This window comes from Mustela erminea, chromosome 21, assembly GCF_009829155.1.
Source record: "Mustela erminea isolate mMusErm1 chromosome 21, mMusErm1.Pri, whole genome shotgun sequence".
NCBI classification, from domain to species: domain Eukaryota; kingdom Metazoa; phylum Chordata; class Mammalia; order Carnivora; family Mustelidae; genus Mustela; species Mustela erminea.
This window is the reverse complement of record NC_045634.1, coordinates 18233494-18521851: the sequence shown is the minus strand read 5'-3', so window position 1 is coordinate 18521851 and position 288358 is coordinate 18233494. Positions and strand designations below refer to the sequence as shown.

The 288358-nt window shown below is 37.3% G+C and overlaps 2 protein-coding genes across 6 annotated transcripts; both read right to left on the bottom strand.

The window, feature by feature from the left end:
- Positions 1-56269: 56269 nt before the first annotated feature.
- Positions 56270-56664, bottom strand: LOC116581725 (SRA stem-loop-interacting RNA-binding protein, mitochondrial). The gene has a single exon (XM_032328932.1). The coding sequence runs from the start codon at positions 56655-56657 to the stop codon at positions 56322-56324; it is 336 nt and encodes a 111-aa protein (XP_032184823.1). The 5' UTR covers positions 56658-56664; the 3' UTR covers positions 56270-56321.
- Positions 56665-67363: 10699 nt separating this feature from the next.
- Positions 67364-177331, bottom strand: MSR1 (macrophage scavenger receptor 1). 5 transcript variants are annotated; one of them, XM_032328929.1, is made up of 10 exons: positions 176904-177331; positions 138394-138500; positions 135790-135903; positions 129233-129645; positions 123560-123746; positions 114137-114217; positions 108496-108585; positions 99237-99290; positions 79536-79724; positions 67364-68644 (listed from the first exon to the last, which is right to left on the bottom strand). In XM_032328929.1, the coding sequence occupies exons 2-10, from the start codon at positions 138494-138496 to the stop codon at positions 68511-68513; spliced, it is 1365 nt and encodes a 454-aa protein (XP_032184820.1). In that variant the 5' UTR covers positions 138497-138500; positions 176904-177331; the 3' UTR covers positions 67364-68510. The 5 variants fall into 5 exon arrangements, with proteins under 5 accessions (XP_032184820.1, XP_032184818.1, XP_032184819.1 ...); XM_032328927.1 differs by lacking the exon at positions 176904-177331 and adding an exon at positions 149725-149861; XM_032328928.1 differs by lacking the exon at positions 176904-177331 and adding an exon at positions 143693-143735.
- Between the last annotated feature and the right edge of the window lie 111027 nt (positions 177332-288358).

Sequence of the window (288358 nt, the reverse complement as noted above, 5' to 3'; positions counted from 1 at the left end):
AAAATTTCCTATTATTTTTCCTTTTATTGACTCACCAGTCTCTCTCTCTCTCTCTCTCTCTCTCTCTTTTTAAACTTCCTGGTAGTTCTTTTAATCTTATATTAAGTCTCTTGTTATGTCCTCCAAGATTTCTTTTTTTTCGCCTCATGGTTTTGCTTTGAGTTCTCTGTCCCCCCGACTTTTTTTTTTGGATCTGTGCCTTTGGAGTGTTTCTTGCGCTTGATCTTCAAGGACACACGTTTGAGTAGTAAACATCCTCTCCTTCAACTCATCTCAGGTATTGTTTGGTTCATAAATTGTGTTGTTAATCTACAAATATCCTTTCCCTGAGTGTTCCCTATACTTAAATCCCCTTACATACTCTCGTGATTTCTAACCAGTTGTCATCTGGGTCCCTCAGCAGCTTTACTTCCCTGGATATGCATTCGGGCCATTCTTTCTTTGAATGTGGTCTCTGTTAGGTGGGTTGTCCTTGTCTTTGGACTGCTAAGGGTCAGGCCACAACTGGGAACCGTCCCAGAGGTAGTGGGAGTCAACAGCATCTCCACCCCACAGACGGACAGTATAGAAACAAGATGCGTCGTCACGTCCTGCAAAGGCCCCGTAGTGAGTCACCAGGAGTGTGGCTCTGTGGTATCTCCCAGCCTTGGAAACAACCCCCTTAGCTGTCCACCTTACCACCACTTTTAGAGTGAGGAAGATGAGTTCTCTGCAGATGATGGAGTCTCTCACTATTCTCCTTATTCGGGTGACAAAAGTACCCAGATTTCTCTTCAATGTCTCTGCAGCCCCAGAAATCAGTGGCCCACTCATTACTCGCTAGTGCTTTATCTTGCTTTGTTCTTGTTAGGTCACTTATTTATATGTAAATTACCTCATCAGAATAAATGCTCCATGAGGCCAAGACTGTATGGTTCATGGTTCTCTCTCTAGTGCTTGGCACATTATGTGTTCCATAAATATTTCTGAAGGTTTAATGAATTAAGAGTTGAATTGAGAGTCTGCAAGAAATGAATGAATTGAGAGTCTGCAAGAAAAGACTAGAGGAGCTGTGGGAGAAATAGCCATAAGGGGAGAAAGTGATTAAGGGATGCTGCTGTGGAGCACAGGTGTGAAGAAATGTCAAAGTGTGTGAACAATGTGGACCTTTCCTGAGGTTGTTTTTCTTTTTCCCCCAACATTCCTCTACAGCCCTGGGGTGCATAGTGTTACTGATACAATTAAACTGATATGACTGTCTTTATGTGGTTTGTATATGATTTTAAGAGTAAAAATAAAAAAGAACGTGTTTTACTTATAATCAATCGATGCCAATGAAAAACTTCCAAATGGTAACATTAGCGAATTACAGATTTAATTTGAAACTTCAAACCATTTGGGAGTAGACTCACCCAGCCTTAGTGAGTAATCAAATTAGCAGAACACATATATGCATTTATATACGTCCACTTTGGTGTTTCAGGGAGAGGAACACACTTCTAGAGACTGGATGTTAACAGGGATAGAACCAAAAGGAAGAAGGGAAAGGAAACTCTGAAAAGAACATTTGGAAGAGGTACAGGAAAGAAAGAATATTGCTTCTTTCCCTCTGGAGCACAGTGTACAACTTACCCTACGATGGTGTAGCATATCAGGAAAAAAAAAAATCAGGGAAGATTTATTTTGCCTCATTTTTAAAACACACTAGAAAATACCAAATATTTAAATCTGCCTTAGATGAGATTTATTTGAAGGACTTCAAACAGATGAAAGAATATCAGAAAACATTTAATTTTCTAATTCATTTGCATAAGCTCTGCAATTGTGTGAATTCATGTAAATTTTACTTAACATGTGGCAGAGGAAGGAAGGAGACATAGGAGATCAAACAGATTCAGTAAGTAAACACATTGCATTAGAAATATCTGGGGGCACCTGGGTGGCTCAGTTGGTTAAGCTACTGCCTTTGGCTCTGGTCATGATCCCAGAGTCCTGGGATCGAGTCCCATAGGGCTCCAGCTCCACAGGGAGTCTGCTTTTCCCTCTGAACTTCTCCCCTCTCATGCTCTCTCTCTCTCTCTGTCTCTCTCTCAAATAAATAAATAAAACTCTTAGCAAAAAATAAATGTATATATATGTATGTATATATATATAATAAATATATATATATATGTATGTATATATATATACATACATATATATATATCTGGGAAAGATTTGAGTTAATGAATTTCTCAGGTAAGTCAGGCATGTTAGACATGAGTTTGTAGGTCTCTCTCTCACTATAGTTGGAGACTATATATAGACATCCTTCCTTAAATGAAAAATTTTAAACCTGATGGGTTCCCATAAAATTGAATGTAAAATCTGCACATACTTATAAACTTCATGCCTATCATGTATTATCTGTGGAGAATAAAGCAAAGAAAAAAACCACCAGCTGTAAACACTCGAGAGGAACTGAGTTTTCATTCTGATTTGTATACAGCTTGGTTTCTTAACATTTGGCGGTTTTAGATTTCCTTTTGCAGAAAGAGTTTAACTATACAATCCTACTGCTTTCCAACCCTATATTTTCATGACTAGAATAAGCTCTGGCTGAAGAAAATTTCTGATTACATTCAGTCCTCCTTGTGGAATTTGTGTTTGCGGTGTGTGTGTGTGCATGTGTGTGTGCGTACATCTATCCATGTCTGTATGCACATACACAATCATGTGTAAAATTCCCTGGGGCTCACCCAAGTGAAGGCTTTGGCTCAAAATGTAAATTTTGACTAAGTGCAGCTACACGTTTATGAAGTCATCGATTGTTTTAAGCACCCAGGGTCTAAGGAGAACCTATTAATTCGACAGCAAGGATGCGGGAATGCTTAGGTGCTTGTTCGACATCTGTTATCATGGTACCACAATTTCTGTAGAACCAACTAGCTTATCATGTGCAGCAGGCGAGCCATGAGCTAGACGGGTGAACCTTGTTAAACAAAATGCACCACACTTATATTACCTGCATCGGTGAGGCTTTAAAAACAGGGTTCTTTTTCCCTAGAATGTGAATACACCTGTTACTATGTACCTATGTATGCTATGCAGGCAAATAGGTGTATTGCTTTGCAAGTAAGTCTGAGCCATTCTTCATTTTGTCAATTTAAGCTTTTTCATAGACTCCCATAGTTGTTAGAGCATTATCGCTCGTGGATTTAAAAGGCCCTGGTAATTTGCCCTTAAAGGTGCAGATTTCCTCCCATAAATCTCTCTCTCTCTCTCTCATTTTTTTTTTCTTACAGAGTAAATTGACAATAAATGTATTGTGTGTTTCCATTCTTGAACAAAATAGAACTTGATGATTATATTTTAATGAGGGCTGTGGTTTCAATGTGTGAGCAAAGTAATTGCTTAGAAACCCTTTGCAGTCTTATTCAAATCAGATTAAATATCTGAATACTATACCAAAAAAATAAGAGGACAATTTTAAACCATTCTTAGTCACTGAATAAATAGAAAGGAAAGTGAAATTGCTCATGTCACACCTTATAATTATGTCTCTCCTGCTGAGGTATCCCAAAAGGTGCAATTAAAAGATAACTATACAGAAAATAATGGCTTAATTTAATATTGAAAAAGAAATACAATGATTTTGAGTATTCAGAAAGTGCATTTGTTTCTTGGTTCTCCATCATAGTCATCTGCCCACTGGATACTCTTCTTGAACTAATTAACATTAATGAGGGACACCGTTCGATGGAATTACATAGTCTGTAGCTGAACCCAGGATTTAGAGAATCTTAAAGTTTATGTCAGACATAGAAGAGGACTCTTACTCTTCTTTATTCTTTTTTTGGTGTTGTTCAGAATGTATACTTTCCACCTTTAAAAGGACAAGAATGATACTAAATACTAAAATACTAAATACATTTCGTTACGTTCCATGTATTGGTTTCCTACTGCTGTTCTAACAAATCACCACAAATTCAGTAATTCAAGACAACACACGTTACGCTACATAGTTCTTCACCTAGAAGTCTTAAATGGATTTTACTGGGATAGAACTGGTGTTGACAGGCCACGGTCCTTAGGGAGTGTCTAGGAGAGAATACTTTTCCTTCTCTTTTCCAGCTTCTACAGGTCCCTGCATCCCTTGGGTCACTCTCTTCGTACACCTTCATCATCAACGTAAAAGGCTGAGTCCTTTCCAGGGGGCTTATTTCTCAACTTGATGTTTGCCTTTCAATCTGATGATGTTTTCAATGTAAAGATATTTTTGTATGAGCATGGTCATAGATACCGACTTTAAAAAACATAGTCATTATTCATATGCCTGTATGTTGTAATTCCATATCAGCTGAATGTTTTCTGCTACTTTCCTCAAATTCATATGGTTTTTAGTTTTAACCAAAATACATATTTTAGTCTACTTATATGCATTATAAGGTAAGAATTTAAATATCTTTTCAAATTATGTTCTCATTTAATTTGTTAAACATTTCAACTTCCCACATTTATTTGTAATTCATAACTTATACACACACACACACACACATTACTGTGGCTGTATGTATATAGATGTGTATGTATGTGTATGCACCCATAGACGTGTATACACATGTATATATGTATACATATATGTGGGCATACCACATATACATATGTATTATATATAAAGATAGGAATGCTAAATAATTTTTTTGGAGTTAGGAAGGCATTTGTTACTTGGGGAAATTAATCATATGGTTAAACATTAAAAGGAAGTGGAAATTTATCACATACTTTTATCAATTTTGGTTAGTAAAAAGACAAACAAGAACAAATTAAAATTAATCCCTGCATTTTAATAGTTTATTTTAATCAAGTATTTTGAAAAATCAACAGTTCTCAAATTCATTTCAGTAAAAGGCCAATATGCCATGAAAAAAAATCTTTACTCAAGTAACTTTGGAAATATTTAGTTCAATAGGACTGTTCACTGTTAACTGCTTTTAAGGGTCTTGAAAACGCTCAAGCTTTGTGAATTTCTAAGAAAATGAAATATGAGGTGTTATTTCCTGAATTTGACTACAGAGTCCTTTCTCAAAAGTAGCCTTGTATTATTGGTTCGCACTTGTGAATGATAACATTAGTTATTATTTTGATAAACGATAAAATGTGAAGAGTTTTTAAATTATTTGTGCCTATGTTTTTACATCTGAGGAACTATAATATGTAATTTTTGCATAATAAATAAGGAACACATGATGCATTGTTGTTGCCAGACATATAAGTGGGATCTAAAAATCAGGAATCCTGTTACTTATACACTATTCTGTTTTCATTATTTTGTTTCTTAAATACTTAATTACATTATCCACACATGGTAGTAGGCTGGCCTGGTAAGGATTAATTCTCTGTGAAGTATCCTCTGGAAGTTCTAACAGGAGAGAGAAGAGTTGTATAGAACATACTAACATTATATGGAACAAGCTGTATTTTGTTGGTGTTTCCCTTCATTTTCTAGATGTCAATCTCAGGTCTGAAGTCTGTTTAGAAGGGGGAGAGATTGCATTTACTTGGGGGTACTCAGTCAAGACTTCATGGAATTGTTTGCATTTTGGCTGACCCGGAAGTATGATTAAGATAATTAAGAGAGAATAAATGCTTTCTAGAGCTAACTCAAATACCACAGTATCTGTGACAGACAAGAAAAAATGGCGCACAAATGGGAAAATAGCAAGTGGTGCTATGTGTCCAGAGAGTTGAGATCTGTTAGAACTAATGACAGTGATTTGGAAAATGTAAGCAGTGACCACAGTACAAAAGGAGACTTAGTAAAAGGGATTTAACTTTTTTCTCCAAATGAAATGTCTTTTCTTGTCAGTCTTTCTTGAAAGTAGAGAAAATTACTTCAGTGTGTTACTTCTCTTTGCTATCCTTTTAGTGCTGTCTTGATGAGAAAAACAGATAAACTAACTGTTTAGAGACTACTGTTTAACTTTTGAAGACTTCCCAATTAGGACAAACCTTTTATTTTCTTTGAAAGAAACCTAAAAGACAGACCCATATTTACACCATCTATTACAAGAAGAAGCAGGGTGAATAATTTAGAACTGGTCTTCCATATTGGTTTCTTTTCCTCATTGAAATGCTATGTGCTTCTCATAGGAGAATTGTGGAAAATCAAAGTGAAAGTAGACAATCATGTCATTTATCTTGTGCTTTATGGATAGTGTGTGACCCAATTCTATCATCAACCACTATTTTCATTTTCCAGATGAGAAAACTGAGAAGCAAAGAGGTTATAGAATTCGCCCAAGGTTACCTAGCTCAGTAAGTGGCGGAAGATTATGAGTCCAGGGAGGATGGTTTCTGAGTCCAATCCTATCCTCATGGCCATATACTGCCTCTCAAGGAGTGTCAGAGCCCCTGATACATCACAGAAACCCACTAAAGGCTCACAATTCCCTTTTCTTTAATTTTTCTTTCTTTTGCTTGTCTCTCTTTTCTTTCTTGTATTTTAAGTATTTTGATGACAGGTTGGCATAGTGGGGAGGGGTAGAGAAAAATGTTTTTTAAAAAAACCCTCTTTTCCATTCTTATTCGTTTTAATGAAAAACATTATTCTTTTTATGTCACACGAACAACTTTAATGTAAAGTACAGCCACCTATATATCAAACTTTAAGCAATATATGCATTTTGCAGAAAAAAAAATCAATAGTCACCACCATGAGGTGTATAAGTAAAGTTACCAATCATTCCTTCTCTACACTGTTTTCCTGAGGGAACTAAGTACATGAAGAAATACAGCAACACTGCTCGGGCAAAAAGTTTCCATTACGGTATGACCTAGACTAGAGTCTAATACTTCAGGGGCGGAGTTCTAATAACACAGTGCTGGGGCAGGCAGCTTGCTGGATGTGAACGGGGCCTCTCTTGTCCATTTGTCTAAATCCTAATCTTGTTCATCTACTTCCTCCTACTGGGCTGAACAATCCAGAGTGAGAACCAGTCTGCTTTAGCTGTGTGTACAGGGCAAGTGTACAAGCAGGAGGAGTACTTGTCCAACTAGCGCAAGTACTAGTTGGCTTACTGATTTCACCTGGAGGTGACAGAAAGCCGGAGTGAGAGGTACGTACAGGTGTGTATTTCTGGCTACGGTGACCCTGCCCATTGGTAAATATGGGCCAGTCAGTGTCTCGGGATATGACCAAGGAATAGAAAACATAATAGAAAGAAGGAGCAGAGAGCATCTGACCCTACAAAAAGATCAACACTTTAAGATCCCTTAAAAAAAAAAAAAAATCAAGCTCAATTGTTAGGCAGGTAATATACTAGCATGGGTCATGTCTAAACTCTGTGAGAAGAATTTGCAAATAAATGAACTCTTGAGATATCTGAAAGAAGAATTTCCCAATTATGAGATAATATTCACTGAAATCATTATATAAATGGTCACAGCAGATGAAATAATGGATAATAAGCTTATTTGGAGTTGCTTAAAAAGTGAACATAACATTGGGCTGGATGGCAAAGACTTGTTAGTTATATCCATTGATGTTACACTTTTTTTTACATGCAACATATTAAAGTAATCACATACATATATGAAGTATTAATCATGTAATATGTTAATGATATAACACACCCAGGAAGTACTAACCCAGAAAGACTATATGACAGAAAAAAATAATTGTTTCTTGAGAATAAATACTACTCTTAGCTCCAAGATAAATGTAACTATATGAATAAGTAATTAAAGAGGCTCGGCCTTCATTTACATGTTGAGAGAATACAGCTCTAGGACAATCCAGTTCATGTGTTCTCAACCATATTCACATTTTTCATATCCTTAATGTATTCAGGAGTTCTCTGCATTGAGACTGGGAAATGAGCAAAGGATTTCAGTGGGCACTGCCTAAGAATCCCTCCAGCAATTATCTCATTCTATATCAGCATACACATCTAATTGATTTTCTATTTGTAGGCTATTTTATAATTTTGTGGCTTAGAAACTAATTTACATAGAACTGCTGGTAATACAAACAATATTTGTCCACAGTAGCAAACATGAATGTCATTCTGTGGATATACGAGCAATTTCTGCCATGTAGAAAAGATAACCACAAACATTTCATATTATTGCCCTAAGAGATATTAACCTGTTGTTGTTGTTGTTGTTTAAGATTTTATTTATTTACTTGACAGAGAGAGAGACACAGCGAGAGAGGGAACACAAGCAGGGCGAGTGGAAGAGGAAGAAGCAGGCTCCCGACAGAGCAGGAAACCTGATACAGGCTTCAATCCCAGGAGCCTGGGATCATGACCTGAACTGAAGGCAGATGCTTAACGACTATGCCACCCAGGTGACCCAATATTAACCTGTTTAGTTAGTATCACATAACACACACGTATATATGTTTTTCAAATTTTCTTTTAACCAGTCTTTACCTATTACTAGTTTGCTCATGAATCCCCCAATTGAATAAAATTACTGATTTGTGTTTTGTATTTGCATGAGACTCATAGTTTTAACTTTCTGAAAATGAAAAATTACCGTACACACATAGGTCAATAAATATATTGAATCCAATGGATACACATTAATAATTAATGTTACTTGGAAGTGATTCAGAGTGGTCCTCATAGTTACCAAGTTTCTTTATGACCAATGCAATAAGAACATTTTTCTCAACTCTGCAAGAAAACGTGATAACTTCTTGCCAGATACATTCATGTACATGGCCACTCTCTACAGCCATGGAAGCTATGAGCTCCGGAAACTCACAGGTGTCTTCACAATGACACTCCCAGGATTTGTACCTACAGCAGCTCGATTAACATGGAATAGTAATATTTCTTGGACACACGTTTTTTGCAACTAAAGATTTGATTTATTCAAGTAGCTGAAAACATTATAGAATAGAAACTGCTTTAGTTTTGATGTTGCTTATACTGTGCTACGAACCGCGGATATACTGCCAGACTGTTTTCAGAAGACCTGAAATGCCACTGATGGTTTAAAAACTTTGTACACATGATAGAAAAAGAAGGAAGACAGTTTAATTTTTCATCCAGGTCTGGACATACATCCAGTTAGAGGACAGCCTCAATCAGCAAATGGGTGTTTTATGATGGTATGTCAGAAGAAATAGTTTGTGATGGACAATTCAGAAATACTTCCCCCAAAAGTGGGTGGTTCATTAAAAAGTTGCAGGTTGTAACCTTTGCAGAAAACACTGACGCCCAACATACTGATTCTTGGTCAGGAAACAAGGGTCTTCCAGGCTCCGTGTGGCTGGGGTGTCTTTACATTCATGTTTTTGTGCTGTAATTAAGAGAGTCTTTTGGACTAGACACACAGCAGGTGTGGGGTGTACACCATCAGCCACAGCGGAAGGCAGTGTAAGAGATGATCCAAAGGACCATGAAGAGGGCAAAAGGTATCCTAAGCCTTTCTTTTGTGAGCTCCCATGTGTTGACATAATTCCTTCTCATCTATCTGTAGGCACTGTTTTCAATGCTCTATGTATATGAATTCATTTACTTTTTCGGTCTGATTTATAAGGAAGTGATAATATAGCAGCTTAGTAGTGTGGGTTGGGGGGCGAGTATGCTGGTAAGAATACCCCAGTAGTGTGGGTTGGAGTATGCTGGTAAGAATTACCTTAGGAAACTAACGACTATAAGAAATCTGGGGTGGTGGTGGTTTAAGGGCTTTCTCAAGACCAGCATTTGGACAAACAGAAGTATTTGTTCTTCTCATTACTAAATAGTTTATTTCCATCATTCCAATTGTTTTCCTTTTTCTTGGCTTTTGGTGTCTTTTTTCAAAAACCCTTAGGTAAGATTTCTTTTTAAAGATTTTATTTATTTATTTGAGAGAGAGAGAGAGAGAAAGTGAGAGGAGAGAGATCAGAGGGAGAAGCAGACTCCCTGCCGAGCAGGGAGCCCAATGTGGGATTCAATCCTGGGACTCCAGGATCATAACCTGAGCAGAAGGCAGTTGCTTAACCAACTGAGCCACCCAGGTGCCCCAAGATTTTTTTTTTTTTAAAGACAGAGAGAGAGAGAGAGAATCTTGAGCAGGGTTCACATCCATTGGCACAGAGTCTGAGGCGGGGCTCAATGTCAAGAACCTGAGATCATGACCTGAGCCAGAATCAGGAGTCAGACACTTGAAACAACTGAGCCATTCAAGTGTTCCTAGGCAAGAATTTTTGAAAAAAAAAAAAAAAGAAAAAAGAAAAAGAAAAGAACTACTGAACAATAAATGGAACTGTAGCCAAAGAAGGAAGATTTTCTTCTTTAACACATTTTTAAATTGATTAAAGCTTCACAAGAACATTGGGGCAATCTAAAATAATTTTGACAGGTAACTGTACTATTCATGTCAACATTAATCCATGTTGAGTGAACATCAAGGTCAACTATCTAGAACATTTTAAATTAATTTCAGCATTATTGAAAGAATGGCAAGATAGGGCCTTTTTGCACATATTACTAAGGGATTTAGGTTAAAGTATTATATTTAACAACCTTTGAAGCTGTTGAAATAAAATTATTTGAGCATTATTTTATTGAATAATAGTATTTCAAGATTTGAAGGAACTTAAAGATCATCTTCTAAATTTACTCTTATCATATTTGAATATCAGCAGAAAGATATTCTTCAGTTATGTCCAGATTCTGCTCAGACATTTCTAATACTAAAAACAAAACACTCACTACTTCCTTAGGCAGTGTGGGATATCTTTTTTTTTTTAATGCAGTATTTTATTTATTTTAATTTTTTTGTTGTTTGTGAGAGAGCGTACATGCATGACCAGGGGACGGGGGAAAGGCACAGAGAGAGAGAGAAGCAAACTCTCTGCTGAGCAGTAGTAGCTCCCATGACCCCAAGGGATATCTTTAAAAATACCTCATTTTTAGTCAGTTCTTCCTTCACCTGAGCAAAATCTATCTCCAGATATCTCCCAACAGCTCAGGAAAGGGTGTTGAATATAAAAGTCTTAGCTGAGTTCCAGAAAGAGATAATAGAAGTGAAAGAAAAAAACAAACTCCAGAGTCAGTAGGAGAAATAAATGCCCAGATTTAGTAATGCTAGAAAAATCTCAGTACACATACATCCAAATGATAGTAGGCACACTGTACTGAAATCACAGAACATCAAAGACAACAATCTTAAAAGTAACCAGAAAGAAACATACACTTTAAAATAGAGAATTAGACTTCAATCTGACTTCTACTACAAAACAAAAGCTCGAAAGCCATGCAATGATATTTTTAAAAGACCGAGACGTAATATCTATCAATACAGTGTTCTTGCACAGTGAATATATTTAAAGCATGCAGGTGAAACAAAGATAAAAAAAACTGACTTTTCTACCAATATTTATCAATACTGACTAGACTTTAGTCTGAAAGAAGAAAAATCATATGACCTTACTATGTGCCATGGTCATGGAAACACCCCACCCTGACCTGGGGCTGGGAGCATAGTTGACCGTCTGGGCTCAGTGCTGCCCCCTGAGGGACACTGGGGGATACTGTGTTGGCTTTGAGCCTTCCTTACAGAGCTGGATCCCAGCAAATGACTGAGCATGGTGGACAAACCTGTAGGGCTCATTTCTTAGACTTCTGATGGGCAGAAAGGACTCCAGATCAACCTAGCAGGCTGTTTTCTCAGAGCTGTATTGCAGTTTATGACTGTACCTACCAATATTCTTCCTTCCCCTTCTCTGTAATCCTTCCTATTGTATTAATGTTGCTTTATTAGTATCTTTATAAAAAAAATTATCATCTGTACTACCCTATATGAGACCTACTAACGTAACCTCCATGAGGATGTGTGGTCTATAAATCATGCCAGGAGCCTTGATGCGATTTCTTAAGGGATCAGTAACCCGGGATAGGTCTCCGTGTTGTCATATTTCTTAATGGGTTCAGAATGGAAACGGAGAGAGGAATGGTATTAGTAGGCCACCTTGAATCTGTAACATCTAGTACAATGCTGTACGTAGTAGATAAAACTGAATGAATACGTGAGTTCAAATCTGCCATTCCCATGATGGTTGATACCTGTATAAACATCACTGAAAATTTTTACAAGTTCCAATACTAGAGATTTAATTTACATTAATAGGTGTTTATGTAGAAAAAGCAGACAATTATTCCATTATTATTCTTTTCACCAATCATTCACAGGAAGAGAGAGGGTTTTGTCAGTTGTCATTTTTTGAAACTCTCACTTAGCAGAGCACCATGGGAATTTGCTACACTCATTTCCTGAAAGGGCTTTGACTTTTACAGTAAAATAAAATCTGCAGTAAAACCTCTTTTCCTAATTAGGTAATATCTGCTGTAAAAAAGGAAGCCATAAAAACGTAATATGGTGCACTCTGGAAGACCTTGCCACTGACAGGTCTTCTGCGACAAGGCTGCTGGCCCAGGGACACGAACCCTAAAACAGGCTTGTAAACCTTACTGATGACGCATGGAGTCTGACCTGCGGCCATTCCTTGTCTGCACTTTTTCTTCAGTCCTATTTTTCAATCACATTCTCTGCCAACATGGAGAGTGTTCTTAAAGCTTCTGCGAACTAATCCACACCTGCTTTCTAATCCACAGCTTTCTTGGAGGGGCTCTGGCTTCAAGGCACAGTCACATGGCAACACACAGCACCAGGTTGGCTGGGCTCTCTCCGCGCCAGTGACATCTGACTGAGTGCTCACCCTCCTTTCTGTATTCCCTTTACGTTTCTTTCTCTCTTCAAATCTTTGTTTTTGCCCCCTCCACCCCCGCCCCTGCAGAGAAGAGAAAGGCTGACTTTCAAGTGGAGCTTGAGTGTTTACTTCTCAGGTTGATGGAGGCTCTCTGGTGAAAATGGATTTTGCTTTCTTTTCTGTTTTCTCCTCTGTTTTCAGTTCAAGATAATCCTGTGTTTACAGCCAGATAAAATCAGCCTGTCCTCAAAAGCCAGGACAGAATAGTTAAGGCTGTGGAGGGACTTCTGAGGGGGCTAACTTGAGGATGTAAAGGAATTTTCTTTTCCTTTGTCTTGTCTTGTTTTATTTTGTTTTTTAAAGTAGGCGCCACACCCTATGTAGGGCTTGAACTCATGACCCCCGAGAGCAAGAGTTGTATGCTCTACCACCTGACCCAGCCGGGTGCCCCTAGAGGAATTTTCTAATATAACTGGAGTCATTGTGCAGATATATTATTTGTAGCTTGTGGTAAATCAATACTTATAAATAAAGAACACAATTTTGATGGAGTTGGGAGATTTGAAGGAGTGACCTCAGGTCTCTCACATGCATCTCTACCTTTGAGTCCTTGCTGACTCAGCATACTTTGTGCAGACTCACCCCAGTCCCAGGAAATTTAGCACAATCTTAGCTGATTTAGCACGGTCCAAGCTGACTCAGTGTAGTCTGTGACTCATGTCCAATAATCAACGAAAGCAAAACTCTATCTAGGCTGTGGCTGTTTTCAATTTTTTGCTAGCTATCTGGTGCCTTCAGGGTTCTACTCCAGTTACAAATCTAAGGTTTGAGAATATTCCTAATTGGAGACAAATATTCCCAGTGATTAAAAGAAGAACTTTTATTAAAATGGGGTGTGGAAAAATTATGATTATGTATGCAGTTACATAATTCTCGCTTTTAAGGAGAAATAAATTTGAACCTCAGTAAATTTATCCAGACCAGTCCTACTTCATAGATCAAGTGACTAAGACTAAAACAGGGTACCTAGGAAGCATACATTTAGAAAATTCTAATAGGCATGGGATAAGAACCAGGTCTTTCGCTTATCAGGGCAGAGAATTCTATCATATGCTTTTCTGATTTTTCACTTTATTACTTAAAATAGAAAAAAAAAATAAATGTAAGTTAATGAAGCTAGCCATATCACATTTAATCCTTACAAGAACCTTGGACATGTCGTTTTTTATCTAGAGTTTTATTTACTATCATTAGCAGCTTTTTTTCCTGCCGTATATGGTATGCACAGATGCTATTTGAAATGTCTGTATGTGTCATCATTATTAACATTTAGGTTTTTGTAGGTTTTTATTAATTTTAAATGCTATGAAAATCTTCAGATAGATAGGTATCTTTTCCCAGTTAGATGATTTCTTCAGCACAAGTGTCTTGAAAAGGGATAACTGATTCTAAGTATAAACATTTTTCACCTCTTGGCAGATATTACCAAATATTTTATTGGTTTCCAAAAAGGTTTCATGCCAATGGTATGTTCAATTCCGACCATATTCATAGTACCTTTCCTACCATTGGGGAATGCTCCTAAAATAGATTAATGAATTTGACCAAAATGTTGCCATAGGGCAATCTTTTCTTACAGGTGTTGAAATGTGTCCTTACATTTGTCATTCAAGTTCTATTCATCTTCTGCATATTTTTTATTTCCTTTTTAAAATTTATATTATGGTTGCTATCCATGTTTCTGTCTCTATAGACAGCTCTTCTTAGAATATAATACACAAATTCACTTTCATATTATCTACGAAGGTATTTTCCAGTCTATTTCCTTGCATTTGCAAAAGTTGTAGGTGATTCTTTTCAGTTTTCCTTCCCACCCCAAACTTCAGAGATTAGGTCAATACTGAAATTTATTTTCTTATTTTCTTTGACTGCTTTGCACAATTATTTCCTAATTCTATACCATTTCTCTTTCAAGAATCAAAAATCTTAAAGTTTTCTCTTTACTTTTTAAGTCCAACAGGCTACTTTGCACAGGAACCAATCTGTGCACACATACCACAGAGTATATTAAGCCAGCAACATGGTAGGTAGCCCATCAAGATCTGTTGCTATCTCAACATAATTTGGGTTCAGTTAATTCTTTCCGCAACACATTTCATTTTTTTCCCCAGTAAATAAATGAAAAGAAATAAAAAAGAAACCTCTTTTTTTCTTTGAGGCCCAGATGGAAAATGGCTGAAGTTCAGATTAAATGTTTCCACCAGCCGTATGCCCAGCAGGTGAGATAAATTCTAAGCCAGAGCATGAAAGAGATGGTAGACTGGAAAAAATAGAAATTGCAAAGCTTACAGAAATCAATAGCGCGTTATAGTCTATGTGAAAAGCAGCAGAAACAACTTTTAGGCTAACTATTGGAAAGCTGTGTCTGAGGACAAATTAGTTTTACTTTTAAGAGCTAAATGACTTGAAGGGATTCATTTAATACTCCTTTACTTAGGCTAGGCCTAAATTAGCAAAGCGCAGTGGAGAATTGAGGCTTGCCCTACCATACATCCTTTATCTGCTATGCCTTGTCTGCGATGTCCTTCCTTAAGATTGTAGGCAATCCATTTCATGCTCTTCAAAAACACAGATCAACAGGCAAGTACTTTAAAAAGGTTTAACAGTATAAAGTCATTCAATTATAGTGAATTCTTCATGTGACAGTCTTCGCATACATTAATATGCACATATTTTATATTTGCTATTGGGCTATCGTAATTATCTCTGGATAGAGTTGAAAGAAGATAGTCATTACTGACTATTTACACTGATAAATCAGGCCCAACAATACTTTCTCACAAAATGGTTGGACAGTGCTTGGGGTTGAATTAGTAGGATCATAATTTTAGCTTCCCTGTTTATTTTTCGATACCTTTGCAACTACAGATTTTGCCTTAGATGATTTGTACCATGAGAAGTACCATTCATTTGAAGCTTACTAATGTTTTTTTTTTTAATTTTATTTTTTAAAGATTTATTTACTTGTTTTTATTTTGAGAGAAAGAGAGGGAAAGAGAGCGAGTGAGCAGGGGGAGGGGCAGAGAGAGAGAACATTTCAAGTTGACTGCCGATGTGGGGCTCAATCCCATGACCCATGAGATTATGACCTGAGCTGAAACCAAGAGTTATACACTTAACTGACTGAGCCACCCAGGTACCCCTAAAATCTGTTAATATAATGTTTAGAGCTTGAGGAGATGATTAAAAAGAAAAAAATGAATAAAAATTTTGAAATTTGGACATATTTAATAATACACAATTTGAATTTCTTTCCTTTTAGGGCAAAAAAATGTAATGATGAGACATTGAAATTATACTGCAAAAAACTCTGAAATATCTCTTTAGATTATATTACCATCCAGAGTAGACCAACAGTGAGCACATTAACTTTGAACCTAATTTCTTTTGCAGTGGTTGAAATTGTTTGCTAGTCAGGAGTAATATGTATATAAAAAAAGAAACTATGTTTCCACCATTAGTGTTGTTAATGATGCAATCTGTCCTCTCTCTAGATCTCATCATGCTAAAATTAAGATTCTCATTCATTCAGTATGAAAAATATTGACTGGCAACTGTACTCTGTAGCAAGGGTCAGCAAATTTGCCACTAGTGTTCATCAACTAAGTTGTATTGGATGCAGTCACACCCATTTATTTGCTTATTGTTTATGGCTATTTTCATGCTAGACTATCAGAGCTGAGTTGTCATGATAGAGATTTTCTAGCTGGCAAAGTCTAAAATATTTATCATTAGCACTATAAAAAAAATACTTACTGACTCTATAGGAACATGGAAATGGATGAAAAAGGTAAGCATAGTTCCTGCTCTTCGTAGAGGAGAATCCGGTATTGAATAATGAAGGAATCAATTCAGTTGCCATAAGAACTATGTAGGAAATTTCAAGTATAAATTCTTATTTATGTAGGTTTTCAGACTATATGTTTATGAAAAATGAGAAGTGTCTGAATACGTGTTTCATAAAAATTATATAGGATATTCAGACATATTAGTAGATTGAAAGAAAATAATATCAGTTATTGTTCATTGCTAGTTTAAATGCTTCTATCATGGATTATATGATAAAGATAAGGAGAAAGGGAGGATGGTTATCAGAGATGTTTTCTTCTTCATTATTGTATTCAAAGAGTCATTTTCAAAATAGCTGCTTAGTAAGTATTATATGAATGAGTGAAACTTCTTTTTATTTATGTCTTTATAGATCTATATTCATAGAATTACTGTTCTTAATTGTTCAATAAATTTATTTATATGTTCCAAATCTTTTCCTGAAGTGGTATGTAACAAAAGAGAAATACTTTCGATACAATAGGAATAAAAACAAAGATAAATGATACAGATGCCAGGCTTTATATTCAAAATAATTTTACATTTGACTCTGAGCTTGCTCAAAATAAGTACATAACGGGAAACCTAATGTTATACAGTTTTCCATTTGGAAGAGAAAAAGCAAACCCCATCTTTAAGAAAATATAAAACTTCTCCAGAATATTTTTAAAAGTTATTTCCTGCCTGGTGAAAATCAGTTTAAAATTTTAATATGTAATTGCTCTTTCTTATCTTCCTTTAATATAGTGAAATAAAGTATCTGTGTGCTTAATTGTGTGCATGACACAAAAATATTCTATGTATTTCATGTTATACTTCTCGTTTGTCCGTAAAATATATGAAAACTTGTATAATTAAAAATTTACACTTGAAGCTTTCCATATAGCTCTTATTGCAATCATACTTATTCCTGGGACTATTTAATATATCCTCCCCTCTCTAATGAGGGCAGGACACACACACACAGACAGACACACACACACACACTCACACACACACCCCCATTGCATTATATTATACTGTCTTCCCACATTGAAGAAAGTAGGTCTTCATCTGTCAATGACAGTAAGATACAGGAAGATTTCTCACGTGACTGACAAACTGTTCTTCAGTGACTTTGTACAAGTGTTCAGAGTGTCGACAAAATTTCTGTGGATCCAAAACACAGATCATGGTTGGCCCATTCTTCTAGTGTTCAGATTCTTCAAGATTTCAATGCTTAGATTCTTTAAAAAGGGGGATTCTCTGGTGGCTATGGCTTTGGAAATATCATTTTCCCTTGGATCTTTTTTTTTAGTCCAGAAAAGAATTGCTTCTGGGGATCAGAACTGCTGTTTTATTAAAACAAGTATCATGAAACTCTACACTGGTTCGAAGTGAATATCTATAGACGGTTTAGTTGTCACGCTTCAGATAAATTCTGTCAGGGAATCCATCATGTTTTCTGATACTTCATCTGCTCTACTTTAAAAAAAAAAAAAAAGAAAAAAAAAAGAGGTTCTGGCAAAATCCCTTCAGAGAAACAGTTTCTAAAAAACATATCCTAAGTCCATATTTCAGATAGTCAATTTGGAAATTTATTTCATATTTTACTCTTTAACTGGCTGTTCTTTTTTGTAGTGGATGAAGTGCACTGATTTTTCTGCTTAAACCTAAAAGGGCATCATCAATCTATCTTTCTATGTGAAATCTATAATTATGAGATATTTACTTTTCATAGCACTGTTTGTAGCAACTTAAACAATTAGAAAAAAATCATAAGCGTTCAGGAATTTAACATTGTTTCAATAAATTAAGGAATAGTAATGCAGTACAATGCTATGTGCTTATTAACATTAGCTTACATAAGAATATCTAGAGACAGCATATTAAATGATAAAAAGGAGAAAAAATGTTGTGTAATTGATGACACATATGTGTTATGTGTGTATGAAAAAAGGATGAATTTTTTTTTAAAGACCAAAATTAGATTCACAAAAGTACTGTAACAGCAGTTATTGCTAGTTGATGGGACTTTGAATAATAATGACCTCATTGTGCTTTTCTGAAAATAATAAATGAAAATGTATTTTCTAACTCTAAAAGGATTATTATTTTTTAAATTTGAGAAACAAATTGAGTTTGGAAAAGGCTGTGTTTGGAATACTTGCTAAGTCTGGTTGTCACTAAGAGAATAAACACCACTGGAGAAAATGCGCCATTTTCTTGTTTTGCTTGTCAGAGGGAGGGGGAGGGGGTGGAAAGGGTGTGAAGAAGGGGTGAGGGGAGGGAGGGAGTGGGTCAGAGGGATCTCGGAGATCGCACACACTAAGCATTACCCTCCCTGTGAATTCTCAGAACTTCAACGTCATCAAATGGGGATGAAGCTCTTGGCAAGCTGCCCCATGTGGAGAGACTGGCGAAGAGGGGGAAGTTTGGGGGACAAAAGTGAAACACTTGAGGCCTCAGGAGCCAAGAATAAAGAAGACCTGTGAGAACAGGAGGACTAAGCCAAGTCATGTCAGAGATCCGACTCTCTCCACTTTACAGAATTAGTAGTTCAAGGCACTGTCTTCTGATCTCAAGGTTGGTGATCTCAACTACCACCTACTTGTGCCTGTGAGGTCTTTTAGGAAAAATCAACTTAGAGTTCAGGTGAAATGCTCACACCCACCCAGAAGAAGTGCATTGGCGACATGACTTCGAAGCAGTTGGATTCATGGGTGTAAGGGAGAAGAGGACAGCCCTGCATGGGCATTAAGGTTCTGGAAATACTACCTCAAAATGAAAGATATCTGGTATCAGACTTACAGCTCTTGAGACACCTTGTGATAAAGGTCAGCATTGCACAAGCTTATAAGATGGACGAAAGTCATGAAGTTTCTCCTTGAAGAAGCATCAGATGGCAAGAAATATGCTATTACCTCTTAAAAATTTGTTTTCCTTGGTGAAGAAAGAAGACCTATGGTTGATATATGAGACTTCCAAATGATCTCTGTCCCACTTTAAAGGCAAGACAGAATGCCCTGGAAAACAGATACGGATCCTGGTCACCACCCCCCCCACCCCGCCCAGATCTTTTAGGGCATTTCTCTGTGAGAAATTAGAGTTGTTTATGTGTAGGGCTGTGTCAAAGCTTGGAGAGAAAGACTCTGAGTTGGGTAGAATATACTACTAAAATATTACAGGACTGTCAGGCTTCCGAACAGAATGCCTGACAATATTCCCACTGGTATCCATGAATACAGAGAAGCACAAGGACTTAGGTACTAGGTACTCTCTTTTACAACTGGGAGAAAAGATCGCTGTGTGTTTAAAACATTTAAAATTAAACTTTTATGACAAACCACACGTAGACTCACAATTAGGAAAGCCACCTCCGGAGGCAGAAGAAAAGGAAGCAGCATGAACTTCCAATCAGGCAAGACCCAGTACAGAGCTGGGTCTGGATGTGTTGGGGCCATGTAGCCTCCGGAAATTAAATACACAACTGATAAGCAATTGGTAGCGGAAGGAAGGAGGTGCCCACCTATAGTCAGACAATTCCCTTGAATAAGCTCTGGGACTTGTCTGAGATTATGCCCACCAATTTGCCTTTCATGTAGACAACAGCATGAGAAAGAGAATCTGTAGGAACCATGAGTACACATATCCTGGCCAGCTACAGCCTGCACGGGGCAGATGAAAGGAAAGTACAGTATTACCAAGGGCTCTGGTCACAGAGGGGATGGGGCTACTGTGGCAGCCATCCACCGTGACCTTGAGCTGGTGAGGTTAGAAACTTCAGATGGGTTCAAGGAGAGTGGACTTTGCTCACTGGAGCATTGGGCTGGAAGCTCGCATTCCTGATACAACTGCCCTCACATGTGGAGGTTGGACACAAGAGGTTTGGATCTTGCTTTGTGAATGGGAATAGTGTGTCCAAAACCCCTGCATGGGAGTTGGTCTTTTTTTTTTTTTTCTGTCTTTTTGTTAAATCTAAACACAGGGGGCACCTGCTGGCTCAGTCCATTGAACAATCGACTCTTGGTTTCAGCTCAGGTCATGATCTCATAGGTTGTGGGATCCAGCCCCCAGTGACTCCATGCTCAGCAGAGAGTCTGCTGGAAGATTCTGTCTCTCTGCCCCTGCCCCCCACTCATGTGGGCCATCCTTGGGGCCCGAAAGACTAATGCTGTTTCAGGGAGCTTGGGAATAAGTTGCTAGGTTGGAATACAGAGGAAACACCCTTATGGGTAATTAATTACCCTTATGGGTAATTAATGCCCAGAGAGGAAGTTAGTAAACAACAGGAAAATATCTGGAAGCGAGACTCTTCTGGGGCCTCACAGAGGAGCTCTGAACAGCCCTAGATTACAAAGAAAGGAGAGGCTGGGGCAAGTAAGTGGACCTGTTTGTCTTGTTCTTCTTTTCTTTTACTCACCTAAGGTTCAGGGAGAGAATTTATGAAATAAATTTGCTAGGAGCTGTAACTGTTTTGCTTGCAGGAGAATGTAATGAGGGAGAAAATTGAGTTCTCATAGCTAGTCGGAAAAAGTGACTCAGGGATCAAGCTGCCTTTGTTTGGAAAATGCCTTGAGTAGCCCACTTGGGTAAATGAGTCTCTGCAGAGCATGGGCATGACCTGGTGTTAGGACTTGAGATAGAGGAGAATCTGGAGGAGCAGCAGGAGGAAAAGGATAATCTGTATCAGGTGCTCCCACTTACCTCTACCCCCAAATCTGTTATAAATTACTAAGTTTACAAAATGCTTGATATCGGAGAGTGTATGTATGCATGTGTACTGATAAACAGGAATAAGGTTTGCATAAAGGTCAGTGCAAGATAAAACAAAAAGCATGAATGGTATGGTAGCTAGATTTCATGAACTCAGAATACCCGATATTACATTTGAGTTAAACCTAACTTGCAAGGATATAATGTATTTTAGAAAAATTTCTACATTTCTAAATTTCCTTCATTGAAAAACTAATGGTACTTATACTCCAGTCTTCTGGAAGAAGGCTATTGGTTTATCCATTCATTTATCCCACAAGTATTTATTGAGCATCTACTGTATGCCAGCACTATTCTACATGCTAGTGTTTGAGCTGAGGAGGCAGACCGTGGAAAGTTACAAATATTTATCCTTTAGGAGATGGTGAGTTTAGAGACCAAATATCATTGGTTGTCCTGTTTTATACCTCAGAATTTGGAAAAAAGGCACTTTGAGCTTCTCACACATTTGATACTATAGTTGAACATCAATTCTCTGATATCAACTATATATATTGCAGTTTAATTAAATTCCGATACTACCTACTCAGAAGTAGACAAAGGCCCACAAGTCAAGATACAGTGTTTTTACAAGACTTTCTTTAGATACCAACAGCAAGCGGGGTCCTTAAGAGTCCTAGGCTGCACAGGCTGCCATGACCCAATAACACGAACTGAGTGTCTTAACATAAATTTATTTTCTCACAGTTCTGGAGGCTGGAAAGTTTGATATAAAGGTGACAGCCAACTTGGGTTGCTGGTGAGAGTTATCTTCTCAGTTCACAGATGTCTATCTTCTCACTATGTGTTCCAAAGGTGTAGAGAAATAGCCCACAGCTCTCTGGTGTCTTTTCTTTACTTTTTTTTTTTTTAAGATTTTTTATTTATTTACTTGACAGAGAGTGAGAGAGAGAGGGTACAGAGGGAGAGGGAGAAACAGTCCCTGCTGAGCAGGGAGCCCAACATGGGATTTGATCCCATGACCCTGAGATTATGACTTGAGCCGAAAGCAGAGGCTTAACCAACTAAGCCAACCAGGTGCCCTGGTGTCTTTTCTTCTAAGAGTACTCACTCCATTGTTGGGGCCCACTTTCATGATTTCATCTAAACCCAACTATCTACCTTTCTCCATATACCATAATGTTAGGGGGTAGATCTTCAATATATGAATGGGGAGGAAGGGTGCACAATTTAATCGATAGTACCAGGTTTTACCTATGCTTCTGTCCAAACTGGCTACAAATTCAGGGGTTCCCTCAACCATTCTTCAAGTTCAGCAATTTGCTAGAAGAATTCACAGAATTCACTAAAAGAGCTATATTTATCATTATAGTTTTATTATAAAAATTACAACCCAAAGGGGTGCCTGGGTGGCTCAGTCATTAAGCATCTGCCTTCAGCTCAGGCCATGATCCCAACGTCCTGGGATAGAACCCCACATCAGGCTCCCTGCTCGGTGGAGAACCTGCTTCTCCCTCTCCCGCTCCCTCTGCTTGTGTTCCCTCTCTTACTGTCCCTCTCTATCAAATAAATAAAATCTTAAAAAAATAAATTACAACCCATGAACAGCCAACTAGAAGAAACACAGAGGGTGGCATCCAGACAGAGGGATGGACAGAGCTTCTAAACCTTCTCAGTGTGGAATCCGGCCATGTCACCTGCCCAGCACAATGTGTTCACCAAAGTGGAAGCTCCACTGAGCCTTGATGCCCAGTTTTATGCAGGGCTTTATTATATAAGCATGGGTGTCTAAGTCTTTGCTCACTGGAGATTAAATTAAATATACAGGTCCTCCCCCGTACATGGAGGTGGTAGTTGGGACCAATACTTTAAGCTCTCTAACCATGCTTTTTGTCTTTCTGGTGAGGACTCCCATCCTAAAGCTATCTTGCAACCCACCATGAGTTTCCTAATAAGTATAGACTCAGGTATGGTTAAAAGAGACTAGTTCTGAGTAACAAAAGATACATTTATATCACTCAGGAAATTTCAAGGTTTTTTTTTTTTAAAGATTTTATTTATTTTATTTGACAGACAGAGATCACAAGTAGGCAGAGGCAGGCACAGAGAGAGGAAAGGAAGCAGACTCCCTGCTGAGCAGAGCCTGATGTGGGGCTCGATCCAAGGACCCTGGGATCATGACCTAAGCTGAAGGCAGAGGCTTTAACCCACTGGGCCACCCAGGTGCCCCAATTTCAAGGATTTTTGAAGCTCGGTGTCAGGGACCAGAGACAAAGACCAAATACACTTTCTCTTATTATTATTACAATTAATCATCTCCTGGCTATAGAGCCCAGCCAGCTGATCTAGGTGAGCTCAGTTGGGCAGTTCCTCTCCTAGGAGGTTGCACGGGTCAAAAGGATCTATTTGGGCTTTCAGAAGCTGCTTCACCCCTCCAGATATACACCAGGAAGGAAACTGAGTCTCACTCTGTCCTCAGTCTTTCTTTTGAGTACCTTATTGGGTCCATGGAGAAGCACCTACAAACAGGTATGATTTCTCTGTTTCTGAGGCTGGTCCTCAGTTGGTCTCCTTGAGTATGTCCTGCCTTTCCTTAGATTTCAGGCAATTTGACGGTTATGCAATCTCAGCTCTCTTTAAGTTTCAAGAAAAGTTAGATTTTTGTGGTTTATACCTCTATGCTAATCTTTCAAATTGTAATTTACAAAGTGTATTCCCACTTTTTTTTTTTTTCATTTGATTCTAACAATGATCCTGTAAGACTGGCAAAGAAAGGCTACTGGTGCAGAGTTGTTCTATTTAATCTGAAAGTAGTGTTCTTTCCTGTGTATTATATGTTTCTCGAAGATCCTAAATGAATTGTGTATGTTTTATTCCTCATGTCTCAGGTTCCCTATGACCCAGGGTTCATTAGCAGAAAATAAAAAGACTCACTCAACAGGTTAAAAGAGAGAGCGAGAGAGCGAGCGAGCCCAGGAAGCACATGTTTCTTTACCCTACAAATAAGATACCTTACTTTCCTCCATGTCCAATATTAGTAACCATCCCATTTGAACTTGAGTATGTTTTATTCTGTTCAAGTACCAAGAAAGAAGTCATCAAACTTCCAAATACCTAATAAATACCTGAAGAATATTAAAAATGAAAATCCCAGGAAGCAACTCCAGATTTTTTGATTCATTGGTGAGCCGAAGGAACTATAAGAAACACTTCCTTGAAGAAGTAATATTTGAGATGGGCCCTAAAAGAGAACTATACGTACTGACTACATAAAGGGAGTAGCATAAAAACAAAACAAAACAAAACTGCTAGTAAAGAAAAAGGATGTTCTGGGGCCCTATAATGGGATAAAGAATGTGATGTTTAAGAAACTGACAAAAGCTCACTTTGACTAGAAAGTAGTGAGCAGAGGAAAGAGAACGGTACCAGAAAAGATCAAGGAAAGAATTAGGGTGGTGTTAGGCATAGTCTTTTGGACAAAATTAACACTACAATCTTTGGGGTGCCTGGGTGGCTCAGTCAGTTAAGCGTCCAACTCTTGGCTTCTGCTCAGGTCATAATCTCAGGTCATAGGCTCAAGGTCTTGAGATTGAGCCCCACTTTGGGCTCCATGGTCAACAGGGAGTCTGCTGGAGATTGTCTCTCTCCCTCTCCCACTGCCCTCACTCTCTCTCAAATAAAATAAAATGCTTAAAAAAAACCCCCACAACAACGGAAGTACAATCTTTAACTAGGAGGCAGAAATATTAAATTTTTAAGCAGAGAAAAAACACATAGTTTCATTTCAGAATCTCTCACAAATATACCCCACAATTATAAATATTCTAAATACTTTGTGTTGATAATTTGAGAATGTAAATAAGGTGGATAAACTCCTTGAAAAATACAAATTACAATTGGTCACAAAAGAAATAGAAAACTGAAAATTTCTGTTTACTCGAGTAATTGAATATATTACTTAAAACACCTTTCATAGTGGAAACTCCAAACCTAATGGCTTTACTGATGAATTCTTCCAAACATATGAGAAAGTACTGAAGTAATATCACACAAACATTCCTAGAGAACAGGAAAAAATAATAATTCCTAATTATTTTATATGAGATCCACATAACCTTAATTAAAGAATTTAGCAGGCTAATATCCAAAACATATAAAGAACTCATACAACTCAACAGCAAAAAAGTCCAATTATGAAAAATGGGCAGGAGATCAGAACAGACATTTTTTGAAAGAAGATAAATATATAACAAATAGGCATATATGAAAAGACAAAAAGGTGCTCAATATCACTAGTCATCAGGGAAATGCAAATCAAAAACACACCTGTGAGGCATATCTGCATCTGTATATTATATATTTCTCTCTGTATAATAGAATATTACTCAGTTATAAAACAAATGAAATACTGTAGCAGCAACAACAACATGGATGGCTTTCAGGGTATTCTGCTAAGTGAAATAAGTCAGACAAAGAAAAACAAATACCATATGATTTCACTTATATATGGAATCTAAAAAACAAAACAAATGATGGCCAACAAACTCATGAATATATGCTCAACATCACTCATCATCAAGGAAATCCAAATCAAAACTACAACAATACGCCACCACACACCTGTCAGAATGGCTAAAATCAACAACACAAAAAACAAGTGCTGGCAAGGACATGGTGAAAAAGGAACACTCATGCACGGTTGGTGGGAATGCAAACTGGTACCGCTCCTGTGGAAAACAGTATGGACATTCCCCAAGGAGTTAAAAATAGAACTACCCAATGATCCAGTAATTGTACTACTGAGTATTTAGCCCCACAATACAAAAACTTTAATTCAGTGGGATATAGCCACCCTTATCTTTATTGCAGAATTATTTATAATAGCCAAATTATGGAAGTAGCCCATGTCCATCGATAGATGAATGAATAAAAAAGATACAATGTGTGTATATGTATACACAATGGGATATTATTCAGTCATAAGAATGAAATCTTGCCATTTGCAACAACATGGATTGAGCTAGAGAATATAATGCTAAGTAAAATAAGTCAGAGAAAGACAAATACCATACGATTTCATTCATATGTGGAATTTAAGAAACAAAACAAATGAACAAAGTGATAAAAAGAAAAAGTGGGAGAGGAGGCAAACCAAGGAACAGATTCTTAACTACACAGAACAAGCTGACAGTTACAAGAGTGGAGCTGGGTGGGGGATGGATAAAATAGGCGAAGGGGATTAAGGGTACACTTATCATGAGCACTGTGTGATGGTCAGATGGCGAATCACTACATTGTACACCCAAAACTAACATAACACTGTATTTTAATAATACTGGAATTAGAATTAAAAACTTACTTTTAAAAAATAAAAATATGCAAAAAAAAAAAGAATAAATAAAACAAAAACGAGATCCATAGATACAGAGAACAGACGGATGGTTGCCAGCAGAGGGGGCAGGTTGGAAGGTGGGCTAAATGAGTGAAGGGTATCAAGAGGTACAGACTTTTAGTTTTAACATAAACAAGTCATGGGGATGTGATTGACAGCAGGAGGACTTTAGACAATATTACTGTATTCACTTTGTGTGGTAAGAAATGTACAGTGATAATTTCATAGCTTAAATAACTGTCAAATCACTATGTCATATGCCTGAAATTAATATAAAAATAATATCGTAGGTCAATTATACTTCAATTTTAAAAAGAATTTAATGTGATACCTGGGTGGATCAGTCATTTAAGATTTCAATTTTTTTTTTTTAAAGATCTTTTATTTATTTATTTGACAGAAAGAGAGAGTTCAAAGGTGGGGGGCAGGCAGAGGGAGAAGGAGAAGCAGACTCTCCACTGAGCAGGGAGACTGACATGGGACTCGATCCCAGGACCCTGAGATCATGATCCAAGCTGAAGACAGACACTTAACAGCCTGAGACACTTGGGCACCGTAAGCCTCCACCTTTTGACTTCAGGTCAGGTCATGATTTCAGGGTTGTGAGACTGAGCCACATATAGGGTTGAGCCTCTCTAAAAACAAATAAATAATAATTAAAAAAAGAATTTGGCAAAGGCACCTTATATCAAATCCATAAAAAAGTATTAGCCATCTGAATCTAGCACTATTGAAAGGATAATAAATACATCAAGGGCAAGAGGGATTTATTTTGAATATGCAAGGGCCATGAAAGATTGGAAAATTAATCAATGTAATTAATTAAATTTACATAAGAAAAATCAAATATCTTGATCAATATAGAAAATACATTTAATAAAATTCACAATCAATTCATGATAAAAACAAATTTGAAATAGAAAAGAAAATCTTTAATTTAATAATACTACAAAGTACTTTGGTGGGCAACGTAACTAGTGGTGAAACATTAAAAACTTTTCACTGAGATAAGGAATGAGAAAGAATGCTCTTGGCCACCACTTCCACTGAATGTTATACTGGAGATCTCAGTGCTATATGGCAAGAAAATGAAATAATAGGCATTAGAATTGGAAAAGAAGAAATTCATCTGTCACTATTTACAGATGACATGACAGAGCACTTGAAAATGCCAAAAGAATATACAGACACAGTATTATAATAAATGAATTTAGCAAGGTTATAGCATATGTCAATACATTAAAAAATGTATTTCTATATGTCAGCTGCAAAGAGAAAATTATAAAATAAGACTGTTAATGGTAACATTTTTATTTTTATTTTTTTAAAAGATTTTACTTATTTATTTGACAGAGAAATACAATGAGAGAAGGAACACAAGCAGAGGGAGTGGGAGACGGAGAAGTAAGCTTTCCGTGGAGCAGGGAGCACAATGCGGGGCTCGATTCCAGGACCAAGACCAGAGCCGAAGACAGACAGTGAAGGACTGAACCACCCAGGTGTCCCAATGTAACATTTTAAAAAATCATATACATAGGGATAAATTGAGCAGAGGATGTGCAACTCATTTTTACTTAACTCTACAAAACACTATTGAGAAAAGTTAAAGTAGCAAAAATAAATGAAGGAATATACCATGTTTCTATAGGGGGAATTTCAGTATTACTTCTCCAAAAAGTACTCGATGGAGTCAATGCAGTCCCAATAAAAATTCCAGGTCTTTGTCCTAAATAAATTGAGGGATCACTTCTAAAATTCATTTAAAAATACAAAGGACCAAAAAGAGACCTTTGACCTTAAAGAATTAATAGCTGGAGAACATATAGTACCAAGTATCAAGAATCAAACCTATTATAAAGCATGATGATTAAGACAATGTAGTTTTAGATCAAAGACAGATAAGCCAACTGTGGAAAACAAACAGACCCACACATAGATTGTGATCTAATTTATGACAGAGTATCTTTTCCTTCAGGGAAAGAAAGACTGTCTTTTCAATAAATGGTGCTGAATAATTTGATATCCATATGGAAAATTTATCTTAACCCTTACCTCATACCAAATGCAAAAGCCAATTATAGATAATTCTGTAGATCTAAATATAACAGGTAACCTAGATCATCTGTAGATCTAAATGTACTAGGTAAAACAACAAAAACAACAAAACATTCAGAGGTGGAGAAAACGTGATTTTGGAGCTGACCAGTATTTCTTTTAAAGGATATATAAAATACTTGCCATAAAAATGATACAATGGACTATATTAAAATTTTAAAAACATTTTTAAAAGAATCACACTTAAGAGATTGAAAAGGCAATGGATAGAGTGAGTGCAGACATTTTCAATACATATGCCTGACAAAGAATTCATATTCATAACATCACAACAGTATCTCCTCTTCGGGGTAGGCTAGTGATGACTGCACGAGAGAACAAGTCAAGCTTCTGTGTGCCAATGACATTCTGTTTCTTGACTGGGTAATGAATGATTACCTAGGAGTATTCAGTGGGTGAAAATTTATGAAGTTGCACATTTATGATATGTGGACTTTTGTCCATGTATGTACTTTAATAAAGTTAAAAAAATAAACCACAAAAACTAAAGCTTACTCTGGCTGTTCATGGAGAGTTATTTGTGAAGAACAAGAGTCCGATTGGGAAGACAGGTTAGGAGGTCATAGTCCTGGCAAGGGATGATGGTAGCCCGGTTGGAAAAGAAAATTATAGGAAGTTTTCTAAGTGTCATAGCAGGGAGCATGAAATTAAGTTAGCTAAAGAAATATAGTAAGCAGTTTTGAGAGCCAACAATTCTACATTTAGGATGGTATCCACGCATCTTCTATAATTTTCTTTAGCTGTGTTTAGCTACCCAGGTATGGGGATGAAAAGATCAGTATGAATAAAGGACCAAGTATCAGGGGACTTTAGAGTAATGGCAAGAAAGAACTCATATTTGTCAATAGAGACTTAATTCCCTGGAAATGATAGGTGTTATCACTCCACCAGCAACTCTGTTAGCTGTTTATCTTCTCCAGCCTGGAGGTTTGCCACCAGATGCATGGGTGATAAGTAGTTAATATATATATTGCTATATGTATTTTTTATATATTAATATACACATTATATTTTCATATATAATGAAATATACATGAAATAATAGGATGTGAAAGAAAAAGCAGAATCTAAGATAATTCCAAGGTTGGAATTATCTTAGATTGGAATTATCTTAGATTCTGCTTTTTCTTTCACATCCTATTTTTGATCCATTATCTTGGGTTGATATCTTAAAATTCCCCTTACTGGCTATTCTCAAAGGAAAAATATGATTGCAAAGTAACTGTGTCTTAAAACTTAGGATTTTAACACTAGACAATATTACCTTCTCTCTAAAAGCTGAGTTTATGACTTGCATTTTCTGGGCTCAATGTGTGGTGAGGTTATGTTTTAGAACATAAAGAAAACAGAGTATAGCTCTCAAGCATTGCAGTGGAGGAGGTTCACACTACATTTCTTCTTTGGGCTTTTAAAACTAATGAAATAGAGATAATTCAAGGTATAATATCCATGGAAACATTTCATTCAGACACCACAGGATAGAGAGAATATCTTTCTCATATGCAAAATAATCTAGATGGCATGAATTTCCATAGTCCTGTCCTTATACAAAAGCTATCCTTCTGAATTTCAGTTATGTTGAAAAGGTCCATTAAATCAAACAACTTAGTTGGTACACTTACTAGGCTCAAAGCACTTTGGCAGATATTTGGAAAAACATAATAATCAATTGTAAACGGTCTCAATTTTCAAGAATCCTGTGTGTATAAATTATTTATAATAGAGAGATGTGATGAAGGCTAGAGGTTTTCAAAAATATGTTCTACCATGATTCCAGGATAAACACTATGAAGTTCATCGTAAATGGTACAGAGTCATGGGAAGACATGAAGGTCCACTATAGGATAAAATGGTTCACTATAGGATAAAATCTGCAGATATCACAGAACCAAGAGAATATTGGCTTGATCCCAGACCCTAACATTTAAACTGCAAGATAAAACTAAGCATCTAGATAGTGATTGGGTCCTGATGTAAGTTCAGGAAGTAATGGTCTGGGTAGAAAGGAATGGGTGCCAAGTAGAACCCATTGGCAGCTCTTTGGATTGTGCCCTGGTTGGATCATTTATTGTTCCAGCAATATTGGGAAGCAGAAGAGCATCAGGAGCAGTTTGGTGCTGACTCGAGTCACTGGGGTGGCATCAAGGACATGTTGGCTAATGAGTGGTTTATAAGAGTTTTATATTGTGTTAATGGGCCGAACACCACGGATCCTTCTTCATCTACCACATCTGGATAAATAAACCCAGGGTAGTTCTTTGCAAAAAACAGTGCTTAAAATGGAAGTAATAAGAGATTTCCTCGAAAGATAAGATTGGTCAGTAGGAGGGAAGGCGTGACGGAGAAGCGACAGAACTCTACTGAGGGTCAGCAACTCTCTGTCCTCCAGCAAATGCTACCCTAATCTTTCAACAGGCAGAAAGGGTAGATGTGGTTTCACTGACCCCGTGTACTCCTGCCCACTTCCAACAACACATCGTGAGCTTCTTCTAAGGGAACCTTAGTTCAAGGGGCTAAATATCTACATATCTGAGAAACATGAAGTACCATAAAACAAAGACCCCCATACCAAACTAATAAATGAATTAAAAGTAAATGAAAAAAGAAATAACACATCCCTACATTCCAACTGCCTGTCCTCTCACTGGGGAGCTCCTGGACACCCTGACACAGGGCTGACACCCAGGATCCTGTCCTAGTACCCTGGATGATGTTTGTCCCAATTCCTTGGGTTCCCTATAAATATAAGTGGACATTTTTGTGAAAAGCAGATACACAAAAATAAGCTGTGGTAGCTATTTTAATAGTCCTAAGGCAGACTGGAGGTGTGGAAAGGTAAAAGAACATAGAAGAAAGTTATACACAGATAGAAGTGATATTCCTTCATGGAAAAAAAAAAAAAAGATCATAAACCTTTCTGCCAGGAAGATCGACTCTTTTAATATAAAACACCTGAGAGAATTCCAGAGGGAAATAAACAAATCAGAATGTATTTTGAGATTTTTAACTTGTGTTTTTCAGAAATTGCTAACTTTTTAGTTGTTTACACTTTTCAGGATTTCTATTCAAATACAGAAAAATATGAAGATATGCACACAAATGCTAATTTCCTTCACAGTCTTACATTCAAGTCATATACCATACAGTTCTTCCCCGTGAATTTTTACTTGGCAATATAGACTTATCAGTATGTATATCTCTTTCAAAAATTTTTTCAAATATTTGCAGTATGTATATCTCTTTCAAAAATTTTTTCAAATATTTGCTTCATTAGGGGACAAGGTAAGATGGTAGGATTAAGACATAAAATTAGATTTTGGGTGTGTGTATTTTTTTTAAAGATTTTATTTATTTATTTGACTGACAGAGATCACAAGTAGGCAGAGAGGCAGACAGAGAGAGAGGAGAAAGCCAACTCCCCACTGAGCAGAGAGCCCGACGTGGGGCTCGATCCCAGGACCCTGGGATCATGACCTGAGCCGAAGGCAGAGGCTTTAACCCACTGAGCCACCCAGGCGTCCCTTTGTGTGTATTTTTTTAAAACATTTTTTACTTTGTAGATACCCATTCAAAAGTAGGTATTTTTTTAATAGATTTAATTTATTTATTTGAGAGAGAGTGCATGAGCAGAGGGAGGGGAAGAGGGAGAGGGAGAAACAGATTCCCCACTGAGCGGTGAGCCCAACATAGGGTTCCATCCCAGGACCCTGAGATCACAACCTGAGAAAGTCAGACACTTCACTAATTGAGCCACCTATGCACCCCAAAACTCAGTATTTTTTTAATAAAAAAGTCTGAGGCCTTCCAAATCATCCATCTCAGATGCAATGGGAAGTCGAGTCCAGAGTTTGATGTTCTCTACTAAGAGGTTTAGCTTAGCTCTGAGACCCAGAGTCTGGAGGACCTACGTGTGAGCATTAATGCAGCAAGTAGAGGCTAGTTCATGATCATAGATGTGATGAGAGGTCTGAGACTTGAATCAGCTTTGAGGGTAAGGATACAGAGAAGACCCATAGCTAGACCAGGTCCAGGGCAGGACCCAAAAATTACTTGTCAAGGATTTGCTGAGAGTTTAGAGCTCATTTAATGTTAGGCTTCAAAGACAAGAGAGGAGGAAAATGAAACACATGTCTCAGAACTGTGAGATTTTGGTGCATCAGGCAATTTCTAAGGGACCTGTATGCAAATTAGGAGCAGGTGAGTATGTTCCAAAGCTGGTTTTACCAGGGCTTTAATACAGTTCCATTAAGTACCCAACCAGTCGGGCACCTGGGTGGCTCAGTGGGTTAAAGCCTCTGCCATCAGCTCAAGTCATAATCCCAGGGTCCTGGGATGAAGTCCTGCATTGGGCTCTCTGCTCAACAGGGAACCTGCTTCCTCCTCTGCCTGCTTCTCTGCCTACTTGTGATCCTTGTCTGTCAAATAAATAAATAAAATCTTTGGGGGAAAAAAAAGTACCCAACCAATCAGCTGGCCTAGTAGGTACAACATAAATGAAAGGACCATGAAGAGAAGAGTGTATGTATGTGTGTATGTATATATATATATATTTTGTGTGTGTGTGTATGTGTGTGTATATATATATATATATATATATATATTTTTTTTTTTTTTTTTTTACACCAGGTAAGCAGGTCTTGAGTCAAAAGGTACATTTGTTCTCATTCTAATAGTAATAAGTAAGTTTAAAAAGTGCTTTCACCTTCGTTAAGTCATGTGAAGCTTAGGATTAACTTGTTCATTAGCTGGAACTCATATTGCTGTTACCATTTCTTAGATGAGAAAACTGATACTCAATTAAATCACATGGAACACTCATATTCACATAACCAGTTAGAGGCTGTGCAAAGAGTAAATACAATTCTTACTCTTGCTCACTGCTTCCCAGTCCCTAATTGATCCATTTATCACTACTTTTGAATGCTGAATATGCCAGGCACTCACCAACAGTAAGTTTTTTTCCCTTGAGCAGTTCACCATGTTCTTGCTGTAGGCAAATGGAATTTCTTTCTCCATGCCTTTAACTGTGTCACTGCCAAGAAGAAATATGCAATAAAAGTGGGTTTTTTTTAAGATTTTATTTGTCTACTTAAGAAAGAACTAGGGTGAGACAACACAAGCAAGGAAGGCAGCAGAGGAAGAAGGAAAAGTGGACTCGGAGCTGAGCAGGGAGCCTGACACGGGGCTCGATCCCAGGATCACCACCTGAGCAGACGCTTAACCAACTGAGCCACCCAGGCACCGCAATGCAATAAAAGCTTTAAATTCAATTCCAGAAAGTTCCAAGACCTCAGTGGGAGGTCAGAAAACCCATTTATTTAGGGTCTAATTACCCAGTTCTGTGGTTTGAGAAGATTCCCTCACCTAGAGCACCATCTCATACAGACCCTTTCACTGTGTATTAGCAGCAGCAACATGGAGACAGTAGAGAAATAAAAATGAGAGAATTCCAGTCTAACATATTTTTTTATTTGTAAGGAGGCCATGAATGGGATTGGTAAAGAGGCAGTTGGGACTATTGACAAAATGAGGTGCTTAGATTATTTGAAGATATAAATTATTCAGCCTAACCCTTCCCTCCTTTCCCTCACTGGAATGGATTCTGAAGTTGGAGCTTTGTCATAGGCTCATGATAATCTGCCTTGGATCTTATGTTTTTATATTTTCTTCTGTTAAAATGGTAAAGGTTTTCTCAAATATATGAATTGTTTCCATGTTAAAATTATTATTTGCTTGTTTGTTTCCTTTAAAGCTGATGGGGGAGTGAGTAATACAGACAAGTACTTCAGATAGAATTAATTTATAGATATGCATATATTCAGGTTAAGTATCTTTGCCTTTTTCTTCCTCTCTTTTTCATACCATATTATTACCACTGTTATCACTCTAATCTGCTAGTAAATTCTAAAAAGTATCAAGCTTGGAAAAATGTCACTAGTCCTTTCATGATGGTCGTAGATAGAAGTTGTTTGGATGTTTTCTAAAATATTTATTTCAGGATCAGATAAACTGATGTTTTATCATCACCTCTAGGTGATGACAGCTGCCTGATTTTCATTTGTGATTCCATTAAAAGTAGGTCAGTGTTGACAAAGGCTTAACTAGTCAGTCCCTTTGACTGCAGGACAATTTGAAATGAAATTTCATAGATTCCATTTCGTACTCATCGGTTAAGTTTCACCTATCAATCTTTCTTATAGATATCTACTACTTTCTGATTATCACACTTCATAAATGAACACATTTTGAATTTTTATTTTTCATTAGTGACATAATTAGTTTACTCAGATGGTTGGAGACTTTTTTTTTTTGGAAAGTAGGCTTACTTACTTGCTTACTCCAATGAGGAGCCCATACACATCTTGAACCCACGACCCTGAGATCAAGACCCAAGCTGAGATCGAGTCAGATGTCCAACTGACTGAGCCACCCAGGTGCCCCAAACCTTATTTTCTAATTATGCAATTCTCCCATCCCCTCTTCTTTCACTTCCCTCTGTTTCTTTCTTCTTTCACCCCTTCTATCCTAATTTCTCTATCTGCTATTCTGTCTTCCATGAATTATTTTTTTTTGAATTATTTTTTCCTCTAATTATTTGATGACTTCCTCCTCTATGGAAGGTTCCAATGCTTGGTTCCAGCGATACAAGCACAGTCCCTGTCCTTGAGGAGATGAAACTAAAATAGTGTTGCTCTGATAAGGCAACAAGGGAACAAGTACAAGGTACTGCAGGAAAACCCAGAGAAAGAGAGGGGCAGTTCCTTGGGAGGGGAGGAATAGTAGGGGGCAGGACACACAAAAGGTAGAATGGGAGGGTTGGGGAAGTTTTCAATTCTTAAGTTTTTAGGAGTCCATCAGGGGAAGGAAGAAGACATTTTATGCAGAGGGAAAAATAAAGAGGTGTACAGAGCTATGGAAATGCTCAGAGTACTAGTAGAATTGTGAGTAGCTAGCATAACCTCATGCCAGACAGGAAGTGGAATTGTTTAGGCAGGGGAAACATTAGGTTTAGAGACAAGAGTTTAAAGGGCCATTCATGCCCCGGTAGGTACAGTGGATCTTGTAGGCAGCACGATGGTCAATAGTGATGAAGACTTAACTAGTTAGTCCATTTGACTATCACACAATTTGGAATGAAATTTCATAGACTCCATCTTAAGGGTTTTCAAGATAGTAAATGGAGTGACTTATTCTACTTTAAAAAATCATTTCACATGTAAGTGGATTAAAGACCTTAAGGGAAATTTTTATAAGCAAAACAAAACTCTCTTGTCTGTGATATGTTAGCAGATTATTTAGGAGCAAAGAGTCTGAAACTCTGAGCCCAGGAATATCTCCTTCAGTGGACCTTGACCTGTTGAGCTATTATGTCAGCACTGTTCAGGGGATGTGTGGTCTGCACAGTCACTCATTTTACCAAGGACTTTCTTAAAACTCAAGTGCACTCCCTTTAGCATACATCCTGAGTATATCCAATTCGTGGCGTCAAAATCTAAAATGGTGGTGGGGGGTGGCAATCCACAAGAGTGTCAGAATAAAGGTGCTCTATCAGCGCATTCTCCCTTTACCCACAGTACCTAATGGTAGCATATTGCTTCTTGAGAAAAATTCCATTTGTTGTGATTGTGACCTATTTTCAAGTGGATGTGGGGGCAGCTCAAAATATTTGCCATTGAGTTTTAATCAATGCCATGAGAAAATTGCAGAACATCTCATACACAATTGCGGTCATCTTTTTTGACAGCTTTAGCAGAAAAAGTGGAAAATTGCAGAAAATTGTAAAAAAAATTGAAGCTAAAATGGTTTACACTTACTGACAACCTTTATCTTAAACTTTGCTATTTTATCATTTATTTAATATAATCTATGATTTTAGCTACTGGCTTAAATTTCATTTTCAGTTTTCTTGCTTGTGTTAAGACTGTCTTCCCCGTGCATCTGGTGTCCCAACAGTGAGCATTTATTCATTCCTTATTATCTGGCATCTGAACGGTTAGGTATTCTGTTCTGCAGCTCTAAATGGTGATGAATGCTTATTAAAGACTGCCATTTTATGCATATATTTCATGATTATTCTGTCTCTAATTAAATTGCAAACATTTCAAACTTTTTATTGCAGACATTCCACATTTCCTTTTTAAATACCACAGATGTTTGGTTTCCAATAATCAATAAGACCTACTGACTTCAAAATTTAGATACAAAAAATATTTTTAAACTTACAGAAAAGTTTGCACTCTTTTTTATCAGAGAGTCTTAAAAAATAATGCAAAAGTATCAGAGCTTTGATTTTTATAATAAAACCCTGTTCTCCTCTCTGGACTTAGAACTATGATGGTTTAATCCACTTACTTTCCTCAATTAAATATGAAACCTCGCTTTACCTCTTATTCTCTTGTGCAATTATTTTTGTTGTAGGTTTTCTCATGAGTAAACTACAAACCACCAAAAAGCATGGAAGGCATGCCCTTCTTTTCTAGCTCCCCAAGCCCTAAACCTCATGTACTACTTAGCATATGCTACATTAAAAATTTTCTGGGGCCCCTGGGTGGCTCAGTCAGTAAAGCATCTGACTTCAGCTCAAGTCATGAATCTTGGGGTCCTGGAATCAGCCTACTTTGGGGCTCTTTGCTTAGTTGGGGGTCTGCTTGTCCCTCTGCCCCTCCTCCTGCTCATCCTCTCAAATAAATAAATAAATAAAATCTCTAAAAAAGTTTCCATCACCATTAATTATTTTGATAAGAAATTTGCTTCTACACTTAATATACAACTCAGGAAAGTAGATTTGCTTATAGACTTATCAGTTTATCTATTTCCTTTCTTTCTCCTGTAGTTTATATTTTCATTTGCTATAAGACATTTCACCTCTGTATAATGGAGGAGGAGCCAGATTGCTCCCCCGGATAATGGGAAAGTAGATGGGGAGATAAATAATATTTTCCAGTACTTAAATGGTGATGATCTGCCCCAGTGAAGTGGCTGTAACATATATCTTAATTAATCTCTATCAGGCCATGTAGGAAAATAGGCAGAAACATAGGCAAGTGAAAGACGACTTGAAGGATGATATTAAAAAAACTGCGCAGAAGAACCTAGAAAGAGAGAAGCCACTCATTCTGGCAAGAAATTTGAGAAAGCTTTGGATTCACTTTTAAAGGAAAGGAGTAAAGTTCAGAAACAAATTAGAGGAAATTTAAAAGTGAGCTTTGATTATTTAGAGATAATGAAAGGGTTCTTTCTAAAGGAACTGACCATAGTAAAACAAACAAACAAGCAAAAAAAAAAAAACACACCCTTTAACCCTAAAACTAAAACAAAGGGAAACAAAACAAAAAACAAAAAACTAGACTGTGTAAATTATACATAACACCTTATAAATCAGTCAAGGATACTAGGGGAATAAGAAAACCAATGAGAAAAGGATATATATATATATATATATATATATATATATATATGAAAAGGAGCTGATGACTCATAAAAAAATCTAAGAAAACATTAAATAATGGCAAGATTTTTCAATTATACGAGTTAAGGAAACATGTTTTCCAACTTATAGAGGGAGGAATGTGATTCCATACCATTCAAACCAGTCAGGTAAACATCAGTGATTTCAGTAGCCACTTTAAAGAAAAAGATAGCCTTCTCAAATCTCATAAAATTTGCAGGTTGTGGGCTGTTACTCTGAATCTTACCTCCAAGTAAAATATTAGCATAACTAAAGGGAAAAAAAAATTAAGTTTTCAAGACTCAAACAGCATTTCGGGAAACAATAGGCTTCCCAAATTTCCATCCCACTTACCACCAGAGAGCTCTCTAGACCCAACAGTCCCTTGGGAGCCTCTGTTGTATCAGAGGCTCAGTCCTGTTTGTGTCTGTGCCTTGGAAGGATCAGGATCAGCCAAGCCTCCCACCCCCACTTCCTCACTTCTTTGTTGTTGTGGTTGTGTTGTGTTAGTCACCATACACTTCATCATCAGTTTCTGCTAGAGTGTTCCATGAGTGATTGTTTGCGTATAACACTCAGTGCTCCATGCAATCTGTGCCCCCTTAATACCATCACCAGGCTCACCCATTCCACCACCCCCTTCCCTTCTAAAACCCTTGATTTGTTTCCTTGGAGTCCATAGTCTCTCATGGTTTGTCACTTCTAACAGTCTAGGCTAAACAAGTTTTATCTGAGCCCCTCTAAGTATAATATAAACAATACTTCCCCATTGCTTGGGAACAATACCAAACTTCACGGGTTCAGTGAAATCATTTTAGGGCATCCATCACCTCTCCACACTCTCCTGATTCCTAAGTTGATCAGTGACAGTATTGATTGTAACGGGGATGCCTGTCATACTCAAGTTTTTCTTCCATCAAACTCAGACGGGGTACCCAGAGATCAAATTCAAATCCTTTTTTTCTTTTTTCATTTTAGTTTTTTATTCTGACTTACACCCTCTTTCATCCATTTAATTTTCTGCCATACTATTGTGAATCCAAGCTCACATTCCCTTCAATAGTCAATTTGCTTTTAGTTCAGAGCAAAGGTTTCCCTATCCAGTGTCAGTGATGGATCTATCTACACTTGTTTTTCCCATTAAAAAGCCTTGTCTAGGGACGCCTGGGTGGCTCAGTTGGTTAAGCAGCTGCCTTCGGCTCAGGTCATGATCCCAGCGTCCTGGGATCGAGTCCCACATCGGGCTCCTTGCTCAGCGGGGAGCCTGCTTCTCCCTCTGCCTCTGCCTGCCATTCTGTCTGCCTGTGCTTGCTCTCTCCCACTCTCTCTCTGATAAATAAATAAAATCTTTAAAAAAAAAAAAAAAAAAAAAAAAAAAAAAAAAAAGCCTTGTCTAGGACACCTGGGTGGCTTTAAGCCTCTGCCTTCAGCTCAGGTCATGATCTCAGGGTCCTGGGATCGAGCCCAGCATCAGGCTCTCTGCTCAGCAGGGAGCATCGTTCCCCCTCTCTCTCTGCCTGCCTCTCTGCCTACTTGTGATCTCTCTCTCTGTCAGATAAATAAATAAAATCTTTAAAAAAAAAAAGCCATGTCCACATATTTTTCTACTTTTGTCAAAATCTTGTAAGAGGCTAAATTTCTTGACAACCAGAGCTTTTAGGAGTTTTCTTCATCAATGTAGGAGTTGGGAATCAAACATTCAGGGTGATCTGTGGAAGATTATTGGAGTTTTAACGAATAACTCATTAACTCTATTCAGCACCCGTCTTAAATGTGTATGGAAAGTAGGTGGAAAGGAAATGATCGTACTTATTCTGATCTCTGGGAATGTCTTCCAGAATTTATTACACCATTCCCTCATAATTTAGAAGGATACTACATTTTTAAGATGTATTCCTCATACTATAACTTGGGGTTCCCCTTGTCAAAAGTGCAATTTTGGACATTATGAATGCTATTGTAAAAATAAGAGAGAGATAAAAAATATCAATAAATGCCTAAGTGTCCTGGAAACAGGGGTTGCTAACAAGAAGATATTGAAAGTAAATCCAGCAAAAGCAGGGGTGGAACTAAACAAATTAATTAATGAAAGCTTGGTGTAAAAGATATAATTCTGAAATTATATATATGCTTAAGAATATTTCAACATGTGGGAAGAGTATTTTAATGGTGTTCCTTTTTATAATTGGATGCATTTACATTCAGTTCTGCACTGGAATGAAATGAGAAGCCCCATAATTTTGTAGCATCTAAAGTTCACAAAACATTCAAGAGTACCATAAATAGAAACCTATTATTTTTGTCTTACAAAAATGTTTATAGAAGAAAGGTACTCTGAAGTGAGGGAAAAAAAAAATACAGTGCCTGTGAAATTATTTTAGCTGAAATATTTATATGCTTTAATACAAAATCATTGAGAATCGATGATATTTTCTATCTAGCAAAATTTGCCCCCTGCTGAGAGAATAATTTCTTAATTAGAAATAGGATCTACAGAGAAAGTCCATGGAAAGCTGGCCACCATTTCAAAGTTTTTTTTAACTATAAACTGCCTCTTGGAAGAAAACTAATGACAATATTATAGAAAATAGTCATTGCCGCCTGCTGAGGCGGGTTGCTCTATGGAATAAGGTTTCCTATGGCCGCTGAAGTCACCATGGTTGGCTACTTCTGTTCTCCTGTACCTTCTGTTAAACAGAAGTGGTACAGCTCTCGCTAAAAGCTATGGGTCCCACCTTTGCTCTGGGGAGCAGAGAATCCGAGCCTGTTAGTTAGTGTTCTCATCCATTCTACCCAGCGGAGTCCAGGAAATCCTCGAGTCATCGAACCCACAGAAGCCATCTCACACAGCTTGTTGCCCCGCAACTTGCTGGCCGCCGGGAGGCAATGTAAGGGGGAAACACACCTAAGATGGTGTCTGCAGAGAAGGGCCCTTCTCCGTCATATCTGTAATGTGACACAACCTATGCTTCGTCCTGTGTCTTTATTTTTTAGTCTAATTATGGAATTTAAAAAATGTCTTTTTGGTCCCTATTTGTTCTAAATTTTGAATTTTATTTAAATTTTTATTTTTTTGTGCTCTCTTCGGCAGCACATATATTAAATTTTTATTTTGTTAAATTTCTTTTCAGTGTTCCAGAATTCATTGTTTATGCACCACACCCAGTGCTCCATGCAATACATGCCCTCCATAATACCCACCACCAGGCTCACCCAACTTTGCCCCCCCCCGCCCTGCCCCGGCCCCTCCAAAACCCTCAGGTTGTTTTTCAGAGTCCACAGTCTCTTGTTAAGTTTTCTGTCAACAAAAGTTAATTTTGTGCAGTTTTCCTAAGAATGACCCTAAAGCCAAAACAGAAGCCTTCCACAAAGATGTTATTCTTCCCTCTTCTCTTTCCACCAATTTTTACCTGCAGAACAGAAAGGGGCTAGAAAGGGAAGAAGATAAAGGCTTTTTGATTGCTCTTGGGTGACAAAAGATGGGTTTCTCCGTGGATTACAGCTGGGTCCAAGAATTTTTCTGACTGGTAGCAGATGAAAGATAGGAGATCTTAGGAAATATTGATGTGGAAGTGGTCTGAGAGGCTGATTTATCTCAGGGGACCTGATTAAAACTCCATCCATTCATTTGAAGGAGCGGTGATAAAAGAGATGATTGCCAGAAGCCTGCTCTATCAGTCCCAGCTGTCAGACCGTCCTTGCCGCCAAATCTCTGGGAGGAATATTCATACCCATCTCCTCAGTATCCTGTGCCCCATGCTGTGACAAATGGCTCTACCACAGTATTAAGTGTAACTTTTTCTCCTGCCACTATATAGCTTACCACAGCCTATCTTAGACTTTTACAGAGATGAACTGAAGCTATCAGTTCATAATATCATAATATCATATCATATAATAATATATCATATTAATATATATATTATATATAAAATATCATAATATCAATGCAAGAATAGAAACTTAGAGGTTTACAGAATTTCTTAATGGGGGGGGTAGAGGTATTGTAAGTTAAATTCTGGGTAGGAAAGGGGGTATTGCTGGGGTGGGAGTAAAGTTCCAGACAGCACAAAGGTATTCCCTGTTTGGGACAAATGGGTGAGGAGAGAGGTCCTTAGAAGGGGATAAATGGAAAGAGGAACATGCACCCATGCTAAAACAAGAGGATAAAGGCATTTTAACCTCAGGTTAGGATAGTTGGGTAGTGACAGAGGAGAATGATCATTCTACTCAGAGAGGAAGGTGGGCTGAGAGTGTGGCTCTCCGTGGACATCAAAATCGTGTTCACAGAAATAGGGGAGTGAAAAATTCAGGGAAGTATGTACTGGAACTTCTTTGGCTTCTTCTGTGTTTTGATCCCAGAAAACTTCAAGTTGGTTTTAACGAATAGTCACATCACTGAGGTGAGTATACCATAATAATTAAAAAAAAAAAAAAGAATAGATACAAATAAGCTAATTTCCCAAATTTCATAATATCTTTGCCTAAGGTAGTAGCAACAGAGTGTCACTGTCATTAGAAACTTGTTTATACCATAAATGAAAACAAGGAAATGGGTCAAACCCAGTGAAGAAGAGGAATAGATAAGAAGCTAGAGATAGAATGTTCTAAGACCCCGGCAGAAAGTGAAGACAGAAGACACAGTAGCAACATTCAATGAGACTACATCAGCCTCCCACCAGGACCTGTCCCCCTTAATGTAGTGCACTGGCTACACAGCAATCCATCCACTCACTGTGTAGACACACACACAACCATGTCATGGGCTGAGTCGGTGAAGCAGGTACGCTTGCCTGAGGTCAGGGCTCTCCTTGAAACTTCAGAGTCTGGGAAAATTCTGCTATAGACCTAGAAAGAGTATAGAAGAATAGGGGATCTGGGGTGTGAGATGTAGGGATATAATGTAGCTCAACGTGCTTGCTTCACAGAGAGAGGAATTACAAGATCTCCTGAAGTTGAGCTCAGGATAAGCTCTGTACAGGATTGCACTTTTACTTTGTAGATGCAAAAAAACAAAACAAAACAAAAAAATCCACTTTTTGAAGTAAGAGGGTTAAATGCTGGTAAACATTGTAAAAAGTAGTGTGGTCTAAGACAGAATAACTTGGAGTCAGTTTTCCTGGGTTCCAGTTTTAGTTTTTCTACATTTTGTATGACTTAAACCCTTTACTTATTTTTCTGGCTAAATTAGAGATAACATGAGATTTTTACCAAATTACAAAATCGAAAGTCTCATTTCGAATGTTTCCAAATATCCAATCCTCGGCACTTGTCATGCAAACTTTAAAAATTGCAATAAATAATTGTGATCTTTCTGAACTATTATAAGAAAAAAAAAAATCTCATTTCTGAAATAAACAAAAGAACCACCTTTAGATTAGGAAGAGAAATAATCTCCCCCAAGTGTTGTATTAGGTAGCTTTTTCTTCTCCCTTCATCCCACTGTCTTTTTTATTATTATTATCAATTGATCAATTGATATGTTGCACAAATTTATAACAGTTGATATCCAAAGAACTGGTTCTCTTTTAAGTCTTTTATTTATTCATTTATTTGTTTGGCACACGTTTCCAACTGACCCATCCACTGTTATCCGGATTTTGATGTTACCTTCCCAGTAATATGCCATGTGTTTTTCGAATTTAGAATAAAAGAAGTATAGGATCTTTTTTTTTTTTTTTCCTGGTAGCTTTGCATGTGAGATCATCCTGGATATTCCAGTTTGGGTCCCAATCCAATAACGAATGATGGTCAGAATGACGCACAAAGGGAAAGGAGACACAGGAAAGAGCCAATGGAATCTTGGAGGCAGAGACACGAGTGATGCACCTGCAAGTCCTGGAATGCTGACACACTGGTTGCTACTTGAAGCCCAAAGAATACCACTTTAGCACAAAGTCAGTGGTTTACAACAACACAATTATTACTTCCCAGCGCTGTAGTCAAAAGTCTATCATGAGTCTCACTGTGTTCAAATCAAGGTGCTGATAGGAGGCTTTCCTTTTTGCAAAGCTCTGCAGGAAAACCCATTTCTTGGCCTTTCCCAGCTTCCAGAGGCTGCCAGCATTCCTTAGTGAAGGGCTCCCTTCCCCCATCTTCAAAGGCAGCAATGGCAGACTGAGTGCCTACACTGCCTCCCTCTGACCTCCTCATCTGCCTTAGTCACCCCTGTGATGTGATCTGTTGGGCTCACATGGATAATCTCCTTTTTTAAGGTCAGCTGATCAGCAATCTTCATTCCATCTGCAACGTTAATTCCTCTTTGCCATGTAATACCACATAGTCACAGCTTTGGGGAATGAAGACAGGGCCATCTTTGGCCATCTTTACTTATGTAACATTCTCAAATTGTTCCACCTTTTTTAAGGATCTTTTTTAGGTTTTTTAGGTTCCACATTTCGGTTCTCAGTCACCCAGGTAGGCCTGAACACTTCCTTTCCTACTCCCTAGTTTCGGTAGATATTCTTCTTGTGTCCTTCTGTAATAATCGCTGATGCCCTTAACCCCTGCACATATCAGACTACATTTAAGTCAGTTCTGTGTACTTTCCTATTACCTGGAAAATACGTCCCTTCTAACTCTTAAATATGAAACTCTTCCAGAAAGTCATCCTAGTGTGATTCCATTTGCCTATTTTCATTTCAATAACTCCAATAATTATTTTCTCTCTTCCTTCTAATTTTCCATAACACTTCACTCTTTTATAAAGTGTTAGTTTTGTATTCCTAACATCTGAGTTGAGTTCACATATACTTATTGTCATTTACCTTGACTTATCTATTAGCTTTTAATCTTTAAGAAATAAGCAATTCTAAATTCTTACTCTATAGAAGTGTATGAGAGATGCTCCCTACTTATTAGCCACCAAATGCAGAAGTGTGTCAGCATTGAAAGAGATCACATTTTACAAACAGAGTAAGGCTGTTAAAAGGCTAAAGACTTCTGAGAAGTCTTGAAAAAAAATGGTTTCTGGACATGAACAGGAAAAAAAAATATGGTGCCAGTGCATCGTAAACAGACTTCACATGTACTGATTGGACAGTAAGAAAATAGGTTAGTACCTTTTCTGTACCCATCATTCTCAATGTTATCACTAAACTGCTGTTCTTCACACTTATTTTTAATACATTTTTAACCAGATTGTTTATATAAGCAGAGATCCAGGAAGGAACACCCTAGGGATGTCCCTGACTAATTAGGTCAGTTTCCTCTTACCTCACACACATAATTATATTTGACACCCTTTGTTTTACTTTATTTATATAGATTTTGCTGCTCATGATGATTTTAATAAACTATCCCTTTCAACTGTAATCTTCCATCCTAAATCTAATGGGAGGAAGACACACTATAGGAGACAGCAATTTATCCTTTCTCATTCTAGTCAGCCAGTGTCTCCTACTGATCCAACAACATACTGGCTTCTGTCTTCACCCAGATTATATGTTATATTCATGGTCATAGTGAAAATATAGATGAGTAGATCAGCTGGATTGCTGTGGCACAGAAGAGAGAGTGTGATTCTCACCTCTCCAGATTATATCTTCCAAATACAGAATGAAAGAGCCAATGAGACAACAGAAAAAAGGGATCATCTAAAAGTATTCCTCACCCCAAGATCCCATTGTTTTATTTCATATTTTCTATATGTCTCTTCTGGGTGGTTAATTTAAAGCTCATGCTAGGGGCATCTGGGTGGCTCAGATGCTAAGCAGCCAACTCTTGGTTTCAGCTCAGTTCGTGCGTGATCTCAGGGTTGTGAGATCGAACCCCACTCGGGCTCCACACTCAGCTTCAGATTCTCTCTCCCAAATAAATTAATAAATCTATTAAAAAAATAAAGCTCATGTTAAATGATTATATATATATATATACATATATGTATATATATATATATATATATATGTATATATATATATATATATATATATCGTAAAGAAACACTTACTAGTTGCCATAACAGAAAAAACCCAAAATATTGGTGGCTTAACACAATAAATTTTACTTCTCAGGGTGCCTGGGTGGCTCAGTCAGCTGCCTTGCGCTCAGGTCATGACCCTGGAGTCCTGGGATCAAGTCCTACATTGGGCTCCTTGCTCAGCAGGGAGTCTCCCTTTCCTTGCTCATGTTCTCTCTCTCTCTCCAATAAATTAAATCTTAAAATTTTTTTTTTTTACTTCTTGGGGCTCCTGAGTGGCTCAGTGGGTTAAGCTTCTGCCTTCGGCTCAGGTCATGATCCCAAGGTCCTGGGATTGAGCCCCACATCAGGCTCTCTGTTCAGCGGGGAGCCTGCTCCCCTCCCCCCCTCCGCTGCCTGCCCCACTGCCTACTTGTGATCGCTCTCTCTCTCTCTCTCTGTCAAATAAATAAATAAATCTTTAAATTTTTTTTTTTTTTTTTACTTCTCACCCACATAAGGGTCTCTGATATGGTTTTGTTGGTTGGTAGCTCTCCTATCATCCAGTAGTGCTCAAGTTGGTAGAAGCTGTCGTTCCTATAATATGGCTTCTAAGGTTATGGTTATTGGTATCTTCCAGATTGATAGTGGAAGAGGAAGAGGGAGGCACAGAGGGAGATGGCTGAGGACCAGGCCTGTGAATGGTGTGTATCATTTCTTCTCATGTTTCTTTATAGTGAGAGCTTGGGGGTGTGGCCACAACTTCATTCCCAGGAGGAAGACAGATAGGTTTGATAAAGGCTAATGTTCTCTGCCACGATGGGAAAAATAAGACAGATTTAATCTGATACTCACACTTGAGTTCTAAATAACGTATCATATAAAAACTAATGGAGAGGTAGGGTTTGTAAGAAAGTAGACTTGAAGATCTAAGTGCGATAGGATATTTGGAGAAGTGCTATCTGCTTAGGAAGTTTCTAACCCCATCCTCCGATGACACCTCTGATAGGGGACAACATAAAGGTACTGGGCAGCTGTGACGGGAAGAGGAGGGCCAACTGGACAAGGAAGAATAGAAATGGGCACTGGGAGGTTTCTGAGAACATTCAGACCCTACTTTGCTAGGTACTCCCCCCTCTACAGAAAGGTGTGAGGAATTCCAAATGATTGCAATGTCCATATAATAGAAACCAGTGCTGCCTGAAACAGGACAGAAGGAATCAGCTTTGACTTCCCACTGGTAAGAACTGCCATGAGTACTTAGAACGAGCCAGATACTTTGCTAAGTGCGTTACTTGCATTAGTACTTTTAGCTTTCACAAAAACCTTATGAGGTAGTTCTAATTAGATCACTGATGCAAAAATGAAAATTAAAATTCAGAATTCAGGTTTATAAGATCACCCAGCAGGAAGCAGTGGAGCGAGGTCTAGTCCCATGGTAGCTTTACTGCAAAGCCCTTTGCTTCATCTTCCGGTGCTACTGAGAATAACAAAGTTATCCGATTTCAATATAACCAATAATGTGGGAATTCACCTCATTTTGAAGAGTAGAATGCTGTTTCTCTTAAGAAAGATTATTTACCTGAAGAAAGAACCTTTAAAATATATATAGGTTGTATTTAGTAAAAATCAAGTTGCAAGTAGTTTATTTCATAGGAAATAGACTTGCGTACAATAATAAAATAAGGGAAGTTTTAGGAAAATCCAATATATTGAAACATCTTCATACAACGAAGAAAAACTTCACATATACTAAAGATTTACCAAGAGAAATTTATCACTCTGGAATAAATAATTTCTATCCTTATTTACATATATATCCTTAAGCCACAATATTAAGTGATGAAACCTATTTGGAGTGATGAGGTCCTTAAAAATGGGTATCTTGACTCTGTTTTACTCGACCTTAGCTTACAAAGAGGGATGGATGGAAATTGGTACATAAATTCATATGAGCTACTTTTGAAAAATTAATCTTTATTAATGTATTTAACCATGTCTACTTCCCAGAGCAGATTCAAAATAATTAAATTTTAAAAATTGTTTGTTTTGGCTAAGATAACACTGCTTTCTTCTTAAATGAAAACAATGGTGGTATACTATATAGTATTTTTCTTTCTTTTAAGCTTTTTCTTCTTTCTTTCTTTCTTTCTTTCTTCCAAGACAGAGAGAGAAATTCTCTGTCCTTAAAGCCTGCGTGGCTCAGTGAGTTAAAGCCTCTGACTTTGGCTCAGGTCATGATCCCAGAGTCCTGGGATCGAGCCCCGAATCGGGCTCTCTGTTCAGCAGGGAGCCTGCTTCTCCCCCTCTCTCTTGCCTGCCTCTCTGCCTGCTTGTGATCTGTCTGTCAAATAAATAAATAAAATCTTAAAAAAAAAAAATAAAGACAGAGAGAGAGAAAGGGAGAGGAAGAGCGAGCATAATCATGAGCACAGGGAATGGCGGAAGCAGGGGAGCCCGATTCAGGCCTTGATCCTAGGACCCCGGGATCACAACCCCAGCCAAAGGCAGTTCTCCAACCCACTGAGCCACCCAGGTGCCTCCTATACGGTGGTTTTCAACTGCATTTACTCAAAGGCCAAAATTTCAACAGCAGCATACACTGCTTCAAATAGGTCACTTTGGCATGAGGATTGTTTTAGACTGAAGGCAATTCAGAAGAAGTAGATATAAGAACTTTGTGCCCTCCCCATATTTGCCTAAAAGCAGGGCATAGATTTGTGAAGGTGCCCCCCCGCCACCGGCCCCCTACAGAAGACAGAAGTTAATCACCTAAAGACAACTGGAGACCTTGGTCTGCCCACAGATGGCACCAGAGGAATCTACTGACCAACTTGACTAATCCATACCCTCCATTAATCTCCTCATATGTTTAGTTTTCAACAGTTTGTCACCCTCAAGAACAGTGAGTCCTTTTCTTTTGTCTTACCACTGCCTGCAGATGTACTGCTCCTTTAAAATGCTGGGTAAGTCCAGGGTCTAACCAGCCCTTTGAGGCAGTCATCACGGGGCACTCCTGTGTGTCTGGGCTGTGTGTGCATGAATAAAACTCCTGTTTGTTTTTCTGTTGTTAACTTTTCTTTTGTCTCTCATTTGTAGTGTCCCAGCCAGTGAACCTAAGATTGGTAGAGGAAAAACATACTTGTTTTCCTCCCCTTCAATTCAAAGACATAAAATCCAGGACCAGGTCTTCTGAACAAAATTAATTTTGGAGGACTAGCATGCTAATGAACTTTATTACCAGATACATCAGATAAAGCACGACTAGATAATTCAGAGAAGGTCACGAGTAAAGCCATTAGTCTAAAGTAGAAGATCTTGGAGAAATGAAACCTTATTTAGTTTGTTACTTCACAGAAAGAAGTACAATGCAGGAAAACCTGAAAGATAGGACGGGGAAATTGGAAATGAAATCAAGGGTGAGAAAGAGAAAGAACATAAATGTTTAATTCAGATTAGAAAGCCAGTGGGAGCATCTACAAACTAGGGCTGCCAGATAAAATATAGAAAGCTCAGTTAAACTGGAAGCTTATGAAATCCAGAAATTATGATTTTAATGTGTGTCCTAAATATTGCATGGCACATACTTACACTTCAAAAATACATTGGTTGTTTATTTGAAATTCAAATTCAACTAGCCACTCTGTATTACTACTTGTTAAACCCAGCAACTCCAGTAAGAGTAAATCAACAACTATATTTCACTTTATTACGATTAAATGCTTACTTGCCACCTTTATATTTTAGTATGATGTTGCAATTTAACCTTCATTTGTGATAATTTATTTCTGACTTCACTTGGTGTACAGAACTTCCCAGACATTGTTGTCCCAGGATTAACATTTTTGTAAGCGTTTGGTTAAATACTTCAGCTTGGCTGCTTCAAGAAGAGAGTGAATAGTTTTACAATGTGTTATGCACAGATAATGTGTTTTTAATTGTGAATGTATTTATTGAAGGCAAAGGAAGTATTAAATGTGCTCTCATGGGTCAGTAATTGCAAACTGAGGAAGGCTTTTCCTAATCCTCACTTCTCATACTATTTTATTTCTCCTGCTTTTCTCTCCTCTCTTCCTGATTCCTGGATCGATCCCTCTCCGGGCTCCCCTTGGCTTCCTATCCCCAAACAGCTAAGTCAACAACTGGAAACTCTTAAGGAAATTTACTCCACTGTAACCACCCTGTTGACCTTTTTTTGGCTCTTTCTCATTTATGTAAAGTGGCCTGTAGTCAAAGCAATTAAGGTCTCTAAAAATGCAAAACACTCGACTACAGATACTTGTGCTTTGCTGCCTCTCAGTAGAGGGGCCGACTGACTACCTTGTCTGTTGGTTTCAAGTGTGGCAGTGTACACAGAGAAGAGCAGACATGATAAACCACTTCATGGTAGGTTTGCTTTTGAACTGTGCCCAGACCATCTTACAACAGAATAAAGGTGGAGTGAAATAGATCTTTCCTCAAAGTTGTCTCTATTGTTAAAAAGCAAACCAGAGGGGCACCTGGGTGGCTGAGTCGGTTGAACGTCTGCCTTCTGCTCAGGCCATGATCCTGGAGTCCCAGTAGAGTCCCTGCTCAGCAGGGAGTCTGCTTCCCGCTCTGCCCCTCACCCTGCTGGTGCTCTCTCTTGCTCTTTCTCAAATAAATAAATAAAAATCTTAAAAGAAAAAAAAAAAGAAAGAAAGAAAGAAAGAAAAGAAAGAAGGAATTAATGGACAGCAAGGAAAGAAAACCTCCCAAAATGGAGTCACTCAGGTTCGGGTCCCATCGCAGTAAAGCAAGGTTTAATGCCTAATCTGTCTTCAGTTTCCAACCACCCCTCCTACCCCCATAGGAATACAACTTTGAAAGGGCCAAACTGTGATTTCCTGGTCAAAGCCAGGAGATAATCCACCCCCTTCTATTTCCCTTAGGAGGGCAACCTCGCCTAAAATGATACTGTTCTTTGCTAATAAATTCCTTTTTTTTTCTTCCAGCTCCCTTTCTGACTTTAAAAACCTCTCCTTTTCTACAGCGCGGTAGAGCTCCCCCTACTGGCCAGATGGGATGCTGCCTGATTTGTGAGTCACTCAAGCCAGTTAGGTCCTCAAATTTACTCAGCTGAATTTTGTTTTTTAAAGCCATTCCCTGTTTCTGCTTCCACAGTTTTCAATATCTTCTCACCCTCCATCTTTCCCACTCCCCTGCCAGCTTTTTAAAAAAATTTTATTTATTATGTGTATTAGAGAGAGAGACAGAGAACAGATATGTGGTGGGGGGAGGTGGGGAGGAGTGGAGAGGGAGAAGGAGTGAATCTTAAGCAGGCTCCATACCCAGCACAGAGCCCAATGTGGGGCTCCATCTCACAAACCTGTTCATAACCTGAGCCAAAATCAAGAGTCAGATGCTTAACCAACGGAGCCACCCAGGCACCCCAACCACTGTCATCATATTGACAAGAATTTACTGGATCCTAAAATCCAAAGGATGCTTTTTACCTTTTTTTCTTTTTAAGATTTTATTTATTTATTTGACAGAGAGAGATCACAAGTAGGCAGAAAGGCAGGCAGAGAGAGAGAGAGAGGAGGAAGCAGGCTCCTTGCTGAGCAGAGAGCCTGATGCGGGGCTCGATCCCACGACCCTGAGATCATGACCTGAGCCGAAGGCAGCGGCTTAACCCACTGAGCCACCCAGGTGCCCCGGATGCTTTTTACTTTTTATATAAATGATATACTATCGTTCCCTCTTTCTGCAATTACCTCCAAATATCATAACCTAACAATACCTTTCCTTTAAAAGTTATGAAAGAATTAAAATTGCAAAAGAGGCTTAAATAATAATGAGACGCAGTCCTAGGAGCCACCACTTATCTTGGGAGTTAAAACATGCCGAATACAGTTAAAACTTTCTGTATATTTCCTGACTGCAATCCCATCTCTCTCATTCCCCCAATCCCGACTTTGGTGTATAGTATCTGTATTTGGCCAACTTTGATCACATTTGTATGTATGCTTAAATAAATCTTCCTTTGGATTTACATTTATTTAAATTATATATATCTGGAGCTAAACTATTTCTCTATGGCAACTTCTGCTCTATTGTATTATTTTTAAGTCAATAGTATGTGACATTTATTCGTATTGGTACATACATCTCTAAAAACTTCCTTTTTATAGCATATTCATTGTTTGAATATCCTACTGTTGACTGCCCCCAAAGACCACCCCACAAATTTGTTGATCAAGTAAAATTAAGTTTATTGGACTTATTTCAGTAAAGGAAGGTGCAAGATTGACATCGTTTTAAAAGCGTTTCAGAAAGGAAAGGAAAGAAAAGTGTCTACAGTTTTAGGAACTGGGCTGGATGATTTTAAGGTGGGCCTTGGAAGGCAGAGAAGTTTGAGACTGGACAGGGTTTAGCATTATGTCTTTGGCCTTGGGGGCACAGAGTAAGGGTCTTAAAGAGAATCCTGATGAGTCTGATCATGTTGAAATGATAGAATCCTAAGTTTTAAAAACAGATTACTTCTGATGATTCACAGTCTTATTTCCAGGAGGAGTATTTCTCGGGGCAGGCTAACTTACTTTGTTTGTTCTCAATATCATTTAACAAGGCTATCGTTAATATAGCTCACTTTTATTTAACTGTAGGGCAGGAAAGTATTGTTTAACTCGCCATGATGGGATTCTAAATTCTCACCATAACTTTTTTAAAGTTTTAAGAAGTTTAAAACTTTATCAGTTGATTTTTTCCAACGCTAGTATGAACAATTCTGTGAAGCCATTTTCTACATGATTAAAACCTGTAAGTATAGTAGCCAGTTATAAGGAATGTGTGTTTTAAAATTTATTATATAATGAAAATTTGCTCAATAAATTGATCGTTATAATTTAAATTCCCATTGGAAATAGGAGAATTCTCTTTCTCCACCCTTGCAACTGTTAGGCTTTTTAAAATTTCCCCAGAGTGAACGGATGTCTTATTGTGATTTAGTTTGCTTTCTTAGTTACCACTTGGTTTGTTCCCTGTCATATCTTCCATCCACTTTCCTCCTGAGTCATTTGTTCTCCCCAGACTGATTTTACATGCTCTGTAGTTTCCTGGAAACCAATTACTGTCTCATTATATGCGCTCCAATATTTGACCTGCTTTTTCTTTCTTTTCTTAATATATTTAGATACCTATATTTTTTAATGCAGTAAAATTTATCAATCTTTTCATTATAATCTGTATTTTTTGGTTCCATTCAAGAAGTATTTACCTACAAGGAAGTTATAAAGATATCCTTCTGCATTATTTTTTCTTCTCTTTTTACAGGCTGGTTTTAATATTTCAATCTTTAATTGACCAGGAATTGATTTTTGTGTTTGTTATAAATCAGGAAGTGATTTCATTTTTGGTTCCCATATATAGATGACTGTTTTTTTAGCATAATAATCAAGAACATCCTTTATAACTTTCTATCATATATCAAACTTCTATATATGTGCTGCTCTACTTCAGGCTCTAAATTCAATCCCACTGTTCTGTTCGTCTATTCCAGAACTGTTACTACCTTTTTTTTCATTAGTATAGTCCTGTAATATTTTCATATTTGGAGAAGCAAATTTCCCACCCTTTCTTTCTTCTTCAAGGGTGTCTGTTCTTTTGTTTTTCTTTTCCATATAATCCCAGAGTCAGCCTAAGTTCTACAAAAACAAGGACAAAAGCCAACAACACATGGATTTTAAAATCCCGTTGCCATTTTCGTTGGAATTATGGGATCCTAGATAGGTTTGAGAAGAAGGGAGTTTTTTTTTTTTAAATAAAATCCAATCTCTATTCATGAAGATGAAATCTCTTCCTCCTTTATTGTGGCTGTATGTGGCAGGGACCATGAACGTGCACTTCTCACTTTCTTACTGTAATAAACGTAGTGGATTGATGAAGGCCCCAGGTTGCTGTCTCTCTGAATCTACACAACCTTTAGGAAGATGATGTTGCCCTTGCCCCAGACTCACAGAGGCGTCCTAAAACAGGCCATTAATTCAGGTCTCCTCTGACAGGGAACTTTGGTTCAGAGACTCCCCATTGGTCTGGAAGAAACTTCTTGGCATTGCTTTATTGTCCAAGACTATTCCTACCCAATCCTCCCTCTTTTCACTCTCCCTCCACGGTGCCCAGTCCCGTGTCACAGTCTACCCCCTCCGACTTTCTTTCCTCTTTATCCCTTAGACATTCCCCTTATCTGTTCCACAGCAAGTGCATTTTGATGTCTGCCTCGTAGAGCACCCAAACAAAACACACACAAAAACAATGCCTTTCAAAGAGGTTTGTAATTTTCTTCAGAAGTTATCAGATTTTTATGAGATTTTTCATAAATCCTTAAGGTTAAAAAAATCATACTTCTGATTCTTATTGAGATAGAGAGGTTAAACATAGGGACCAGCATGTATCTTTGAGGACTCGCTTCAGTCATGCTATTTTCTACCTAAAAAGTGTGAAAAGTAGCACAAAGAACGACGGTCACAACCATGCTAGGCCAGAATCTTTGAGGATCTACCGAAGCAGAAGCATACTTCTGGTCTCCCACCACCTGCACTTGGTGCAGATTTAGGTTGTGGGGAAATTAAGTGAAAATAGCAGGATTCCAGAATCCTTCCGGCAGAGAGGGGCGGAGGAAGAAATGGGGTAGAATCACACGGCCGCTGAGCTCAAGAATGGCGTACAGACCTGGTTGTGTAGAACTGCAATTGAAAATCTACTTTTAGGCCTGGTCTCTTGGCTTTTCAACATATCAGCCTGTGTTTGGGGATGCTATTACAGTGCGATACATCCCACGGAACCTTCTCTGAGATTCTGGAAATGCCACTTCAGCATACCAAGCTGCCTAGACAAGAAATTCTTGCAGGAAACACAACCTAGGAGAAACTGCCTAGCAACTGACCCTGAAGTAGTGAAGACCATTTTCTAAGGGCTCGGTGGAGAAATATTGGAGGAGTTTATTCATAAATCTATAAGGGAAGTCAAGAGGGAGTCATCTCTTTGCTGACAGAACGGCCTTTGGTTTGAATACCAGTCTCACCTTGAAATAGGCTCTTCTGGAACAACCTCCAGGCAGAAGAATAGAAAATCTCTTAGAATGTAATTGCTGCCTTGGTTAGGTAAGGCTGGGACACAGCAACCATGCCAACCCCTTGGCTCCCATGGGGAGCTGTGCTCACAATCCTTCCTGCAGAGCTCAGCAGCTCACCATGTCCCAAGGTGAATGTTAAAACCCCAATTGCTCACCATACTTGGGGGCATCTAGCTCATCCCACTTGGGTTCTCCCCCAACTTTGCAGGCTCCGAGGTGGCCCAGAGTGATTTGTTTCATTGCCTTGTTAATATCAGTTTGAGTTTTCAGAGGCCTTGTTCCCTTGCTAGGGCCCTCCCTGCTCCATCTTTGGTCTAGAAGCCTCAATTCTAGTCCTTAGGACCAAACAGGCTGACATCTGGTCTGCTCTTCCAAGCCCTGAACCAGACTACAGCACACCACCCTCAGTGAAGTGTCCAAGGAGGTAGAAGAATACCATGGTTCTTAAATATTATGACATTAATAGGAGCGATAAGACCAGTGAGTCTAAGGAAGGTTGAATGATTTGGCTCAGACTACCTGAGTTGTCAACTCGTGAAATGCCGAGTCTGGATTTGAAGCCAGGTTTCCTGTACTTTGGATGCTGTGTTCCTGCTGTTGTGCCTTTTCACCTCTCAGGGTATGCACTTCAATTCCCCATTTCTGTGTTCCCCCTGCAGGCTGGGCCGGCCATTGCATCCTTTCAGCTATCTAAGGGCGAAGCCTGTGCCTGAACCTTGGACAAAGCCGGCTCGGCAACCAAGCCCACCTTAGGGGCTCATTCTTTTCCAGCTGGAATCGGGGCGTCATCCTTCACCTCACTCTGCAACTCTGCTTTCCTGACAAAGGCTCAGAAATTGCAAATGCTGGGAAATCAACAGTTTTCTCTCTTTTGCCTTTCTATTTATTTCCAGCGTCTTCTAGCCATTTCCATTCTGCAAAAGCTATTGATCGAGATGCCACCATTATTATTTGAGAGAACACTCAGCTAGAGCAAAAGTTTTATGACTAAGGTGTTGTATTTGTTTATAGTCGTCTCCTTTTTAAGTTGTGAATTGTTTTCCATTAGCTTTTTTTTTTTTTTTCCAAATAAAAACATTTAGACAAAATTTTTTATTTTATTTACTCTAACAGGCAGTAATAGTCTCAAAAGTCTTTCTCTTCATCAGATGTCTGATCCCCTTGCAAAACTTTTGGTCTTTGAGCTTGAACGTAGAGCTTTACTCCATCAAGAATGTGATGTTCTTGTTGTAGTGCATTCTGAAGTTCCTCTTCTGAAGAAAACTGAATCCAACCCATACCTCTGTGAAATCCAGTCTCTTTGTCAAAAGGTACAGTGCACTTTCGTACATGGCCAAACTGTGCAAAGTGTTCTCTCAGTTCACTCGAGGCCGCGGTCCAGGGGATTTTTCTGACAAAAGCCACGGGCCGGCTAACACTCGTTCGCAGCGCCACAGCACCCCTCACTGCAGAAGCAGCCATCTCTAGATCGAGGACGTCTCTCCATTAGCTTTAATTTGCGCAAATGTGCTGTGAGAAGTCACCGAGTGTTCAGAGAGCCCAGTTAATAGGGTCTGGCACCCACACTCAGGAAAGGTTATGGCTCCTCAGCTAAGCAGATGCTGGAGTCATTTAGAGACTTATCTTAAAGTTCAAAAATGAAATTATTACCGCATAGAGACATTAACACAGTGCTTAGATAAAGGGTATGATAGGAAAGCGATGAGTGATACTTTATATGAACAAATACCTTTTTATGGTCTATTTACAATTCTGTGCTTGAACTAGTAGTTACTCACATTATCTCGTAAATGGAGCATTGTTCAGAAGCACTGGGCTGTGATATTATGCATTACATTGCCAGTAGAATAAAGTGATAAAGGAGTTGAACTACTTCCCAATGATAGCTGGAGAGATACTGCAGGATCAAGGAGTTTGGGGTGACGGGAGCTCCGTCCCTTCAGAATGCTAAGATAAAGAGAACAGATGTTCCGCTGGGGTCCAGATAGTAAGTTCCGATACCAGAGATGACGATAGAGGAGGTTGATTCAACAAGGGAACATTCAGGTTGACTGGCTCAGAAGCTCCCGCTGGACTGAAACAGAGATATTGCTGGCAGGAACTACCTGGGATCACATACCCCCACCAAGGTCCTGGGAAACCTTCGGACCAGGATTATGGTCATTTGAAATCATACCTACTTGATGGAGATTGGGTTTCTAACATGAGTTCAGCCTTCTTTCAGCAACTACCCAGACTGAGTCATTAAGCAACAGAGCGTATCTATTTGCTAAAGCCTCTGCAGATTATGAACAATGAAGTCCTAGATCTAGAACAATGGTGACTCTTCCTGCCCATCTCTTGTTTTAAGAGTTTTATTTTACTCATTTTTGTTTTCCTCACAGAACCTAGATAAATGCTTGCTCATTTTGAGCTCTTAATAAATGTTTGGTGGTGTTGTCTCTTCAAAACTAACCCATATGATTAATAGCTCATAACAGATCTTCTCAGAGAATAACTCTATTGGGTAAATGCTTGTCAGATTTCAAGAAAAGGAAGACTCCTTGGTCAGGGATATAGTGAAAGAAAAATGACATAAAATGATCTGTGATGCACAAATGATTAATAGGCATCAGGCAACAAGTCAGAGCCCGAGAGGAGGGAGCAAGACATAGGTATTTGAGAAGCAAAGGGGCAGTAAGGTCAACCAAGGAGACATTCCCAATGGTAGGAAACTTCAGCAGCAGGGAAGTCTATTATTTGGATTTGAGTTGTTTGCCATCAGGAATCTTCCCTGTTTCTTTAAAATATCAGGCTCTGTGTTTGTGAGATTTGGGGCATGATGACATTCAAATGGTGTCCATAATGAGTCAAGGAAGAAAAAGAAATGGACTCTTGGAACACAAAGATGAATCCTAAATTAATGAACTCAGAGAAAGTAGGACAGGGAACCCTGGGTTGAACAGGTAAAGCCTTAGTTCCGATTTTTCACTCCAGTAAAATTCCTGGAGAGACTGAGAGGGATGGACCTAGGTCTCCCTCTGCTGGTGGAGAGGGAAACCAGTCCATTGTATGTAAACTTAAAGCATTTAATTTTAAAAAGACTTCCCAGTTCCAAAGATACAGATGTCGTGAAAAGAAGGGCCATCTGTACCCATCTGTACCCTAATGTTTATAGCAGCAATGGCCATGGTCGCCAAACTGTGGAAAGAACCAAGATGCCCTTCAATGGATGAATGGTTAAGGAAGATGTGGTCCATATACACTATGGAGTATTATGCCTCCATCAGAAAGGACGAATACCCAACTTTTGTAGCAACATGGACCGGACTGGAAGAGATTATGCTGAGTGAAATAAGTCAAGCAGAGAGAGTCAATTATATATGGTTTCACTTATTTGTGGAGCATAACAAATATCATGGAGGACAAGGGGTGTTAGAGAGGAGAAGGGAGTCGGGGTAAATTGGAAGGGGAGGTGAACCATGAGAGACTATGGACTCTGAAAAACAATCTGAGGGGTTTGAAGTGGCGGGGGTGTGGGAGGTTGGGGTACCAGGTGGTGGGTATTATAGAGGGCACGGATTGCATGGAGCACTGGGAGTCGTGAAAAAATAATGAATACTGTTTTTCTGAAAATAAATAAATTAAAAAAAAAAGACTTCCCAGTTCCAAGAACATTAGAGCAAAGAGAAATTATCTACAAGCAGTATCTTCCCACTTTGTAATTTACTATGGACCTTGGAATGAAAATAATATATATCCAGATCATAAAGAACTTCTGATAACCATAAAAACACATTTGTAATCCTTCAAAATAAGTTCCTTAAATTAGCACCCTATTACATACTTTCCTGTCCTAAAAGTGTATTTTTTTAAGACTCTAGAGCAGGGAAGCCAGAATTTCAACACCTATGAATTAAAGTGGATATATAGTATAAAACTCTGTCCATCAGCCTAATCATTAAAGGTTTTAATAAAGTCCCCCTCACTATTTGATGTTGAGAAACCCTTCTTTCTAAGTAATTTCTTACCTAATATCAACCGTTAAAGATTACTCTCAAGTGCTCTCACATTATTTTATGGATTTTAGCCAGAAGTCTGTAAGTACTTTTATTATCCGCATATATACAGGTTAGAGAATTGATGTTCACAGATTGAAGTTTATGGAGTTGAAATCCCTATCTGGGGGAAACAGCCCCAAACTCACATCTGACCAGGAGACCTAGACAACAGAGGTATTGGTAAGTTGAGAGAGGAATCAGCAATCATGGTCTGTGCCAAAAATTCTTTCCCTAAAACTTCCCACACAGAGCTGTGCCTATAATAGGCCAAGGTGGGTCTTACTTAAGCCTTTTAAGAAAAATATGGAAATTAAAGCAGTGTCTCTGTTACTAACGAGGCCAGCACCTGGTAATCTTGTAACATGAATTATACAATAAAGCAAGGTAATTATGCCACAGTGATTAATCAGAACCATGAAGAAACTTATATTATCATATATTAAGATTTTTTCCTACACACATAATTCTATACTCAGAATTATACCAAGCTAGACTCATGCTTTGGGTATGAAATAGAGACCAGTTTTCTCTGCCTCTCTCTCACTTTCTCATCGTGGACAGCAATAATAGTAATACTGCTAATTTAAGTGTTAGGCTGTGGGACACCTGGGTGGCTCAGCGTGGTAATCGTCTGCCTTCAGCTCAGGTCATGACCCCAGGGTCATGGAAGCCAGCCTGGCAATGGACTCCCTGCTCAGCGGGGAGTCTGCTTCTCCCTCTGCCTGCTGCTCCCCCTGCTTGTTGCTGTCTCTCGCTCTATCAAATAGATTCTTAAAAAAAAAAAAAATGTTAGGCTGCGCAGCTTCCACAGATTTTCGGATCAGATTCTAATTTTATTGTCACAGTGACACCGAAGTCGGAATCAAGGTGTAAATGCATTGTTTTGAAGAAAAAAAAATGTTGAGCATAGAAAGTGCCATACGCTTAATTTCATGCTAATTAATCAACAAGGGCATTGAGTGGTTCCAATCCAGATTTAGTGACCTGCTTTAAATCTCTGGAGCAATAGAGAGGATTATCATTTTCAGCTTAAATAACCCCCTAGCCGAGCTAACGGATGCCCGTTATGTACCACCAGGCCCTCAAGTCTGCAGATAACCAGCTTTTCTTCTAGCCACGATCATCATTAGATACCCCTTCCCTTTCCATGACTCTGCTGTGGTTCCCAGATGCCTCTTCAATGCAATTAAAATCTTCTGAGTTGGGGTTTTTGTTCTTGGAGCAATTGGTTTGTTTGTTTCAGCTCTTCCTGTTTCCTTCAGGTTGGTCAAACTGTATCCTTCTGTGGCCCTGCTGATAACATCTCCTCTGTGGCAAACCACATTTTTCTCGTCAGATCATAACCTCTTCCTTAAGCAGGGCTCAAGTTTCTTCCCTTCTGCTCTCTGGTTTGTTACTTCTCTGTAACTTTCCACAGCCCGCCCCTGGGGTGAGGTGTGCTTGTGGGATGCTGGCGGACCCACAGTGAGTGAGTGGTTTGGATTAAGACCTTGGCAGGCGATCTGGAGGACTGGCCGGTTTCAGTCTAACAGCTTTAAATTAAACCCCAAGCCTTTTCTGGAGTGAGAGAGGGAAAGTAAAGAAATGGGAGATGGGAAAGAACTATGTAAAGAGAAAAAAGGGATTACTCAGGAAAGGGCTTACATCTTTGGAAGGCAGAGGAAGCAGATTCATCTGGGAGTCTTTTGGCCAATGCTTCTTGATCTGAGATTTCTGCTAGGGCTCAGCTTAGGATCAGTCTCTGAAAATTCCTCTTTTTCTCCCCTTTCTTTTTCTTAGCCTATGGATGTCAAGAGCTGAGGGTCTCCACCAGGCAAGCCATGTACCCCCAGGAGGCCTCGGAAATGTCCCCTTGTTGTTTTATATGTTTTTCCCTTTATAAAATAATTCCTTCACTAAATTAGACTAAGCCGATTCACACAGCAATTCTTCCCTCCTAAATGTCTGAGTAAATGAAAAGTTCTAGATACATAATGAACTCTCTGTTTACAGAGTATTCTCATAGCTCTAATGCTAATGAAGCCCTCATGGGTATGGGTCTAAGAGGTGCATCAAAATATAAAGAAAACAGCCTTCAAAACAAAACCAACTTCAAGGTAACTCAATTTCTTTACCTTTTTTTTTTTTTTTTTAAAAAACACTACCGAACATGGGGAGGCTGAGGACTGCCTGAAAATGAGTCACTTCTGACCTGTCAGTAATTCTCGTTCACACCCGGTCCTTGCAAGCACATCCTGAGTTAGCAAAACCACAAGGAATCGTCCCCCCTTCCTGTGCTTGCCTGTGAGGACTAGAGGCTCCGTGACTTCCCTAAAGAATGTGCTGGTAGCACAAGGCAGAGCCGGGACAGAAAAAGGGGTCATCACCCTCCTGCCTACTACACTGACCACATTCTAAGGCTTCCTAATAAATATCAGCTTTTTTTCCCTGAAGACACCGCTCTCCTTATGCATGTAGAGGGCATCTGGCAAACAATAACGGATTATTTAAGTTCATTGCTCTACAAGAAAAGCATAAGGCACAGAGACTGTTACGCCTTTGTGCTTTATCTTAATGTGACACAGTTTTTCTCAGTATCAAAGAAAATAATATTGTAATTCTATTTTAAAACAAAAACAACAATAAGAAATGCTTTTCTGGTGTCTCTAGGAGAGCATACATCAAATTTATGGGTGGATATCTTCCCCCAAATATAATTTGAGTACACAGGCACTGGTAGGAAATTTTTATGATAAATTTGTTCCCTTAAAGTTCTTGATTCCCTCACGACGGCGATGTGGAATGAAGCTGTTTTGAGTAGGAAGTCAATTTAGAATTTGAATGCTAAGATAAAAATAATGATTTACTACTGCAGTTCCACACCCTTTCCCCCCCCTAAATCATTTGTTATCTCATTTCTTTAGCGTAAGATGTTTAAAAATATCACAAACTGACCTACCTCCTCGTTCAAAAGTTGCAGCATAGAATGAAGAGATGATTAACAAATTTGTTGCTGCTCAGATCCCTCCTTTTCTCCTTCTCCCCGACCTTCCTTCTTTCCCTCTTTTCTTGTTTTGAACCTTCTCAGGTTATCCTTTTAATCCCCAATCACTCTGGCAGCTGACGGGGATAGAGAACATATTAAGTCTCCAAAAGATAGCAGGGGCTTCCTCAGAATAGTAGCTGTTTTCAATTTATTCTGTCCTAGAACCCTTAGAATGGGACAATGCTACACGATTTGATAAAAGAAAATAAATGAACAATTTATGTCAGTAATTCTATCAGCCTGTTCAGGGTAGTGTCACAAGCATGAAGCATCAGAGATATTTTTTTTAAAAAAACTGCAAAGTTTTACAGGTTTGAGTGAACTTGTTTGGCCCCAGGGAGGTTCTTAATGGGCAATTAGCAAATGTATTTCAGTCTTGTTTTTCTCCCTCACCTAAAATTCCTCCAGGCATGGAAATCTAAGGTTTTGTATTCAAGGAACCCCAAAGAGCTTTGAGGGTCACATTCAATTTCAGAGTTATTAAAGTAATATAGTAAATCCCCTTTTTAAAATTCTTGGTGCAGTTCACATTTTTGTAGAAAAACCTACAGCACAGAAGTTGGATACTTTATGTAACTGTTAAAACCTGCGTTTGTGTGTTTGTCTCAAAGATGGTTGCCTTTAGAAAGCACTGTTCAGCAGCCAAAGTAATTAAAAATAATTCCAGTTTTCACTTGTATGCTTGGCAAAACAGAAGAGACTCTAAATAGCAAGCCCATGACAACGATTATTAAATACCCCTATTCTTCTGTCCATGTTTCTGCCCAAAGCCACTGGCTCAAAATCTAGAGCTACAGTTCCTCGTCTCCCTATAAGGGGTTTGATCTGACACAACAGTGGATGAGGGCTGCTGGTTGAGTAGTCTGTGTCCTGTGCTGTGTGCTCTGAAGTCAGCAGGGTCAGCCGGCGAGAAGGGCAGTTGGACGCAAACAGAGATCAAGGGCAAACTGAAACCCACGCGGATGAGCTGGAAACCTGGAAACCTTTCTCCCTGCCTTCGACTTGATGGTGCAGGTGGCCTGCCGGAGAAGGTGACGAGTTCCTCAAGAAGCTAACCACATACTGGGCTCAGGACTGAGAGAAACCCAGGCAGGCTCCAGAGGGAACTCTAGGAGCTCCAGGTTCTGCTGTCCTGCAAAGCTGGTGAACCAGCAGAGCAGTGATGCGCAGTGTAGACATGTATCAGACCCTGTTGCCCCCGAAGTGACTTTTTGAATGTGAACCGTAACTGCGGCTAAGCTCCCATGCAAAATGTCTTGTGTGGCCCAGGATGAGCCAGAACAATGTAGGAAAGAGAATTCTGGAAAATGTAGTCCCGTATAGATGCTTTTCCTCTTCCTCCTCCTCCTCTCTCTCTCTCTCTCTCTCTTTGTGTGTCTGTGTGTGTGTGTGTCTGTACACACAGACACATATTTATTTATTTATTTATTTCTGGGACTATACAATGCGTGGTTTCGTCCAGTGGACAACGACCCACAGGTACCTTAGGTTCTTTTTACTTTTCCTCATTGTTTTTTTCTTTCTGCTTCTCAGATTCAAGAGGTTCAATTGTCCTATCTTTAAATTAGCCAGTTCTTTCCTTCTGCTTGTTCATAACTGTTGCTAAACTCTTCTAGTGATTTTTTCACATTGCTAATTGTACGTTTTAGATCCAAAATTTGTTTGACTTCTTTCTTGTTTTCTAATTTCTGTCTTTTCATTGATATTCTCATTTTAATGCATTATTCCTGATTGCCTTTAGTTCTTTGTGTTTTTAAAAAAATCATATTTTAGCAGTTGTTTTACTTTGTTGAGTATGTCCAACCCTGGACTTCCTCAGGGATCATTTTCTGTCAATCTGTTTTGTCCTTTTGGGGGGGGGGTGGGCGGGTAACTTTCCTATTTCTTTGTATGACTTGGGATTTTTTGGTCGTTATTGAAAACTGAACCTTGGACTCTCATGTGGTAACCCCGAAAGGCAAATTCTCCCCCTTCCCTATGGTTTGTTCTGTTTTTCTTCCTTGAAGGCTGTAGTAGTCTACTTGTTTAGTTACTTCCCGAAACTGATTTTTGCAAAGACGGTGTTCCTTGTTGTGGGAGGTCACTGCAGTCTCTGTTTCTTGGCTTCTGTTGCACTAGTGTCTTTGAACACCAGGAACTAGAAACCAAAAACAAGCCTCCCTTCCCCCCAAGGAACTCATAACCAAACAAAAAACACTAACAACAGCAACAACAAAAGTCACCTGTCCCAGTCTTTGCGGTCGCGTGTGTATCTTGCCCTGGGCACGTGCCGTTTTCTGCAGTCCTCTGTACATGTGGCTTTTTAAAAATGTCCTTAGAAGCTCTGCCGGGCTTTTGCTCGCATGTATTGTGCGATCTATCATATGTCTCAGTTGTAACCTTTGGCCCCCGGCATGTAAGGGTTGTTATTGAAGTCTGTAGAGTTTTTGAGCAAGGCACGCTGCTTTTCCAGCTTGAGTTCCAAGTTGGGCACAACGGGGTTGAATGTTAAGTTTGCACCCGTTCTTCAGGGAGCCCTCACGGGAGTTCACCCTGACACACACAGACATTTGTGAAGAAGGCTTGCCCTGCGTCCTCTGGAATCGTGGGCCAGGGTTCCAAATGAGGAACCTCTGCGGTGGCTGTCTCATGACCAAATTGGGAGTGGTTAGGACAAGGGTGAGTAAAAATGCCACAGAACTTCCCTGTTGGCTGGAAGTTGCCTTTCTCTTGACTCAGCATTTGCTTAGTTGCTGTAAAATTTTGACGGTTTTCCAGAGGACTGAGGAGGTTGGTTCTGATGGCTTGTACTTGTTTCTCAATGTTTCTGTGGGGGATGAGCACGTGGAGCTGCCCGTTCCACCATTTTGCTGATGTCATACTTCCTAATTTTCCTTTTTGTTTAGGTAAATATTCTAAATAATAACCAACACCTGAAACAAGTTTTTTGTTAACAGATAATACAAGTGTAAAAATAAGTTTACATGTTACAATAAAATTCAAAAACTAGAGTACTCTGTAGTAAACAAGAGCTGATAAATATCAGAAAGGAATAGTGTTCCATTTTGTGATGTGACAAGCATATTGATTCGACTAAAAAAAACCCTGTGAAAATCTGTCACCTAACATTCACTAAGGGAAAAGCAGTTAAAAAAAAGTCAGGCTACATTGCGGTTATATGCTTGATAAAAAGCTGTATCTAGTGCCAAACACATATTCCTAAAATCCCTGCATTCCATTTGAATGTATTAAAAAAATATCTCGGGGCGCCTGGGTGGCTCAGCGGGTTAAAGCCTCTGCCTTCAGCTCAGGTCATGATCCCAGGGTCCTGGGATCGAGCCCCGCATCGGGCTCTCTGCTCCGCAGGGAGCCTGCTTCCTCCTCTCTCTCTCTCTGCCTGCCTCTCTGCCTACTTGTGATTTCTCTCTCTCTCTCTGTCAAATAAATAAAATCTTTAAAAAAAAAAAATCTCAACAGAGGCATCTCCTAATGGTACTCTCTGTGGAAACAGTTAACTGTCACCTGACGGTCATTCACTTGGTCCCGTTCTCTGCCAGAATCTTGATTTCATTTAGTGAACATGGTCCCTTGACCTTTCATGAACCTTGAGCTTTTCCAACACTGGAGAATGAATAATTGTTACTGTTCTAATCCAGTGACAGTAAGTTTGTATCTCTTGCCAATGACTGGGCTAAGCATGAGCATCCTAGCAATCTGGATCACGTATACATTACCGAGGCTGCAAATATTCCATTTCCCTCTTAATCACAAGCATTACTATATGATTTGTAAGAGGTATGTGCCCCAAGTGCACATTTTGAGCACAGACTACCATGGTTCGTAATTTATGGAAAAATTGAAAGTTTTTACTTGAAATTATTTGTTCAGCTAACTGAGGGGAAGTATGTTTGGTTCTTAAATATCAACTGATATTCTTATTTTCTACTTGCCTATTCTTTTAAAAAAATTATTTTAATGCACACTGCATTTATGTTGATGCATGGCTAGATAAGTGGAATGCAATGATTCTGGTCAGGTGGTCTTTCCTTTTTTGCTTCCCTCTTTCCCTCTTTATCTCCTTTCCCTCCTTCCCTCCCTCTGTCCCACCCCCCTTCCACTCTCTCTTCCATCTGTCCTTCCCGAAATCACCACTTCCTGAAGGAGGTAATGCAATTCACCATTCCAAAGGAAAGGTCCCAAATATAATGGCAAAGTTAAGCTCTTTTCTAGACCAGATTGAGTTGAGTAACCCAATTACAAAAAGGGCTTTCTTGGTTTTAAGGACACAGTTGTCTATATATAGGTGGAGAATCAGTATCCATATACCCTACATCAATATAGCATGTGGCACCCATAAGCACTGATCCCAGACATCTCATGTAGGCTGCCATGTAAAGGATTCTTTTTATTTATTTATTTTTAAGATTTTATTTATTTGGCAGAGAGAGAGGGAGAGAGAGAGAGCGCAAACACAAGCAGGGGGATAGCAGGCAAAGGGAGAAGCAGGCTTTCTACTGAGCAAGGAGCCCAATGCAGGAGTCCATCCCATGACCCTGCGATCATGACCTGAGCTGAAAGCAGATGCTTAACCGACTGAGCCACCCAGGGGTCCTGCAAAGGATTCCTTTTAATACTATCTTGTTTGCCGTCTGAAGGAAACACCCAGACAATGCAGTTGAGCCCAAGGACTTAATAAGCCGCGGAATGTAGGGCCAGGGTTTAGGGACAGTCTGTCTAGGTTGAGAGCCCATTCTCTTAGCCACAAAATTACATTGGAGAAAATAACTCGTGTTTAACAAGTAGAAGAATGTAACATGATAAAAGGCATTTTCAGCAGGCCATTTCCAGCACTTCCAGTTCCATGAGAATTTTTGCCTTTGCAAGCAAGAAGCAGGGAATCTACTCTAGCTACTCTTTGTGAAGCGAGACTTCAGGAGTGGAAAGAATGCATCAGCCCATGGTTTTGCTTATCACCGCTGAAGAGAGAAGAGTGGAGCCATTCCAGACTAGTACTACTTCCTCATCACACGTCCCTTGGGGTGGCACTTAGGAAACTTGAAAAGTATATTCTTCTCTGGGCTAGATTATACTCAATTGGGCTTTAAGAGCAATCCCTGGTCTTTCTTCCTATATACCTAGACAGCTGGGGACAGGCACTGGGTTCCAGGTGACCTTCCACATTCTAAGATGTACCCTGGTGATGGGCTGACCGTTGGTAAGGTACTGATTTGGCATGCGTAGGGTCACTGATCTTTGAGAGCTACAGATATCTCTCTCTGTCTCTCTTTCTCTCTCTCTTTCTGGTTGCAATTGTTAATGGACTCCATGAAAGGCTTCAAAGAAGGGTAGTTGAAACTAGGTTCTGTGCTCAAGACATTTGCATGCTGTTATTTAAAGTGGAGCCACTTAGATTGGAAAGTGTATTTATATTTTAAACACAGCATTCTGGAATGATAACAACTATTCAACTTCATTTAAAATGCACATCAAATTGAGCTCTGTGTTGAAATGACATTTTTGATCCACCAATTATTGAGAGACATATAGTGATGGGGGAGCCTGTGCCTTTTCTCAGAAGCCCTTTTTCTAACACCTGGGTCAGTAAAAACAAACAAAAACTGTCAATACATGATCATGTAAAATAATCATGTTGGTTTTCTTAATCATCATGTTATTATTGACCATGAGAAATCTGCTCAGTTTTTCATCATGCCCAGAATATATCATGAACAATGCTACCTAACAGCCAAGGTACTGCACATGCAGAGATCATAATGGCCAGATAAAAACGTTTCCTCAAAAAATGTGTAAGGTTAGAGATTTCACAAACTTGGCACAAAACAACTCTTCCAATCTTCTCATTAAGAAACTGATTAAATTAAAGTCAATTAAATAGATTACAAAGAAGACAAAAATGACAAAAATTGTCATCCTGTGAAGAGATCAGTTAAAGTCAATGGCTGGAAGGTGTTTCCATTATCATTGGCATTTGTAATTGAGAAGCCTTAAACTTCAGTATATTCCATTCAATATATGTCATTATATTAGAAATTCCATTTAGAAACCTAAAGAAATTGAAATGGTTCAAATGCAGATCTATAGCAAGCATGAAGGTGTCCAATATGTTTATCCAGTGATTTTAAAATATTCCTTTTCTTTAGACAAAATTCCTAATCTCTTACATATTCACTGAACTGATATTAATGGAGCAAAATAATAAAAGTATTTTTGCCACAATGATTTCACGAAGGTGAAAGAAAGTACGATACATTATAAAGTGCAAGTGACTCCAGCATCTTCAGCGTGTGAACAGCCTCTCACCCCCCACTGGCTAATTTTACAGTCTTCGATAGATGATTCTCTCCCAAAACAAAATACTTCATTCAGCCAAATTGGACCAGTACCTGCAACAGTCAGATACAAATGCGTTAGTAAGTATGGTTTTCGGGTTTCTATCTAAGTAGGAAAAAACCATTATTTTATACACTAATTTAACAACAAAGGGTCAAATATCATCTATATACAAGTTCTATGCTTTTTCTTAGGATTCAAAAATTAATCTCCTGCCCCTGAAAACTTATATGTTCTGTCAGTGAGTAAACTACTTAAGTACAAAGTAGTAAGAGCTGTAACAAAGGTACATACACAGCTCAGTGAAATCATAAATAAAACACTGAATGGTTTGGACAGACTGGTTTTATTGTTAGAAATAAGAAAGAAATAAGCTTTACAGATCATAGGCATATGCCGTGACCTGATGGTCTGAGGGCATCTGTATGAGGCATTCTCTGAAATGTTACCATATACTAGAGTTCTTTTCTTGGTTTCCAGGGTTTTGCCATTTACATGCGTGGTTTACCAAATATATTATCTATTTTTATTTAAACTAAGACTAATAAAATGAGCAAAGGACTTACAAATTATCCTGAAAGAAGACCATAGATTATTAATTGCAGGCAAAGGTAGACAAAAACAAAATGGCAGAGCTAATGCTCTCTTTATCTTGAACTCTTCCACAGACACATTAGAAGGGAAAATGGCTGTCAGCAGCAGGCTACCAGGGAGATACCGAGCTAACTAAATATGCAAACTTAACTGCCACTCTGAAGATAAGGACATTATTTTATCAATGAATACAAAAACAAGGGCATTTTGAAAGGCATCCAAGCATGCCCAAAAAAGTTCACTTTAAAAATAATGTTTGGAAATATTTTTCTGGTATTCTCTAATGATTTTCTGCATGTATCATATATAATAGTTCCCCTTTCTTTTACACGTAAGACAGTTAGAAATGGAACCTTTGAAAAACCTCTAAATGAAAGGTTGTATTGGGTTTTGTTAAATATATATCATGCAAACTTCCTCATGAGATTTCGAGAATATTTCATGCCATCAAGAAACATGATTTAGCAGCTAAACTTCAAGAAACCCTTTAGCAAGACTGGTGGATGGTAAATAAATATCTTAATCCTGTCAGCATAATCAATAATAAATTTCTTCAATCTGGATCAATATGATGTTGAAAGGTTCTCTTTCGGTCACAGAGCCGTAGGAAACCTATTTAGAAATAACTTCAGCTCAGAAACAGACCTTGTGTAGCTATGACACAATGCTAGATGAAGACTTTTTCCAAAGAGGCATGTATAACGGCACATATAATGACATTACTCTTGCTGAATTTTCAAGTATTCTGTGGATTCAGTAAGCAAGAATTATGTACGTGGCTGACAGTTGAATAATTATACAGTAGTATGTGCAGATATGAAAAAATTACAAATATTTTTATAACCACTGTGTGGATAACATTTGGCCTAATCTTAAAAAAATGGACAGAGCTTTTCCATGTATAAAAAAGAAGTTATTCCATATAGTGGGGGCAGCCTGAAAAGGCTTGATATATTACAAGAGTCAATGGTATCCTGGCATCTAAAACACAAAGTACATTCATGAGGGACAAGGACTCATAGGGAAGGCTGGATAGAAAGCCAGGGACATGTTTTACAATATTCAGAATTTTATAATAAGTCACCAAAAGAAATGATGTCATCAGAGCTATATTTTAGAAATGTATGTCTGACAGAAATGTGGAAGTTGGATTAAAGAAAAAAAATCTATAAACTAGAAGGACATTTAACAGGATGCCTGTGGAGAGATTTCCTCTGAAGTCTCAAGTTTTTATTTACTCAGAATTAGATAGGAAACTTGTATTTCCACCTCTAAAATAAATTGTGCATTCACTTAATCTTTAGTAATTTGTTCCTTTACTAGAAAGATCCAAACATGGGACAAAATTATATTGAGGTTTATGCTACCAAAGTAATTAGGAACTTTGTATTGTTCATTTTCTATAATAATAATTAAATCACTGGTGTCCAAACAATGTTTCTATTAGAAAAGAAAGGTTTTCCCGGGCTTATTAATTACAAACGTAGTAACCTGGAGAGTGCAAGTATTTTTTGAAATGTTGATAATGGAGTGAGCCCTTTCTGGCTTGAAATTTTAAGGCAGATAAAAAGGAAAAGATCCAGGAAATATAATCTCAAAATCAGAAACCTTACCAGGAATGCTGCTTTTGTTCCCAAGTTGCTTTTAGTAGGTATAACCCAGTCTCTTTTGTGTTTGTGTGTCTGTATGTGTTGAGTATATTTGTGCGTGGGCTTCTTTTTACATATATAAAGTCTATATAAAATTTTTGGGAGTCCCAAACAGTGACTCAAATTATAGCCAAATAAAAATAATAATTGCACAAATGGTGACGCTCCTCCCACGTGAATGTAGAAGAGAGCACAAACAGTAGGACATCTATAAACTGTACTTATTAGATGTACAAACATTTATAAATTGTATAAATAAACATAAGTAAAACTTTTGGTCAAAGAGGGGCTCGGTCATAACGGGGGACAAGAACAGTCAGGCTCTCCGGCAGGACACAGTGATGTTTTCACTCATTTTGTAGATCAAGTCATGGGATTTAGATCTCAGCAGCACAGAAGTCTTACAACTCAGGAACAGAGAATTAAGAACGAGAATCCTCCCAGGGGCCGTAGCACCAGCCGGCGCATCTCCATAGGGGCAGCAGAAGATAGATATTATTTAGTCGATCATTGTGCTGACGGGTGAACACAAATTTTTAGAAATAGCAGTAAAGGAATTTCTGAATGTCAGAATACCAAAGCTGTCGTCATAAATAATGAGCATTTAAGCCCACTCTTTGAAGAATTAATGATGAGGCTGAAAACATTCAAAGTAACTTTTGATATGTTCTCTCATTGAATCCTCAAATCATCGAATCCTCAAATGACCTTCAAAACTTAAGGGCTTTTGCGGCGCCTGGGTGGCTCAGTGGGTTAAAGCCTCTGCCTTCAGCTCAGGTCATGATCTCAGGGTCCTGGGATTGAGCCCCACATCGGGTTCTCTACTCAGTGGGGAGCCTGCTTCCTCCTCTCTCTCTCTCTCTGCCTGCCTCTCTGCCTACTTGTGATCTCTCTCTGTCAAATAAATAAATAAAATCTTAAAAAAAAAAAAAACACTTAAGGGCTTTCAAAGTGCCATTTTACTGTCGAGGAAAGGGAATCTCAGGGAGGATAAGTAATCGGCAGAGGGTCATGCAGCTAATATGGGATGGAGCCACCAGCCCCACCCCAGGTCTGCCCTGAGCCAGTGCCTTTCATCAAGGATTCACGCAATCCCCCTCCTTCTTAGATTCAATCATTCACCCAATCTGTTTTGGGCGAACAAAATCAAAATCAAAATCCATTCATCCTTGAACTGTGAAAGCTTCTGTTGGAGGTAGAGACAGCAACTGAGGTCACAGAGGCACTTAGCAGCAGAATTGCTACTTGGATCTAGAACCCCAGTGCCTTTTCCACCAAGAAACACATGGATAAGATCAATACGTTGTGCAATTCTCCAAGTCTGGTCTTCAGCTGTGTGCAAAAGATTCCCAGGGAACACCCTAGGCCTTTTCACATATGATCTTTAAAATTTACATCTTCTAACGACCCTGTGAAATAATGGCAATTATCTCCACATCACAGGTAAATAGTTAAACTGAGACTTGGGAAAAAAATGTGTGCTTTTCTCCAAATAACAGAGAATACAACCAAGAAACAGAACATGACGACATTTTAAAACTTGGTGCTATTCACTGACTACATAGAAGCCCGAACAGAGTTATAAAAATAATTTTCCAAGATTTGTTTTTATTTTTACATTAATACATTCAGGACTATTGAGCCTAAGGGAAAAATTTATTTAACATGCATTTTCCATCTCATTCCAAATTGTTTTCTGCATTAAAAATTAATTCAAAGGTAGCCGAGTATTCATAAAATTTTACCTTCATGTAAACCTCAAAGATTAAAAAACAAGTTTGTTTTTATTTCTTTACATAATAACGATCTCTCAAGGATGTTAGGTATTGCTGCTTTCATTGTTATTTGCCTCTGAACTATCTTTCCAGTTTGTGGGAAACTATGCAAAATTGACGTGTACAGTTTAGATTTTTTTTTTAATTTTCTAATCCTATTTATGTATCATCCATGTGTTTATGTACCTGACCATGTACACATCTACAATTCTCTTTACAATTTGGGGGCTGGAGGGAGGGCACATTGACTGATTTTGTATTTCCAAAAGCCCACAGCTATCAATGTGTTGTCCACGACTCCTGGAATTTCACGAGGCTGGTTTGTGATGTCTGAGAATATGCTTGACCTGTGATACCATTTCCTCTTAATCTCTTTAAAAAAACAAACAAACAAACAAACAAACAAACAAACAAAAGATACTGGTATCTATTTCAAGGATTTGAGATTTTTAAATCTGATCTTGAATAACACCACTTTTCTGGAGAAAAAAAAAGTCTTCATATTTTATATATTAGCCAGAAGGATGGTGCAGTGATGAGATTTGAGATTAGCTGCTGAGTAGATAACATGAAGAGGCAGAAACCACTGTTGGTTAGAAGTCTGAATGAATTTTAATTAAATCTAGTCATGGCTTGGTGATTTGAATCTGTTACTTTTAAGATTTCTAGTTGGGAAGTGCTTTGTCATCAGCTTCCTCTTTGAGAGAAAAAAAGCTTTTTTTTTTTTTTTTTTTGTGAGTTTTTAAAACCAAAGGTAGGAACAATGGGAATCAGAATCGAGAATTGGTAAACTATAGTTCTCTGTTCTAGTGTAGCAGTTCTGAGGAAGACATTGATTTTCCCTGTTTTAGCAATGAGGCAGAAGGAGGAGATGGGGTTGAAACAGCTATGAGATTTCATTTACCTTTAAAATTCTATAATTCTAAGATTTTAAAGAAGCAAGCTCTATAGAAATCAAATTCTTAAGGATAAAGAACTTAGAAGGACATTCTGTTGAATGGAAAGACATAGGTGAAAGTGAGCATCTTGACCCCTCCCCCACAACCACCATGATAGTTATATAAATTTGGACAGGTCTTGGGACAGCTGTGTCAAATTTACTTACAGAAATTTCTCTGTGTATATTGGGGCTATCATGTCTAGTTTCATAGGCACTGCGAGCACGAAATGAGATCATATAGTATGCATTTGATTAACAATACTATTACATACTTAGTATTGTGTTTGTTACCATAAGTAACAAAACAGGTCCATAGAGTTTTTAAACATAAAACTTTTTAACCTAAAATTCACAAAAAAGTGGGTGCCTGGGTAGCTCAGTGGGTTAAGCCGCTGCCTTCGGCTCAGGTCATGATCTCAGGGTCCTGGGATCGAGTCCCACATCGGGCTCTCTGCTCAGCAGGGAGCCTGTTTCCTCTTCTCTCTCTCTCTCTCTCTGCCTGCCTCTCTGCCTACTTGTGATCTCTCTCTGTCAAATAAATAAATAAAATCTTAAAAAAAAAATTCACAAAAAAGTTAAAAACTCTATGGACTCCAAACCAGGTTCCTTAACACCCGACGCCTGAACATCCACATTTTAAATCTTTCAGTGTACAGGGAGCAGTCTGTAAGAATTTGAGTTCTGACCCATTCATATATTTTATATCTGACATTGCTTTTACTCCCATTCTCTGGAGGATAAGTTCGGAGGGACAGTTATATTTTTGATCTCCTTCAGTTTATTCTTGTATTTTTAAAACTTCCACTTTAGAAAACTGATTACGAAAGGGGTACCAATAGAAGGTGATGCTTGTGCTTAGAATTTTTCTTTTCTTTTCTTTTCTTTTTTTTTTTTTTTTTTAAGATTTTATTTGTTTATTTGACACAGATCACAAGTAGGCAGAGAGAGGAAGGGAAGCAGGCTCCCCGTTACGCAGAGAGCCTGATGCCAGGCTTGATCCCAGGACCCTGGGATCATAACTTTAGCCGAAGGCAGAGGCTTTAACCCACTGAGCCACCCAGGCGCCCTAGAATTTTCCTTTGTTTCTGCTTTCAAGTGTGGAGAGGCAGCACAACCTCCTGTAAACTCAGAAGATGAGCTGGTCGCTCCGGGTCCAGCTCCAACTTCCTGCCTCAGTGCGCAGGCTCTGACGCAGCTGGAGGACCACGGCTGTCCGATAGAGTTCACACAAGTTTGCTACCCCAGAGGTCACGGGGTCCAGAGACTAGAAAGCCTGCACAGGGAAAGAAGCGACTCACTCTCCCTACCCTAATCCACGCCACGCCCTGACAAGCACCAGCAACCTCTCTGTGCCTCCTTAATTTTTAACCTTTTTTGTCTACTCAGGAAAAAAGAAAGATTACATTCCACTGTATGCAAAAGGTGCATCCAAAGGAAAGAACCTATTTATAGGAGTGGGCTCTAAGCTTTATTCCTATAAATCATTTTGCTTGCAGCTGCAAAGTAATTGTTCTTAAAGCTAACAAGGATTATCTTTGGTAAGTCAGGTTTGCTATTTTAAAACCAGAAAGAAAAAGAGTAAGGGGGGTGGGGGAGGCAGGGGAGAAAACTATGTTCAGAAAATTGTGTTTTTTTCTTTAAGGGGGAATAACACAAAGGGTATAAATTTAAACTTTTTTCTTCTTGGTTCAGTTCCAGGAATAATGTATAATACAGTGTCAAACCGATTCTTCTTACTTTCCCAAGAGAACGACAAATAATTAAAACCTGAATGCAATTCCGTCATCCTTACCCCTACCCCTCCATTCATATTTCTAAGTTTCCTTTCTGGTCGCCATCCTGCGTTCAGAATTATCTTTTCTTTTCCTCCTGAGTGAAACTATAAATTAAGGTGGAGGAGTGAAAAAACAAGGAGGAGTTGAAACAGGTTCACATAAAAAGGGTGTTTGCCGTGTCTAATCCCAAATCAGCTTGCAATAGAAGCCTGTTTCTGAAAATACAACATACAATGAAGCAGATCATGAAATTTATTTCTCAGGTTCTTTTACTTGTGAACAAATAGCCTCAGTTCTATTACGTCTCCCAGCTCATCTTGCTTTATTTTTTATTTTAAAATTCTCATCATCATTCTTTAATTGTTTTGGGGTGGAACTCTACACAGAATTGACATCAGAGCAGGTCTGTCTTGAGTAGAGTGAGGACACTGTTGGGAGTCCCCATATGGGGCCCTTCTTCCGCTACACTTCTATAGAGTAGAAAATCACATTCACCTCTGTGACCATTGGAACATCACTGATGTCATAGACAACCTAACACTAATCTGACTGTTTGACCTTCAAAGAGGATGGCAAATACCCTTGGAATTATATAGTAGGAGCTGTTGCCAGCAGTGATCCGTGCCCTGTATCGAGCAGTGCTATGAGTCAGGCTTTGTGCTGGGCCCTTTCTATATGCCAACTCATTTAAGATTCAGAGTAAATCTTATGTGGGTGTTATTATTCTTATTTTTTTGGAACCAAAATGGAATCTCTGAGACATAAATAGCAGAGCTAAGGTTTCATCTCATATCTCCTTAGTTTCAAAATTCTTAGGCTTTCCAATTCATTCCAGTAGGCACTTAAAAATGTGAAAGGAAAAACCAAATTCAGACATACCTGGTTGTTTCACTATAATAAAACTCTAGAATGATGTATAGAATCACCAACTACCACAAATACCCAGCCTCACTAAAAATCGTCCCTCATCTTAGAGAAGCAGTCAGTTATCTAAAGAAAACTTGAGAGAACTGTCTTCACACAGCCAAATAAATAATTTCACATAAGATTAAACTCTACTGTTTCATTAATTATTTAAGTGGAAAACATTTTCTTCCAATAGTTCAGAATACTTTTTTTTCCGCCTCTTCTTATCAGTGCTTGAGAACTGAAATCCCTAGAGATAAAACAGAAATGAATAAAGGCTGTGGGGAAAAGGATATTTTACTTATGAGATGAGGCCTTAATGTTAATGCAAGCTTAAGCCAATCATCTCCAATTTTGTGTACCACCTATGTTTGGAACTCAAGAGAAAACAGTTTGTGCACCCCCAATGTTTACAGCAGCATCATCAACAATAGCCCAATTATGGAAAGAGCCCAAATGTCCATCAACTGATGAATGGATAAAGAAGATGTGGTATATATATATATACAGTGGAATATTATCAACCATCAGAAGGAATGAAATTTTGCCATTTGCAATGACATGGATGGACTAGAGAGTATTATGCTAAGAGAAATAAGTCAGCCAGAGAAAGACAAATATGATTTCATTCATATGTAGAATGTAAGAAACCAAACAGATGAACATAGGAAAGCCATAAGAGACTCTTAACTATAGAGAAAAAACTGAGGGTTGTTTGGAAGGAGGCGTGTGGGGGATGGGCTCGATGAGTATGGGCATTAAGGAGGGCACTTTTTAGGATGAGCACTGGAGTGTTACATGTAAGTGATGAGTCACTAAATCCTACTCCTGAAACCAATATCACACTATATGTTAACGAACTAGAATTTAAATAAAAATTTGAAACAACAGTAACAACAATGAAAAGAAAACAGCTTTGAAATCTAAGGCACTAAGCTTCATATTCAGTGAAGAAATGAAACTGGGGAACATCTTGTTTGCCATTCTTCCATAGATCATATTTTGCCAAACCTTATTAGTTTCCCCTTAATTAAGGTACATATGCTCTGATTTTGGTTTTTCCTTTGTAATAGATGAACGGTTTACTTCAAGATATAAGAGATTAATAAACAGCAATATAGGGCTTGTTTTGTAAAGATACAAAATTAAATGTCAACTCTTTGGATAAAGTAAGCTATAAAACTAGTCATCTTGATGAAAGTTTTTTTTAGGATAGTTTTCTCTTTTTGGATTGAGCTATTTAGCTCATGCTGATTACATTATCTGAACAAATGGCAAACAATATTTCACTTTGTCAACATAGGCACATCCTAATAACTCATCCACATGTTGTTATTCCTAAAACTGAAGAATTTTAGCCATCTACCAGGAGAGTAAGTCAGCATCGATGAAAATTGTATGTCATCTATTTGCAACATGGCTCTTCACTTCATAGATGCCAAGAGTCATTTGAAATGTTTTAGATGATTAAGTATTTGAAATAAATGACCTTTTATGCTATGGGTCTTAGTTCCCATAGAAATAAATTCTGTCCCCATACAATACTGGAAACTCAGATTGGCAGTTTGGTTTTGCTAAATGATTGACTGATTCATTTGATCTCTAGGGACTGAGTTGGGGATTTTTAAATTTTGTTTTCTTCTTCTCTGGGGGAAAAAAAAAGTCAGGCTATTGACTTTAAAACCTTTTGCTTTTTACCGGTGCAAGAATGATTTTAGTCTGTACTTTTCAACCTGGGGAGAAAATTCTGAAAATGTAGTAGAGATGGAACATAAGGAAATTCCAAGCATCTATTTAGTTGTAGCAAATTACAGATCTTTTCTATTTCCTTTGTTTCTTCTATTCAAACCTATAAGGGACAAATAAAAAACTGGGCCAGGGGCTGACATTCTCACCATCACCACTCTCTTTTGTCTTATCTCACTTCTTCATAGGAGGCTAAATGATATTTCTGACTTCCACAGACTTTGGAACCTGGATCTTTGCTTTAATTTACCTTTTAAATCTGATACAGTCAGTTCATTTAGGTAAAGGAACAAAGATATAACTGTGAACTTTCATTAGTACTATTCACCTGTTTAGCACAATGCTGACCCATAGTCATAGCTTAACATTACTTAATATCTTTTATGGGTTTAAGAAATCTGTCTTATACTGTTTCAGTTTTTTGATATGATTTGACACATTGCCCTATTTTATCACTATAGACAAAATAGCAGCAACACCAGATAACCTTATCTCTATAATTTTGCACACAATTTCTTCTTGCCCATATCTGTCTAAAACAACACTTATAAAATCAACAGGGCCAATTTTTTTTTTTTTTTTTGTCAACATCAACTTCAGAGAAGCCAATTATTTATTTATCAGATTTGGACAGTGGAACAAATAAGTAAAAAATATTGACTTTAAAAGTCTAATTTATACGGTTACTTTTTCTAATCTCTTTGTCATTTAGGATTGAAGCACTTGTATGTTTAATTATGCATAAAGCCTATACTGTAAGGTACCCGTTTAGAAAAAAAAAATTAGACAAAAAAATGTCATGAGTATACATTCAAATCTGTCCTCTGCAAATTTTCTTCCCAGCTCTCTAATACATTTATAGGTTATTGAGCCATCCAGGTAAAAATACACAAATGCATGCAACAAAAGAATTATTCAATGTTTTACCAACCTCAAATAGAGGGGAAAGTAACTTTCCTCTTCCCGTATTTCTCACCATGTCTTAAAGGATTTGGAGAAATCATAAATAGTAGGTATGCAGAACCCTATGCTTCCTTCTCTTTCATGGTTCCTCACGGTCCTTTCAGAACACAGGTGCTCCACCAGGCACCAAGGATAGCTCTCATTTCTGTGAGATACAACCGGGAGGTAAAAGCGCAAGCTGATGCCCTCCTCTCCAGTCACACAGAAGAGGGAACGTGAGTGAGCACATGGGATTGCTCAGATGCCCACAAAACCCAGACGCATCAAGTGAGATTCCCAGGATTGTCTGTGGTTCACTTGTCACTATTTCTCCTGTTCTACTTTACCAGTCTTTCTGTATTCCTCATGTTAGTGTTCTCCACCTAACCAGATGAGTCTATATAAAATTTAAACATTAAAGATTGCCTGATAGCATATGTCATTTAAAAAATATCTTTCTTTTCATTTCTGCCTTCTAGGAAAAGCCATTCAAAAAACTCCTATGTAGGATTTTTCTTCCTATTTTGTATGTTCCCGCTGCTACTTTATTCTATGTATTAGAGAATGCCTACATTTCATTTCAATATGTGTGTGTGTGTGTGTGTCTTTTTAATTACCTTGTCCAAAGTGAGCTCCTTTATGCACAGTTTGAACACCTTGGTATCCCAAACTCCTACAGATGACCTGTCCACCTCGCAGTTCCCAGTGGTCGTCACAAACTGTGCCCCACTGGCCATTGTGGAAAATCTCCACTCTGCCCTCATGAGGACCTCTACCGTCAACCAGTCGTACTGTCTTAAATGGAGCTGTAACATAAACAAGTGGTGGTTAATTATATATAAATATTGTTTTATAATATTTAAAAAAATTAACATTTTTTCCAGTAAGTTGAACTATGGAAATAAATATTAAACTTTCTAGCACCACCTGTTGGTAAAGAGTTTAATTACAAGTATTGCAGAATAAAATCTATTCTCTCTGTTTCAACATTTATGAGTTACATATAAAATTTATATAAGTTATAGATAGGAGAAAACATCAAAGATTACATTCCAATGACTTTAAAGTTCAATAGCTACACGTTTGTTAATGTCCTGTAGACTTTTCATACTATTTTGGAAAATTTATATAATGAATTGATTTATTTTCTTGCACACTAACACACACACTGGAACACAAAATCCAGGGACTTTTTGATATAAGAGGTTGAAGAGAAGATATTTTATAATACTATAAACACAAAAATAGATGACCGAACATCCTATCTTTTACCAAGAGAATCAAGATAACCATAGTGACGATATTTATTACTTTGGATATTTTGAGAAATCACTAAAGCAATAAATGCTGTGAAGAAATATACCAAGTTTGTAATTATAAAAATAATTTTGTTTTTCAATGTTTAGTCAATCTGCTGTATACAATAAACTTTTATACAATTTTGATCATGTGCAATTTTAAATATGAAATGATTCCTATTTTAAAAAATATACATTATGAACCTAGAGTCAGAAGAATAAAAGTGTGTAATTAATATCAAAAAAACAGGCCACTTGGAGAATCAAGCTTTCTTTCTTTCTTTTTTTTAATATTTTATTTATTTATTTGACAGACAGAGATCCCAAGTAGTCAGAGAGGCAGGCAGAGAGAGAGGGAGGAAGCAAGCTCCCTGCTGAGCAGAGAGCCCAATGCGGGGCTAGATCCCAGGACCCTGAGATCATGACCTGAGCCGAAGGCCGAGGCTTACCCACTGAGCCACCCAGGCACCCTGAGAATCAAGCTTTCTTTAAAGAATTTTTTATTCTAGTAAGTATTTGTTTAAAAGTCATTTGGCTGAAGAACAGAATGAAAGGTAGAGACAAAATGTTTTTTAAAAATTAAGATAGTGCCAAATAAAAATAACAGTATTCTCACATAATCAGAAAAAGCCAATGAATAAGTGCAGTTCTATTTATATCTTTCCAAATAGAAGTTTGAGAAACACTGTAGTATAAAAAACGAAGCTGTAACTATCAACAAAAATATCCCTCCAATGTGAAAATGGAGTATTAGAAAATGAGTTTACAAAGTTCAATTAATTCAAGACATATCCAGTAACTTTTTTTTTCTAACTGGAATAAATTTTGTTAAAACCATAATCTAGTAACAAGTAAAGAAGATCAGCCATTTCCTATGACAAAACTGACTGAACCATACAGAAACATAAAAAGCTAACATGTTATATGTAGTATTACAATTATAATTATTTTCTTGATTCTTCCAAAATAGAATTCAGTGCAAAATACTGAACTAATGCAATCATGCCTAAGTGCATAAGCCATTCCTTACTTAATAAAATGAGTATAAAACATTCTTAAAAGGAAAATAATTTGTTATTACAGTATTCAAACTTTCAATTACCAGGTAAAATACCCATGTGACCCAATCATTCACTATAATTGCCTAAGAAAGTAGGGAACAATTACCCAGGAGTGGATTGTTTGAAGTTTTAAAATATTATAGTCATGTAGTATTAACTAGTGCTACCCCCAAACGTTTGTTTCTACAAAAGTCAAATATAGCCAAGCATATGTTTATAATGATGAAGTGACAAAACACACATCATATTCAAACATTTGGTTATATGAGGTTGATGCTCTTATCACCCAAATAACTCAGTGAAAGCATTCTCAGTGTGCATTCCTTATCTCTCAAAACGTTATTAAGAAGCCTGGCATCTCCTGGGACAGTAGGTCTCAAACTTTGGTAACTGTCTCAGTCTGTTCATGCTTTAACAGAATACCACAGGCTGGCTGGCTTGAACAACAGACATTTATTTCTCACAGTTCTAGAGCCTGGAAGTCCAAAATCAAGATGGTGGCATATTTGGTGGCCAGCTTCTTGGATTGTAGACAGTTAACACATTTCTAGAGTAAGAGTGGGGAGTCATTTCCTTGTTGAAGGTGAATTTTGAGCAAAGACAGTAAGTCTAGACCATAAAAGATATTTTAGTAATCTTAGTGTATTTATGCAATACTAATTATAAATGTGTTTAGATCTTTGTTCTTTTCTAGATCTGTGACTTCAGAGAATAACAAAAGCAAAAAACCAAGAGTCGAATAATCTAGATTTTAGTTCAGATTTCTGTGACCTTATTAAACCATGTAACCACCCTAAGACCAAATTTTTCAACTGTTAAAAAGAGAAAATGATTATTTGCTGTTAGTTATGTGTTCTTAGTTAATGCACAAAACTCCGTGCCAGGTATTTTCCTGGGTTCCAAGAATTATATGAATAAAACATGTATCCTGTCTTTAGGATTTTTGAGGTCATTGTGGAAATTAGAAGAAACAGTAAATTTTTAATTTTTTATTTATTAATTTTAAAAGTTTATTTAAGGAATCTCTGCAACCCAACATGGGACTTGAACTCACCACCCTGAGATCAAGAATACCTGCTTTTCTGACTGAGCTGCCAGGCACCCTGAAATAGTTAATTCTTTAAAATGGCTTATGAATATATGTTCTTAATTTTACAAGTTAAAAACATTTTGAGGTTTATGTTTTGTGATGAAAGCACTGGCATAAATATTATCTGTGATATTAATTACTTAATTCATGAAAAAAATTTTGTTTTACTAATTCCCTTTCTAATGCTTATCCTTCTCAAAATGTTCTCAACCAACTGGGATAATTTTCTGCAGATAGACAAAACATACTCTCTAATTTCAGATGTGTGTTTGAGCTTTATTTCCAAACATGAGTTTGTTTATTATTTTGAAGGTACCATCCTATACCAGTAATGAGTCAACTAGGGTCCAGGGGCCAATTACAGCCTGCTGTCTGTTTTGTAAATAAGGCTTCTGCACAGCAAAGGAAACAGGCAACAAAACAAAGAGGCAACCCACAGAATGGGAGAAGATACTTGCAAATGACAGTACAGACAAAAGGTTGATATCCAGGATCTATAAAGAACTTCTTAAACTTAACACACACAAAACAGATAATCATGTCCAAAAATGGGCAGAAGGCATGAACAGACACTTCCCCAATGAAGACATACAAATTGCTATCAGACACATGAAAAAATGTTCATCATCATTAGCCATCAGGGAAATTCAAATTAAAATCACATTGAGATACCACCTTATACCAGTTAGAATGGCCAAAATTAGCAAGACAGGAAACAACGTGTGTTGGAGAGGATGTGGAGAAAGGGGAACCCTCTTCCACTGTTGGTGGGAATGCAAGTTGGTGCAGCCACTTTGGAGAACAGTGTGGAGATTCCTCAAGAAATTAAAAATAGAGCTTCCCTATGACCCTGCAATTGCACTACTGGCTATTTACCCCAAAGATACGGATGGAGTGAAAAGAAGGGTCATCTGTACCCCAATGTTTATAGCAGCAATGGCCATGGTCGCCAAACTGTGGAAAGAACCAAGATGCCCTTCAATGGATGAATGGATAAGGAAGATGTAGTCTGTATACACTATGGAGTATTATGCCTCCATCAGAAAGTATGAATACCCAACTTTTGTAGCAGCATGGACGGGACTGGAAGAGATTATGCTGAGTCAAATAAATCAAGCAGAGAGAGTTAATTATCATTATCAACTGGTTTCACTTATTTGTGGAGCATAACAAATAACATGGAGGACATGGGGAGATGGAGAGGAGAAGGGAGTTGGGGGAAATTGGAAGGGGAGATGAACCATGAGAGACTACGGACTCTGAAAAACAATCTGAGGGTTTTGAAGGGGCGGGGGCTGGGAGGTTGGGGGAGCCTGGTGGTGGGTATTATGGAGGGCAAGGATTGCATGGAGCACTGAGTGTGGTGCATAAACAATGAATTCTGTTACACTGAAAAGAAATAAATAATTTTTTTAAAAAGTTTTATTGGAATGCAGCTATGCCCATTAGTTTACATGGTGCCTAATGCTGCTTTTAGGCTACAAGAGGAGAGGTGAATAGTTGTGACTGAGACCTTCTGGCATGAACAACAAAAATATCTACTATCTTGTATGCAGAAAAAGCTGGCCAACCCCTGGTATAGGGGAACACACAATATGCAGGCTAGAATGACAGAGGATTTTTTTTTTTTTAAAGATTTTTTATTTATCTGACAGACAGAGATCACAAGTAGGCAGAGAGGCAGGCAGAGAGACAAGGAGGAACCAGGCTCCCTGCCAAGCAGAGAGCCTGAGGCAGAGAGCCCGATGTGGGGCTGGATCCCAGGACCCTGGGATCATGACCTGAGCCAAAGGCAGGGGCTTTAACCCACTGAGCCACCCAGGTGTCCCTGACAGAGGATTTCTGTAGGGATACTCCTGCCAGGGATCCTGGAGCAAAGGATATCATGACTCATCGCTGCTTTCCTCTCCAGTCTGACTGTGAACCCCTCCATCCCTGCACTTCTTGCTCCTTTTATTTCGGTTATATAACTGCTTATATTTCCCAGATAACCCTTATTCTCCCATATTTCTGGGGCTTTGATCCCCGTCTGGAATGCTCACCTACACCCATCCTTCCCACACACACCTTCCAATTCTCTACTTTCGATCCCAGGGTTTGGATAGGGTTCCCTCTTCCAACTTCCATAGCACTCCTGACCCACCAGAGCGCTGCACACTTGTTAATTTCCTCCACAAAATTAAGACCTTTACAGTTAACATTTCAGCACCTGACAGAACACAGGTTTTCGCTTAAGAATCCATGAAGAGTTATGGTATGTATGTATGTATGTATGTATGTATGAAAGAAAGAGAAAGAAAAGAAAAAAAGGAAAGAAAGGAAGAAAGAAAGAAAAGAAAAAGAAAGAAAGAAAGAAAGAATGAATGAATGAATCACTGTGAGCTCTTCCTGATATGTAAACTGCATTGCCTGAGTGGATTAAGTTGGTAAACATTTAAAATATCAAACAACAGAAGACAGAGAATCCAGTATTTCACAAGTCTCTACAAGGAATACTGTTTCTATGTATAGAAGCAATAAGGGAAAATCATAAAGGAAAAACTGGTTTAACAGAGCTAAACATGAATCCCATTATGGGGGAAAAACCAATGTGACTACTGAGAGCCCCCCCAGGAGGGATGATCAGAAGCCTTATGCATTCTAAAATGGTTTTGCAGGTTCAGAGAATTTATTTCTTATTGGCAGACTAATGTTAAATAGAATCTTGGGACTAAATGTCAATTCAATTTACAATGAGAAATGTAATTGCCTCAAAAACTGAAATATTTGTATCTGTTTGACAAGGCCATTTTCTCCCCGCGGGCAATCTGCATAGGAAGTCACATTTCAATCAGTGAATTATTGGCTTAATTAATTTATTAATTTACAGTGAGACACAGCAGTGAGGTTTTGCCTCTGGGACCGACCAACACTGTTTGGTTAACACATTTTTCCTTATATATGTTAATACATTCAATCAGGTGAGGTGATTTGACATATCTCTACTCTGGTTCACTATAGTTTCATTTTCTACAAGCAATCTCACTCTTCTTACATCCCAGCTCTGAAGGGAAGATAGGTACTGATCATGGCTGTGTATTCTTAAAAGTCTGTATATAAAATGAAAACTATATAAAATATTTATTATAGTAATAGTTTATTCATATTTCTATGAATGTAAGATACCAAAAGAAAAATACGTAACAGAGCAGATAATTTACAAAAGGTTTTGTAATTTAATCTGAAGAAATAATTCCAAAAATAAAAGTTAACCATTTTGGACGTTATTTTTGCTTTGTTCACTGTAAGCTTATTTTTAAAAATATTTATTTATTTATTTATTTGACAGAGGGAGAGAGAGAGAGAGAGCACAAGCTGGGGGAGCAGCAGGTAGAAGGAAAAGAGACTCCCCGCTGGGCAGGGCTCAGGACTTGATCCCAGGACCCTAGAATCACAATCTGAGACAAAGGCAGATGCTTAACTCACCGAGCCACCCAGGTGCCCCTAAAAATGACCCTTGAGGAGTTTAGTTATTTCAACTATTATCATATCATTTACCTCATGGTCATGGTTTCTTTTTTCTTATCATTTACTGGAATTAGGATTTAGGGTTAAAGTTATTACAGTGGTATTTATTATATTTGCGTTCCAACTGTTAATAAATTATAAAAAAAAATCTGATTGTGGTTTAACCTGGAAGTCCTCACAATGTGGCTAAATTCCTCTAGAAAGGGAGGTATTTAGGTATGAAAGAAAGGCACCACACTGGGTATCAGATGTTTGGAGAAGCGGAGTTAAATTTCTCTGGAAAATTATCGTAACAGATTTTGAATCTTACTCCAGAAGTCAAAGGAGACAAATATTTTGGAAATCCCTTGAGAGAGCAGAGAACAAGGTAGATGGAGAGAGTCTCAGTGGAGAGCCGGTAGGCAGCGTAGCCTGATGGCAGTGGAGAGAATGAAAATGTCCAGTGAGGAAATTTGAAGTTTAAGCTGGCTGGGAATTTCAAGACAGTGAAGTCTGAGGTTGAACTTTACACTGTAGACTGTTCTGCTTACATTTTTCTATTACAACTAAACCTTCAGTAAAATCCTCTTAGATCCCCAGGTGGAGGGGCTAGGGTACTTCCTCAACCACAGGGAGAGATGTGGAGCTTGTTGTATAATGAGTGGTGTGGAAAGAAAGCAACTGCCAAAGATCCTAGGTTATTAGGTTTCTAAGGCAACTGTAACAAATGATCACATTGTGTGACTGAAAACAGCAAATTTAGGGGTGCGTGGGTGGCTCAGGTCATGATCTCAGGGTCCTGGCATAGAACCCTGCATCGGGCTCCCTGCTCACTAAGGATCTGCTTCTCCCTTTCCCTCTTCTTCTCCCCTGCCCCTCAGGTGTATTTTCTTTCTCTTTCAAATAAATAAAATATTAAAAAATAATAATAACAATTCCTTCACAGTTCTGGAGGCCAGAAGTCTGAAATCAAGACATCCACTGGGCCATGATCCTTTTGAGGGCTCCAGGGAGAAATCCTTTCTAGCATTTTCCTAGCTCCTGGCATTTAGTGGCTTATAACTACATCACTCCAATCTCTGCCTCAGTCTTCTTCCTGTATCTGTGTGTCCTTCTCTTCTTAGAAGTCATTTGATTTAGGGCCCACCTGAATCCAATATGACCTCTTCTTAGCTTAATCACACCTGCAAAGATGCTACTTCTAACTAAGGTCACATTCTGAGATTTCACATGGATATGAAATTTCCTGTATTTTCATCAGACTATTTTACACAGGAGGCCCTTGAATTTGCCTTAGAACACGAGTTTGGCGCTCAGTTGTATTTCATTACTAAAGAATAAACTGAACCTCAAGATTTGGGGACTACAGAATAGCTGGGTAGTAGATATTTTGGCTAGACCGGAAACGAGCAAAGTCCCCCATGATTACACTGAACGCCCATAGTTGAACTGCTGAATAACTAAAATAAAGATTTAGAATCTGTAGCTTCAAAACACACGGTGCTAAACTCAGATGGTACTGGGTACATCTAACTTAATTATGAGTATGAGTAAATTACTTCCATTGTATGAAAATTAGAAAGTAGCAGAAGGCTATTGTTTCCTATATTTTAGTTGTCAGTTCTTGAGGTGAATTATCAAATAAAACTTTAAGAGAATCTTGCTCAAAAAAAGTGGTAAATACTTAAGATGAACGAAGAACTTTGTGTTTAAAAGGAATACCTCCCTAGCTGTGCGGATCCCCACAAAGCAGTCATGGTGAAGGATAAGTTTATGTGGGGGAAAAAACAAACAAAAGGGAAAGGCTGAGTAAGCCAAGAGAAGTCGGCGTGATTGGGAGTGTAAGCTGTCCTCGGAGTATCCAGAGCCATAATGTTGCCTCTACTACTGGATTTCCAGACTGCCAATTAAACAGACACGTCTGCCTTTCAAAGACCAGACTGTGTTCTTCAAAGGACCGTGCGCATATATTAGGGTATTTATTATCATTTTAGAATAATTTTGTTATTAATACTTCATTTCTATGTAAGTCTTAGTTTTCAGAGTTTCAGAGTTACTTAGGAGAACTGTAAAAGCATTGACAAAGGGAAATTTTACTTACCTATTTTTAGACTGTTTACAGTTTTGCTCTTCACTTAAAACCATACAGCACAAAAATAAGCAATCCAGGAAGATACTGAACAGAGCTAATTTAGAACATGCACATCACTAATTGGCATAGATTACATTATCATTCTTTCTGAGTTCTGTAAAGGTAGGCCTCAGCCAGACCCTGGAAAGTTCCTGTGTCCCTCTTTATAATCTGTTATATCTGTTATAATCTGACATTGATAGTGATTTACCCCACTTGAGCCTTCACTTGCCTATTCATAAAGTACTATAATAACACCTACCTCTGACGACTGACATTTCGAAAAATGCATTTTAGGCTAGAAAGTACTATAGAAAAATAGTGCCAGAATTATTAATTATAATTCATTCTGAATGTTATTCTCGGAAACCAAAATCATAGATTGTAGGAATTTTGAGGTGTGGATTGTGTAGAGAAAAATGTCTTAAATTCGGCCCAAGAAAAGTTAATCTGTCCAGTTGTTGGCAAGACTGACAACTCAGAACAGGTTCTTTGAATTCTCATGAGGAGAAAATTATTTTCTAAATATTTCTAAATTTTCTAAATCCCCTTGAATTGGATCTGGAGGTAAATTAAAAGAAAATATACATTCTCCTTGGCCTTGGGTGCTGTATTTTGTTTATACTTGTAACTGTTCAGAGCTCTGAGATGTTATCAGGACAGCGTCACTGGGATCCATGGGAGAGATTAGTGTATAAAGTCTCCACTCCACTGTCATTTGACAGGAAAGGCCTTAATTCTGTCCAACAGCTGTGTCCACAGGTATTTAAACACAGACCACTTGATGCCTCAAAAACCCCCAAAATGGGTGGCTTTGCTCTCCTTCAGGAAACATTACTTCCATTAGCTTAGCTTAAATTTTGGCTGTTTTAGTGTCATCAAAGTAGAAGAAGAAAAAAATTATAGGATATCAAATGTTATTTGGATAATAACAGAAAGAAAAGCAGAAAAAAAAAAAAAACCCTACTGTAAAGTGTGGGTTCTCAGGTTGAGGTACGAAATGCTTTATTTCAAAAGAGAGGGTCCCAGTGCTTGTTCCCCAGAGAAGGGGCGTGGTCTGTAGGAAACAGGATGCCAGGAGACCAGGGCCCTAGTCTCAGTTGTGCTACAAACTTCCTTTATGACCTTAGACGATTTGTATTTCTTCATATGTTATGACATCTTTTGTAATCACCTTAGAACTTTTGTGTGAACTGTTTTGGTCCATGAGTGTACTTTGAAGAGGTCTGAGAAAAAAAGTCAAGTTACAGGGCGCCTGGGTGGCTCAGCTGGTTGGGCGACTAGCTTCAGCTCAGGTCATGATCTTGGGAGTCCCAGGTTCTAGTCCCACATCAGGCTCCCTGCTCAGTGGGAAGTCTGCTTCTCTGCCTGACCTTCCCCCATTTTGTGCTCCCTCTCTCTCTCTCACTCTTGTCCTCTCAAATAAAAATCTTTTTAAAAAAAGATGCAATATAATGTGATAGAGTTTAAAAATGAGATAAACCAAGATTCAGATTCCTCCCCATAAACACTAGCTGTGTGATTTTGCACAGATTACTTCACATTCTAAATCCTCAGGGGGAAAAACAGCCGAGCGATCGGTTTCTTGTGAGGATCAAGTGAAGGAGACCACACAAAGTGCCCTGCAGAGCACTGGGCCCAGAAGGGTCACTCTTTGCACTGCAGACATTAGTGTTATTAGTGTTACTATTTCTTAAAAATTCAGATTTCTGGCCTAGTGACTGGTAAAGGGTGATGGTAGCCCTAAAGTATCTTCTCAGTATTAAAGAAGAAATTTTCAACAACCTGTGCTTCGGAATTCCAAGGAGAGTTTTTGGAAATCACAACGTACCGGTCCAAACCCAAGGCCCTGAAATAAGCATCTGTGTACATTGGGTCCAGCCATCGTATATGATAGAAGCCTTAGAGGTCGTTCTGATGCTCACCAGAGCCTGAGAAGTACTGGGGGAATGATACAAGAACACGGTGTGGTTACTGAAGACAGTTCTAAACCTCTCGCATTATGGAGGAATTGACCTAATAAATTGCTGTCCGATAGGCACTCAGCACTTAACAAGAGTGCTATTGAACAGTATGTAATAGGAGAGTTAGGTTGGTCCACATTTTCAGGGCCTTTTTCCCTATACTCTGAGATTCTGAAGGGGGATCTTGTCCAAGCCATCACTTGCCATTGGCCCTACTTGGTTGGGCAGTGAGTGTGCCCGACTCTCTGAACACTTTGGCAGTTTCAAGGGAAAATTCAGTATCCAAACAGAGGTAACAAGAGTTCTTCTGAAGGAAAGAAGGTGGCATTCTTTCTTAGATGTGGCTAGATGTGAAGATTACACACTAGAGCAAAAGCCTAATCAACTAGGAATTTATATATATATGTATATATATGTGTGTGTATATACACACACACACACACACACACATATACACAGAGGGAAAGAGAGAGAAAGGGAGAGAGATACTGAGTCTAAATGACTTAGTTTGAACTCCTAGATCCCACCATGCCTGAAGCAAAACCATCTCTTGGAATTCTTAATTACATGAATCAATAGATTCTATGTCTTGACTAAGCAGATTTTCATTTCTTTCTACTTAAAAAATTCTTACAGATACACAGATGGTAATTATTTGACAATAAATATTGAAGTGGGGCACCTGGGTGACTCAGTCAGTTGAGTGTCTGCCTTTGGGTCAGGTCATGATCCCAGGGTCCTGGGATAGAGCTCAGTGATGGGCTCCCTGCTCAGGGGGTAGCCTGCTTTTCCCTCTCCTACTACCCCAGCTTGTGCTCTGTCAAATAAATAAAAGAAACCTTTAAATATAAATAAATACGGGCACCTGGGTGGCTCAGTAGGTTAAGCCTCTGTCTTCCGCTCAGGTCATGATCTCAGGGTTCTGAGATTGAGCCCCGCATCGGGCTCTCTGCTCAGCAAGGAGCCTGCTTCCTCCTCTCCCTCTGCCTGCTGCTCTGCCTACTTTTGATCTCTCTCTGTCTCTGTCAAATAAACAAATAAATAAAAGCTTAAAAATATAAATAAATAAATAAATAAATAAATAAATAAATAAACATTAGAAGTAGCTTCCCAGGTCATTCGATTTCTCATTAATCTAATCACCATTGGTCAGTGTCTACTTAAACAGCATTAGCCTCACAATTTTTATAATTTTATGGATTCCATAATGTAAAAGAACATCCCTGAAATGTGAAAACAAAATACTGACAAGAAACAAACAAAAGTCAAATTGCCTTCATAACTACAAAAACAGCACAATGTCTCAAATTTATTTATGATACAATTTAGGCCTGGACAACTGGTTGGCAGAAAGAGAGGCAGAGATGCCTGAAGCAGATCTTCCTCATTCTGAAAGTTCCAGGCCTGCGGAGCGAAGATTCCGACAGGGTACTCCCCACAGACAGGGAGGCATAGTGGTTCTGGATCCTTCCTGTAACAGGCTGAATTATATCCCCCAAAATGCATCTGTGGAAGTCCTAACACCCAGGGCGACTGTATCTAGAGATAGCGCCTCTAAGGAAGTATGTTAAGGTTCCCTGAGGCCATCTGGGTGAGGCCCTAATCCAACAGGGCTAGTGTCCTGAGGGCACCTGGATCTTGGATTTCAATATTCAGAACTCTGAGGGAATAGACAGATTTGTGTTGTTTATGTCACCCAGTCTTTGGTCTGGCAGCCCCTAGCAGAAGAACACTCTTGTCTTTTTTTTTTTTCCCTCTGTTTTGTATTTTTGACTAGTTGCAAACGGAACAAGAAATAGAGTACCTCAATGGGTATAAATTTGAAAGTACAGCTTTTTCTTTAATTCATAAATGACAAACAAGCTTCCATCCCTGTAATGTCATGATCTGAATATGGTAAAAAAACAAAAAACAAAAAACAAAAAAACAAAAAAACAAAAACAAAACCCAGAAAACTTCCTTTAACAAAAATATTCACTTTGTCACTGCAATGCCTACTTCAATGGCTTAGAAGTTCTAATTCTTATTTTTAAAATTTTATTTGACAGAGAGAGAGAGAGAGAGAGAGAGAGAATGCACATTAGCATGGGGAGAAGCAGACTCTCTGCTGAGCAGAGAGCCCGATGTGGGGTTCTATCCCAGGATGCTGGGATCATGACCTGAGCAGAAGGCAGGGGCTTAACCAACTGAGCCACCCAGGCACCCTACAAGTTCTAATTCTTATTTAAAAAACTACAGAAGTGTTTATTGAGGGCCTACCAGATGTCTCAATATAGTAATAATTATTCATTTGGCTACCTTTTGTGATTAATATAATACTTTTTTTGGTATAGAAAGTGTTTCTAGGTATAGGTGATAGAAGAGGTAAGAGATTATAACAGGAGAACCTGTAACAGGACAGTTTGGTGTGGAAGATGTTTTGGAATAGAACAGACAATCATTTTATAGGGAACAAATGAATTATGCCCATAAGCCATGCAGAGTTTGGTAAACCTATTGTGCACAGAAACTGAACACTGGTGTTCAGGTAAAAGAATTTATCTTTGACTATTTCTGGGAAATAAGAAATCAGAATCACACAAAACTTCATTAGGTCGAGGGGTGTTTTCCATTTTGGTAAAGAATCAGCGTTAGGATTCCTTTAACCAGTTCCCTTAAGAGCATCTGAAAGGCTGCTGGGAGTCAGGTGTTCCTGTTGGCAGTGAGAGGATCAAAGAGACGTGAGTAATTCAGGGGAAGTTGGGAAAGGAAGTAACTGGAGAGCCCCAGGGAAGGGGCAAGTCTGTAGGGTACGCCACAAAGCGAGATAGTTCTTGGACACTTCATGTGCGAGTAACTGGCTCTAGTGACTTTGGTGTTGAGATGCCCACTGCAGGACAATGCATTTCCAAAGAAGCAAGGGTAAGGCTGGGGCAGGGGGTAGTATTGGCTGTGAACCCCTACTGGGCCAGTGCTTGTGTTGGTTAACACTACCTTGGCCGCAGAGTGGGAAGCCAGGACCCAGTTCTCTGAAGAGCAACAGGAAAGCCATTTCAACCCTCTGAGGTTGTGGATGGTGGGAAGGGCCATGTTGGGTCTATTTCACCTGCATTCCAGCCTATAATGGGACGAATTTCAAATTCTGCTGGTGCAAAAGACCGGGCTGGAGCTGTACTGATTTTTTTTTTTTTCTTTCCTTCTGATTCGTTCCGGTAGGAGTCGGGCTGTGTGAGTCAGCTGGGATAGGGACTCATCAGGGCAAAATGCTGACTGCGGGATCCATGCCTCATTTAAAGCTCTATTTCAGTTTATAAGACGTATGAGTTATTCCCATCTATTGCGCTGATGGAATGTGCGGTGTTCCAGCAACAATACACACGCTCACATAAAACTTTAAACAGCGCGCACTGTCCAAATCCGGCAGCACTTAGCTAAGTGACCCGCAGCCAAGGGCTCTGGGATACTCTAGGATACTCTACTCGGTCCTGACGTGGGCTGCCGAGAAGCACAGGGTGAGGAGTTAAAACAAGATGCAGTAACAGAAGAGGAACATCAAAGCAGCCAAACCTCATTCCCAATGGTTAAAATTGAACCAGGCTCTGAAAACCAGAATGAATGTGGAGGGGTAGCTCCTGCCCCTGGTGTCACGTGTAAATGACTCATACTACTGATACCCCTGTTCTGCGGGTATTCCAGGGAGACTATGTTTCTGAATAATAGATTGGGGGCAGAGACTGGACACAAGAGCTGACGTAGCATGTGAAGGTGGAAACAGCAACAAATACGCACTGAGAACACTTTTTTGGGAATTTGAAATCCCAGAAGTCACACTGTAAGAATTTTCTTCTCCTTAGTGTCTTGAAATTATAGGCCCATTCTAGAAAACCAAATTGCTTATTATAAATCTCTTTCTCGGGGCACCTGGGTGGCTCTGTTGGTTAAGGGTCTGCCTTTGGCGGAGGTCATGATCCCAGGCTCCTGGGATCCAGTCCTGCATGGGACTCCCTGCTCAGCCGGGAACCTGCTTCTCCCTCTGCCTGCTGCTCCCCCTGCTTGTGCTCTCTCTCAAACAAAATCTTTAAAAAAAAAACTCTTTCTCTTCCTTCTTTTTGCACACGCTTCATGCTATGTATTTGTGGCATTTACATATAAAAAGACATAAAACTAGCGTGGGGGGTGTTGAATGGAGCCCGTGTTACAAACAGGGCCTTTGGAAATGCACGCATCTAGCTTTGAATTTCTGCTCTTCCATTTATCAACAAGGCTTCAGTTTCCAACCTATAAAATACAAATAATCATAATACCTACCTTGAAGTCTTTTCTGAGGTTTAAATGAGAGAATACGTCAAAAGCCCCGGGTGCACGGCCAGTGTTCTCTAAGCATTGACTCTTGTAATTATTTAGTGTTTGGAGGAGAAGGTATGACTTTGGCCAATTGAATGCTTTGAGGAAGACCAGAAATCACTTAAGATTGTGCTGAGTCCTCAGTAGAAATCAATTGGAAGACAAACTGATACTTCATATCACTGTATGAGTTTCAAAATAAGACACTTTAAATTCACATCCTCATTATCGGCATGAACACAGCACAGGAAGACATACTGACCAACGACACATTGCGAATTGGTATGTGTGGGACAGAGCCTCACACACAGTATTGAACTGCACAGCAGGAATTGTTTCTGCTTGACTGAAACACCTTCCCTTCCAAGTTGGGTGACAACAGATGAACCCTTGTGACAAGCATGTGAGCTTGGGGCACACTTTTCTCCACTGCACATTACTCACTTGTGCATTTGAACTGGGCATTCAGCATCTGTTTTTGTCTAGAGAGAGAAGAGAAGCCCTTCTCCTGTCTTCTGTGGTCTGGGGTATCAGACACCTTGTGAACCGAAACCCCCGGAATTGCCTCTCATGATCTCTGCGATCAGGGTCATGGCCAATGTCAACGAAGTCCTGCTGGCAAGAGAAAAGGCTCCCTGGGTTTTAGCTGTTCCCCCAATGCAGAGCAGGGTGAGAAGTCACACCTGACTAAACCGTGGACAAAGAGATCCAACTCATCGTCACATGTTTGCATTCACAGGCCAGTCAACATTGCTGGTTTTCTAATAATGACCATCTGAAGACTGGCTGATTCTTCTACTTCCATTTTTTTTTAAATTAATTTATTTTTTTCTTGGAGACTCTGTTGTCTTGGAGATACAGATCCAGAGTACCCCTGAAACTAATTCATTTCAACCTTTGTTAGAGTTTTCTCAGCACAGTCTTGGGCTCCTGCTTCATTCTTCACAGCCTGGACTCCTCTGTTTTATGAGGCTGACATTTTGTTCTGACCTCTGGTGACAGCTTCTGGCCTCTGGCATGCACTCTGTTGAGTCACTTCTTTATTTATAACTTAACGTTCTCCGGCGCGGCTCCGACAAACTCACTGATTTGCGATCTGGTCACACTGGCGTTGCTCTATCTAAGGTAAAATCTTATCTTATTCTCTAGCATCTCTCTTTTTGTCCGTGACATTTATTTGGCTTCTCGCATTTTCATTTTGCTTTCCCTCCTGCTCTGATTACAGATTTTACATGTCTGCACGATGCCAGCAGGGAAGAGCGGTTCCAGTTCAGAGAGACCATTGTGAAGCATACCTTATGTGTTTAAAGCACTTTATAAATGGTTTTACAGAGCATCTCTGCCCACACAATACCTTCTGTGATCCTCACAACAACCCTGTGAGGTAGGTGTTATGATGTCCATTTTACAGGAGAGGGGACGGAAGGGCTGAGAGACACACAGACACACGACTTAGAATTCACTAGTAACTCAAGACTGTGAAGCTCGGGACTGTTTGTAAACCTTGAAAGAAATGAGAGGTGTGAAAATGTGATCTGTGAATTAATTAATACAGAGACCTACACACATATCACACTACACTCTATCTTCCCTGTTCCTTTTTGGCGGCTGGGGGGGGGGGCTGTCTTTTCTTACCCTTTCCCCTTCCTCATTTTTATCCCTTTCTTCACCCACACAAAATATCTCCAGGTCTACTGAAATATTTCTTCATCTTCAGGATCTATAATTAATATTTAAAGTGTAGTCGTACAAGAGGCTTTTTAGAACAAAACATTTCAGCATTATTTTTTCATGACCAAAATATTCTTGCTTGAGATAGCCAGGTCATTTAAGGAAACAAATTCTGGTTTTTTTGGTTTTTTGTTTTTTGATTTTTTTTTTTGGTCTAAATGTGTTCAATAAATTGTCTAAGCTCCACTTTACTTCACTATAAACTCGAAAAAAAAAGTGTAATTTGTAGAAGAAGAAGACAAGAAAGTAAACTAAGCTAATCAGAATCAATTTACTTTTTGATATTTTAAGGAATTAATAATCTCAATCTCTGTAGAGCCCTATTCCTCCCCTCAAATAGTTCTGCTGTATTGTAGAATTGCCCGTTTACATGTCTAGGGCTTCCAGGGACAATTAGCTCTGTAAGGTGAGAAGCTAAGGTCATCTTATTAGCTCCTATGTCCAGCTCCAGGAAGCATCCGATGAACATAAATGAATGAATGAGTGAATTAACAAATGCTTTTTCTTTTATGTATCCCTATCACTTACTGAGAGTACTGTTTTTGAATGTCAAAAACCCACATAGAATCAGTAGTCATGTCTCCTAGAACCCAATGGGTTAAATTGGGTTCAGAAAGACATGAAGTGAGTGAATGGTAGAGGGCTTCTGGCCTGGCTCGGAGAACTAGCTTGAGCAGCCCGCCAGTCAGTACATGCGAGGCATCCCAGCTAAGGGCGCTATGAGATGGTGGTGATGGTGGCGTGCTTTAGTGGGGAGAGGCAGGAACATGGGAACAGAGACCCCAAGAGCACAAAGGACCAGAGAAAGCCATGTGGAAGTTGCACACCACACAGGAACCAGAGTCATTTGGAGGAGCCACAAAGGGATCTTGGATTCGGTTGTGCTGATGACTTGTCCGGAGGTGAAGGGTCTTTTAATGAGATGGTAGCAGAGGGTGTCTTGCCCAACCCACCTGATCTTAAAAGGGCCCTGCCCACATACGATCAGGGAGTTGTACCGGTCCTGACACAGATGTAAAAGAGGAAATCAGTGATTATTCTTTTTATATTTAAATCATGCCTGAAAAATAAATGTATATTAAAATAACTCCATATAAATAATTTATCAGAACTAACTGAAGATGGGGAAAATCAGGCACTTTCATGCACAATGCATTGGTACAGCCTTTCTGGAGCCATTCACAAGAAACCATCAACTTGTGAAATGCACATCGCCTTTGAACTATTGATTTGTTCTACTCCTAGCAAATTTTCTATTATAAAATGGTTCCACAAGGTCATGTATGAGCCTGCTGAATGGAGCACTGCTTATTAAAGCCAAACCACGGCCAACTAAAATCAAGTGTTCATGACTAGGGAACAGAATGATGTATTACGGGATAGAGATATGATGGAGTACTGCAGAGTCACTGAGGGAGAAGAACTAGAGCCACAGGTCCCGACGTGGGCAAGTGACTGACACGTTAACCTCAGTGAGGTAAAAGCAGAACATACTGTACAGATGTTGGTACCTATGATTCTTTCTCTTTGAAACATAATGGAGTTATATCTACTCTATGGGGGCGGTGCACGGAGGGAAATCTGGAGGCCATAAACACATTTATACATAGAAATATATTGTTGCTTTCACAAAGTGTGAGCATAAAGTTCAAAAGAGCCATGAAAAGAGCTATAACTGAAACCAATTCTGAACAGATCAAAAACAAAACAAAACAAAAAAGTGTTCAAAGCATTTGATAACCTCAGGTACCAGAAGACTGGGTGGGTGTTTGGTTTTAAAGACTGCAAAAACAGAGAAGTTCTTTACCTGCCAAACTTACCCAGAGTCAAGGTTAAGTAGCTCAGGAAAGTCCCAGCAAAAAGAGAAAAAGATAAAAACCGCTCTAAAGATAAAGATAAAGGCAGAGATAAAGACAGATAAACAGGAAGCTAGGGAAGAGTTACACAAGGAGCTCAAGTGAAAATAACTAGAGTGACAAGGAGAAAGGAGTCTAGGTAGGGCAGAAAAGTATTACACTAGACAAAAGTGATCACATTAAAGAAGAAATGGACACAAACGATGAAAGGTCTACTAATGTTTCCATTATCTTACTATAATAGTAACAACACTAATAATCACGGAATGACGCTAAAGCCCTGTGAGGAGACACACAATATTCAATGTTGTCAATTCAGGGGGAAGCGACATCAACAATGCAACAATTGTGAAAAGCATCAGGTAGTTACATTATATACCTGAATGGCTGGGATTCACGGTGGTGATCCTAAATTGTCTAAGGGCCCTATCCACACACAGCACAGGTAAAAATAATTCCTTCTGTTCTAAGGGAGAGAAATTGGTACTCTATTTTTAAAATAATAACTACAACTAAAAAATGCTAGAGTTTTGGTACATTAAAGGATTAGCTATAACCTATCTAAAGCAGACCCTGTTTGGGTAGAGATTATCATCACGGGGTGTGTGTGTGTGTGTGTGTGTGTAGTGGCTGCCATCCCCACAGACACACACACACACACACACACATCATACACAGCTCCTACTGGGAACACGGGAGTGCGGATTTCTCAGTTCCTTTTCATAATCCTTTCCCTTGATCTGTGTGGATTCAGCCTAGACACACAACAACTGACTTAGAGTGTGGCATGGTGAAGTCATCTCATCTAATATTTTGTTGTTAAGGGCCAGTTTATGAGGTCCGCATCCAATCAACAGAGTTCCCTGTGTCAAATCTATTCTGTTGCAATTTTGAAGGTCTAGGATATAGAACACAACTTTTCAAGCTTTTAGTACAACAAAGCAAAACAGAAAAACCCCAGGCATCAGAGAATTGGTTGGCCGGGGTTCTTCAGATCGTCCAAATTCCTAGCTGGAGCCTTTCAGTTCCTCAGTCAGTAGGTAAGGAGGATATAATTGTTTCTATTCATAAACTTGATTTTCCTTCAGCAGACTGAAAGTAGCTTGAAAATTGAACAATTTTCTATGTGGAATTTTTAGAAAACTGTGCTCATCACGAAAACAAAATACAAATGGGTCATGAGACTCAGAGTTGTATAATTTAATCTATTTGTTTTACTCCAATTAGCATGCTTTTTTGGAGAAAACTGTGGCTGACTTCCACAGAAACTCTCTGGGTCGATGCTGAAGTTCCCCACATTTGCTTTGAGCCCAGACCACTATGATGGCAAGCTTGTTGGTGACAAGGCTCACATAAAAACAAGGACCCGTAAACTTACTTAGTATGCTTCCACTTCCTTTGTCCCCCTTCTGGCCTTTTGGTCCAGGATATCCTTGAAAACAAACAAACAAAAAAGCAACGATTTCGGTTTTGTTTTGTTTTGTTTTTTGTAGTTAGGACAACTTAATTATTCAAAAAATTAATTTCTGTAAATGGAGACAAAAATGAATTGCTTTAAATGTAGACAGAGCATCAATCACAAGCTAACCTAGAATCAACTTACCACACACACAACCTATAAATATTCAAGTGCAATAATATTGATGTTGATAATAATGGCTATCACCTTATTTTCACTATTGAAAAAACTTTTTTAACTTATTTAAATTCACTTTAACAGTGAATTTTACAGATAGTGTATCCTTAGTTTCAGATGTAACGGCTATCAATTTAAAGTCCTATGAGAAACCTGTCGCTGTTCTGGGTAGGTCCGTTACATCCATTAGCTCAAATTATTTGTGAGGGCATTAGATATCCCATTTTCCTAAAGCAGACAAAACTGAGGTAGGCACTGTTTGGGCTTATTCATCCTGTTTTTCTTCTTCCTTTGACTTTGTTCTTCTCCTCCTCCAGGAAGCTTCGTTTCCTGCATCTCATCTGAAACCTTGATTCCCTATTTCCCATTATACTTTATCTGGTTTTCCGTTTCTTTAGAGGGGAGAATCCCAAAGATGGGCTGTGAATGAATTTCTGGAATGCTAAGATCTTGATGACCTCATCCTGGGGGAAGCTTGGAAGGTCTCAAGGGCACCTAAGCCTATAGGCTACATTCTTTGGCTTTGATAACCCCATCTGTTTACAGAAGGCTGTGGTACAAATGCTCTCCTTTATTTATTTTTTTAAAGACTTTATTTATTTGACGGTGAAACGGAGAGCACAAGCAGGGAGAGCAGCAGGCAGAGGGAGAGGGAAAAGCAGGCTCCCCTCTGAGCAGGGGAAGCCATGCGGGGCTGAATCCCAGACCCTGAGCCGAAAGCAGACGCCTAACCAACTGAGCCACACAGGTGCCCCCAAATGCTATCCTTTTATATGAGGGTCAGGACTTCACATAGGTACTGGAAACACTGTGAAGACCTTGATTTTTGCTCTTGGTGACGATTTATCCACAGCTCCACTTTCAAAGGTACACCCAGAAGATCATGTTTTAGTACCAACAAGAGATTTTAATGGTAAAGATGTCATCTCCTAAAAGTGGGGCTGTTCTTGTGTATTGATTCTTCTAACACTCCTCAAATATTTACCTTGCAAGCAATCACCTTCTTGGTATACACGTGGGGCTGATCCGAGTACCTCGTAAGCCAGAATCTGTGTTAATGTTTTTGATTTCCCCCAACCAAATTAAGACCCTCTGCCTTTTCATCCAAGAGTTAAGAGGACATAGTTTGAAACCCATGGCTTTGTAAAGGCATGATGACAGCAATTTTAGAAATCTCTATTTAAATTATTTTGCTCTGCTACTTACTAAGTATGTGGCTCAAAACAAGTTTTCAAACCTTTCTGAATTAAAAGCTTATTTTTCCATCAAATGAGAAAACAACACCCTCGATTGGAGAGTTCTCTTAAATTAGCAACAATATTTATAAAGCATCTTGCCCGTGAAGAGATGACTAGAAGAGATGGTAGCTCATACAGTTTTACATCTCCCACAGCTTAGTTAGAATGGTCTCTCTGTGGTTTTAGTCTCGGTGAATGAGAGAGGACTTTGTCATCTCTGTTCACTTTATATGGCACAATTACTTTTAATTTTACTATAAAGTTTTAATCTTTATTTGGATTTTGTTTTTGTTTCTTTCTCTAATTCAGTTTACTTTGTCTTTGGGAACATTTATTCTTATTTACTATTTAAAGATTTTTTTGATCCCCAATTATCAAATTAAACCTGGGTGGCTCAGTGGGTTAAAGCCTCTGCCTTCGGCTCGGGTCATGATCCCAGGGTCTTGGGATCGAGCCCCGCATCGGGCTCTCTGCTCAGCAGGGGGCCTGCTTCTCTTCCTCTCTCTCTGCCTGCCTCTCTGCCTACTTGTGATCTCTCTGTCGAATAAATAAATAAAATATTTAAAAATAAATAAATAAAATTAGGCTGATAAGTAACATGAGAACTGAGATTGAGCACTTAAAAATCTTAAGTTTTTTCCAATTAAAATTTTATTGTGAAGATTTCATGAAATGCCAACCATTCCTTATCAGAGTATGATGGAGAGAAAGCCTCTGATCGTTTTGCATATATGATTACACTGTACATCATTGTATTCACTTTTTAATTGTGATTCAGTCATTGTAGGTAATGCGAAATTGGCAAAAAAAGTCATAAATTGACAAAAGTACTCAAAACCTTTCCTATTTTTTTGATGATATACTTTTATGAGATATAGTACCTAAGTTTCAGATTCCCAAGAGGAAAGAGTCAAAGATATTAAACAAAAATTCGAAGGGGGGATTTAAAAGGGTGTAATGAGCAGTTCTAATTCTTCTCAGAAAAAATAAAGTAATAAATGAGCTTATTTGAACATTTTTTGATCATTGAGTAAAAAGGAAGAAGTTGTACATTATTCTTGGGAGTCTTTTTGTACTACAACTGGTTTGGGATAGTTTCAGAATAGAAATGCTTGCTCAAGCCAGGGTACTGAGTGAATGACTCACTTAAATCCCAACAGCTCTAGGATCCTATAACAAATAAAAAAATTGTTTTGTTTTTTTTAATTTTGCTCTTTTATCTTATGCCACTTTTTAAAAAATAATAAAATGAAACTTTTCTTCTTATCAATAAATACAAATGTTTTGTGTCACTCTAGCCAGATTCAGAGATCTCCTCACAGAGGACACTTGGAAATCTTTTCTTGCAGGTGAACACATCAAAAACATCCTTGCTAAAGAATAGCCTCCTTTAGAATGATACCTTTGGCTAAAAATGGAGTTCAAGGGCTTTGCCAAAACCTGGAGTTAATCCTCCCTTCATAAATGACACTCTTCAATCAAAAATAAGGAACGTGGGGACGCCTGGGTGGCTCAGTTGGTTGGACGACTGCCTTCGGCTCAGGTCATGATCCCGAAGTCCTGGGATCGAGTCCCGCATCGGGCTCCCAGCTCCACGGGGAGTCTGCTTCTCCCTCTGACCTTCTCCTCGCTCATGCTCTCTCTCACTGTCTTTCTCTCAAATAAATAAATAAAATCTTAAAAAAAAAAGGACTGTGTATTTCTGAAAGCCATTGAAAAATAAGAAGTAAATAGTATGCAATAAATTGACATTCTAACTTTAAATATAAGAGGGAGTGTTTTCAATAACATCATTATAATTTCAAGCCTTTTTAGTGTCCCTTCTATGAGCTAGACGTGAGGTTAGTTATTTTTACAGACATGTCATAATCAGCCCAGCCGTTCGGCTATTTCAATTTTACGTGCGACCATCCTCCATCCTAAGCCTACAACTGTTTCCTATTTCCAGAAATTTCTACCTTCAACCTTCTCACTAACCTTACTCTCCTTCCTCTAGCTCTTCAACCATACATTTATCTTATCATCAGTATGTAAATAGTATTCAAATCTCTTTTCACGGAAAAAAAAAAAAATCAAATGAGCGAACACAGCAAACAAAAACCAGACTTCTTTCTTCTCTGAGAGTCTAATTACTTAAGACTTGGCTCCATGTCCTTGCCTGACCCTCATCCGCAGTTCAGCTCTGAGTATTTCCCATCTGGTTTCCACTCACCCCACTGAAACCTCTCTCAACAAGGCACGGTCCTCATAGCAACAATGCAAAGAGCTTTCTGTAGAGTTCACCTTACCTGACCACCTTTTATTTTATTTTAATTTTTTTAAGATTTTGTTTATTTAACAGAGGGAGACAGCACAAGCAGAGGGAGCAGCAGGCAGAGGGAGAAGCAGTCTCCCTCTGAGGTGGGATCCGGATGTGGGACTTGAACCCAGGATCCTGGTATCATGACCTGCGCTGAAGGGAGATGTTTAACGAACGAACTGAGCCACCCAGGTGACACACTTGATCATCTTTTAAAACTTCCTCCTCGCCTTTGACTTTTTCATCACTCTTTCCCCAGATGTCTTTCCTCACTCTGGCTACTTCTGTTCAATCTACCACTTTATTTTTACTGCTCAGCCTGTACCTTCACTATTTAAGGCTTCATCCTTGGCTGCTTCTCTTCTATCTACTCACGAAATAGTATTAAAACCAATGATGCCAGTAAACATTCATATAATCATAGCTACAACTCTGTCTTTCTATCTCTGGGCTCTCTTCTGAACTCCAAACCCATATATTCACTGATCTATGAATATTTCCATGAAGGACACAGAGAAAATATTCAGTAATTATTTGTTAGATAAATAAATGAATCATTTTTGGTTTATAGTTTTAGATACTTCTAAACTTTTTGAAGTAGGTAGGTCAGATTGTCACTGCTCTACCCTATAGATCAAGACACCAGAAAGTCGTCCCCTTTGGTTAAGGAAAGTTAACCACTGTGTCTTATTTCCCTCTCATTTCCTGGTGCTAGCATTGCACCTTGTGCACACAGTAAGTGTGTTATATGTAGAAGGGCGGGTGCAAAGTAGGGAGGAGAGCAGAAAAGAAAACAGGGTGCTCTTTCTCTAATTTTTTCCTTTGAAATCTGCCAAAGCCTTCAGTATATTCAGATGGTCCAGGCTGGGTCATTAGTTAGACTATGACAATTATTGGATTTGATTTCTAATTTTACTACCTTCTTTGGACTCTTTTGGAGGAGAGACTCTATTATTCATTGTTTTAATGTACAGTATAATTGAAGTGGTACCAGACACTGTTGCTCACATTTCTACCAAATTTGAGTTATTTTTAAAATTTTATTTATTTATTTTTAAAGATTTTATTCATTCCTTTGACAGAGAGAGACCTAGAGAGCACAAGCAGGGGCAGCAGCAGAGGGAGAAGCAAGGCAGGAAGCCTGATGCGGGGCTTGATTCCAGGACTCTGGGATCATGACCTAAGCCAAAGGCAGATGCTTAATGGACTGAGCCACCCAGGTGCCCCCAAATTTGAGTTTTTAAATAAGGCAGTGATGTCTTAAGAATATCTTCTGTCAAACGAATTCCTGCCTTTGCCCTGGCATTCATTCATTCATTTATTTTTGCAGTGTTCTCTTTCTCCACTCCTTTTCTTTACCTGAAGATACGGTTCTTAAAGTGTGTTCCCTGGAACAGCATCATCACTATCACCTGGAAACTTGTGAGGACTGAACAATTTCAAGGGAGCCCTAGTCCCCAAACTACTGAATCAGAAACTCTGGAGGTAGAGCATAGTGTACTGTTTTAACAGGCCCTACAGGTGATTCTTTTTTTTTTTTTCCCTTTTTTAAAGATTTTATTCACTTACTTGAGAAAGAGAGTACAGAGCTAGAGAGAGAGAGAGAGAGTGCACATGCAGCAGGGAGGGGCAGAGGCAGAGGGAGAAGGAGAAGCAGGCTCCCCGCTGAGCAGGGACCCTCTCCACCCCCATAATGTGGGGCTAGATCCCAGGATACTGGGATCATGACCTGAGATGAAGGCAGATACTTAACTTGCTAAGCTACCCAGATGGGCCTCCTACAGGTGATTCTAATGCCCGGTCACGTTTGAGGACTAAAGAAATTGTACCTTTTTTTTTTTTTTTAAATTGAAGTCTAGTGACTTACAGCAGTTTCAGGTGCACTGCCTATTGTGTGTCTTCTAGGACAGCACTAACAGGACTTCCTCTGTAACACACGACCTTGCTGTGCCTCTACTTTCTGCTCCCAGAGTGTTTTGTCCTAATTCATGAATGTTCATTGCTTACCACGCTGCACTACAGCTAACTGCTTCTGCATTTTTCTGTCGCTTGCTCCTTAAGGGCTGTGCTATATTCATGCAGGGCACCCAGTGAACTCTCATAAAATTGTGTTGGCTGGGTGAATGAATCAATAAATGCTCTCTCCAACACTTTGATTGGAGGGCAAGTGTTGAACTGTAGGAGTCTGATAGTATAAAAAAGTCCTGCTTGTGTAGGCAGTAGCTACCAACATGTATACAGAACTTGCTTTGTGACAGAACTATCTGAAGCACTTTAAGACATCTATTTATTTAAATTTTGCAGAAATTCTAAAATATGGGTCCTCTTACTAGTCCTAGTTTTTTAGATAAGAAAACTGAGGCACAGGGGGCACCTGGGTGGCTCAGTGGGTTAAAGCCTCTGCCTTTGGCTCAGGTCATGATCCCAGGGTCCTGGGTTCAAGCCCCACATTGGGCTCTCTGCTCAGCAGGGAGCCTGCTTTCCCCTCTCTGCTGGCCTCTCTGCCTACTTGTGATCTCTGTCTGTCAAATAAATAAATAAGTAAAATCTTAAAAAAAAAAAAAAAAAAAAACTAAGGCACACAGAGGGTGAATGGGTGGGGAGGTAGGATATACTATGCTATTTCTTTCAAGTACCAAACATACTCTGCTATTCCTGTGTGTCCTAGGAGGTTAAATACCAGACATGGAAAAACGATGTGCCGACGTGAAATTCAAAGTGAAACCACTGTGACAAACCTTGACTCTTCCCAAATGAACCACCTAAGGTCAGAGAGTACACAGAAGTGTTACCAAATGATCTTGTTGATTAAACTTGAGAAGAGGGGTCACTGTGAGAAATTTCTGGGAGAAAACTCTGGGATGGGGATCTGGCTCATCTTGTATCCTCCGCTCCAAGCACAATGTATGAAAAAACATAAACATTCAAACAAAGGGAAGTTACTTCTTTTTTTTTTTTTTAAATTTTTTATTTTTTATAAACATATATTTTTATCCCCAGGGGTACAGGTCTGTGAATCACCAAAGGGAAGTTACTTCTTATCAAATCCGCTAGATAGTGCTATTTAGTCTCTTCTGTGGGTTATTCTTTTTTTTTTTTTTTTTAGTTTTTTATTTTATTATTATTATTATTTTTTATTTGACAGAGAGATCACAAGTAGTCAGAGAGACAGGCAAAGAGAGAGAGAGGAGGAAGCAGGCTCCCTGCTGAGCAGAGAGCACAATGCAGGATTCGATCCCACGACCCTGAGACCATGACCTGAGCTTAAGGCAGAGGCTTAACCCACTGAGCCACCCAGCTGCCCTTCTGTGGGTTATTCTTAATGTTGGAAGGAAGGCAGGTTCCTTCCAACCAACCAACCAATGTTGGTTGTAAGGAAGGTTATATTTAACAGACAGATGGTTGTGAGAAGGAGTGAGGCCTTCTTAACATTCTTAATTTTTTTGCCATGTTTCCACTTCTTAGGTAGACTTTCCAGAAAGATAGATAGTAACTCTGACTTACTCATAGTGCTTCATGATATTCATTTATGAAGATACCCCTTAAGATTTAATGTAAATAGAAAGTTACAAATAGACTGTACCAGAAAGAGTCCCGAACAAAATCTTACCATGATTTTGCAAGAGATAATAAATGGCTACCTATATGAGAGAGATAGCAGACAGATATACCATTTTAGCTTTAAACTTAGAATACAGATAAAATATGTTTTCTCACTTCATGGAATTATTTTGAATTATCTTGGAAACTATAAGTAGCTTTGCAATTTTGTCCAATTCAGGGTTTTTAAATATATTTATCTATTGCACACAAATTGCCCATTTAGGAAATTCAGCAATTCGTGAAAGATGTAGATAATTTCAAACAAATTAACAAATGAACGCTTCTTCCCATTTTGCAAAAAAAAAAGGCCTGATTAAAGCCAGTCAGTTTTAGAGATGGTTGGTATATAAATTTACCATTCAGTTCAGGTAATTGGGTCTGATGGTAGCTTGCTTATTTGTGGCTAGCTGATTTTTCTCCAAGCCCAACTGCCATTGACAGAGTCCATAAACACTGATACTATCAAAAATACCTCAACACACCTATTGAAATTGCTAAAATCCAAAACACTGATGGATGTGTGACAATACGAACTTTCATTCACTGCTGGGGGGAATGCAAAATGGCACATGCACTTGGGAAGACACTCTGGTGGCTTCTTACAAAATTAAACACAGGTTTACCATGAGACCCAGCAATGAAACTTATAGGTCAACTCATGTCGCCAGCTTTATTCATGATTGCCCAAACCTGGAAGTACCAAGAGGTCCTTCAAATAGGTGAGTGGATAAACAAACTGTGGTATATCCATACATTACAGTATATGGACCATTATAAATGAGCTATCAGGCCACCAAAAGATATGGAGAAGACTAAATGCATACTGCTCAATGGAATAAGCCAATCTGAAACCATTACATTCAGTAGGATTTCAACTGCATGACATTCTGGAAAAGGCAAAACTACGGAGAGTGTCAAAACATTAGTGGTTGTGTCAAGTTGAGAAGGAGTGTGGTGGTGATGAGTAGGTAGACTACAGGGGATCTTTAGGGAAGCGAAAGTTCTCTGTATAGTACTCCACTGGTGGCTACATGTTGTTACACAGCTGTTAAAATCCACAGAATGTATAAAACCAAATGTGAATTCTACACTGGGGACTTAAATTACTTATAATGTATCAATACTGGTTTATCAATTCTTACAAATACACCACGTTAATGATGTTAACAGGGAAACTGGATGTGGGTTTATGAGAACTCTGTATTTTCTGTGCAATTTTTCTCTAAACCTAAAACTAGTCTAAAAAACAAAAACTATTTTTAAAAAACACCTCAATGATAAGGATCCTGTTCTCTAAGTCATCATTTACTTTGAAATTAGGAAACAGTAAGCTTGTCTGTTTCTAAAATTTCTATGCAAATTTTACAGTTCAAGTGTAGGCTACTTCCTTTTCCTAAGGAGTAGAAAAAATGTCATCACATATAAATTTTAAAGAGCTTGAACAATGTAGTTTATTAAGAACTAATACGTAATAGCAGTTAATCTTGCACAGAATAGGATTTCTGACCTATCTGTAGATTGCTAACTATAACTTTCCAGGGTTTGGCCAGTTTGGGTTAAAAGGGTATTTATACTTTGCTTGTTTTTCTTTGCTAGGCTTTCCATTCTCTTTGTTCTAAGATAGACACCATTCTTCATGTGATTTATGGCTGGGTAGAGTTTATAAATCCTCTGTAGTCTTTTTTTTTTTTTTTTTTTCTTAAAGACTATTTTCCTTTAGGGCATAGAAACTTTCCTCAGGTAGAGAAAAATTAGTTTCAAAATGTTTCATACCACAAAATAAACTTCATGTGAATCTACTGTTCCTACTGGGATGGTCACTGCTTTTGGTATACAAAGAAAATATATGTTATTGCAATACCTGCCCTTCCGGTCTTCCCTGGTGGCCCTGGGAATCCTCGAGGTCCAGAAAAGCCAATTGCTCCCCGATCACCTTTAAGACCTGGAGGACCTACATGGTTAATGAAGAAAAACACAGCAGTGATAATTCATTTTTCATATAAATTTGTGAGTATAATGAAACAATTTAGTTTTGAATATGCAATAGGCAAGTCTCCAAATGAAGGGATAGTATTACCTCCCAAAATTTCATGTGTGATATTGATAAATAATACAAGCAATTGTTAGAAACATTAGTGCACTTAGTACAAAGTAGATATTCAATAAACAATATACTGCTCTTACAAATAAGTTTGAGAAAAGAAAAATCTTGGGAGTTTTTTTTTTTTTTTTTTTTAAATCTTGGGAGTTTTGACTGGAAGGCTTATGCAGTCCAATTGGGAATCCTCAAATGGCAGGATTTCGCTGTAGCTGAAATGGTAACTTCGAAATGTACAAGGCAGAAACTGAACTCTTAAAATTTATTCCCAAGAAAGCAAAACTCAAGCAATGAGAAATACAAGAAATATATATGTATATGTATGTGTATGTATGTACATATATATACACACACACAAAAATAAAATTTGGGTCCAAATTCTGGAATATATTAATCTTTCTTCTATGCATGTGATTTTACATATTCTCCTGTAATCACAAACAATAATGTATATTATATATATATATATATATATATATACATGTGTGTATGTACATATAGTATATAAAGATTCATTTATGGGTATATATTATATAAATATACAAATCCAGGTTTTATGTGCTAAAACGAAAGCAGCCTTTCTCCCCCTCCCCCAATTACTGTGGTGACCATGAAAACTGCATATAAAAGTGTTATTTTCCCTAGAATAAAATATTTCATCCTGAAGCCCAGCAGTTTGAAATAAACTATTGTAAAAAAAATCTCATTTTAGATGTTATTGTCAGTTCACAGAGACCCCATTAATTCAATTTTCAGTTAATTCCTTGGGAGGCACTTTATGAAAAATTTAAAAATTATACATCTTTTTCTAATATCAATCTTTTAATATATTGTCATTAGTTTATAAGTTCCAGGAGGCAGGGCTTATACATATTAATTGGAAAAAAAAAAAGAAAAAATCTTTTCTTGAGGTATATTCATATAGACAGCTAAAATTGTGCTAACTATTCTCTAAGAAATGTTAGGTATATTTTAAATTGTTAAGAAATATTATTCAACCCAGTCTAAACTTTGATTCCAACAGATATTAAGCAGAGATCCAAAGCAATAAAATGATAAATTATGTTTAGAAATATTAGTAATATTAGGCTATCTCAATTGAATTTAATTTTCAATGCATATTACTTTATATGTATATATATATATATTCCTGAACTATATATATATTAAAATACAAATGTATATATCTACATATGTATAACAATATATCTGTATATCATCCATAGATAGATTCATATACTGAACACACATAAACACACACACTCCCCCTTGTTATATCTATTAGCTGGACTTCATAGCATACAACCTAAGAAAGAACCAACATCACTTCTCGAGACAGGCTGACTGATTATAATACTTCTATCTTTCTTCATTATCCAAGCAAGACCGTCAGACCTCTATACTCGAAGTTATCAAGATCTGTCATTCAAATTTACATATAAAAACATCATCTTTACATTCTCTTATTTTTTTTAAAGATTTTATTTATTGTGATCTCTACAGAGATCACAAGTAGGTGCAGAGGTGGCAGAGAGAGAGGAAGAAGCAGGCTCTGCTAAGCAGAGAGCCCGATGCGGGGCTTGATCCCAGGACCCTGGGATCATGACCTGAGCCGAAGGCAGAGGCTTTAACCCACTGAGCCACCCAGGTGCCCTCTCTATTTTTTTTTAATCTTAGAACAGTCCCCACTATTTATAGAGTGTCACTCATGGTGACATCCATTTTTACCATTTGTTCCACTAATTTAATAAAAATGCACTGAGCACACCTATGCCAGTCCCTGTTCGTTCCTAGAATGACAAATGTCCTCATCTGAACAGATCTTCCAGTGTGGAGACACACAGCAAGAAAGTGAACAAATAAAGAAGGACGGTAATTTTGGAGATGATAATTTTAGAAAAAAAAGAGAGAAATACAATAGAGGATGCCTTGCTTAAGAGAGGGGGATCAGGAAGACCCCCCGCCCCCCGCCGCCAAAGATGGCTTCCTGAGTACATCACAGGGATACTCGGGATACAGCTGCTCAACTAGGAATTATGTCACATCGTCAGTGGGCAAACAAATGAGTCTGTAAATGAGGTACATGTGACATTTTCACAGAAATCACTTGCTCTCTAGACATCTGTTATGGGAGATGTTTACGCAGGCTCTGTATGGCCTACGGAGGTGTTTGACCAGTTTAGTCATGTTGGAAAATATGACCCTAAATGTTAAGTACCATGACTGAACTTTATTCCCAGAGACCAGATTCTCTGAACCTTTCCAGTGACAATTAGCTAATGTTCTACAATAACCTGTGGCAAGGGGAAAGGGTCTGACACCTTGCTGCTAACCCAGAGGCAACCTGAGTACACAGAATCCCAGTCATGGAATGTTAGTGTTTCCAGGAACCTGACACATCATCTGTCATTTTGTAGAGGCAGAAATAGAAGACTGGAGAGAGTCAACCATTTATGGAAAGCTGGTCTGATAATCCATCCCGTATCCTGGGTTTGTAGGCTTCTCTATTCAGGCTTCTTTCTGTGGTCCAGCAGACTGGGGAAGGGCAGACTGGAGAAGGCACTCTGAAGTCATGCCTTCTGGGTTCAAAGACTTGCTCTGCCACTTACAGCTACTGATTATCTTGGGCAAGTCATTTAACTTCCCTGTGCTTCTCTAAAAAAGGTGTATTGTTGGGGCGCCTGGGTGGCTCAGTGGGTTAAGCCTCTGCCTTTGGCTCAGGTCATGATCTCAGGGTCCTGGGATCGAGTCCCGCATCGGGCTCTCTGCTCAGCAGGGAGCCTGCTTCCCTCTCTCTCTGCCTACTTGTGATCTTTGTCAAGTAAATAAATAAAATCTTCAAAAAAAAAAAGTGCATTTTTTATCCCTAATCATAAGTCTGATGTGACGGTGAAGAGAGTTAATAAGTGTGAAACATTTGAAAAGTGCCTGCTGTACGGTAAGTGATTTCCTCCCCCTCTAATTATTCCCCTTCTCCTTCTTCTTCATGATACAATCATTACTTTCACCAGTTTTTTGTCAAGGCTGCTAAATTTAATTTTATTTAATGATATGTACATAGTTTGTGGACATTGTTGGATTCTTGGGCACAAAGGCAGAGGCTTTAACCCACTGAGCCACCCAGGCACCCCTCGATTATGTTATTTTTAAATTTTATTTTATGTTTTTAAAAGATTTTATTTATTTATTTGACAGACAGAGATCACAAGTAGGCAGAGAGGCAGGCAGAGAGAGAGAGAGGGAAGCAGGCTCTCTGTTAAGCAGAGAGCCTGAGGCGGAGCTCCATCCCAGGACTCTGGGATCATGACTTGAGCCAAAGGCAGAGGCTTTAACCCACTGAGCCACCCAGGCACCCTGATTATGTTATTTTTGAGATAAAGCAAATTTTAACAGAATGTCTAGCCCAGTACCTGAGTAACTGCTATAGTATGCTTAATGCATTAATCATTTAGGATCACTCGAACTTTAAAAACTTTAAAAGTTTCTCAGGTTTACATAACATGGTTGTGAATCTAGGGGACTCTGAGTTGGTCAAACTGAGTTTAATGAGCTCAGCTAGAAGGACAAGTGGGATTTGAATGAACTCTCTGTAATCAGGAAGTAGAAATATGGCTGCCCATCGTATACTCTTTACTTCCTGATTCCGGTACTTCTACTGGGCAATTAGGCAATCTGGCAGAGAACAAAACAGAATGCAGCAATTAAGCAGGGAAGACTCCACGAGGAGAGATGCCTGGTAACCTGGCTACTTCTGCTGCAGTGCTCGACTCCAAATGGCAACTTTGTCATCTAAGAGTCCATTTATTCCCCCCAAACGAAATCTAGCACTTATATGAGAAACCGCATAACGCCGATTTGTGCCAACGAGCAGCACCAACGGCCACAGACTAACCCCTCACTAAAAGGGATACAAGCAGCTTTGCAGTGGGATGTCTTTAGGGTATTAACAAACACTGGAACTTTTAAATCCCTCTTTCTGTTTTACACATCCATAGTTCAGAAGCAGTTGCAAAAGCTTCTCCCAAGATTAAACTTTGTGCAGCAAATTGGCGCCTAGACTGAACTTCCGTGGTTGAGTTAGAAAGCTCTGACAACTGCGGTCGGTAATGGAGGAGTTGACAGACCTCTGACAGTATTAGCTCTGACAGCTGATGGAATGCTGGTTACTTCCCCTGCTATGACACGAGTGCACCGTTGCGAGGATCTCCTGAGTGCTAGGCAAGTAGAAAGACTTTTCTGAATAAAGATTCTTACCTGGCAATATTTTCAAAGGCATACCAATAACCCACCTGATATACATATATATGCATACACACACACACACACACACACACACACGATTATATATGTCATCTATAATCACATAAATAGATATATAGATATTATGTCAAATAATTTTAAAATCTTTTTAAATGTGAACTATGTACTGGGTTTTTAAGCATAGTGTTGTCAAGGTCAGAGAGGTGTCAAATTTGATTCTTTCATTTTTAAATACTATTTTTCTATATAAGCTGGGCTGGTCGATGTATTGACCAGAAAGAACATTTTATATAACCAAAAGACAGACTAATAGGATGAAGTACATGGTATTTAGACTTAGTTCTGGCAGCACGAACCATTCTAGTTACACTTAAGGCATGCCGTGTACTCCCCACCTTTAAAGTGCATGTGGGTATCTGATTTCTAGCCAAGAATAACATGACAATCATGTTGTTGCTATTGTCTCCTCTATTTTGGGGAGAGCAGGGAAAGTTCATGCTCTTTCTCCTTTTCTGTCTTCTATTATCTTCTCTCAAAATATTGCTTTCAGGATTACAACATCAACTGAGGAGAATAATTTAAGACAATTTTGCTCTAAGTAAGATACAGAGAGTAGCTGACAGCAAAGGTAAAAGTCATCTGTATTCAGTCAATATTTATATTTAGATTTTGTGGGTTTAAGCAGGGAGAGTCCAGTTAAGGTCTATGTAAGGAATGCAATCCAATTTCCTTCAACACACGCGCACACACATATATGTGTGCATCTGTGTGTGTGTGTTATGCATATATATTCACTGTGAAAATGATCTTCATATTCTCCTTCTCATGTGACCTAAAGCTAGGGCTGCCATATACTGTGCACAATCAGTAACACAGACAGCACTCCCAGACATATGAAAAAACCCCATGTGGTGGCTTTGGCTAAAGCATTTAACTTTCTTCAAAAAGCAAAAGTCAGTTACATTCGGTACATGATAATGCTTAGGCCACTGGAAAACATTTACTATTCCCTTTGCACATGCACATACACAAACACACATGCACTCCACAGGAGACAAATCAGATAGGGATTCCCCTACATGCGTATGTACATGTATATTACCGGGTCCCGGAACATACGATGAAGTAGTTACTATTTCCATACCTACTGGACCTGGAATGCCTCGTGGACCACTTTCTCCAGCGGGACCTCTGTCTCCTTTTTCACCGGGGGGTCCAGGAGGACCTTTAAAAGATAAATGACAATTTCCGATCACAGTTTTAAAACAATGGTAAAATGCATATGTCATGCTTCAAGACCGTTCTTTAAGTCTTCTGTTTGTTGTGCTGTAGCATAGAATGAGTAGGACTGACCCTCTTGACTGGAAGGTCACCAGAAATATACAACGTAGCTAGCTAGTACATACTTACGTGTGCCCAGCACTTTTTTAGGTTTTTGGAACCCAGGAGCAGAGAAAAGACCTGGAATCAATGATGCCATAAACTTACCTTAGTATTGGGTACATACTGGGCAGATTCCACTGTATGGACATAGATGCTGTGTGGAACATGTGTGAGGATGCATACACCATGTGTGATGCACACATAGTTGACAACCAAAAACCATGTTGTTGGAAATGACTAACTCACATCTCTGAGAGACACGCAGATCCGTGGGAGCAGCAATGGTTGAGATGCCTTTGAGAGACTAGGAACCGTAATTTGAACGAGGAAGAGAATGAGATGAAAGAGAATTCTGAGGGGCACCTGGGTGGCTCAGTGGGTTAAAGCCTCTGTCTTCAGCTCAGGCCATAATCCCAGAGTCCTGGGATGGAGCCCCACATCGGGAATCTCTGCTCAGCAGGGAGCCTGCTTCCCCGACCCTGCTGCCTGCCTCTCTGTCTACTTGTGATCTCTGTCTGTCAAATAAATAAATAAAATCTTAAAAAGAAAGAAAGAAAGAAAGAAAGAGAATTTGGAGTAAGAGGCAGAGACTTGGGGAAAGGTAGGAAGGTGAAAATGAGTAAAAGAACACTTTTCAAAAAAAATGAACAACATGGGTTTGGATGGTGGCTCCTCTCATATACAGATTTTTTTTTTCCCAATAAATACAATACAGTACTGCAAATATATTTTCTCTTGCTTATGATTTTCTTAATAATATTTCTTTTTTCTAGCTTTATTTAAGAATATTTTGTATGTTAAATGTCCTACATACTGTATTCTTAACCGTGTTAACCAACTATTACAGTTAAGGCTTCCAGGCAAGAGTAAGCTATTAGTGAGGTATTGGGGGACTCAGAAGTTATACACTCATTTTCAAGGGCACAAGGGATCAGCACCCCAATGTCTGCATTGTTTACAACTAGAGTTGTATTAAGTAGTTGTATTAAGTAGAATCCCTAAATAGATACAGATATGATAAAATCAGCTGGAGAGGTTGCAGGGACAATTTTGACTACCTGGCCCCACAATTTCCCAAGTGTCCCCTGAGTACTAAATTTAATCAATACTGATTTAGTCGTTTGAATTTTCTGTGCCCAGCAAAATGGATATCTAGTGATCGCCTCTTGAGAATGATGGCACTTTGGAATTTTTTTTTTTATTTTTATTTATTTATTTGAGAAAACAAGCAAGAGAGAAAGCACGAGTGGGCTGAGGGGGAGAGGAAGAAGCAGACTTCCCGCTGAGCAGGGAGCCCAACACGGGCCTCTATTCCAGGACCCTGAGAGCATGACCTGAGCCACCCAGGCACCCCTGGCAGTTCGGAACTTAAAAGTTACCCTGCTAATATTCCCTCTTCCACACGGAACTGCACAGGACAAGTATTTATCCCTTCCCTTCAAGCAGAACAATTTGCAATTTTCTTTTCAACTCCAAAAGGAAGAAATGAACTTGGCTATACCACAGAATAATAAACAGCAACGTATTAAAAGAGGTATTTTCAGTCGCTGTGGTTTGGCCAAATGCATAGCCCAAATATGACTCACAACTCTCTTTAGCATCACTGGCTGCAGAGCACCTGCTTACACATTTTAATTAGGTGGGGGAATAAAATATCTGAAGAATTTGAAGAGATAAAGATTATCTCATGAAAAAGTGTATTCTGTTCATGTTCTAAGTCCTGTCCCTGCTTCTCTCCATTTTTCTGATCTGTTCCATTTTTCAAGGTCCAACTTGGATTGTAGAACCTTCCTTCCCTGGTTACTCAATTTTTAACATATCATTGTTATTCTCAATGGCACATTGCCCCTTTTTCTTCATATGCATCGTGCTGCATTAATATTTTATTATACTTTCATTACAAAAGCAACTCTACTTATTACAGGAAATACAAAAGCCTAGAAAAATATAATTCATAATTTGATCTTAAGAGACTAACCATTAACATTTATTTCTTTTGTGTGTACTTTTTATTTTGTTTGACTGCCTTTTCTTTTTTTTGGGGGGGGGGTAACATAATCACATGCAAACAAATTCCCCGAAGCTATAGCTTCATGTTGGAGACATATATTTAGATGTTGCCCAAGAAATGACAGGGTTCTACATCAGGGAGGAGTTGCACCTCCACAACCATGAACATGGCTGCAGTTCATTCATCTCTACACAGTGACAAAGTTAAGGGCAAGCAGGACAGACAGACTCAATTTGCAGCCAGCATTTTGCTGAGCAAATTGAAAGGAAGCAAATCCACTCTTTCTTTGGGGGAAAGGAGAAAAAGTGTACTAGGAGAGATTTTGATTTAGTAATTAGAGCTCTAAAGCAAGACACAGACATTTCAGGAAAAAGTAGAATGTGTAAGATAAGAAACAAGTCACTGACAGACTAGATTTCGGCTCTTAGCCTCTGTGGTTAAGAGTTTTCACCATTTATTCAGCCAGTAAGAGATGGAACTCTTTTAGAAACACTTCCATTTCAATTATTTTGCAGATAACTCTGTAGAGTAGCTGCATACAGCTCTCACGTTGGAGAGTTAATCCATTCATAACAGATACATGGGCTATTTTATATAACTCTGAGTCAAAGCTCCCTCTCTGTATCTTTTTTAAAAGACTTTATTTATTTACAAAAGAAAGACTTTATTTATTCATTTGACAGACAGAGTTCACAAGTAGGCAGAGAGGCAGGCAGAGAGAGTGGGAAGCAGGCTCCCCTCTGAGCAGAGAGCCCGATGTGGGGCTCCATCCCAGGACCCTGGGATAATGACCTGAGCCGAAGGCAGAGGCTTTAACCCAATGAGCCAGCAAGGCGCCCCATCTGTTTTTATATAAAATACTGATACCAGGTTTCTGACTCCCAGAATAAGAAAATCAGTTAGGCCTTAAAGAATTCTGACTAGGTGTGTTGGCTGTTACGTTTGTATTGTTATTTTATTCTTCATGCAACATTAATTTCACTTATTATGTTTCATTTTTACATTGTTATATCTCTTCTCCTGAGTAAAAAATGTGGGAAGTATCTCAATAAATACTTTCAGTGTCTTTAACATATTTGGGTGAATAGAAGTACCCAGATAATACACCAGTTTTCTCTTAGCTTTGTGTGTAGAACTTTTTTTTTTATTATTATTTATTTTTTTAAGATTTTATTCATTTAAGGGGCACCTGGGTGGCTCAGTGGGTTAAGCTGCTGCCTTCGGCTCAGGTCATGATCTCAGGGTCCTGGGATCGAGTCCCGCATCGGGCTGTCTGCTCAGCAGGGAGCCTGCTTCCCTCTCTCTCTCTCTGCCTGCCTCTCAGTCTACTTGTGATTTCTCTCTGTCAAGTAAATGAATAAAATCTTTTTTTTAAAGATTTTATTTATTTATTTCAATCACAATCACAAGTAGGCAGAGAGGCAGGCAGAGAGAGAGGGGGAAGCAGGCTCCCTGCCGAGCAGAGAGCCTGATATGGGGCTTAACCCCAGGACTCTGGGATCACGACCTGAGCCGAAGGCAGAAGCTTTCACCTACTGAGCCACTCAGGAGCCCCTGTGTATAGAACTTTTGAGAACATAGTCAACACAACACTATAATGCAACCTTCCAAAAGTGGTCTCTCAATCCCTGCTGTAGGGATCCTAATCATCCTGCACTTGGACTAGTCTAGAGATTTTTATCTGGTCTGAATGTATTGTGTCTATTTTACCCTCATACTTCCTTCAGTTCCAGCTTAAAAAAAAAAAAAAGTACCTCTATCAACAATATATAGAAATACAGCTATCTATTCTGCCATGTTATGGAAGAAAGAAGGAAGAACTTAAAAGTCAGGAGACTTGGTGTCTTTGCAGTCACCTTTGTTCTGAATTACTATCAAGCCCTAAGAATTCACACTATTTTTCTTCAAATTTAATACCATATAACTGCGAAGTTCCAGGGATAATTTGTAAATGCTGCAGCTGTAATTTGCCATGGACAACTTCCTCTATAAAACACACATACAAAATCTACTACTTAGCTCCCTATGATTTTTTTTTAAAGGAAAACTAAGATTTCTACATCGTCACAAAAAGAACTGATTTAGAATACTCAGTAACCATAAATATCAGAGATCAAAATTACATAGTTCACGAGAAAATCAAACCCAGGCATATCCTAGCATTTAAAGTCCTCAGATGATATCAAAGAACTAATAATGTCTGCCTAAATTTCCAGAGCTATGTGTCTCTGTGTCCTACTCATTATGATTACACATTTTCTACTTTATTCTTAATCTTTCCTTGTCATCCTAGAAATCTACCACATCTTCTAGGCTATTGCTACTCATAGCTAGGCTATTATTACTTAAATGTGCCTTTCTTTCCTTTTAGTTTTCATGCATATTGACTTAGATATCTTTAATTTGGAAGAGGCCTTGAAGATTTCTTGGTCAAACACACATATAGGGAGGTCAGAGAGAGTAAGACCTTAAAGTCCAAAAGTCCAAGGTCTTAAAGCTAATTGGATAAAACTAGAAACAGACCACTTCTTTCCTGACCTTCTAGGCTATCCTACTCCCAGCGTAATGGACTTCATTCCTGGCATCTGTTTTTCCATTATTCCTGGGAAGAATTTTTCTATTACATAGTGGTTAAAGCCACAACCATTTTTTATTTTTAAAATCATGGAAATTGGTTGCATGAATCTCCAAATTTAAATTCTATCGATTGTTTCTTCTTCCTTGACATGAATATGTTTATGTCTGAATATAAATATGCTTTTAGATCCTGGCAAGAAAATTAGTTTAAAATTTCTTTTCAAAAAACATCACATTATCTTTTCTCACACTGAACCATACTGTATTTTATTTCTCTTAACTCCTCTCCTCAAATGTTCACCAACTTTGTTTCTTTAAATCATGCTATGTCTCACCCCCTACCAAACTACTTCACTATTGCAGTGATGAAGTTCTATTTAATCCTTTAGACTCTAATGACTATAATTACTTGAAAATGTGTTCAAATATTTTTGTCTCTTTTATCTTCATGATTACTTAGCAACTGTTAATATCAAAAGGGGGGACACAAAGATGCTAATCTGACAACCAACAAATGATAGGGCACTCATTAATTTGTACAATTTGGTTTTTTTGGGTTATAGTTTCATAAGTATTTGTTAAAAATTTCTTTTATGCCTAGATGTGGTAGAGAATATTAAAAAAATAGCCCCTAATTTTAAGGAATGTATTAATTCCAAGAAGAGCCAACACTGCTCTAGAAGACAATGCAAGGTACTTTTCGAGATGACTATCATGTGATGATTTCTCTGATGAAAAAATAACTATGTTTAGTATAAAGGATGATACAGATGTCAGGAAGAGTGTTACTCTGATGGAACTAGAGAAAGCTTCACATATCAGATGGACATTGAATGAGAGATACGGTATTTTCAGACAGAAATAGAAGGTAAGATATTTAAGGGAAGGGAAAGGCATAAAGTAGGATATAAAAAGTACTGGGTATGTTAGAATCACAGTTAAATCACTGGAAGTACTTGGTATCAAAAAGGGAAGAGGGAGGGAATCAAGTATTCAAAAGTAGTTAAAAGACACATTATAGAAGACCCTGAGTGCCACAGAGAGAAATGTATAAGGAGGAAGTGGTAGGCTTATAATCTAGGGTTTCTCTTCAGAAAGACTGCATTTTAACAGGAGTGTAGACAGGATTAGAGTCTGAAAAGAAAGAAATGAGGAAGGAAATGCTTGGGAGACTATTTCAATAGTCTGGTAGAGTGGTGGTAAGAAAAAGTCTACACAAGAAAATAAAGAAGCAACCAGGGGATGGAGGATATAGAACCTAAGAACTGATGGCAGTTTCAGAAGAAAGAATAAAAACAAAATTGCTAAGCTGGAAATCTGGAAAAATGACACTGTCATTACGAAGCATGACTCAGTAAGAAGGAAGTGCTAGTTTCACTTATTTATTCAATACATATCTATTTGCTCATCCATTGTACAGCAGGGCCCTCTAATGGGTGCCGGGTAGGGAGAGATTGCCCAGAGACACGAAATTCAACCTCACGGAACTCACAGGCTATTAGGGGAAATGAATGCTAAACAAATAAGCCAATGTGTATGTTCAACAACTTCATGAGTGGCAAGTACTGTGAGGAAGTTAAAGCAAATGATGACACCGAGGGACGGGGGAGGGAAAAAATGACCTCCAAAAAGGTGTTTTTGAATGGATCCAAAAAGGAGTGGAGTTCTAAGAGAGGAACATTTTGAGAGAGTGGGAGTCTAGAGCACATTAAGGACAGCAAGAAGTGAAACTAATACTTCCTCCTTTGTTACTTACTTACACGTTTAAGTAGCACTTTCATTTTTCCAGATTTCCAAGCCAGACAGAAGGAATGCCAGAGGGGAAGTGGGAAAATGAGAGCGGAGAAGTAGATGAGTTCCAGACCAAGTAGGAATTTAGATTTATTCCAAGTCAATGGATGAGAGTTAAACATCTACTCTCAAAGCATGAGAGTTAAACATCTACTAACTTTTTAAAATACCACTCTCTTGCTCTACGTAATACAGAATGAATTAGAAGTTGAATCAGGAGGAACAACTGAGAAGTTGATGTAGTGCATCAGACAAGCATGGTCGCTTGAATGAGTGTAGGAGCAGACGAGATAGCGAGAAGTGGTTTTATTTAAATGTGTGCAAAAAGAGTTAACAGGACTCCTAGATGGGGGGAAGTGGCAGAAAGACATCAGTAACAGCCTCCGAGATCTTGGGAGTGTATAACTAGCTGGATAATGGATAGGGCTGATAAGGCCTGGGAAGCAACAGATCTGGAGAATTGGATGGGGTAGGATGCTCAAGAAACAAGGGTTTGGTTTTGGATTTCTAAAATTTTGGATATTTACTTGAAATCCGAAGTGGAGCTTGTCTAACTATTAAAGGGAATGCTGGTTAATTCAATTTTTTCTTTGTCATCTATGTTAATACAATAATTAAAAAATGCATGCAATGCATTCCATGTAAGTAAGCTATAAAGCATAATAAAACAGAGAATACCCCCGTGATGTCACAAATCAAGAAATAGATCTCTATTTAGGTGCTCCCCAATCGCATTCATCTTCTTCTTTTTCAGAGTTAAACATAAACCTGAATCTTGTGTTTCTTCCCTGGCTTTCCTGCACTTTACAAGCCAGCATTCTTACTATATATGTATGCATCTATAAATCCACATTATTTGCTTTTGCTAAATTATAAGCATTTGAAACAAAACAGTACTATAGATAGTTTTCCGGGACTTGCTTTACATTTTTAACAAAATGTAAAGTAACACCAAACAATTGGTGTTACTTTACACTTCAGTAAACAATTGGGTATTAGATTTAAAGGATTTTTTCCCCTAAATTAGTGTTATATTACAAAAATCTCATGGATTTCTGTTTATTACTCATACAATAAATATATTAAAATTATAAATCAGAGTTTAACAGACATGGAAGCTGAAAGAATAAGAGGATCTAACATGAATTTAATTAGAATGACCAAAGAAAGGACAAAGAGGGCTGTGACAAGATGCAACGGTCCGAGACTGAAGCTGGTAACTTTCCCGAATTTATGCTAGATTTAAATCCATAAATATAAGAACTAAAAATAAATGCAAAATGAATAAATTATCAATATAAAAGCACAACTCGTAAAATTGCTGGTAATAAAGACAAGGAGGGTGACAAGCAGATTGGCAGTCATTTGTAAAATAGCAAGGAAAGCCAAAAGCCAGAGAGATATCCTCAAAATATGAATCGAAATAACCAGAATAGGTGTCAACCTAAGAAATATGGATGCAAAAAAAAAAAAAAAAGAAAAGAAAAGAAATATGGATGCAGTTGAACAATTTTAAAGATCAAGGAGAAAATAGAGAAAATGGAATCAAAAGCTCTCACCTTTTAGACTTTCATTAAATGAACCTCCAAAAGATATACTTTAGGAAGAAGGAAAATGATCCCAGATGTGATGTCTGAGACACATTTAGAAGAAGGGAAAATTGGCAAACTCATGTGCAAATTTTAATGTTGTCTATATAATGTAAGAAAAGTAATACTGACTGAATTCCTGCTTTTTTAAAAAAATAAATAAAATAGGAATAAAGTATACTCAAAAACAGCAGAAAAGTAGAGAAAGGGGCCATCAGACAAAGTTTTTAAAGTTCCCTGTGTATTTAGGATCAAGGTGAAGATATCGATCAATGTTAGACTTTGTAAAGATCAAGTTCAAGGACAACCACCAACCAAAGAGAAATAGATTAGAGAGTCTCCAAAAATTTTGGTGCCTTTGGTGGAAAGAAAAATTCAATGAGAAAAATCTCAATCCATCTGAAAGTAGACAAGAAAGGAAAGCAAACAGAGCATAGAACTGGACAAAAACTGTACAAAATAAAATGGTAAAAATAAGTACAGTGAAAAGAAACGATTAGGTTGCACATTTTTAAAAAAGTGTTCTTGGGATGCCTGGCTGGCTCAGTTGGTAGAGCCTGCGACTCAAGATCTCAGGGTTGTGAGTTTGAGCCTCTGTTGGGTATAGAGACTACTTATGAATAAAATCTTTTTAAAAAGATTCTTTGTATAAAAGAAACCCAAAGCAAAGTAAAATATGAGAAAATATTTAAGATGTAAATAAAAGCTAGAGTAAAAATATATATGGTGTGTATATTAATTTAAAAGTTGGTAAGAATCAATTTACTATGGTTTGCCAAAAGCAACCAAAGTAGAAATTGACAAGCTTATTGTTATTTTGTTATTTTACAGAGTTCAAAGACCTTTCTAATTTATAACACCGTCAGGTAAGAAGTAAAAAAGACTCTGGAGGTTTTGAAAAACAGAATTAACAAGATCAATTTGTGGACAGGTCGAGAATTTGGTGCCTTATAGAAAACTCGTATTCATCTTCATTAATATGGGATAGTTTGAACAATGATTCTTTAGAACTGAAAGACACTTTTTTATCACTTTCAATTAAAGAATATTAAGATACTGTTATCTCATTGTGTCTTGATATTTACTTTCTCTGGACATCTGTAGTAAACATACGCTTAAAAACTATTTTGCACCATAGGATTTCAAACACCAAATCTCTGCATATAACAGTGTATTTTAACATATTCTTTTCTGGAGAAATGAGAAAATATTTTACCTTGAATTAAAGTGATATTTTTCAATGTCTGAGAGTGTTCCCAATCTTTCAGTCTGAGATCATTAGTGATGTTATTCAGTACTTTCACTTCTCCTTTTATTTCCTCTTCCAAATTCACTTGTTTTTCTTTCATAGACATAATTTCTGCTGATGCATTGTACACACGCTCTTCTAATCTACTCATGTCCTGTGAAATATAAGCAAGCGTCCACAAATCTGTAAGGTTAAGAAGCCCTGAAAGTCAGGTACTTACAGAACATTATGGAATAAGAATATGGAAATTAGAGAACTGTCTTAAAGTACTGATTTTTGGGGGGCGCCTGGGTGGCTCAGTGGATTAAGCTGCTGCCTTCGTCTCGGGTCATGATCTCAGGGTCCTGCCGCGTCGGGCTCTCTGCTCAACGGGGTGCCTGCTTCCCCTTCTCTCTCTACCTGACTCTCTGCCTACTTGTGATCTCTCTCTGTCAAATAAATAAATAAAATCTTTTAAAAAAAAAAGTACTGATTTTTGGTTTTGGAGCATGTCCTCTTTGAACTGATAGGCTGAATTATTGCACCTCTGTCCCCATAAAATCAGTTGAATATACCCAAGGTATGCTTTGGTTCCCAAACACAGAGATGTCAAAATGCTAAAAATGACACAAAAATCTTGTATAATTTTTAATTTAGCAGAAGTGAAATTTCTTTGCACTGTACTTAGAATAGCTACATATTCCAATTCTGCGAATTTGGTAGAATTTTTATATTAGAATATTGTATAGCAATAATAAACTTTAACATAATTCTCATAGTTTTTCACATTCAGTAAAATCTCAATTAGAATTTTAACAATCTCTTATTTCCATTTTTTTTTTTTAGATTTTATTTATTTATTTGAGAGAGAGAGAGAGAGCGCAAGCAGGGGAAGAGACAGAGGCACAGGGAGAAGCAGACTCCTCACTGAGCAGGGAGCCTGATGGGGGAGTAAATCCCAGGGCCCTGGGATTATGACCTGAGCTGAAGACAGATGCTTAACTCACTGAACCACCCAGGTGTCCCTCTTACTTTTAATTTTTATTGTATCTGTGGGGTTTCATTCCTATTTTATATTTTCAAATACATAGATATTTTGTGTATATTTATATACTTACATGCATACATAGATTGTGAATAGGAGAGATCACATCGCATTCTAGAACCTGCTTTCATTTGTCACTCAATGATATACTAAGGATACTTACCTATGCAAGTATTTAGAGACTGTCTTATTTTCAATAATTTAGTAGAATTATATTAATGTATTTGTGCATAATTTAAGATTGCTAGAGATTAAGTTTTGAGCTGCATATTTATTTTTACATCTTTAAGCAACGCTGCAATGAACAACATTTTATATATATATATATATATATATATATATATATATATATATATTTACATACTTGTACAAGTGCTTCCATAGGACAGCTTCTAGGAAGTAGAACTGATCAGAGGAACTAAATGTTAAACTCTCTGTTCGGTACTGCCGTGGTGCCCCCAAATATATGGCACTATTTTTTCTATCTTACTAATCACATAACAGTGCCTACTTTTGCACCCAAATGCTGGGTACCTTCAACATCCTTCAGTTTGCAGAGTTAAGAGTAAATACATAATGAATCACTCTATTTTGCTTTTCAAATTATGATGAGGTTACATACACAGTCCTAATAAAGCTTTCAACAATGTTTGTCTTTATTTTCCTTTCAAGATTTTGGCTTGGTTTTCCTCTGGGTGTTCGGCTGTTTCTGATGTAGCAAACCTTCTCATCCATTCTGGTGACATTTTTTGTCTCTCTAGTCTACGCATCCTCTGTCTTCGTGGTATGCTCCATACGTTTTCTAAGGACATCTCTGCTTACCTGCTGATGTATTCTCATTGCCCACTGGCACAGAGAAATAAGCAAGGGATATATTGCTCCCTAATCCAGGTACAAAGAGAAAATTATACTTGCCTTGACTGGACTAGACAAACTGAAGTGCGGGGTGGAGAATCAAGGCAGTCAGGGTGCAAAGCCTTTGAGAGGAAATGAAAGAGAACCTAGATTGGTCTCTTTGGTGGCCCTACACTGAAGTATAGACGCTTATCGGATTTCACTGCTCTAACTGTGCCCCCTGCCCAAACCCTATTCTTTGTCTCTACTCTCTTTCTCCTCCTTTCCTGACTATTTGGCATTTCCCATATCATATGGTGTAAGTCATGATCATGGAAAGTGCAGCACTGGGCATGTAGTCAATAATTCTGTGATAATGTATGGGCATGGATGGGGACTACACATTTTGTGGTACTGAGTAATGTATAGAACTGTCAAGTCACTACTGTATACCTGAAACTCATGTAACATTTAAAATAAATACAATTTTGGGATGCCCGAGGGGCTCAGCGCGTTAAGCAAATGCCTTCAGCTCCGGTCCAGTCCCGCATCGGGGCTCCTGGCTCAGCAGGGAGCCTGTTTCTCCCTCTGCCTGCCATTCCCCTCGCTTGTGCCCTCCCCCACCTCCCCCACAAATAAATAAATAAAACCTTTAATAAAAATAAATACAATTTGGAAAAACACTTTTAAAGCTTGGATGTGAGCATGGATGCTTGGAAAGCAGAGCAACATGAAAAATACACTCACTTCACTTGGGGGGCTCCAGATAGTCACAGAGCAGAGGGCGGGGGCTGGCAGTTGATTTTGCTACCAAAAAACCAGGACTTGCCCATGTTTTTCATACATAAAGCTGAAGCTGCCTTTTTGTTCCCTTTTTTGAAAGCTGCCTATGGTGTTCATATTAGCCAGATTTCACTTGAAATCATTTTTACTGGGAAGAGGGAAAGTGCATTTTATGATTTTTTTTAAAAGCCTATTCAACAGCCATACACATCTTCCATACTGTACCATCAGTGGCCCCGCTGGAAACTGGCATTTAATTTTGCATTCTTGCAGTTCTTTCTATCAACAATGGACATGATGAATTCCCACCTCTCTCTTTTCTTTTGCGCTAGTGTACTTTTTTCCCTCAAGCTGATGTTTGGTCTGTCCTTGATAGGCATCATGCTGGTATCGCTCCTAAGTCTTTCCTTCAAGCAGCACTTACTGATTCAGGCATTCATTTAATTTACTTATTCCTGCATTGGGCTAAAGATTCGAAGACGAATACAATTGTTTAAACAGTGGGGATGAGAGTCTGAAATTGTTTTCAATGAACACATGTGTGCACACATACACACATCCATATACACACACTAGCCCTGACCCAGTTTCTAAATCTCTACAAGTGATTACTGCTTGAGGCGGGGGCAGGGGGACAGCTTTGGAAGTCCCTCCACTCCCTCCACCTTCATTTCTTTTCTTTCTTTGTTTCTTTTTTCAGTTGCACAAATTGATTTGTCGTAAGAGTCTACCTTCATTTCTAATGCCAAGACCCCCTCAAAAACATAACTGTGATCTATCTGAACTCAAAGAGTTCACTGATCACTACATTTTGATTGTTACCAGTAATTATCACTTCAAATACATTCAAGATTTCTACTCTCTTCCAGTTTCTGATTTGGTTTCAACTCTTGATGTGAGTTCATAGAAATCCTATAGTCTCTACTGAAATCTGGGGCATTAGCAATAGCAAATACTATCTTGTCTGTCCATGTGATCCATCTTCTTTCTCTTCGCCCTTTTCACTGCTTTTCTGCTTTTACATAAAGTAATATTTCTTCTTCTGTCCTCTTTCCCTCCAGCTTAATCAGTTATTACTCTCATAACTGAAATTTTATGTCTCCCATATTCTTCTGTCCTGTAGACCTTTAACTACCTTGTGACTCTCTCTACCCTTCCATAGCCTAAGTCCTTGATACTTTTTAAAAATTTTATTTACTTACTTAATTTATTTATTTATTGGAAAGAGAGAGAGAGCGTGAGCACAAGCAGGGGAAGGAGCAGGCAGAAGGAGGGGGAGGAGGCTCCCCACTGAGCAGGGAGCCCAAAGTGGGGCTCAATCCCAGGACCCCAGGATCACGATCTGATCCAAAGGCAGACACACAACTGACTGAGCCACCCAGCTGCCCCAGAGTCCTTGGTATTTCAACAGTAACTGATACACTTAGATGCTTATTAACAGTGTGAGAAACACAGTCAGACTTTGGAAGAGTGACACGGACTATCAAGGCTGGTGTTGGCCATGCCATTGTCTTCTGACATCTTAAAACCAGGATCACATGAAATTCAAAAGTCCTAAGTGATTGTACCTTATAAAGAAAGATGTAAACTATTCCTTTTGTAACCGGTTTTGTCTGTTCCCTAGGCCATAATTTAGTTGGTTTTCATCTGATGTTATGACTTTAAAGGTTTGCCGTTCCTTGATAAGTGACAGCCGTTTTTAAAAAACCACTACTGTTAATACTGTCGCTATACAGAAAACAACTTCATTAATCAAAAAATGGGTCTATTCGGGACGCCTGGGTGGCTCAGTTGGTTGAGCAGCTCAGGTCATGATCCCAGCATCCTGGGATCGAGTCCCACATCGGGCTCCTTGCTCGGCAGGGAGCCTGCTTCTGCCTCTGCCTCTGCCTGCCACTCTGTCTGCCTGTGCTTGCTCTCTGCCCCCCTCTCTCTCTGATAAATAAATAAAATCTTTAAAAAAAAAAAAGGGTCTATTCAAATAAAATCTTCTACCAAGATGCCAACATTGTTTAGCTAATGGTGGAAACTTTATAGGCTTCACATTAATTATAATCTTATCTCTTAGATATTTGATAATACAAAGATTACTTTTTCAGAGCAGTAGTTCAATTTTAGTCATATGCTTATTTTTCATGGAATGGAACAATTATAATTACTTAGCAACCAAAAAACCCCACAATTTTGAAATAAGGGGCTTGCTTTTTAGTTCCTTTCTCATCAATACAAAGCAATTTGGTAGGTGGGCCACAGGACAGTCTATAACAGAGGTGAGAAAATTATGATCCATGGGCTGAAGTCTGTTTTTGTAAACAAAGATTAACTGGATCCCAACTCCCCTCCTGTGTCTACATACTGTCTCTGGCTGCTTGTGTACTACAATGGTACAGCTGAATAGTCACAGGGGAGACCTTACAGTCCCCAAAGACTAAACCTTCACATCTGGCCCTTTACAGTGAAAGTTTTGCTCACAAGCTGGTCTAAACATGGCTTATTCTCTTATCTTGTATATTTGGCCCTATGATAAAAATTAAATGTTGCAAGTATTATTCAAAATTTAACTCTTTAGTTATAGTTATCTTTACACATTAAAACTTATGCCTACTTCTTGGGAATGACAAACTACTTACGAATGTAGAGTATGTGCTGTTCATGTAAATGAGGTTTCCATTTCTTTAATGATGAAGAAATTTAGGTCTAAGATAATCTAAAAATTATAATTGGCTTAGACAGTCTCAAGTATAACGAGATTTATAGAATTAAAATAGCTTAAGAGAGTCTATATCCAATGTAAAAATAGCCCTCATTTTGTTGGGAACCTGGAGAAGACAGTACGTAAATTTACGTACAACCTTCTGGTAAGATTGCCAGAGAAATCAGGGTAAGTCAGATGATGTTGAAATGGGGTTTGCAATTTTTCTTTGCTTGAAATATCTAAGGAGATAGGATCTAGATGGATTCAATCCCAGCATGTGACGTTCTAATACAAAAGCTCTTACCTCTTGCTGTTTAAGTGTACTGTCTTTGACTTTGCCATTCAGTGTTTCAATATTGAGCTGCAAATCAAGCAGTGTGGTATTCAGGCTTATTAATGACTTGGAGATTTCATCTATCACGTTCCCGTGTCTCTGAACCGAGGAAACCAAGGTACTCAGCTGGAGAAGAACTTCATTAAATCTCTGATCAGTCACCAGACTAAAATTTTGGAAACGCTCTGAATCTATGAGATTGGCTTCTGTATCTGAAATATATTGGATTCTGTTCTCCATGTTGTTAATTTGTTCCGTAACAGCTTCTCGAAATCTCATCTCATCTTCACTGTTATTTCCTTTTCCTCTGAGACTTTGAGATATTTCGTTTGCATTCATTGAGCCAACTGTGCAATTCTGCATTTCCCTCTTCAGGAGCTGTGCTGTATATTTAAGTAAAAATAAACAGAGTCATGGCCTGTATCCTCTAATGCATATACCACTCCATTCTGTATCATTCCATTCCATTCTAACATTTTGAATGCTACCCTAAACTGGGTATTTACTTTAAATATACAATGCGTGAACCACACTACACATATTGTTGAAGGGGAGACAGCCAGCCTCCTTGTCCTACTTTACATCAGAATTTATTCCAGGATCAAGTCATTCTTTCTGAATTGCTGCTTATATGCATCTTCTGGGCCACTGCATTTGGCTTTGACAGTGAGATTATGAAGTGCATTGTATCCTCCTACTCCTCAGGTCTGTTAGGATAAAATGAGATAATGCTTAACACAGTATCTGAAGCAAGCATGTTGAATACGTTAGCTGTTATGAAGATAAATGATGTGACAGAAACAATACGTAGTAAAAATAGAAGTATTAGTGTTATCCACTGTACGAATAAACTGTTGTCTCATCTTCCTCATCCAGTGACTTAAGCTGGCAGAGAATAGTCATTTTTAGTTTATGTGGGACTATTTATTATTGGTGGGACAAGAAATTGAGCAAATAATTTTTTCACTTTAAAAAATATTATTTTTATAGGATTCCTCCTTACCTATTATAAAATACATATTCATAACAGAAAATTTTTAAAAGATAGGTAATAAAGAAAAATAACTTACTCGTAATCTTACCATCGTGAGTTAAATTCTAATATTTCAATGTATGTTTATCAAATCTGTCTCTTTTTTTCACTAGTATATTATTATTACAAAATTAATTTTAATACCTACATTGTATTATCTGTATGGATCTACTAAATTTAACAAAACTCCTACACTTAATTTGCTCTATTTTTACTAATATATCCAATGCTTTGAGAAAAAAATCTTTTAAGTAATTATTTCCTAAACAAACAAACAAAAATCTATTAAGTTGTATTTGGGGGATATACAGAGTGGCCAATATGTAAGTCCAAATGGGCACATGTTCTCTAAATAAGGTAAATATCCTTCAGAAAAGATCTAGAGTGGTATGTCTGGAGTTTCGAATCATGAAAAGCATAAGCTCTGCAGATAAAAATAATACATAATTACAAACAACAAAAAAATGTTCAGTACCATTTTATCACTATCAGGGATAAGATTATTTTTCCTATTTCCTTCTATTTCTATCTATATTATTGTTTTATTTACATATATATTAGCTTTTTAGTCATTTATTTTGAATGCATAAGATTTTTCATTCACCATTACCGAGCAATAAAAAGAGTAACTATATATGCTTTAAAAATATATCTACATAAACAGCTATACCTGATACATCAGTTTTCTTAATAAAAATGATATGGCAATAGTATCAGCCTTATGGATTTTTAAGAATTAAGTGAAATAACACATAAAAGATAATTAGTTCCACCCCAAGCTCAAGATTACCTGTTATGTAAATGAGAGGCTGGTATTTACTCAGGAATAAACTGCCTGATGCTATTTTTTTTTATTACTGTATAATGTATTTTTTGTTTCAGGGGTACGGGTCTATGATTCATCATCTTACACAGCACCCAGCACTCACCACAACACACACCCTCCCCAGTGTCCATCCTCCCGCCACCACATCCCACCCACCCCCTCCTCCAGCAACCCTCAGTTTGTTTCCTAAGATTAAGAGCATCTTATGGTTTTTCTCCATCTCTGGTTTCGTCTTGTTTCATTTTTCCCTCCCTTCCCCTATGATCCTCTGTCTTATTTCTCAAATTCCTCATATCAGTGAGATCATATGATAATTGTCTTTCTCTGATTGACTTATTTTGCTTAGCATAATGCCCTCTAGTTCCATCCATATCATTGTAAATGGCAAGATTTTGGGGGGTTTTTGATGGCTGCATAGTATTCCATTATATATATAAAATAACATCTTTTTTATCCATTCATCTGTTGATGGGCATTTAGGCTCTTTCCATAGTTTGGCTATTGTGGACATTACTGCTATAAACACTGGGGTACACGTGCCCCTTTGGATCATTACGTTTGTATCTTTAGGATAAATACCCAGTAGCACGATTGCTGGGTCATAGGGTGGCTCTATTTTCAACTTTTTGAAGAACCTCCATGCTGTTTTCCAGAGTGACTGCACCAGACCAGCTGCCTAACTCTATTCCTCAATTACTAGCTAGGGTACTCTGGGAAAGTTCGCTTCTTAAATTCCTCAAAGATGGAAAAGTAGTAACTGTCTCCAACAGTGGTTTTGAGGATTCATGAGGTAAGGCATACAAATCCCATAGCACACACCTGGCCCTTAGGAAAATTATGTTCAAACTAAAGTGCTTTATCCATGAAAGATATTTTAGATCAGTTACAGTCTTCACCATCTTTACTTAAAGAAGCTGGTTGATGATGACTGCTATTATAGCTATTATTATATTAGGAACAAGTACAAAATGATATATGCAATTAAATCCCAATTTTAAAAAGCCAAATTATATCATGTTTTCCTAGTGAGATTCTTTAAAATTAATTTATTGGAGTAAAATGTTTGACAACATTTTTATATAATCCAGAGTGTGTAGTGTTTTACACTTCTTAATTTATTATGGAAGTAGACAAAAACAAGTTTTAGTTGGATCTCATCACATTTATTATCTTAAGTGTGGGGAGAAAGTTCTGGACTTACAGCCTCATTCAGGCATTTAATTCTATGATTTATTTATTGAGCACCTACCACGTATAGAGCACTGCTTGAGGAATTCTGGGGATGTAAAACTGGGAATGGATTTTGACTCTAATAGGAACCCAAACTAACAATTTTTACAAAACTATTTCAAAGATGTCCCTTAAAAATGTTCCTTTCATGATGATTATTGCCTTTTCTAAGTAGCAGTTAAAAAATCCAGGTTCTAAAGTGGAACTGCCTGGCTTAGCAACTCTTGTTCTTTCCTTTTTAATCTGTGATCTCAGGCAAATTATTCTGTCAGTGCTTCTATTTACTATATGATAGATACTAACAGTCAGTGTTCAAATAATTAAATGAGCGAATATATGTAAAGTGTTTATACTGTTTACTGGCATATGATAAGCATTTGATAGCTTTTAGCTTTTTTGTTACTAATATTTTAGATTCAAATTCTGTGACTTATGTGTCTGTATGCACAATATTTGAAAATATTGATGGGAAACTAATACTGTTTAATAAAAAAAAAATCTAGGGGGAGGTTGGGCGTTGAAATGACCACTGTAGTTTCTGCACATTATTTTACTAAGCATAGTGATCTAATAATTGCTCAAACCATGTAATTTTTATTTCCTTGGAAATGATTTCTATTTCACATGGATAAAGCAAATCTTTTTCATAGTATGGAAAGGGAAGACTTGAAATGACAAAATATCACATTGACCAAAGGTTTCTATCTGACATGGACTTCAACATAAAGTTGACAAAAAGACTATATTTTTGCTTACAGATTTACAAACACAACATTGCTTGTTTTCCCAAATCCTATATAAAAACTAATCCTAACTTTTCAACAAAACTGTTTAACACTGTATCATAAATCTAGGTAAAGAATGAAAGACTTCAGACCTTCAAATGTTCATTTCTTTCATTAAGATGGCATTTTGTGACTTTTCTATTTCACATTTGAAGGAGACAAACTTTCATGGCTTGCGCAAACCCCCAGGGAGAGAGTGGTATTGGATTTCACAGATCTACATTGACTCCTTCATGTTGCTAATATCTTCTCCTGCCAAAAATTTGTATTATTTTGAGCTAAAGAATCTTCAGTATTTCAGCAACAATTACATATGCATTAATCTTAGATTGTATTTTATTGCCAGAGACGTTCTGCTGTAGTACCATAGGGATCTAGGAGTCTCATTAAGAAATGATGGCATATGAAGAAGCCTTCATCATTAAGAAGGATCTTCCATTGTATAAGACCCTTGAAATTTAAATAGAGTCTTTGTGCACAAAATTTTATTTCATCTATCAATTCATATTTGCCAAAACAGAGTAATTTCTATCTTTTAGAGATACAGTTTGTCTTTATTTATAATTTTTTATATCAAATAGAGATATGTATTGCGTTTATTTTGTTTTGGTTTTGGAAAATATTCTGATCCATAACTTCATTAAAGTTGAAAACGGATTGTCAATTGTTTATTCAAGTGTGGCAGAAACAGTGAGATCTATTCCAAGTTGTGCTGAATTTGAGTGCTAATGTGAACGTATAAGATTTGAACATTTTTAGCTTCTTGTCAGTCTTAGTAGGTGGCTGCTATAGTTTTAGGGAACCAAATTCTTTCTTTCTCTTTCTTTCATTCTTTTTTCTAACCAAACTACTTTAGATCAGTCATTTCAACCCAACAATGAATGTGGAAACTTGGTAGTATTTTCTAATAGCCCCCGAATTTTGAACTTGCTTCAAACCCTAAACTCTTTCCGGACTTCACTGGCCCATTCTGCCCATGACTATTAGATAGATGTTCCAACTCCCTGGCATTCACTCTGTAGGCCACGGTTTCTATAAAAGCGATGGAACGTACCTAGATTCTTACTAGCTTATACCTAATGATCCCAAGCAATGAAGCGTCTTTCAACTGAGCACTTCAAATCAACATAAGCATATACATAAGCAGCATACAGACGATCTCAATTCATTAGGAAGTCAGCTGTGTAACAACAGGTCCTTTTCCACAGATGGTTGTGGTTGGTTTGCTTGGTTGGTCAGTTTCATTTGTTGTGGTTGGTTTTTGTTTTTATTTATTTTTTAACTTATTTTTTAACTTAATTAATTTATTTTTTAATTTTTATTTTTAATGGCCAAAACAGGAATTAATTTTTACCTGTGGAAAGATTTTTTTGGCTAAAATTATGGAAACGGTTTTGGGGTGTGTGTGTGTGTGTGTGTGTGTGTGTGTGTGTGTGTGTTTAATTGGCCAATCCCTTTTTTTTCTAAAAATTCAATTAGATCGGGAGAGAGCAGACCACAGACATTAAGGAATCAAGACTCACGGTGGCAACTGCAGCTCTACCACTGAGCAGTCTTAGTTTCTTTTCGTGGATAATGAGAATACGTATATGCCTGCTTGAGGGTAATTGTAAAGGAATCTTAAGATAATCTGTGGAATATTTATAAGGCCAGTGTCTGGACACAGCAAATACCCAAAAGTGGCAGCTACTGTCAGAGCTGTTGTGGTTTTATTATCATTTCTTAGCAAATTCTGGCTCTGTCTTCGAATATTCCTTTAGGTTGCCTTATCACAGAGGAGGATTGGCCTTGTGTTTAGGGTTAGGCTGACTCGTAGGCACATAAAAATGTATCCTACTCCCTGCCTGGGAGAGCCTACGTACAGACGTTTTGCCTGTCAGAAACAGGAGAGCCACAAGGCACATAAATTCAAACGCCAATCAAATCCATCAAAAAGGCAAAATAATATTTACAGATCTGACTGCAAGCCACCCACCGCTGTGGAAACCCTCAAATTCATCCCTACCTCAGGTTAGACTTGCCAAAGATGTAGTGCCTTTAAAGTGTTCTAGTTTTTTTAGATTGAGGGGATGCCATCAGGCTATTTTTAGAAACGTTAAATACTAGCCTAAGATGTTCTTGAAAAAAAGGCCATTATTGTGCAAGATCTCCTCTCCGTGAGGACTTGCAGGAATCTTTCTTTTTCCTCTCAGTGCCAGGAGCAGAAGAGCTTTTTTTTTTTTTTTTTTTCCAAATAACTGGCTTGTTTTCTTGTTGCCTTCTTGCTTTGTTTTAGGCATTGTGTGTGTAAGTGGTCCTGCTGGTATCTTCACATTGGCGGCTGGAATACTTATAAAATTCATCACCCACCACAAGAAGTACATAGGACTCCAGGAGATAACATATTTTTTGGAACTGACTAATCCATTCCATCGCACCTCTGCACAGCTGTATTTGTATCTCAATCTTCTATTCTCTATTCTATTTTTTTTTAACCTATTAACTCTAAAGAACCTATTTTTTTTTTTAATTTATGAATTTGAGAAACACTTTACGATACGGATGTTTTCCTAGTGAAACTCCCCTGTACAAAAGACCGAATGCTTCTTTTTGTTTCTACAACAACGAATTCACAGGATGAGTTGCTGAGTTTCAAAACTCTAGAATATGGTACCTGCCATTATTCCGACGATGGGCACGAGCACTACCAACACAAGAAGATAAAGGGCAATCAGTGCAGCTTTGAGGGACTTCAGTCTCTCTTGAAGGGTGGGGCCATTTTTAGGATCTGAAAAAACGAAAGCCCAACCTGCTGTTAGAAAACTTATTTTTCTTACTTAATTAACATTTTGGTAATATCCAATTCTATCATTATGACCAAGCCTATTGGAATAAAAGGGGAACAAAAAATTTGCCCCCGTTTATTCAGTAGGAAGCAAAAGGAATAATCACGAGAAAAGCCAATCCAGGGATGATTATGAACATCTGATTTACTTTCCATTACCTAAACATCCACGACAAAGTTATTGTCCTCTACAACTTGTACTTGTCTCATTTGAGGGCATTTGTTAGTTGATAAATTTTAGTAGACAAATTTTAGAATTTAGTATTCGTTAGTTGACAAATTTTAATTTTTCTGATATATTTTAATATTGATACCAATATATTCAAACATAAATTTTATTCTGTTTCATGTGGGAATATATTCTGAGTAAAAACCACATTCCTCAAGTAACTCTATAATGATGATTTTTTTTTCAGAGTCTAAATCAGATAAAAGAGACATCTGTTTTCAATGATAATTATGCAAATCTTCTTTTCTAATTTCATCTCAATAATTCTGTATTTGGATACCTCATATGATTTGAATGCATTAAAAAATGAGAGAAAACTATTCACATTTTGACTAAGCTTCAGAATGGATCAATGAAACCCATCCTCTGGGTATTTCAGAAAATATTAATATTTTCATATTATCCACTTACTTGGAATAGTGATCCACATAATGGGGTACTAATTGTGGAAAAGTTAACTCAATGTGGAGGGAAATCTTCATAGAGGACGAAGACATTTTCTCTGATTAGGTGAATAAAACATCCATTAAAAATTACTTTCCTGGGGTGCCTGGGTGGCTCAGTGGCTTAAGCCGCTGCCTTCATCTCAGGTCATGATCTCAGGGTCCTGGGATCGAGCCCTGCATTGGGCTCTCTGCACAGCAGGGAGCCTGCTTCACCCTCTCTCTCTGCCTGCCTCTCTGCCTACTTGTGATCGCTCTCTCTCTCTGTCAAATTAAAAAAAAAAATTACTTTCCTATGTCCATTGCTTTCATTACAGAATAAAAAAGATTTTGTTTTCAGGTTTTAAGTTCCCACATTAAAAATAAAAGTCTAGATATTATTCACTAATGTTCTATGAGGCATTGAAAGGGAAAGGAGAGAAAATTCAGTAAAAATAAGACCAAAAAAAGAGAGAAAGAACTAAAAAAATAAAAAGAACCACCCACAAAGCAAGCAAGATGGGCTACCCTTTGCCAGGCTGAATGTGCCTGAGACTCATCGGTGATCTCCCTTATCTTTAATTTATACTCAGATCCTCTGCATTCTGCCTTTTAAGTAGCTCTTCAAAGTTCCTGCTGCTTTTCCTCTGTCCCCAGTGCTTCTGGGCTCCCTTCTCAATCTCTCAACATCTCTTCCTTACACAGCTTTTACTAGGGTCTTAATCTCTCTTGTCTCATCATGCCACATCCTCCTACCCATGGATTGTGTAGTGCGTAAAACCTGTCATTCCTTGGGGTTATGGACTGTATTTCAGCTTTGTCTGTGTAGGAACGCGTCCTTTTTGTCCCTCGCGTATGCTGCTTCCTCCGACTGAAATGTCTATGGGTCCTATGGGTCCTCTTTCACCCACCCTACTCTTTCGGTGGAATCTATTCAGCCTTTAAAGCTTGGCAGAATTGAACGCGAAAACTCTGTCTTGTCGCCTTAATAGAACCTTTCTACACATAACCGAATACTGATTCTTTTGAGCTCTTGTGACCGTGCAAACCTCTGTTTCAGCACTGCTGAAAAGACAGCGCTGATGTCTTAACTCCAACTGCCTGTGAATGCGACCTTATTTGGAAACGGGGGTCTCTGCAGGTATAATCAAGTGAGATCATACTGGATTCATGTGGGCCCTTGTCCCACGATGGCGTCCTTACAAGAATAGAGTAGAGCACACAGAAGCACAGGAAGAAGACCCTGTGAAGATGGAAGCAGAGACAGGAGTGATGCAGTTACAAGCCAAGGAAAAATACGAATTGGCAGGAGCAACTAGAGCTGGGGAGAGGCCAGCAAGAGCCTTGAAAGGGAGCACGGGCTTGCTGACACTTGGACTTCAGATTTCTGGCCTTCAGAGGTGTGAGAGAACAAGTGTTGTTGGAAGCTACCCAATTTCTGGTGATGTGTGACAGCAGCTCTAGGAGACTAATTCAAGTACATACCACCCATGATTTTCAAACATTAATTAACGGTATTAGGGGTATAGTTATTTCCAGGACCTCATCTAGTGGCTGAGAGGTCAGAGGACTCGCTCAACACTGTGGACCAATTTAACCTATAACAAAGCTTCCTCCGTCCAACCTAAGCTGATTTTCTATTCTGTCTCAAAAGAGAAGAAGACCTACTCGTCCACTAAGTCTTAACATTCATACACAGGGAAGGTAAGTCCCACGACCGTAATTTTACGTTGTGTCACTGACTGTAAGGACACTCTCCACAGGCACCCCACTCATACTTACACAGAGGGAGCAAGGCTGTCATGGAGTGGGCATCAAACTTCACAGATTCTGAGCGGTTATCAGTGTCATCCTGTTGATCCTCAGAGCTATTCCACTGTTCCATACTTCTGTCAGACACGTGGAAAAACACTTTAGTTACACATGAAGGGTCTAGGGCCCTTGGCATAATGTCTCAAGTGGCAATTTAAAATTAAAATTCAATTTTAGGGATGCCTGGGTGGCTCAGTCAGTTGAGCATCTGCCTTTGGCTCAGATCATGATCCCAGAGGCCTGGGATAGAGTCCCACATGGGGCTCCCTGCTCAGCGGGAACTCTGCTTCTCCCTACGCCCCTCCCCCCGCTCACTGTCTCTCGCTGTCTCTCTCTCTCTCTCTCTCAAAGAAATAAATAACATCTTAAAAAACAAAACAAATTCAATTTTAGCAAGGGAACAAGTACAATTAATTAAATTTACCTATCTGCCATATCTAGCAATATATTATATCTACCCATAAGTTTTAATTTTCACACTGAAAGACCTGCATGAAATCTACTCATGTATCTTTCTATGGACAAATGCACATCTGTGTTTACAGATGCATAGATGTGTGTTTTTTGAGAGTGAGAGATAACATGTCTTCCTTACCTAAAAACAAACAAACAAAAAAACACAACCTTTTCCCAAGTGCCAGAAAACAACTGTTGAGCTGAAATGAAAAAGAATTTCCCTTAGAACAAATAGTTGGGCAAAATTTGGAGCAAATATTTCCTGTGATCTTTCATCAAAGGTTTTGGATAAAACAAATAGTTATGCAAAATTTGAAGCAAATATTTCCTGTGATCTTTTATCAGAGCTTCATGAGTCAGTTTTTCTTTTGCCAAGCCATGTGTTTATCGTGTGAGAAAGATAAAGTCTAGCCACTGGATTAAAATCACTGCAAAACTTCATTTCCCTGTTCTCTTCTTCTTTGTGTTGTTTTCTTTCAGGGCTTCCCTCATACAATGATAGCATCACAGATAAGTCTTTGTAGCTTCGTAAGCACAGTTTTATTCTATGGCATCATCTATGCCTGTATCTCTTTAAGATGCATCAGAATCCTTTGAGAGGCCTGACTGATGGGGCTCACCCCAGAATTTCTGATATTTAAGGTTAGGGGCGTCAAGAATGCAATTCTAACAAGTTTTCTCTCTCTCTCCCTCTATTTTTTGTTTTTAAGATTATTTATTTATTTATTTATATGAGAGAGAGAGCAGAGTGAGCCAGAGCACAAAAATGGGGAGGGGCAGAGGAAGGGGAAAAGCAGACTCCCCACTGGGCATGGAGCTGGGCTTGGGGCTCCATCTCAGGTCCCTGGGATCATGACCTGCGCCAAAGGCAGAGGCTTAACTGACTGAGTCACCCAGGTGCACCCCCCCCCCATTAAATTTTCTTAATGATGCAGACTGCCACCAGTCAAAAGACCACATTTTATTTTTCAATGGAAAAAATTGTATGATTTTTTCTTGGAAACAGTTCAGTTCACTTGATTGATAAATTTAGCATAAAGTCAACATCTTCTGATCATTCCTTATTTTCTCTAATGCTGAGTTAGGGATTTAGTACAGCTGAGGTTTTAACTGAGTGCACAGGCAGCTCTGGGACACCAGACTCACATCCTGTCCAGGAAATGGAGGCCAATCGTTCAAATGCAAACATTCATCCTGCTTTGGAGAGAGGTATTGATGAGTAAGGATGTGACTAAACTCTCAATATATATATATATATATATATATGTTTTTAAATATTACAAAGGTGATTCTTTATTTTGTGGTTTGCAATGACAATCTCTGTATATACATCACTCTGTGGACTGGCTAAATTTCTATAAACCCACTGAGCCACCCAGGCACCCCAGACCAAAGACTACCTTTAAATGATTTGGCTACTGTGGAAAAAGGGGACATAAGGGAAGGGACTTAGATCCTCTTTTCTTAGGCAGAGACAAAGTGAAAGAAATAAACATCTGGGAAAATTGACCATTATAGGAAACCAAATTGCATAATTCAGATGCAGACTCTCCTGCTATTTCCCCCTTTTTAATTTATTCTATTATTTGATTTGGATGATAGCTTTACTTGCCAAGCAAAACAAACAAATAATTTTAAAAACTGAAATGACAAGAAAGCTTAGCTGAATTCATTTTAAAACTATAGTTCAAAGCAATTGGGACTATGTAGCAAAGCTGTTTATCTTTTAACCTCAGTTTATAAAGAATGGGCTCACACCTATGTTGGGGGAGGGGGACAGAGGGGAGAACCTTAAGAGACTCCTAATGATAGAGAACAGACTAAGGGTTGATGGAGGGAGTTGGGTTGGGGATGGGCTAAGTGGGTGATGGGGATTAAGGAGGGCACGGGTGATGAGCACTGGGTGTTGTATGTAAGTGATGGACCCCTGAATTCTACTCCAGAATCTAATATTGCAGTGTATGTTAACTAACTAGAATTTAAATAAAAATGTTTAAAAATGGGCTCATAAAGTATACATTTATATATACCTGCTGTTAACCAGCCGTCTTTTCCTTTTAGGCTTCTTACTGGCCCTTTCTCCTTGGGCATGACCATGGCTTTTGTGTGATAGTGTAACTCCAGTTTCACTTAAGTGCAAAGGAAAGATCTCTTATGTTACTCAGTCTTCTAGATGGGAATATTTTTGTAAAAAAGATGAAACCTTTTGAATCTGATAAATTTCTCTAGACCTTGAGTGACATAAGAGGATGGCCCATGTCTGTTTTCATTTGACATTCAATTAGCAGACCCTAAAGCAACCTATAATATTCTTTATTATAGGTTATAATATAGAATATACTTAATATAATACAGAATATACTTAATACATATTTACTGAATGAAGGGACTAGCTATTTTTTGGTAAGATATTAGTCATATATAAATTTTGTTTTTGTTTTTTAAACAAGATGGATGTTTGGACATCCAGGTGACCAAAATGATGTGTTTTTTCTGATAAAGAACTTCCTGGCAAATGAGTGGTGTCCGTGATTCAGATCTATCCATCCTTCCTTCCTCCTTCCTTCCTTCTCCCCTCCCCCCCCCCCTTCTTTCTATTCTATAGTCTTACTTTTCTGGTAGATTCCTTGAGCTGAACCAAATCTTAGGGCTGGGTGACTATGTCATGCTGTTGAGACACTGCCACTCACTCTAGCTTTTTCCTCGTTAGCCTCCATTTTTACTTTGCCAGGTCCATTCAGCAGCTAGCGATGGCCACCTCCCATCGTAGTTCTCAGAGGAGCATCAGTAGCATTGTGGCTCGGACAACTCTTTTTTGTGAAGGACTATCTTTACTGTGGTTGCCACCCTCTAAGTGTCAATAATGTTTCCTCATCCTTCTGTTACTTATGTTACAGTTCCCTGACAAATAAATAAATAAATAAATAAATAAGACCCCAAAACTTTATCCCCACACGTTTCCAAATACCTATTTCTCCTTGAGAACCACTCTTCAACATAAATCCCGGCTATGGATGGAAGGTTGGGAGCTTTATCTCTCTCTCTCTCTCTGTCATACTTGCCTTGAGCAATCTGATTGTTAGCATGCTTTTCATATTTGTTTTCATGAAAAAAATATGTTCATGAATTTCAGCAACAATACAGGTTCCTCAAGTTGTCTTTGAAGATCTCTCTCAAATCACTGCCTGTGTGTTTATGTATACGTATTTGACAACTGTTAGAGTCTATAGGGATGCTCCTTAGAGAAAACTTACCATTTTATTATTTTAAAGAGGAAAGAAAGTGGCAAATTCAGAATGATAATCTACTGATCTAATCTTGGCCCCAAGAAAGCAGGATGAATGTTATTTTTATCCATATTCTTGTTTAGAAGCTTCACATGTTCTTTCAACTAAATTTGTAATTTTTTTCTTTAAATTCAATTAATTAACGTACTGGTTTCAGAGGCAGAGGTCAGTTCAGAGGTCAGAGGTAGAGAGCCATCAGTCGTTACACGCTCGTTCCATCACTTTCCATCACGTGTCTCCCTAATGTCCATCAGCCACTTACCCCATCCCCTCATCCCTCTTTTCTCCAGCAACCCTCAGTTTGTTTCCTATAAGCCACAGAGTTAAAGGAGTTTTCTTGGGAGAAAGAAAGAATTCTACTTTTTGTTTTTTTTTTAAGTTGGTTCTAGAATGCTAGATGCCTTACCATGAACCAAATAAAAAATAGATGGTATTAGGATATTTCCAATCAATGACTTTAAGATAGAAATACCTATCCCTTCATGCAGACCCTTCCAACAAATTCTTATTATGTGTCATTATATCAAATACAGAGCAAGTCACCAGGAGGCTAAGATCAAGGTGCATAGAATATTCACAACCCCCAATAATCTTATGCATTAATACGGAAGAATAAAATCCTTATAATCATCTGACAGTGGGACACCTGGGTGGCTCAGTCAGTGAAACATCTGCCTGGGATCCTGGGATCAAGTCCTACATCAGGCTCCTTGCTCAGTGGAGAGTCTGCCTCTCCCTCTGCCTGCTGCTCCCCCTGCTTGTGCTCTCTCTCTCTGACAAATACATAAATAAAATCTTTAAAAAAAAAATCACCTGACAGTGATCTCACTACTATTGTATGTATGTATGTATGTATGTATGTGTGTACACACACAAACACACACATACACACACACAGCACAGACATAGTCCAAAAGTGAGTGATTAATTCTTTGAGTGAGCAGGTGGTCAAGGCTGGAACACAGAACAGATAATACCTTTATCAAAGTTTTGAAGAGTGAGCAGGAATTAGGATGAGAAGACTACCCAAGGGATGGAAAACTCTATTAAAGGGCAGGAGGGCATGGACAGCATGGGGACTAGAGTGGATCAGTGTCACAGAAGCAGCAACTTGGGGCAGAAGGCCCAGCAGACGAGGTCAGACAAGCATGCAGCTGGGGGCATTCTATTCATCAATCTCTTCTTTTCTTTTTCTGATTGCATGAACTTACCTGGCTTTCACAACCTACCCAAAATACACTGAGGAAATAACCTATATAAATTACGTAAAAAAATTATCCTTTGCTTTGGCAGTAGTGACCTGGTCTATATTACTAGTGATAAAATATACACTGTTCATTAAATATTTTATTTATTTCCCTTTCAACCTGAACTACAGATGAGGCTCAGTTTTGTTTTTGTTTTAGGCCTCTAAGCATTGATCTGTCTTCTATGGCCTTATGCAGATGATAAACATGGTTCAAGTTATTGGATTTCAAACTATAGTTTCTTTGGGTAGATTTATTAAAACTGAAAAAGAGGGGTACCTGGATGGCTCAGTGGGTTAAGCCTCTGCCTCCGGCTCAGGTCGTGGTCTCAGGGTCCTGGGATCCAGCCCCGCATGGGGCTCTCTGCTCAGCAGGGAGCCTTCTTCCTCCTCTCTCTCTGTCTGCCTCTCTGTCTACTTGTGATCTCTCTCTCTCTCTCTCTCTGTCAAATAAATAAATAAAATCGTTAAAAAAAAAAAAAAACTTTGAAAAAAAACCCCTCTAATAAATGTCTACAAATGGACTAGCCCAACTGACCATATCTGGACTATATAAAACCCAAGAGGTACAGAGGGCTGGAAGGGAGATGAACATTAACATCTGTTGAGTGGAATGATGAGTGAAAAACATTCCAATCTGGCTACTCCGGTACATCAGGGGAAGTCTTGTTTGTTTTCCGGGCAGTGATTATAGAGGCTGATGAAGCCTCAACTGTAAGAAACACTGATATATGCTTTTCCATAATTTTTTTTTTTTTTGGTGGCTCAGTCTTTTATTTATTTTTTTTAATTTATTTTTTATTTATTTTCAGCATAACAGTATTCATTATTTTTGCACCACACCCAGTGCTCCATGCAATCCGTGCCCTCTCTAATATCCACCACCTGGTACCCCAACCTCCCACCCCCCGCCCCTTCAAAACCCTCAGATTGCTTTTCAGAGTCCGTAGTCTCTCATGGTTCACCTCCCCTTCCAATTTCCCCAACTCACTTCTCTTCTCTAACTCCCAATGTCCTCCATGATATTTGTTATGCTCCACAAATAAGTGAAACCATATGATAATTGACTCTCTCTCCTAGACTTATTTCACTCAGCATAATCTCTTCTAGTCCTGTCCATGTTGCTACAAAAGTTGAGTATTCATCCTTTCTGATGGAGGCATAATACTCCATAGTGTATATGGACCACATTTTCCTTATCCATTTGTCCACTGAAGGGCATCTTGGTTCTCTCCACAGTTTGGCGACCGTGGCCATTGCTGCTATAAACATTGGGGTACAGATGGCCCTTCTTTTCATGACATCTGTATCTTTGGGGTAAATACCCAGGAGTGCAATTGCAGGGTCATAGGGAAGTTCTATTTTTAATTTCTTTCTTTCTTTTTTTAATTAAATTAATTTATTTATTTTCAGAAAAATAGTATTCATTATTTTTTCACCACATCCAGTGCTCCATGCAATCCGTGCCCTCTATGATACCCACCACCTGGTACTCCAACCTCCCACCGCCCCCCGCCACTTCAGACCCCTCAGATTGTTTTTCAGAGTCCACAGTCTCTCATGATTCACCTCCCCCTCCAATTTACCCCAACTCCCTTCTCCTCTCTAACACCCCTTGTCCTCCATGATATTTGTTAAAAATGTTTTTAAAAAGCTGATTAGGTTAATCACAGATGGTGCTGTCCTAAGACTGCTGCTATTTTCTGTTATTATTTTCTTTTGTTCTTAGATGCCATCCTCTTTCCGAGAATCTCATCTACTTCTATGGCTCATGGTGTTAACTTTGTACTGACCAAGCCAGTGTCTCCAGCTCAGATCTCAAGTTGCACAATCAGACTTTTTAAATAATATCACTAGTTATAATGGCGTCTTTTCCACACTGACCTAACTTTTCTTTTTCTAGAATTCGTGATGTTGGTGTATCATCCATTCATATTAGCTGATTGTTATTATAATTATTTATTAGTACCTTCTATCTGTTGTGTATTTGGGCATACAGGATGCGGTCAGACAAACATAAGACCATATATGGGTAAGACAGAGGCAATGCATCAGCAGCCAAACCTGAAGTCAGAGCTTTATTCTAGATTATTCTCACCCGTAGCTGACTGCAAAACAGCTCCTGACTTCCCAGAAGCCTAACCTATCTCTTTCACTTCCTCTTCTCATTCCTTGTTGGATTTATTCCCTCCATATTTATCACCAAGTAACATGAAATACTCTTTCCTTATTTATCTTGTCTGTTATCTGTCCCCTTTCACCCCAGTTAGATCCAGGATTCTGGAGTTTTTCTCTCTTTGGTTCAATAAGCAGAAAGTTCCTGGCACTTAGCAGGTGTTCATCATATACACAAATGCATCATAAGAAATCACATAAATAGGGGTGCCTGGGTGGCTCAGTGGGTTAAGCCTCTACCTTCAGCTCAGGTCATGATCTCAGGGTCCTGGGATCGAGTCCCGCATCGGGCTCTCTGCTCAGCAGGGAGCCTGCTTCCTCCTACCCCTCTGCCTGCCTCTCTGCCTACTTGTGATCTCTCTCTCTGTCAAATAAATAAAATCTTAAAAAAAAAAAGAAATTACATAAATGAAAAACAATTATGACTATTTTTCATATTGGAGTTTATGCCTCAAGAAAAGTACAGATTTCTCTCATGTGAAATTTTCAGAAGTCCTTTTGTTATACATCATGAAATAAAATGTTTTTCTCAAAAAAATGATTTTCTCTGAATTGTGCATAACTAAATTGAAACAAAAAATTTCACCCCAAGTATTCTCACTTTACCTCAAAGTCATTTATTAGACTTACCAGATTACTTCAGTTCTTTACAATGATTATTATTATTGTAATTTTTAGTCATGTTAGGGAACACACACATGCGAAGTTTTGTCAGCCCCCAGTGAACAATTCAAACAATTCAAATGTGTCTGTAAATGTCATTTCCAAAGAGAAAAAGTAACCTCACATTTAGTTACAATTCCTACGAAGTGTCAATGCACGGGAAAAGGGTTGTGAAATCTTTTGAGTTGTATAATCTATTAAAAGCATGTTCTCATGAGAAGTGAAACACATTTCTGCAATATCAGCCTTTTATGAAGTGGGTGAAAAGTTTACAGAAGCTACAACAGGAAAACCATAATGAAAGTGTTGCAGTGTTAACCTGTTTGGAAACATACCCTTCAGTGTTTCCTGTTTTTATCATAAAAATATTGAAACAATATGAAAGATAAGTTGGGTCAGATGGGGGAAGATATTTGCAAATCATATTATCCAATAAGGGATTAATATTCAAAGTATATAAAGAACTCACACAACTCAACACCAAAAAACCCCCCAAAACACACAACAAAACAAAACAACCACAACAAAAACCCCGCCCGCACAAACAAAAACCAGCTGGATTTAAAAAAGCAGGGGGCAGGGGAGCTGAATAAACATTTTCCCAAAGAAGACATTCAGATCAGCAACACACACATGAAAACAATCTCAACATCACTAATTATTAGGAAAATGCAAATTAAAACCACAGTGAGCTATCACTTCATACTTTAGGATGACTAGTTATTAAAAAGGTAAGAAAAGAAAGAACAAGTGTTGGCAAGGATGTGGAGTAAAAGGAACACTTGCTGGGAGTGGAAACTCTTTCAAGCCCTGTGGAAAGCAGTATGGAGGTTCCTCAAAAAATTAATAAAAGAAATATGATATATGCCGGCATTTCCACTTCTGGGTATTTATCTGAAGAAAATAAAAACACTAATTTGGAAAAATATACGCACCACTTTGCTCACTGAAAGCAACCTAAGTGTCTATCGATAGGTAAATGGATAAAGATGTACTCCATAAGATCTCTATATATTACTCAGCCATAAAAAATGAAATATTACCATCGGTGGCAGTACGTGATGGACCTAAAGGATATTATGCTAAGTGAAATACGTCAGACAGAGAAAGACAAATATCGTTAAGTTCACAAAACAAGTAAGCAGAACAAAAGACAAACAGACTCATCAATATAGAGAACAAGCCAGTGGTTGCCAGAGGCAAAGAAAATTGGGGGGTGGGCAAACTGGGCAAAGGGGATTCAGAGGTATAAACTTCCAGTGTCAAATAAGTAAGTCACTAGAGATGTGACATTCAGCACAGCGAACACAGTCAATACTGAAATAATTTGTATGGTGACAGATGGTAACTAGACTTATCCGGCTGATGATTTTGTAATGTATATAAATGTGGAATCATCATTTTTTACACCTGAAACCAATGTAATGTTGTATGTCAGCTGTACCTATACTTCAATAAAAAAAAAAATTCTGTCGTCCCATCACTTTATATAAGAAAAAAATACCCTCATTTTTCAGATGAAATTTGAATCTTGTACATACATATCCACATGACATGGTTGATACCATGGGGATACCATTCCAGCTGGTCTTATGTATTTCCCTTAAAAGCTTATCAATATTTGCATACTTCAAATTATTTTTTTTCAACTTTAAACTGATGGGCCAAATAGTAATGCATCAAATGTATCTATCCTGTTTATGTAGTCATGGCCGTTTTAAGCCGAATTTACCATTACTCAGTAATAATATTTATTTTAGAATCATTTAGATTTTGATAGGAACTAAATGATATCTCAAAGTGGCTTTTATCTTATTTAGTATTAGTGTGGAAGAGAGAGTTCATGCAATTATTATTTCTTATTATATATTTATTTGTCTTCTTAAGTTTTTGTTTATTCACATCAGTTGCAAAGCCTCAGTGGAACTTCCTTAATACAGATACGAATAAAGTCTTTACATATAATATATATTTAAGGTACAGTCTTTCTTCTAAGACTGTTCCAAATCAGATTTACCAACAAACCCTTAATTTCACCTTTAAGATTTGGGGTAAATAAGAACTCTGTTACCTTTCTTATTATTTACAAACAAAAACTCTGATTTTGTACAAACAGTCAAAAATATATATATGAATGGGAATAGAATTAATGTATTTGTAAAACCAACAGCTTTATACCTAAGGAATATATCCATAAAAGGGATTAAGGTGAGAATGGAAATATCCTGATGCCATTGATGCTCATCCTTGGTAGTGAATTCATCCTTGAACTGGAAGTCTAGGTCTGAATCCTCGCTGTGCCATTTCCTAGCTATGTGACCTTTATCAAATACTTTAATTGATTTGATTGCAACTTCCTTTATATATGTAAAATAAGATTATAATATCGGTTTAAGAATTATTATGAAACCTTAAAATAATTTTCATACATTGACTGGTACACAGGTACCATGAGTAAATAATGATTTTTAAGTATCTTTTTCTTTTTTTAAATATATGGACTTTTCTTCTTTTTACCCTCACAGACTCTCCATGAGGTATATAGCAATATTTTCTCCATTTTACAAGCTTAGGAAACTAAGACCCAGAATGTTTAAGTAACTAGTTAATGTTCTACAACTAGGAGGTAGGGAGGACAGATTTAAATATAGGTACTGTACTTGCAGAATATTAGCTCCTAAATACTGCATAATACACAATCTCAGTTCTGTGACTTTTCTATCACTATTCTTCCATGGCTAATGACAATGCTAACCCCCATTTTATGCTGTGTAAATCTCATCCATTCTTCAAAATGAACCGAGATTTAAATATCTTCATGAAGACTTTCTCAAATCCTTTCCCCCAAGTAATGTTGGCCTCTCCTACATTCCCACAGGGGTTATCTATAGCACCCTTACAAATACTTAAGGTGTTCAGATTATATTATGCTTATTTGCCTTAGTTCATGAACTTCCTGAAGACAGACTATGTTCTACTTTTTTGATCCTTTCTCTATGTCTAGTTCAGCAAAGTGCCTATAGTAAATATCTAACCAGTATTTGTTATATAAGCAAATACAGGTAATAATAGGTATTGTATGATAAGTAAGAAAATGAGACTAATTAAAAGAGCCTCAATCATATCTTTAATAAGGTCAATAATTTTTTTAAAATATGGACGATTATATGTCAAAAATTTCTTGCTAGTTTAACCTATGAAGTACTTAGCATGCTTCATATATATTTATGCACACACATACATTTTTCACTCACAGAAAACCTAGCAGAAATCTCTATTTTTTTAAAAATCATTGAAACAACCAGAGCAGATTATTGGTGATAGATAAAAAATGCTACCAAAAGTTATTGATTTTATATATAAACATATATAGATCTTACTGTCACACAAACACAAAACACACAGAGACACAGAGTAGACCCATATAACCAATGGAAGCAATTTTGGAAAAACATTAAAATAAACTTCTTTTACCGTTTGTCCTAAAGACAGCAGCACTGATTTATCCACTTCCCTCTCTTTACAATTGAGTCCTAAAATCTTTATCACATAGTATTTCAGCATCTGGTTCATGAAGAAAGGAAATGACACATTTGTGCGCTGAAAATTTTTCTTAACAATGCATTTTAATAGTACTCTCATCAGTGCACAAGTTTGCAAAATCTAAATTTGTAAGATAACTCATTCCTCTTCCCATTTAGGATATTACAAAAGAGGAGAAGTAAAATGAAAAAGAAACAAAGGCTTATTGTAACAGGGTCAATGTTGTGCAGCAGATTAATTTTTCCCTTTTTATAAAATCCGTATGCCTTCTATAACGTTCTCATTTTCTATTATTGTTTAATCTTTTTATCTTCTATTAATTCTAATTACCTTCTCTTTCATATTCTACACTGAGAGAAGACTCAGTGTATATCCCTCATATCTAGCTTCAAACACAAAACACATGAGGAAGGAGATGGATCCCTACTAAAATAATCCAACATTATTGGATTATTGGAGCTTCCCCAGCTCTATCTATACTGATGTGAACACTACTTATATCTCTTTTGAGCACCTAACAATTCATTGATTTCCCCAGGAGTGTAGTGAAGGAAAGAGGTCCCAGGCATGGGGTTCGAGGAAAGAAAGTTCTTTCACTTTCTACCAGCTTGTCAGAATTTACACTTTGCATCTCATTTGATCACATTCAAATTTCAGTAGGACACACACACAAAACATACAACTTATATTAATGAGCTCATTTTTAGATCTAATTATTGTGAGGGAGAGTGTTGATTGTTTCCTAGAAACTTCTTGGTGCTTCTAACAGGGAAGGATCATACTTCCTACAAAGAGACTACCAGAACAGTCTTGCCATGATGCCCACAGACACCACGGAACATGATCTCAGAAGACAATAGGTCTGGTAGAAAGACTGCAGATGCAGGAACAATGCACCCAGTGTTTGGGAGACAGAAATTAACAGTATCATACAGCCACTCTTAAAGGGTAGCAGTAATAGTACCAGAGGCATTTAAGCAAGCAGAAGAGCCATTTAGGCAGGCAGCTCTGGACAAGAAGTTAGGATCATAGTCATGGGTGCAGACTGAATCAGCATGAGGGCCATTATAAACTAATCACATTAGTTTAAATTTATCACCAAATTCTTAGTGAAAAGGAACTGGAGACGCACATCAAAACTCTATTTCCTTTGTAATCATTTATAAATACATCATATTATAGAATATGGTCCTTTTGGCATCCTAAAATATTGTCAGTTTAAGAACCCCTTCATATATTGTTAAATTTATGTGCCCCTGTCAACACTATGTGATTAGAAAAGTCAGACTCTGGGAAAAAGAAGCAAAGACATCAACTTTCCAAAATTCTCTCCTAATGAGATTTATTTCTGTCCAAGTGGACTGTATTTCTAGGATGTCTCTGTAATATTGTATGTAAATATTTTTACTTCCATAATGTGAACCACTTCTTTCTCTATTTGATTACTTCCACAATCCTCAACCACACAGTCTCTGTGTATTTGTATAGACACACACACACACACACACACACACACACACACACACACATTACAGATGACCCTTGAACAAAATGGGTTTGAACAATACGGGTCTCCTCACACATGGATTTTTCTCAGTAAATACAGTATAGTACCATAAGTGTATTTTTCTTCCTTATGACTTTAATAATATTTTCTTAGTTCTAGTGTACTTTATTATAAGAATATAGTGTATAATACACAAAACATAAAAAACATGTGTTAATCCACTGTTTACATTATTGTTAAGGCTTCCAGTCAATAGTAAACTATTATAGTTAAATGTTAGGGGAGTCAAAACCTAATGTATATCTTAAGGTGTGTTGGGGGGGGGTTGGAAAGTCAATACCCCTAACCCTCATGTGTTGTCCAAGAGTCAACTACATATATGTATATGTTACTATTATACTACATAACAATGATATTAGCTGTTACGTCTTACTATATGGAAGATGCCTTACATAACTTACATAACTGGGTGGAAAATGTTCAGGTCAAGCGGATGATTAACTGAAAAGAAAGAACAACAAGGAATGTCAAGAAGTTGCGGCTTTACATTCATCATTCCACTGGATTTCACAGCAACTTTGTTAGAGGTCATTTTCCCAATTAAGAAACTGAGCCCTAGAGGCATTAAGTATATTGGTCAAGATCACAGAAGTATGTCATCAGAGCTGGTTCTCAAATCCAATAAAGTCTGATTTCTAAACAAGGTGCAAGACATTTTTTTTTTCTCAGTCTGTAATCACGGGATGTATTCTCAGGGGTCTTGGAAAGCGAACCACAAACTTGGGGACTTATCAGACCATCTACATAGTGACTTTACTATCAGTTACTGCCCTGGGATTCCAGTGATTTCCTTTAGGTTCCTTGTGAACATATGTGTCTAGACATATGTAACATTATAGGCTATGTAACATTATGTTACAAAGGCTATGTAACATTATGCCAATGTGCAAATGAAGTTTTACAGTAAAAAATTGACTTCAGGGGCACCTGGGTGGCTCAGTGGATTAAAGCCTCTGCCTTTGGCTCATGTCATGATCTCAGGGTCCTGGGATCAAGCCCTGCATCGGGCTCTCTGCTCAGCAGGAAGTCTCCTTCCCCCTTTCTCTCTGCCTGCCTCTCTGCCTACTTGTGATCGCTCTATCTCTCTGGCAAATAAATAAATAAATACATCAAAAAAAATTGACTTCAGTTTCATGAGGCTTATTGTGGTAGAGATAGGTGCATGCTGAACTAAATATATATATATATATATATATATATACACACACACACACACACATTTAAACTCATTAAGAGATACTTTTATGTATCTAAAATTGCAACAGGTCATTAGCGATAAGGTAAGCTATACTTATATTTATGCGATAAATTTGAAAGATAACATTTTTTATACTCTGAACCCAAAGCAGTGATTTAAGTACAGTTTTTCATAATGTTGCAATGGACACATCTCTCCATGTGAATATAGTGCACTTAAAGAACCACCAAAATTTGCTTCATCAAAACTGATATTAAAAAATTCCATTCTAGGGCACCTGGGTGGTTCAGTCGGTTAAGCAGCTGCCTTTGGCTCAGTTCATAATCCTAGGGTCCCGGGACTGAACCCTGGCATCGGGCTACTTGCTTAGTGGGGAGCCTGTTTCTCCCTCTCCCTCTGCCTGCTGTGCCGAAAAAAATTCCATTCTAGGGCACCTGGGTGGTTCAGTCGGTTAAGCAGCTGCCTTTGGCTCAGATCATAATCCTAGGGTCCCGGGACTGAACCCTGGCATCGGGCTACTTGCTTAGTGGGGAGCCTGTTTCTCCCTCTCCCTCTGCCTGCTCATGTTCTCTCTCGCTATTTCGCTTGTTCTCTCAAATAAATAAGTAAAATCTTAAAAAAAGAAAAGAAAAAGAAAAACTGCATTCTAGCAGAACTTTGTTTGATGATTATACATAGGAAAAAAGCAAAGCCATGATGCTATGAGTAACATTTTATATAACTTTACATAAACAAAAGTTTCCTACTGAAGTATTCATTGAAGTTAAGAGTCTGAAGTGTGGTATCAGAACCAAGCACAACCTTCTTTTTATGAAATCTAATAGAAATGCTTTGGCTTGGGACGCCTGTGTGGCTCAGTCAGTTAAGCGTCTGCCTTCTGCTCAGAGTATGATCTCAGGGTCCTGGGACTGAGCATCCCCAGGTCAGGCTTCCTGCTCAGTGGGAAGTCTGCTTCTCCCTCTGCCCCCTCCCCCTTGCGTGCTCTCTCTGTCTCATTCTCTCAAATAAATACAAATAAAATCCTTAAAAATTCTTTTTGCTTCAACCACACAATCTTAAAGTGATATTGTTGATTCAGGTTTCAGTATTTTTGAAGGATTTTTAATTTAATTTACAAATGCATCGTATTTCAAAAGTACTTAGAACTAAATTCTATGGAATTTAGATCTAAATTTCTGTTTCTGTTCTAACATAAAATAAGGAGGACGCGCATTGCACGGAGCACTGGGTGTGGTGCAGAAACAATGAATACTGTTACTCTGAAAGGATATTAAAAAAAAAAAAAAGTTCATGGGGTGCCTGGGTGGCTCAGTGGATTAACGCCTCTGTCTTAGGTTCAGATCGTGATCCCAGAGTCCTGGGATGGAGCCCTACATCTGCTTGGCGGGGAGCCTGCTTCTTCCTGTCTCTCTGCCTGCCTCCCTGCCTACTTGTGATCTTTGTCTGCCAAATAAATAAATTAAAATCTTTTAAAATAAATAAATAAATAAAAATAAAAGAAAGTGCAGTATAGACTTCTTGGTCCCCCTCAACATGTGAAGAGCTTGAAAGTATGTCATCATGCCTGTCCCAATGCCAAGAAAAAAGCTGAAAACAAAACAAAACAAACCCTAAAATTTGGAAAACAAAACAAGGAAAAAAAACTGAACATACTGAAAACGAATGTCTTTTTTAGGGAGCCATCAGAGAAACTGAGCTCTTGGGGCCAAGGGCCACCCACATTTTAGACTCACATTTCAAGTACAAAGGCACAGAGCTGAGATCAGCTTACCTGGAACAGAAGCTGCTGAAGCCACAAAGTAGTGATAACACTGAACTGGAAATTTTGACAAACTGTTGGGAGGACTAGTGGGGACTACCCTCAGAGACTTCTGGGGCCGCAGCCCTAGTGAACCCTCACACATTTCTGGGCTTTACCTCCAGGGACCCCACCAGGTTTTTATAGGGAAGAGCCCAGGGAAATCACCGAGTGCCTCCGGCGCAGGGAGGGAGGAAGTAACCATTTTTTTTTTTTAAATATTTTATTTATTCATTTGACACAGAGAGATCACAAGTAGGCAGAGAGGCAGGCAGAGAGAGAGAGAGGAGGAAGCAGGCTCCCCGCGGAGCAGAGAACCCGATGCGGGACTCGATCCCAGGACCCTGAGATCGTGACCTGAGCCGAAGGCAGCGGCTTAACCCACTGAGCCACCCAGGCGCCCGAAAGTAACCATTTTTAAACACACCCAGAGCATTGTCCACAATGAAGACTTCGCCAGAGCCTTATCTCACCTGGGCAGGGGGAGGGTAATCACCCAACTCCAGCTTCCAGAGGGGGAGGAGCTAAGGAACAGGTGTGAGGGGCACAGTCCTGGGGTAGGCTCAGGGATTAAGTCCCGGATTATGGAGCCCTTCCCTTCCCAAATATCTTACCCCCCTGCTCATGGGGCTCCAGGGTAAGAACAGTGAATTAGGGCTCAAAGAACTTCAAGGTTCTTTTTTTTTTTTTTTTAAAGATTTTATTTATTTATTTGACAGAAAGATCACAAGTAGGCAGAGAGGCAGGCAGAGAGAGAGGAGGAAGCAGGCTCCCTGCTGAGCAGAGAGCCCGATGTCGGGCTCGATCCCAGGACCCTGAGATCATGACCTGAGCCGAAAGCAGAGGCTTAACCCACTGAACCACCCAGGCGCACCTTCAGGGTTCTTTTTTAAGGGAAGTGTGTAGGGAAACCAAAGTTAGCAGAGGAGAATAAAACAAGGAGAGCAGAGGGATTTTGAGCCCCAGACCAGCTACAGGTACAGCAAATACTAAGCACAACTGAATTCCTAGCCAGGTCATCATAAAAGCTCACACAAACAGGCTTGTTAACCTCAGTTCCTATTACCTGATCTGTTGTCTCTAACTTCCAACACAAAATTAAAACACAGGCTAAAAATGCAAGAAAGTGCATGCCAGGCCCTAAAAGTCACGCAATCCTTGGGCCCTTAGGGAAGTGGAGGGGGTACAGCGTGCAAATATATTAGTGACTAATTTCCTCGTAAGTTCAGCTGTCTCCCCAAAGCAACGTTAACGAGTCGCCCTTTCCTCGTGATTCATGTCTTAATGACACGAAAATAACCAGTTAAAAAAAAAAAAAGTAAATGTGAGCTCATTCGTAAGTGATATTTTAAAAACCCGAATGCACATTGCCCTGAATTTAGGGAAGTGTGGCTTCAGAGTTAAAAGTGGCAGACCCATGTGGTTTCAATAAGCTTAAAATCGGTAAAAAGTGTCGATTAACTGATGCCTGAGCAAAATTCATTAAGCGGATTCTTACCCAGAAGTCTCCCAGATTTAGGAGACTGCCACCTAGGTGCTCAAAAAGAAAACGGATTTGTACCATAGCCAAGGGAACGGGAGCAAGGTGGAGATTTAGGTACAACAATTGCACCTGTTCCATATCCTCTTCTCAGCGTGAAACCTTCCCAATTTGAAATGACAGAAATATTATCAGAGAACGAAGAGCTCTTCACTTGTCTTTTGCCTTTCACATCTCTTGAGAGCACCCAGACTCTAACCAGGAGCCTTTTGGGGAAGGTGGTTTTGAGCAATGCAGTTTCTGGCATCTGCTCTGGGGCACAGAAAAGACTGAAAATGGGAGGTTGGTGATGTGTCAGGAGGCAAAGAGCAATACCGCGTATCAGAGAAGAACACATCCTTGGAGGAAGGAGTGGAAGCTGAATGGCTGAAGAGAAAGAAAGAACATCCCGGGTGGAAAAAGTGCATGCAAATGTCTCGGAAGAACATCAAAGACCCAAAGACCGAAACAAGACCCATGCGGCTAGGATTAAAAAAAAGCAAAAGATGGTAAACAAGATGAAGCCCAGAAGTAGGACGCCAGTGGGTTGAGTTGTTCTTTAACTTAAGAGCAGTGGAAAGACATCGGTTTTGTAGTGGGTGAGTGAGACACATTGGGATTTGGAAAGTTGCCTTTGCAACGTGGAGAAAAAATCGGAGGTGGGAAGTTCAACTGAGTGCAAGTCAAGTGAGAAAGTTACTGCAGGGGAGGTTGGAAGCAGGGTGGGTGTGACTGGTGTTGGGCCCGGGGAGGAGGAGATAAGAAATATCTGAAAAGGCAAATGTAATGGGACTTGATAATGGGCTTGATGTGAGTGATGGCGGGCTTGGATTTTTCTCATTTACTACTGCAGACCCCCTTCTTACCTTGCCTCACCCTTCTCTTTTCCCCAAGAGGCTGAACTTCCTGTACTAAAACCGATGGCTTCCTTGACCTTGGGCTTCTGATGAGGTTTGGCAGATGGGCAGCCCGGCTGGAGATTTGTGAAAAAGAGGAGAGTTCTCCCCTCCTCTGAATTGTCTAGAAATGAAATAAATATTGATTGTCTAGGAAAGCTGGGTGGCCTTTTTAGGATTTACAATGACCTATATAAGCAGAAACCTAGCTCTTAATACTGTGGGGATTTTTTTTTTTTTTTGAAGATTTTGTTTATTTGTCAGAAAGAGAGAGAAAGCACACATGCACGGGGAACGGCAGGCAGAGGCAAAAGGAAAAGCAGGCTTCCCGCTGAGCAAGGAGCCTGATGCAGGATCCTGAGGTCATGGAGCCAAAGACAGATGCTTAACCTACTGAGCCACCCAGGGGTCCCTACTGTGGGGTTTTAATGTCTTAGCTAGTTCCTGAACTTTGAGAGTTAGCAAAAGTCTACTACTTTTTTAAATGATGGACTCTTTGAAGGATAACCCAGAAACATGGTCATAGGACTTGGGGTAGGCAGAATAATGACCTCTCCCCAGAAAGTTATCCACATCCTAATTCCCAGGACAATGTTATATTATAGGGTAAAGGGGGAATGAAGGTTGCTGAAAAGCTGACATTCAAATAAGGAGATGATTCCGGATTATCCAAGCGGGTCTAGTGTGATAACCAGGATCCCTAAAAGTAGAGAAGGGAAGGAGAAGAAGAAAATCAGAGCAAGTGATGGGTCCACAGAAGAATGGTCAGGGAGGCAGAGGGTTGAAGGCTTTGATAATGGAGGTAGAAGCTCTCAAGCTAAAGACAGGGGGTGCCCTCTAGCAGCTAAAAAAGGCAAGGACATAGATTTTCCCCTAGAGTCTCCAGAAAATAAGCAGCCTTGCTGATAATGTGGTTTTTAACCGAGTAAGATCCATGTTGAACGTCCAACCTATAGAACTGTAAGAAAATCAAATCAACTTGTGTTCTTTTAATCCACTACGTTGGTGTCTGTTTTTCCAACAGGAGAAAATGAATACAGGACTGTGTTAGTTTGCTAGGGCTGCCATAACAAAGCACCACACTGGAGGGCTTAAACAGTAGAAATTTACTTCTCACAGTTCTGGAGGCTGAAGTCTGAGATCAAGGTGTTGATTATCCCACTGGGATAAGGTGATCAAGGTTTGATTTCTCCTGAGTCTCTCTCCTTTTGGTTCCTTTTCACATGGTCACCGCTCTGTGATCACACTGCCCTGACATCTCTTTGTGTGTTCAAATATTCCTCTTCTTATAAGGATACTAGTCATATTGGATTAAGGCCTTATTTTACCTTAATCACCTCTTTCAAGACTCTATCTCCAAATAGAGTCTTGAAATAGAGTCTAACTCTAAATCCCAATAGAGTCTAATAGTCCCATTCTCAGGTACTAGGAGTGAGGCCTTCAATATTTGAATTTTTGGAGAACACAATTCAGTTAAGAACAACTATATCATGAGTTTCCCTTGACACCATCTCCAGAGCTTTCTGAGACAATATACCAAGGTGACTTAGAGAAACTTATTAAATAGAGGCTCAACTCATGCCATTTTTTGTGTGCATGTGGACTGTTCTGGCCCAAGTCCATCCATTGTTGACCCTACGGGACAACAGACCCATCCTGTGGTTATTTCCCCAGACACAAAATGTGTATTGAAAATATATTTAACAATTGGCAGAATTCACATTTATTTCTTGATCTGTGGAGTAAAAACTCTCTTGGTGGAAGGGGTCAAATAGAAGCCACAGAAACTTCTCCCTTCCCACCAGGAATCTAAAAGCCATATTGCACCCCTGGGAGAACTAGTGAGATCAGGACACAATCAAATATTAATGTTGCAAAGTGGTTATTTCAGGGGGAAGGACTTGGAAATGAAATTTTCAGAATGGGCAAGGTCACGAAAACATTCATTTCCCTTGTAAATGTCCACTAGAGGGCATCCACCATGGCTGTCCAATCATCTGGTTGCCAAGTTTCTCTGGTGAAAGTCAGGTTTATACTTCAGGCACTGCAGACACAAAGTAATGTCACAACAGGGATGGAAGTGATTCATAGGCTGAACTACACGGGCTTTCTCTCACACGCTGATTCAGATACTTCTGCCTCTGAGTTTTTGATTTGTCGACAGCAGATGCAAACACTGAAACATCCTGATATGGCCCAACCAGTGGCCTGATGGCACCTTGATCACACTGGATCTTTTCCAAGGAGGAATGTACGATCTCATTGGGATAAACACTTGTTTAAGATGGGGAGTTGCCTCTCCTGCTTTCAGTACTTCTCCCAATTCCACAGTCAGCAGATATGCTGACACCGTCTTTCAACACTGATGTAGGGGCACCTGTATGGCTCAGTCGGTTAAGCATCTATCTTAAGTTCAGGTCATGATCTCAGGATCCTGGTATCCAGCCCCACACTGTTGGGCTCCCTGCTCCTGCTCCATGGGGAGTCTGCTTCTCCCTCTGCAACCCCCACCTCCCCTTCCCCACTCCTGCTCTTGGTTTCAAATACATAAATAAAAAATCTTAAAACAAAAACAACAATACCCCTAATGTATACCATGCAATACTCCTTCTGATCAAGGAGCATATTTTATAAATGGTTCTAGGTTTAAAGGCTTCAGGAATGAGCTCTGATTGGTTAGGCTTGGTGAGGGGTTTATTACTAGACCAGTCACTTTTGTCTACAGGTGAGGTTTATAAGACTGTCTTTCACTGATGTGGGAGAGGTAGGTTCTTGTCTCACAGAGTTGGAGAATGAATCTCCCAGACAAATGAGAGTAAGTAAAGTGAAAGAAGTTTATTAAGCAAGGATACAGAAAAAGCTCTCAGGCTGAGAGGGGTCCTGATAAGGTTGCCACTGAGGGCTTTTAGAAATGGTGTTTTATAGAAAGGTACCCAGGGAACTTAAATCTTTTTGACATTTCTATTGATAGCATCATTGAGTAAGGGGTAGTGATAATACCTTCAATGTCTTGCTTCTTTTTTAGGGTCCGGTAATTCTTGGTTGGTCACAAGCAGCTGTTATAACAAGACCCCAGCCTCGGAAACCTAGGACAGGGTGGTCTGGTTTGTTCCCTTATGTCTGGTTTCATCGCCCCCATTTTTAAATTTTTGTGAGCCTGATTCCATGGCCCCCTACTTCTCTTTCCCCACCTAGCCCCACTTGTCCCTTATTCACCACAAAAACTGGATGGTTGGATTGGGAGAAGGAATATGTCTCAGAAGAGGAGTGTTAGTAGGGGGGATACTTCTGCATTAATTTTCTGTCCTAAATTTCATATTTATCCATCATTTAACTTTTCATCTGTTTGTCCTATTTTTTAAACAGAATGATAAATAAGGGCATGCATATTCTCAATATATTTTTAAATTAGAGTGTTGATAATAATATCACATTTATGCATTGTTTAGGACATCAATTTTTACTACTCCTTTTTTTTTTTTTTCATTTTTGTCTCACACATAATAGGCCCTTCATACATCTTTTTGTTGTTGTCGTTGGAGGGGAGAGGGGAGAGGAGCAAAGGAAAAGGGAGAGAGAGAATCTCAAGCACGCTCCATGTCCAGCTCAGTGCTCAGAGCTCAGTGGCTCTGAGCACTGAACTCAGATCCAGAGGCTGGATCTCACAATCCTGGGATCATGATCTGAGTAGAAATCAAGAGTTGGATGCTTAACCGAATGGGCCACCCAGGCATCCCTCAATATTTTTTTGTATGGAAGAAAAAATGAGGAAAGAATGTTTACACAGTTCATCTCATTTCCTTCTTTACAATGACTTTATGTTCTGGACAGAATATTATCCCAGTTTAGAACTCAGGAAACAAAGGCTAAGAGAAGGTAATTGTCTTAGCAGAAGGTAAAAGATTCAGTTTGAATCAGAACAACTTATCCTTCTTGGACATATTGTATTACCTGAAAAGCTGATAATGATGATCCTGTGGGCCTCTGTCTTCTGATTAAAATGGCATTAGAGACCTTTTCCATATTTGGTAAATTCCCCACTGTGACTGTCTTTTTTGGGGAGGCTGGGTTCTCCAACCATGCAAACTCCAGGGTCCCTCTCCCTGTTCCTTGATAAATGGGGTGCATGCTGTGAGTCAGACTAGGCCAAGACTAAGTCCTGCTTGGGTTTTGAGTTGTTATGACCAAGTTGTTAGGATAGGTTAAAACAAAACAAAACAAAACAAAACATTCCATGGCAATGGCAGGAATGAGGGTGTAGAGGAAGATTTTTTATCAAGAATCCTGTGTTGATGGTGGTACTTCCACCATCCTCAAGGAGGGTTTGGACCTGTGTGCTTTGTCTTTGATTCACGCCTTTTTCTCAGGCAGAGTTCTCCAGCTTTCCTGCTGATTGTGGGAGGGACCAGATAATCTTTCAGGAAAGCTGTTTGCTGCTTACATTAAACAAACGTCTTACTATTGTAGTGTTGATGATACTTGATATAACCAAATAGAAGCTGATGTAGAGAAACCAGATAGTCTCGAGAATCCTGATTACTCTTCTCAGGCTAATCACCATTGTCCAGAAGTTTCTCTCCCTCTCCCCACCCCCAACTTTCTCAATTCAATTGTTAAGAGTTAATGCTAATAGTTTACACTATTCCAACTGTAGCTTTCTAAATGGCATGCTCTCTCTCCTGAATCATAGGCAGTTTGAATAAATAGATTCTTACATGGAAATTGATCATATTCTATTTCTTCTCATTAGATAACATAGCACGGATATGAGATATGCTTTGTGATCTTTAATAACCATCCATTTAAAAATATTCACTCAATCCCTAACAACTTAGAGGTAAACACCTTAATTTACCAAATCTAGGATAAAAAGAATAGTTAGAATTTTGTTAATTAGTTCAGGTGCCTGAACAGATCTGATGGAGTCCTGCAGCTCTCTACAGGGCACAGATGTCATCCAAAAAGCACCCAACTAAGGCGAACCATGAATATGATAATAAGGATGAAAGGAAATAGCAATTTTTTATCGTCAGCCAAAGTGAAGGATACCCCACAAAGGACAAAAAGCACCACTATCTTTTGAATAATAGTTCAAAGAGGATGATTCAGAAAAATGAAGAAATAAAACTAATGTAAATTGCTCAAGATTGCACTTTTCTTTGTAACATAAATGGCAATTGCATGCTTAATCTTGAGCCTTCTATTATTTAGATGTGAATACAAATTACCTTAGGAAAATTCCTTTGTGAGGCAAAAGTTTTTGAAATTTAAATGAGCTCTTTCCCATCTGTCATAATGCTTACAACAAATTTACACAGACTTCACATGGCATTGATCCTCACCAAAGGGAACAATCTTCCCTGGCTGCTTTTACATCATATGGAAGAGATTTTGTCTGTTTATTTATTCTTTTTTTTTTTTTTTTTTTTTTTTTTTTTTTTTACTATGGTAGACACTGGCATTTTAAATATTCCAGCTTGTCTTTAAAACCTATACCAAAAACACCGCATTACTTACATTTAAAAATATCAACTAGCTGAGACAGATTAAAGAGAATTGTTAGGAAATTTGTTACTGACATTATTATATTTACATTTGAAATAAATTCCTTGGATTCAAATCACTTGCTATATTCAAACAACATAGGAGAAAAGGAGGAAGGTGGGACCACTAACGACAAAATTCTATAAATCAGCTAGTAAAAACTATTCAATAAAGAAACACGGTGTTATGTATTCAAGAGACACATTATGAAATCCTCACTGTTTTCCAGGGACTAAACATTTTTATTTTCTTATGATAATTTACTCATTGTCATGCACAAGAATCTTATTTAAATAGCATGCCAGATTAAGTATGGATTCTAACCTTGGGAGCCTGGAATCCTGCCTCTGGAATTAACTAACTGTGACATCAGGCAAGTTATTTTACTTCTGTTTTTTTACCGGTAAAATGAGGATTAAAACAACAACAACAACTTAGTATTGAATAAATTCGTATCTGTAAAGAACATATGACAGCACCTGGCATCTAGAACCTTCTCTCAGTAATGTCCATTGTTCAACTGTTAATAGCAAATTAAAAAGTTAAAATTTGAAAATGAAAAATCATAATTGAATCCTCTTTATTAATGCTAAATTTTTTTCTAAAAGAGAAATTTCTTAGGAAATATTAACTAACCATATTCTTTTATCTTTAGTAGCTGATTTTTAAGATTGGCAAGCCATTTTAATCCAGTAACCTTAACTGAGGAGTTGGTTTTGATTGTAAATGAAATGGGTGTTGCATTTTCTTTTTTCTTTACTTATTTACTTTTTATCCCCTGACAGAATTCTTTTTGTCCTTGATAATTCAGCAATTGAAATTAATGATTTAAATCTTACAGTGGTTGAAAGGGTTCTTGTTATGTAAATCATCACAGTTTCTTTGCTTATTAAGTCAAACATTAAAACATCAGGGGAAAAACTAAAGCCAAACTATATGGCAGCAAATTCCAGAAACACCACTTATTAGTTATAGGACTTTACTCAATGTATTTAATCTTACTGTGCCTCAGTTTCCCTCATCTCTAAAACAAGGATAAAAGAGAAAACTATCAGGATTGTTATGAAAATTAAATGAGCTTTATAGCTGTGCTTTTGAAGTAGGGAAACTGAAGGGGCTCCATTTTTTTTAAATTTATTTTTATTTTTTCAGTGTTCCAAAATTCATTGTTTATGCACCACAGCCAGTGCTCCATGCAATACGTGCGCTCCTTAATACCCACCACCAGGCTCACCTAAAACCCCAGCCCTCTCCCCTCCAAAACCCTCAGTTTGTTTCTCAGAGTCCACAGTCTCTCATGGTTCATCTCCCCCTCCAATTTCCCCCAACTCCCTTCTCCTCTCCGTCTCCCCATGTCCTCTGTGTTATTCCTTATGCTCCACAAGTAAGCGAAACCATATGATAATTGACTTTCTCTGCTTGACTTATTTCACTCAGGGGCTCCATTTTTTTTTTTTTAAGATTTTATTTATTTATTTGACAGAGATCACAAGTAGGCAGAGAGGCAGGCAGAGAGAGAGGAGGAGGAAGCAGGCTTCCCGCTGAGCAAGGACAGGGGCTCCATTTTTAGAATGGCTCCTTCTCTGCCATTCTTCCCATGCTCCATATTTTGACTCTGAATAAGCCAAAGAAGCTATGTTCCTACTAAAGGGGAGAAGCAAAAAAAGTCATTCATTCTCTGAGTTTTGTCCTTGGCCCCGAACACCTGATAACATCTAAGAAGAACAGATCCCAAACATTGTCCAGAACACTAGTTTCAAACTCAAGTTAGGCTCATGCTGCCTTTGGTAGGGAACAATCCATCCTTCACCTGACACTCACCTTCGACTGGACCCTACCTGGATCCCTGGAGGGACAGGTACCCTAGACCTTTTCCTAATATAAACCCCTTCCCTTTCCTTTCCAAGTCTTCCAGATGTTCTGTCTGCTATTCTCTACCTGTCACTTACACTATTTAATAAACTCTGTTTTCACTTTTTTGGCTCACATTTGATTTCTATCCTTCATGAAGCTAAGGACTGTGTTAGTGGGTCCCGTGGGACCTTTCCCTGGGTTCTCTCACTCAGTCTGTGCATCACTCCCACAGAGGGAATAATCATTCAGGGTTAATTAACATTATTTGTATTATTACAATAATTCTTGTTGTGATGTCATTATAATTTAATTTTTGGTGTCGACTTTGGGGCCTTTGAAATGTATATTTGCTGTACTTTTGGGTACATATCAACTTCTGTGACATCACCTGCATTTCAAAAATATGTTTACTATCATGAGTTAGATACTTTGAAAGACTTGGGGGTAAAATAAATGTAACAATAAAACACTCCTGTCTTTACATTTAAAATCTGGAAGGGAAACTTGTATGTGGAAGACCTTGTTAGTACTCCCAATAGGAGGTTCTCCTTGCTTTCCTGAGTATTTGGGAGATCACAGTTTCATCTGAGTCATTTTTGGGCTAAGGCAATGAAAAGTGGAAGTTCGGGTAGGAAGGCATACTAGAATCTTGTAATTGCAAAGCTTATTCAACAATGGATTACACGTTGCAAAGAACATGGCATGACATCATGCCATAAATATGCAAAAAATACATTTATGTTAATGTTAAAAATACTATTTCTTAGAGTAGCAACTTTACCTCTTTTAAATAAAATAGAACACTAATCTTCAGTTTCACAAAATGTCACTAAGAATATTTTCTAAAATTTCAAATAAAATGAATTTTATAGAACTCTCAGAAATATAATATCTTTAGAATGAAATCAATTTCATTATATTTACAGAATGTGTGAAAAAGAATGTCATCTTGTTCATCAAACACAGGAACTCAAAATCACATTTTCTGTTATTTATTGAAACAAAAGGAAAATTATAGAAATATGTGTATCGGGACGCCTGGGTGGCTCAGTTGGTTAAGTGGCTGCCTTCAGCTCAGGTCATGATCCCAGCGTCCTGGGATCGAGTCCCACATCGGGCTCCTTGCTCAGCAGGAAGCCTGCTTCTCCCTCTGCCTCTGTTGCCATTCTGTCTGCCTGTGCTCGCTCTCTCTCCCTCTCTCTCTGACAAATAAATAAATAAAATCTTAAAAAAAAATGTGTATCTATTTTCAGTCATAGAATTTAGTAATATAATTTCATTTAAAAAAACACGTTTATGTTTCTCAAGATATTTGACTCAAATGTTTATTATAACCTTCACGATCTTATCCTTATATATGGATCAACGATTTATGGCCAACTGCTTGTTTTTATAAATAAAGTTTTATTGGAATACAGTCATGACAATTTATTTACGTATTATTTATGGCTGCTTTTACTACAACTTCATAGGTGAATATCTGTTAGACAGTGTATGTTCCAAAAAGCTAAAAGTATTTACTATGTGACCCTTAATGAGAAAAATTTGCTAAACCCTGCTTATAGAGTTATTTTTATTAATTTATCAACTTGTAAGTATTTTTAATTTAACTTAGAGTTCAATGCACTAAAACAGAAACCTACACCTTTCAGTGTATTAGGGAATTTTAAGCAGAAAAGTGTTTTTTTTTTTTTTTAAGACTTATTTATCCATTTGACAGAGAGCAAAAGCGAGAGGCAGAGAGAGCAGCAGGCAGAAGGAAGAAGGACAAGCAGACTCCCTGCTAAGAAGGGAATTCAGTGGGGCTCAATCCCAGGACCCTGGGACCATGACCCTAGCCAAAGGCAGATGCTTAGCTGACTGAGCCACCCAGGTGCCCTGGAAAAGTAATTTTCAAAAATAAACTCTACTCCCAGCGTGGGGCTTGAGCTCATGACCCCGAGATTACAAGTCACATGCTTACCTACTGAGCTATCTAAGCACCCCTAAGAAGAAAAGTATTTCATTCAAACAATGAGGTATCCACAAAATTGTTGAAAGAGCTGAAAGGGCCAAATCTAGGTTGGGGCTCTTGGAATGTCTCCCCCAACAATTCAGAAATGAACTCCCTGGGGACCTACCACCTCTAAGGTCTCCTGTGGAGGGATCTGGGCTCAAAGAAACAGGCCTGGGCCTCTGCCTCTTCAACTGATTCTCTCATTCAGGGACCTGAAGAATGAACACCATTCTCCAGACCTTTGAGGCAGGAAAGGTGTAAAGCTCCATGTAGCTGCTTGCCCGAAACTCTGGGCAAGGACACCGGGAGGACAGCCTCTATCACCTGTCCACCTTCTGACTTGTGAAATAATTATTCCAGCTGGAGACTTTGTACCCAGCCTCAATCTCCGAGGAGGTTTGGAAAACGTTAAATGTAGTTTTTTTATTTGTTTATTGTTTGTTTTCACTCTCCTTCTTGAAGAAGGGTGGAATGAACAGACATCGAATGAGATAACACAGAGAACTAATCTGATAACATAATAAAAATAATGGTAATGCTGATTAAAATTATGTAATTAGAGGATAACTATTACAAGTTATTTAGAAAGCATATCTACACGCACAGATTTATACATACACACATCTACATCTATATATGGTGAAATGCTAATTAGTATTCCACCGGCAGGGATCGCAATCATATTTTCTGGTTAACATACTGCTTTTTTTTCAGTTAACTTATTGCTTTTAGCAGACAACAGATTAAAACCTCAAAGCAAAGGGAGAATTTATGTGAACTTAAAGTTATCCCAGGCAATTTGACACTTTTAATGTTTCTCCTTTCTGTTTTTTCTTACCCCCTACTCTTTCAATGCTGCCTCCACTGAAAATTATACATATATAATAGAATAAAAGTAAATATCCCAAAATATTTATAACGGTTTCTCCTATATGGTGAGATTATTGCTGGTTTTCATGTATCCTTCAACATTATGACACAAAAACATATGTTTAATCGTATTGTTTATATAGATAAGAGTAGTTTTCATTGAGTTAACTCACTTTGGTCAATAGCAAAGTTGTGTTCCAGAATTGTACCATTTTGCCTTTCCATTAGCAGTTCATGGAAGCAAGGACCTGTTTTCTTAAACCTTTATCACTTTTAAGTTTGTTCTGCTATTTTTTAACTTTGCCGTTAAATAATTACAATTTTTTTCTTATGAATATGTTTTATGCATTTCGTTGATTTTAGGTTAGGTTAACCTAAACTTCTCAGTTTGTTGATAATTTACATTAAATTATTAATCTCTTACCCATTGCATAGTCTTTTGAAATTTTTTTTTCTTATTGATTTTATGAGAACTTAAGTATGGAGAACAATGATTTCTTATGTTTTGATTATTTTTATAATTCTTTCTTTTTTTTTGCATTTGATTATGCTTGTTGTGGTGTTTTTATTACATGATTTTTAAAAACTTTTACACAGTCAGAACTTTTTTTTTTTTTAGAACCATCAATCCTTTATGATTGTTTTTTCTGCTTTTTTGGTTCAAAGAATCTTTCTCAACTCACTATCATATAAACAATATTTTAGTAAGGAAAATGATAAGAAAAGCCACAGAGTGTGAGAAAAATACTTGGATTTACCTAACATGAAAAATATGTGATCTCCAGACCACATGAAATATTCCTACAAAATAAGAGATATAAAAGAATAGAAGATATTCTAGTTCAATAATTTCATTTTTAAGTATATACTTGTATTAGTCAAAGTTCTCCAAAGAAACAGTACCAGTAGGAGATATCCCTCTTTATATAGATGTAGATATAGATAGATAAAGGAGATTCACTAAGAGAAATTGGCTCATGTGATTAGGAAAGCTAAAGAGTCCCATGATCGGGCACCTACAAGCTAGAGTTCCAGCAAAGCCAGGGGCATAATTTAGCCTAAATCTGAAGGCCTGAGAATAGGAGCAGCCACTTATGCAAATACTATTCAGGCCCCCAGGGTATTAGCTCCGGTCCTGCTGATACTCTGAGGTGGACAATTTACTTTACTGAGTCCACAACTCAAATGCTAATCTCAAACAGCGGAGAAACTCACACAGACATACCTGGAAATATAGTTTAATCTGGGCACCCTAGGCCCAGGTGGCCAAACTGACACTGAAATTAACCATTCCAACACCTCAAAGAAATCCTTGCACATATGCAGGAAGAGATGTAACCAAACCGAATCTTCAAATAAATGTTTTTGTAACAGGCCCAGTTGGAAACAACTCAAACCTCTATTAGGAATAAAATGAATAGATACTGTGGTGCACTGATTCCCAGTCCCTTCCTCCCTCCCTTTCTTCCTTTCTTTTTTGTAAGATTTTATTTATTTATTTGACAGACAGAGATCACAAGTAGGCAGAGAGGCAGGCAGAGAGAAGGGGAAGCAGGCTCCCTGCTGAGCAGAGAGCCTGATGCTGGGCTGGATCCCAGGACACTGGGATCATGACCCAAGCTGAAGCTGAAGACAGAGGCTTTAACCCACTGAGCCACCCAGGCACCCCTCTCAAACATTTCTTATTAGGAAACCTTTAAAATTTTACAAATCACTGAGCACCCAAGGGCTTCCTTTAGGTGAGTTTAATATTTATATCAGAAATTAAAATTGAAGATTTAAAAATTATTTAAAACAATAAATCCACTGTATACATTCATAAATATTTTATAAAAAATACATTTCCACACAGAAAAAAAACCCCAAACTGTTGCTTTATATTTATGCAAAATGTAGATCTCCTTAATGTTTGATTATTAGAAGACAGCTGGAAAATCTCATATCAGCTTCTACATTCCACTGATGCAATATGTTACATGGATTAAAGTATATGAAAAAAACATACAGATGTATAATTGGAAAAGTAAGAAGTATTTTAAAAGCTGTTAAGACTGTTAAGACTATTGTGGTTATTCTATGTTGATACTACACCACAATTTGACAAGGGTTGGTTTCTTTTCTCTTTCATTTTTTAAAAAGATTTTATTTACTTATTTGAGAGAGAGAGAGAGAGAAAGCTAGCGGGAGAGCATGAGCAGTGGGGAGAGGGTGAAGCAGAAGCAGGCTCCCTGCTTGGGAGTCCGATGTAGGGCTCCACCTTGGGACATGGGGATCATGATGTGAGCTGAAGGCAGACACTTAACCCACTGAGCTACCCAGGTGCTCCATCAAGGGTTGATTTCTTTCTTTCTTGTTTTAAAAAAAGATTTTATTTATTTGACAGAGAGATCACAAGTAGACAGAGAGGCAGGCAGAGAGAGGAGGAAGCAGGCTCCCTTCTGACCAGAGAGCCTGATGTAGGACTCGATCCCAGGACCATGAGATTATGACCTCAGCTGAAGGCAGAGGCTTAGCCCTCTGAGCCACCCAGGCGCCCCAAGGGTTGATTTCTTCAAGGTTAACTGAAATGTTAAATCTGAAGCCATATTAACAAACTGTTTTTTACTTCGTTACATTGAGAACTATTGACCTATCTCACACTATGAATGAAACTTTCTCTTCTTGATTTCCTAACATTATGTAGGGTTTTGGGAAATGCAGTTTATTATGCAAATCTCCCAAATGTTTATACCTGTCTTCAAACATACATATTCTAAAAAAATTACATTTTAAAAATATCACTATTGGGGCATCTGGGTGGTTCAGTGGGTTAAAGCCTCTGCCTTCGGCTCGGGTCATGATCCCAGGGTCCTGGGATTGAGCCCCACATCGGGCTCTCTGCTCAGCGGGGACCCTGCTTCCTCCTCTCTCTCTGCCTGGTTCTCTGCTGACTTGTGATCTTTGTCTGTCAAATAAATAAATAAAATCTTTAAAAAAAAATCACTATTGACCTCATTTTAAAAGTCAGTAAGTTTTGGGAATCTGTCAAGCTGACATTTTTAAAATTTTGAATTTTTGCTTTAAAATATTAATTATGTCACTGACAACAAATATATCCCCCCTTTTCTCTTGAAGTGTAAGCTCACTTTTTTCTTATCTGAGAACATGTCTGTCAAATACTCAAGTCTCAATAACCATATTGTGTCTGCCGATAGTTTTTTAAATAAAAATGTATTTCATGAAAAAGTGGCTAATTGAGATAACAATTCAGTCAATTGCACAAGTGTTTTTCTTTCATATTTTGGTATAAGGAAGAGTGCTTCACAAATTCCCATTTTAACATGCTGAATATTTTGAAAAGCATACTTGGGCTTTGTGTTTAAAAACATAGTAAAATTTAGGGCTTCCTCAAGGCTACTCTGCTGTGAAACTGACAGGATTATTTTTCCTGTGAATTACAGGCATGAAGAAAGCAAGGGGAACCAGGCTAGCTTGGTGCCACTGCATTGACTATATTAAGGCACCAGCAATTTTACCCAACTGTGACTTTGACACATTGATGCAAATGAAACATAGTGAAAAAGTCAAATAGCCTCATATGGTTACAATGAAAATAGCTCTGATCTCATGGACACCCTGAAAGAGATTTGAGAACACAAGGTATCAGTGGACCACATTTAGAGTATTATCATAATGGTATATTATTCAGCAAAGCCAATGAGCAAACTAAAGATATAGGGAACAGTACAGATCAATCTTATACATCTTATAACTTGTTTAAAAAAGAAGCAAGATCCAAATAACACATAAGATTTTAGTCAGATAAGGTTCTGAACAGGCAAGAGTAGACTCTTATTTCAGAGATGTATACATGTGGTAAAAAGTATGCATGGAAAAGGAAATAAATGCAAAAGCCGTGATAGTAGTTACCTCTGTACCTCTGGGGAAGGGATGATGTTGTGAATGGGAACAAGAATGCTGGGCTTCTGAGAGGCTGTAAGTCATACATTTCTGAATCGGAGAAGGGGTTTTATGTGTGTTCTTTTGCTAATAATTCGTTAAACTATATATACACCATTTCATTTACTTTTCTGTATAGGCATTATACATCATAATTAAGTAATAAAACTGGTGAAGGAACATTTATTCTAATTTTTTAAAATTTATTTTCTTTCTTTTTTTTTTAAGATTTTATTTACTTATTTAACAGAAATCACAAGTAGGCAGAGAGTCAGGCACAGAGAGAGGGGGAGGCGGGCTCCCTGCCAAGCAGAGAGCCCGATATGGGACTCGATCCCAGAACCCTGGGATCATGACCTGAGACGAAGGCAGAGGCTTTAACCCACGGAGCCATCCAGGTACCCCTACAATTTATTTTCTAATCTTTGTTGATAGAAAGGTCTAGCTTTCCTTTCTCAACTGTTAGTCAGATGGCCACTACCCCTTTTTAAATTTATTTTTTCCTCCACTGATTTGAAAAGCAAGGTTAATGTTTATGATCTTTATCACTCTTCCCTTTTTCATAGCAATGTCTAACTCTGGATAAAATTTTGTATGGTGACGTTAATCAACTTACTTCACTTCGAATTTTTTTTTTGCTTGAAGAGTTATTGCTTAATTTGTTTTGCCTATTACTCATTACAGGCCACTGCAGTCCAGGTATAGATCTCTTGTCTGTTCCAAAGGTAGCGTAATGAGATTCCCTTAACCATACGCTCTGTAAGTTTGCATGTCTGAAAAGAAGTTTACTTTTTAAGTCCTCTTGAGTAAGACGTTCTAGAGGTCAAGAGAAGGCTGATCTGCTCAAAAAAAGATCCCGTAGACTTTTGTATTTGAGGTTTGAGAACTTGCAAATAACCCAAAGGCTCAGAATATGGAGTAATTTGTAAATTAGCAGAGGCACAAATTTAGATGACAACAGGCGGGGAGGGTGTTGTATAGGCGCATTACGTAGCTAATGAGAAAATTTCAGGGAGCACACAGCAACCTTAATGTGACATCATCAGTGTGACTTAATTATTCAAGAACATATGTTGGATCATTGAATTTACTCTGCATTTTATTGAACAGGAGCCCTGAAAAGAATGTTCTCAGTGGGGGCTCGTATAGAAAGGTGATGTAGGATACATAAAATTAAAACTTAGGCAATAGTGCAAAATGTTTTTAATGAAGGTTAAAGTCATAAATATTAAAACTAAAAGATAGTATATAAAGATTGTTTTTGTTATATATTTGTAATTCTTTTTTTTTAAGATTTTATTTATTTATTGGAGAGAGAGAGAGAGAGAGAGAGCGAGCGTGTGCACAGAAGCTGGGGGTAGGGGCAGAGGGAGAGGGAGAAGCAGACTCCCTGCTGTCACAGGGCCGGAGACAAAGAACCCAAGATTACAACCTGAGCTGAAGGCAGATGCTTAACCAGCTGAGCCACCCAGACACCCCTGGATTTTTAATTCTCATTAATTTTTTGTAAAGTCCACCTGGGTATTACTTCATTAGAAATGAGAAATTTGATATCAGAGAAGAAACGCAATGGATGTTTTTAATTATGAGAGTTCTTGGGTGCCTGGGTGGCTCAGTGGGTTAAGCCGCTGCCTTCGGCTCAGGTCATGATCTCAGGGTCCTGGGATCGAGTCCCGCATCGGGCTCTCTGCTCAGCAGGGAGCCTGCTTCCTCCTCTCTCTCTCTGCCTGCCTCTCTGCCTGTGATCTCTCTCTGTCAAATAAATAAATAAAATCTTAAAAAAAAAAATAATTATGAGAGTTCTCAGGTGAACTTAGTGGGTTTAAATCCAAGCCTAGCCCCACGACTTTCACTCCCATTTAGTTCCTGACATGTTTTGGAGGGTAGGGACTGGATCTTGTCACTTTTGCTCCTGTTTACTTTTGAGTGGTAATATATCTGGAATTTATTGGAATACACTGAATATTACCTGAGTTTGTGTTAAAATAACACTAATATAAACAACTAGCATGTACTTACTTGTTTCTAAATATTGATGGTATCCATTTAGTACATTTGTTCATGCATGCAGTCATGACAACTTTTATTTAAAAGTAGTTTGTTCCTGGGACACTTGGGTGGCTCAGTCAGTAAAGCATCTGCCTTCAGGTCAGGTCATGATCTGGGGGTCCAGGGATCAAGTCCTACATCAGGCTCCTTGCCCAGCAGGGAGCCTGCTTCTCCCATTGCCTGCCACTGCCCCTACTTGTGTTCCCTCTCCCTCTCTCTCTCTGACAAAGAAATAAATAAAACATTTTTTTAAAAAAGTAGTTTGTTCCTGATCAAATCAGAAAACTCATAAAAGCTCTTTATAAACTTAAATTGTATGAAATAATGCTATTATTGGTAGTAGTATTTCTATATATTTCATATATATATATATGCTAGGTTAGTTGACCAAGGGCGTGCTATGAAGGGATCTTTGATAATTAGGCGAAAACAAGGCATGACAAACTATTGACCCTTGCTTCGGAGGCAGCATTTCTTGAAGACAACAGAATGAAGGCAGGGAAGCAAGAATGTGCACGGAGTGAACTGGAGAGCATTTGATTTAGGAATGAAGCTCTGGAAAAGAATTCAACAATTAAATTTGGAAGGATTGCTATGGGAACTCAGGGAGGGAATCCTCAAAATATGAGGAGGAAAATCAAAGATTCCAGAGATGTGCACTTGCTGGGAAGAAGTCAGCTGTTGTGATCTCTTTTTTTTTTTTTTAAAGATTTTATTTATTTATCAGAGAGAGAGAGGGAGAGAGAGCGAACACAGGCAGACAGAGTGGCAGACAGAGGCAGAGGGAGAAGCAGGCTCCCTGCTGAGCAAGGAGCCCCATGTGGGACTCTGGGATCACGACCTGAGCCCAAGGCAGCTGCTTAACCAACTGAGCCACCCAGGCATCCCTGTTGTGATCTCATAGTAAGCCAGGTCATCACAGTTCTGTGACAGCCACTAAAAACATTTCCTGGACATATAAAAAGATCCCTTCACTAGGTTTTTTTTTTTTTTTTCCCCCAACATTTTACCACCATCAGATCTCTAGTATATATGAAAGAAATCTATTCCAAGTGAGGGAAAAAGGAGTGAATTATCTTTTTAAAAAATCACACAATTTGAAAGTAGTTTTTAATTAAATAATTCCTGGGTAATATTTTGATACTAAAATTTCAGCTGATGCTGAGGGTAAAAACTCAGCTAGATCTTGTGACCCTTCAAGCCAGGGGAGAATTTTAATATTAATAAATTAGAGCATAAAAAAAGGAGTATTAGTCCTATAATATCTATGTCAAGCTTAAAGCTATTGAGCCATTAGTCTTTCTAAAGAAGAGAATATTCTCACTATTTTAAATGTATATTAAACACAATGTAGCACATTTTGATGTTGCTAAAGATAGTAAATATTTCTGAAAAATTTTATGCACTTTAATATAAATTGAATCAAGCCACATAAAATTTCATGTCATATCATAAGCCATGTGGAACTTCAAATTATGAGAATATATTCTGATTCTTGTTATATTTTAAAACATAGAAATAAAATCTCATTAAGAGAAAATATTTGAACAGATAACCCAATCTTCTCTTTTTTACATAATTTCATTTTTTTGCAACCAGTAATAAACAATACTGATTCCTTTTATGTTATTGCCTGAATATAGTAATTCCAAATCTTACTAGGATGGACTATAAATCTATATGAAAACTGAAAAACAAACTGAAAAATTGCTGACTTTCAATTTGAAGGCAATAAAGTTAATAGCTCTTTATTCAACAGCTGACATGATGTGTTTCAGTATCAGAAATTAATACAAAGTTTTATAATTCAGAAAGTGAATAGTAACCAGATTTGGGATGCAAACCAGTCTAAGCATATGAATGAAAGTTGAGGAACACAATTAAGTCATCCATAAGGGGGAACAGCCATATAACACTGATATTATCATATATAATTTTTTTTTTTTACTTTCGAGTTGGATAAAGAACTGTTTTACAATGATTCTGAATTAAATCACTTAACTATCGATATTGTTTAAGATTTGGAAACTTCATAAGTAGGCCAAAGAGAACAAGGAATACTTTTTCATAATTCAACATAAAGCCATGGGCTTTCTTATAGTTTGTTACCTGTGCCTTCAGCTACTCTTAAACAATGTAGCTTTCCCTAATTTCAATATCATGTTTTAAGCTCTTATCCAAGTCAAGTCACAGGGGGTGGAAAACTTCTAAATTTCTTTTATAATTCACCAGTGGCTTTCATAGCTTTGAGATACCTGTATGCCACTTAACTGTATTTGCATGTGACTTACTCTAGCTAACTTGGGTACTACTGGTTAATAACTGTGGTGCTGGGATTTAAAAAAAAAAAAAAAATCTCATAATTTGGGGCACCTGGGTGGCTCAGTGGATTAGGTGCCTGACTTGTTTTCAGCTCAGGGTTCAGGTCATGATCTCAGGTTTTTGAGATCAAGCCCCTCAGGGGTCTCCATGCTCAGTGGGGGTCTGCTTCTCTCCCTCTGTCCCTCCCCTAATTGAATGCACATGTGCACTGTCTCTTTCAAATAAAAATAAATATTAAAAAAAAATCATAGTTAGTGTAAATATTCTAGACATGATAATTAAAGTTCTAAAATAGCATTCTATAATATTTCAGAGGACAGATCTTCATTTAAAAATGTTTGACAGACATCATCGGCCGTACCTTCCAATCGGGTAGTTGGAATTGAGAACGAGAGAATCTGTCAAGTTCACCAAGACCAGCCATGACTTATGTCACGTTTGTAGGCACTGTGGTCTTTGGTCTTTCAGCTTTTTTCCTTTTACTATTCTGCATTGCCTTTCACATTTCTGACCATCAGGAGAAAAAAATTAACTATTAGAACTACTAGATCACTAACACTTTTAACAAAGTTTCCTTTATTTTTTAAATGGCTGCTCCTCAAATCCCCTATTTTAATCAAACCTATGACTTCATTCCTCAGCCCCTTTTCCTGGGTGGTGGGGGGTGGTGAGGATCAGAGAAGACGCTGTAGATGATGCTTGATGCTTGTTTATTTGCCGTAGAGTGCTGGAACACACATTCTCATCTCCAGTTTGACTGAGCCTTCATCACCTGTCAGTCTTTTTACTTGTCCTTACTTTTCTCCACTCAGCAGCTAATCCAGCTTCTATCAAACACTTAATAAATTATCTAAACTCATGCAACCTTGATAAAAATGTGAAAACAAAGCTTGAACTTCCTCCAGTTACTGACTCCAGCATGTACACCTCCCTACAGGAGCCTTCATCAGCCCTGCCCCTCGTGTCAGATGGTGACTTTGTCCCTCCGATCCCTGGTTTTCAGAAATTATATCTCCATCACTGCCCTGAATTCCATTCCGTCCTGTAGTTTGAGTTCTACCCAGTAAGTTGTGCTCTCTCTTGTCTGTTTTATCAACCTTTCCAGTTTTCCTAGCACCTGCTCCTTGACCTACAAAAATATTTTAATAAAAACAAATTGACAAGCAAATAAACAAGCATCAAAATGCTATTAAGAAAGAGCTTCATTAAGCCTGTTACTATTTCATAAAATCTACTTTTCTGATGTTAGGATAGCCAGTGTGCATGTGCATACACTTGTGTGTGTGTGTGTGTGTGTGTCTGTGTGTGTGTGTTTGACATGGGATATTGGGTTCTAGCCTTTAACTTTTAGCCTGTTCATGTCCTTGTATGGGCCATCTTCACCTTTTCACCTTGAATAATCTGATGAGTCATTTTCAGTTACCATTGCTAAAGTAACCAGGTTGGGACACGATGTTCACTCATGCTAGGTCCCCCATCAGCAAACCAAAACTTCACTACATATTTATGCTCAGATCTCCTGGAACAGGAGGGTCTACATCAATAAATCAGTGCTTACCTGCTCTGCCACAAGTTCCTAAACTAGCTCCAAGACTTCCCTTTGCCTTCTGTGAGGAAAGTAACCCTGCTTCTACAAATCAGCAAACGCCCAGGATTGCTCTTGCTCACTTCAGTCTCGAAAAAGCTCTTGCCTTGCAATATCTTTGGAGCTCTCGTCCATCCTCCATGCTGCCTAATTTATGACCCACTGAATAAAGCTGCTAAGATCTTTAACATTTACCCAGTTGAATTTTGTTCATTATGATCACAGTTTAAATAAACATGTGATTCCTTCAGCCACATGGGTCAGTTTTCAGTTTCCATAGTGTTTTCACCAGGAGTGATTTTGTAAAGCACCCCTCTGTGCTAGCTCCTTGATCCACATACATCAACTAACATGTGCATTTTCTGCAATGACTTTGTCTGTCCTTGCGTGTCTGGCCTTAGGTTTATGCACAGACAGCCGAGCATGTGGTTGGGGTGACTTTTTGTTTCCTAGTGATAAACCCACATGACATTTTATAGAAATGGATCTCAAAAGAGGAAATTGGCCAAGGAAGATAAAAGAAGGAACAAGAAAATGTAAAGTATTTGTTCTAGAAGTCAAATTCAGATCAAGTGTGAACGGAGTTTAAGAGAGACAGCTGACCGGGGAGAGTGGAACCAGTTCCTATTCAAGAGACTCTAGCTGTGCAGCTAAAGGAACAAGGTGAAGGCCAAGTAACTAACAAAAATTACAGAAGTGGTTGTGACAAAAATAATTAAGATGTTCTAGATGAACTGACACTGGCTAAAACTTCACATTAAAGGAACTCTCAGAGGTATTTCATGGCTTAACAGCAAGAAATAAAATGTTATAGGTATTCCATCTTAGAAAAGAATATAAAAAATTGCCAAGATTAAAAAAAAAATGCTTCCTCTATATAATGTCATAAGCAAGTGTTACTGATCCTTTTCCTGATATATTTTCTTCTTATAAAGGAATAAAAGACTTAAATCTTCAATGCTTCAATTTTAAAAATTACAGTGTATCAAGGAAGTAACATTTTTATTCTTATTTTTATAAAAATTTCCTATGCATTTATAGCTTATGGTAAGAGAGTTCTTAATGTTTGGACAAAAGTTAAAGTTAATGGGGCTATTCATAGTTTTTCTCACTGACTAAACTTGCTTATCAGATTTTCATCTGGTATGATCATTTTCATTGTCCCACACAACCATTCAAAGTGAGGACTGCTTATATTTAAAGTGGATGTTTTCATGACAGCGAAATGATGTTTTATCAAACTGCCAGTCTGTTCATATTGTGTAAACATAACACATAACAGCAATTAAGACATAATGACAATCTACATGAACAAAAATGTGATTTGTAGACAATTTCCTTCTAAAGTATCAGACAGAATGACAGAAAGCAAACTCTAATTACACGCATTGTTCTGTTGGATGGAACCCTTCCAGCAGGACGATATCATTTTAGAAGTTGTGATCTGAAAGAGCATGATCAAGAGAGTAAGTACAAATACATCATTTAAAAAAATCAATCAATTTATAATGAAAAAATGATGCAGATGTAATGACACACTTAAGGAAAGGCATGATGAATAGATAATCTCATGGGGTAGTTCTTGAAAATGTTTGTAATTGGGATTCTTTGACACAGTGAAGTTGGTTTGCTTAGTCTGTTTTTCCTTGGTGATTTCCCTTTATCCATAAGCAATATCAATATTGACGGTCCCCATGGTACCACTACAGCATTTACTCAACATTTTGCAGATGTGTGCACATAGATTAAAAGGCAAAAGTCAGGTTTTAATTCCCTAGCTTCTAAGATTGCTTTGCCCCTAGACTCCGTTTATGTCATAGAATTGCCAAGCTCTGATTTTTGCTCAGGTATTCATGCTTTTCCATGAATTCCTTCCTTCTGAAGATTTCTTATACAATGTGCCCACTCCTTTATAGGATTAATTTCCTTTTCATGTAAACAGTCAAAGTAGGAAGTTCATGCACATCAACTATATACAATTTATTTACTTTTTATTGCAGGTTTAAAAAACTCAAATATTATTTAAAAACGCAATTAGAAGGATGTATCCTGCTCTCTACCCTGCCCTAAATCTGGGGGTTTTAAAGTGACAGAAAGAAAAGAGTTTGGCTTCATTGCCATGATGGGCTGGGTGTCCTTGAAAGAGGAAGAGACACCATGGCTCTCTGTCATGTGAGGACACAGTAAGAAGGGAGCCATCTGCAAACCAGAAATAGGCTTTGACCAAGAACCCACCATGCTGATGCCTGATCTCAGACTTCCAGCCTCTGGAACTATTAGGATAAATGCTTGCTGTTTAAGTCATCCAGTATTTTATTAACTTCTCTCCCTTCCTTCCTTCCTTCCTTTCTTTCTTTCTTTCTTTCCTTCTTTCTTTCTTCTCTTTCAAGATTTTATTGAGAGAGAGAGAGAGAGAGAGCACATGAGTAGGGTGGGCAGAGGGGGAGAGGCAGAGAAGCAGGCACCCCGCTGAGTGAGGAGTCCCATGAGGGCTCAATCCCAGGACCCTGAGATCATGAGCTGAGCTGAAGTCAGCCACCTAACTGACTGAACCACCCAGGTGTCCTTGTAGATGTGTCTCTTTCAAGAAACATAGATAATAGCTCCGGTTCAAGAAAGCAGACTGATCATATGTGGAAGTCTCCTCTTCCTGTGCCAAATCTATACAAGTAATCCAAAACAGAGGAGGATAAATACAGACCCATTCTTAAAAAGCATTTAGGAACTTGAAAAAGATCAAAATCTAAGAGATTCTCCTGAACAAGGGAAAACAGAATTCAGAGCCCAAGACATTCAGCAAACTATTCCTGCAAACAGTAGATGCAGCATAAATGAGACCCATCATCAGTAAAGCGGGGAACAGGAAGGTCCTCAGGGCCGGTTACAGCATGACTGGATAAACACTTGGGATCCTAGCCTTGAACCGCCAATTTGGGACCTTGGATCAAGAAGCAAGTAACTCCCCCTTGTGGCTGCTGTAAAGATAGAACAACTAGGTTGAGACAGAGCAAGAGATGAGGGTAACAGATGCGAGAAGATGCAATTTAAAAGGCTGTAATCGATGGCCACTTTCCTTTTTTTCTCAGTTTGTGCAGCTTTCTCAAATGTATTCAAAACTAAAAAGTTAATTTTAATAGTGTCATACTGTGGTTATTCTCCATAAAGGTTTTTCTCTCATATACAATTTATCAAAAGTAATTTCAGGTTTTTCGAGATTATTGCGTGGTTTTTATTTTTAGTTTTTTAAAGATTTATTTATGTATTTGAGAGGAAGAGGGAATGAGAGAGAAAGAGAGCATGAGTTGGGGGGTGGGTAGAGGGAGAGGGAGAGAGAGAATCTCAAGCAGATTCCCTGCTAAGCACAGAGCCTCACACAGGGCTTGACCTCATGACCCTGAGATCATGACCTGAACTGAAACCAAGACTCAGACCTTAACTGACTGAGCACCCAGTGCCCCACCATTCAATAATTATTTGTTGAATACCAACTCCAGTACCTGCTGAGAATAATGCTAAACCCTAGTTAAATATCAAATGAATAAGGCAGATATGGTCCCTGACTTGCGGGGTCTTACTTTCATAATGCAGCAGATTTTTAATTGTAAAATAATGAGTGCCTCTCCTTTTGTCTACATGCTCTTTTATAACTTTGTAAAGTTTGTAGTTCTATCTTAAGACGTTCTGTGTATTCTTCTTTTGGCTTTATCTAATGTGATGTTTTAAAATTTGAATATAAGGTTTTGTTTTGCTTTGATATAGTATCTTCTGTTTTCCGCTTTATTACAGGAGATATTGAATAAAACACAGGCATTCACACATAGATGTGTTTGCGGTCTGTATTGTGTGCTTGTGTATATCTTCTATTTAAATTCTTGAGGCTTTAATATTCTCTTGGTATTTTTAGATAATTATACAATAAGTTAAACATTTTTTTTCTCCCATTTTCCAATTGTAACTTATTGAATACTTTGCAGTTTATGGAATCAGACAGAATTTTAAAAAAAATATTAAACTTAAAATAACTTAGCAATAAAATGTTCTGACCTTATAGGCCAATTATTTGTCCATTTAGGTGTTTCATTCTTTCTGAACCCTTTGATTGATTTATTTGTTCCAGATATGCATCCATTCAATTTATCCAGATATTTTAGCATGAGCTTTATGTTTATTTATAGTTTATAAAATTTCTTTTTTTATTGTTATAAATTCTCATTTCTGATATTATTTGATTTCTCCCTCTTTTTCTTGGAAAAAATGTTAATATATATCTTAAAGCTAAGTTAGAAACCTCTGATAGTTCTGGATATTGTTGTAAATATGCCAGAAATACCTTCTGGATAACAGGAAGTACAAAGGAATTCTCTGGAAAAATAGGGAGCTGCTCAAATGAAAAGTAGGTAAGACTTCCAGAAGGACAGAGATCAGGACTGTAGTGTGGATAACAGAAATCAAAGGCATTTCTTACAGGTTCCTTTCCTGATTGTGGATGAACTCCCACTTTTTTTCATCCTATGTCACTCAATATTCAAATTCTTAAAAAAGAGAGTCCTATGGATATAGATTTAGATTAATTATTATTGCTCTATAACAAATTACTTCCTCAAGAAATTAAAAATAGAGCTTCCCTATGACCCTGCAATTGCACTACTGAGTATTTACCCCAAAGATACAGATGTAGTGAAGAGAAGGGCCATCTGTACCCCAATGTTTATAGCAGCAATGGCTTACGGTCGCCAAACTGTGGAAAGAACCAAGATGCCCTTCAACAGACAAATGGATAAGGAAGATGTGGTCTATATACACTATGGAGTATTATGCCTCCATCAGAAAAATTACTTCCAAACTCTGTGACTTAAAACCAATGTTTAGGGGCACCCTGGTGGCTCAGTTGGCCGTGTCTGCCTTTGGCTCAGGTGATGATTCCAGGGTCCTGGGATCAAGTCCTGCGTCAGGCTCCCTGCTCAGCAGGGAGACTGCTTCTCCCTCTCTCTCCCCTGCTCATGCTCTCTCTTTCTCTCTATCTCAAATAGATAAATAAAATCCTAAATACAAAACAAAACAAAATCAATGTCTCTATTCTCACCATTTCTATGGGTCAGAAAACTGGGTTGCAAGCAAGATGTTGCAAGGCAAGTGAAGATCTGCCTCCAACCTTACTCACACGGCTTGTTCATTTGTCAGTTTATTTTTTGCCAATTTTTAAATACAGTTTTATTTAAGACATTGTATTTTTCATGTATGTTACAGTACTTATAATTTGCAATATTTCCTTTCCCTGTGTACATATTCCATATTCAGGGATCAAGAATGCCCAGTTATTTATAGCAGTTCAACTTTAAAATTACCATGGAGTTTGCTACACATTTGGGTCCTTCAGTATTTTGCGTGGAGCAATGGTAAACCTATGCTTACCTTGGTTGATCAACCTCTTCCCTGAAGGGCCCAGGGAGACACTATCATTTGGAGGAGCTCCACCACCAGGGAAACCCCAAGCCTTCCTCCGGACATGCCTCCTGCACTCTGCGGTAGGTTGATGGGGACGGGGCTGCAGTCTTTCTGCTGATGTTCCTATACTTTCCTCTCTGCAGTCTGATTTTTACCAAGCCATTTGATGATTTCATTACACTTGTCAAGAATTTGTTTGTTCTCAAAGTAGATCTTCAATAGTTGCTTTCATCTCGAATGCACAGGATGCAAGCCAATTCTTGGAAGGCAGAGACATCGAGAATGTCACTGTTGTCAATACGGAAAGTGACTGCATTTGAGGTGTGTGTGTTCAGACTAGCCAGACAGGTTATTGTCCTTGGTCATGGCATGCTCACTTCCATAAACCCGAGTGAGCACCCAGGCTGGTTGTCAGGATAGGTAGTGAAGGTCTGTGTCTTCTTGGTAGGAAAGGTGGGATTGAGTTTGATGAGGACAGTCATGACTGCCAGCAGTTTTAATGCCAAGGGGAAGGGTGACATCCATGGGCAGCAAATGTTGACTATTTTTAGATTTGTCTCCATTGAGGATGGTTGCCTGGACCTCCCAGTTCCACAGATGAGTATCTTTATGACATGACCACTGAGTTCCCCTAGATCTAGTGTTGCAAGAAGAGTGAGCATCAGGTCACAGCACATTTTATGACCTAGCCCAAATCCACACTAGCACTCTTGCTCCATTCTATACACTGAAAGTGAGTCTCTAGGTGCAGTCTACACTCAAGGGGAGAAGACTTAGGCTGTACTTCTTGAAAGAAAAATCACTAGAGAACTTATTTTAAGCTGTCAGAAACAGAGCAGAAGTACTGGGTAGCTGGTTAGAAAATGATAATGGCAATTTGGTAAAAAAGTTGCATCAACATTTCATGGAATCAAAGAAAATACAAAATAAAATGTTGTTGCCAAGAAAAGGAAGAGAAGCTTTTGGATGGCAAAATGCACCATGCCTGCTTCTCAAAGACAAAATCCTGCCTTATTTTGATATGTGGACATGTGCTTTTATCTTTATTATTTTTTCTCACGATTGCCGTTTGCTTTTATATTCTTTTTTTCTAAATTGTTAAATTTAATAAATATTTCACGTAATTTGTATGATAAACATGGTTAGATTGTAACATTGCCCACAAGAATAGCACAGATCTTACCTCAGTTATTAGTTATTACTATTCTTTAAATATACTTAAAATGCAGTAATCTTAAGCATACGACTCAGTGAATTGTTGCATATGTACACTTCCTAACCTATCCCTTAGATTAGGATAAGGAAGATTTTTGGCTGCCTCTTCTCTCTTTCCAGTCAGTATACTCCCCCCCCCCAATTTCTGACTTCAGCAAGCATAGATTAATTTTACAACATCTTGAACTTTGTATAAATGAAGCATCTTTTACATTTTTTATTTCTGGCATTTGTATCCTTATAGTTTTCTAGAAAGAAATAATAAATAGATTGCTTCTTTCAGTTTTCAAGCTTTTTGGGGGCAAATTGTTCAAGCTTGTTTTTAATATTTTTTTATTACCTTTTTCGTTGGAGAATGTGATTTTTAAATATAATGATACAGGGGTCTCTGGGTGGCTCAGTTGGTTAAGCCTTTGCTTTCGACTCAGGTCATGATCTCAGGGTCCTGGATTGGATCCCCATGTCGAACTCAGCACAGAATCTACTTCTCCCTCTCTCTTTCTCTTTCTTTCCTCCCCTCTGCTCATGCTGTCTCTCTAAAATCTTTATAAAAAATAATAAATATAATGATACAATATTTAAACTCTCGAAATACACTGTACCCCTCCAGAGAAAGGAAATTCTAACCTCCATTTTATCCTCAAAGTCAAAGCATTATTAGCTTTGCTGAACTGAAGGCAGTGCATCACATCTCTTACAATGAGCTAATATCTCTAGCACGTGTCCATTTTTATAAATAAATGTATACCATTCAGCATCATTGACCCACCAGAAAGCAAATCATCATTTTCCTAGGATAACATTCAATTTAAGTAAGAATGTGATTTCAAATTTAGATTTATCAGTCATGGACGTTGCTCTAAAACTAATCATTTCTTCAATCCAATTCTCTGGTTCACTGCACATTCCTTATATCCCTATTAAAATTTGAAAATGCATTTTGATCAACTAAATCTTGGGCTTTTGAAATTATATCTGGTCTAATTTCTGTTTTGAAATTTATTATAATTTCTAGACATTTGTATGGGCATTACGTTGTCTAAATTTAAAGTAAAACAGATGTGTGTCACCATGTGATTTATTCAAGATTTACTCTCATTCTAATTCCCAGTTAGGACACTGAAATTGGTCTGGAAAATTATTCTCAAAAATAGCAAGGCATAATTTTGGAAAACTGTGAGGTGGAAATAGGGCTTATTTTTCTTCCATTGCTTCCTCCACCCTAATGAGCCCATTGACAAAATAATACTAAGTTCAAACAATATTCTATTAGGATTCTCTGAACTAGAGATGTGTACTATTGAAAGTAATGCTTCATTGTACAATAATTGAAACTTCCAGTAGACACGTGCATCATTGCACGGTCTGGGCCCTGACTTTTGCTCTGGCTGTTACTGCAGCATCTAGCTCAGGGGGTGTGGGCTTCACCCGAAATCTGGGCAACACCTAGATTTACCCAAGGCCTTCTTGTATGTCTCATTCCTTACTCTAGGGTATTGTTGATGATGTCATTCTTTTATTTATTTTTTTTTAAAGATTTCTTTATTTATTTGAGAGAGAGACACAACACACACACACACACACACACACACACACACACGGATGGGCAGAGGGAGAGAGAGTCTTAAGCAGATTCTGTGCTCAGGGCAGAGCCCCAGGCAGGTCTCCAACACACACCCCAGAGATCACAATCCTAGCCGTAACTAGAGCCGGATACTTAACCTACTGGACCACACCGATGCCTCTGACATTGCCACTCTTAAAAGGGTTACCTGGAACTTTGGAGGGTCACTGTTTAAAAAAGTAGTGTTATCCCTGACCAGTGGGGTACAGAAATAGGGGATACATGCTGTTATTCCTTTCTCCAAAAAGACCACTCTGAGACACATTTAATTAAATTTCTTTCCATCTGGCCTTGAGCACAAGTCACCTATAACATTGGCCAACTTAATAAAATATCCTTGTACTGTTTTTGGTTTTGTTTTTTGTCCCCCCCCCCCGCCCCTTTCCCTTTTCCCCTTTCTGGGTCTCCCCCTTGGATTAGTTAAGAACAAAAACGATAATAAAAACCAAACAACCTACACCTGAGCCTTTGTATCAGGTTTTTTTCTTCGAGGCAGGAAGGGACGACAACTAAAATAAAGTAAATGTGCACATCTCAGTCTTCTGCCTGCAGTAAAGCTGAAACTAACAAGTGAATAAGAATGACCACAAACCATTTACCAAAACCAAACTTTCCTCACGAGACAGCGCCCACTGTGCCGTCCTCTCCCACTGTTTCCAACCTTCTTCGCACTTCTAACTGGGCTGTGTCCACAGGTTCTTCACTTGCTGAGCTAGGGAGGCATTTTCTCTGGGACACAATGGACTGTCAGCTATACTTTCCAGATCTTTGATCCTTCCCCTGTGCTCGTGCACAGTCCAGCGTAAATGGTAATGACAGGCTGTATCACGTTCTGTGTTTCAAAACAGATCTATCAGCGGGCTATTTGCTCAAGAAATCAGAGCGCCCAGAGTACCCAACTTGTTGTTTGCAACTAGACCTCCAGAAATGTGGGGGATATCAGTGGTGTCTGATCCCTTTTTTGTTCCCTCCCGGTTTGCATGTGATCTGACTGAGTGTAGGCTATAAACTGCATGTGTTAAGGGTCAGATTTTTATTTTTGAAATCCATGCCAGAAAATGCACAACCACTTTTGCCTTTTCGCTTTCTCATCTTTTCTTTGCAAGCAACTAAATACTTCAATTTGGGGGATATCTAGAATGTAAGTTTTGTTTCCTATGCATTTCTATTCTAATAAATACATTTGTGACATTTAAAAAATTATATATTTCTCTTAAAACATTTTGTTTCAAGCTCACATTCTAACAAAGCTCATTTTTTTAACTTCAGCTCAGGTACCTCTGCTTGATGGTGACCTCTGCTTGATGGTGACCTTTTCTTGAAGGGCCTCTACCTCTTCACCCGTGTTAAGATTCCCTTTGTAATCTTAAACGCCGGTTCAGTAACATCAGTAGCCTTTAATTTCCAACCTATGCTTTTCTTCCTAAGAATATATAGCCCTCCTGATTATATAGACTGCCATAATTGAAAAAAAAAAAAAAAAGAAAATGGAGTCTCAGTAAGTGCTTGAAATACTGTATTCATGTACATTATTTCCATAACTTCATTAAAAAATAGAACAAAAGCTCACATATACTTGAATTCACTAAATAGCTGATGCAAATATGCACTCTATGTATATTCTATGTATGCACAGGTTCATCCTGAGGCCTTTCATATTTACCTTGACTTTGATTTGGGTCTTTCACTGTCTTACCTAGAATGATCTAATAAGTTGGATAAGAGACAAGTCTCTATGTCCTTTTTTTTTTTTTTTTTTTTTTTTTGGTATACTTACCTTTTTTAAAAATTTTTTATTTCTTTTCAGTGTAACAGTATTCATTGTTTTTGCACCACACCCGGTGCTCCATGCAATCCGTGCCCTCTCTAATACTCACCACCTGGTTCCCCCAACCTCCCACCCCCGCCCCTTCAAAACCCTCAGGTTGTTTTTCAGAGTCCACAGTCTCTCATGGTTCATCTCCCCTTCCAATTTCCCTCATCTCCCTTCTCCTCTCCATCTCCCCTTGTCCTCCATGCTATTTGTTATGCTCCACAAATAAGTGAAACCATATGATAACTGACTCTCTCTGCTTGACTTCTATGTACTTAAAAAAATATATATTTTGTCTATTTGAGAGAGAGAGAGAGAGCATGAGCAAGGGAGTGAGGCAGAGGGAGAAGCAGACTCTCCACTGAGCAGGGATTTCCTATTGGGCTCAAGCCCAGTACTCTGAGATCATGACCTGAGCTGAAGGCAGACATTTAACCTACTGAACCACCTGGAGGCTCCTCTACTTTATGTACTTTTGAAATAGCTAAGTTGTCTACAGTTACTGTTTTGCTTATCATTAGAGATTTTTCAAAAAGTTCTCAAAGCTTGGCTTGAAGAGAACAAAGAAATATAAAATGGATCAAATGCTTTTAAAAGAATGAATAGAATCCAAAGTTAAGAATTTAGTTTTATGTATTTTTACTGTAGATGTATTTATTGGCCCTCTTACTGAGGCTTATAGATTATATATTCATGGCACAATTAAAATTAACCCTAAATTTCTGTTAAATAAGGTTTTTATGACTAATTTGAGTCTTTAATCAAAAACTAGCTGCAGCATTTAGTGATAAGATTATTTGGATCTGTATATAAATTGTGTATCAAAGGTACATGTATTTTTTTGTATAATGAATTTAGCAAATATTAGGGGAAAATAAATTTCCATAATCCTGACTTCTAATATTATATATTAGTTGTGCTTGTTTTTGAATATTTTATAAACGTAATCATGCATTTTTTCTTTATGCTTAGATTTTTTCATACATTATTATGTTTGTGAATTATTGAGGCAGAATACTGTAGTTCATTTGTTCTAATTGATATATAGTATAGTATTCTATCATATGACTAAAAATTTATTTGTCCATTTTACTATAAATTGAGTTTTAGGTTGTTTTTCATACTAAGTTAATATAAATAATGTTGCTAGGAACATTATCGTATATGTGTTTTGGTTTGTTCCCACTCAATAAAACTATACTTTATTGTTAATATTTTTTAGATGAATATGAAAGAATGGAATTTATAGATAATAGAGAATACAAATATTCAGGTCTAGTAAGTAATGATAAGCAATCTTTCAAAGCATTTTTACCAATTTATACTGTCAGGACATTAGTTTTCAGGTGCTTCTCATTCTTATTAATTTGATATTTTCTGCCTTTACAGTTCTAGCCATTCTAGAAATGTTAAATGTGTGACTTTAATTTGCCTTTCTCTGATGACTAATGAATTTGAATGACATTTTATATGGGTATTGTCTTTTGGATATCCTCATCTGTGAAATGCTATTTGAGTTTTTGTCTATTTTTTTTACTCGTTGATATTTTATCTTTATGATTTAGAGGAGATTTTTCTATAGTTTTATGAGTCTCTGCCAAATATATATAGAAAATATCTTCTTTCAGGATAGCAGTTGACTTTTCTTTTTCTTGGCTCTCTTTAGCTTTATCCCCTTTGAAGAATCTTTGCCTACATCAAGGTCTTGAAGGTATTCTCTTATGTTTTCCTCTAAAGCTTTATTATTTCACTTAAACATTAGATCTACAAGACAGCTTGAACTGATTTTTATGTTTTGTGTAATAGAGATTTGGTTTGGTCTTTTCCACACAGATATTTAATTAACTTAACATCACTTATTAAAAAGACATTCCCTTCCCAACAGCACTTCAATGTAACCTATGTCCCAAATCCAATGACCTTCTATGTATGCTCTGCTTCTGCACTTTTGTTCTGTTTTATTAGTCTTTTTGTTCTATTCTAATTGTCTTGCTAACCATACAGTTTCCACTGTATTATTAGCTAATATCTCAAGCATGGAATCCACTCACAGTGCAATTTATTTATTTTTCACAGTAATAAATAGAATTCTCTATTTCAGAATGTTCAATAATTTAGATTTTTTTAATAACTTCTCATATTCAATTAGGTCTTCAAAGTTTTTGCCTCATAATGTAGTTGATGAAGAATCTATTCTTAGAGTAGACATGACAACTAAACAATTTTCTTATGGTTTTTAAATTATCTTCAAAATATGTTTATCTTGGTGAATTTTTTAGAACACTTGATTATGCACTAAGTTAAAACTACATAATAGAACTCAAGATATGCTTAATTAGAAATGTTATGTTGATTTCAATACTCTGAAAAGGAAATGATTCTACTACCAACCTCCCTGCATTAAGAAACCCAAGCTTTTATCTCAAGTTAACTCCTGAAACAACATTTAATATAAGAACAAGATGAAACTGCTGGCTTCAATATGAACATAAAATAAAATGTAAATTTCCTCTTTATTTGGTTTATTTTTTTAAGATGAAAAGTAAGTAGGACTTCTGCTTCCACTTGTGATGAAGTAACAGGGACTAGATTTTTCTTTTTGTCCCAAACAACCATAAAACTAGATAAAATACATGAAAACAATTTTCAGGAGTGCTTGGGTGGCTCAGTGCTTGGGTTAAGTGTCTGATCTTTTATTTTGGCTCAGGTCATGGTCTTAGGGTTGTGGGATCAAGCCCAGTGTTATGCCCCACACTGGGTTTGGGCTTGCTTAAGACTCTCTCTCTTCCTCTCTCTCTGCCCCTCCCTATCTCTACTTGTGTACGTTCTCTCTCTTTAAAAAATAAATAAGAGCAAAAAAAGAAGAATGAAAACAATTTTCAGACATTAGACACAAAGAAGCATGATAATGATTCCTGAGAGAGGGGACTCTATAAGATGAACCCTACAATTGCCTCTTGCTGAAGTGTTGGTGGAAGCATGGATGGTTTAACCCAAAGCAGAGCCTATTGTGGAACCCATAAATAATTCAGCAGATAATGAAGGAAACTAAGGTACGGTAGGGAGGATAGGCAGTTGTTAATATTTTTTATTCTCTTCTTTGTATTTAAATATAGTTGAAACCTGCTCTTTAGTGCCAATTCCTTAATCCATTAATAATTCCCTGTTGAAAATTTCCTTATTGCACAATCCTACCTTTGTAATAACAACATCAACAAATAGTATTCACATTATAGGGGTTGCACAAGAAGATAAAGGGCCAGAAAACAGTTGAAAAACAACGGCAGAAAATTTTCCTGATCTGAGGAAGGAAACAGATCTAGGTCCAGGAAGCCCAAAGAGTTCCAAATAACATGAACCTACAGAGATCCACACGAAGATACATTATAAGTAGAATGGTAAAAGTCAAAGATAAAGAGAGAATCTTAAAAACAGTAAGAGAAAAAATAATTTGTTACATATAAGGGAAACCTCATGAAGCTATCAGCATATTTTTCACAGAAACTTTGTAGGCAAGAAGAGAGTCATTATGACACTGATGAAAGAAATTTAAGACACAAACAAATGAAAAGATATTCCATGCTCATGGATTGGAAAATTTGATACTGCTAAAATGCCCATACTATCATCTATGAATTTAATGCAATACCTACACAGATCCCAATAGCTTTTTACACAGGAATAGAACAAAGAATCCTAAAATTTGTATGTAATCAGATAAGATCCCAAAGAGAAGCAATCCTGAGAAAGACCAAACCTGGAGATCTCACACTCCTTGATTTCAAACTATACTACATACTATTGTAATAAAATCAGTATAGTATTAGCATAGTAACACACACAGAGGTTAACTGAATAGAATTAGAGCCAGAAATAAATCCACACATATGTGGACAATTAATTCATGACAAAGGAGCCAAGAACATATAATGGAGAAAGGACAAGCTCTTCAATAAATGGTGCTGGGAAAATTGGACCGCCACATGCAAAAGAATAAAGCTAGATACTATCTTACACTGTACACAAAAATGAACTCAAAATGGATTAAATACTTGAATATAAACCTGAAACCATATTATTCCTAAAAGAAAACAAGGGGGTGAGCAACTTGACTTCAGTCAGTGTTGTGTTTGTGAATCTGGTTCTCAAGGCCACGGAAAGAAAATTAAAAAATAAATAAATGTGACTATATAAAACTTATCACACTAAAAATCTTATGCACAGTGAAGGATACCATTAACAAAGTGAACAAGCCACCTATTGAATGGGAGAAAACATTTTCAAATCATATATTGGATAAGATGCTAATATCCAAAATATATAAAGAACTCATGCAACTCAATAATAAAGAAAACAAACAACCTATTTAGTCAATGGGCAGAGGATCTTAATATACATTTTTCTAAAGAAAACATACTGATAGCCAACAGACAAATGAAAAGATGTTTAGCAACACTATTATGGAAATGCAAACCAAAAGCCCAATGAGATACCACAGTATCCCTGTTAAAATGGCTACTATGAAAGGGCAAGTAATAACATGTGTTAGAGAGGATTAAGAAAAAAGAGAGCATTCATTCTGCTGCTGGAAAGGTGAACTGGTGTAGCCACTATGGAAAACTGACTGGAGGTTCCTCAAAAATTAAAAATAGACCTACCATATAATTTAGTTGTGTTTATTCAAAGAGTACAAGAGAACACTAATCTGCAAATATATGTGCACCCTTATGTTCATTGCAACATTATTTACAACAGCTAAGAAACTGAAAGAACCTTGTGTCCATTGATGGATGAATGAATAAAGATGTGGTATGTATATACAATGACATACTACTCAGCCATAAAGAAGAATGAGAGCTTATCACTTTTTACACTAAGTGAAATAAGTCAGATGGAAAAAGACAAATGCCATATGATTTCATTCATATGGAATCTAAAGAACAAACAAAGCAATATAAAAACAAATTCATAGATACATAAAACAGATTTATATTTACCAAAGGAAAGGAGTTTAGGGATGAGCATAAAGGGCAAGAGGGTCAACTATATGGTGTTGGATGGTAACTAGACTTCTTTGGTACCATTTTGTAGTGTATACAGATGTTGAATTATAATGTACACCTGAAACACCTGAAACTTACATAATATCATACACTAATTTTACTTCAATGATAATAATAATAATAATAAAATGAATAAATCTAAGCAAATGAATATTTTTATAGTAAACTACACCAGATAACTGGTCTATGTTTCCAGTCTACAGAATGCTGAATTCCAACTGACATTACATCAAAATTAAGAAATATTTTAGATTATATGAATGAAGAAGAGAATGAAAAGTAACTGTTGTTGAATTTGACAGAAGATATAGCAGCATTTGAAATGGGACTCCTTGTCAAGGTGAATTGACAACAACTAATTATCTCAGTAATTCTGAATGAAAATTTTGGCCTCACTGACCCTTCAGGGTAGGAATAAAGCTCAGGTCTCTTCCAGGATATGGTAGTCTGTGTTACGGTGCATGCCAGCCTATGGAATGGGCATATAGACTTGAACAAATGAGCAAGACTGAGTTTCGCAATCACTAGATTTGTCATTATGGTACCCATCAGTAAGTAGGGTAGAATCATAACCTTTTTACCTCACTGAAAGGCATTTTCTGCTGAGTACCATGCACTATACCTAAAAGAGATGATGATATTTGTGAACTGAATCTCCCTAAGTTTTGGCAAAAGGTTCTCCTAATGTATGGGCATGAACTGGGAGCAAGAAATAAGATTTTTAGAATTAACAGTGATTAGATTTCAGAGTCATGCAACAAATCTGGACATCATACCTATTTCTTTGCCTAAATTTTTACCTTTATTGAAGGAAAAGATTGCTCTCATCTCTTCTCTGGAAAGTTTACTAATGAAGTAAATTTTATAAATTTGCCTTCCAAAATGTTCACTGGATATATTTGCTAGGGAAAGAGTTAAGAAAGGGAAAACACAAAGTGAAATTTATTTCGTGATCCTGAATCCTTTTATAATGACAATGATATGTGTATATTTGAAATTGTTCACATCCAATGTAGTACTTTGAAGTGACCTAATGGGAACAAAATTCTATTGTACAGTCTACTTCTAAACTCTTAATAATGATAATTTTAAACTCTAAATAAGAATATGAAAAAATGGAGTCATTATCTCTATAAGCATCAATTTCCTAATCTTTAAAACAAAGGTGTTAAACAACATGTGTAACAGAGTTTTTGGAGGAGTTCTTTAGAATCTTGCCTTTAGAGAGCTTAGCATATAGTTCATGGATCTGGTAAGTCTTTTTAAATGCCTGCTGTTTGGGAAAAGAAAAAACAAATCAGGAGACAAAGCAAGCATTAATAAACTCATATACATTCCTATTACATGGGAAATGATGGATCCAAGACTCTATCTAGACTGGAGAGCAGGTATTCTAGAACTCTCTCCTCAGAATTGTGACAAGGACTTCAGGAAACAAGATTTCATCAGAGTAAAACTTCCGAGATCCTACAGTTACTCCCTGAGGTCTTAGATTTCCTTCATAAAGAACCCCATAGATAACAGCATGGTTTGGGGAAAAGGACACTGGTGGCTCCAGAAGCTACTTCCAAATCATTAAATTCCAAGTCGCTGTGAGGATTTTAGTGAAGCTTCCTTCATATTACATCCTTCACCATAAATTCAATGAAAGAATAAAGCTTTCTTCCTTTGTGTTATGACAGAGGCTGGCAAAGTCACAGAGAAATGCATTTGAGCAATTAAAATCAAGTCTTGGATGGTCTGAAACTCTACCCTTTCTTAGGTCATGGCGATTGTTCTAGATCCTCATTTTTAGATATGCTTTGAGGGGCATTTAAGAATGATGGTCAGACCAGAGAACAAGCCTTCTTCCCCTGGTGTATGTAGAAGTAAATGAGTCTAAGGAGTCTTCCAAACTACTCCAGAACAGCATTTATTAATACTCTATGAGGTCAGAGGAGCACAGAAAGAAGAGAAATAATGGGAACTAGTTTATAAGAAGAATTTTGCTATGCTGCCCCTGAGGACCCAGATGTGTGATCATACACTTTTGATAAGGTGGCTGGGAACAACTTGGGCGGATGAGTTGCAGAGGGACACTGAGTAAAGACTTGGGCCCGTGGCAAAGAGAGAAAGTGCTCTCAAAGAGATGCACACTGGCAGAGAGGTAGAAGTGAACTTAAAGGTGAAGCCAGCAGAGTCCCAAGCTTTAAAATATTTCAGAAGAAGAGATTAAGAACAAAAGCACTCAGGGTCATAGGCGAAAAGAAGCACAGCTCTAAAACCGAATTTCTACAAGTGAAAGTTAAGCTGGGTCATGGAATCCTTTATTTCCTGAGGGCAGCAGCTTCAGTGCTGCTAGATCTCATAAGCAGGGATATTTACTGGTGTGACAAGAGACAGCAGGCATCCTGACACAGCATAGAAAAATCCATATGTGTATGTCCAGAGAAACCTCATTGCTTTAGGGATCAACATTGAGTCATAGGAAAAGAGAGTACGAAGGATTTTTAATAAGCAAGAAATATTTAAAAATAAAGTTACCAAATTGCTAAGGATGGCCCCTAGAGTATGCTTAATAAGGTACAATCAAGATTAAAACATAAAGAAAGAAAAGAGAAAAAGGGTCTATTGACGTAAGTATAAGGAAGAAAAGGTGGCAATATTTTCCCATCTGGAACAGGGTAGGAAACTCTAATCATCTAAGCATTTTTTCCTCTTGGCCCAAATGAGAAAGATGATAAGTGCAATGCTAATGGCTCATCTTGGGCATGACTTGGCTGTGCTCTCAGCCAGTTTGTGGTTTTCATTAGAGTCAAAGTGAGCAGAGTAGCATTGAGTTCTATCCAAAGACAATGCATGTAGTAAGGTAAGATCGGCATCCAACCCCAAACTGGGACCACTCCATGTTAAATGGCCCACCTACCCAGGATGTTAAATAAGATAGCAAGGTCTACAGTCTCACTGGTTTACCAAATCTTAAACCAGATCAGAATCCCTTTAGCTTCCTGACTGATTAAACCTATCCAAAGTTATCTTTAACATTTTAATCTAAGACCTAGCATTCTAAATCAAGCTTACTTAATAAATAAACCATAGTCACTAAGGTTCTCATTTTACCCTTCTTAAAGTATAGGTAATTGATAATATTCTTCAAGAAATTAAAAGTGCCTATTCTTGGGGACGCCTGGGTGGCTCAGTTGGTTAAGTGGCTGCCTTTGGCTCAGGTCATGATCCCAGCATCCTGGGATCTAGTCCTGCATTGGGCTCCTTGCTCGGCGAGGAGCCTGCTTCTCCCTCTGCCTCTGCTGCCACTTGGCCTGCCTGTGCTCACTTGCTCTCTCTCTCTCTCTCTCTCTCTCAAATAAATAAATAAATTCTTAAAAAAAAAACCCAAAAAACAAAAAAAAAAAACCCAACAACAACAACAACAACAACAACAAAAAGTGCCTATTCTTGGAATGAGCTAAAAGAGATATATCTAAGAGATCTAAGAGATCACAACGGACATTCTCTTCAAAGCGGGACTGGTGAAATCTACTTCCTGCTCCCCTTTAAAAATATTCAAATCTTAACATATACTAATCATTTTATGTCCTGCTATATTTTGCTTAAAATGTTAGAAAAATTCTTTTTTCTAATGTGCATACCATGTTTGTAACAATAAAAACAGTAACATGAATGTTCATGATTGTTCATGATTCAGTGGTTGGCATCCTCCTAAAGAAAAACTGAAGCAAACCACTGGTTTTATTTGATTGAGTAGAAGCTGGAGAAAGTAAATGACCAAATAATAAAGGTAAACAGCAAAAACTTATCAATATGGAATTATGGAATTCTTGCAACAAAAATAGAAACCCTGGCATACTTATTTAGTTAACACATACTTATTGCACAACTAATATATCTCAGATTTTGTTGGGCCCTACACAGGAAGTAACATTTGGGGGTTAAACATGCACAATAGGGAAAAATATATAAACATTACCAAAAAAAGAAAATTAAAATCTAGCAGTAAGAGTCCTGGAGCGCAGGGATACAGAGTTTGTCATGGGAACAAGGGGCCTTATCTCTAAATAATGCCATTCTCCTCCCTGGTAAAATTCTTATCAATTTTAGTAGATTTCCAATTCCAACTAACAGCAGAATTGAGTAGAACTTGGTAGTTTGAGAGCATGAGAGCATGCAAATCACATGCAAATCACACTGTCCAATTATAAATTTCCATAGGCTAAAGGGACCATAAGTCTCTCATAAAATCATTCCTTGTGCTTCTGCTGCCATGATCCCAAGCCATTACCCTTGGGAAGATGAAGCAACATTAGAACTATTCCAAGTGTAGTGTTAGTGTCATTGACACATAACATATAGATGACTCCAGATTAAATGCTTCTTATTAATTAATTAGTTAATTTATTAAAGATTTTATTTTTATTTATTTGACAGAGAGAGACACGGCAAGAGAAGGAACACAAGCTGGGGAGTGGGAAAGTGAGAAGCAGGCTCCCTGCTGAGCTAGGAGCCTGATGTGGGGCTCCATGTGGGGCTTGATCCCAGGACCCTGAGATCATGACCAAAGATGAAGGCAGATACTTAAAGACTGAGCCAACCCGGCACCCCTAGATTAAATGGTTCTTAAATCAGTCGAGGCATATACTAGATCTTCAGCTCAAAACAAATGAAGTGATTTCTATAAGCAGTTAGATAGACCCTTAAGGGCATTAGTAAATAAAGCTAAGAGATAACATCATTATATTTTTCTTTTAAATAGAACTTTGGCTGTTATTCTCACTGTTTAATCCCAAAAATGTTATTAATATCTTGGTTTCTAATAACATATATTAGCGATTTTATTATATGTTTCATTACTGGTTCTATCAACAGTTTATAAGACTAATAAGAGATAAAATCATTTTCTTGTTCTCAGCCTCTCATAAGGCACTCAGTTAATATAGGCTTCCCCTTTTTGTTTTGCATTGAGAGAGAGAAAGAGAGAGTGTGTGGGGTGGGGAGGGGCAGACAGAGAGGGAGAGAGAGAATCTTAAGTAGGCTCCATTTCCAGCATGGAGCCCCCCTGTGGAGGCTTGCTCTCACAACCCTGAGATCTGGACCTGAGTTGAAATCAAAAGACATGCTTAATGGACTGAACCATTCAGGCACCCCTAGGCTTTTCCTTTTTTGAACAATCATTTACTGGTTTCCTTTCCAACATCAGTCATTTCTGCTTCTTCCATTTATCTTTATTTCCACCTGAAGCCTCTGAGGAAGGCCATCAGGTTCCATCAAAGGATTGATCCACATTGCTAGAGGCCATGTGACTCTGGCTAATCTGACGCAAGTACAAATTTATTGAACTACTTCACCTCCTGAGTAGGAGAGAAGCAGAAACCATTGATCCTAGCATAATCAGGTGAGGGAAACACACAACCCATCCTGTCACCCCCTTAAGAACTGGGACAGTAAAATTTTGAGGAAGTGCCGAGAGTAATATTTAGGAACTGATCCTTCATCTGGAACCTATAAGCACAATCCAGATCTTGGTACTATAGGATCAGGCAGATAGAAAAAATAAATCAATAAAGAGTAGGAAAGAAGCTTATGTAAGTTCCCGTGCCATCTGCTATCCCTTCTACCTTACCTTCCCCACAATATTTCAACAATCCAATAATGATCTCTCTTTATTTCTTTGCATATCAAGTTTTAACACACATTCATCTGACTGTGCAAGCCATTTCTTCGGTCTTTCCTTGTTGGGATGAATGTAGAACTTTCTAGAATGTAACACGGAGGCCACCGGGGGCAGTGAAGCCTTCAGAGGGGGCGTGGGCCTTCGGAATGCCAAGGCCTGCCTGACTATTCTGCGGTAGTAATGCCACAAGGAGTTGACTTTCCCAAGCTTTCTCAGTCCAAACAGCTGTCCTGTGATTTAAGAGAGGGGTATGCACTGTTCTTTACGCTATGTTTAGCAGAACTTGAAAAACACACAGATTAGCATATCATATCTTTCCTGTAAACAGATCCTCACAGTTCCAGTAAGATCCCTTGCCACACAGCGCATGCATAAGAAACAGTGAAAAATATTCACGATTATCCTGAAGTACCAATGAAGTTGAGAGCAAAGAGGAGCGAAGGGTCATCTCTGAGTGTGGACGCCCTTGCCTTTTCCTCTCTATCACAGCAAAGTCTGGAGTAATCTTTTATCCATCAGTGCAAGGGTTGATGGCCATTCCTGGCATTTCCTTACTCTGATGTTTTTGTAAGTAGGTGTTTTAACTACCCATTCTAGTTTGTTATCAATCCACTTCTTTATGGATGAAGAGATATCATGATAAACCCTTTGTATATGGCACCCCTTGGGCCATTGTAATATTGCACCTATGGTGAAACTGTTTATCACATGATATGATCACATGATATATAAGCAGAGGACCCAAACTGAACAATATTTTCTGTGATACTTCTTTTTCTTTATAAGATTTTATTTATTTATTTATTTTATAGAGAGCAAGCAGGGGGGAGGAGCAGAGAGAGAGAGGGACAAGCGGACTCCATGCAGAGCCTCATTCAGGGCTCAATCCCTTGACCCTGAGGTCATGACCTGAGCAGAAATCAAGAGTCTGATGCTTAACTGTGCCACCCAGGTACCCCTCTTTTTGGATTTTATATGCAAAAAACTCATTATTTGTGGATAATGACAATTTTGTTATTGTGATCATTCTTTTAGAAAGTTAGAACTTAATTACTAGACAGGCAAACCCAAAATAAGAATGAGAATTGGTTCCAGTCAAGACCCGTTGATAGAGACACAGCTAGAGGCAACAGTGAATGTCTTCGTCTGCTAGCTATGGTTCATTTCCACTTAGGCCCCATTAAGCAGGTAGATCTCTTTAGTGCTTTTAGTTTCTGAGGGTCTTGTTGACAAGCAGAGATGCTAACAGTCACTTTTTAAGTTTCTGAGGATGACAGTAGGCTGCATCTTTATCGTGCCTTTTTAAAATTTTGCATTATTTGCACCCTTCCACAACCACTCATCTTGTGCAGAAAATAACCAAAGACAACCCAAGGAAAAAATTACAAAAAATAATGATTTGTTATTCTAACAATGTTAATGGGGCATCATCAACGTATAAAGAATTAGAAATATATAAACTATAAAATGTGATGTTTGACCTGTACACAGCCTTGAAACAATCACCACAATTAGGATAAAGAACATCCATCATCTTTCAGAATGTCCTCATTCACCTCGGCAATCCTTTCTTTCTGCCTTTTCTACACCCCCTCTGTGGTTACCAGGCAACAGTGATCTGCTTTGTGTCACTAAATTTGACTAACATTTTTCTTGAATTTTATATCAACAGAATTATATACTATATGCTCTTTTACTCAGCATAATTATTTTGATTTTCATTCATGTTTAAGATTATTGTAGCTTTTCTTGGCTCTTGACTCATTGATATAAATTTTAGAAATACATGCTACCAAAAATGTCTATTAGTACTTTAATTAGAATCTCATTAAATCTATGGATCTACTCATGAATTGGAGATTCTATGCCTTTCTACTTGTAAGTATTATATATTTCTTCATTCATTTATTTAGAACCTATTTAGTGTCTTTAAATCAAGGTTTCATTTTCTCCACAGCTGCTTATATACATTTCATTAGATTCATTCCTAAGTAGCATGTCAGAATTTTTGCCATCATAAATAAAATCTTCAGTTCACCATTTGTCATAATGTTCTTTGTATATAAAAATGAAATTAATTTTTATATACTGAATTTATATTCAATAATTTACAAATTCTCTTATTGGTTCTATCTCTTTGGGTTTTTTCTTTTCTTTTTTAACATTTTTTTAAACTTATTTTATATAGAGAGAGCACGAACAGAAGCGGCAGAGGGGGAGAGTCCTAAAGAGATTCCACACTGAGTGCAAAGCCCAAAGGGGGACTTGATTTCACAACCCTGAGATCATGACCTGAGCCAACACCAAGAGTCGGATGCTCAACTGTGCCACTCAGGCACCCCTCTTTTTGGGTTTTATATGCTATTTGTGGGTAATTACAATTTTGTTAACTTTATTTAAAAAATTATTTATTTATTTATTTAATTTGACACAGAGAGACACAGTGAGAGAGGGACCGCAAGCAATGGGAGTGGGAGAGGGAAAAGCAGGCTTCCCACCAAGCAGGGAGCCCGACATGGGGCTCAATCCCAGGACCCTGAGATCATGACCTGAGTCGAAGGCAGACTCTTAACGACTGAATTACACAGGCACCCCTACAATTTTGTTACCTTTAAAGTAATTTAGAATATATACATTTATCCTGTTTTGGGGGCCATCAATGTCTATAAGTACAATATTGAATATAAGTATTTGTAGGGAGCATCCTTATTTGTTCTTGATATTAAGGGGAATGATTTTAACATTTCACAATTATATTTTCTCTGAGTCTTTGGTAGATATTTTTGATAAAATGAAGGAGATTTAACTCTGCATCTAGTTTGCCAACAGTCTTTATCATAAATGCTTTGAGTGGTATCATATGCTCTTATTCTGGGTCTACTGAGAAAATAATATGATTTATCAGTTTAATTTTTAATTTGATGAACTAGGTTAATAACTTTTTTCTTGAAAAACAATCTTGCAATCCTAGTGTAAGCCAAACTTTTTTTCCCTAATAATTTATTTTATTTGTCATTAGGTTGCTGAATTAGTTTGCTAGTATTTTGGGGGTGATAGATTTTTTAGATGTGACAACAAAAGTATGATTCATAAAATAATAAGTTTTTTAAGTGAACTTCATCAAAACTATAAATGTTTGCTCTCTGAAAGGCGCTGTTGGGAAATAGGCAAGTTACCAACTAGGAAAAGCACGCATAAGATGATTTATAGTAGCATCCTTCATTAGGGCAAAAGCAAACAACAATAACAAATCCAAATATCTAGCTATAGTAGAATAAATAATTGAACTGGGTCTATTGATTAAATGGCTTACTATAAGAGGAGAAGATGAAGACATGAGAGTTTATCTGCATAAATAATTTCAGGAATATGTTGAGCAATAAAATGCTATTTCTGGATGAATGCAATTACATGGATATAATTAGATTCCATTCATGAAAATTTCAAAAACTGGAAAAACTGTTAATTTTATTTTGGAGGATACTAGGAAGAGCTTGAAGTAAAACAGGTAAATTAGAAACTCAAAATTTAGGATCATGAATGCGTAAATTTCAGCCTATGATCTGGGGTAATACAAAAGAATTTATTTTTTTAATTGGAGTATAATTAATATGCAATATTCTATTAGTTTCAGGTGTACATTAGAGTGATTCAATATTTTTATACACTATGAAACAATCTCCATGATAATGGTAGTTACCATCTGTCACCATACAAAGTTATTACAATATTATTGACAATATTCCTTATGCTGTACATTACATTCTTATGACTTCCTTATTTTGTTACTGGAAATTTGTACTTCTTCATCCTTTTACCTATTTCACTTGCTCCCTGACCCCTCCCTGCTTTGGTAACTAACAGCTTTTTTCCTAAATCTATGTTTCTGTTTTAGTTTTATTTTCTTTGTTCTTATTTTCTTTTAGATTCTACATATAAGATTCTACATATTTGTTATTCTCTGTTTGACTTATGTCACTTAGCATAACACCCTCTAGGTCCATCCATGTTGTTGCTAGTGTCAAAATCTCATTCTTATATATGAATGAATAACATTCCATTCCCCACACCCACACATGCAATATATACAATCTCATCTTTACCTATTCATTTATTGATGAACACTTAGATGCTCCCATATAAATAATGCTGCAATAAATATAGAGGCACATATATTTCTTCAAATTAGTGTTTTGTTTTCTTCAGATAAGTGTGCAGAATTGCTAGATCACACGGTATTACTATTTTTAATTTTTTAATTTTTTGGAGAACGCTCATATTGTTTTCCACATAGTTGCACTAATTTATATTCCTACAAACAGTACACAAGGGTTCTCTTTTCTCCATATTTCCACCAGCACTTGCTATTTTTCATCTTTTGATACTAGCCATTCTGACAGCAGTGAGGTGACAGTTCATTACAGTTTTAATTTGCGTTTCTCTGATGATGACTGATGTTGAGCAACTTTTTTGTGTCTGTTGGACAACTGTATGTCTTCTTTGGAAAAATGTTTATTCATAAAGTACCTTCTCATTTCTTTTTTTTATTATTATTATTTATTTCTTTATTTGACAGAGAAAGAGAGAGAGATCTCAAGTAGGCAGAGAGGCAGGCAGAGAAAGGGGAGGGGTAAGCAGGCTCCCTGCTGAGCAGAGAGCCCAATGCGAGGCTTGATCCCAGGATCCTGAGACCATGACTCGAGCGGAAGGCAGAGGCTTAACCCACTGAGCCACCCAGGCCCTCCCTCTCCTTCTCAGTTCTTAATGAGGTTGTTCTTTGTGGTTTGGTTTTTTAAAAGGTTTTATTTATTAGACAGAGAGAGAAAATGAGCAGAAAGGAGGGGCAGAAGGAGAGAGAGAGAAAAGCAGGCTCCCGGCTGAGCAGGAAGCCAGATGCGGGGCTTGATCCAAGGACCTAGAGATCATGACCTGAGCTGAAGGTAGCTGCTTAACCGACTGAGCCACCCCGGTGCCCTTTTGTGGGTTTTTTTTTTTTTTATATACATAAATTTATTTAAGTTCTTTATATATTTTGGATATTAGCCTCTTATCAGATGTATCCTTTGTAGATATTTCTTCTATTCAGTAGATTGTCTGTTCATTTTGTTGATGGTTTTTGTTTTTGCTGTGCAAAATTTTTTTAGTTGGATATAATCCCATTGTTTGTTTTAGCTTTTCTTGACCTCACCTGAGGAGACTGGTCCAAACAAATATTTTTAAAACTGATGCAAAGGGCTCACTGCCCATGTTTTCTTCTAGAAATTTTATGGTTCAGGTATTGTATCTAAGGCTTTAACCCATGTTACGTTTATTTTTGCTTGTGATATTCCTTTTCTTATTACTAGATTGTCTTATTTTAAAACAGCTTTTAGGTTTACAGAATATTGAGCAGAAAATACAGAGAGTTCCCATAAAGCCCCTCAGCATGGCCTGTCTCCCAATTTGCCCTATTACTTATATCTTGTACAAAGGTGGTACATTTGTTACAGTTGGTTAGCCAATACTGATACATTAACTGAAGTCTTCCTAGTTTACATTAGGATTCATTCTTTGTTTCATCATTCTTTGAGTTTTGACAATGTACAGTGACATATACCCACCACTACAGTGTCATATGGAATAGCTTTACTGCCCTAATAATCCTGTCTCTTTCATCTGTTCATCTCTCCTTTCCCCTTATCCTCCTGGTAACCAATGATCTTTTTATTCTAATAGTTTGCCTTTTCCAGGATGTTCTATAGTTAGAATCATACTAGATTTAGCCTTTTCAGATTGACTTCTTTTACTTAGCAATATGTCTTTGTAGTTCCTGCACGTGTTTTTGCATCGTCATAGCTCACTTGTTTTTTAATTGAATAATATTCCACTGTATAATGGACCATAATTGTTTATACATTCATCTATTAAAGGACACCTTGGTTGCTTCCAAGTTTTGGCAATTATAAATAATCTATATTTTTAAAGATTTTATTTATTTGAGAGAGAGAGAGAGAGAGGGAGCAGTAGTGGGAGGAGGGGCAGAGGGAGAGAGAGATGCAGGGGATCATGACCCGAGCCAAAGGCAAACACTTAACAGACTGAGACAGCCAGGTGCCCCAGTCTATTTTTTTAAGTGCGTTTAGGACATATAAATAATTTATTATTATAAAACTCTATTCAGGGGCGCCTGGGTGGCTCAGTGGGTTAAGCCGCTGCCTTCGGCTCAGGTCATGATCCCAGGGTCCTGGGATTGAGCCCCGCATCGGGCTCTCTGCTCAGCAGGGAGCCTGCTTCCTCCTCTCTCTCTGCCTGCCTCTCTGCCTGCTTGTGATCTCTCTCTGTCAAATAAATAAAATAAAATCTTTAAATAAAAAAACTCTATTCATTATACAAATTATATTTATTAATAATTCCATAGTTAACATAATAAAAAGTTATTCAATTACTAACATTATAATATATGTCTCTGTGTATGTAGACATGCCTATACGTGTGTGTGTGTATTAGGCAATTGTTAAAACAAAATATGTATCTATATGTATCCTTATATATGTATGTATCTATATGTCTGCAGGTATGTGTACCCTTATTGACATGTAACCTTTTTCATGGCACATTGTTAGTGGAAAAAATGTTCTTCAACAAATGTTCTTGCCATATAGGAGCATTTAGAAAGTCAGTTTGTGATCTGAAGAGAAACCAGAGTATTAGCAGGAATCTTGTTTCTATTTTCATATTGAAACTGTGGGGGGAATAAAATATGAATTAATTTGAAATGTATTTAAAATAGCATAATCTTATTAATCATCTAAGAAAAGCCACTTGCTTTTAAAAACAAGGACTTTGTGATAGACTACTGTTATGGGTTAAACTGTACAGTAGGAGTTCACATATTAAATCCTAACCCTGGTAACTCAAAACGTGACATCATTTGGAGGTAGGGTCTTCACAGTAGTAATGAAGTTAAAGTGTCATTAGAGTGGGCTGGTGTGCTTAGTAAAAGGGAAATTTGGACACAGAAATGCATAAAGAGAAGTTTTAAGACGGAGAATAGTCATCTAAAAACCAAAGAGAGAAGCCTCGTGCAGATCTTTCCCTTGCTGGAGGACCCAATCCCACCAATCCCTTGGTTTTGGACTTTAAGCCTCCAGGGCTTTGAGACTAAATCTTGGTTGTTGGAGTGCCCAGTTTGTTCTTCATTGTGGCTTCAGCCCTACCCCCTGAACAGAGCCAATACAGAAACTGACTTGGAGGTTTTAAATGATACATTGTTTAAAAATACCCTTTCATCAGCTTTCATATCTAAATGTTTTTCAAAAATGAAGCTGCTAACTATTTTGGTAGTTTTGAGATACGTTATTTTACCTTTTTATGTACTTATCTAAGATGTTGTACAACAGTATATTCCTCAAAAAGAAACCCAGAAAAAAATGAAACAAGATGGGATCAGGAGGGAGACAAACCATAAGAGACTCTTAATCTTACAAAACAGACTGAGGGTTGCTGGGGGGAAGGTAGAGAGGGTGGCTGGGTTATGGACACTGGGGAGGGTATGTGCTATGGTGAGAGCTGTGAAGTGTGTAAGCTTGACGATTCACAGACCTGTACCCCTGGGCAAATAATACATTATATGTTAATAAAACAATAAAAAAAAGAAACCCAGAAATATAATTAGATAGGAAGATACAGACATCCATGACTAATTACTTAAAAGAATTTATGGGAAGTATTTTGAGGAGGAAAAAAAACACAATATTCCATAAGTTAAAGATTACAAACGTAAAGAAGAAAGTATATAACCAAAGGCAACTAAATTCAAAATGCAACATCCTCCTGAGAAAAACAGTTAAAACTATTTTCACTTTTACAATCTTAGCACATTATGTGCCTCTGAGTATTTCCGCTGCCTTCCCTCAGGATATATCTTCTTAATAAACCATAACAGATAACATTAAATGTATACTAGAAATCTTCAGCAGTCTGCTTTACATTTTGAAAGTTACATAGTAATATTTCAAATGTACATTCAGTTACATTCTATATAATTAAAAAATATATATACGTGTGTGTGTGTGTGTGTGTGTTTGTATCTCCATATCTATCCTCAAGTAATAACTAAACAAGGATTTAATACCTCAAGACAATGACATCAAAATAAAGGAACTAAAGGAAAAAAAGAACCCCATATTCAAGATAACTTAAATTAGAAAAGTGGAGCTGAAATCAATTAACTATATAACATGCCATTTCCCGAAGTTTTGGCAGTAGAATCATAGCATATTTTTGTAAAATGCACCCTAAATCTCATCTCGATGTGAAGATTTCAACGCAACTTTTATTGATTAAGCGAGTACAAGGACAAGTTTCATTGCCTCCATGGCCACACCTTCCCTTGTCTGGAATTGGAAACAAGGCAGGTGTAGAAGAAACTACAAGCCATTCACATAAAATTATTTGTAAGTAAGTGAGATACTGTCATAGATGCATCATTGCTGTGCGGAATGCAGGATTTGTTACCAAGTGACCGAGATGTCATGGAGAGGGACTTTTAATGTGTGGATCCAGTAATAAGTCTCTGAGGAGATGACGTTATGGTGAGGACCTAGGGTTCTGTGACAGTTTGGGAGAAGAGGTTGAAGGCTGAAGAACCGTACATACAAAGGCCCTGAGGTAGGAACAGCCTGGGCATATTAAAGGCTCAAAAGACTAGAGTGTCTTGGAGAGTGGTGAAAAAATTGTAACAAACCAAGCACTGACCAAAAAGGAGCAGAGATGGGGAGGATCTAGTAAGCGCTGGCCAAGAGCGTAGATTAGCACATGAGAAGCCATTGGGGGCTTAAATACAAGGATGACATTTCCTGATTTATGTTTTTAAAATCCCATCTCGGCTGCTCTGAGAATGGACTGTAAGGCGGGAGGAAGTGTAACGATAGAAATCAGTATGGACTCTGAAAAACAATCTGAGGGTTTTGAAGGGGCGGGGGGGTGGGAGGTTGGGGTACCAGGTGGTGGGTATTATAGAGGGCACGGATTGCTTGGAGCGCTGGGTGTGGTGCAAAAATAATGAATACTGTTATGCTGAAAATAAAAAATAAAAAAAAAAAGAGAAAGAAATCAGTTGGCGAGCTGAATATTCACCTCTGTACACTCAGGGGCTAACTCAGAACAGGTGCTCAGCATTTGTTAAATGAAGCAAGGAAGGAATTCCCGGGTTGCATGGGTAAGGGTAAGAAGTTCGTGGCACTGTATGTTTAAAAATGACAGTTTTCAAAGGTACATCAGTCTTCTATATCTCTTTGGGTCATGTGAGTAATGAACATATCTGGAGATGTGGACTGTGATTTGAACACTGTCAGCTAACGTGCATACTGGTAAAATTTACAAAAGAAAATAGAAAAAAAGATGAAGGAAATGACCCCAATACACCATTAATTTACAAGGCCTATGAATCAGAGATAGCAGCATGTGAATTTTTAATTGACTGTTACACTTCTCCGAAATTATACATCTGCTATGTATGTGTCCCTGAGGATAATACAACTTTTCCGTTAATGATGATTAAAACAGAAAACATATTTTACCTCATTAAAATTCATTTAACAAATAATCATTTAGGTCCCAATTTTTCCAGGGCCTGTAAAAAGATGAATAAAGCCCAGTCTTTGCAAATCAGCGTCTAGCTGAGGACAGAGCCACTGCCAGGCACACACAAGGGTCTCCCACCTTTGATTTAGAGGTCCATTTTTTAAAAAAGATTTTATTTATTTATTTGTCAGAGGGAGAGAGAGAGAGAATGAACAGAAACAGAGAGAGAAGCAGGCAGAAGGAGAAGCAAGCTCCCTGATGAGCAAGGAGCCCAATGCGGGACTTGATCCTAGGACTTTGGGATCATGACCTGAGCAGAAGGCAGATGCTTAGCTGATTAAGCCACCCAAGTGTCTCCAGAGATCCACATCTTTCACAGACATTGAAACACAAAGATTTTATTTCTTCTCCTCACTTCATATGGTCTTATGTGAAAGGTCAGCAACCTAGTGTGCCAAGAGAATATGCAGAGAGCAGAAGGGCACCCCCAGGCAAGAGGAGGGGGCATGGAGTGCAGGCCAATGAGGTTGCCCCTGGGTGAATGTGGACCTTGGCTTTGAGAAAGAGCCACTGCCGTTTTCATAGTGGGCCACACCCAATCACCTGACACCAGCTGGGTTCCATGAGTTATCATGCTCCTTCCTCCTCTCTGCCCAGGTACAGGGTTTAGAATTGCCTGGAACAATTGCTGAAAAAGGGAGGTCTGGGGAGGGCTAACTAGCCATCCCCTACCCTCTTATTACAAGCCAGGCAGATCTGGTCCAGGCCCATGTTAGGCCAGCTCTGCCCCAGCAGATACTGGGTGCCTCTGAGGTTCACAGGGCCACCAGGAGAGACGAGGGGATGGTGGAACTCGGCCCTTTTAGCTTTAGCCTGGGAGTGCCAAGAGAGAAGCTGGCTGAGCTGGCTTTGAATATTTCAGATATTGCTATGTGGGACTTTCTTTGTAGCCACAAATATTAAGTGAGCCTACCGAAATGATGATAAAAAGAATGATAATAAAGTATGATAGGTAGAACCACGTAATGGAAACCATGAAGGGCATGGTATTAGTGGAAACTGATCATGGTGAATCATGGCTCCCTCTCCTGATAGTTTAAACTTTTGGGATGCTCATTGTCTGAGTCTCAAGGGCTCTAACAGTGGGGTGGCAGAAACAGTGTCTACTCCGCACGGTGTGGCCCTGGGGATTCATGCTGTCACAAAGCTGATGTCACCAATCCAGGCATCGTGCTCAAGGAAGGCTAGTGCTGCCTCCCTGAATTTTGGTGCTATGGACAACGGCAGGGAGAGACTCATTCTTCCTGGGGTTCACAGTCATAGAGGGCTTCAAAGGAAGAAGGGCATTTACTTTGGTCTCAAAATTAAAGCTTCAGAAAAGAAACAAAAGAGCAAAAGTATGGTGTATGCAAGGTGCATAAGACCTTAGCTTGAACTTGGCGTTGATTGGTGGGTAGTAGTAGGAGTTAAAGGTAGAGTGACTGGTCTGTGATGATATTTTATTATATAAACAAAATAAGAGGTTTTTACCTTGTGGGTAACTGGATATTATTGATGTTTGATTTTCTTTTAGATGAGGGCAATGGCCTGATCCGAAAAAATGATTTAGAAAGACAATGCCCACTGTAGGTTGACTTCTTCAGAAATAATCATTTACAGTCAGTTAATTTCCAAATAGTAAAGCCATCCTGAGCCTAAATGAGAGTTCTGAAGAAGTGACTTATCCTGAGGAAAATGGCGGTGCTAATGGATTGAAATGGGTATACAACAATTATTTTCATGCAAAATCCAAGGGTTATTTGTAGGGTGAGCAAGCTGAGTATGATATTTATAATATCCTCTTGTGCTTACAACTATATTCACAGTTTATTTCCACATAACTTGTGCTTTAGACCCTACATCTATAAGTTTTATTATTTTAGACTATAACCATAAAAATACAATATTAAAAACTCAGAAGAAAAGTTATGTTACTCCGACTATGTTACTCTTGCAAAAGCAGTGGATATGTAAATAGCAGAACATCTAAAATTGCCAAGAGCAAGTGTGTGGCTTGGTTCCTAGAAAATTTCAATTGGATTGGATTTCTGAGATTTTTAAATACTCTAGATTTTTATGCCTACAGTTTTGTTGCCTTTCCTTGCTCGGGTAGAAGTAGGCTAATAAATGCTGTATTTGCTTTTGCTTTTCAGATTCCATTTTAGATAGTTAAAACCCTAGCTCCACAGTAGTGAAGGAAAGTAAGGAAGAGAAGAAACAGAAAAGAAAGAATACTTAGTACTCAGAGGTTTAACTTTTACAACCCAATGGTTTTGCATCATTTATCTTCTGTAAAATAAGGCCCCCTTGTCTGTTTCTGAGCACTGGATGCCAAACAGCAAATATGAATAATAAAATCCTAGTCATTTTTATCACAACTTTATTGCTCCTCTGTGGTCCTTTTCTGGGCATTTTATTGCTTTTCCACTTTTGTCCAAGCTAATAAAAGAGTCTGATACTTCTTTCCTATCTAAACAATTCACCAGCAACTGTGAGGATAATAAAGATGATTTATAGCCCATTTGGATAATTTCTGGAAGCAGGTTATGAACTGTCTCCTACGTCTCAACCTAATGTGAAATAATATAATTCAGAAAATCCCAACACTGGAGCTGCATTGAGAAAGAGCTGAGTACAAAGTATCATTTTTATATCCGGGCTGAGTGATGCCCAAGTCATTCTAATCAAAATTATTCTCCAGTTTTGCAAAAGAGAATGAAAGGAAAATAGTTTGTATTGTTTTAACGAGTATTTTACAGTTTTACAAATATTTTAGAAAGTTTAGCCAATCTGTGAACTAATAACAGGAAAAAAAATGTGGAAAATGTATTATCCAGCATGAGAAGTAACAATTATTCTGGGAAAATGTGGAAATAATGAAATTGTTCATTGAAAGGAGAATGGTTATGAGGAGATGAAGGTCATATTGATTAAAGCAAACAATTTAATTTTTAAGCCCTAAAATACTACATGGAGTCATCAGTTAGGAGGAATTTTAAGATAAGCATATCACACAAGTTAGTATTTTCAATGATACCTTCATTTATTTACAGTCTACTAAATGCTATACATATGATAAAAAGAGGGTCCAAGAGCACAGCTTTGGATTTTGTGGCGTGTATTATCTAATGGGTGGATAGTAACAAAAAGACTGATGAAGATTAATGTAAACTTATAACTATTATAATGTAACAAAGAAGAACTACATGAAACTGTGAGATTATATATCACAGGTAATTGATCTCTATGTAAACTGTATCTATTTTATGAGTAATGACAATTATATACATTATTACTTATTCTTATTTTAAAAATATTGAGTAGATACAAATTGATGTTTGTAACATGTCTGACGGATGGAAAATATAATAGTCATAAATACCTATGTACTCACTATGCAGGTTCAGAAATAGAACATTTACCATTATCTTTCAAATTTTCTATGTGTGCTTTTCCAGTTCCAATACCTTCTCTTTTCCCTTGGTGAAAACCCTATCATGAATTTTATATTTATAATTTCATTGTTTTTTTTTAAATTTTACAACCTTAATGTTTATACTTTTTACCTTATTAAATTTGTTAAATATATCTCAATATGAACTATTCTATGAGATTGGCCTTTTTTCCCCGTAATATTATCATCCTAAGACTCATCTGTGTTGTTTCTTATAAATAATCCATTTACTCTCTAATGATCACTCTTTCTTTGTGTAAATTTACCCCCAGTTTATTTAACCATTATCCTTTCAATGAACATTTGCATGATTGTACATAATGAGAGGGGACTGCAGGGGGATCCCGTATGATCCTCTCCACATTTACAAAATAATGAAAAACTGTCTTCCTAAAAGTTCATCATGTTTTATTCCTATTAGCAATGCTCAATCTTATCCACTGTTTTAAAACCTTGTGAATCATGATGACAGGTTTTTTCATAGCCATTTTTTTCTGTTTACAACATTACAGAGTTTAATTTTCATTTTTCCGACCTCTGCTCTTCTCAAGGATGAAGGTAACACCCAACCCACTGAAGCCACTGTCATTTTTTAGTCTCCATCTCATTCAATGCAGCAGCAATTGATATAAGTAATTAATCCTTCCTGTCCCTTAAAAATTGTTTTTTAAAATATTTTTAAATAATCTCTACACCCAGTGTGGGGCTCAAACTCACAACCTTGAGATCAAGAGTTGCATGTTCCACCGACTGAGCTGACCAGGTGCCCCCTATTTGCCCCTTTTGATACACTCCCTCACAGGATATCATATCACCCAACTCTTCTCTTGCCTTCTTGGTCTTCCCTGTTCACATTCATTTGCTGCTTCCTTCTCATGTGTTAACCTCTCAGCTCTGTACAGTCCTGGTCAGTTACTGACATTTTCCATCTGTGTTTACTCCCTAGGTGATTCCATTTAATTTCATTGTTTCAAATGTCACACACAACTTGCGACAATTCTTACACTTAAGCCCCAGTCCTCATCTCTCCTGAACTTCAGGCCCACCTATCCAATAATGGTCAAATCGATGTCTTCCCATGAATGTCCAATAGCCCTCTCCCACTGAGCAAACCCTGAGCTATAGATATTGCCTATTACCTTCCCAACCTGCTTCCCTCTCAACCATCCACACCGTACGTAATGATGACTCAATTCTTTCCACTTCTCCTGCTCAACACCTCATGTCCACCTTTGATTCCTTTTCCCTCAAAGCCTCATCTGTTCTTTCAGCAAATCCGATTAGCTCCATCTTAAAAATAGATCCAGAATTCTATCACTTCTCACCAACCCAGCAAGCACTGTCTGGTCTCAGCACCATGTTCTCTCTTTCCAGCTTCCCACCTGATCTGACTTCTGTCCCTGCCTCGGGAGCACGTTCATTACACCATAGTCCAGGGGATTCTGTTTAAATGTATGTGTTGGGGCGCCTGGGTGGCTCAGTGGGTTAAGCCTCTGCCTTCGGCTCCGGTCGTGATCTCAGGGTCCTGGGATCGAGTCCCACATCAGGGAGCCTGCTCCACAGGGAGCCTGCTTCGTCCTCTCTCTCTCTGCCTACTTGTGATCTCTGTCAAATAAATAAATAAATAAATAAATAAATAAATAAATAAATAAATAAATAAAATGTATGTGTTGATGTGTCACTTCCCCAGTGTCTCCCTATCTCAGAGTCAAAGGTCAATCATCCGCAGTGACTCACTGGGCTGCTGGCTTTGTGCAGGTTCTGTGCCTCAAAATCTGTCTGATCTTGCTTTTTTACTCTCCCCTCCATTCAGGCACATTAGCTGCTTTCCTACTGGAAAGCTCTTCAGAGACTGTGTGTGTGAACTTTCTCTTGCCTGAGATGCTCCTGTCCAACGTCCACAGGCTAGCTCTCTCATTTCCTTCAGGTCTTTGTTCAAAAGCCTCTTTCTCAGTGAGATATTTCCCCAGTCTCAACTATCATTTCATATCACTCTTCTCTGATTCTCTGCTTTGTTTTTCTCATTAACACATATCGCCAGATAAAATATTACGTGTTTTAGTCACTTACCTCGTTATTGTCTGTCTCCCGTCACTAGAATGCTAGCTCCACGTGAAGACGGGCTTTCTCCATTTTGTTCAGGGGTGTATTCCCATTACCTGCATGATGGCCTCTAACCCAAGATGCCTAACTGATATTTGTGGACTGTTTCAATGAAATTAGCTCTTAATGCTGATAATTTGCTTTAAATGAGACTCAAATTTCTCAAGAGTTGCTTATACGGGCACACATTCTACCTTCCCATCTCTGTTTCCCGCTGCAGCTGGCTCCGACCTGGCTTCCATCCTTCTAGCCATTCACACGCATGCCTGTTGTCAATGTTTCCCAAGGCCTACAAACAGCCAGACCCTCATCAAACATTATAGTCATCATTATTTATAATTTGAAATAATTTTGCAATATTTCACACAGTTTAACACTTCTGCCACTTTCGAGGACTTCTGTGACAATACATTCTCCAGGGTTTCATAACCAATTCTGGCCATCTTTTCTTGTCTCCTTTGCAAGTTCATCCTTTATCTGATATCTCTATTTCAGGTTTCTCAAGCCCCTGTCTTTCATGATCTTCTCTTTTTGTAATCCCCCTATGTGTGATTTAGCATCCATTTCAATAGTACTAAAGTCCATTCATATGATTAAATCCACTTATCTCTGCAGGACATCAACTCCTTGCAAATGAAAGAATGAAATGTATTTTGGCTTCTCTGGCTTTAACAGCATCATACTACTTTCCGTCTCCCACTGTAGTTACCATTATTTTGTAAGACCACCAGTCATTAGAGGAAACATGACCTTGGTAGAAGGTACCAGACATTCTAGGGAAAGAAATGAAGCTACTTTATTTCCTCAGTTGTACATTTTGGCCCCACAGAGAATAATATAAAATGCTATATATTTAGTCACACTATTAAAAATGTCCAATGGAAATATGAATATGTCTGAAAAGATGTCTCTGTACAGTTTAGGTTGTGAAATGCTATTTACAATAAGAAGTTGGATGTACTCTCTCTGTATCATGGATATTGTTTTAAAAGAGCATGTATTTTTCAAAGATGGTTCTCAACTTTTTTGCTTAATTTTATGTTATGAATTGCTACAAAAATATTTATTTTTTTATTTCCTTCATATTCTAAGAGGCATTTCATTATTTATGTTGTTCCCAGATAGATTTAACTTATATCCCATTTGTTACCATTCATCAGAGAAATATATCATGTCTCTTTTTATTAAACTCTTTATTTTACAAAGATGTGATGTGGTTTACAAAACCAATGTCTCTAGAATTTTAGAAAATTGAGAAGAGGAAGGAGGATTCTGAAAATCTCTACAGAGACTCATAAATAATTCCTTTTCTCTTGGTAATTTCAATAAGTCTGTCTTTTCACTTTACTCGTTGCTTCCTCCCCCCACCCTCTTAGGAGTCCACAAAAAATGAAAAAAAAAATGAAAAAGAAAAAACCGAGTATGTATAATATTAAACATGAAATCAATATGACATCCTTATTAAGTTTAAATTCAATTTTCCTAAATAGGTATGGGAGAATTCTAGAAATTTCCCTTCATCTTTGCCATATATATGCTGTTTTTTCTATCCTGATGGAAGTAGAACATAATCTAAGCAAATTTCTCTATTCCAAAAATTTTCTCTATTTCTCTATTCCAAAAATAAATACATGGCTTGTACTTTTTAGGTAGGTAATATGTTTTCTGTAATGTACCAAGTGATAGTGTGATATGTTAATGTCAGCACATCTAGCTTAGACCACAACACCAATGGAAACTTAATTCTAAGGAAGGTGGGCCAGTGGAATGAGTTGAAACGGAAATATCATTTTATCGTGATTATTGAAGAACTAGGTTCCACTAGTCCATAGTGTGTTGCCATGACTCACAGTCTCAGTCACGAGAGATATGGATGAATGGGGCAAAAAGAAAGAGAGATCCAGGCACCTGGGTAGCTCAGTCATTAAGTGTCTGCTTTTGGCTTGGGTCATGATCCCACCTGGGATCAGGTCCCTCATTGGACTCCGTGCTCAGCGGGAAGCCTGCTTCTCCTTCTCCCACTCCCCTTGCTTGTGTTCCCTCTCTCACTGTGTCTCGTTCTGTCAAATAAATAAAATCTTAAAAAAGAGAGAGAGAGAGAGAAAGAGAGAGAGAGAGATAGATCTAGGCAAGAAAAGGCATGAAGAAATTGGTCCTGCAGAAGGACTTGACTTTTGGTACAGTCATTCACTAGGGTGTAGGGTCCAATGGCTCACAGGGACCAATGGATCTAAACCAATAGATGTGATTTTATGGAAGGACTCTGTCTAACAAATGGAGACCAGGAAATCTATCATTTTCCCTCATTCTTAGAGACATAACTAATGGAAAAATCTCTAAGGACCTCCCCCAAAGACAAATAAAATAGGAAACCAGCTATGAATTCAGACTGGATTTGGTAGTGCTTGGCAATAAGGAAGTTAGGGAGCTGAGACTGCCTGATCACAGATGCCGCTGACAGGGCTCCAACACAAACACTGAGCCTTGGCCAAGAGCCATGTGGGAACTAACCTGAGAGTCCACATTATGGGAAGGCACTTGAAAAATAAAGTGCTGCCATTATCCGCCTTCAAATAATTTGACTTAAAGTACCCTGATTTCTAGCACAAGTGAACATACAACTTTTCTCAGAGGCATTTCCAGTATGGTTTTTCACTACTCATACAGATTGGGAACAAGAAACAGGAGTTTGTAAGTATTGCCAAGAATACAGGGAGGCGAGCCAACCAAGACTGTCAGTACCAACTTCAGCAACAGACCAGGCCCACAAAGAAATTCTGAGGAGGAAAGCGTCAGAGAATAAACAAGTGCTATGTAGAATAATTATGTATTAAAAATGTGAGGTAGCACATGAGGTAACAGATTATCAATAAAGGACAGACATCTGTAAAAAGAATAAAAAATTCCAGAAATGAATACTGCAATTGTTGAAATTATAAAAGAAATCTCCATAGGTAGGTTAAACAGAATATGAGACACAGCTGAAGAGAGAATAATTAAACAGAAAGATTTATCTGAAGAAATTAAGCAGAAGTCAGTAGGAGTAGGAGTGGGAGCGGAATGGAAGTGGAAACTGTCAATAGACTTTGGAAATAAAATGTTCAAAATCCATCTTATTGGATTTTCAAAAGAAAGAAACAATACTGAAGGGAAAGTGGTTGAGAATTTTCCAAAACTACTCAATTTCTCTTACTCTTATTATTTGAGCTAATTTTATTTCAAGTCTGAAATATAAATATATAGAGTGAAACACACACAAAAAAGGAAACTTAAAGGGTTATTCATCAATCTCAGCATGACAATATTCTTTTTATCTCAAATGATTACTTACTCAAAGTATAACGATTAATACATGTACGGTTTAATACAAAATAAGTGATGGTTGATAAGGAAGATTAGGGTTTTTTTTTATTTTTTTATTTCTTATTTATTTGAGAGAGAGAGGAAAGGGCAGTGGGAGAGGGAAAGGCAGAGAATCTCATGCAGAGGGCTTCATCCCATGACCCAGAGACCATGGCTGGAGCGGAAACCAAGAGTTGGAAGCTCAGCTAACTGAGCCATCCAGGCGCCCCCTGGTGAATGTTTTAAATAATACTTTCATATTAATCTTAATAGGAATGATTCTGTGTGAATTAGGATTTAGCATTCCACTTTTATTACTATAAAGAAAAGGTATATGTCAGAGTAAAATTGTTGGAATGGATTGTTTTGTCCATGAGACAGCAGTCATCTTACTCATTAAAAACTCTCCCTATATATTATAACTTCTCTGTGTTATTGTACCTTTTTCTTCCACATAAATATCCACATTAGATTCAACATGCGTTACCAAAATGTTTGATGCTGTCAGCAACACTAGGATTTGTAAGCAAAATTGGAAGCTCTGTTATATTCTGATACATCTTAAAGGTACTCTCCATTCAAATTCATTCACATCTGGTTCATTCTTTGTCTCCAACAAAATAAATCAGCATAATGTAAGCTCAGAATATTTTAGCCATGTGCTTTCTCAAAACAAAGATACTTTAAAGATTTTATTTATTTGTCAGAGAGAGAGCACAAGCAGAGGGAGAAGCAGGCAGAAGGAGAAGCAAGTAGGCTCCCCGCTGAGCAGGGAGCCCAATGTGGGACTCAATCCCAGAACCCTGGGATCATGACCTGAGCTGAAGACAGATGCTTAATGGACTGAGTCACCCCAGGCATCCGGAAAACAAAGATACTCTAGATGCTAAGTAATTTGATTTAAATCCTGCTGAAGCGTTAGATGATCACACAAAGTTTTTAATAATACTTTAACCTCTATAAGATGACAATTATTGCTGATGTGGCCAGTAGAAACTTCATTTAAGAAGGTGTTATAATTATGCACCATTCTGTAGGTACAGTTGAGCTAATGATGGTGAAAATAAGCCTGACCATAAAGATGTATAGAGAGCAAATACAGTCATAAGAAAATATCTCTGCCCAAGCTTGAATTCATCAAAGACACTTAAAATTGTGTACTAAATGAATAAGTGAATGAAAAGGAATTAATAACACTTAAAATATGTTACTTAGAGAAGATTTTGGTGACTAGTGTTCTCCTTTAGATTCCTAAAAGATAAATACCTCATTACAGCTCTATGTTCCAAATGAAACCAGCAAAACAGCTAGGTTTACTATGTGCCAGGAAATACTATAAGCATATTAAATGTATTAACGCCTTTTCAAAGGGGGAAACTTGGGTACAGGAAAAAAGATAACAGTTGCTTCCATTTGTAATTTCATTTGTATTTCTAACAACTCAAAAGATGACTTAGTGCTCAGCATAGTTTTGTCTTCCATGCTTACCAGTTTTTTTTTTTTTTTATGACTCCTGGAAAGATTCTTATGTGCACTAATCACAAGCTTTCTCATCATCCCCCTCTCACCTTTTATATTTATTTGTTTGTTTATTTATTTATTTTATGAGGGGTATAATTGTGTGAGATAATTCTGGTAACGTCCTTAGCTCAGTGTCCCCCCCCCCAAAAAAAATGTCAAATGCTCCATTCTATGTCTATGATGGTGATGAATTTCACATAAAAAAGGATAACATAGAAGTGCCTTGTAAGTTCTGAGCCATGTTCTAAAAATCTTTTAAGTTCTAGGTAGATTCTCTACAAATGAATTCCTAGAATACAGCCTTTCTATTAGCAGTAAAGTCACTTTTTTATTCCTTTGAAATATAGAACTTGTGCTAATGTGTGGAGGATAGATGACAAAAGGAGGCATAACCAGCTGCTGTACTGCAGGTAAAATGAAATTACTTTAGACAAAGTGGGCAACAGAAGCCCCAGAAAGCTCTGAGGCAAGACACAGTGTCAGCTTCCATAAGAACCCATGTTTAATGGCCGCAGAGAAGCTGAGTCTGAGCAGTGGCAGACAGAACAACACAGCCCAGAGTCATCCGAGGACCCGCTGGTTGGTTCGCTGTGGGTAAATCTTGCAAGGAAAGGAAAAGAAAGGAGACTCTAAGCGCTAGTTTGATGAGAGAGCAAAATCAGTCTTCATTTGTATGCAACTGAGAACAACTGCCTGTTGTCCTTTGCTGGCCTTTTAGGCAGACCTGCCCTTACTGAGAGCCATGTTACCTATAGTACGCTATCTGAAAACAAAGGACATCGGTACATATATTAATCTGTCTACTTTTAGTCCATTGCTTTGGACTTTTTCCAAAAAAATTCTTAAATTCAACAATAGACTTCAAGTGCCCAGGAGACAAATGAACCCTCTTCAGCTTGTACAACACTGGAAAGATATGCTTCTTGATTATATGAGAACAGAGTTTAATGGCAGACAAGACATTAGCTGCTTTAGGCAGAATAGGAATCATATTTGGAATTATAATAAGACTGTGGCCACCTTCATCCCCTAGTAGAAGCTGACATCTCACCTTGCCCAAAGTTTTTGTTGTGCTTGTGAACAACTGTTAAAATCGACTTATTTCTATGCAAATGCAAAATCACATTCTGACGGAGACGGTTTCTCCTTGAACTCGGAAATAGCATCTCTGCTAAATTTAAGCCCAGTAAGTGAGGAGACTAAAATGCAATGACTACGACTGAGGAGGGGCTGATAGAATCTGCTTGAATTTTCAAAGCATCAGAGGAATAGATGCTCCCTGCTTTAGAAGAATCCTTAAATCATGGTGATAGTTAAGTTCCCAGCAGCAACACACACACATCCAATGTCATCTACTTGTTCTGTGACAAATTTTGTAAGACAGGAGAAAACAAAATTAAATGATCTGGGTAATGTGACAATAATGCCTATTCATTTTCTGACTTCTTTTCTTCCATGGGAAATGTCTTCATTTATATGATAAAGAAGGTGCCCCCTTCTCTCTGACTGGAGGGTTTGGCCGATTCTCTGCTCAAGTGCTTTTAACTCCTGATTAATTGGCAATTGGACAAAATTATATCTTCAATTGCTCTCTGAGATCCCTATATTCAATTTAGGATGAATTGCCTTCAAAACAAATAAAACATTAGTCGGAAGTAACAAAAAAGTGCTTCATGTTCCATAAAAGGTCTTTTTCTCTATAAGTGGAACAATTGCATTAACAATAAAAAGGAAGCACAAAGGCACACACAATTTGTCTTGCAGGGGTCTATTCAGAATTCCATGGAAAGCCAGATGAAAAATAAATCTGCAGCTTAAGTCTCTGGGAGGAAGGGACAGGTTCCATTATGACACTGGCTGGCAGATCATCGGTTCTTCTGAGCAACACGTCCTCCCAGGAAGCCAAAGGAATTCCTGGCCTTTTCAGGCCTTTTGGTTCCCCTCCCCCTGGCCACGCATCTCTCTTTTCCTAAAATTGATATAGTAATAATTCTTCACATTTTTATAAGAGCTTCAGACTAACAAAACTGAAAATAATTACCTTAAGATCTTCTCAATTACCAAGGATGGCTTAAAAAATTACTGAATACACTTGATTGCAAATATTTATAATTAGAACATGGTTTGGTTTTTCTTTTTCAATTAGGAATTAGTTTTATATTAATAATTATATCGAGTTTATGAAAAGTTGTGAGGCCAGATGTTTATTCTCCTGACATTAGGCAGTAAACTACATAATGGTGGGCAAATAACTTTCTCAGATTTAAAGTCTTCATTTTTAAAATGAGTGTATTTACTTAAATTATCACAATGTCTTCCTTCAGTTATATAAAAAAGAACGCTGCACTATTGTTTGTTTCATTTTTTTCAAGATAAAACCAAATGTGTTACCCATTAGGATGAGTTAGGAATGTTAAAATAAATGATTGCATTCACAAAAGCAATATGAATTAAACATTTTTTTAAATGGATGACAAGATTTTAAGAAATATTCTAGAAAAAATATGAAAGTCACAAAACTTATTCAAAGAGGAACTGAATTATTAGAGGGACAGTCCATATACCTGGACGAAAAGAGTAAATATTGCAAAATACCAATATTTATAATGCCTTTCTAATGAGATTGGATTTCTAATGAGATTAATGAAATGCTTCACTCAGATATTTTGTACTCCTTAAAACTTTGTGAAGTAGCCATAAAGCTATCTGGAAGAGTAAGAACCAGAAACCATTCAGAAATATTTTAAAAATAAAAAATAATGAAGAAAGACTTTCCTTACCTAATATTATCTGCTCAGAAATAAACAAGAAATATAAGGATTTAAAATAGAAATTCTAAAAACTACTTATGGATAAGAATCGGGTTCATGTTGGAATATGTAGTATCAATGAAGAAAAGGAAGAATGATTTATATTTCAGAAAGACTAAAGTCAAATACAGCTACATAGAAAGAAGAAAACAATAATTATGATTCTACCACCAAGAAATAATCACTCTAACATGTGGAAAATACTATGCAGATTAGCAAAAAATAGTCACAATATGTTTATTCTATTTAATTATTTATTTATTTAAAATTTTTTTAAAGATTCTGTTTATTTATTTGACAGAGAGAGCAAGAGAGAGCACAAGTAGGCAGAACAGCAGAGGGAGAGGGAGAAGCAAGCTCCCCACTGAGCAGGGAGCCCCATGCGGGGCTTGATCCCAAGACCCTGGGATCATGACCTGAGCTGAAGGCAGAGGCTTTAACCCACTGAGCCACCCAGGTGCCACTATTTATTCTTTTTAAAACCACATTGTAGTCAAGTATTTGTATAGCAAAATAAATTTCTACAATATCATTTGTATTATTTGCATGGTATTTCATGGGAAGGAAATAACTTATTTGACTGATCAACAATTATTTTAAATTTCAAGTAATTAAAAATAGTAGAATTTAAAAAAAAAACACCTTTGGGGAGTACTTTTTTTTTTTACGGTTGTATTTATTTATTTGAGGGAGAAAGCGATAGGAAGAGAGAGCAAGACCAGAGGTGTGGGGGTGGAGAGGGAAGCAGACTCCCCACAATCAGGGATCCCAAAAAGGGGCTCGATCCGAGGACCCTGGGATCATGACCTGAGTCAAAGGCAGACAGTTAACGGACTGAGAGACCCAGGTGCTCCTAGGGAGTACTACTTTTGTATTTAAATATTTTGATAATACTTTAACTATGTCCTTAGTATACATTTCTATTATATAGTTGCTTCACAGAATATTATTGACTTTCGGTACTCATTTCTAAATTGCCAAATGAAAGGGTTGTGCTAAGAATTTCCCAGAAGCCCAATACTTTAAATGGATATTGCCATTTTCCTTGCATTTGCCAATTTGCTACTCCTAATGGTACCTCATTTCTATTCTGTCTATCTAACAACTAATTCAGTTCAAAATTTTTAAGATATTCTTTGTCATTTGTATGAAATAGACTTTTGAAGACTTTTGTTCATATTTTTAAATCAGTATTTGCCTTTTTCTTTACGGACATGAAAATGACATGTAGTAAACCTCTATTGTGAATGTTACAAGAATTTCCCCAAATTATTTTTTTGTGTTTAGGACTAATACAACTGATTATGAAGAGTATTTTCTCTTCAAAATATACCAGTCACATAGAGGCCCCATATATTCTAAATGTGTTTATTTAATGCTATGTTTTGCTTTCTTACATAAAATTTTAATATTCTATAGGTCTTATTTAGAATATGTTTTTTAAAAATATCATGGTATTAATTCCCCAATATTTTGATGTTTTCATAAAAGATCTAATAGGGGACCAGAATTGAATCAGAGAGTCCAGCAGAAGGAATGTGTCTGTGGCCAACACACACTTGCTCACAGAGAGCTACAGGGGCAATTACACATGCTTTGAGCTGGAGCTGCTAATTGATCTATAAAACAGGCATGAGATTTATCTCCACTTTTGGGACAGGGCATGTATGGAGCCAGAAGGGACTACATACATTCATTGTAACCAATGTGTGGCTGATTTAGAGATGCAGAGGTCACATATTTGTGACTTGGTCTTTTTACCTAAAATAAACAGTCAAGTTTGTTTTATTATATACTGGATTTACTCTACTTTCAGCATATCTTACTAGGAACAAAGTTACTCCTTATATATAGTATCTATCATGAATCTTGTGGATATACACATGCTAGTTATTTCTTTATCATGAATCTTGTGGATATACACATGCTAGTTATTTCTTTACCTACTTAGTATTTATTTACTATATTTAGCATTTTGTAACAACCTTGGTTTGTTTTCACATTTTCTCTATTAAAATTGCATTGTCTTGACTAGTGTAGAAAACTCAAATTAGTCACATGAGGCAAAAAGGCAGAGGACTGACACTCATTATAATTCAGTATTAATCATGTCCAAAGTACTGCATGAGGCATATTGCGTCTGCTAGCTCAGTTCTTTTCTACCAGGAACAAGGGAGGAAGACAGGATATTCTCAATGTACAGATGAAGCATAGTACTCAGAGAATGTAGGGGTAATTTTTTCATTGTCATATAGCTGTCACATTCTGGATCCTGGATACCGTCCAAATCTCTCTGGCATCAAAGTATATAAAAGCCACTGCCTGAAATTTTCATTGGAAAGGAAATTGTTCTCTTATTCTCCTAGACCACCTAGAATAAAACACAATGTTGCTCCAGGTCCTTCTGGATGGGTAAAATAACTCGGTCTTTCTCTCCCTTTCTTTCTCTTTTTCTCCTTCTTCATAAAGATATTACTTATATATATATCTGGTTAAATCTTTTCCTAGGTATTTAGGGGTTTTGTGATTATGCTTATAAGTGATACTCTTTTAAAAATGTATTTATATTTTCAGTTCTTGGTTTCTGGCCAATCCATAAGAATGATTAACCAGAAATTAGAAACATAGGTCTGTAATACTCTTTGCCATATTTTGAGAAGTCATTGTGTGAAATATATTTTGTATTTAAACTCTCCTTAATTAATTTCAAACTGTGTTCATTAAAGATATAAAGACTATTTACTTCTGAGTATTATATTCTATTAAATATTATAAGCTAATTACATTTAAATTAGGGGAGATTTAACTTAAATCTTTAAAGTTAAGGCAGTATTTGGTAAAATGTTTCTATCATTACTGTAACTGCCACCATCAAAATGTAATGGAAGTTGACAGCAGTATCCTTACAACTCCCGCCGTAATTTACACCGAAATGTGCAACCTTTACAATGAAATGTGCTCCTTTACAATGAAATGTGCAACCAGTATGGAAACCTTTTACTCAATTTTTTCTGTTGTATGAGGCATCATATAAATTCTCAACAAAATAGATATTCATATACACTTCACTTACAAAGATAAATAAAATATAAGAATAATAATATTTGATTTTATTACATTGGAAATGGAAAATGGGTCAATAAACATTTTTATTTCTTTATAAAAAAGCAATTTCTGCTTTATTGGTAGTTTTCCCTCATAGTTTCCTTTCAATATAGTCTAGCAAGGAGAAGGCAGGGAACTTAACTTAACTATCCATCATTGGCTCTGGCCATACATAACTCAGTCATTGGGATGCATGATAACCCAGATTTCTTCTAAGGCATAGGCTATAATGTGGTAGTAAATTAGTTAGTTTAGAAGCTGTTTTAACTCTTTCAGAAGGCCAGAGCATCAAGAGTGTGCTGGTGCAGAGTTATTAAGTGACAAATACATGCTTGAAAAAATCAAACTCAATGATTAATTTGGAATAACATTTTGAAGCAAGTTGAGCCTAATTTTCTAAGCATGTACTTATCACTTAGCAAAAAGTATTTTGACAATGTTCAAATATTTTACATATTTTCTATAATATAGATGATAAGTTATTTATAGGTAGCCTTTGTGATGAAACCCTGTATTATATAAAAACGGATTCTAACACTTCATTTTCATGCAGCTGTTTTTGAGCTAGTGCAAATTAGAACATCCTAAATGTACTTTGTATGTGTGATTATCCCTGCATGTTTGAAAAACTGTTGGTAAAGTTAAATGTATTTTCCAGCATAATGGTTCTAAGGAAAATGAGAACACTTGATTAATTGAATGTTCAACCTAATGGTGAAGGGCATTTATAATTGCATAACATTGAGAATACTTCAAACGGTTCACAGAGACAAGAGATCTTATCCCGTGAACAAATTTAAGTGTCTGGTCAAAAGTAGGTTGCCTCCTCTTTATAACTGATCAGAGAAAAAGAAGGAGTCTGGTGGGATATGTGACCTCTAATATTTGTGGTCCTATTTTCACAGAAAATTCTTAGCTCCTAGGGAATCACAAAGCAGAAATGACTAAAAATTATTTTGTACAATTTCATATTTGTCCATTCTCCTAATTCTTATTTATAATACATTTAAACAATCTTATAGTTAAATCATTTCCAAATAGTTCCCACAAAAATAATAACAGAAAATAGATTCCACCACACAGAATTAAAAATACGCTATTGTTTAAAAAATTTTAGACTATGAAAATACATGCTATACTACTAACAGAAAAGTATCCAGAAAAGTCTGAAACAAAATATTAAAATTGATTTTGTAGGGTGAGAGCATTATAAATAGTGAGTTTTTTTCTAGTAATTCTGCAATGAAAATACATTGGTACAAATCTATCATATTCTTTAATATGTAATTAATTAAACACGTACACATACTGGCATCTGTAAGCCTGAATACAAGAATGAATATAAGAGCAATTTGTTACATAGATCTTGATTTTAAGAATTTGATGGACAGAGGAACAAACAGAGTTGCTTTTTTGGGCATTTCCCTAAATGGCTAGGTACAGACAATAATCTGAAATCTTTTTGGCTAAGGTTTTGTTCATAATGATGAAACGTGATTAAATTAACAATTAAGAACATTGCAGCTTCTCTTTCTCAGGTTTTAAGCCCAAATGTAGACTTAAGGTTATTAATATGCACCAAAATATTCATCCATGACATTGCTTATGTCCTTTGCAAGAAAAAATGAAAGTCATCAAGAGCTCTTTTTGTAGTAAGCCTTGGTTAAAAATAAAAGCTCTTGTCATAAGGAGCAAAAAGAAACCAAATGAGAATAGGGGTATTTTTAAAAAACATTTTTTTTCATACAAATGTACTTATTGTTAATAATTTGGGAAATTTAGAAAACCAAAAAACATTACCATTTTATCCCATTTAACAAAAATGATACAGAATAAAAAAAAGGATACAGAATGATAAAATATTTTGTACTTTTTCTCTGTAAATACATTTTTTAAAACTTGCATATAAAAAATAGAATCATGCTGAACAGATTGTCATTGAGTTTGATTCATTTAATACATATTTTCAACTCAAATATTTTAAAATTATTTTCATTATTTCATTTTATAAATTAATGAATTAGCCCATCATAATTTATTTAGCTCTTCCCTATTTGTTGAACATTTGGTTTCTGAGGATTCCTATTTAATAACATGCTATAAACCTCATTTGAACAAAATTTTTTCTCATGTTCTCATAAAGGAAACTCCAGAAAGCAAAATTACTGGCTCCAGAAGACCGTGAATATTGAGGCTTTTTATATTAGCATTTTTTAAAGCCAAAGTGAGTGTGGATTGAAATAGACTACTTACATTTAGATCAGAAACAAGATCGTATTATCTGTGTCTACTCAGAAAACTACAAGATTGAGAGTTTGAATAATGACCTGTGTTTTAAAGGACAGGAAGGCTGTCATTTGATGAATACAGACAAAAAAGCAATTCTGATCATGGAAATAAATAATAGAGCTAGATATAAAAAAAAATAATAGGAAAACACAGAAAAGTCTCTAATAGATGATGAAACAGGAATAGCCGTGGTCAGTTATTTGTACCTGACATGAATGGTAGAAAGTGTCCAGAGGGATTAAAAATGATCAAGATGGAAGGAGTTCAACTGAAAGGAAAATAATCTGAATGTAAAAATATAATAATTTTAAAAATTCTGGATCTGTAATCAGTTATCATATCAAATCTTTAATTTTTATTATTATTTTTTTGCCTTGCAGAGTTGTTTTAGAAGTGGATCACATAGCCACATTTATACTGCATTCATGAGAATATGAGTAGGACAGAAAAAATAGATCTTTGATAATCATAAAATTTTTCATTTACAAAATATATTTTTCTTGAAAAATGTGAAGCCATTGTAAGTGTTGACTATTAAACAAAACTTTTTCCTTGAGAACTTTTAATTGGTTTGAGAGCAAAATGCTTGCTCCTTGGTTAAGAAAAAAAAAAGGCTTGCATTATCTTTTTTTTTAAGTCACAAATCCTTTATGTAATATGTTGCTGTTGTCCAGGACTCATTAATTCTACTCTTCTCCTTGTTGTTCGTGCTCATTACTTCACTCATTTGAAATCAGAACAGGTTAGAAAGGTTGAAAACTTTTTTTTTTTTTTAATGTGTGTCCTGAAAATAAACGGCCTATGAGATAAAACTGAACACCTGAGCATTTGATGTATTACATCTCAGTAGCATCTGACAACCCTTACTCCCTGGCGATGTAATTTTTTTCTAATAATTTAGTCTCAGTCTATTAAAAGACAATTACAGATAATGCACACAGGCAACTGGTAAAGGATGCCCAGAGCAGCTTTTTGTAGAGAGGTTACCAAAACACAACACACCAAAAAGATGGTTGCATTGATTTTTTAGAAATTATTTCAAAAACAGTTACATAGATTTTGAATGGACTAAATAAAACAAAAAAGATAGGAAGGGTTTCCTCTTTGCCACTTCATACGACACGTTTTTAAAACCGAAAGGTAAATAGCTATTGGTGGCTTTATTAGAATTAAATGCTTACTTCTTATTGCAGTGTACTGTTTTGAAAAACTAGCGTTTGAGGACACTGATGTGGTTTTACAGCTGTCCTTCACTGTGGGTCGCTAGACCCTGCTCTATTGAGGGGCAGGGTCACAACAGCGGCCGCTGCCAAATGTTGAGACTGTTGTGTCACCTTCTACAACAAAGCAAAGAAGCCTCTTGGGACATTCTGGGTATATTCAGTTGAAATCATCACTGTGTTCACTCAGTAACTTCAACTTAGCCCTCTAGATGTTTCAAATACACTAACAATCACCCCAAATGGTAGTGATTGTGTGTAACAAATGAGAAATGCACTCACTCAAGAAGTTCTTTTTTTTTTTTTAAAGATTTACTTATTTATTTACTTGAGAGAGAGAAAGAGAGAGAACACTCGAACCTGCTCACACACCTGTGTGCAATTGGGGGGCGGGGCAGAGAGTGAGAGGGAGAGAAGCAGACTCCCCACTGAGCAAGGAGCCCAAGGCAGGGGCTGATTCCAAGACCCTGAGATCACAACCTGAGCCAAAATCAAGAGTTGGCCACTTAACCACCTGAGCCACACAGGTGCCCGGAGAAACCTTTTTTGGTATCTTATTTCGTGCATGAGTTATTCATGCTCTGCTTGCTCTGTTGACTAGAAAGCTACAGTGTGGAATCACCACATGTAACATGATCTGATCTATGTGAAAATGAAATATACGCCTTGTTACCTCATTCCCTATACCCCCAGAAAGGGGCTGCCTGAACTGGGAAGTTTTTCTGAGATTAATGGTTTCTAGAATGAGTTCAGAAAAATAACCTGCCTCTCTTCTGGACTTACTGTAGGCTGGATTTGGAAGCACATTAGAAGGAAACTTTTTAGAACAATTGGTGTATATGATTTTTAAAGAACATTCTCTATGTGATAAACAGAGCCGGTGATACCAGGGCAGGAGAACGGGATGGGCACCACATGACCTGGCCTCTTGACCATCCCACCCCCCAACAGTCACACAGTCTCTCTAACACCCAGTTGTTCTTCTCTTAAAATGAAGAGGGTAGAGAGAGGGTCTCTAAGGAATGCATTCTGTACCTACGACCGGAGAGACCTCAAAAAAACCTTCTGTTTGTAAGGGCAGCAATTACAAGACTATAAGCAGAAAGGCAACAGTGTAGGGGAAATACATTTGACTATTACATCAACTCGCTCTGTCTCCCATGGTTATTTGCACAAGTTCTCTGCCTCTCAGTCTGCTTCTCTGTGAAATAAAGGGATGGAAGTAGAACAGTGATTTTCAAGCATCTTTCAGCTTAACCTGTTTTTGCCTATAGGAAAATCACAAGTAGAAACCTGATATATACAATAAAACAGGGAAACTGCTTAGGAGGATGATGGATTGGGATTGACAGGGTGGAGCTGTGTCCATGTAGCTTCCATTCTGCTCCCTACTCAAATCCATGAATGGATGCAGAAGAGTGTGAGATTACATGCTCTTAAGAAGAACGATGTTGAGGTAAATCTGCTACACTCATGGTTCTTTCCTCTGCTCCGCCCGCCCCTGCCTCCTCCCCGCCAACACAAATACTCTTATACCAAGATCTTTGAAATCAGATTTCTCCCAAGGTTTTGACTAGTAACATCCACTCATAGGGATGGAACTGTCCAACTGTAGCAGCAAGCACCAAGAATATCTCATGATAAGAACTACAGAGATTTGAAAATATCCAAACTTCATGTAACTTTGGGGAGGGAGCGTTAAATATTGGAGGTGTGCAATGGTATTGGACTGTACTCTGTTTGAGGGGAGACCATCACAAGGAGAGGGTGGGATAAAGCCAGTGTGGTATCTCGCAGAGAACAACACTCTTCAGGGAGCTATTAGTAACTGCATTTTAGGAAAGAATATATGCCCTTTCTATTAGTATCAGAAATGTAGGATTCGACAAAATTATCTCCTTATTCTTTTTACATGTTTTAATACACTAAGATTCCAAATAAAATGTCAAGAGTGGTCAAATAGTTTACAGCATTTTCAAACATACGTTGGGGGGAATGCAAAGATTTAAAGAAGGAGAACTTACTTTGCATAAGATGAGGACAGTGTTGGAATCATAGATCAGAGGTTGACAGCCCTGGAAGAACTCTCTTAGGCTTCTGTAAGTAGCAGATAAATATGTAAACCCTGGAATAACATAAAAGTGCCCTCCACTCCCCTTTCCATGCTTCTGTGGCAATCTGGCCTAGTCCTGTCATGCAAAATCCTTTCCTGGTATCACAAATCATGGAGTTCACAAACTAATAGTCTGGTTATCCTTCCAAATGAGAGAAAACTGCACTGTAGACCATATAATAAAAAGGGATTTGTAGTTTTGCAGAGAAATTTTGCCCATAACACAGATTATAATTAGATGGCCATTTGCATATAGCAGTGTCAGTAATAATTTAAAAACGGTATTAGAGAAATTCAGAATTATGTGGTTGGGGGTAAGAGAAGGATTTTAAAGAACTCATCTGGATGTTTCTTCCTTCTATAATTACCTTAAATAAGATAGCCACAATATAACATCACCACCAAGCTAAGTGTAGCTCCCTTGAGCAACTTAAGAGAATTGAGAAATTAGTTCTTTTAACGCTCTTTAGACGGAAGTGTCCCAAAATGTTCCTTATCTTTTATGCCAACAAAATGTTATTTGTATTGGGTTTATGTGTCATAGTGTTTATTTTGACAAGCCTCAAATCCAATAATCTAGGGATATATTTCAGAAATCCATTCCATCTGAAAAGGGAACTCAGCTATCATCAGCAATCAGAGGGCATGTGTCAAGCTTTTCTTTTTATATTTACATACATATTTGTATTTTATATACACAGTTCACTTCCTTTGTCTTTTTCCTTTGCAGAAATGACAGCATATCATGAATGCTCTTATGTAACCTTAAAAAAAAACCCTTAAGTTTGATAGATCTTCCTACATCTGAACTTAGTATCTACAAAGTGATTTTTATGGCTGCGTTGTACGAGAGTGATCCTTTCGTACAGAATGCTAATACAACCTCAGTGACTTCTGTCGTAGGTTTATGGGTCAGTTGTGAATTAGCACAGCTCAGATTCATGCCCCAGAATGCTACCCACTAGGTTCATGTCTACTTCAAGTATCCCATGTCCCAGGACCCAGGCTAAAAGAGCAAGAGCTGCCTGGGGTATGTTCTTTGCAAGGTAGAAGGTGAAAATCTCAAGAAGGGTGATCAGTCCAAAACTTTGTCTCAGCCCAGACAATGGTGCTTCCACTAGCATTGCTCTGGATAAAATATTTTACATGGTGAAACCCAGAGTCAATAAGATTGGAGATATAATCTCCACAAGGGCATGTTGAAGGCAAAAAGAGAAATAGAATAGTGGACTAACCATAATCTATCACCATAGATGGGGGCCAGTGCTGTGATAACTTTGTGTTTCCTATTATATCTTTAAAGTCTTTAAAAGATAAGGGAACCAGAGACTTAACATTGAACTAATCAACTATTGCATCTACTCTACAGAGTGACGGTCCAACTAAGCTATGGTAACAACACAACACATAAACACAACTCAAAACCTGAACTAAATCTATCCAGGAATTAGGAACTCCACTACCTTGCAATAAGCCAAATCATAAACTGGGGAGATTAAAATTTTAAACATTCGTTTCTTGGAAGTTTACCTCGTAAGGGCTAATATTAGAATCAAATTTGATGGTATTTTATTTGAACTTTGATTCCTTTGGATTTTAAATTGGGAAGAGCACAAATCTTTGAAATTATTTTGCCTAGAAATTAATGATGCATATGTTATTTTATCTCATGTTGTTTCTATCAACTATACCATAAACTTCAATGTTTTGAGCCAAATCTGAGCATTTATAATGAAATAATTTTATTTTAGAAGATGATTCTAGATGATTATATGAGATTTGTTGTAATAGTAAGTTAGATGCAGATAGGATTGCAGTTCACTTTCCAACCTTAAAGACCTTGAATTTATAAACTCTTTCCATTGCTTGCTTTTAAAGCATCCAGTTTTTGCCTACGCTCATCTCTATTTTTATAGTACCTTGCTATAGTCCTCAAGGAACCACTGATACATATTGACATCTGTCTCTTTACAAATGCTTGCTGCAGAACAGGAGACTTAGTGGGCATACAGTATGCTTTCCAGGTTGTCAAAGGGGACAATTTCAGAAAATACTCTCTCTGACACAAGAGAGGTATACAACTATCTAACCTGCAATATTTGTATATTTGATACAACCTGCCTGACTGCTAAGACATTGCAACATATTTTAAGTTATATATTACCTTGTTTTCTACAATAATTTTGTGTCATTTAGAATAAACTAAACATCTATAATAAATAAACTACATATTGATTTAAGTCAGAAAAACAGAAACTGGATTTACACTGTCATGTGAAACAAGAAATTAAAAAAACCAAACAAACATGCAACATTGGCCTAGGGAACACTGGTCATCACACAACAGAAAAACAAGGATTCATGAGGAACAGAAGTTAAATGAAGTGACACACGAATGTGACTTATGAATGCCCATCTTGTTTGCTGGAGAGGGTATCTAGCTCAAAGCTCCAGAAGGAGTAGAGCCAGAAATCTGAAGAAACCAAGCCACTGTTGTTCATACGCTAGAACACTAGAGATGAAGGACCTACACACAGTCCTTAGGGAGGAATCTTAAGATGTGCAGAGTCTCTTTCACGTATTCATTTGAATACTGATAGATCATCATGTATGTGAGGAGGCTGTTTGAGGCTGAGGGGTAAACTATGCAAAAGATTATTGGAAATAGTACTCATGCATCACACAAGGTCAGGGATCATGCTCAATGGAAAATTTCATGACTCAGTATTTAATATTAATATTAGAGTATTAAGAAGCATCTTGCCTTAACAGGGGGTAAAATTTAGCTCTAAAATAGGTACTCTTCTGATATGACCCAGCAAAACTTCAAAGTAGGACTTCAAAGAATCAAATTGAATTCAAGTAACTTAATTGCATCCCATAGCAAAGCTGTAAAATATATTTAGGAAAACAAAACTATCCAGTGCCATCTGCTAGCTAATAAAAAATTATTAGGTAAAAAAGCAGAAAATACAACTCATAATGAAGAGAGAAATAAATCATTAGAAGCTGACTCAGAAATGACGGATGTGATAGAATTAATAGTTAATAGCATTAAAATAGTCATCAGTACAATCTGTCATCGGATCAAGAAGCTAGAGGAATGTTATGTATAGATATGGAAAATATAAGAAATATCCTAACTTTTGGAGATGAAAACTACAATGTCTAGATATTTCAAAAGATATTGAATATATTTAATAGCAGATTGGACAATGCAGAAGAAACAATTACTGGACTTCAACACATAGGAATAGAAACTATCCAAAAAGAAAAATAGTGGGGAAAGTGTATCAAAACATAAATGAACAAACAACAAAAACAAATCATCAGTGAGCTCTGGGATAATTTAAGGTGGTTAATTATATGTGTAATTTGAATCCCCAAAGAGACAAGGGGTATACTTGAAGATCAGTGGTTTAAAATTCTCAAATTTGATTAAAATTATAAATCCTTTCTTCTAAGAGCCTCAATGAACCCCAAACAAAAGAAATATGGAGAAAAATACACCAAAAACCAGCATAAGCAGAAGTTTAAAGTCAATGGTAAAGAAAATCTTTGAAGCAATGAAAGAAAGTCAACTTTTGTACAGCAGAAAACATATAAGGATGTTTGCAGGTTTCTCATCAGAAACAATGAATGCTAGGAGACAATGGAATAACATCTTTTTCAGTACTGAAAAGGGGGGGAACCTGTCAACCTACAATTTTTTATTCTGCAAAAAATATCCTTCAAAAGGACAATAAAATAAAGGCTTTCACAGATATACAAAAATTGGTATGTAAAAATTCAACTGTTACAAGATAATATTCAATAGTTTAATAGATTTATTCTTCCAAAACCTTGCTATTATTAGATTTTTTTAACTTTTACTGATTTAGTGGGTCAAATTATGATCCTAATATACATTTAAGGCATACAAACATCTTTGAATTGATTTATTTATCTATTTCTCATTCATATTATTTGCACATTTTTATTGGTTTGACTTTTGCTTAATGATTTGTATTGTATAAAACTAGCTTTTTTCCCCCCTGTAATACATATGGCTATCATCTCTGTGTTATGATGTCTTTTGAGGAATAATATTTTTAATTTTAATGTAGACAAATATGCCGATATTTTATTTTATGATATGTTGGAGTCTTGATAAAATAATTTTCAACAGCATAAAAATAGCCTTTATAATTTCTTCCTAAATATTTTAAAATATAAACATTCCTTGCTTTGCACAGTTCTGATAGGCACGGATTTCAGTCATCAGAGTTCAATTAAATAACAATCATTCCACAACAATATAGTTCAAATTTTAATTATCAGAGCATATTAACTGTGAATGATTGTGAAGTACAAACTTTACCGTAGCTCTTCGGGCCACAGATTAATACATAAATAATAGATGTATACCATGATCAGTGACAAATCATGTCATTTCTTTCAAAGTCTTTTGATGACTGGTCACTGCACATCTATTACTCAGTTCAGATGTAGATAGCAAAGCATGCAGGTGTGTTGTTTTGTCTCCTGGTGATAAAACCAGATGGCATTTTAGAAGAATGAATAATCAAAAGAGGGAATTGACCAAAAATGCTACAAATGCAATAAAGGAAAGAAAGGTGATGACACTAGATGTGAAATTCAAATTGAACAAAAATGGAGTATACATCAAACAGCTGACATGGGAATACTGACATGCTGCCATATGAGAGACTTTAGATAGGCAGTCAGAGGAAGTTGATGACAATGAACTTATTAACATAAATGGGGAAAGTGGAGGGGAATGACCAAAGATGATGTTCCAGAGGAAATGACACTAGTAAAAAAGAAAAAAAAAAATCACACTAAAGGAGCCTCTTGCAGATATTTCACAACCTTCAAAGCTCAAAGGATAAAATGTTGGTAGCTACTCCAAATTTTTGGCAATTTGCCAAGGCACAGCAAAGATGCCTGCTCCACAGCACTGGATACGTGCCATGCAAAAAAAGCAAAGCTTGTTCAAGCTATTCTTGGAGTGTCTTCTACAAAGAAACCCTGTAATTCTAACCTTCCTAATGTGTAAAACCTCATATTAAATAAATTTTAATTTTATTGTATTTTTTATATATACATTTATAAGCAATAGTAAGAGTTGCAATGTTTTGGAAGAACAAAGGCTTAAAAGTCATAGAACAAGCATGTTTCCCACTGATTAAGAAGACCATTTTTCAGTTTTAGTTTGCTCAATCCTCTTTATGCTCCTGCATTTCCATGCAAGCAAGGCCTGCTTTTTATCTTTAATTTCTTAACCATCTAGTATTGTTTTCTGGGAGTGTATGAGGTAGGAAATTATTACATAAGGTGATTCATTTTGTTTTTCTAAAAATGTAGATATCCTAATGTCTTAGCACCTTATAGTGAGAGTCCCTCTCTTTCCTTACTAATCGATTAGCAGTATCATTGGTTTTGTTTATCTTCTTTGCAAATATAAGCAAGCCCTCTGATAAGCTTTAATGGTCACTATCTATCCCTGCCCACTACCATATTTTGATTAAACTCTGTACACTAAATACTGATAATGCAAAGCAAAAATAACTTTTTTTTAAATCATGCTTCAAGAACATCTTAGCTTTTATTGGTTCTTTGATATGCCTTAAAAATTTAGGAATAAGCTGATAAATTCCTTCAGATTTGCCTCTATAGATAATGAAACTATTTTCTAACATCTACACACATTTAGATCTTATCTTCCAGGTGAATTGAACCTTTTATCATAACATGGTAACTTCTTTATCCACGACAATGATTTTTTTCCCCTAAAGTCCATTTTGTGTGATATTAATTTACCCTTCCTAGGTTTACTTGGGTTGGTATATTCCTGATACGTCTTATTTCAAAGTTTTCATATATTTACGCTTTAAGCATGTTTTTAAAACATCATGTAATGATTTTATCTTACTTTTCTTATTGCAATGTGATAATCTCTATTCTTTTAACTACCAAACTTAAATAGTTTCATTTATGTATCTACTGACCTATTAGGACTTGCTTTATTATCTCCCTTTTTGTATTTTCTTTGTATTGCATGTTCTGTACTTGGTTTTCTTTCTGTGTTCCTTTTCTGGGATTGATTTAAGCTTTTGTTTTCCGTATTTCATTTTCTTTTTTTTTTTTTACTGGTTTAAAAGTTAAAGCCTTTATAGCTCTTCTTTAATCACTTCCCTTGAAATATTATCATGCATATTTAATCAACTTTACCATGCATATCTTACCTCATCTTACTTTAATTCTAATTATGCCCTCCTGATAATCAAGTAAATGTTCTCATCATATTTTATTTCATGTATATATGTATGTATGTGTGTATATATATACACACTATATATTTCATATATATGAAACATAAAATTTGCCATTTTAAGAATTTTTAACCATTTGTACATTTACATTGTTGTTCATACATTACTACTACCCAGCTACAGAACTTTTTTTCTCTTGCCAAACAGAAACTAGTCATTTAGTAGTAACTCCCCATTCCTCTTCTAGACTTCCTCTTAGTGGAATTATATAGTATTTATCCTTTAGTGAATGGCTTATATTAATTACCATAATGTCTACAGGGTTTATCCTTATTTTAAAATGTGTCAGAGTTTCCATTTTAGTGTTGACTAACATTTCATTATATGTATATACTATATTTTATTTATCTATTCATCCTGTATTGGATACTTGGGTTGTTTCCATCTTTTGGCTATTGTGAGTAATGCTACTATGAACATGGGTATACAACTATCTGTTTGAGTCTCTGCATTCAGAACTTTTGGACATGCACCAAAAATTGGAATTTCTGGATCATATGGTGCTTCTATTTTTAATTTTATAAAGAACAATCATGCTGTTTTCCACATTGGCTGCACTATTTTACATTCCCAGCAGCAATTTCCTAGAAAAAATTATGAGTATGGATGAACAGCAGAGTAGAATATGATAGATATTTCAAAAGAAGTACAGATAAAGTATAGAGAATATAAAAAAAAATGTTTTCCAAGTGTGGAAACTCTGTCATCTGGAGTCACTTGTTTAAATGCATTTTTCTTCCATACCAAAGACAGAAAATGAATTTCTGAGACACAATCTGGTAATGTTCATTTTAGGTATGCCTACATTTTCAGAATCACTTGACAAAGGAAGATGTTGTGTTCAATCTTGGGTTTAAAAGCAGGTTTTATGAAACTGAGCTTGTCCATAGTCTAAGTATCCAGTAGGGAGAGAATAATTGGGTATATGAATTTCCCAGACAGGAAGAAATGGAAGGTGTCTTAAATATAAGTGGTAGTTACTCTTGAAGGGAAAGATGTCTACTTAAAGTACCTTTCCTTTAACTTACTTTAATACACTTCTTAGAAAAAGACATGAGTGAAAGGAGTTATTAAAAGAAATAAGGCAATTTGTTGGATGATGAGCTACTTAAACTATATCTGGAATAATGTGGGAAGAATGCTGCACATATTAGTTATTAACAAAAAGAAAATTTTCTTGACTGTAACAAAGAAAATAAATTTGAGAGAAATGGCACAGTGGTTACTAATTACTGTTAATAAATTAATAAGATTGCTTTAAGAAAAAGGGAATTGTCATAAACATAGTGACCAAATTCTGAATTTGTCACTGTTACTTAATGCCATTTCCAAATATAGTTAACCCTTGAACAAAATGGGTTTGAACTACCTGGGTCCACTTACCTACAGACTTTTCTTGATAAACATAGTACAGTATTGCAAATGTATCTTAACTTCCTTGTTATTTTAATAACATTTTCTTTTCTCTAGCTTACTTTACTATCAGGTAATGTACATAATACCAATCACATACGAAATATGCATTAATTAACCATTTATGTTACCAGTAAGGCTTCTGTCAAAAGTAGGAATTAGTAATTCAGTTTTAGGGGAGTCAAAGTTATACATAGATTTTTTATGGCATATGTGGGAGGATGAATACCCCAACCCCATGTTGTTCAAGGGTCAACTGTAAAAGGAATATGAACACTAGTGATGTGTATTTATTATATTTATTTTATCCTCATGTCCAGCACATGACTGGTCTTACACTCATCTTTTGTGTTTTCTAAATGCCATGTACTTTATAAGATGTACTTTATAAGATGTTTATTTCACAAACCTCTAAAGAATGAACCTAAGTCTTAAGCAAAACCGATCTACTTCATTAAAGAGCATACATTAACTGGAGGAAAAAGAAAAATACCTACCATATTGGTAAAAGCATGCCAATTAATTTTGGAACCCCTTAAATAACACAGATGTGAATTTAGTTTACTTAGGTTTTGAATATACAGCATATGCTGATTTTTAAATCTAAACACTGTAAGAGCAGCTGCAAAGTGATGAAAGTGATCACATCATGTTAGGCTTAATCAGAGTAGCTCTTGAGACAGTAATGGAGTTGATATGCTGAAAGAAACAGCTGGCTTTGTTTTGCGTTATAATTCCCAGCAATATGGATGAAACCCAGCTGCTGATAATTCTGATTAATTATGTATCAAACCAGTTTTATTTTTTTATGTAATAGTTGAACACAAAGTTTCCAAGGTTTTTCTTGTTTTCTTTTTAAAAATATTAGGGACAGACACTTTCCACAGAATTTGATATTATATGTGAAATTATAAAGACACTGATTTAGGATGTGATGAGACCACTCTAGCCACACCATCTGAGTTGCATAGTGGTAAATTTTGACCTTGTCAGGGAAAGACAGTTGAATTATGATTCAGCTCCTGTGAAAAATGGTATGTCTCCAATATTAGATTAATTTCCTGTAAACTTTACTACTTCACATTACCAAACCTTGTAAATGTCATCTTTATCCATCATCTTGAGGTATTTTGATGTTGCTTGTATAGTAATTTTGATTTCATTTTCAGTTTTTCTTAAAAGACAGTTATTTCCCTATTAAATCATACTCTACATTTTTATTACAAATCTTTTACAAAGACATAGAACATCCCTTTGAAAAATTAATGTTTGTTTAGTTTGCATGTAAATTATGTAATAGATGGGTAACATGGAGAATTAGAGAATAAATACTGAACTTAATATATTTTTCTATAGTATAGAAATAAACTATCAGTAACTTATGGGTTAATTCTTCCATTAATGTGTTGAAACTACTAAACATCCAGGTTCATAATGACTTCATTAGGGTGTAAAGACCACCACACAAGTTTTAAGAGATGAGGTGTTCCCATCCTGGATCAACTAAGTCACTTTTATGATATGAGACAGAGTTGACCCTTAATGTGGGTTTAAACTGTGCAGGTCCACTTACATTGGTTATTTTTTTGGATAAATACGGTACAGTATTCCCCAATACTAGGGGCTATGTCTAGGTGGCTCAGTCGATTAAGTGTCTGCCTTTGGCTCAGGTCATGATCTCAGGGTTCTGGGATGGATCATCTCTTTGGACTCTCTGCTCAGTGGTGAGTGTGCCTCTCTCTCTCCCTCTCCCTCTGTGTGCACATGCACTTTCTCTCTCTCTCAAATAAATAAATGAAATCTTTTAAAAAATACACACAGTACTGTAAATATATTTTCTCTTTCTTAGGATTTTCTTACTAACATTTTCTTTAGCTCCCTTTAACAATACATACCAAATATGACATATAAAATATGGGTTAAACTATTGTTTATGTTATCAGTAAAGCTTCTGAAGGTCAACAGTAGGCTATTGTTAGTCTAATTTTGGGGGGAGTCAAAAATTAAGTGTAGATTTTCATCACTACATGAGGGACTGGTCCCCTGGCCCCTGCATGGTTCAAAGGTCAACCCTATTCAATTTCAATAGATCTTTCTTTAGAGGTTTACCAAAACACGTAATCGAAGTATGTTTCAAAAGTCACTTCCAGTTCAAGTGTTCCATAATGCTATAAGTTTATTATGTTTAACAAACAATGTTGATGTTTTCATATCTAAATTTTATGCGTAGGCATATGGAAATTTGGAGTAAATATATCAATTCATTATTTATTTACTAGGTACCTAGTAAATGAAAACAACAACAACAACAACAACAACTGTACCATACAGAGACTATTAATTATAGATGTGGAAAAACTGCAAAAATTAGCAAGACTTTGCAACTCTACAGCAATTGATAGAATTGATTTCTCCACTGCTGGAATCTGGGCCTTCTTTGTGATATGCTTTGACCTATTATTGCAACAGTGACACTGTGCCAGTTCTGACACGAGGCCTCCAGAATCCTTGTAGCTTTCACTCTTGCTCTCTTGGAACGCTGAACTGCCAAGCCAAAGTCACAAGCCAAGTCACTTGTCATCAAGCCAGTTAGTTTGCTAGATTTTGAGAGACAGCCAGCCAAGTGCGAAAGTAACCTGTAGATGCATGAATGAGCCCAGTGGAGAAGCAGATAAACTATCCAGGTAAGCCCAGGCCCCATTTGTCAACTCATGGAATTGTGAGCTCAATAAATGTTGCTTGTTTGAAGCAACAGAGGTCTGGGGAAGTTCATTCTGCATCAATAAATAACCAGTATAGGGTTAATATTCACTGGGATTTTACTATGTGTCAGACATTATTAGTTAAGCAAACAAATAGGTTATCTTATTATTATCCTCACTCTAATCTCTGAAATAAAATTATGTTTACCCTCAGTTTACAGAAAAGGACCACAAGCATGGAGTTCACTTAACTTGCCCGGGTCACAGAGCTAGTGTGCTATAGAGCCATGATTTTCCCCTGGTCATTTTGACATCAATAGCTGAAATCATGGGTAATACTTTTCTGCTCTTAAATAAAACACAGCTGGGGTTTTCTTGTGTGTTATATTTACAATGATGTAATTGTCTGTAAACATGAATACATACATATATATATATATGTTATATATATGGGTAGAAAGGAGGAAGTTAATAATATACGTGAAATATATATATTTTATATATATATTATATATATATATATATGCAATATGGTAAACTTCTAGACAAGAGTGCTGCATTAAATTTGCCAGTATTTTAGATTGGGGAACATGTGGGTAGAATGGAGGAAGGTAATAATATACATGAAATATATATATATATTTATATTATTACCTTATATATAATATATATATTTCATGTATATTATTATATATTATATATAATGTATATTATATGTATATTAAATTCATGTATATTATATATTATAGTATATATTCATGTATATTAATATATGTATATTCATAAATTCATGTATATTACCTATATTATAGTACATATTATATATGTTATATATATAACATATATGTTATATATATATATATATATTTCATGTATATTATTACCTTCCTCCTTTTTACCCACATGTTCCCCAATCTAAAATACTGGCAAATTTAATGCAGCACTCTTGTCTAGAAGTTGACCGTACTGCTACCAGAGTTCCTGTTCTTGAATTCCTTGCTTCATGAATGCTTGAAACAGTATATTTGCTACTACTGCCAGAGCTCTGAAGTCAACATGCTTGTCACTCTTTCCTCCAGTTGAGGAAGGGAGATCTATTCCTCATTTTTTAAATTGTATCAAGGTGTAGTTGAACAGTAACAGTGATGGCTGACTGAACATTTAGTGCTTTTAAATGATATCATTTGAACTATATATTAGTTAAGGATGAATTCTTCTTCTGAGGTCTGGCCTCAGATAATAATTTTTCTATGTGAATATATATATTTTAAATAATAGCAATGGATTTATCAATCATCTCTAGAAATTTTTTTGAATGTTAGGGACTTACTATGCACATGTATCTATGCATACATATATTTATATATTTTATGCACATATGTCTTTACTTTAATCCTCTGCTACCAAAGAAATAACATTAGAAAAACAAGTACTATAAATTTGATAGGTTTATAAAATAAAGAAGATTTTTCAATAATTAAACTGGAAGTATTTTTCTTAAAAGAGTTTCAGAGAAACATGATATTTTTTTCAAAAAAAATGGAGAGAAATCACACTGATGACCATCAAAAGGAATGCTGCATTTTTTTGTTGCTAAACAGTAGGCAGATATTATAATTTATTTAATTTTCTTATTAAACTATTATGCAGCATTGTATACTTTAAAACCACTTAAATAGTCAAAGTCATATAAATGCAGAAAATAGGTTAAAATATAATTTTTAAAAATTATCATCAGAGACAATGAATGTGAGAGACAAAAAAGACTTTGGATGGTATAAGGATAATCTAACTGACCACATGGTTTTACCAAAGGGAGATTTAGTTATTGCTTTATTCAGCACTATCTACACTGACTAATTAAGTGTATGGCATTGCACTGAATTAGTTGTGCAATTTGTGAAACTTTTCTTTATGCTTCATTTGCATTATACTGAAATCCATAAAACATAGTTGCATATATAACCAATAATTATCCTTTGACTATAGCAAATACTTGTTGCAAAAACAAACCAATGCAAGAGAAAAACAATGGATGATATAAATCTAAGGTTTTGGAACTACTTAAAATAAAATTCAGAAATTATTATTTTGCCAAAGGCTTTTGGTGAAATAATTGAATTTGTCTTTATTGGCACTGACTGGATAGTCTTCTAGACAAAGTGAAATTTGCCAGATAATTTATAACATAGTATGCCATCACCAGCTCTTGTGTTAGAGATTTGCTTTTGGGAAGCCATCCAGTGGCAAAATACCTCAGATCTAAATGAGATTAAGACAGTCTCCAAATTTTCTTAGAAGAACTGATAGGGGGTCTCTAAATGTTCACACTGAAATGAGCCTATGGAAGTCCTTTTAAGAATAACATTCTGATTACCTTTCTATTCCCTCTCCCACACATGTACACATACAAAAAGGAATTTTAGCCAAAGGAATGAGGCCAAGGCATCTTTCTATTGAGAGTGGAAAACATATTTGGATTCAGGAAATAACAAAATTTAAAAATTAGCAAAAGTGGAAGTCTTTATTTCCAATTTTGACCTGGTGCACCATGACTATATACTGATTAAAGATGGGGGATTGCAGCAGGTGACTTATAATGAAAGTCTCTTGTACCCTAGGGTCTCTCTCCAAATGAACTCTCATCACTTATTCATCTACACTGAACTTTACAGCATGCTATTGACTGACAAACTACAGAACTGACTCCAAAAAAGTACCACCCAGAAAAGCCCTTCCCAATTTCCTGCACAGAAAGCCAAGATAGCATGTCTTAATTTTCAGATAATTTTCATGCTGCAATAGTAACTAGAACAGAAAATGCTTTGCTGTATTTAAAAAATATTTTAGTCTGGCTCCATTCCAATGAAAATCATAGATATTGTGAGTTCTTCAATATATAATATACCACCCACATGTTAATGGATAATGACTCTGGTTATAAACACTTCATTTTAAATAACTCTGTGTTCATATCTCTTTATAACTTAATATTTGAATGCAGTAGTATTTATTCAGCTTTTTGTAAATTTAGAGTTCTGTGTTTTACTACACATTGAGATTCTCTAATATAATCTGTTATATTATACCCATGCTTTCCGGTTATATTCCTTTAATGTTCTAAAAAAGCAATTAATAATTACCAAAGAAGGGACGATCAAACAGAAGTTAGCAACAGAGTAGGAGGACCCTAGGCTAGCCTCATCCCATGAATTCAACTAGGTTACTATCACACCCACTTAAATGATCCAGATATCAACCTGAAGACTGGAATAACACACTCTACAACTAAATGTAGAGAAAAGACCACAGGAAGGAGGTAGGAAGTGCAGAGAGAAACAGATCTTGTCTACTTAGGTGGGGAAGGAGACATGGTCATGGAAAAGGGCAAGAGACAGACTAGCACAGAGGAGAGAACATGGAAAAAATAACCTCCATAGCAACTGGCTTGGAAAGCAAGATGGCTGAATTTTGTGAGTTTTCATAACCAGTGGGGCTTAAAGCCTGGAGTTTTAAGGGCCAACATGCTTGGCTTGGATAGAACATGGAGGGCATCGGGGCTGCTCTTGGAGAGAACGCAGGGCAAACATTCCATGCACATAGGGCACAGAAATAGCAATCTGAAGAGTGCCTGGGGCATGCAGCAGGAAGGTTATTTGCTCATCTCACTGTGCATCCCAGAGAGGCAGCATTCATAGAGAGACCTCTCTGGAAACAAAGGAACTTGTAAGTACCATTTCCTTCCCCTGCTCCTCAGCCTAAACACAGAGACACCTGCAGGAACCAGTGCAGTGCTGACACTCACTTGCTTACACCAAGCCCCACTACCTCTAGTCATGCTTGCCTCAGTCCAAGCAGAGCAGGCACCCTTCCCCAGAAGACTGGCACCAAATCCTGCAACACTGTGTCTCCCAACCAGGAGTTTTGCAGGACCTTGGTTCCAGCAGTGATGGTGATAGGTAACATTTCAAAAGCTGACCAGAGCAGCAGACCTAGTTAAAACTTGCCACTTTCAGACCAGGGACCAAACACTGCCCTAAATCAACAAAGAGAGCCTCTGTAGACAACTAGCCTGAGATAAAGCATCCAGGAACAATAAGAAGATTGCACACAACACACATTGGAGACAATCTCTAAAGCACCAGACCCTGGGGAACAGAGGTCACTACAGAATAGGGCACTGCAGGACTTCTTTTTCATAAGGTCATTACCCTTAAGAACAAGATATGTAGCTGACTTTCCTAACACATAGAAACAAACACAGAGATTTAGACAAAATGAGAAGACAAAGAAATTTGTCCCAAATGGAAAAAAAACAAACAAAACAAAACAAAACAAAAAAACAGTGTCGTCACACGCTGAAATAAAGTTCTCAGATAATGATCTGAGTGGCTGTGTAGGACTGCCTCTGCAAGGGAGAGCAGCAGCAGCTGAATTTTGCAGAAAGCTTTTATTTTATTTTTTATCAGAAAAGTAAGGTCAGATGCATGAAAGCATGGGAAATGAGTACAAATGGATGGCAACTGTCTGGAAGCCATAAAGCAGGCTTGCAGCCTCCCCTACATGCTGGCTCACAGGTGGGCAGTCATGGGATAAGGGAGGAGCAGGATGTTTGTCCTAGCAATTGCCAAGTGCTGGAAGGGGGACTGAGGGTTATATTCTTTCATAGTTCTAAATATATGCCCTGCCCCAGGGGATCACAGGATTATGTTCATACCAAACTATTGCCTTCAAAAACCCAAGAACAGGAACATGGCTGACATTTCAGCTTCTTTCACAGTCACCCCTGCGGGTTTACAATACATTCTAAGAATAACTCCACAAACAGGACAAAGCCATGGCTGAAAATCCAAGAAAAACACATATAAGTACCATGCCATTTAAAGCAATGGTGATAAGGATACTCACTGGAATTGAGAGAGTGGAAACCATCAGTGAGACACAACACAGAAATAAAATTGAACCAATCAGAGATGAAGAATGCAATAAATGAGATTAGAAACATGCTTATGCAATGAACAGCAGGCTGCAAGAACCAGAGGAGCAAATTAATGACCTAGAAGACAGAGTAATGGAAAGTAATCAAGCTGAATAAAAGAGAGAAAAAAGAATTATGCAAAACATGAATGGACTTAGAAATCTCAGTGACTTCATCAAATATAATAATATTTATATTACAGGAGTCTCAGAAGAAGAAGAGAGAGGAAAGGGGACAGAAAATTTATTTGAAGATGTAGTAGCTGAAAACTTCCCTAATCTGGTGAAGGAAACAGATATCCAGAATCAGGAGGCACAGAGAATTCCCAACAAAATGAACAAAAGCAAATCCACACCAAGACATGTTGTAATTAACTTGGCAAAATATAGTAATAAAGAAAAAAGAGTAGCACTAAGGCAAAAGTAGACAGTAAACACAAGAGAAACCTCATAGGGCTATCAGAGAATTTTTCAGCAGAAACTTTCCAAGCCAGAAGAAAGTGGCATGATATAATGAAAGTGCTTAATGGGAGAAATCTATAGCCAGAAATACTGTGTCCAGCAAGGCTATCATTCAGAATTGAAGGAGAGGTGAAGAGTTTCCCAGACAAACAAAAACCAGAGGAGTTCATGACCACTAAACCAGCCCTGCAAGAAAGAGTACAGAAAACTCTTTGAGTAGAAAGTAAAGACCAAAGTGGCAGTATCAAGTTTGGAAACACAAAAGCAGTAAGAAGACTATTTCTAGGGGCACCTGGGTTGCTCATTTGGGTAAGTGTCCAACTCATGATTTCAGCTCAGGTCATGATCTCATGGGTTGTAGGATTGAGCCCCATGTCAGGTTCCATGCTCAGGGGCAATCTGCTTGAGTCTTCCTCTCCCTCTGCCCCCTCTTCCCTCTCTCTAAAATAAAATTTAAAAAATCTTAAAAATTTGAATATTTGTAAAAAATATTTAGGAACTCAACTCCCTAAAACATGGGAAGGAGAGGAGTAAATAATGGGTTCAAACTTAAATGACCATCAATTTAATATAGACTGTTATATGCAGAAGATGTTATATACAAACCTAATGGTAAACACAAATCAAAACCACTAATAATTATGCAAAGAATAAAGAGAAAGAAATCCAAATGTATCACCAGAGAAAACCAGCAAACCATGAGAGAAAGGTAAGAAAGAGAAGATCTTCAGAAACAAGAAAACAAGTAATAAAATAGTAATAAATACATATCTATCAATAATTATTTTGAATGCAAATGGACTAAATGCTATAATCAAAAGACACAGGGTGACAGAACAGATAAAAAACCAAATCCATTTGTATGCTGCCTAAGAGAGTCAATTTAGAACTAAAGATACCTGCAGATTGAAATCGAGTGTATGAAGGAATATCTATCATGAAAACAGTTAATAACAAACATAAAAGAACTGATTGATAATAATACAATAATAGTAGGGGATTTTAACACACTACTTACATCCATGGACAGATTATCTAAACAAAAAAATCAACAAGGAAACAAAAGTTTTGAGTAACACAATGGACCAACACAACATTCATTAATCCCAATGGATGGGGTTAACAGATATATTCAGAACCACCCAAAAATGGTAGAATACACATTCTTTTTAAGAGCATATGGGATATTCTAAAGTAGAGGTGATACATTAGGGCACAAAATAAGCCTGAACAAATTCAAGGAATTCAAAGTCTTACTGTGCATCTTTTTTGATCACAACACTATGAAACTGGAAGTCAACCATAAGAAAAAAATCTGGAAAACCCACAAATACATAATGTTAAATAACATGCTACTAAATAGTTAATGGGTTAAATGGCTTCACAGGTTAACCTACCAAACATTTAAAAAGTTAATACCTATTCTTCTCAAAATATTCCAAAAAACAGAAAAGGAAGGGAAACTTTCAAATACATTCTATGAAGCCAGCATTTCCCTGATGTCAAAACCAGATAAAGACACCACCAAAAAAAGAGAAAGACAGGAGAATTACAATACCTCTGATATAAATGGATGCAAAAGTTCTCAATAAAATACTAACAAACTGAATCCAACAATAAATTTTAAAAGTCATTCACCGGGGGAACCTGGGTGACTTAGTCGTTAAGTGTCTGACTCTTGGTTTTGGCTCAGGTAATGATCTGAGGGTTGTAAGATCAAGCCCCACATTGGGCTCTGTGTTAGGCAGGGAGCCTGCTTAAGATTCTCTCTCTCCCTGTCCTTCTGCACCATCACCCCCAAACTTGCTCTTTCTTAAAAAAAAAAAAAAAAAAAAAAAGCCATTCATCATGATCAAGTGGGACTTATTCCTGGATTACAAGTGTATTGTTCAATATTTGCAAATCAATCAATGTGATACATCACATCCATAAGAGAAAAGTTAAAAAAATCATATCATTTCAGTAGATGCAGAAAAAGTTTTAACAAAATACAACAACCATTTTTTTTTTTTTAAAGATTTTATTTATTCATTTGACACAGAGAGATCACAAGTAGGCAGAGAGGCAGGCAGAGAGAGAGGAAGGGAAGCAGGCTCCCTGCTGAGCAGAGATGCCCGATGCGGGACTCGATCCCAGGACCCTGAGATCATGACCTGAGCCGAAGGCAGCGGCTTAACCCACTGAGCCACCCAGGCGCCCTACAACAACCATTCTTGATAAAAACCTCAACAAATATGGTTTAAAGGGAACATACCTCAACATAATACAGGTCATGTATGAAAATCCTACAGCTAACATCATCCTCAATGGGAAAAACTGAGAGCTTTTCTCCAAAACTCAGGAATAGCACAAGGATGTCCATTCTCACTTATTTGACAGAGTAGTAGAGGTCAGAGGTACAGTAACCAGAAAAGAAAAAGAAATAAAAGATAAGCAAATTGGTAAGGAGGAGTTAAAACTTTCACTGTTTGCAAATGACATAGTATTATATATAGTAACTGGAAAGACCCCCTAAAAAACTACTGATAAATTCAGTGAAGTCATAGGATACAAAATCAATGTACAAAAATCTGTTGCATACCTATACACTTTAATGAAGCAGCAGGAAGAGAAATTAAGAAAATAGTCCCATTTATAACTGTATCAAAAGGAAGATACATAGGAATAAACCTAACCAAAGAGAAGAAAGACCTCTCCTCTGAAAACAAGCGAACACTGATGAAAGTAACTGAAGATGAAACAAAGAAATAGAAAGATACTCTATTCTCATGGATTGCAAGAACAAATATTGTTAATGTGTCTATACTTCCCAAAGCAATCTACATATTTAATGCAATCCCTATTAAAATACCAATAGAACTTTTCACAGAACTAAAACAAACAATCCTAAATTTGTATGGAACCACAAAAGACCCAGAATAGCCAAAGCAACCTTGAAAAAGAAAAGCAAAGCCAGAGGCATCACAATTCTGGACTTCCAGTTTTATTAAAAAGCTGTAGTAATTAAAACAGTATGGTACTGGTATAAAAAAATATAATGTGGACAAATGGAACAGAATAGAAAATTCAGAAAAAAACCTGTAATTATATAGTCAGTTAATCTTCAAAAAAGCAGGAAAGAACATCCTATGGGAAAAGGACAGTCTCTTTAATGGAGTACTGGGAAAACTGGAGAGAAAAATGCAAAAGGATAAAATAGGATCACTTTTCTATACTATACACAAAAATAAGTTTAAAATGGGTTAAAGACCTAAATGTGAGACCTGAAACCATAAGAATCGTGGAAGAGAAGCTACAGGCAGTAGCTTCTCTGACATTGGCTGACACAACTTTTTTTCTAAATAGGTCTCCGGAGGCAAGGGAAACAAGAGTAAAAATAAACTATTGCAACTTCATCAAAATAAAAAACTTCTGCATAGTGAAGGAAATAATTACAAAACTAAAAGGCAACCTACACAATGGGAGAAGATATTTGCAAATGATATATCCAATAAAGAGGCATTATCCAAAGTATAAAAAGAACTGATACAACTCATTACCCAAAAAGCAAATAATCCAATAAAAATGACAGAAGACATGAACAGATATTTTTTCCAAGGAAGGCATACAGATTTCCAACTGACACATGAAAAAATATGTTCAACATCCCTTATCAACAGGGAAATGCAAATTTAAACTACAATGAGCTACCCAAACCTGTCAGAATGGCTAAAAGCAACAACACAAGAAACAATAGGTGTTGGTGAGGATGCTGTAAAAAAAGAACTCTCAGTGATGAACCACTAAATCCTATACTGGAAACTAATATTATACTGTATATTAACTAACTGGAATTTAAATAAAAATTTGGAAGAAAAAAGGATACAAGGCATTGTAAATGTATGTGTAGAAACATGAAAAAAAATAAGGTGTAAGTCTAAGAAAAAAAAAAAGAGCCCCTGTGCACTCTTGGTGGGAACGCAAACTGGTGCAGCCATGTGAAAAACTGTATGGAGTTTCCTCAAAAGGTTAAAAATAGAATGACACAACGACTCAGCAATCACACTACTGAGTATTTACCCAAAGAACACGAGAACAATAATTCAATGGGAAACAAGCCCTATGTTTATAGTAGCATCATTTACAGTAGCCAATTTATGGAAATAGCCATGTCCCGATATCAATTAATGAATGGATAAAGAAGATGCGGTATTTACATACAACGAAATATTATTCAACCATTAAAAAGAATTAAATCTTGTCATTTGCAGTGACATAGATGAAGCTGGAGAGTATTATTCTAGACGAAATAAGCCAATCAGGGAAAGACAAATACCATATGATTGTACTCATATGTGGAGTTTAAGAAACAAAACAAAGGAGAAAAGGGAAGAAAAGAGAGACAAAAGATAAAACAGACTCAACTATAGAGAACAAGCTGATGGTTACTAGAGGGAAGGGATCTGAGAGATGGGTGACAGGTGATGGGGATTAAGGAGGGCACTTGCTAGGAGGAGACCCAGGTCATGTATGGAAGTATAGAATCACTCTATTGTACACCTAAAACTAATATAACACTGTATGTCAACTAACTGGAAATTAAAATAAAAACTTAAAAAAATTACCAAAAAGTGGGGGTGAATACATAGGCAAGTTGCAGATTAAAGGGTGAAGTCAATTTCAGATGAGAATTTATGACTCTGTGGCTCTGAATGGCTCTCCTTGTGTGGCAGTAATCTATCCCACCTGCAATATTGGGCAATAATCTGAGATCATCATGTATTGTCCAAAATTTGGAAAAGAGTCTTTTGTATTCAGACTGACATGGTCACTGATACTTGTATTGTTACAGATCACATAACATTTAAAGTCAAATTTAAAACGAATTTTTAAAGATTCATTTATTTATTTTAGAGAGACAGAGAGAGGGGGCACATCTGCACAGAAGAAGGGGTAGAGGGAGAGAATCTTGAAGCAGACCCCCACTGAGTGCAAAGCAGTGGCTTTGATCTCGTGATTCATGAGATCATTCCTTGAGCCAAAACCAAGAGTCTGAGGCTTAACAAACTGGGCCACCTAAGAGCCCCTAAAGTCAAATTTAAGCCAGAGAATGAACAGTTTGGGAATTCAGAAATTCAGTAGTTAACTGTCTCTCTAAGTCCACCCCTTCTCAACTCCCCAGAGTTCATTTCACTTTGGAGGGTTTATTGCCAGCTGTGGGGCTTGGATACTCTTTACTGGGCTATCAACCATGGGGCTCACAGGTACCCATCCAGTCTCCTAGTCATAGGGAATCTCTCCATCTCTGGGTACTTCATGGGTGTGTGACCACTGTTGTATGATAGGAGCCTTCACTCACAGGCCTGGGATTTAATGCCCTTTGACGAGGTCTTAACATCCTCAATAACTTTATTTTTGAATTTGTATTTGGTAATTGATACCTGATAGGAGAATGTATGATGCACCAGGAGCCTGGAACATGGACTCACACATGGTCTTGTCTTGGGGCCACCTTGCCTCTCCCCAGTCTCATCCCAGAGGCTGCAATCTCCTTCCACCCTTTCCTCCTTGAAGGTCTGGGCATGGCTATGGGGAGGGTCAGCTGCGTCAGCCCAGAAGCCTGGTCACAGAGTGGGCCTCACGCACCTGCGAAGGTCTGCATTCCCCATGAGTATTCCTGCACTGAGGGAACATGCGTGGCATTAACAGTAAATTGAAAAACACCACGACTGGTTAAGAAAGAGATTGCAGAAGAAAGGAAGAAGCATTTTTATTCCTTTTGAACCAGACGCCCTGTATTTTTATTTTGCAGCAGGCCTCCCAAATTATGTATGCTCCCATCCACTGCATGATTTCTTTTTTTTCTTGTTCTTTCTACCCCTATCCCACTAGCCTAGCTTCAGAAACCAATCTGGAAATGGTGATTACTTTTGGGTGTTGTAATCTCACAAAAACCCAAGGGAGCACAAAACATCTAGGCAACATTCTTGACTCATAGGATAGGGAGGAAAAAAAAAGAAAAAACAGGAAAAAAAAAGACAATTTGATAAATTATCTAACCATAGTAATTGAGTTTAATGCATTTTGACGTTATTAGGAGTTTTACTTCACTTGATCCCCATAGTTAAGTTATGAAGTGGATGCTATTTTACAGATATTTATACATTAAAATGCTCAAATATAAAATGGGGCTGTTTTTATACCTGCACACTAGCTGGGTTAGCAAATCCTGGTGGAACAGTACTCAGAACTACCACTTACAGCTACGTATAAATGCTCAGGACCAATTCAATGGCTAATACCAGGGGACACTGTGGCAATCCTTATAAGATTAAATCCTCTCTATAGGATTTCATGAACACAAATCCTTCAGACAATGAGAAAATGGGAAGAAGATTTTTTTTCATTTAAATTAAGACATATGGTAAAATAACCTTTATTGAAAAAATTATAGGTTTGGAGGGACCAAATCTTCCTGGTTTTCCTTCCCATGCCTCTACCACCCCCACCCCCTCACCCCCATTTTAACACTTAGAGTCCTGTGTCTTAGGAAACTGCTTGGTGTTAGGCAAACCAAGACCACTGATCACCACACGTGTGCCAGTCATTCAGCAAGGTCCATATATAGTTATCTTAGAATAATACTTACTAATAACATAGGAAGAACCAGAGGCAAAGAAGGAAGCCTCATGGGGCATGTGAATCTACTTGTAACAGAGAAAATGAATGGGAAAGGGGTAAAGAAAGCAGATCCCAGAAATTCTGATGAAAAGTGAAATTCAGGAGTAAACAAGAAGTTATTAATTAGCTGTTCATTGTGTGATGGAATATGGAAGGACAGCCGCATTCTCCAAAACTACACAGAAGCACAGCAAAAAGCTTTGAATAACTGTGATTTTAAGAACGTCACAATACCAAAGCATTTAGAACTTTCGAGATGATGTAATACTTGCATAAAATAAGAGCGCAGTGCCAAAGAGGTTTGATTTTCTTTAACTGCAGGACTACTTTTTGTCCACATGATTTAGAAAGCAATGTCAGTTTTACATTCAATATCTTTAGTTATAGCGGAAGGTATGGATAACAAGATTTTTAGCAGCAACAGCATCTTTGAATAAAACAACAAATAATGTGTTTTATGGTTCATTAACCATACTAATACATACATATTTTACCAGTTAATATGAATAACAGATTAGAGTTCGCTGTGCATTTTCAGCAGAGTTTACTGATTTATTTTTAAGTAATCTGATCAGGAAATAAAAACAAGTTTTGATTATGCTATCCAGCCCTATTACAAAATGCATTCCTTGAGCCTCTGCACCTTTATGAAACGAGATTTTGTTTAGAATTTTTCTCAGGTAGTTGTTTTGTTTGTTTACGCTATTTTTAATTTCTAGAGTTACATACTGATCAACATGATTTATGTCAACATTATGACAATTACTTACCAATAAATTATTAAAAAATCTGCAAAGTGATTTCTCATTATTATTACCCTAATTATTACTTCAAACAGTTTCGATTTGTCCTCAAATATTATTAATTGCATGCTTGATTTTTGCTTTAATTTGGTCTATTTTTGTTCAGCTCTAGCTGCTAATAAAAGAAGGATAAATAAATCAAGCAATCAAGAATTCAGAAAGTCAAATAAATCAAAGCATGAGCCCAAGGAAAATGTCCAAGCACCACTTAAAGTAACTTCTAGCAAAAGGCTAATGATCATCTACAGGCAGCGTTTGGACTTCCACTGTGGTCTTGTAGTAGGCAGGAAGTGGATGACAACCATACTCTGGAAAGAGGGCAGTTTATCCAGAGGAATGTAGACTGATAGCAGAATTACCTTGATTAGAAGCAAACAGTGGAATTCCAACTTTCTCCCAACCACCTGCACAGAGAGCTTACATCATTATTTCTTTGAACTCCTCCAGCCATTTCCAAGTCCTCCCTCAACTGTCATTGAATTTCATTCCCACATGGTTTGGCAGCAGTGCCAGCAAGGACAGAGATGGTAGTGGCTACAGTGTGGCCAGTGGTCCTCCTTCCTGTCATCCATTTCTCTAAGGTGCTTCTCCATGTTTAACTCAATTACAGTTGAAGGAACATAGTGTTGTCCAGTGGACTGGTGAACAACAAAATGAACCAGAGGACTAACCACGTGATTCCACAAACACTGAGATGTGCATGTGTTAGTAGTCGACTAAAAGTCATTTTCTTTACAGTTCTATTATTTTGACCTAAAATATAATTATTAGGTATAAACTTAAATATGTCTCAGATATAGTATATGTTATGATTTGAGTAATATCCTCTCTATAGTTCTACATATTTAAAATATTTCTATAGCTTTTCAAAATATATTTCTATACATTGTTTTCTGTTTTTGGATTTGTTAGGAAATAATATACCTATCTCCTCTTCCTAAACTTAGTACTGAGCTTTGTAGTGAGTTTCAATTTAAGTATTTTACACTCTGAGAATTATTTCCTAATTCCTTTCCTTCATCCTAATATTTATTCGTTTCCCAGAACATTCATTTATGCTTGTTTACAGCTATCCTCAGGAAAGTATCATAGTATGTAAGGTGTCCCAGCTTCGTGGCTCTCACAATTAAACTGAGAAAGTGAAGGTTGACTATGTAGACAAAAAATCATATTTAATAAGTTTTTGGTAACAGTAAGCAAAGTCATCAAACAAAGGAACACATGAACCTGCAGAAAATGAACTTTTAGATGCTATCAAAAAGTAAACAAGTACCTATTTGTAGCTTGCAATATTAAAGGAAAGAGAAATAATGGAGGATTACTTTAGCTCACTGAATTATGTGCTGATATGGTGGTGATAAAAACAAGAAAAATCAAATAAGTAATGTTTCTCCTGAGATTTAATATTAAATATATATATATAAGATATTGAAATTGAAAATTTTTAAGAGATATGTTTCCACGAAACATTTATCTTACAGCTTGTGTTAGGTTTTAAAGATGTCTTCCAGCATGTATATTATATAACTCATCATGTCATGGAGACCTAAAGTTCTTGTTTTAGTTAAAAATTAAATAGCAAATGATATGCTGTAGGCGATACCATTCTTCAAGAAGTCATCCTTTTATTTAATACCCTTCTAAGCCCTAATAAGATTTAGTTTGCCATGATTTCTTCAAACCTTTTCATCAGTGAAAATTCATGAGGATTAATATTTAAATAAAACATTTACCTACATATGGAAACTTCTATACTTCTCCAACCATATTAATTCCATGAATAGAATCACCAAAATACCATTGTCATTATACCATACATTTTTCTACATTAGAAAACTAAAAAGAAGTAATAGAACATTTTTAATATATATGAAAATGACTGTTATGTAGAGAAATAATGTGATCACTAGTACCTTGTCTTCATTGTTAATTTCTTCTTTTATTATGAAAATATTGAAAATCAACAAATAGAGCAAATAATCACTAGTGCTATTCACGAAATAGTTTCCCTGCCTTCCTGACACAGGGATGGATTGTATTTTTCCATAGTCACTGAAGTTAGTCATGTGACAAGTTCTGGCCAATGATTTGAAAGATACATAATTTAATTTGCTGGTGAGAGATATTCCAGTTGTACTGTGCATTGCATTTCTCACTGGTTACATGTTATAGGTTGAACTGTGTCTCCTCCCAAATTTATAATTTGAATTCCCAAACCTTGGTATTCAGAATGTGGCCTTATTTGGAGATAGGGTACTAGCAGAAGTAATCAAGCTAAACTGAGCTCTTTAGGGTAAACCCTAATATGATATGACTAGTGTCCTTATAAAAAGGGGGGAAATTTGAGCACAGAGACACAAACAAAGCAAAGTGCAAAAGACACAGAGCACAGATGATGTTAAGAGACCTGGGGGGACATAGATATCTACAAGCCGAGGAGACAGGCCTGCAACATCCTCCATATACCTTATTAATGGATTTGAAGACTCAGCATTTTTGAGACATTAGTTCTCTCCAAATTGATATATAGACTCAATACAATCCAATTACAGTCACCGCAAGCTCTTTGAAGAAACTGATCAGCTGATTCTAAAATTTATATAGACATGCAAAGAATCTAGAATAGCCAAAAGAACTTTTAAAAAGAACTAAACTGGATTAATATTACTACCAGAATACATAAGTAAGTTTCTAAAGTCAGTGAAAAATTAAAAATCCAGTGAAAAATGGCAAAAAAATGAACTCCACCATAAAAGATTTATGGATTATAAATAAAAGAGTTGCACATCAAAAGATACTCAATACCACAGACCATCATGGCAATGAAAATTAAAACCTAATGAGACATCATATTGTTAGAATAGATAAAAGTCAAGACTGAACATACCGTGCGCTGGCAACAATTGGAGCAACTGGAACTCTAAGACCTGTTAATAGGAATAGAAAGTGATAAAACCACTTAGAAAACGATTTGTTAGTGTTTTAAAAAGTTAAATGTACACCACAGTACATCATACCAAAAGGAATGAAAGCATATAGCCACACAAAGACTTATACATAAATATCCATTTCAGCTTCATTTCTCATACCCCCACAATGAAAACAGCCCAATTGTCCATCAACAGGAGAATGGATAAAAATCTTGTGGTGCATCAATACAATGGGATACATCTCAGCAATAAAAAGAGATGAACTATTGCCACATGTAGCACTTGTGAATTTCAAAACAATTACGCTGGATGCAAGAAGCGTTCTAGAGAAAGATGATGGTACACTGAATGATTCCGTGTATACAAAAGTAAGTTAATGACCAGGAAATATGAAGTAATTTATAGGGACAGAAAGAAGTTCAGTGGTTGTTTGGGAAGAGAGAGAGGGGCAGAAGAGGCAGGAGGAACAGATTGCAACTGGCATGCAGAAAATTTTGGGTGATGGAGATGTTTATTACCTTGAGTGTGGGGATGGATTCATTGTTATATACATTTCAAAGTATGTCACGTTGCGTAGTTTAATTACGTCCAGTTCATTATATAGCAATTATATCTACATAAAGGTACTAAAATCATGTTAAGTGGCAAGCCTGAGAGAATTTAAGAGATTACTAATAAGGAGCTTTCTTCAGAAGTGAAGGAGATTTTGGGGATAGTGGCAACTATGTTTTACAGTAAAAATAATAAAATGATAAAATATAATAAAGTATTGAGAATTTTCATGACACTCTAGAGAATAAAAATTATTAATGTGAGGTGGCATACTCATTTTTAAACAGGCTCTTTCCCCATTAGTACTAAAGTGTTCCATTTCAGGCATGAAAAGGACAGATTTTAGAATGCATGCAAGTGTAGGAATTTGGGGGATTTGTGTAGCAGCATGCACAACAGCTGTTAAAGAATAGTTCATCTGACTGGAAGGAAAAGTCAGGAAGGGTAGGAGGAAACTGATAAACCAAGGGGAAAAAATATGAAGGGTGAGAGGTACTGAGAGGACTGACAAAAACAAAGTGTGAGGGGCAGTGAGATGCTGGGAACATTGGAAGGACTGAAGCTTGTTAACGAGGCTGTCAAATACTAGAATTTTAGTTTCCGGATATTGAGCAGTTCTGCATAAAAACCTTTGCTCTCTGCCTTTGTTTCATGCTGTGTTTTGGAGGGGAGAGGAACAGAATCCCATACATTTTAAATAACGTCTGGAGTTGTGAGAAATATTAAGAAACACATTATTTCATTCCAAACACTCAAGTGAAAAATGTGTTTACTGCTAGAGTGTACTAATGATTTCACTGTCATATAATGAAATTGAACAAGAAGATATTTGTAATTTGCCTTTAATGTGTCAGAAATAGAGGATTTCAGGGGCGCCTCAGTGGCTCAGTCAGTTAAGGACCTGACTCTTGATTAAGGCTCACGTCACAATCTCAGGGTCGTGAGATGGGGCGCTGGTGCGGGGCTCCACACTCCGCAGGGAGTCTGCTTCAGATTCTCTCCCTTTCCCTCTGCCCCTCTCCTTCCCCTCTCTCTCAATCAAAATAAATAAATAAAATCTTTTTTTTTTTTAAAGAAATAGAGGATATCAAAAAAGAAAGGCATAGTGGAGCTTGTTTATCAGCACTCATAATTTAATAGAGGAGGCAGAGATATACAGGTAAATTTAAAATACGGAAGACTTATGAAGATAGAATAATGTCTAAATATAGAGAAATGGTAGAGAGAATAAGAAAATTGCTTTAGGAATATTATAGAGGAGACTACATCTGACCTGAGCTTTGAATGATAAATAAGAATTTGCCAATTAGACAAGTCAATGGGAAGATTATTGGGGGCCAAAGAAATACTACGGGCAAGAATGTAGGGTTAATCAAATAATTTGGAATCTAAAATCATGTCTCCTAAAACACCTATAGGGGCTAGAAAATATTCTATAATTTTAAGAAGATGAGTGTATAACAACAAAAGTCCATAATGTGTACATTTGAAAAAAAAAATTGATATTTCAAAAGCAAGTTTTTCAGGAAACACGTTACTTTTAAATGTCCATTTAAACCAAAAAATCTCCAAAGAACAAATAAAATACAAATAGCAACTAAAGTTAGTATGACAGTTCACTGATATCTTTTGACCAATAATGTAGGCTTATGTGGGTGATGTAACTGCAACTCAACGGAACACTCTACTAGCTTTTACTCACTGGGTCGGAGGCCATGTAAGGTGATGATCGGATCCTATAACAGAGAAGCAGATTAAAGAAGGAAGAAATTTATCTTCCTCCTATGTAATAGACTGAAACGGAGTTCCAGCTGTCAAGTGACTGTTCTCTACACAGCCATTAAGGACAAGGTCTTTTTGTCTTGCTGCTCCACAGTCCCCTAGGGCACTGCTGTCATCATGTAGTCAAAATGAAGTTGCTCTGGTTTCCCGCTGACTGTAACGGGAGAGAGTGCAGAAGAGCCCTGCTGTTCTCTTTAGCCTATGCTTGCAAGATCCCACATTATTTCTGCTCACACGCCATGAGAAAGACCTCAAACGCGTGCCACAACTAACTGCAAAAGAAAAGAAATAGGGTTGGCTACATGCTCAAGACCGAGGAGAAAACAGATTTCCTGGACAACGAGTAGTATCCTCTACAGAGAACCAGCACCTCAAATTCTCTTTGGATAATTCCTACTTTATTCATCTTAGTAGAGGGGAAATCTGAGTTACTAGATCTTGATTCCATCCTCTTTAGGACAAAGGTATGGGACCCAGACTTTGCTAATCAGTCTCATGAGTGCCAGACTTGGCCAGTGGCTATTTGACACAGAGAGCTGGACCAAGGAGCACACTGTGGAGGCAAGAGTAATAATGTGGTTGCAACGTGGAGATCTGGGCCCCCCTAGCTGAGCCGTGGCCATCAGAGACTTCAGTGATAGCAGATGCCGTGAAGCAGGAAAGAACATGCATAAGCACAGAACACACCGCAAGGTGTGTGCTAAGGTGTAGAGCACAGGGGTGACAACAAATGTCCTCATATTCTCATCAGACGAGATTTAGGGAGTGGTTGGTCCCTTGTTCTGGAAGGCTGCTGTCTTAACCCATTCAGGCTACTGTAACAAGATACCATAGCTTGGGAGGCTTATAAACTACAGAAACTTATTTCCCACAGTCTGGAGCCTGGAGAGTCTAAGATCAAGGTGCCAGCAGATTCAGTCCCAGTGAGGGCCTGCTTCCTGATTCATAGCTGGTCGTCTCTGTGCTGTGTTCTCATAGGGCAAAGGGAGCTCTTTGGGGTCTCTTTTGTAAGAGCAGAATCCCATTCATGTGGGTCTTATCTTCATGGCTTAATGACCTCTCCAAGTTCCCACCTCCAAACACCATCACATTGAGGATTAAGTCGCAAGATATGGTTTTTGGGGGGACACATTCATAGCACATCTCGATGATTCTTTCAACTATTGATATCTTTTCTTTATTGAGATGCATTTTTCATAGATTAAAATGTACAGAACTTATGTGTATATTTGATGAATTTTGAAAAAAGTGTACACCAATTTAATGATCCTCAATTAATAAATAAAATATTTTCATAATTGCTTAAAGATTCTCATGTCCCTTTGTCCTCAGTACTCCCTCTTTGAGATACCCTTGAGATACTGTTCTACTTTTATCCCTATAGGTTAGCCTTAGTAATTTAAACTTCATATGGATAGAACCATACGGTATATATACTTTTATGTCTGGCTTCTTTTGTCTAATCTAATATTTTTGAGATTCATTGTGTTATGACTTGGAGCAGTAATTCATATCTATTTTATTAGTGAGAAGTACTTTTTTGTAGGACTATGTTACAATTCATTTTTTCATTTTCCCACTGATGTACATTTTATGTGTTTCCAATGTGGCAATGTTAGGAATTAATCCAAGGTGAATATTCATATATATGTCTTTTTGTGGACCTATGCTTTCAATTCTTTTTTTTTTTCTTATAATTTTTTAAAGGATTTTTTTTATTTCTTTGACACAGAGATACAGAGTACAAGTAGGCAGAGCAGCAGGCAGAAGGAGAGGGAGAAGCAGACTCTCCACTGAGCAGGGAGCCAGATGGGAGGCTCAATTCCAGGACCTTGACATCATGACCTGAGCTGAAGGCAGCCGCTTAACCGACAGCCACCCAGGTGCCCCTGTGCTTTCAGTTCTTTTGAGTAAATTCCTAGGAGCAGAATTGTTGGGCCAATATACCTTAATTAAATTTTTTTGACATGCTCATCTAGAATTGGATTCTCTTGCTTAGAGCTGGGAATTCTTATTGATTCAGAGTATTTAATGGGTTATTGTAATATTTAAGCAAGAGATCTCATAATTATTGTGGATAAAAATTTTTAATTAGTGCAACATTTTGAATGTTGAATACCATTATGATTACCTAATGGTATCAGAGTTTAAATTTCAAAAGATTTCATTTTGTCACTATCAGTGACTTGAATTACAGAAAACATGTGAATAATAACTTTTACTTTACTGTAATAGCATAATGGCAGCCTCACATAATATAGCCTCATATAGCATAACATTTCTACAAGTCAGTAATTAAACTAGGATAAACATTAAAATTTAAGCTTAAACAAAAACAGTTGAACTTATAGGAAAGATATAGGGCTGACTCATTAAGTCAAAGGGGAAATGTGCACAGGCCTTTGTAATAGACTTGAATATGAAACTAGGACATCATCAAGAACCAAGGTACAAGGTTCTTGATGATGTCCTAGTTTCTTTCTCTCTCTGAGGTTGTGTCCTCTTTGCATGTCTTCCTAATTCTCTTCTCCAAATAGTCTTCTTCAGACCATCCATCTGCTTATGCACAGGTCATCATAGCTACCTTAAAATGTTTGTGTCTGCATTCAAATTTACATGACCTTACATATCCAATCATTGAGGGAAAAAAATATTTTTGTTGCACCAATTTCAAGTTCCTGAGAGAGAGAGAGAGAATCTGATTCTTTCCTCTTGAGTCTGATATACACTGCCAGTTCAATCAGCTGTGACATGGGATTCAGACTTAAGTGGTACTTGGGTTTGGCCCTTATGGAAATTGGAAGTGAAGGCACTCTGTACAGAAATACAGTGGCAGGGAGGAAATGACTGGCTGGCGATGTGCTCGAATATACATCTTTGTAAGTTTTATTCAGTTCAATCAGAATCTGGTTTGAAGTTACCAAATTCTATTTCTTCAGTTCATCAGTTCTGAGTGGGAGTTCTGATCACAGGCTTTCTGAAGGAAGCAAACAAATATTGGATGACATTTTGTCTTTGTGTCCTCTACTGTGTTCACTCAGTGCTAAGAATGCACGGGACATTCAAATACTAAAATAATTTTATGTTCCTTAGAAATGTTCCCCCATGTCTTGCGTTCAAGACAGAAAAAAACAGGACGATATACACGGCATGGCCTCACGGACTCATGATTCCGTGACACATCACTGGCCTAAATAATTAATGAATTCCTGTTACATTTGAAAAGATTTTCTGGCTTTAATTCAATACCTTGTAGAGTTGTTGATTGCTTTTTTTTTTTTTTTACAGATATAAGCCCTATAGTTACTTGATGTTTATCTTCCCAGTAGAAATTCTGTGGGGGAACATTGACTGTACTTTAATCCTGCATTCTTCTCTTTCTGAAAGTACCAATAATGAATGATCCAAGTTATACAATTAGCTCTGGAGAACGGCATGCATATTTTGTCAACTGGAAAGCAAAATATTCTTTTAAAAAATGACTATTTCAAAGTTGGTTTATAACATTAGAAAGCATACTGAGATCCTGACTTCCGGTCTTTATAATCTAATTATGGGGATAATACGAAGAGATAGTTTTTAAAAGTTATGACATAGTAAATAATAATGTACAAAAAGTGACAAAGAAAAGTATTATTGGCTGCTGAAGCAGTGGTACAGTGAATGAGAGGTGGAAAATTTCTAAGATGAAACAATTTATTATAGATGTCTTTACTATTACTCTTCAAGGGACTGGTAAGAAGAGTGGTGGAACATTTTTAGAACTGGACAGACAGGAGTGAGCATCAAAGAATGGAAAGAATGTTGAGGGCACCTTCATGAAGTGAGCAGAACATTTCTCTAAGAACAATACGGAGAATAGTCAGATTGGGGCTAAGAGCAAAAGGAATGAATTCTTAAAGATAACTTGGATCCGGAATGTCAAGATATGAAAGCTCGAGTGGGCCCTAACAAAGGATTCTAGATTTTATCATTTTATAGAGTAAGTTAAAAGGGGAACCAAAGATTGTTAAAGAGTGCTTTCATCAGCACCCTTCTATAGAGGTTTCCTTCTAAAACATTATTTATAGAAATGTTAATGACAACTGGACTCATATCAAAAATATTCTTGCTTTAAGACAGTTGCAGCAGTAGAACATTAGCCAATACATGGTTATTATAAGTGAAGTAATTATTAAGGATGGCTCTTTGCAGCATTGGAATTCTCACTGTCCTCTTTGTTCATAAATCCAAAGTATTCTGTACTGTCCCCGTCCACATCCAGACTGACTATTCCTTGGGAGGTTTGTTGTTCTTTGTTCTCACCATCATCAAAAGCATCTTTGCCTTCTTATCCTAGTTTAGTTCATTCTCGTAAACCCTGTAAAGATAGTTTAATCTAAAATGGTCTCTAGACAACTAAATCTATTATTTAACCTTCAGAGAAAATGACAAGTAAAATCCTCATATTTTAAATGTATTATTTTATAATTGATGATACTTTACTACCCTGAATGCCATATTTTAATGTTCCACAACTTTGTTTCAAATGCAACTGGATGATGATATATAGAATATTATTCATACATTCAGATCATTCTTTGGGAGATGAAGTGGATTTAAGCATTACTACTTCAATATGATCCAAAAATAGAAGGAAATGTGAAATTAACAGGATAACGTTGATAAGTGAGGCAATTGAAACTGGGTCATATTTACAATTGTTAATGTAATAGGAATCTCATTTTGAATTTACCTTCATCTGTATGTTGCTGAAGTTTTAGGTACAAACATATTTGGAAATCTGATGGAACCAGCCGGATAGAATTTTATTCATGAGTAGGGAAAAATTCTCTTGTGTTTGCACCCATTATTGCGGTGTAGACATTTGAAATTGTATGTCTGAAAAGTAATGGGATGGCCTTTTGATATGGGCCACTAAAAGTCTCCTTGAGAGAAATTTCAGGTTAGGAAATTTTGAAGAAATTGCTTAGCAAAATAACATAATTCAGAAACAAATTCTTAGTAATGATAAGGAGAAAATACAATCTTTGTAGTTATGATTTCTGTTGCTTTAACTTGGCTTTGGTCTTATCCCAACATTCATGTAAGGGACTAAAAGAAAAATTTCAGAAGAGCTATTTGTAAGTAACTAAAACGTAGCATCACTTTAAAAGAGTTTAACACAAAATGGTGGGAACCTTCTCTTGTTACAGCCTGCTGACTCAACCCATCAAATTATAGTTCTACTAGACACAGCAGGGTGAGGTCATCGTACATGCCCATCAGAGTTCATCAGAGGCAGGGCTGGTTCCAGGAGGACCTGGCTCTCACCATGACTAGAGAAAGAGCACTAGCCATTAATCATGAGCCATGAACACTAAAGCTACCCAGACAGAAAAGCACAAGAAGAGATGGCACAAAAATTGATTTGTGTACTTCACCTGGGTACAGAGACCTTGCTTTAGAAAGTAGGCACAACAAGGATGAGTGATAGTGAATTAACTATTAATGTGACTTCTTCTGAACCTTGAGCTCTGAAGACCCTGGAATTGTGTTTTGTATCTCATCCAAAAACACAGTGTGTTTTGAATGATAATTTATCATTCTGGCCCTCTAAGATTTCTCTAGATCTCTCTCAAGGCATTCCAGGCCATGAATAAAAATACTATAGTATGAGGAAAAGATAAACCACTTAAACTTTGTGCATTTGCTGGGCATCCCTTGTTATCCCATTCTCATTATCAGAAGATTCTTCTGAAAAGACTTATTTCCCCTGACTCCATTCCTTGGACAGAATTTGTATTGCGTGCTAGGAAGTGGTCTCTGGGATGTATGCCTCTTCAATGGAGTCCCAAAACTACTCACACCATGCTGTACCTTCACCAAAGCGGGGGACAGATGATATTTTTCTCCATAAATGAATCTTTAGATCTTGTCTAATGGTTCCAGCAGGACAGTGCAATTACTAGTAAATTGCTGAAGTGAAACTATCCCTTCTCTATTTGGAGTAGATTTTCTATTTTCAATAGGATATGTTTAAGTAGAGATGCACATGAAATGGGTAAGAATTAGCCAAAACCGTTGAACTTACACTGGTAATCAATAGGGTGACAGAGGCCCCTCTGTACTCTGGTGCTGACCATTCCCCCCTCATCTTCCATTATTCCCCTAGTCTTCATACACCCTATGGTCTTCAGATTGTGTGTTCCCAGAGACCTTTAGCTTGCTTCACCTATATGCATGTTCATTCATAATTTTCCCTTCCTTTGGTCTGAAATGTCTCCCTGCACCATCCCTTGCCAGGAATGGCCAGAAATCCCTATACCAATGGCTGTGATAGAGAGGAGAAGGCAAGGGGGTTGATGCTCAGAGACAAAGACCCTTTGCTCTTCTTTGCTCCTGCTTTTATTGGTCCTGCAGGATAATCACAAATCCTTATCACTCTTTTTCAGGCACTTGACATGTGACAAGGGGTCTTACTGGAAGTAGGAGGATCTGTTTAAGGAAAGATAGGATATGCTTATCTGTATGTTCTAGTTCTGCTAAACATAGCCTAAGGGACAATGCATACCTCTCTTAGATTATAGGTTGGCTATTTGGAAGGCTGGAAGGCTCAGAAAGCTTCCAGGGGGCGCCTGGGTGGCTCAGTGGGTTAAGCCGCTGCCTTCGGCTCAGGTCATGATCTCAGGGTCCTGGGATCGAGTCCCACATTGGGCTCTCTGCTCAGCAGGGAGCCTGCTTCCTCCTCTCTCTCTCTGCTTTCCTCTCTGCCTACTTGTGATTTCTGTCTGTCAAATAAATAAATAAAATCTTTAAAAAAAAAAAAAAAAAAAAAAAAGAAAGCTTCCAGGAAGGCAAACTTCCCCGGGCATTCCTACAGCAGAGTGGTCTGGCAGGCCTCGGCATTCCAAAGGCCTATGCCCCTCTCTGAAACCTTCCCTGCCCCCAGTGGCCTCCATGTTAAATTTTAGCAAGTCACGTATTATGGATGATTTCATGCTCTACATTAATGCCAACAATCCCCATCTGTTGAAATCTCTCTGGTTCTTTAATGACAAGTTAATATCTAGTTTTTCAATAGTGTCACTTAAAATCGTGTCTTATATACAAATTATAAGACCCAAGACAATCATGGTTCCCTCTAAGGGAAATATTTACCACACTGTTAAATTAATAAACTCAGTGTTCCTTCAGTATCCTTACGTATAATTTGTTATTGCCTTTCAGTTATAGACATTTTGTCTTCTCACTACATCTTACAGGTATAATAACAACTAGTATTTATTGCATGCTTATTATATGCTAGGTACTTTGTTAAATTCTTAGAACATGTTATAACATTTACCACTGTATAAGCCCACATTTCCACTTGTAAGGATCAAACAATTAGAAGGATTGAACTAATTGCTGAAATTTCAACTCTGGGACTCAAAACCAACGAGCTTTAACTTCAAATCCATGTTCTTTATCACATCATTATATGTCAAATACCATATTACTTACAAATATGTTATATACAAAGTGATAAAGTGCTCATAATAATTTCGTGCTCATAATAATTTCTTAAATGGAACTGCTCATTTTTAGAAAAATACTTAACTAAAAGCTCTCTCACCAATAAAGTTTTTTTTTTTTTTTTTAAAGATTTTATTTATTTATTTGTCAGAGAGAGAGCGAGCGAGAGCGAGCACAGGCAGACAGAGTGGAAGGCGGAGTCAGAGGGAGAAGCAGGCTCCCTGCGGAGCAAGGAGCCCGATGTGGGACTCGATCCCGGGACACCGGGATCATGACCTGAGCCGAAGGCAGCTGCTTAACCAACTGAGCCACCCAGGCGTCCCGCACCAATAAAGTTTTGATGACACAAAATTTTATTATAAAAATGAAAATAATTGTAACAGAAAGTCTTCCTGTTATAATAAGTCTAATAAGTCTACAGCAAAGAGAAATATCTAAAAACTTCAGGGGAAAAAACCCAGTAATGAAAGTATGAAAAATCTCCTTCATTGTTTTTCACTTTGCCTTTTTTTTTTTTTTTTTTTAATGCTAGTATGTTCTGTATTGTTCAAATTGACTGTTTTTGGCAATTCACGAGTAGAACAGATATTCAGCAAGAACAACTTCATACAGGGGTTCTCCCAAATATCACAAGAAAATATTTTTAAATTTCATTGAATCTCAGTATGCACAACATATGACAATTTAGATATGAGAAGACACCAACAATAAAGTGTTCATTTATTTCAATATTTATTTGTCAAGTTCCTACTATACAACATCCCAGTTTCTCATCCTGCCATCTCGATTATTATGGAAGAGGAGCTGGGTTTATGGGGGCTCCAATTCCTGGCAACTATGATGAAGACGAAGTACAGGGAATAACTTGATTTAAAAATAGAGAAAGAACTAAATATACTTATCCTGCTCTGCTTTGTGGAACTTATTGCCATAACCACACAAAATGTAAAGTATTCTTCTTTGGTAAAAAATGAGAATATGGCCAATTATGTCACTCAACCAACCACAGTATGGGATTATGGAATCCAGAGTGGGAGATACTTTTGCCTCTAGCCATAAGAGGATATCGTTTTGAATTTTTCTCCATCTTTCCAAATAATTAGCTTTTCCAGGTTTTATCTCAGACCTAACTTTCAAAACAGGCTTCTCAAAGTTTTTATTTCCTCTTATTTTGATGAATACAACACAAGTTTCTTTAAAATATCATGTCTTAAAAATGAGATTTTATTATAACAATTTTAATTTTTCTCCTTTCTGAAAAATGTCTATATAGAATTATTATATTGCCCAAATATATCTTAATTTTAGTGAGGGCATGGGATAATACAGAAGACAAATGTCTTATAAATATTAATAAGAAACCATAAATATTCAACCCCCCAAATTAATTACTAGTATTTTATGAGACTAGGTTTGAAGAAATGAAGTAAATATTATCTTAATAATACATTTTTATATCATAAAACATATATCTTTTCCTCTGTAAATTTCAAGACATGATTATGGACTTTTGCAAACATGATTATTTCTATATGAATGTTTAAAGTAATCTACTTTGTATGCATAAGCAGTAGACTATTAGGCAGAATACTAATTATTGTTTCTAGCTAGAAATGTTCAATACTTCTTTACTTACAAAAACTGCATATCATGAAATTTTATTACAATCTCCTGGTTTTGTTACCTTTTAATCATGTCTATAATTTAAATCTGTGGGGGTGCCTGTGTGGCTCAGTCAGTTGCCTTCAACTCAGGGCATGATCCCAGGGTCCTGGGATCAAGCCCCATATCAGGCCCCCTGCTCAGTGGGAAGCCTGCTTCTCCCTCTCCCACTCCCCCTGCTTGTGTTCCCTCTCTTGCTATATCTCTCTGTATCAAATAAATATAAAATATTTAAAAAATAATAATAATTTAATATCTGTGGAAAGCATATTCCAACATAAATGTGTATTTTGGCAAATTCTATTTATTGCCATCCCATTTTATCAGGTAATACATACAGTGATATGATTATAGCTTTGGGGTTTTAATATTGAAATGTAAACTCTATTTATTCATTTTTTATGTATTTATTTATTCATTTATTTAACTTGCAAGTATTATTTGTGATACAGTTTTTAAGCGTTTACTAAAACCTGTTGACAATATAATTAATTAAAATTGAAAATAAGGAAATGACTATTATCAGCAGGTGGTATTTATCCCGAGGCATAAAATTTATCCATTTTGTGATTAGCCACCGGTAAACACAATATGATCTTTTTCTAAGGAAAGGTTAATGTAGCAGCAACCACCCCTACCTTTCTCTGAGAAGCACAATGGTTGATACAATCCTACATCACTCTGTTCAGCAAATGAAAGAGTCTATTTCATATGATTAAAGGGAATGAGACTCTGCTTGTTCACCATGTGTCCAGGAATGCTTAAGTATTTTTCTGAATAGGCTTGGCAAGCAGGAATATCTGGGGAAAGCTGAAGAAAAATTCATGTAAAAGAAGATGCAAAACCAAATCTTTTCTGATGATTCAAAAACCTTTGCACCAGTTGAGGATTTAGCATAAGAAATATTTTTTCTTTGGGATTTATAAGGACTGGCCTGGACAAGAGCTATAGCAATAAGGAAGTCATATTGCACCCAACACTTAACACAAGCCTGGTTTCATGCTATAATCTGGGAGAAAATGAGCACACATAAGTTAAAGCTTTTATATTCTTTTAAAATTTGTATATTGCAAAGCCTTTATAATCTCCTTAAGAGCTCCATACAGTGGCTGGCATCCATTTATAGTGGAAAGAAAAAAAATTCTCTCAGGCAATGTTTTAGTGTCTTTTTAAAGCATTGCAAGTATAAAACCCAAATAGCCTTACTGAAAACGGGAATATTTCTCTTTATTCTTGGTTGAAAAAATGAAATAAAGCTATAGGCAGCAAAGATAATCACTAAGGAATCATCAGTAAATTTAAATTATTTCAAATCAGTAAATTTAAATTTATTATGCCATTTAAAGCTCCCAGTTAATGTTTAGCCAACACACAAAATAATAATTTGTAATGGTTGCTAAAATCTGCATTTGTGTATTTTTTCATTAAAATCAATGCAAGAGGCTATATTTTAAATAGCTTCAAAGTCCTTCACCTTTTAATTAGGAGCTTATGACTCCTAGAATTTTACTATTCTTTTAGGACCCATTCTTATAATTTGAGGGGGGTGCTGTTAGAATGAAAAGTGTGGGCTGAACTACTATTTACAGGAAATATCCAAAGTAGGATTGTGATTACTTTTTCATCCTTGTCTTGCTGATATCCTTAGGTGAGCTTTATTGTTATTTAAAACTGCCACAGGCTGAGGGAATTTTAGGCAATTATATCTTTCCTCCAAAAGCACTTTTTTGTTTAAAATACAGAACTAAGGGAATATAGTAATGTATGAACAATGTCTCTAAAGACTCAAATATAAAATATTCATTTTCTGAGGGATAGTTCTAGTCATAGGGGAGGAAATGCCCTAAAATAAGATACACACTTTTATCCCCCTGTTCTTGGCATTTGTTACCTCTGTTCCCTAAATCTTCCTGATACTATAGCTTAGAGTGAATTGCTGTTCATTCTACTGCACACCAACCACACTGCTACTCTAACAACTTTGCTTTTCTTTTTTTTTTTTTTTTTTTTTTTTTTTGTGTTTTGCTTTTCTTTTTAAATTGCCTTTATTACTTCATTATTTTCACACAAGAAAAAGAATATGTAATATAAATTTAAAGTATAAAGAATAAAAAAATAACCTATGGATCTACTCCCTATATTTAGCAGTGAAGTAACATAACCATGAAGCTTCTTTTTGGTTGTCAGTAATATCCTTTCTTTTCCCATAGAAGTGTTAATACAATTTAAGTTTAGTGTTACTCATTTCTATTTTCACTGCATATTTGCCACATATATATGTCCATGAAATATATGCAGTTTAATATGTAGGTTTGTAGACTTTATATAAATGATACCATACTGTATTTATTCTATAATAGGATGTTTTTGTGATTTAGCCATGGTTATTGTTGAAGGGTTGATGTTTCATTTTTACCACTGTGTATTATTCTTTTAGATTATTCTAATGCAAAGTATTTACTTATTTTCCTCGTGATAGTAATTTGGATTATTTCTAGTTATTTTGCTATTAAATATTAAACTCCAATAAACATTCTTTTTTTCCCCAATAAACATTCTTGATGATATCTCTTGATATACATGACAGCAGTTTCTAGGATCCTGTAGAGGCCAAAATACTGTAGAGTATTTTAACTCTACAAGAGAATGCCACCTTGAATTTTTGAAGTTTATGCACAAAGTTTCATAGTCACTAGCAGTATATAAGTGATTCCCTTAGTCCACATTTTTGTAAACCATGATTATTTGGGAAAACTACACAAAGATCCCTGTCGAAAATTTAATTTAAGATCATTTGATATTTTGAGCAATTTCAAAGTGGTTATCTTTAGGATAGTGGTCATCTTGTCCATATATACGATTTGTCTTTACTTATTTTGGTCTAACTTAATTTCTATAAGCATAGCTTGGTAGTAAATGCCTACCAAGATTTTTAGCTTGTTGGTATAGATAAATGCAATTGGTATTTGTATATTGATTTTAAATACAGCCATTTGAATTGTCTGATGAATTATAATACCTTTATTCCTAAATTCTTGTGTTGTCCTGTATAAGCAATAATTTGTGACTAATACAGTTGTGAGAAGATTTTCCCAAATCATATTCTGAAAAGGCTTTAATACCCTGACTAAATAAAATAATTTACTCAACTTTATATAAAAAATAAACAACCCAATGAAAAAATGAAAAGACAACTTAAATATAAGATATCCAGTTGGCCAACAGATACATGAAAAGATGCTCAACATCACTTATCATCAGAGAAATGCAAATTAAAACCACAATGAAACATCACCTCATAGTAGTCATATTGGCTATTACAAAAAAGACAAAAAATAACAAAAAATAACAAAAAATAAAAGAGACATATGTATCCCTATGTTTACTGTAGCATATTTATAATAGTCAAGACACGGAAGCAACATAAATGTTCACTGACAGATGAATGAATAAAGAACATGTGACAAACACAAACAAACACACATAACACACATAATGGACTAACATTCAACCATCAAAAAATACAAAATTTTACAATATGTAATAACATGGATAGATCTAGAGGGTATGTATTATGGTAAGCAAAATAAGTCAGACAAAGACAGATAAATACCAAATGACTTCACTTACAGGTGAAATCTAAAAAACAAAACAAATCAAAACAGAAACAGATTCAGAGACAGAGGAAACAAGCTGTTGCTTACCAGATTGGGGAGGGGTTAGACAGTGGGCAAAATAGGTGAGGGAAATTAACAGGTACAAACATCCAGTTATAAAATAAACAAGTCATAAGGATACAAGGAGCATAGGGAATTTAGCCTATAATATTGTAGTAAATTTGTATGGTGTCTGGTGGTAAGTAGATTCATTATGTAATAGATTACATTATGTAATATATAAAAATATTGAATCACTATCATGAACAGCTAGTTGTATACCTTAATAGCCACCCCCACTCCTCATACACATACCCAGGCCAGTACCATCCAATTTATGTAACAATTTAGGCTAAACCTTAGTCACCACCTAAGTACTCATCACACAACCTTTCCTGCTCCAAGAAAGAAAACTGTAATATTATGCTAAAAGTAAATCCTCAGCATCATGTACAGACATCATAGCGTCTGACATTTACTGAATGAATATGGGAATTAAGACAGTGGAAGTCAGACTGAATAGAAACCCTTCTATTATGTGGTTTTACCAAATATAGAAAGTTTGTAGAGGAAGTTCCATATTGTCAACCAATGTAATAAAATTCGGCACCATTATTTTTGTTAAGATATTAATTGGAATACACACTTCTTTATCTATAATTTTTTTTAATCTATAATTTTCATGTCCTTTTTTCTCCTTGACTTTTTGCCCTGAATAGGATCTATAATAAATGGCAATTAGAACTGGTAGAATAGGCATGTGCTCTTGATCTTAGAAAGAAGATTTGGCAGTTTTAGTGTTAGGTATGATGTTAGTTGCAACTTTTTTTTTTTTTTTTTTTAAGATAACCTTTGTTAGATTGAGGAAGTACCCCTTTCCTAGATTCCTAGTTTTCTGAGATTTTTCTTTAAAGATTTAATTTTTTTTTTTTTTTTTTTTTTTAACTTGAGAGAGAGCGAGCAAGTAGAATGAACGGCGGGGGGTTAGGGAGAGAGAAACCTCAGGCAGACTGCCTGCTGATCACAGAGCCAATGAGATGCAGGGCTCAATCCCAGGACCCTGAGATCTTGATCTGAACTGAAATCAAGAGCTGTATACCCAGCTAACTGAGTCACAAAGGTGGCCCTTCTTAGATTATTTAAAAAATCATAATTCATTGTTGAGTATTTTCAAATGTTTTTTTCTTCATCTATTGAGATGATCACATAGTTTTCTTCTTTATTTGTCAAAATGGTAAGTTTCATTGATTAATTTCTGAATACTAAACTAGTCTTGCTTTTCTGGGATAAATTGTACATGACTATGTGTGGCATCTTTTTTATATTTGTTGGATTCAATTTGCTAGTATTTTATGAATAATTTTTTTCTTTCTGTTTTTATGAGGGATATTAGGATACAGTTTACTTTTCTCATAACGTTGTTTCCTCATTTTGGTATCTGAATGATAATGGTTTAATAAGTTCCTAAATGTTTTCTCTTTCCCTATTTTCTGACAGGGAATCAGTATTATTTCTTCCTTAAATGTTTGGTGGTGTTATTAGGAGAAAATCTTCACACCTGAAGCTTCCTCTATAAGACAGTTTTTAATAAAATTCAACTGCTGTAATTTATTTCAGGCTTTTTACTTCTGTGTTTATCCGTTTTAGTAATTCATGCCTTTCAAGTAATTTGTCCATTTTATCTAATTCGTAGAATGATAGAACCCTATTAAATATCCTAACCTTGAAACATCACTGACTTTAAATTTTAAGTCTTCTGATGGTGACACTCTGTGTAATTTCCCAATGACAGAATGATTTCCCCCTAACATAAATTGTCATTTTATGCAATATTGTCATGCTCCTTTTATTTATTTATTTATTTATTTATTTATTTATTTATTTTTGGGTCATTCTTTTTGATAACCTATATTCTTTTCCTTAGCCATCTATCACATTCCCATGCATCTTTTAAGACTATTCTGAAATTTTCCTTCTTGTTAAAGATTCACTGGTTCCAATTAATACTGGTCCTGCTTATGCCCAACATTCCATGTAATGGTGTCACCTCCCCTTAATGCCTCATTTCCTTATTCAATTATTTATTAAAATTATTAAATATTATATGCTAATCATTATCCTCAGTGTTGAATGTATAGTGAGATATTAAACAGATTATGCCTAAATCTATAGCATTCACTAAATAAGTTAGATAAGCAAGTAAACAACAAATTCACTGCAGAGAAGAAATCTGTACTAAGAATTTGAAGTATCATATCAGACCTGAAAACACCCAGGTAAATGTACATTTTATTTTAACAAGAGGACAGTATACACAAATAATGGAATATTTGGGAAATATGGAGAAGAAAACTGTGGGGAAGATTTAAAAAATGAAGTTGGAAAGTAAGCAGTTCTTAATAGTTCTTAATAGTATTGGGTGATGGAATTTGTTTTACCTACTTGAAGCACTAGGAGATGGTGTATTGGACAAGCTATACAAAACCTTTCATTTGCTACATAAAACCTAGACCAAGAATGTGGTATTAATAGGGACAATGTAAAAACACAGAAAAAAGTACAGTTAGGTAAACAGTCTAAGTTATGAACAGTTTATCATTTTACTAAAAGGGTCCTCACCCCACGACAGGAGAAAATTAATCGAAGAAACTATTTATTTCATTGAATTATCTCTTGGTGATTTGATTTCTATCCTACAGAACTACCACACATACGTATTCATTTGGCTGTCTTTAAAGCCATTGTTTCAAATTTTCTTTAGAGGATTTGGGAATGAAAGGTTGAACAAGAAATTCATGAAGAAATTTTTACAAATATCAGGACTCATATACTTCAGATAGATATTAAATAATATAGAGAGATCATATACAAATAAAGCAATATACAAAGGTCATTGTGGGATAATAAAATTCTACAGTCTTAAGCGATTTGACATAGTTATTCTTTCTACATTTATCTTTTTATTCTATAAGCACAGCTGTTATACAATGTAAATCTTCAAAAAATGTCTAAATCAGTCTCTTATTGTTAAATAGGTATGTCTTGGGAATATACATCTAATTCCAAAGAACTTGGCCTCCTGGGTAGCCCAGTTGGTTGAGCGACTGCCTTCAGTGCAGGTCATTATCCTGGAGTCCTGGGATTGAGTCCTGGGATTGAGTCCTGTATCGGGCTCCCTACTTAGCTGGGAGCCTGCTTTTCCTTCTCCCTCTGTCCCTCACCCTGCTTGTACTCTCCCTCTCGCTCTCTGTCAAATAAATAAATAAAGTCTTTAAAAGAAAATAAATAAATTCCAAAGAAATTAAGATACGTGAATAACTATTTAACACAACCTATACTTCACCTTAAAATTGTACCCATAACATTTGTCCCCATAACATTTGATGGTCAATGTGAAATTTAATATGTTATCATATACTATCTTTATTGTTACTATTGTGTAAACATGTTAGCTCAATTAGGACGAATGCCTTATTTTCTAGTCAGTGGCTGCATTTTGCTCATTTTTGTACACATCGTAATATCTGACACAATGTTATCATCAGAGAAGATCTTTGATTATCTTTTTTTTTTTAAAGATTTTATTTATTTATTTGAGAGGCAGAGATCACAAGTAGGCAGAGAGGCAGGCAGAGAGAGAGGAGGGGAGGAGGCCCCCCCCCGAGCGGAGAGCCCGATGTGGGGCTCGATCCCAGGACCCTAGGATCATGACCTGAGCTGAAGGTAGAGGCTTAACCCACTGAGCCACCCAGGCACCCCTGATTATCTTTTTTGGTTTAAATAAACAAAGGAGATACTGTTATTTCTCACCAATATTTATCTTTTTGTTTTGTTTTGTCTTCTGGTTAAGCAGGTAACTCTACTTCTGAGCTTTCATTTAGCTGGGACCATGTGACCAGGTCTGGTCTGTAGGTAATAAGCATTTGTGACATGTTTCATTTCTTGTCCTAAGCATTTAAGTCCAGAACACATTTCTCTATTGTCTCTTTTCATACAGAATAACAGAGATGACATTTTGCTGATGGGGAAGCTAAAAGATGAAACAGCTTCTATTGGTCTGAGTCCTTAAATGTCTGCATGGAGTGGAACCTCCATCTGGGATACAGTGTAACAAAACATTTGTGTTTTTCTTAAGGCACAGAGATGTTTTAAAATGTGTGTCACTGCAGTAAAGCAAACTTCATAATAACAAATTTATATCTTTATTCTTAGGGGACAAAAAACTATTATTTGTATAAATCTTAATGTTATCTTCTCATTGCTTTTTCTTACTGGGGAATTGCTCACATGGGAAAAAAAAATCAACAGTCCTAATGAGTCATATATAAACAACCATATATTTGCTCTTCAAAGTATCCATTGTTCTATGTAGGATGGATACTAAAAAGTGATTTTACTTCAGATACTGAAGAATACTTCGGGGGTCCTCATAATAGATGCTCAATAAATTCTTGATTAAAAGACACGTCATATCTTTGGGGTCTTACAAAAATGTCCTGAAGACCATAAATACATGAATTTGTAGCAATCTTGAACCAGATACATATGCTTTCATGTATTTTTGTCCAAAATTAGACAAAATGCTCAGTATTCTGTTAGAGATTTTTAAATCAATCTTTCCCAAACCCATTAAATAAAGATCTCTCAACATGCTGTCCTTCAGTGGTTCATTTTAAATTGAACCTGTAATGGATTTATGGCTAGTTTGTATTACAGATTTTTCTCTACAGCAAATCAGGATGATATACCAATGAATGGGTGATAAGAGAGGAGAGTTGTGTGAGTCCGTTCTTTTCATTATCATCTTACCACATGCTTAGTCTATTTCTTATAACATTTCTGTCTCTATCTTATTTCTTTCTAACCTTATAAGGCCATGTCTTAAGAAATTTGAGGAAAATGCATAAAAAATTGTGGGAACATAAGAAAACTTATTTTCCTGATATTTAAGCCTCCAGATTCAGTAGTCAAACTAGGCTAGATTCCTATGAGTCCCTTACAATTTTTCAAACTGCTCCAGCAATTGTTTGCTTTCTTTTTCTTCCTAAAAGCTATAATTAATAACCATTTCCTGAGGGTATGCACTCTGTGAATTCAAGATAGGACAGTTGTGCTTATCAACTTAACTATTTCCTTCTTTGGAAAGCGAAGAAAGGACTTTCTATGTGTGATGTAAGAAAACAAGTAGAATTTTTAAAGTTTCAGTTTGTAAGACATGTGTCATTGTGTACACAATGCTTTCATTTTACATCCTCAACTTCCTTTTAAAATATTTCTTGGTTTAATATCCCTGTCCATATACACCCACCCACCCCACTTTCATTTTTTAATTCTTGAAGGTAGAATTTATCACTCTGACTCTTCGGTCAGCAGGCTCCTTGCTCAACAAGGCTTCAATAGTTCAATAGTCCTGAGGGTACAATTAGAAAGAAACAAGAAACTCATCATTTATATGTCAGGGAACAAGCCAGATGGGCAACTCACATCATATCTATTTTCAGTCCTCATGGGACAAACTACCATGGGACACAGATTTCTAATATTTACTGGGTGAGGAAATCCTATAATATGAAAAAAGGGGTATTGACAGACACTTGAAAGTAGTTGTTCTTTTAATATCTGTTGTTTGAGAAAGTGCTTAGTAACATAAATCTTCCAATAACACTTGGATGTTATTGCTACATTGTGCTGTGGTTAAAAAGAAAAAAAAACTCTATCTATATATCTATATCCTTATCTATATCTATATATCTATATATCTATATCTATATCTATATCTATATCTATATCATCTATCTGTATATATATCCTCCAACTGTATCTATATATCTGTATCCATATATCTAAGTGACTTAATGAAAAATAGTTTAGTTCTCACTCACATTATAGACTGGTGACTATGGTTTGGTTACAAAACTACCTCATGTGTTTCCTAATACCAGCATTTCAGCTACTAAGCAGACCCCATCAGAGACAGGCTGTTCCTGTGTCAGAGAAAAAAAGATTAACAGAATGGGTAAAGCATGCAATAGCTCTTAAGAGGAAGAGATTTTCAACATTTCCATTCACAGTACATTGGCCAAAGCAAATCATATGGCCAAACCAGAGAGTAGGTCAGGAAAATATTCTCCCTCTCCAAAGAGTACTCCAAATCACACAATATGGTAGATTGCCTATGTACATACAAGAATCATTGAATATAATTCTTCCTGTATCCACAGTTCTTGGAATGTGACTTTCTAGATTCTCCCTTCAGGATACGGGAACTATTTTACCACCTGTAAATAGGGGCTGGCCTTGTGATTGACTTTAGACCACAGATAGTGACATAAGTGCTGGTACTCCACTTCTGAACACAGAATTTAGGAGTTTTCAAATTTTTACTCTCTCTGCTGGATCCCTGTGGAATCCTGAGAAGAGAAGTTCACTCAACTGAGGAAATCCTAGACAAGTCAGGCACAGCCTGCTCCTCAATTCCCTAAAAATACATTACTGATCCTCACAGAGACCAACTAAGGTTGGTCCTGACCAGACACCTCATCTGGGAGACTAATAAACTCACAGGTAATTAAAAAAAAAAAAAGTCCCTGTCTTCTGACATTATGTTTTAAGTCATTTTGTTACATTTACTGAAGCAGTATCATGTCAATAGATAACTGAAACACATGGCAATTAGCAACGTATAAAATGTTATAGACAAAGGATAGTGATGAATGATTCAGAAAAGTATATATGTATAATTTTATACACCTTTTAAGGGAATTCCATTTTGTCTAAAAGATAGAAATAAGAGAATATAGTACATATGCCATTATTCAGACTGAAATGGATTAGTACTTTGGAGATTCATGAACTTCCTAAAAAACTGTTAACTCTTAACCACTTCAAGAGTTCCAGATCAACAAGTTGGCAACTTAGAGAATTTCCATAGAAGAGACTCCAAATTTAGAAAATGCATCAAGCATCAGATGCTCTTTTCTGCTATTTTCTTCTGGGAGAATTCAACATTCACATTTTTTTTGTAAGACATGTAAGAATAAATAATGTGTCTTTGGTTAAGTATAAAGAATAATAATTTTTCATAATAACTTCATGAACTTGCCACTACATTGTTATTTTTTGTTCTTTGATCTTTTATCTCAGGATTTTTTTTAACATTTCATACTATATTCTATTTCCTAAATGTTTTCATTCCACTTACTTCCTTGTACTCTATCTTCTTTTCTCTTTTTCTCTGTTTTCAACAGACTAAGTCTAATTAAATCATGCTTTTTATTTTTCTGGCTGCAAAATAATGCATTCCTAGAAACTGATCTGCTGTCCATAGTTTGGCTTTGGTTTCCTCTCACGGAGTCAGTTTTTTGGTTTTTTTTTTCTTAGTATTTCAACTTTCACCTCATTTCGGAATAATTCCCAGTGTATATTTCTGTGGCTGACCAATTTCTTCTGTTAAGTCATATTTTCACCTGATGGTATTTAACATAAATTTTTATCCTAAAATTTCATTACCTCTTGTCAACCAAATTGGAAATATCACTTATCTTTGGCAAATTAGAAATATCACTTTATCTTTCCTCTAACTTATTCTCTTATTCCCAAGTCACTAAGGTCCACTTAAATTCTTATAACTACTTCTTTCTCTGTGCACTATCAACACTACAATCTATGCATTTATCAGTTAATACCTTGAATGACCTTTTTCATTTTGGGCTTGTCCAATGTAATCTGCCAAGCACATTAATGCTGGAGTAATTTTCCCAAAACACGACGATAATCAGGACAGTTTCATTTCAAGGCTTTTTAAAGTTTTTATTTAAATTCCAGTTAGCTAACACATAGAGTAATATGCGTTTCAGGTGTACAATTTAGTGATTCCACCATTTACATACAACACCTGGTGCTCATCACAACAGGTGCACTACTTAATCTTCATCACTATTTTACCCCCCTCCCACCACCCACCTCCCCGCTGGTAACCATCAGTTTGTTCTCTATAGTTCAGTCTGTTTCTTGGTTTCTCTCTCTCTTTTTTCCCCCTTTGCTAATTTGTTTGGTTTCTTAAATCTCATATATGAATGAAATCATATAGTATTGGTCTTTCTCTGACTTATTTTGCTTAGCATAATACTCTCTAGCTCCATCCATGTCACTGAAAATGGCAAGATTTCATTCTTTGTTATGGCTGAGAAATATTCCATTGTATATATATGCCAGATCTTTATCCATTCATCAGTTGGTAGACACCTCGGCTGTTTCCATAGTTTAGCTATTATAAATAATGCTGGTATACACACTGGGGGACCATGTGTCCCTTTGAATTAATATTCTTGTATTCTTGGGGCAAATACTTAGTAGTGCAATTGCTGGATCATAGGGTAGTTCTATTTTTAACTTTTTGAGGAACCTCCATACTATTATCTAGAGTGGTTTGCATTCCCATCAACAGTGCAGAAGGGTTCCCCTCTCCCCACATCCTTGGCAATACCTGTTGTTTCTTGTGTTGTTGATTTTAGCCATTCTTTTAGGTGTGAGGTGATATCAAAATTTCTTAATTGCTCTCTAATGATAATAGGATATAGTCCATATTTCTTTATGTAGCATGCTGAAACTTCAGAAGTCAAAACCTAACCTAACCTTTCATTCTTATTCTCATCTCCCCGAAACCAAATATTCACTCTATGTAGCATAATAGGTATCACTCTTTTATATTTGTGCACAGGCTTTACTACATTCTCTTTTTAAGTGTTTTCTGCAACAGTCCAGATCTTACCAATTCTCAGGATATATCTCCAGGATTCCCTAAAACAAGAAGACTTTTTGAGCTACCATAGGATAGCTTATTCTTCTCACAAACTGTTATAAATTGGTTTTCAGTGTAATCTTGCATCTTAAACATAGTTGTAATTATCATAAATACATCAGCGACTGCAAAGTCTGTATTTTTAGCTTTAATTTCCCTTCATAACATGAGATGTGTGTATACAAATGTTTTCTTGATACCTCCACAGAAGGGCCTTCATGATTTATTGTCACTAAGAACTTGTTGTAAAACATGGTAAATCTACCAAATGATAAATCTACTAGCACTTTCTTTGCAGCAAACAACTAATAAGTCTATTGATTGAATGACCGAGTACTTGCTTGGTCACTGAAGACCAAGGGATTAAGGGAAAACTCATAAAATAAAATAGTCCATGCATGCTATGTCTTCATTCTGGGTTTTTAGGCCTGGGTGTATCTCTGTCTCCCTCATTATAAGATTACTGAAGTGTGAGAGTGAGACTTAAATGTATTTCTGTTTTTTAGAGCAGTGTCCAATAGAAATACAATGTGATGTACATAAAAATTTTAAAATTTCTGAGATGCTACATTCACAGAAATAAAAGTAAAAGATACAATTAATACAAATATCATTTTATTTAACCTAATAAATCTGAAATATTATCACTTAAACATGTACCTATTAAGGTAATCTTAAGATTAAGATTTTTTACGTTATTTCTTCTATATTATGCCCTTCAAATCTGATGTATACTGTACATCAATAGCATGTAAATTCAGACACTAAATGTTCATTAGAAATATTTGTATTTAATAAACTTTATATCAAAGAAGATTCATATGCCTATGTTCTGAACAAACTTAAATTTTCCAGAAACTGAGTCGAATACCAAACTTATATTTATTTAAAATTCATATCTGCATTGCAAAACTGGTTCATCTGTTTATAAGAATTGACTTGAATGTGAAACAAAATAATTTCAGTTTCAAAACTACATCTGTCCAAGTTAAGTGAAGTCACTGTGTTGTATCAAATCAGCAATATTAAGATTAAATTTAAAGGGACCTTACGTGAATTGAAAAGCAACTCGAAATTTATTGATGTCAACAAGTGGTTCTTCAATGTTTTCTTATAGTTATAGTTCACAATGAAAAATTAATATTTTTTTCATAATAAATCATGTTATAAAATGTATAGTTATTATTATTTTGAACTATTATAAAGTTTCACTTCAACATAAATTCAGTTTTCAGGGAGGAGTCAAGATGGTGAAGGACTAGCAGGAGTTCAGCTAAATAGTTGTCAAACCATTCTGAACATCTACAAATCCAAAAGGAGAGCGAAGAGAAGAAAAGCAGCAATTCTAGAAACAGAAAATTGACCACCTTCTGAAAGGAAGGACCTGTGGAGAAGGGAATCTAAAGCAATGGGAAGATAGACTGCAGGGAGAGAGGGCAGCTCCCGGCAAGAGGTGGAGCAACAGAGCACAAAATCAGAACTTTTCTTATTTTTAAGATTTTTATTTATTTATTTGACAGACAGAGATCACAAGGAGGCAGAGAGGCAGGCAGAGAGAGAGAGGAAGGGAAGCAGGCTCCCTGCCAAGCAGAGAACCCAATGCGGGGCTTGATCCCAGGACCCTGGGATCATTACCTGAGCCAAAGGCAGAATGTTTAAAAGTCTGCTCCACTGAGGGACTTGATCCAGAGCCTAAGCAGGTATGGAGCCCTCTCAGGGACAGTGTGGTCTCAGGTCCTGCAGGGTCACAGAAGGATCAGAGGTGTCTGAATGGAGCAGAGCTCACAGGTATTAGGGCGGGAAAGCTGGCTACAGAGACAGAGCAGAGGAGTGAGCTCTCAGCTTGGGGTTACCTTAAACTGTGATCCGTGGCACAGTCAGACCACTGCTTTTTGAGCAGGGACCCCACACGTGGCAGATCCAGGGAGACCCCTGGAAGAGCAGCAGGGATCTGCTGGGTTTGGGGACTCCTAATGGGGGTGTATGCCTGAGACAGAAACACTCGGTCACAGGCCAGGTGAGCTCAGAGTGTGGTTGGAGACCAGGAAGACAGGAGTGATTGAGAGCTTTTCTCTGAGGGTACACTGAGGAATGGGGCCCCGAGGTCTCAGCTCCTTCAGGGAAGAGATTGGGAGGCCTCCATTTTCATTCTTGTCCTCCAGAGCTCTAGGAAAAGCATTCAGGGAACAAAAACTCCCCAGAGCTAACCCAAGCAGATTACTTAGTCCAGCCCCTGGCAATGGCAGCACAATTCCACCCCGGGCAAAGACATGTGAGAATCACTACAACAGGCCCCTCCCCCAGAGGATCAGCAAGAAATCCAGCCAAGACCAAGTCCACTTACCAAGGAGAACACTGAAATTCCAGAGGAGGGGAAAGCAAATCATGGAATTCATGGCTTTCTCCCCACGATCCTTTAGTCTTGCAACGTAAATTAAATTTTCTTAATTTTATTTTTTTCTCATTCTATTTTTTTTAACTTTTACTCTTTCCTCTTTTAACGTTTTTTAACTAGTTTATCTTAACAATATCTTTCTTAAAAAATCTTTTTGAAACTTTATTATTATAATCATATTTTATCCTTCATTGTATCTAACTTTATCTTTTGTATACACATAGGGTTTTTCCTTCTAAAAAATTCTGGGATACAACTTCTAATAGATCAAAATATACCCTAAATCTAGCACAGGATTTGTTCTAATCTCCAGCCTGAGCAAACTCTCTCCACTTTCTTTTTCTTTCTTTTCCCAACCAACTTACTTTATCAACTCCATTTTTAGAAAATTTTTTTGAAATTTTCATCTTTACAGTCAAAATCCATCCCCTCATTGTGTTTACCCTTATTTTTAATATTTATACATAAGTTTTTCTCTTTTTTTAATTTTGGGAGGTAGTTTCTCCTGAGAGACCAAAATACTCCTAAAATCACGTGGCTAGCTCTGTTCTATTCACCAGTCTAATATGTACATTTTCTTTTTTCTTTTTTGTTTCTTTTTAATTTTTTTTTTTGAAATTCTTTTTACCCTTCTTCTTCTCCCCACAATTTGGGGTCTATTCTGATTGGGTTAACACGTATTTTTCTGGGGACTTTGCCACCCTTTTAATTTTATTCTCTCCTTCATATATTCTTATCTGGATAAAATGACAAGGCGAAAAAAGTCACCACAAAAAAAAAAGAACGAGAGGCAGTACCAAAGGCTAGGGAGCTAATCAATACAGACATTGATAATATGTCAGATCTAGAGTTCAGAATGATGATTCTTAAGGTTCTAGCTGGGCTCCAAGAAGGCATGGAAGATATTAGAGAAACCGTATCTGGAGAAATAAAAGCCCTTTCTGGAGAAATAAAAGAACTAAAATCTAACCAAGCTGAAGTCAAAAATGTTATTAATGAGGTGCAATGAAAAATGGAGGTTCTTACTGCTAGGATAAATGAGGCACAAGAGAGAATTAGTGATATAGAAGACCAAATGATGGATAATAAACAAGCTGAGCAAAAGAGAGACAAACAACTACTGAACCATGAGGGGAGAATTTGAGAGAAAAGTGAGGGGGGAGGAGTCAAGATGGCGGAGAAGTAGCAGGCTAAGACTACTTCAGCTAGCCGGAGATCAGCTAGATAGCTTATCTAAAGATTGCAAACACCTGAAAATCCATCTGCAGACTGAAGAGAAGAAGAACAGCAATTCTGGAAACAGAAAAACAACCACTTTCTGAAAGGTAGGACCGGCGGAGAAGTGAATCCAAAGCGATGGGAAGATAGACCCCGGGGGGAGGGGCTGGCTCCCGGCAAGCGGCGGAGCAACGGCGCACAAAATCAGGACTTTTAAAAGTCTGTTCCGCTGAGGGACATCGCTCCAGAGGCTAAACCGGGGTGAAGCCCACGCGGGGTCAGCGTGGCCTCAGGTCCCGCAGGGTCACAGAAGGATCAGGGGTGTCTGAGTGTTGCAGAGCTTGCGGGTATTGGAACGGGAAAGCCGGCTACAGAGACAGAGCCGACAGTAAGCTCGCAGCTCGGGGTTACCTTGAACCGGTCGCAGGCTCGGTGAGCTCGGAGCGCGGCCAGAGGTCAGGCAGACGGGAGTAACTGGGCGCTGTTCTCTGAGGGCGCACTGAGGAGTGGGGCCCTGGGCTCTCGGCTCCTCCGGGCCGGAGACCAGGAGGCCGCCATTTGTATTGCCCGTCCTCCGGAACTCTACGGAAAGCGCTCAGGGAACAAAAGCTTCTGAAAGCAAACCCGAGCGGATTACTAACCCCGGCCCCTGGTAAGGGCGGTCCAATTCCGCCTGGGGCAAAGACACTTGAGAATCACTACACCAGGCCCCTCCCCCAGAAGATCAACAAGAAATCCAGCCGATACCAAGTTCACCTACCAAGGAGTGTGGTTTCAATACCAAGGAGAGCAGCAGAATTCCAGAGGAGGAGAAAGCCAAGCACGGAACTCATGGCTTTTTCCCTGTGATTTTTTTTAGTCTTGCAGTTAATTTAATTTTTTTCTTTTTCATTTTTTGTTTTTTTTCTCGCCTTCTGGTAAAAAATTTTTTTTTAACTTTTACCTTTTTCTTTTTTAACGTTTTTTAACTAGTTTATCTAATATATATACTTTTTCTTTTTTATATTTTTCTTGTTTTCTTTTTTTAAAATTCTTTTCTTTTCTTTTTTTTTCTTTTTTCTTTCTTTTTCTTTCTTCCTTTTTGAACCTCTTTTTATCCCCTGTCTCCTCCCTCACGATTTGGGATCTCCTCTAATTTGGTTAAAGCATATTTTCCTGGGGTTGTTGCCACCCTTTTAGTATTTTACTTGCTCCTTCATATACTCTTATCTGGACAAAATGACAAGACGGAAAAATTCAACACAAAAAAAAGAACAAGAGGCAGTACCGAAGGCTAGGGACCTAGGCAGTACCGAAGGCTAGGGACCTAATCAATACAGACACTGGTAATATGTCAGATCTAGAGTTCAGAATAACAATTCTCAAGGTTCTAGCCGGGCTCGAAAAAGGCATGGAAGATATTAGAGAAACCCTCTCAAGAGATATAAAAGCCCTTTCTGGAGAAATAAAAGAACTAAAATCTAACCAAGTTGAAATCAAAAAAGCTATTAATGAGGTGCAATCAAAAATGGAGGCTCTCACTGCTAGGATAAATGAGGCAGAAGAAGGAATTAGTGATATAGAAGACCAAATGACAGAGAATAAAGAAGCTGAGCAAAAGAGGGACAAACAGCTACTGGACCACGAGGGGAGAATTCGAGAGATAAGTGACACCATAAGACGAAACAACATTAGAATAATTGGGATTCCAGAAGAAGAAGAAAGAGAGAGGGGAGCAGAAGGTATACTGGAGAGAATTATTGGGGAGAATTTCCCCAATATGGCAAAGGGAACGAGCATCAAAATTCAGGAGGTTCAGAGAACGCCCCTCAAAATCAATAAGAATAGGCCCACACCCCGTCACCTAATAGTAAAATTTACAAGTCTCAGTGACAAAGAGAAAATCCTGAAAGCAGCCTGGGAAAAGAAGTCTGTAACATACAATGGTAAAAATATTAGATTGGCAGCTAGCTGACTTATCCACAGAGACCTGGCAGGCCAGAAAGAGCTGGCATGATATTTTCAGAGCACTAAATGAGAAAAATATGCAGCCAAGAATACTATATCCAGCTAGGCTATCATTGAAAATAGAAGGAGAGATTAAAAGCTTCCAAGACAAACAAAAACTGAAAGAATTTGCAAACACCAAACCAGCTCTACAGGAAATATTGAAAGGGGTCCTCTAAGCAAAGAGAGAGCCTACAAGTGGTAGATCAGAAAGGAACAAAGACCATATACAGTAACAGTCACCTTACAGGCAATACAATGGCACTAAATTCATATCTCTCAATAGTTACCCTGAATGTTAATGGGCTAAATGCCCCTGTCAAAAGACACAGGGTATCAGAATGGATAAAAAAACAAAACCCATCTATATGTTGCCTCCAAGAAACTCATTTTAAGCCCGAAGACACCTCCAGATTTAAAGTGAGGGGGTGGAAAAGAATTTACCATGCTAATGGACATCAGAAGAAAGCAGGAGTGGCAATCCTTATATCAGATCAATTAGATTTTAAGCCAAAGACTATAATAAGAGATGAGGAAGGACACTATATAATACTCAAAGGGTCTGTCCAAGAAGAAGATCTAACAATTTTAAATATCTATGCCCCCAACCTGGGAGCAGCCAACTATATAAACCAATTAATAACAAAATCAAAGAAACACATCAACAATAATACAATAATAGTAGGGGACTTTAACACTCCCCTCACTGAAATGGACAGGTCATCCAAGCAAAAGATCAGCAAGGAAATAAAGGCCTTAAACGACACACTGGACCAGATGGACATCACAGATATATTCAGAACATTTCATCCCAAAGCAACAGAATACACATTCTTCTCTAGTGCACATGGAACATTCTCCAGAATAGATCACATCCTCGGTCCTAAATCAGGACTCAACCGGTATCAAAAGATTGGGATCATTCCCTGCATATTTTCAGACCACAATGCTCTAAAGCTAGAACTCAACCACAAAAGGAAGTTTGGAAAGAACCCAAATACATGGAGACTAAACAGCATCCTTCTAAAGAATGAATGGGTCAACCGGGAAATTAAAGAAGAATTGAAAAAAATCATGGAAACAAATGATAATGAAAATACAACGGTTCAAAATCTGTGGGACACAACAAAGGCAGTCCTGAGAGGAAAATATATAGCGGTACAAGCCTTTCTCAAGAAACAAGAAAGGTCTCAGGTACACAACCTAACCCTACACCTAAAGGAGCTGGAGAAAGAACAAGAAAGAAACCCTAAGCCCAGCAGGAGAAGAGAAATCATAAAGATCAGAGCAGAAATCAATGAAATAGAAACCAAAAAAACAATAGAACGAATCAACGAAACTAGGAGCTGGTTCTTTGAAAGAATTAATAAAATTGATAAACCCCTGGCCCAACTTATCAAAAAGAAAAGAGAAAGGACCCAAATAAATAAAATCATGAATGAAAGAGGAGAGATCACAACTAACACCAAAGAAATACAAACTATTATAATAACATACTATGAGCAACTCTACGCCAATAAATTTGACAATCTGGAAGAAATGGATGCATTCCTAGAAACATATAAACTTCCACAACTGAACCAGGAAGAAACAGAAAGCCTGAACAGACCCATAACCAGTAAGGAGATTGAAACAGTCATTAAAAATCTCCAAACAAACAAAAGCCCAGGGCCAGACGGCTTCCCGGGGGAATTCTATCAAACATTTAAAGAAGAACTAATTCCTATTCTCCTGAAACTGTTCCAAAAAATAGAAATGGAAGGAAAACTTCCAAACTCATTTTATGAGACCAGCATCACCTTGATCCCAAAACCAGACAAGGATCCCATCAAAAAAGAGAGCTATAGACCAATATCCCACAGATGCAAAAATGCTCAACAAAATACTAGCCAATAGGATTCAACAGTACATTAGAAGGATTATTCACCACGACCAAGTGGGATTTATTCCAGGACTGCAAGGTTGGTTCAACATCCGCAAATCAGTCAATGTGATACAACACATCAATAAAAGAAAGAACAAGAACCATATGATACTCTCAATAGATGCTGAAAAAGCATTTGACAAAGTACAGCATCCCTTCCTGATCAAAACTCTTCAAAGTGTAGGGATAGAGGGCACATACCTCAATATCATCAAAACCATCTATGAAAATCCCACCGCAAATATCATTCTCAATGGAGAAAAACTGAAAGCTTTTCCGCTAAGGTCAGGAACACAGCAGGGATGTCCATTATCACCACTGCTATTCAACATAGTACTAGAGGTCCTAGCCTCAGCAATCAGACAACAAAAGGAAATTAAAGGCATCCAAATCGGCAAAGAAGAAGTCAAATTATCACTCTTCGCAGATGATATGATACTATATGTGGAAAACCCAAAAGACTCCACTCTAAAACTGCTAGAACTTATACAGGAATTCAGTAAAGTGTCAGGATATAAAATCAATGCACAGAAATCAGTTGCATTTCTCTACACCAACAGCAAGACAGAAGAAAGAGAAATTAAGGAGTCAATCCCATTTACAATTGCACCCAAAACCATAAGGACCTAGGCATAAACCTAACCAAAGAGGCACAGAATCTATACTCAGAAAACTATAAAGTACTCATGAAAGAAATTGAGGAAGACACAAAGAAATGGAAAAATGTTCCATGCTCCTGGATTGGAAGAATAAATATTGTGAAAATGTCTATGCTACCTAAAGCAATCTACACATTTAATGCAATTCCTATCAAAGTACCATCCATCTTTTTCAAAGAAATGGAACAAATAATTCTAAAATTTATATGGAACCAGAAAAGACCTCGAATAGCCAAAGGGATATTGAAAAAGAAAGCCAACGTTGGTGGCATCACAAATCCCGACTTCAAGCTCAATTACAAAGCTGTCATCATCAAGACAGCATGGTACTGGCACAAAAACAGACACATAGATCAATGGAACAGAATAGAGAGCCCAGAAATAGACCCTCAACTCTACAGTCAACTAATCTTCGACAAAGCAGGAAAGAATGTCCAATGGAAAAAAGACAGCCTCTTCAATAAATGGTGCTGGGAAAATTGGACAGCCACATGCAGAAAAATGAAATTGGACCATTTCCTTACACCACACACAAAAATAGACTCAAAATGGATGAAGGACCTCAATGTGCGAAAGGAATCCTTCAAAATCCTTGAGGAGAACACAGGCAGCAACCTCTTCGACCTC

Coding starts and splice junctions, on each gene's coding strand:
- LOC116581725 (XM_032328932.1), bottom strand. CDS start 56,657: ATGGCTGCTTCTGCAGTGAGGGGTGCTGTGGCGCTGCGAACGAGTGTT.
- MSR1 (XM_032328929.1), bottom strand. CDS start 138,496: ATGGAACAGTGGAATAGCTCTGAGGATCAACAGGATGACACTGATAAC. Junction 108,586..114,136: donor AGGCATTCCAGGTCCAGTAG/GTATGGAAATAG, acceptor TTAACCATGTAG/GTCCTCCAGGTCTTAAAGGT. Junction 99,291..108,495: donor AGGGAAGACCGGAAGGGCAG/GTATTGCAATAA, acceptor TTTGTTTTCAAG/GATATCCTGGACCAAAAGGC.